This window comes from Eretmochelys imbricata, chromosome 6 (assembly GCF_965152235.1).
Source record: "Eretmochelys imbricata isolate rEreImb1 chromosome 6, rEreImb1.hap1, whole genome shotgun sequence".
NCBI lineage: Eukaryota > Metazoa > Chordata > Testudines > Cheloniidae > Eretmochelys > Eretmochelys imbricata.
This window is the reverse complement of record NC_135577.1, coordinates 25,553,472-25,841,829: the sequence shown is the minus strand read 5'-3', so window position 1 is coordinate 25,841,829 and position 288,358 is coordinate 25,553,472. Positions and strand designations below refer to the sequence as shown.

The following is a 288,358-nucleotide window of genomic DNA, read 5'->3' as shown; positions in this document are numbered from 1 at the left end:
ACCAGCCCTGGGAGCCGCGCTCCCCGCGCTGGGAGCTATTCCCCTCACGGAGGTGGGGTTTTTTGTGCTATGCCACGACTGCACAACCCGTGGCAGTTAACTAACTATAGTCAACACTAACATCATGCCTTTAAATCCTAGCCTACACAAGGCCTTAAGTATGTGCATAAGCAGCCAGATTTTTCAAAAGCACTCAGCAAAGGGAGCTGCTAGGTGCTGAGCACACCTGAAAATGTGGCCCTTAATACTTATTTACACAGCACCCAAGAAAGGATGCTAGGTACCCTGCAGACAAATAAAGCTTGGTGCTTGCCTTGAGAGAGTTTATAATCTACCTTTAGACACCCCACACAGCTACTGATAATAAAATACAATCAGCGTTAGGGTGAGACTTCTTAGTCATCCATCTCTCTTATTCCCAAACTATCTCTCAATAAATTTGAGAGTCCTAGATCTAAAAACCAAACAAACCCCTGGGAGACTGAACGTATTCCTCCCCGCAAACTGAAGAAGCTTGTCTTGATATGAGTGGGAAGGAGCAATGTTCCACCTCATTTCCACCCCATCAACAGACTGTACACATATGGCTTGGTTATAGGTGGCACCCTCTGAATTTTTTAGAAGGCTGTTTGAGCCAGATCCTCAGCTGCTGTAAAGCTGGGTAGCACCATTGAAGTCTGGTTTCAAAAGTGGGGAGTGGGCTGTGTTAAGGAGCATGTGATAAAGGAGCAGATCTGTAAGGAACTAAAGATCCTGAATGAAACTTGGAAAAAGGCAATAGTATTCTGGCTCTCGGTGCCTTTGATTTATGACATCCACTCCGAGGGCACCTGTCACTATTGTATTTGAACAGCTATTGGAAACTGAAACCTATTGAGAAGGAGGAGGTGACTGAGTAAGGGAGCTAGTAAATAATAGCTTATGCTGATGAGGGGTGTGGCGGTGGTGGATGAAAATAGTCTAAAGCCTTTGTAGATCTTTTATCCTTGGCAGTGAGTTTAATGGCAACAGTAAAAGGTGATAGCAAGAATCAACAGCAATGAGAGGTTTTCTCGCTTCCTTTCTGTTTAGCAAAATGCTGCACACAAAATGCCCAGGTGTATTAATGGCTTTGAAACTGCAGAGTGCAAAACCTTTGTAGTGATTGCCTTTAATATTGGGAAGAAGTATGCATTGATTGAAAATGCTTTTTGCATCCTAATGGCTGCTGGGTTTTAAAACCTGTTTTTCAAGCTCTGAATTTCTTCTAAAATGCACCTGTCACGCCTGATGCAAAGTGGGAAGAGATGCCTGACCTAATCAAGCAGCGTGGGGAAGGGAGGTGAACAGGCCAAGATAATTCATCTGATAAGAAACTAAATTAGCTCTTCCTTAGAAATTTTCTCAGGCAGGCCTGGGAAGTGCCGTGTATTTAGGAATGTGGTAGTAATTTATTTTAGAACAGTGGTTTTCAACCTGTAGATCACAGACCCCTCGGGGTCCGCAGACTATACCTAAGATTTCCAAAAGGGGTCCCTCCATTTGAAATTGTTTAGGGGACCACAAATGAAAAAAGGTTGAAAACCACAGGCTTACAGAGCATCTACATTGCAAAAGACAGAGTACCCAGGCACTGTGTGATGATACGGTAACATCACGTCTCTATCCTAACACAGCTTGTTCCTCCATGGGTGGACAGAGCTAGAGTTGGGGTTGGGTTGCATAACATAGTTATTACCTAGTGCAGCAGTCCCACGCATGCAGGCAAGACCAGATGCTCAGGCCCAATTGTACTGTAATAACATAGCACACCGGCATAGTAAACATTATGGTACTAATGGTCACGGAAGTTAGAATGCTTTTCCGAGTGCGCTTCTAACATGGCTTTGTCCTGTCCACATGCTCGAACCACATTAGACGCTAGTTTGGCTGCAGTGCAATGTAACCTTGGCTTTTTTGTTTAAACCTGGCTGCAAAGCCATTATAGAGCATGGGGGGGCTTTATTGAGCCATGGCTGAAGCACACAGTTTTGTCACCAATTCTTTTATTTAACATACAGTTTTGCAAGGGCCAACAGCTTATCCCGTTCTGCTCCAGGAACTGTGTATAGGAGTTCACCTCCTGTGGAAAGTGCTGCCAATGAGGGTTCTCTGGCTTTCAAACCTCCAAGCCCCATGTGGATGAGAGGGACCTAAACCAAACATAAGGACTTGTCTACTTGGAGAAATTGATCAGCATGGCTATAGCAGAATAAGTGATTCTGGTATAGCTATGCCACAACGTCCCTGCCTAGACAATCCCTAAGAGAAGTAGTAGTCTGAACTAATGTGAGGTTCCCTTCTTTATCGCATATGAAGTTTTCTACAATCTCACTTGCAAGACTTTGCATTTGTGAGTCACAGTTGTCAAAAGTGACCAGAGGCTTTGGGTGCCCAACTTGAGATGTCTTGAAGGGGCCTGATATTTCAGAAAGTGTGAGTACCTGTTCTTTCAAACTCTGGTCCTATGAAGGTTCCCCAAATTGGGTTAGGGGGTCCAGAACCACTAGTCAGTTCTGAAAATCTTGCCCCATTATGTCAACAGTCTTACAAAATTAAACAGCAAGAGCTGATGTTAGGGTTAATACTAGGGTTGTGTGGCATGGAAGTGAAATTGGGTCTGAAACAAGTAACAGAGGCTTTATCGACCCTAGCACTTTTGTCGGTCGGGGGTGTTTGAAAAAAACACACCCCTGACCGATATAAGTTACGCCAACAAAAGCGCCGGTGTGGACAGTGCTATGTCAGCAGGAGAGCGTCTCCCGCTGGCACAGACCGGCTACACAGGAGACCTTACAATGACGCAGCAGCAACGGTACAGCTGTGCCACTGTAAGGTCCATAGCGTAGACGTAGCCATAGTGTATTAGTTACCGGGCTGATGCTGGAAGCATTTCCTTGACACCCTCTTTGTTTCCTGTTCCCACTCCCATTGCATGTCTTCTTTCAAGTGCTCCCTAGGCACAAAATGCCCAGATGGTTCCTGTTTGCCAAGCCACTACCCTCTCCACACTCACATCCTTGCTTCCTCCAGGTTACCTACCAGGAGAAGTTTGGGTCATACCCAGCCCATACTTACGTGGCCATCAAAATGTACACATGCCTAACCTAGGGATGCTGGGCTCTGATTGTAACTCATCTTTCCTCACCTTAGAGTGTGTGTGAGTGTGTGTGAGTGTGTGTGAGTGTGTGTGTGTGTGTGAGTGTGTGTGTGTGTGTGTGTTCACTCGTCTCATCTAAAATAAACCTATCCATTCCTTGGGGCTGGGACCTTTTGTTCTTTTGGAACGCCTGTAGAGCACTTTGGGGTCCTGTAACAGTAATTGGCAGGAGGAATTCTCTCCATTTCCAAGTGATGAGCTCAAGGGATTTACATCCTGAGTTCTAAAAGTAAAAAGGAAGTTGCTGAAGTTGTGGAAAGACTATAAACTCTCATGTTAGGGCATAAGCAATCTCCAGCTGGAGGTTAGAAGGCAACTTTAGTGTAGGAACAGATTATTCCACAATTGCCTACTGCAGCGTTTCTTCTACCCTCCCCAGAAGCACCTGGTCTTGGCCAGTGTCAGCGATAGGGTACTGGATTAGATAAACCACTGATCTGATCCAATAAGAGCGCCCTACTGGAACTCTTGACATCTGCCCTCCTTCCCAGCACTTGCCCCAAAGCCTTGCTGGTGACCTTACCAAATCTTTCCTTTTAACCTCTGGCTGGCAGTGAGAGTCATCTGGCTAGTAGGGTTGTGGCATGCCTACATCCACTGTTTATAATAAATCTTTAAAAAAACGAATTCTTTGAGGAATATTGCTGCTGCAAAAAGTTAGCAAATTATATTTCAACTGCGGTTACAGAGGCTCTGGCAGAAATTGTGGTGAAACTTATACCAAGCTTTCAATCTGTTTATCCAAGGGCTTGTGGTCCCTGTGTCAAGGCGAGTGAAACAAGAATGCATGTGAGTCTGGGATTTCATAAGCTGCTCAACTCCCATTGACTTCCAAACCCTCTTAGATAGCTCTTATACTTTACAGCTGAAGTGAAGAGGGTCTACTGGTCTCTAGAGCAGTCTAATAAATAAATAAAACAAAGGAGGGAAAATCAGTGGATGGGCTGGATTTGAGCAGTCCTTGTTTCTGAACTTCTTATTAATATGACTTGTTTTCTTTGAGTTGTAGCTGGAGTGTGTATTTAGTCCAACTTCATTTGTCTTGGCCAGCAGCCCTCCTTGGAATACAGTTGTCCGCATGCTGAACCCCCAAGCTGTTGGGTCAAGAGATGGTTCAGAGATGGTGCCAGCATGCTGACTTCAGGCCGCTAAACTAATGCGTGAAAATTATACGTACGTGGAAACCCAAAACGCTTCGCTTGTTTTTCTTTGTTCAACTTCCCCCACCTCGATTGTGAGGACGGGGTTGCACTCACATGGCTAATGCCTAGCAAAGTTCAGGCACATGCTGTGGACCTGGTCTTGTTTCCATTGACTTCAGCGGGGCCACGACTGAGTCCTATATAGTAGCCTCCCACAGCTCTTCCAGTCCACCTTGGCTGAGACCCAGACCTTGAGCACAATCTCTGTTATGCCAAAGTGGACTGAGTTCTCCTTTACTTGTTGCCTACGCACGGATGCTGTGCAGATCCTGGTGGAATGCAGCTGCACAGCCAAATGGTCAAAAGGAGCTTGGGACCCTGGTGTCGACCTGTTTAGGCCCAAAAATTGTTACACATTGTTGAGTGGAAGGCAGGAAAAGGGCAGAATAACTGCCGAATCCTAAGTTACGCTGAATATCCCACAAAACCGATACATCCCGTTAGATGGCTGCATCTGGTTGCAGATTGTGCAGAACCTCACTGAATGTACATTCTCACAAAGCAGTTGTGCTGTACCATTAAATGCAGGTGGAGGTGGGTTTTCTGTTCGCTCGCTAAACAGTGACACGTGTAATTTCATGTCTCTTTGTATTTTGGCTGCCTTTGTTTGCTTTCTCAATTTCCATGTGTCTGGTGCCAGCGCAATCCTTCCCCAGTCAGTAATTGACACAAAGGTGGGCTTGAGCTATGGCTAAATTCGGAAGGACTCTGGTAGAGAAGTGGGGAGGAAAGAGAACTGATCTTATTGGGGCGGCAGCAACGGGTCCGAAAGGATAAAACTTCATAAATGCTTTTCATTACGCTGAAGCACTGATGTTGGAACTGGCCAGATCATGATGTAGAATCAGGTCACTCTTCTATTCCTCACCTTGTTATCTGAAACAATATGGCAAAATCTTGTGTGCCTTGAAAAGTAAACACCCCCTGGAATTGGGAGGGGAGAATAGAGGTGTGTAGCCCCCTCCTTTTTTTGTAGGTGAACTGGTTAATGAATGAAACACATTTTGCCAGTTATTACACTAATGGCTCCTCAGGAGATGGTCTGTCCTGGAAAATGTGCAATATCTAGCCCCCCTTTCAATGGGGCAAACAATGAGATTTCTTATTCAGGAAAGAGAGCCTGCATGACAACAGCAAGTCCTGACTGTGTGTGGCCACTGCCCATAAATTGGTCTGGGTTGGACAGGAGAGATGGAAGAGATGAGAAGTCACTTGGTTTGATCTCATGACTTGAGTCACCAAACAAAACCACCCTATAATAAATTACGAGCCCTAAGCAAAAAGGTGAGAGCAGGATATCGTTGCATACCAGATGTTCCTCGTCCTACCTGGTGTATTCTTCTAGATATAGATGAGCCAGTCAAAATCTAGGAGTGCTGGCTTCCTTTTGTGGCTCTGATAGGAGGGTAGAGCCTGAAATGACAAGTACTAGATTGTTCCCCTGCATTGGGGTAAACTTTCTTTTGGCCTACAAGGAGTTGGGCAGGATGTAAACAGAGCCAAACTTCTTACATGTGACGAGGTTTGTGGATCTGCAATCCCTTGGAAGGTTAGTGTAGCATCTTTATTGGAGTTGAGTTTAACTTCTGGATTTTATGATGCCTAGAAATGGAGGGCCAGATCCTCAGATGACATAAAATGGTGAAACTCCCTTGACTTCTGTGCTGACTTACACTAGCAGAGAACCCAAGCTGAAGCCCATTCATATGCCAGAGTTTGCAATGGGTGTCATTAGAAACTGTGTAAGACCTTTCAGGGAGCAAGGCTGTTAAACTGTTGTTTCTGCTAAACCGTGGATTCAATTTTTATCTTTTTCCTCATAAACTTGAGGAGCTAATGACGCTGTACAGTGCAATGGGCTACATGTATCACTGCACCTCGGTCTTAACCTGCTGCACTCCCCTCTCTTTTTTCTAGTCCCCAGGATCACCAGTGACTGTCACTCATTGTGAATAGTTCTGATTTAGACAATGTACATTTGGGACTTGGTGGAGACCCCCAAACTCATCTCACCTGTTCTTCTGTGGTGAAATGGTGAGGCATGTACTCACCTACATCACCCAACCCTGAAGAGCTTCCATCTTCGACTCCTGCAGCTCAATCTTGTGCATCACTACCTCTCATACAATAACATTGTGGGGAATATTCTTAGGAACAGCTATGAACAGAACTTTGTGCTTTTTTTCTCCAGGAGGCAGAAAATTTATGCAGTGTATGTTTAGGGTGTCCAGGACCCCTGAACAAAGAGAAGTAGGCCAGTCCCATCACAATACATCAAACCATTCCCATTGTGACATGGTGATCAAGCCACTGAAACCCTCCAAGATGCCCTGAGCCTGGGCAAGGACAAATGTGGTTAAAACATGGCGGCTGGTCATGGCAAACCCTAGGGTCTCTGCTGTCACATGTTTTAAACATGAGTGTCCTGTTCACACGAAGGGCTTTTCCCATTCTAGACAGTGCAAGATCATGACTTCTTTTATGGCCACACTTGGGAAGGGGTATGTTATCTAGGCCCCCACTAAATACCCTGTTCTCCCTGCAGCAGCTGATCCCGCACCCTTCTGATTTCAATGTGTACTCCACATTGGCCACTAAGGGGCACACATGGAAGATGTTCTTATAGCCTGTCTAGAGAGGGTATAATCTCCTCCTCCTCCTCCTGTTGCTCCCCTTGTCTGCTCAGTGGTATCTGACAATTATGATTGTCTGCAGCTGAGCTGATCTTGAGGTGCTTGAGGCAAGCCTGCGATAGTCCATAAAAACCCCAGTCTCAGACCAAAAGCCTGCACCTATGCAAGTATGTGCCAGAGTTTTTGGTAGGCCTCCGTGCCACTTCTTTATGGTACTTGATGCACCATTCATCACATTGAGCAGATTAGGACTCCTTAGTGCATGTAACATCCTATGACGAGAAATACCTTTGTGCCTTTGGACTTAGGGGCTCAATTAGACTCTTACAGAAAACCCAGTGTCCAAGAATGCAAATGTGTGTTGACCGTTTGGTGGTTCTTGGTGCACAATTCAAACCTTAGAAGTACAGATGTAGATGGACCATGATCCATTTGCAGCATAGAGTGGCATACGTAAAGCCTAGGAGGTTTCTGTTTCCCACCATGAGTTCCTGCCAGCATTAAAACACCAGAAAGAAATCATTATAAGACTTGGGGGTGGGAATTAAACTATAAAGCAAGAAGAAATGCAGCAGCATAGAGGGGAGGCGGGGGCGGGGGCGGGGGGGGGGGGGTAAGAGATCCAGCCAGCAGCTGGGCCTGTGTATGTTCAAGAGATGCGCCAACTGCCACTGAGCTGCCGTGCTGGGCCAAAAATGGAAGCTCCCCTTCCAGACTTCTTAAGGTGTTCTGAGATTTGTTTGCACAGATGGTGTGCTGCAGTGAGAGCACTATAACTTGTGCTTGGCCTTGGTCTTAAGGTGCGGGAGGTCAGGCAGTACAAAGGACCAAGTGAGAGAGAGTCTCAAGTGAGAGATAGTGTGGTGGTTTCTCCTTTCTTTATTGGTTCCTCTGCCCCTCTGTGTATCTGTCTGTTTCCTGGGAGAATCCTCTCCAAGGTTAGGTAGGGCATTGGGCTGTGAGACAGATCTCTCTCTTCTTTCCCCAGATCTCTCTCTGATCTGTAGTGTGACCTTGGGCAGGTTGCCTTACCCCCCACCCTTTGTCTGATCTGATCTATTTTGATTGTAAGCTCTTGTGTTATATATAGTACAGTGCTTAGCACTATGAGGCCCTGAGCTGGGCTGGGGTCTCTAGGTCCCACTGTAGTAACTACATATCCCTGTATGAGGATTTGCTCTCTGGTAGATATCCTAATTTTTGAGGTGGAAAGGCAATTCCCGGCCGTCAGGCTTCTTTTTGGTTTTGTTTTTTTTTTGTTTGTTTCTTGAGGGATCTGTCCCTTATGCAACCTTGAGGCAAGTCATTTTATCTTGTTGGGAAAATAAAATATCATCTGTGGGTTTCTAATGGCCATTTGTTTTCATTACCCACCTTTCCCTTGAAGAGGCTAAGTGGATTTTTGTGCTTGAGCTGACAGATCTTGGTGACGGTGTTTCAAGGTTCCGCTAACGAGGATCCTCACCAGGGGTATGTTAACTAAAATGCCTCTCCCCTTCTGAGGGGAGATTCCCTGAAGTGATGCTGAATCCGTTTCTAAAGGGCATCGCAAGTTGGCTGCTGACAAATCTCCAAGGGCCATCCTAAGCAGTGGCACTTGACGCTGCCTCCTCCGATCACCACCTCATAGTCCTAACGTGCCCCATCCTAGCTGCGCGTTTGGATGTCTTTCTCGGAAGCTGCAGCTGCCATTTAACCTAGGTTGTACGTGTTTAGCCTCGGTAGCAAAAAGGGAAACTGCAGATAGGCAAAGGCTGTAGGCTGGTGTGTGACAAAGGGGGTGGAAGCAGCCTGTAGTCCTCTCTGTGAGTTCAAGTCTGAGTCAGGGCATTCCTTTCTCTTTCACTCCCCCCTGATCCAAGCAGATTTTTAGGCTGGTTGGAGTCGCCCAGGCAGTGCCAGTGCAGTTAAGACAGGGCCAAAGCTCCTGCTGCTTGCTGGGTGCCTTCACTGCAGAGAAACCCAGTTCATGTCTCCGTGGGGCTTGAGATGCAGATGCAGCTGTTGCCTGGCAGCTACATGGTTGCTGTGGAAACCAGAGGTGCTAACTTGTTAATGAGCCCCATATCTCTGGTTGCTGCTGCAAAATACTAATAATTAGTAATAGTCCCATGATTTAGGGATCCCTCATGTAGTGTGAGCTGGCAGAGGGTGTTTTCTAAGTGCCTAAGTACTAGGAGGGATGGGGGTGGGGTGGGGGGGCGATTCTTGGCAACCATGCCAGAATTTACATCTTAATAAGCACCTGGAGAGCTCTGAAGCTTAAACGCTCCTGCCAGTGTTTCAGGCCATAAGCTGACAGTTACTTTCTCAGCAATCCTTCCGGCAGATAATCTCCTGCCTTCCCCAATGGCTGAGCCAAGAATTACTGACAAGTTCTGTCAACACCTGCCCTGTGTGCACCTTGAGAGGCTGCATAGCCCAGTGGGTGGGCGCGGTGCTGGCCAGAGGGTGAAAAGACTTGAGTTCTGCCACTGTGTGATAGGCAAATTGCTTGAGCTCTCGGTGCTTCAGCTTTCCCAACAGGGATAATGATGCTTTCCTCTCATTGTAAAGCACTTTGAGGTCATGGATGGAAAGAACTAGGTGGTATTCTCCTTGCCCCTTTGCTTCTTTGTGTCAAGATGTGCACTGACCGTGTTTGATTGGGGAAAACTATTTGCTCCATCACTTGTTTTCTGTCTAGTCCACCCAGTGCAGGGCTGTCCCCTATAGCATATTCTCCAGTATTCACTCAGCACTATATCCAGGCTGGAGTTGTCTGCTTTTGCTGCTTCTGCCCAAGCTAACCTCTTTAAAGTCATGTCCAATGTTTAGGCTTGATCCTGCCCCTTTCAAAGTCAATGTGAGTTTTGCTTTTGATGGGAGTACAGTCGGACCCTGAGTTGTCAACAGTCTCTGGCGTTTCAGTATGGTTCTCCAGCAAGGGAGACCTCTGGTAGAAGGTAGAAAGCAGCGTGTGGATGAGCCCTTTCCATTGATGGCCCTTGTGCTTGCTACTGGCTGGGAAGGGGGAAGAGAAAATAGAGGGAGAAACACGAGCTAGTCGTTGGCCTTGCGAGGGAAAAGTTAACCTTCTATCCGATTGTTTCCGTTTCTCTGAGCCTTGGCTGCTTCCATCTATATTTAGGACGGGAAAAACAAAGGGGAGCAGAAAACACCAGGGAAGGGGAGCAGGAGTAGATGGGGAGAGCAGGAACAAAAGGGCCAGAAACAGGCTGAGGCATGAACAGTGTTGAACCCACTGCTTCTTGCAGCGCAGTTGACTTGCCAAAGGTAGCAAGAGGGGCGGTTCCTGAGGTTAGACCAGTGTACTGCAGGGAAGAGCCATCACGGAGGCACAAGTGCTAGCACAAAGCAATGTGGTGACCTGAAATTGGCTACCTGGGGCCTAGCTAATGGTTGCTACACCAGCACATCTGCAGAGGTCCCTTCATTAACACCCCCCAGCGTGAGACCCTCTGCAGGAGCCAGCTCAGCACCCTTCCTAGGCACACGTCCCCAGTAGGAGGTCTAGTGCAGGGAGCATTCTGAGCCAAGGGGGGGGGGGTGAAGTATTGAGGGCAGGAGCGGGGGTGGCCAGGACATTGCTATACCAAGTTGGTTCTTTTTTGTGCTGCTGCAATTGCCCATTGGTGCCTAATTGCAGCCAGGGCGCAAGATAGGGCGGACCTGAGAGGCTGAGCTCTGTCTCTGCAATGGCACAAGGATGAATTCAGGCTCTGTTCTTCTCCAGAGCTTCCTATGTGCTTTCCTAGCCTGCCAAAACAGGTGCACATCTGGGGTGCATGAACCTTTGCCTGGCTTCTCTAAGTGTGTAGAACTGTGTGTGTGGAACAGGTGCCGTGCTATATTATACGCCGGGGGGCATGAGACGTTGATTACTCCCATTGTGGGGAAATAATCTGATTTGGATGTTGGGGCGGGGGCCAATACTGTCTGAATGGAGCTGGGTGTTGCTAATATTAAATACCTTCCCATGCATTCCCCCTCCTTGAAGAAATGCCTGTGGGCCCTTTATGGGGGGGAGAAGGATTAGGACAGATGGCTGCCTGTTGGCCGTTGATCCTCACCCAACTCCATGTTCTGAAGGCCAGGTACCGCCACCTCTGGCATTCTTCAGGATTTCCCACAGCTCTCATCTTGAAGCTTCCGGGCTGGGTGCCTCCCCCAAGAAACCACCTGTAATCTGTGAAAGGTGTTCTCGGGAGGGTCCTGCACCAGCAGCAGGAAAAAGAAGCATTCTGAGCCCTAAGGTAATAGAGGGGATATGAGGGCTGATGGGGGAGTTGGAGACCTGAATGGGCAGCGAAAAACCCTGGGCCTGATTCTCCATCCCCCTCTCCCCTCCCCCCCTCACCGGATATGGCCATTTGTGCACCTGAGCAAATGAGCACCCAAGGTTCAGGGCAGCACAATTCAGGCCCAGGGAGCTGAGTGTTTCCACGTTATTGCATAGAAATGTTTGGCCCCCACTTTGGGTTTACATTGAAGGACACGCCCTACTGCGTGTGGTTTAACTCCTGGTGCTGACCCCTGCGCAATTCTGCTGATGTGTATTTCAATGGAGTTGCATGCCAGGGACGAATCTGCCCCACTGTCTTGAGATGGGGGTGCGTGGGGAGCATAATGCACACACCAAGCTGTCATTCAGTCCCTGAGCGGCAGCATGGTGCCTCCTGTTTTGCTGTCCCCATTCAGCTAAACTTGTGGCCCATCTCCTCATTACAGGCACTCCGGGGAGAGGTGGGATTAAAGGATTATGGTAATGTTCTTCAGGAATGCTCAAGAAGATTAAGGCAGCTTTAATAAACTGATAAGAGGGGGACACAGCTTTGTTTCTGAAACCCAAATTTAGGTTTCAGGTTAACCTTTTCCCCTCCTTTGGAGCTTGTGGTCTCCTGTCATGGTGGTGAGGTAATGGGAGACCTCTCTGGATTTTGCTCAGCAGCATCCGCCATCCGTTCCTGCTTCTTCACTTTGACCCAGTTGGCAAGAAGGAAGAGGACACTTCCCTTATTTCTCCTCTCTGGGTATCTCCCCAGTTAACTTCATGTTAAAGTTGGTTTGTGCTCTTAAGATTATCTCTCAAACACAGCACTGCAGGGTGTCCGGTTCAGTGTCTTTCAGTGACTGTAGACCAAATAGCCTTCATTTACAAATAAAAATGTTTCTCTTCTAGCTGCCAGCCCTGCAAGCCAAGCCCAGCCTGTGATGTGAGAGTCAAGCTGGGCTCTGCTGACCTTACCTCCACTAGCTTTCCCTGCATCCCTCCCTCACAATTTCCTCCAGTTGCTGTCCCCACTGGTTTTGGCAAGGTTGGGAGCAATAGCATCGAGCAGATAGCAGCAGCCATTGGTGTTTTTACCACCCTGTCACCGGGACACACTCTCACTGTGGCTGCATAGTGTAGTGATAAAAGCACTGACCGCCCTTTCTGCTGCTTCCTGGTTGACTCCTGGAGCAGGAACTCTGTTCTTTGCGTGTACAGTGCCTAGTACAACGGGGCCTTGCTTGCTGATCGGGATTCCTGGGTGTTTCTGTAAGGTGAATAACTAGTGCCAGCAGCTTATGTCTGTGCGAGCGCTGCTGCTGCTGTTACCATCCGTACAGCTGAACCAGGTGGTAGCAATGGTGGGAAGCTTGGGGATGGGGGAGACTAGTGAAGAGATGCAGCATTTTCTGGTTCCTGCATCCCCAGCAATAAAGATTCTGCAAGTGGAACTTAGTCTGATGTTCCAGCAGGACCAGACTTTAGCTCACTCTCCCTCCGCTGCCTCGTATGATGCTGGCTGGGGTGGGAGTGCACTAGAATAAACAACTCTCTTGGTGTCAAGGGATCAAGGGACTGAGCTGCTGGGCTATCCTTGCAGCCTTCATTTTGGAAGAACTAGTGTGTGGGGAAAGCACACCACCTATGTACACCAAAGTCCTCTCTGGGGCAGTGGGGGTTATAGGTTGGGCCTGGCTGCCTCTCCCTGCGTCATCTTCCCCACCATCTCTGGCTTTGTCCATCTAGATGCTTGCTTGCCTGTCAGAATTGAACACTGCACAACCTCTTCCAAACAGGCTTTTCTTTGAGCAATTAGGAGATAAAGGGGCTGTTATCTTCCCTAGGCCCCTCTGATTGTGTTTGAAAACCCCAAAGCCACCCCTTGTGCACAGTCCGGAGAGTGAGGGGAATGGATCCTATTATCTCCCTGGATAACAAGCTGTCTTTCTCCCCCTTTCCTGTCTCTGTTGTATCACCCTTCCATCCCACTCCAGCATTTCATACTTATCCCTCAGTCTGAACCTTCTCTCCACCTCTTTGTCTGTCTCTTTCTTCCAATTCCTATTTTTCCTGGCTGGAGTTTGGGGAATCAGAAGGGGAATTGGCAGCTTGTATTCCCTGATGGAGAGGGGACAGGAGCAGAGAGAGGGAGAGAAACATAGCAAAAGCCAGCTAATTTGCATCCTTTCTGATTGCCCATGCTCTATAGCCCAAGTGCAGTGGGGGGTCTCAGGCGAGGCTGTTACTGCATAATGAGGTGTGTCATATCACAGCAGGAGCCAGCCTTCCCTCCTCCTCCCCGCTCCCTCCAGGCCTCTTAATTAGAACTGTTTCAATTTTTGAAACCCTCCCTAGAAGAAAAAAATATCAGGAGGGAGGAGTGCGTGAATAGCAGTGGTGGGGAGGGTCTGGGAGCTGACCACAGGAAGGGGTAGCTGAGCTCCGATTGGAATCCTTGTGCTGAGATATAAAGCGATACCAGCACACAATGGGGCAGGGGAATGTACGGGGACGATTGCACAAAGCTGTGAGAAGCTTTCTCTGCTGTAAGGGGGCCACAATCAGTTCCTGGTGGGTTTTAAGCTAAATTTAAGATGGTGATGGGTGGTAGGGCTGGCTGTGGGTATGTGGCTTTTTGGTGTATCATTTCTATTATGTCCCGAGGCTGGGAGCATGAATCTTGGCACTGGAGGTTTGGGGGTATAGATTCTAGTGCTTTGAGGTGTGGATCTTTCTGTGCCCAGAAGAGGGGATTTATTATTGTAGGGTTGCTCATCAGCAGGGCTAACAGAAGCCTTCCGATGCTGAATAAAGCCCCATGTTCTGAGGATTTATGTCCTCCTGGATGTTCGCTGTGTTCTCTAGAGTCACTTACCTTTCAAAGAGCAGGATTTCTCGCTCCCCCTGGCTGAGGAAGGGCCTTCGCCATATAAATGGATGTGATATTGAGCTTGCACCCTTTGTCCTGTCTACTGAGATGGAAAGCTCCTTGGGGCAGAGATGCTCTCTCACCATATGTTTTTAGTACAGTGCCTCGCACGATGGGGCCCTGTTCTCGCTTGGGACAGCTGGAAGCTGCAGCTAACATGATACAAATAAACAGTAAAGACTGAAATAGCAGCAGAAGAATGATTTTTTTCCCCCTCCTTTTGGCTTTAAGTGGGAGTTGACATCAAAGCTGGTTATTACTATTAAAATGATGGCAGAGTTAATGATTTGGCTGCCAGGACTTAGATTGGAAGTCTACATGCTTCTCTTTGTGTGTCTGGACTCACGTACCAGTTGTCATTTGAAAGGCTCCTCTCTTGGAGTAATGCTATGCGTGGGAAAATGTGAATAGGCTGATGCTCTATGGATTTCCAGCTTGGGGCGTGCGGGAGAACATAACAACCCTTGCTCTGCCCTTTCTGAATTGGTGTGTGTGCGTGTGTGTGTGTGTGATCAGAATATGGAAATGCCTGAGAATGACCGGCATCCTTTGAGTGATTGAGATGCCTGCTACTGTCTCTGCAACAAATCCTGGCTCCAAGGAAGTCAGTAGGTATATTTTTTCAGAGTAACAGCCGTGTTAGTTTGTATTCACAAAAAGAACAGGAGGACTTGTGGCACCTTAGATACTAACCAATTTATTTGAGCATATGCTTTCATGAGCTACAGCTCACTTAATCGGATGCATGTATCTTGACATTGCCTGAACTGGTCCCTCTAGAAGTGGTGTTCACTTTTCCCAGCTCAGACACATTGGGCTGCCCTGGTATGGCCAGTGGGTTTTCTATACAGTGTGGTCGGCACTGTAATAACCTAGTTACTATTTATAAATGGCTCTCCTTGTGTCCTACAGTGATGCCTGACATTAAAACTGAAGAGGCCTGAACCTCTCCCCTGTGCCTGCCAGGCAGACATTTTGCAGATGTGAGCAGAATGCTCCCAGATGCTGAGCTCTGGGGCTTTGTATAGCACTTAGCAGTTCTACGGACGCTTCCGTGGAGGATCTCTGAGCACGTCACTAACACAAATGAGCCCCTTTCCAAGACAGCCCTTGGGGAGAGTGAAGTATTATTCCCATTTTGCAAATGGGGAAGCTGAAACACAGAACAGCTATGTGACCTGTCCAAGGTTACACAGCACACCAGAGCCAGGAATAATGTTCAGAGTCCAATATTTTTGGAAGCTCCTAATGATTTGTGGGTGCACAGAGTTTAGACATCTGAAAGGGCCCCATTTTTCAGCAGGTGTTGAGCACCTACCTTCTAAAAAGGAGGCCCCTTTTAAGGCACCCAGAATAGCTAATCACTCGGGCGCAAGTGCTGGGTTCAAACCCCCTTGATCTCCCCAGTTAACTTTGTGTTAAAGTTTTCTGGACTGCTGCTTCTTCCAACCCAAGGGCCACAGGGCTTAGGTAATGCAAAAGCTGCTCCTGCTGTGTGCTGGCCTTCGGCTTATGCTGGCTGGTCACTGCAGGGGTGCTCCTGATGAGAGCTGGGCTGAATAACTTCATTTCCTTCGAGGAAGGGAGAGCACTTGCTGAGAACCCAGCACGCCCTGGCAGCCAGCTACAGATTGGGGATGAGGGGGTCATGAGCTAGTCTTTACCAGTCCACGTCCCTCTAACTTCTTCGTTACTCTCACGGTGGTGGGGGCCCCGCGGCTGCTGCCCTTCACATGGCACGGGCCCTGCCTCTGACAGTGTGCTTCAGTGGGCTGGTCGGGGGGGGGGGACCACCGCCAGACTATCAGTGATCGGGAGAGCAGAAAGATTCTGGTTACGGCGCTTAACGAGACTGCTCCCCAATATGCTGAACCCTACTCCTTTGAGCCACCTCCTACCATACCCTCGACTGATGGGGGAGAGGGGGGTGTGAAAGAGGGATTGAGGAGGAAGTTGTGTGTGTTTGTGAGGGGAGAAGCTGTTGTGTGGTGGTAAGGCGGGCTGTGAGAGGGAACAGGCCCTGAGGAGGGATACACTCAGGTAGGGAGGGGATGCAGCAGGTGTTGCAGAGACCTAGAAGACCAGCACTCTTGGCTCCATTCTGCAGTCTCCGTTTTCACCTTTGTGACCAGCTGGCCGATCTGACAAGTAAATGTACCTTGACATTCCATGTAGAAAGTGCCACCGTCCACGCCAGGTTCTGTCCTTGGCTACCCTGGTGTAAATCAAGAGTAACCCCATTGGACTCAGCTTTTGGCCCATGTGGCTGAGATAGGTCTTGGCTCTTGGAAACTTGTTTCCAGGTGAATTCCCAGGGCTGCCTGTGCTGTCATAACACCTGACTCTGGGTTTCCCCTCTCCTCATTTCTCAACAGGTTCGGCACGATGACTTGGCGTCCTGGGCTTTAGCGGCGTGGCAAGATCAGGACAGGTGCTGCCCTGCTCGTGCTGTATCCTGCTCCCTCTTTCCTCTGGGAGATTGGTGCTGGCTTCCCTGCCCCTGGCCTTCCCTCCGGGCCTGTTATGGCCGGGGATAGACTCTCACACAAAGTGATGGATTCAAAGAAGCTGGCCAGTCTCCTGAGGAATGGGGCTAAGGGCACCTTGGTCATTGACAGCCGCTCCTTTGTGGAGTATAACTCCTGGCACATCCTCAGCTCTGTCAACATCTGCTGCTCCAAGCTGGTCAAGAGGCGGCTTCAGCAGGACAAAGTCTGCATCACGGAGCTCATCCAGCCAGCCTCCAAGATGAAGGTACTTAATCCGGCCCTTGCCTGCCTTTCCACTAGGGCTCCTCACCTACCAGATAGGGGCCTGGCCTGAGAGGGCACATGACCGTCACATGGAGCAACAGGATGGAAGTGCCTGCTGCTGGCTCACTCTTCTGCTGCTCATTCCGGTCCCCTTGAGTGGAACCCAGCCGCTGCCCTCCGGCCCTGCCATCTCACTGAGGCAGAGCAGTTATGTTCCCGCCCCGCTCGCAGAGTCCACAGCCCACAGAGGTGTTGCCAAATAATGTGGCAAGGAGGAGGGTTGAGCCGTTAAAGGAGGCTGCCCTTTCATGTTGCTCTACTGTCCCCTCGCCTGAGGTTGCCCCGGTGTGTCAGCCTTGGGCAAGGGGCATTGCATTAGAAAACCAGCCCCCAGAGCCCTCTCATAGCTAGTACTTAATCCCCACTAAAAACTCCTCCCTTCCCTCTTCCATCGCCAGCCCTCTTCAGGGACCAGTAATCCTCCCACCGTGGGACGCCGGTGCTCCTATCCAGTGGCGTTGCTTTTTCTTCACTTATCCCCCTTGTTGGGCTGAGCCCCAAGTTTGGATCAGGCTCTGATTGCCCCCAGCTGTGTGGGTGCAGGCCCGCCTGGATTTAAAATGGCACTGATGCCCTGATGGTTGCTTCAGTGCTGGCAGGAGCAAGTCCTGCCCCCACCTGGGTGGACTTTGCCAATCGGCTCAGAAGCACTGCTGCACGCAATCTCTGTTCGTCTCCTCGCTCCCCTGCAGCCGGTCAGCTGGCTGCTGCACTTACCCTTCTGTAAGCTCTCTTTGTTACATGACTCTAGTTTCTCGTGCACTGAATGGTGCAAACCTCATTTGTTTCTCTTAGCTCCTTGCCTGATGAACCGCCCCTGCAAAAGCAGCTGTGCAAAACCCACCTGCTAGCAGCTGTCCCCCTGGGAGTCCAGGGGCTAAGTGGGGGATAATCCTTTCAAGTGGGATTCGTGTCAATGAGAGCTAATTGCCTGCAGGGTAAACGGCAGGGGCAGGGCTGGGCTGCTGATGGGGCGCCATGCCAGTCTTCCGCTCCTTTTGTGTGCCCTGCCATCGGGCTAAGGGGCAGGAGTGAGCCTCACCTCTGCCCACAGGGAGGTAGTCCCTCCCACACTGGCTCTGTTGGTGGGGCTTAGTGCTGATCTTCCCCCTTCTACCCACAGAGGCATTCTGGGGCTTGGGGAAAATCCAAACCGATTGGGCCCCATTTGTTGCCTATTTACCCCTGGTACTAATATGCCCATTTCTAAAGGGGGTGCCCTGGCCCCTTCCACCAGGGCCTGTTCCTGAGATCCGCAATTTCTCCCAGCTGCTGCTTGCCATGTCTGTGCTTCATGGGATCGGCTCCTTGCTCTGCCAGGCGTGGGGCTTGTTGGACTGGGACCTCCAAGGCAGAGTTCACGCTGATGCAGCTCCTCAGGAGTAACGTGCCAGAGGCCCCCCCTAGGGATACATCCTCCTGCAGGGTGGCCCTGGCATTGGCTTAAACCAACATGCAGCTGGCAACCTGCCCGCACTGGGGGCACGTGATACCCTAGCAGCAGCAACTGCTCAGCCACCCGGTGCATCCCCTGTTCTCTCACCCTCTGTCTGCAGGACTGCTCCCTCCCCATGCTTTGCATTAACCCAGGTGTATGCTGGGGCGTTTAACAATAAGCTCTCTCCTGAGGCCTCTCCGTTTGTGGCTTGCTCCCTGCAGTTGCTCCTGCTTTTACTGTTCATTCTTCTCCTTTCTCTCCCCCCCCCCCCCGCTTTTTATGGCAAAGTGAGGGTAATTCAGGCGATTAATCAAATGCTAGACCCAGCTGGAGCCATCTGTGGCGTCCTCACACCCCCTCCCCATGCACGCGCGCACACGGGCTTCCTGATTGGCTGCCGGTGACATCACCCTGCCTGGATCAAGGAGGTTTGCACTGCGGGGGTGAGGTGGGGGAGCCTTGCCTCCAATCTGCTTTACCGATGCTTCAGGCCAGAGGATTGGAGGGGATTGCCGAGCATTCCTCCTGCACGGATTTAGCTGTTCTTAAATCCGCTGGTGAATAAGGCAGAATAAGCAGATTTTACTAACTGGGAAAGAGAGAGAGAGGCGTATCCACTGTCCCCTGGGCTGGGGTTACCTCTGCAGTGGGCGTGGTCATGTGCAGCAGCAGCAAGGCAGGACGGATGCTCTACATGTGTGCATGGGGGCGGTGACCAGTGCTAGGCAGGGAAGAGCCTAACCTGGTGATTATCCGGTGCCTTCTGCTGGCAAACCTGCAGGGCTTCAGGAGCACAGCATCCCTGCAGCCAGGCCAAGGAAATCCCCACAGCAGTAGCCAAAGGGAGCTGGACCAGCACTCCCCATTGCTCCTCTCTTCCCATCCTCACCCCCCGTATGGTCACCGATGTCACCCAAACTTCAGACTGGTGCAGGGCATGCATGGCCCTTTATTGCTCGCCAGCTCGCACCAGTAATCCACCTAGCCCAGTCTCCCATCTCTAACAGGGGCTGCTTCAAAGGAGGGTGCAGAAGACCCCCCCGTAGTGGGTAATTACATAGCGATGCGGGCATTGACCAGAGACAGAATTATTATCCCCTGGGAATGACACTGCGGTGCTGGGAGAGGAGACACTCATTGGCTTAGCTTCTCTTCTTACCTTCTTTAAGGCTGAAATTTTTCATGGTGCTTCCCAAGCCCGACGCGAACTTTCTTCCACTGTACTTCCGAGCGAGCCATTCGTTAATATCCTCTGGCATGCTGTACCTCCATAGCACTGGAGATAATCCTCAAGGCACCCTCGGGGAGTTAAGCAACTTGTCCCAGGAAGCCAAGGGTACCTGTCAGAGCTAGGACGAGAGATCCAGGGGCCAGATCCTCCACTGGTATAAATCCAGTGTAAAGCTCTGTTGGCTCTATTTGTGCACCAGCAGCAGATGTGGCCGTGGTTTTCCTGATTCCAAGTCCTGTGATCAGGCCTCTGAACTGCACCTCTCCCAAGGAAGTGCACTTTGGGCTGATGAAAACAGCCCGACTGCAGTAACTGAAGAGTCAAGAATGCACTTTGCTCCCAGTAGTTTCAGTCAAAGTGATGTTTGCCATTGATTTCAGTAGGAGCAGGACTGGGCCTTATAGCCTGCTGATGTCCCTTTAAAAGCATATTTTAGACCCCAAATCTAAAATTCTTCTCCCCCCCGCCCCCCACCAAAAAAAACCCACCAACCCTTAAATTTTTATTGGGCGTCTCGGTTTTGTTGCTTGGTTTGGGAGCTGGGGAGTGCTGAATATTCCACCTAGTGGTTTATTGCACCACATGGGGAGTGGGGCTTTATGGGATTTGTGGTTCTTAATAACTGGCCTCTTGGGGAAAGGAGGAATTTCTGTGTCTGCTTCCAGTGGGGCAGAAGAGGAGGTGATGATAACTGCTCCTTTAGGGTGAAGGATGACGATTCCGGAGTCCCCCAGAGCAGGGCTGAGGGGAGGAGCTGCCAGTGTCCCTCTTTGTTCCTCCCCATCAAAGCTGTTAGGATGATGAGAGGAGCTGGGGATAGAGCACTTGTCAGGTGGATGGGATGGGATAGCAGGGGACCTTTAAGAGGAGGTTTTTGAGGCAGGGAATGGGACTTGGATCAGGATCTTGGGGTTGCAAGGAAGGTGTAGGGACTGGCTGCTGGCACGGATGGGCAGAATGGGTAGCAGAAATTGAATGTGGCTGCAAATTAGAAGCGTAAAGCTAGAACAGGAAACATACATACTCTTAAATAAACCAACGCTATTGCCAGCTCTAATTCCCTACAAAAGAGCATTATGCATTTAAGGTCAGTTCTCCTAAGGCCTCCGCACCCGGCAGCTCTCATTGAGAACAATAGGAGCTGCTGAGCACTTGTGAAAATCTGGCCATTACTCCCTTCCCCATCTCACTCCACAGGAGCATGAACAGAGCAAACACCAAGGAGGACAAACAACCCACCTTCACTTCCAGAGGAGAAACTGTTGCCCGTCTGCGTATGCAGTAATCCTGCTCGCTGTTCCTATAGTGGTTTGACAGCCTAGCTAGTGTTAAGACTGAGCTTGATCCATTTATGATCAGGAGTATAAGACAGGGTTGCCTATGATAGCCGGGGATTGGACTCCATGACTCAGGAGGTCCCTTCCCGTTCTATGTCCTATGTATGAGCCAGTGGTCCAGCCTGCTGGGTTAATGGTCCATGGGGGGGAGGGATAGCTCAGTGGTTTGAGCGTTGGCCTGCTAAACCCAGGGTTGTGAGTTCAATTCTTGAGGAGGCCATTTAGGGATCTGGGGCAAAAACTGGGGATTGGTCCTGAGCAGGGGATTGGACTAGATGACCTCCTGAGGTCCCTTCCAACCCTCATATTCTATGAAAGCTGACTGCACGGTGGAGCAGCCAGGAATCTGTCCGAGGAAGCTGGCATTGGAATGTAACGCCAGAACAAAGTGGCTGGTCTGGGCCAAGGAGTGGGAAGGGGTTGTGCCTGACTAGGTTCAGAGATATCACCGCTAAGTTCAGCTCTGAATTCCGGATCTTCTCTAGGGTGACCAGATGTCCTGATTTTATAGGAACGGTCCCAACTTTTTCTTATATAGGCTCCTATTACACCCCCCCCCATCCCGATTTTTCACACTTGGTGTCTGGTCACCCCAGTCTTCTCTAATGGGTCAAACTCCGCTCCTAGAGCTGAACCTCCTGTGCTGAGCGAGGTTTGGAAATCCCAGTTTGAATTCCCAGCTGGTAGGTTGTCCGTTACAGAGAGGCTTGAGCTATGACCAGGGCCAGCTCTACCATTTTTGCCGCCCCAAGCAGGACGTCTGAAGACAAGCTGCCGCCGAATTGCCACGGCCGCAGAAAGACGAGACACCGCCCTGATGGCACACAGACTGCTGCCCCTTTCACAGTGCCGCCCCAAGCACCGGCTTGGAAGGCTGGTGCCTGGAGCCGGCCCTGGCTATGACCTCTGACCCGAAGCTGGGTTTACCGCCAAGGATTTGGACAGGGTCGGGTTGGCTTGGCCTCCCCTGTTGTCTGCAGCCACAGAATTACACCAGCTGCTGGGCCTTGGTGGAACAGCAGCTCCCTCTGGTGGCTGGTTCAGGTAATGCACAGTGTGTGCTCCCTCTGGATCTCTGTTCAACCCAGGTCCCCCTCTTTGTCTATTTCAAGGTACGGGCTGCTGGTGGGTCCCCCCTACCCCCCGCACTGATGCAGCACCATTCCTGGCACTTTGAACAATATCAGCCCAGTGTGCTAAATACATGCTCCCTCCCCCATCACCACTATTTCTTGGTTCCTGGAGTGGGAGCACCAGCTGAGTGGCTCACCCTCATGTGATCCTGTGGGGGTGTGTTTGGCGGGGGAGGGGGCTGGGGCCAGGGAAGCTGCTGCTGAGTAGCAGATGGCAGGAAGGGTGACATCATAGGCTTGATTGTCCTACCCCATTATTTTTCCTGACAAGCCTCCCGCCCTCCTCGCTGGTTTCCTGCTGACAGAGTTGGGGCTGGAGAGACAAAGGCAGCCAGGGATCCACACCAATTCTCCCCATACTTTTCTGGGTTTGGGGGTGGGGGTGTCCCTGACACCTTCCCCCGCCATCCTGCCTTGTCCTCTCTTGCTGTCCGGCTCATTGAGGGAGGGAGGGGGTTGCTGTGCTACCTGTGTGGTTCCCTGATTGGTGTGGCCTTTGCCCTGCCTCATTGGGCGGTAGGGGGAGGCACGGACTCCAAGAACAGCAGCCCCTGCCGTGCCATGCTCTCCCATCTACTGCAGAACCCAGGGGGTAGGGCAAGTTCACTGTGGAAGCCACCTGCCACTCCTCTTTTAGGTAGGCATGGCTGCTGGTGAGAGAGGGGAGCTGGTGGAGAGGGGTATGTATCCCCTTCCGGCTCTGTGCCGGCCGTTCTCCTGCATTCAAACACCTGGTCCCCTCTTCAGTGTTTAGTGTGGCTACCCTGATGTTCCCACTCTGCTCTTGCCACACCCTCTTTCCGTCCCTCCCTCCCTCCCTGCATCAAGAGGGGTAATAATCTCTGCCATGTTATCTTGGCATCAGGAACATTTCCTCCCCCCCTCCCCCCTACAAACCCTTTCAAATGCCCTGGTTTGGATCATTGCCAGGGATGAGTAATACTGACACCTGGCTTCCCTTGTTAAAATGTCAGGCAAAGGGGCATGTTGGCTGGACAGCAGGTATTGAAAATTAAAATAGTTTTTTGTGGGGCTTGTATTGAAATGGGCATATGATTCTCCTGACCTGCCTGAGTGAGTGCAAGAAGAAAGACCATATCTAAGCCATAGGTTCCTAACCCCATGTGCTCAGCAGACCCACCAACAAGGCAGGATCCTCTTGCCCAGGAAATAGGAGAAATATCAAAGATCTACAACCCCTGTGGCCTCTTAGCCAACATCAAGCTCTGCTACTAGAGCTGTTTGCAAAATTGGGGCTGGAACCCTTTTTTCCAGTTAACAGATGGCCTTTACACTAAATTAAAAGGTTACCAAAATTTTGAACTTTTACAGCTTTTTCAACAACAAACAGCATTTTATGGTTGTATTTTTGTTTGTTTTTTAAAGGAAAATTTCTGCTAATTATTTTTCTTGGGCGGGGGGGTAGGAGGAATAAGAATTTAATTGCTTTTGGAACATTTCACAGGAAATGCTTAGTACTTTGCAGCCAGCTCCACCTGCTACCCAGTTCGGAAACACGGCTGCCTCTGGGGTGGAACTGCATTAGCGGTTAAACAATGGCCACTCTTGTGTAATGTTGCCATCATCTTTTTTGAAGGGCTGCTGAGGAAGTAACTATTGTGTTAGGGGTGATGTGTATAGGGAAAGCGGGGGATCGTTTTATTTGCGCTGCCTGCACGTCATGAAGTGATACGGAGCTGCTGTTTACTTTGGTACAATGAGTCACTGTGTTTTGAAGTATTATGAGGTCTCTAACGTGTTTGGATGATACCTAGCTTTCATGTAGCCCTTTTCATTTGTAGATCTCAGAGCACTTCACGGGAGGGATAAGTATAATTATCCCCTTTTACAGATGGAAAAACCAAGGCAGAGAGAAATGAAGTGGCTTGTCCAAGGTCCCCCATCAGGTCGGTGGCTGAGTTGGGAAGAGCGCCCAGGTCTGAAGCCCCAGTCCAGTGTCATTCTGTAATCTAAACCAATGAATATGTAAAATTACTCAACTGCTTGGGCTAGGAGCTGTACCCAACTGAAACTTCGGGGGGGGTTAGATTAGCAAGAATTTGGCTAAAGCTCTTGGACTCGCATCCTGACTCCTACGATTCTTTACATACTCCATCTTATCTGAAATCCCCATTGCCTCCTGCCATGATACTGTGGCACTGGCTCATCATACTGGCTTGTAGGGAAGTCCCAGTAGCACCTGGGTGTTGTGTGGAAGTCTACTATCTAAGCAAGCGGTCTGACCGCCCTCCGGGCAGCTTGTGAGAGCTGGCAGGATCATGCCAAAAGTCGCTGCAAGAATCTACGCACCTTGCCAGAATTTGAAAAAGCTTCAGCCTCCTGCTCGGGTGTGGAGTGCTATGAAAATCAAAAACACTTCTGAGAGAATGGTTTTTAGACTTTTTTAACGGGGTGGGGATAAACAGGCTATTGCCTGGCTAAGGTACTTATATGGCCCCCATCTGCATAGGATCTGAGTTCTATACAGTCTTTTAACTTTAATGGATTTATGCTCCCAACACCCCAGAGAGAGAGGCCGATGCTGTTATCCTACCTCTCTGGGGTGTTGGGAGCATAAATCCATTAAAGGTCACACAGGGAGTCTGTGGCAGAGCAGAAAATGGAAGCCCAGGTCTCCCAAGTCTTAGGCTGGCGCCCGAACTTCTGGACAATTCCTCCTCTTACCTGAGTACTGACTCTATAAGAGAGTTCTCACAGCTGGGTGAGGAGGGATGTGAGGATTTCTGATGGGGCACTTCTGCACCGTTCTGTACTCCCTCCCTCTCCCCTTTCCAAAGGCCCAGATTATTATATTACGGGTTTAAATAATAATAATCCCTAGAGAAGGATGTCCCCAGGTGCCCTCCAAAGGCTTTATTCTCCCTCCTGCAAAGCACTGATCAGCATCCTGTCAGCTAGTTGAGGGAACTCTCCTAAGCCAGGCTGCAGCAGGCAGAATAGCCTGTAGGGAAAAGCCCTGCAAGAGTCCCCATCCTCAGCACCAGCAAGTGGGAAGGGGGGTGGGGGTCAGTTTTATTGCAATGAATTGTTTGACGCAGGGCAGTGTCTGAGTCTTCATGCTGAGGAAAGGGGGCTTGAGCGCAAGAAGTTTGAAAAGCGTTGTCCTCACCGCCGTGGCTTTATCCTCTGCTGAGCTGCACCTGGACTCTGAACGGATGGGTTCGTTTAAAGCTGGAACGAAAAGGGATGTGAACTCTTCTTTGAACCAAAGCCACTGAGCTGGAGACCTTTTGAGTCACACTCAGAAATGCAGCTGGTTGAGGGGGTGTTGGCTTTGTTTTGTTTTTGTTTTCCCCCTCCTCAAAGGCTTCAATACAGGAACCTTAATGAGATTATGGGACTGCGGGTGGAAGGTGTCTGGCTGCAAATGTCCATCAGTCCTGGTTCACTGAGAAGGTTCCAGCCTGGATTGTTTAAAAGTCCCTCCCTGCCGCATTGCAGGGCACCCTGTAGATACAGTAGAGCAGTCATGTGATCCTGAATGCCCACAACATCCTTCTCGTGAGGACGTGGGTTGCTGAGGCAATCATGACATAAATAAGCGTAGCTCGTATCAATTGTGTAGCAAGAGGAAACTCCCTGTCTCCAAGTCCCATCTGACTGGTTGGCCGATGACTATCCTTTTGTGTCTGGAAATGTCAGCGTGGCTGCCTGTGATGTGTGGAACTGCGTTAAATGGCTGGCTGTGCCAAATGTCTCCCAAACTCTGGGAAGTCTCCATTACCTGGGATTCCTCAGGCAGTTAAGACATGGTCTTGGGAGAGAGAAATAGATTCCTCCTCCAGTTGAAAGGGGGCTTCCCTTTGTCTTGAGCCAAGGCATGTTGGGGAAGACTGTAGACTACTGTCTGAGCTACTGAGGAAGCTCAGTTAGTAAAGGACAGGTGTCCAGTGGTGATCACCTGTTCGCTGCCACAACAGGTACCTTGGACAGGATGTCTTGTCTGGTATCCGGCAATGACCCCTAAACAAAAAGAAGCACCTACTGGAATCAGCAGTTGGGGTGGGGTGGGAAGGTTTGAAATACCAGCTCTTGTTTGCAAGCTGACTCTAGTCCTGGTCTTCCCACAGTAATTCAGGATGCACTTGGGGTGTGATCTCTTAACCCCTTTGACAGTGTCAAACGGGGCACTTTCTGGCAGTGGATTACCATGGTGATGGGCATTTCAGAATCCTAGGGGTAGAGCGTCCTTCCATTCAGATGATAACTTCAGGCAGTCCAGACCCAGCTAGATGAAGATTGGCCCTTGGGAGAGCAAGGTGTGTCACTTGGTGTGAAATGGTTAATTAGCCCCAGTGCTTCCTGATCCCTCCGCAGCACTGGGTCACCTCCCAGGTAGCTGCTGCTTTCCCTGGAGAATGTGCGAGGAGGAGTCACCTCCTCTTTCACTTTCTTGTAGAGTTTCCTCCAGGCTTATGCTTGCTCAGATAGTATCCATATAGACACAGATCCTGGCTTCAACACCTGGCTCCCCTGTCAACTTTCCCCTCTGTATGGTTAGGCCCAAAGATGGCCTAGCCTGCCACAGTGTCAGAAGCGTGTTTTACTGTAGACAGCACTCATGCCCTGGCATGGCATGGGATGGCCAAGACAATCTACTAGGACTCATCTGTCTCACCTCTCCCAGACTCTTCAGACAGGAGTCCAGTGCTTCTCCGCTGAACGCTTGCACAATGCCAGCTAAGGCTCCGGCCTTGTGTTCTTCCTTATAGCTGTGCTAGGAGAGGTTCTGCCAGCATTGTGAGCTTCCCCACAGCATTGCCGTGAGAGGCTTTAAAATTCCAGCGGCATGACCCAGCTTGGTATGTCAATCCAGCCCTGTCCCCTTGCCCATTGCAGCAGGGGACAGAACAAAGATGGAGGTGGACCTGTCCCCCAGCAGTTCTGTAACCCTGCAAAGCCCTTTTGGGTCAGGCAATTAAGGCAGCAGTGAGGCTTGCTTGAGGGAGTACTAGAGCCTGCAGCTGCTGGTCAGGGCAGGCCCAAACTGTCTGTCCTCTGTTCCTTCAAAGCACCAGCTCAGGGTTGAATTTGTCCCTTGTTGTTTGCCACAAAGGAAAATGCGGGGGGGGATTTTTAATACATTTAAAAAAGCCGGCCCTCCTGTCAGCCTGTTTCCGAGCTCTCACCAGCAAACGCAGTGTTTGTTTATTGCAGCTAGGCCATGCGAGGCCAGGGCTTGTTTGGCATTTATATTGCCTGAAAGCTTATAACTTTAATAAGATGTAAACCGTGTCACATCTATCTGCCGTTGCCCAGCAACCCTTCAATAATGGGCAAAACAAAGCCTCCCGGTGTGGAGGAACACTAAATCCTATTGTGGGATAATTTGGCCGGCAAGCGGTTCTCTCCCCTGGGGGCCCCCTGCACTTGAGTGGGCACCCTGGTGCGCGAGGCTAAGGTATATGTTCTATGGCAGGGTGTGTCCCCACCCTATTGGGAAAGGATCATTTGGAGCATTTCGATGCCGTGGTGTGTAGGGTTGATGGACTCCTGACAAGATCAGGGTTATTGATTTCTTTGGGAGTAGAGGACACTTAGTGTCTATCCAGGATGCGACGGAGAGGCTTTAGGAAATGTGTACAAAGCCAAGCAGCTGCGTTGTCCCATGCTGTGCTTTTGTTTGCCCCTTCCCCCCTCCAAATGTTTTGGTCCACATCTATTCCTCCTCCCTATGTCATGGAGCACTGGGAGGTGACCAGGCTCTGGACAGGAGGTTCCACCCGCATGGGTTGTAATGTTGTTAGTGTTACAGTAGCGGCATGAGACCCTCAGCTGAGGTTGGGGCCCTGTTGTGCTAGGTGCTGTACAGATATTGAGCAAGAAACAGTCCCTGCCCCTACTTACCATCTAAATAGACAAGACAGACAAAGGAACTAAGGCACAGAGGGACTAAGAAGTTTGCCCAGGATCACACTGTGACTGAGCTGGGGATTAACTAAACCCACAGCTCTTGAGTCCCAGTCCAGTGTGACTACGAGACCATTCCTTTCTTTCACTGCTGGCTATGCCAGACTGTTGATTGTCCAACAGCCAGGGAAAGTGGGCAGCCTACGAGTTTGAGGTAGGACCTGAGAGTTTGGTGCCTGAGGTTCTAATCCCTGGCTCTGCCCCATACTTACTGTGTGACCCTTAGAAAGTCACATATCCTCTCTTCGCCTCTGTTTTCCCATCTGTGAAATGGGACAGTACTTCCCTACCTGAGCTGGATGTTACGAGGCTTAATTAGCCTCTCTCCAATGCTTTGAGCTCCACAGATGAGACCCACTATAGGGAGCGCTGAGTATTACTGAGGCTGGAAGTTCTCCCTTTAAACCATTCCTGAAGGAGCTTGGAGGGTACTATTGTCTCAGCCCCATGAGAGGCTGAGCTGCGGATATTGCAGATGGCTCAGCAACACTTGGGCTCTGTTTGGATTTGGGTTATTAAACAGTGCCATAAAGGGATGTAGTTAATGGTTAAAAAAAATCAAATAAAATCCTGGGCCAGATCCTTTGCTGGTGTATATCATTGTAGCTCCCTGGAAATCACTGGAGCTATTCCAGACTATGTGAGCTGAGGATCTGACCCTGTCGTATGAAACTCTGAACCTGTATTAACAATAGCTCCTTAGATTATTAAAAGTGCAAGGGACATCTGCCCTGAGGTTGGCAGACACCCTAAACTGGTGATAAATTCTATAATTAGATTTCACCAATCCACTAACAAATGTGAACTCCTGGATCACTGCAACAGTCTTACCATAAAATCACAGATAGACTGGAGAGCCCAAAGGGACTAGCCTGCCACCCAGGCAAGCTGGACTTAGTGATAAATAGTCACACCAAAAATCACAAAATATTCAGGTTGCTCCCTGTTCTAAGAGACCAGTCGCTTACCCTAGATCCATTTGTGCCTTAGATCTCCTACCAAAAACAATCCTATAGTAAACTAACTAAGGCTTTATTAATTAGGAAAAGGAAATAAGAGAGTTATTTACAGGTTAAAGCAGGCAACATATTTACACAAATGAGTTCAGTCCGTGGTTCCAAAAGGTGACAGAGATGTAGTAATCTGTTCGCACTGAATGTCTTTTTAGGGCTGACACTGGGGAATCTCTGCTTTTTGTTTCTTAGCTCCAGCCCTTGGAAGTCCAAACTGAACAGGAAAGTGATGAATAATTTTCATGCCCGCTATCTTTATTTCTCTCTCCTAGAATTCAAACTAATGGGATGTGCTTTCTCACACTAGCTCCTTCATGTGTGTGAGGGGACCATTAAACCAGCTTTTGTGCTGTGATGTTCCCGGATGGCCCACTCTGTCTTGATAGCCCTTCTGTGTGAGCGGGGGAACCACTCGTCCTCAGTTCAGAAGTTCACAAGCTGGCCTCCAGAGACCTCCCGCCTCTCCTGTTCTTGCAGGCCTGGAGCCTGGCAATGTAGGCAGCTGTGGATCTCTTTGCTGTTCAGGACACTGGAGAGCAACAGTGCTCACCTCCCTGTGCTGCAGAGCAGAGCTGAAGAAGCTGGGAGTGGGGTGGAGGCTGAGTGCTGTGCTATGCCCTGGGGGAGTTGGCGTCACTCAGCAGCTCAGGGTGAGATGGGTTGGAGGGCACCAGACAGGGTGGCAGGGGAGGTGCTGAGGTGGAGTATGCCTGGCGACACTGAAGGCAGTGGTCATTTGGCACCAAGCCCCGCAGAGTGGAGGCAGGAGTGCAGAAGTCACTGCGAGCACAGTGGCAAGAGCTACCACCCATCAGGCTCTGCTCTCAGCCCAGGTAGCCATTGGGGGTGGTGGGCAGGGCCGGGGCAAGGTCACGGACGTCTCCGATGGCTGAGGATAGGATGGGGCAGGAAGTGCTTGGTGGGCTAGGGAAAGGCAGCTCGGATGTTTGTCTGCAGGGCAGTCAGTAGGTTGTCAGGCGATGCTGCTGGCCAGGGACTTCTGGTAAGTGTGTCGTTCTGTGGCGGTTGCTGCCGAATCAAAGCTCTGAAGGGTTCATGAGCCTGGCACAATGGCAGGCACCTCCCCACGCTTGCCCCGAAACCGAATTGGAGCAGGTGAGTGACAGCCCCAGCTCTCGATACCTGGGGAACTGAGATCGCCAACGCAAATACAAGCCTGCATTGCAGGGCACAGCAAACTCGCTACACAGACAGCCCTATACTGTAAACTCCTTGCCCAGCTGCACAGTATCTGTGCTAAACTGCTCTTTGGGATATAATGGAAAGGGCTGTTCATTCCCTGCCTCTCTCCCTCCGCCCCCCTAGTCCTGCTGGCAGGTTTCATGCTGGCTCTGCTTCACAGCTGCTGCCTCCCACCTAGCACAGAATGATAAATATGCCTCGCCCCAAAGAGCGGGAGGCTGCTAGCTCGCAAGGCAGGCGTATGCCACCCATCAGCTTATTCAGCAGGTGCACTGGGCTGTGGCATCGCAAGGATCTGATCAGCCTTTAAGGCGTTAAGTTTTCATTAGACACAGCAGCCCCAGCCGTGCCTCCCGCTCTCTCTGTAATCCTGCCGTGGACTGGGCACCATGGAACCTCTCATCAGAGAGCGATCTCTTCCTCTCTCAGCCCTCCCTCCTGAGAATGGCTGAAACCCCAGGCGCAAGCCCTGAAAGCTGGCACGTCTCACTGGTGCTCCTGAAGTCACCAAGTCTTGGGGTGGGTTCCTGAGGATCTGGGAACAGCAGCTGGGTCTGTACACTGCTCACTGCACAGAAAGGTGCATGGGAGGGTCAGGCTGATGATCTCCTACCCCCTCCACCCTCCACAGTGCTCTCTGTGTGCCGTCCCTGTTGTTAGGAATGCCTAGGGAAAGGGGGAAATGAGAGGCCACATGGCAATCAGCTGATGTGGGGATGTTCCCACAACTTCTAGTACTAGGGCTAAGCTTGGTTTGCAGGAGACTTTGACTTGGTTTAAGCTCTCCTAACAGAGGAGACTCAGAGAGCTGGTGAGAGCAGATGGCAAATTGTAATTGATTTGCATTGGGGTAACACCTGAGCGGGAGTCCTATTGTGCTAGGTGCTGTACATGCAAAAAGTGAGAGAGACCCTGCCCCAATGAGCTTAACGTTGACATGGGCAAGACAGACAGAGGATGGGAGGGGGGGAAATAACTTGCCCAAGGTGGCAGAGATGAAGTGACTTACCTGTGGTCACACAGTTGGTCAGTAGCAGAGCCAGGAATAAAACCTAGGGCTCCTGAGTCCCAATCCAGTGCCCAGTCCACGGGACCACACTGTTTCGCGTATGAGCTGATGTGCTATCAAAACAAACAGATGTGATTCTTGAGGTTGGCTGTGCAGAGAGATTATAGGGTGGCAATTACAGCCCATGCCTCCCTCTCTCTGGCTGGCCCTGAGAGCATCCCTGCTGTGCAGGGTTCGGTCCCAGCTACCTTGGCACCAGAAAGAGACCGGCAGATTGGAGAAGACCAGGAAATGGGGGACTGGAGGGTTTGCTTGTGAGGAATTACTGAAAGAGCTGGACAGTTGAAAGCTGGCTAAACGGGGAAGTGAGTGTTTGTCCTGTGGAGCTGCAGGGGAGGAATGGTTTGTGTGTGGGTGTAACTGGAGGATGGGGATGAAGTGAAGGAATGGAAAATTTAGGCAGGGTATTGGGGTGGGAGGGGGGGCTTGAGAGTGGGATTCTCAGAAGCGCTCCCACTGGAGTCCATGGCAAAACACTCAGTGACCGAGCTGGGAGTGAAGTGAGGCCAATGCTGAGCATGTCAGAACACCCCACCCTTCCTGTCTGTAAGAGCTGCTAGCCTGGGGAGTGGTGAGCGAAGCCTCCTCACTTGGGATAGGACAGAGTCCTGCACAGGCTGAGGTGGCAGGGGCAGGGCTGAAGTAAATGTCATTTTCGTCTCATTCCTCTGCTTCATGTAGACAGTGGTTCCCATCTCTCATCTGAATTATAATGGAGGCCAGGGGGCTTCCCTCTCCATGTCCATTCAGGACAGGCCTTCTCCATCCAACTGCCTCAATAGATCCTGAGACCTGACCTACAGGAACCATCTTCTCCTGGGGAGTTCAGTTTCCATGTCCATTCAGCTCTTAGTTTCTGCCAGTAGACCCCAGACCTGTTCTGGCAGAGCCGCCATCCTCAGGCGTGAGTGGGGGAGACAAGTCTTCATGCTCCTTCAGTTTGGAGGAGCAAAGTTAATCAGCTCCATAACCTTACTGTGGCCACCAGCTCCTCTTCTCCCTCCCTTTCTAGCTCCCCTGCTTGTTTCTTGCTCCATCCCTGATCTGGAGGGACCGTTGTCTCCTTGGGTGTGGGCAGCAGGAGGATTCACTCCATCCTACCTCTGTCTGGGGACTCTTTTCCAGCACTGAAGTAGGAAAGCCTTGGCAACACAGAACCTAAGTGGAGAGCAACAGAACTACCCATATCCAATCCCTGGCCCGTCTGCTGTCTGCCCCCTACATGCTGTAATGCTCTGTTGTGGTGGTTCCCCCCCCCAGGTGGAGGCGGAAGAACACCAGGACGTGGTGGTCTATGACCAGAGCACACGGGACGTGAGTGGCTTGGCTGCCGACAGTTTCCTCTCCATCCTCCTGGGCAAGCTGGACAGCTGCTTCCACAGCGTCTCCATCCTCACAGGTAGGATCTGGCTGGGATGCCATGGAGAAGTGGGAGCTCTGCCCCTGAACAGGGACGGGGAGGATGTCTCCCTTGAGTACAAGTGGTTGTGACTAGTGTTTCTATCTCCGGGCCAGGCACTGGGTCACCAGCACCTTAGGGTGCCCATGGGAGTGCCTCCATGCCTTTAGGTGACACTCCTGGATGAACTGTGCCATCTCCCAGAGATGGGACATCCTTAGAGGGTGTCGTGGCACCAAGAAGGCAGACTGGCTGCAGCATCTATCTGGTTCATCACCAGTCCTGCTCATCCGTACCCCTGTCTAAGCCGGCCTTGGGTGCCCCAACCTGTAGGCAGGTGCTATAATGAGGGACTGAGACATCTGTAGAGTCTCTCATCCCAACGGACTTCTCAGTCTACCTATGAGAGTCCGTCTTTTCACCTGCCACTGGAAGGCAACGACTTCTGGGGTGGAACCCAGCAGCTGTTTAATACCACACTGAAAAATACCACAGTGCTTCTAAGACAGGAAGTGAAGAATTCTAGGGTATGGAATGAAGACTAACATCACCACAGTTGAAAATGTAGAGGAAGTTTGCGTTAGGCAGGATGTAATTACTTGAGCTGGAATGTGGCCTGGGCACCAGGATTAACACCCTTTCTGTTGCACCATGGGATCTGCAACAAGTGCTCAGCATGCCCGCTTTAGATCCGCTCTTAAAGAGAGCGCTTGGGTTCAATGCTGGGAGCTCAGCAGCCTGAGAGAGGGAAGAAATGTGGTGTGTTCCCCATGGAACCCAGCCACACCCAGTGCTGCGCATATCTGAAAGAGGGACCCATGTGCCATGGTGCGGATCTGCTGCCCGGGGTCTCACTAACACACCCCACAATTAGCAACGCAGGGCTGTCAGATGTTCAAGGGGGCTGTCTCCACTCTTGGCTCAGGAATGGAGGGTGAATAAGGACAGTCTTCCGTGTCTTGAGGTGCTGAGTGTTAATGGTGTGTATGTTCCTTGATACCTTACAGTGCTGGCCCATGTCAAACCTACTACAGGGATCATGACCTCTGCATAGTGCCCAGGCATCGGTAATGTGGCCCTAAAGAGGGGACTCTCTAAAGGTCTTATTGAGATACAGTTGGCAAGGGAAGGTGGGTGTGAGCGAGAGGAGGGAGCTGGGGGTGGCTCCAAAGGACCAAATTTACTTGGAACAAAACTCCTTGGGTATGTTTAGTGCCTGCATTTTGCTCCACACAGACAGAGGCCCCATCCAGAGTGGGATCTGAACAATGCTAGGCCCAGCATTGTTCATCCATGACTGTTTCTGCTATGGTTTTAGCATGATTTCTCCAGAGAGACCTTGGCACTCAAAATAGAATACATCATAATGGTAGATATTGGGGGGGGGGGGGATTCTTTTTCTTTTCTTTCTTCCCAAACTTCGTCCTAGGTAAACCATGCTGCGCACTTTCCTGGTAAGCATTCTGTCCAGGCCACGGCTATATGTCCTGGTTCCAGCACAGCACAGCCCTTGCCCACATTGCTCTGGGGAAAAAACACTAGCACCCTGCTGGGAGTGAGCGTGTCGAGGCATGGGAGTAGCCAGCACGGTTCTGCTCCCACAGAGAACCTTGCAGTCTTTGCAGCTGTGTTTCCTGGGCCATTTGTGAGCTTGCCAGATGTCTCCAGTCTCTCTTGTAAATGGGCTTCAGGGCCATGCACCCTCTTGAGGTATTTGCCAGCGCCGCTCAGTTGTGCCCTTCTTCACTTGTTCCCTCTGCATTAAGCTGGGCTGCCACCCGAGCTTGCGTTTCCCCAGGGAGCTGTCACTTGGGAACAGGTATGGGCCAAAGGCTGTGCTAGCTTGGCTTGGCTGGTGGCACGGTGTGCGACCGCAGGGGAGATTTGGGTTTAAGGCTGACTTTGGCCGGGGGGTGCATGGCACATCCAGCCCGTAGGCTGGTGATATTGTTCCCTGTGGAAGGGCAGCATGACGGCTTGTAATGTTTCCTGGGCACACACAGACATGGATGATACAGTCTTTCTCTAGGCTACGTGGGGATTAGTCTGCATGGCTGTTGTCTATTGAGCTCAAGGAACAGCTCCCCGAGCTCAGTCAGTAAAGCAAACTCATTGATTAAACATTGGTGTCTGTTCTATGTGTTCCCCCCAGTAGAGGGCGGTGTTGTCCATCAACACAAAACAGCTCCATTCAAGCTCCCACAAGAAGAAGTGCAAGGCTTCTGGACATCAGGGCGGCTGTAGGGATAGGGGTTTGTTTGCTCTTCTGGCTCTTTTTCCTCTTGTACCTTCTAGCTCCGGTGTTTTTAGGGGACGTTCTCCACCTGTCTCCTGCTTGGAGCCAGTCCCACAGTCAGAGCAGCCAGCAGGGCTGTTGTGTAACAGAATAGCTTTGCTGAGGAGAGAGCATGGATGGGAGGATGTGGGTGGAGAGGGCAGGGAGGTTGTTGAAAGTATCCAGTTACTCTCTCCCAGATGAAATCATCCACCCCATGCTGCTTAATATTTAAAAAGTGAATGAATTACCAGGACCCCTTCCAGAGCACCACTCATTCTCGCGCCTATTAAAAAAAAAAAACACGGGGGGGGGGATTCTTCATTCAGAAAAAAAGGAGTGGAGGTGGAGGAGTTATCGCTGGAATGAATCGGGGTCCCCTGGGTGTTATCCAAGAAGACAGAGCACATGAGAGCAAGTGAGCATGATGTTCTAATTATAGCCTTGCTGCAGAGCAAGTGTGGTTCTCCCGGTGCCGGGACAAAGCTCACGAAAAGCAGCATAGCGAATGAATGAATGAAACGCGCTCTCTCTGGCAGGACAAAGAAGGGGATAAAGAGATGGTGAGCGGGTGTTCGTTCTGGCAGCTAGCAAGGCAGGGCCGCCTGGCTTCTTTCCCATCCTGTAGCCATCCTGTGCATTCTTTGCTGCACTGGACCCCGGCAGCCTGCTCCTGCCCTTGGATGCAAGGCACATGTAGGCACGTGCAGCGACTCAAGCTGTGTTAGCGCTGGTAGGACCGGCTCCTTCAAGGTCACGCTCTGGAGGTTAAAGCAGGGGACCCCTGGCTTCTGTTCCTTACTCTGCCAGTGGTGTGCTGTGGGGTTTTTTTTGTTGTTGTTTTTTGGGGGTTTTTTTTGGCAGCAACTGTTTTTTTGCCCTCTGTGCAATGTGGATGAAATTTGTTAGCACCTGTGGAAGAGTCTGGCTCAGTTCCGTGCTGGCCAGGTACAAAGGCTGCATCTAGTTGTGGAAACCACATAGCAAGCATAGGCTTTTGTCACAAAGGACAAGTCTGTGATGAATGTATGACCTTAGTAATCTGAACTGCTCTGAGATTCATGGGGCTGTTTGTGTACAGTGCCTAGCACAAGGGGGGGGGCCTTGATTTTAGTTGGGCCCTCAAGGTGCTACTGTCGTATGCAGAAGAAATGCTCAAGGAGAAGGCTTTGACTGTACCCAGGGCTTTAAAAACCAGCAAAACCAACTTTAAAATCCCCCTCATCACTTCAGAGGCAGCCAGCGTAGTCGGGCACAGGGTGGGAGTGATGTGAAAGAGGACCTCAGGCCAACGAGCAAGCATACTGCTGCGTCTTGAACAATCCACCAGTGCAGTGAAGCCTGGTTGAGAGGAGATAGCAGTAATCCAGGCTTGTGGTCGGCAGGGCCTGTTCTGCAGCTCCAAGGTCACTGCGGCATCAATCAGTGCAGAGCCCTGCATAAATTGCACAACGAGTTGAAAAGAAACCTCTTTACCAACCTCTGCAGGAGCCAGCTCAGTCAATGGGGATGTGTCAGGAGCATCCTCCTTGCCATGACCCGTAATGCACCAGCAACACTTCTGCTTTCCCAGGGTCGAAGAAGAGGAAGTTCCAGTGCATTAGCTGGCAAACTTGCCAAGGCCCTCCCTCCAGAGCAGAGACCCAGCTCCAAGCATGGAGCAGTAATTATTGCTAATGCTGCCCCGTTCCCAGATGTGTAGCGATTTGCATGCCACTGGCTAGGCAATGAGAAACCACATGAGAGCAGAAAGGTGTGAGTCACCCTCCTCGTACTGGATTGCATGACCAGGTAGTACAGTGGCACAGAACCTCAAAGGTGTCTAGGAACCTAACTCCCATTGCAAATAATAGGAGTTGGGTGTCTCAGCCCCTCTGAGGATCTGTGCTAATGTGCGCGTCTCCTCGCTTTAGCTCACAGATTCCATAAGGTGAAGTACAAAATGCAAACTCTCCTGTGCTGTACAGGTGCCTAGGGAATGGCTAACTGGGGGCAGAGTACTTCTCACCGTACTCTTTGCTGTCTGGCTGGCAGAGCTCGTGTCGTGTCTTCTCAGCTACGGGACAGCATTTAGGACTTTTATGGGTCTCCCCTTTTTCTCTCTACACAGAACTACCTATTACCTCCCCCCCCCCCCCCCCCCCCCGGTGCCACACGCTAGGGGTACATCAGCACTGGCGTTGACAGGTTTCCTTTCCAGCTTGAGGAGATGTGGCAGCACTGGTTCTGATCCAGCTAGCGCACTTAAAAAAAGAGCAGTGTAGCTGGGGCTGCAGGCGTGGTGGGAAGGGCTAGCTGCCCTGCGTACACCCCTAGGGTGTCAGGCGGGATTAGCAGCAGGGCCATTAGCCAGTGCAGCCATGGCTACGCTGTTATTTTTAGCACGGTAGTTCCATCTAGCATGAGCGTGGGTATCTCTGCCCAAGCTGGAAATTTACACCTTTAGCTCCAGCGCAGACCTAACCTCTGTGAGTGACAGCTTGGTTGGCTGGGAGGAGGATGGAGCAAAGAAATAATGGAAATAAAATTAAGCTTTGTGCTGATGGGCCTCTTCCATTATCCTGGGTCTTGTCTGCCAATTGTAAAGCTGGCCTGTTCCCTCACCCTCCCTCCAGTGCCTCACTACAGCTGCTCCTTTTGCCCACTCTGTCTGTAAATTAAAACTTGCCCTACTCGTTGACAGCAAGCATTAGGTTCTGTGCCGCGATCTGTCTGTTCGGTAGCATGGGCCAAGTCTAGCCTTCTGCATTTCCAGCTCCAAAACAATAGTTGTGTACAAGAAACCCTGGAAGAGAAGTTCCAGCCAGCCGGGGGGGGGGACATGTTCCCAGAAGTGGCTGGTAGTTGCCTTGCTGAGGTTTTGGCAAAGCCTCTCGCGTTCCTTTTGCTGCGGCATCACGAGCTGCACACCCTGGAGCCTGCCAGTTCGCTAATGGGAAGCACAGACCACTAATGTGTGGAAAAAAGGAACCAAAATGTAGAACACTGGGTCATTGCTGCTGAGTTTTATATGGAAATCGTGACTCAGAAATACTGCCGAAAACATTCGGGGGCGGGGGGGGGCTAAGCGCGCGCGCACACATGCAGTTTTCTCCTTCCTGTAATGTGGGGCAGCAGCCAGTTATTTTAGATGCCCGTTAGCAGTGCTTGGGAGGTCTGAGGGGGATGTGCGTGCTGGGACTGATGCTGATCTGATGCCAATGGCAAGGCACTTCACCAAAAGCAGTGGCATCACCCACCTGCAAATCTGGCGTAAAGGGGACCAGAATGAAGCCCCGTCTCCTGCTTGTATATAAGGTTTCAGGGGTTGCTCAGAAATGTAGCCTCCAATGGAGATTTGGAGCCAGATTCTCTTCTTGTTTATGCCAGTGTCAATCCAAAATAACCCCGCTGACTTCAGTGGTTGGACTCTGGATTTACACCCGAATGAGTGAAATTGGAGACAAGCCCTTAGTCTCTCCAGTGGAAGTGTCTTAGGGGCATGCTTTGCTGCCCATGACTTTGCCCACATCCTATTGCTCGTTCTCAATGAAGGTTTTGGGGTGTCTGCTGCTAGAGGTTTTAGACTGAATCTCTTCCTGCAAAAGCTGGCCTCCTTGCTAAGGTACTGGACTTGGACTCAGGAAATCTGTATTTCAGTTCTGCCACACACGTCCTGTGTTTGACCATGGACAAGTCACTTCATCCTCTGCCTCCGTTCTCCATCTGTAAAATGGGGATAGTCGTCCTGTTTTGTCTGTTTGGATTGAAAGCTTGTTAGCACAGGGATAGTGTCTGACTGTGTCTCTATACAGTGCTTAGCACAGTGGGATCCTGATCCTAGTTAAGGCCACTTGGCAGTGCTGTAATATTAATAATAATAATAATGACCCATCTCTGGCCAGCCAGTCTCACTTGCCAAAACACCTGCCTTCAAGAAACTGCAAAAGAAGAACGTTAGAGAGGCTGAAGAGAGAGGGGGAGAGAGAATAACGAAAGCATCCTCTGATCCCTTCTCGTAACAGGTGTTCTTGGTCTTGGCTTCTTGTTGTCTAGTGCCATAGCGGGCCTGGGTCTTCCCAGAGGGGTAAAGACATGGGCCAAGATTTTCCAAAGTGGCTCGAGATTCTGGATGCCTCCATTTTGGGGTGGGCGAGACACCTTTTAAAGGGGCCTGGTTTTTGGAGGGTGGACGCTCCGCACTTCCTGGAAATTGGACCCCTTTAAGGTGTCTCAACGAAGGGAGTCACCAAAATGACTAGTCACTCTTGAAAAATGGTGGCTCGTGGACCTGCTCAGCGGCACTCCCAGTCAAAGTCAAAAAGGGCCCGGAGAATGCCAGTGCTGTGATTTTAGCTTAGGGGCTGCAGTATTTTTCCGCTGCTGGGTGAAAGGAGGAACAGTCCCCCTTTCCCAGGGTCCCTCAATAGCATGTTGTGCTAGGTGCAGAGGGGGTATCTGCTGTGTTTCAGAGTGCGGCTCTGAGCCGTTATATAATGATGGCTAAACTGAGCACACGTTGACACTGACAGAAGCTCTGTGACCTGAGCCAGACCTTTCCATCTGTTTATCAAAGCCGCCGCCGCTGCTGCTCTTCCAAGGCAGGCGAAATCATTGTTTAAAATGGAGGAAAGAAAGCAAATCTCATCCCAGGCATTTGGTCAAATGCAGGGGAACCCAACCTAAGTCCCAGCTGCAGGACCCCAGTGGGGAAGACTCACCCAGATGGTCTGACTCGTGCTTTGCATTTAGATCAAAACTACAAATTCTGATATTAAAAACCAATTCCCACCCCCCCCCCCCCCCCCACACACACACACACAGACTCCCAATCTCAGCTTCGGTCCCTTCCTGTATGTGGTGTATTAACGCCTGTATCATGCTGGGGTGTTCACCTGCATCTCCTTGGCGTATAAAGGTGCGTTTTCCCCCACTGCTTTTTTGGAGATGATGGGAGCTTTGGGCTTCAGTTTCCAAAGAATGACACTTCAGTCTGTGCTGAGGCCTTATCTACACTGTGGATGTTGATTGATGGCTGGACCCAGCATAGCTGCATGGGTATAAGCCCTGAGTGCAGTGTGCCCTGGTTTCAAGCAGGTTAGCTCCACTAGTACAAATGGCAGCTTTGCCCATCAGCTTTAGGAGTTTGTACTGGTGCAGCTATGCTGGAGACTGTAGGCAGGGTAAATTTCAGTGTAGACAAGGCCTCCACCCCATGCATTCTTACAGGCTCAGGACTGCTGAGGTGAAACAGAAAACCTAAATCAAATTGCATCTGGTTTATTTTCTGGTTCAAGGGGCATGGATGAGACCTCTAAACTCATTGCACTTGTGACCTTCATGGCAAAGGTGTATTGAGAGCAGTTCTTGATGAGGACTAAATCTGTGTGTCCTGTTCTCCGACCAATGATTTACTCCCACTGGCAGCAGTATCGGGCTGGAATTTCCCTGTGGCTGACGCTAGTGAAACATGGTGGCTAATGAAACTTGCAGTAGTGTCCTGGACAGACAGGAATTCCCCTGTAATAGATAAAGGCCTTTTGCTTTCCCAGCACAGTCTAGTAGCTTGAGCAAGGTTGGAGATGCCTGGCTTCTATTCCTCATTGTGATGTGTTGGGCAAGTCACTTCCCCTCTCTGTGCCTGGGAGTATGTCTACACTGCGATCAAAAACCTGCGGCACCAAGTCTCGGAACCTAGGTTAGGTAACTCAAGCTTGCATGGCTTGGGTATGGGTTAAAAATTGCATTGTAGGTGTTTGGGATGGGATGGAGCCCGAGCTCTGAGAGCCTCTTACCTCATGAGTCTTAGACCCTGGGCTCCACCCCAACCCTGAACATTTTCTAGTGTCTCCGCCGGAGCCCTGGGATTCCAAGTCAACTGACCTGGGCCAGGTGTGGCCGTGCCGCAGGTCTTTTATTGAGGTGTAGACATACAGTTTACCCTTGCTATGTAAATTCAGAGCCCTGCCCTCTTTTTCTTATCTCTATAGCGAGGTGATGACTCACTGGTGCGGCGCCTCCTGCAGGTCATCTGGGAATTAGCTCTTTTCCAGTGTACGGCGCACCCTCTGCAGGCCGGTGTCTCGCCTGCCGTTGGCCCCGTGTCCCTCCTGGACCCTGGTGCCCGTTTACCTCAGGGTTCTGCCTCCAGCAGTATCCCCTTACTCTGGGTTTCCCCTTCCCAGGGAACCCCCTACCCTCTAAGCCCACCTTGCCTCAGTGGCTACCGCCAGCCATCATCCCTGGGGCAGACTGCAGTCTGTAATGGCCACGCATCATTGGCAAGGGGGTAGGATCTGCTGCCTTTGCCTTTTCCCAGGCTGTATCTCTGCAGCCCCGTACCTTTTTTAGGCCTTAACAAGGCCTGCAGCCTGGGGTTTTACCGGGCTGGAGCTCCCCAGCTCCCCTTGCCTTTCCCCAGCACTGCTCTACCTCTTGTACCCTGCTCCCAGGCAGCTAGGTCCTTCTCTCTCCACTGCTAGAGAGAGACTCCTCTAGCTTCTGGCCCACAGCCTCTTATCAGGGCCAGCTGGGCCCTAATTGAGTTGGCCACAGCTGTGGCTGCTTCCCCAATCAGCCTAGCTTGGTGGCTTTTAACCCCCTGCTTATTGGAGTGGGGCAGCTGCCCCACTACAATCCCACATGACTCCTCAGCACCAGTCTTCTGCATTGAAGTGCCATGCTGTGCGTGAAAGCAGCAGCAGCCGCAGATGGGCCTGAAAGGAAGAGGAGGGGGGTAATGGGATAGAGGGCGGGAGCCCCTAAAGAGTTAACAAACCAGAAGGCATGATGATTCCAAAGAGGCTGGGGGGTGGAACCTTAGAGTCCATTATTCCCAGTCTTGGAAATCATCTCCTTGTTGCTTTCTTTTCCTTTTTTTAAACGTATAAATAGTGCTGCTTGCTGCCCTCCATCCGTGGGAGCAGAAAGCCTGTTGATTTATATGGTTTTCCTGACATCACATGAAGTGGTGGAAAACTGAATGGAGCCAGCATTTTTCCTGCATTACGTAATGCCCCCTTTTCCTCCCCTCCGAACTGTGCTATTCCAGCAGGAGCCTGACTGTTCTTTAACCTCTGTTTAGTTCAGCATAAACTCTTGCTTTTTTGCAAACTCCGTCTTTGTTTTTTATTGACGGCTGTTTGTTTGTTCAGCAGCAGCTCTTGATGGCCTCTGACTGCAGGCTTTTGTATTGGAGGACTTGACACCAGCCAGGGTATTATTTGGAGCTGAGCCACCATTGCATGTCACCTGCTCTTCTCCTCCCTTTGCGTTCGCCTGGGAAGGATGGGTGAGACTCAGGGGGTCCCTGGCAGGCTCCCATGTCAGTGTTCTCCCATTTTACAATTTCCATCTGCAGCCCAGTGCTTGGGAAGCTTCCCCAGCTGGTTGCATCTGCATGGCACTTTGCATGCCTGGGCCCACGCTGCCATACAGCCTATACGGATTTGTTATAGCCCCTCCCTTTCCCCAGAGCTAAGAGCTTTGTTCCTAGCTGGCCTCGGACATCCCTCTGAAAATCAAATCTGAAGCCACTCTCCTGACTAATAAGGCAGGTGCACAGCCAGTTGGGCAACACGGTGACCCCTTCCCAATTACCACTTAAAGTGGACTTTATTGATTTACTCCGAGGCTGCTGCACCAGCGTAAACCCCTAGCATGGACATGCTGCTTACAAAGCGAGCTGTATCTCCATGGTTTACACTAGGTGCAAAAGAGAGAACAGCCTCCCCCGTGCTTGACAGATCATGGAGTCAGGGAAGTTACTCCAGATGTACGTGGGATGACTGAGAGCCTTGCCCCTGTAGGGTAGAAGAGGGAAAGAGCCAGGGCAGAGGCGTGATTTTTAATTTTGGGGAGGTGTTTGGATCCTGTGAAGAAGTATCTAGGCCTTGTCTATGCTGAGGGGTTGCCCTACTTCAAGCTGCTGGTGTATGTGCTGGTACAAACCCCTATAACCACCATAAGCTATAACTGGTGCCAGCATTAAGGAAAGGGGACTCTGTGCCCATTCAAATAGTGCCTTTGCTTGCCTGCACTAGGGGTATGGAGTGATGGCTGTCCCTGGGGCCCTCTGCCACGGTAGAGCGGGTAGAACTGGGACCCACTAGGATTATAGGCGTTAGATTTTTAAGAGGGGGGAGCTGTTCTTTCCCATCTTGTGCACTAACCTGAAACAGGCCCCTCACTTGCTTTCTGAACTCCAGTCATGAGCTTTTCATCTGGCTCTGATGTATGTGTGAGATCATCCCCAGTCCCCAACTCCCTCAGTTTGTCCCAGGTCTGCAAGGAATGTTTTAAAATTTTCCAGTCCTGTTCTTTCTAAATTTGGAGCGTCTGTTTACTCCCAGGATTCGTAAAGAATGTAACAATATCAGCGGTGAGAAATCTCCCTTCCTCCTCCCCCTTTGGCAAGCAGATTGGCCGTGACAGAGCTGGCGAGGGGCCCAGATCATGTACAGCCTAATGGTACAGGAGCAAGCCTGCATCTTCCACAGGAGCAGCTTAAATGTCGACTCACCCTCTCATTTGCTTCCTGCAAGAAGATAAATACTAGGGGAAGGCTGCAGGCATCCACGTGGTGTGTTAAGAGCCTTGGAGATGCCTCTCATGCTGGTTTGACGAGCTAGCTGCCAGTATTTGGGTTGGTCTATTTAATTGTTCCCTTTTCAGCCAGAGTACTCAGCAGGAGTCTGCCCTCCAGCTTGGTGTAAAAACAAGCTGTCTGGGCCCTATTTTTGTTGAGTAGGTGTCAGTGAAATAGTGGATGTGGGAGAAATAGTCAGTATGATTTATTGGGACTTTCCAAATGCCTTTTTGATGAAGCCCCTCCCAAGAGGCTATTAAGGAAGCTAAGTAGCCGTGGGGTGAGAGCTGAAGTTCTGTACTGGACTAGGACATGGCTCAGAGACAGGAAACAATATAGGAATGAAGGGCCAATCCTCATCATGGCAGCAGGTTAACACTGTGGAGTTGTCTCAAGGTTGTGATGGTGCTTAATATGCTTATCAGTGATCTGAAAAATGGGATGAACAGGGAAGGTTTGGCCACATTTGCAGAAAGCACACAATTGTGTAGGATAGTCAAGACTAAAGAGGACTGAAGAACTCCAGAGGGACCAGGGTGGATTTTATTTAAATCATGATTTAAATCAGTAGTCAGGAAGACTTGATTTTAATCATGGATTTCTACGTAAAAGTGCATTCTTGTTGGTTGTTATAACCTTAATACATATTCTTCAGAACTCAGAGATAGATGCAAGTTTCATTTTCAGAAGGTACACAGTATACATTTTTAAAATTTTGAAAACTTTTCAGATTAGTTTTACAGCTATATCAGAAAAAAAATGATTGTTTGGTTATTTCATTTACCAAAGGTAATTGAAGCAGATGGTTCACCTCCCAATGACTTCATAAATATCTTCAATTCAACAGGTTTATCATTAATATTTGGAGGATTTCCTTGCCATGCTGTATTAGGAGGAGAACATCACCAAACAGACATTAAAATAGTTTGTTTTAACTGGAACAACAACGTTATGTATTCTGGATTTTTTTCTTCAACAGCAAACTTACAATATTTTAACAAAACAAGCATATGAATTTTTGAATTTAGTTAAAAGAAAAGGAGTACTTGTGGCACCTTAGAGACTAACGAATTTATTTGAGCATAAGCTTTTGTGAGCTACAGCTCACTTCAGTGGATTTTCCACTGAATGCATCTGATGAAGTGAGCTGTAGCTCACAAAAGCTTATGCTCAAATAAATTCGTTAGTCTCTAAGGTGCCACAAGTCCTCCTTTTCTTTTTGCGAATACAGACTAACACAGCTGCTACTCTGAAACCTGAATTTAATTAAACATTCAAATTTTTTAAAATTTGTTTTTGTTAAAAATGTTTCACTAAAATAGTTAAATGAAATATTTTTAAAGAAAAACAAAAATTAAATGGGCTATGTCAGCCAAGTCAACATGAGAAACTTAAAATATTGGCTTCTGCAGCTAACTCAGTCGTCTTCACCTTCATTTTCCTGTTTGTTCATAATCTGGAAAAGAAGAACAAGCTTTCCTGCTTTTTCAGGTCCCAAACTATTTCTTAATTTGGAATGAATTAGTCCAAAGGAAAAAAATATTCTTTCTACACCGGCAGAAGAAGCTACTACTGTTAAAAGTGAGATTATCACTTCCAACAGTATCTGAATCCAAGTGCTTAAGTGACTTCCACCAGTTCACTGGTGTGACTTTCTTTAAAACATCATCAGCAAACATATTTCTTGAATGGTTCTTATTCCCAAACTGGGTCTCTCTTATGGCCTGCTGCCATTATAGGTTTTCCCTTCTAGTGAGAGAATGGTATGGTAGATCTCAAATCAATGAAGGCTACACTCAGAAAGACCTCAAGACTTCTGGAATATGCTGCTCAAGCAGTTTCATTTTTGTTTCTACTCCCTGTCCTTCCCTTCTCAAATTTATCTCCAGACTTCGTCTCCTTGTCCTGATCTATTCTGCCCCCAGCAATCTTCTCTTCATTGAACTTTCTGAAACTTTGCACTTTTAGAGAGAGGACTCTGTGTACACAAATTTGCAGAGGGACAATAGGGTTGAGGTCTGTTATTTCTCACCTCTATTTATTTATTTATTTATTTATTTAAAACATTTTTTGTTGTTAACAAGCATGTTATCTCTGGAGACACAAATCCACAGTTTGAGAACTGCAAAACTAAGCATCTCTGATGGTATCTTCTAGACTGAGCACCATTGGGTAGATAGAAAGATTAACCTAAAAAATCTACACAGAAGCCCCTGAAACCCCATAAGATTGGGTCCCTAATCCATGAAATATTGGAACTCATTTACAAAAATTTTCTTAAACATTATATGAATATATTGTCTCACACTATAGAATTATAATTTATAATCCCTATTTCATGATGAGATATCTTTGAGCTATAATGTATCTTAATTAAAATTCTTTAGATAGGTTTTTTTCCTCAAAAAGCATTTTATCAAAAAAATCCATTTAAATAAAAAAATCCAATTTTTATTTTTATTTTTTTAATCATTGATTTTTTTCCACCCTGAGAGGGACCCAACCAAGCTCGGTGTATGGGCAATGCGCTGGCAGATGAAATTCACCAGTGACGGATAAAAGGGAGTTTGAACTGCCCATACATTTGCTGGGTTCTAAGTTAACTGTGCACACTCAGGGGGAATGAGCTGTGTCTCACTGTGAACAGCTCCATGAAAACCTCCGCTCAGTGGGTGTGGATGGGCAAAAAGGCAAACAAGTCTTTATGCTAACTGAAGACTTGCTTGTGACTAATATACTGAAATTATTATCATGCTGTTATATAAATCAACGGTATGCCCTTGGTTGGCAGATAGTGTTCTGTGCTGGTCACCACCGTTTCAAAAAAGATAGGGCCAGGGTAGGAGTCCAGAAACAGGCAACGGAGATGGGAAAAGGCTGCCATGTGAGGAGCGGCTGGAACTGTGTAGTTCAGAGGGGAGATAGATAAGGGACATGCCCGGTGGGGTAGAGATGGAAAATCAGGTGCATCTATTTCTCTCAGAACAAGAAGAAGGGTGCAGCGACTGAATTTGAAAGGCAGCAAGTTTAAAACTGAAAAATACACTTTTTCACACAGAACTGAGGCAAGCTGTGGAACGCACTGTGATAGGTATCATTGAAGCTAAGAGCCTAGCAGGATTGAAAACCAGGGTCAGGGCACTTCTGTGGATAATGAGAGCATCCACACTGACATTAGATAAGATGAAAAAATATAAACCCTCCTGCTTCAAGTCATAAATCAGAAAATAACTAACGGGGGGTGGGGGCACTGCGGAGGAAACTGCCCTCTGGGCAGGTTGTTCCATCATTGTCCATTGTGGACATTCTAGCACTTTCCTCTGAAGCGTTCGGTATTTGCCACAGAGAGAGCCAGGATTCCAGACTAGTTGGCGCCCTAGTGGTCAGATCTGGTATGGCAGTGTCTAGGCATAGCAGCCTGAGTTCTTTTTTTTTCGTTCTGTGAGCCCAAGCATGCACTAAGCAGGGTCTGTCTAGTCTGTGCCAGGTTGTTGGTCAAAGAAAAGGGGCGGGGAGATTTCCCCCACTAACTCTTTCTTAAAATATCAGATTTTCATCACATTTTTAAACATGTTGCCCAGTTATATTTGCAGATTGTCTGTGAGGTGAGTGAAGGACTGCTCTGGAAGGCATGTCTGGTTCTTAGCTCTGTGCATAGGCGCCGACCCCACCCCGCCTCTCCTCCCCAGCTCACCTCCGCCGCCTCCTCCCCTGAGCGCGCCACGTCTCCTCCCAGGCTTGCCGCCGCAAAACAACTGTTTTGTGGCAAAACAAGCTGTGGGACGGAGGGGGGAGGACCGGGAACGCGGTGCACTCAGGGGAGGAGGCGGGGGCGGGAATTTGGGGAAGGGGTTGGAATGGGGGTGGGGCAGGGGTGGAGTCGGGGCAGGGCCGGGGGCATGCGAGCACTCACTGGTGCCAGGAGAAGTTGGCACCTTTGGCTCTGTTGGTGCAGAGACTCATTGCCTGATATCTAGTGGCAGGGAGTTCCACAGCTGAGAGTCTACTGCAGGGAACACTTTCTGTCCTGAGCTCACAAGATTTTTCTCTGAGCTCTTTTAGTTGTTCCCATTGATGGCTGTTGCAGGAGGCCATAGAGAGTGGTGGTGTCTGGGAGCAGCGGGATGTATCCTGTCCAAGGCTCTGTAGATGCAGCACTAGGGAGCTGCCAGAGAAAAGACAACATTAAGAGTTGTCAGGAGCCCACAGGGCTCTGCTGGTTTATTTAATGAAACGCTCTGGACACAGAATAACTTTGCCCAATATTTATTATTGTCTCATCCGCCTTGAAGGGGGAAGTGTGAGCAGTTTGACTGAATGGAGACTGCCAGCACTGTGCTAAGCGGATTGAGAGGTCACCTAATTCCAGGGTAGCTTCTGTAAATATCTTTATATCCTCTGCTGAAATGTCCTTGTGTAACTAGCTACTGTTGTGCTCCTGCAGGAATCACAACAGATATTCCTGCACAGGGACTGTATTTCCTTTCTCTAGCATTTATGATCCTTTCTATGATCATAAATGCTGTTAAATCAGGGCAGTGGCCCTCCTCTGATACAAATAGGGCCTGCACTTAATGTATGGACCTGAAAATACATGGCCACATGCTAACATGTTAAGCCTAGTCCTGATGATTTAATACCCCACAGTGCAATTACTGTAGGGTATGTTTGCTGTCCAAGTCATTTACAGTTACTGGGCCAAATTCTGCCCTCTGTTTCACCCATGCAGCCCTGTGTCTAGTCCAACTAGTGCCTCTGAACCTGTTCAGAAATGTGCCTCCCTCTCATTTCAGTACATCTGTGCAGCTCTTTTTATGGATAATTACTGGAGGACCCCTAGCCCAACTAATTTGCCTGCACCAGCCTTAGGACGCTGCTCTTCAGCTGTGTGTAAAAAAGAGAGCAAGAATATACCACTCAATACAGCAAGAAGTTCAGCTTTCGATCAGGCACCTTAACAGAACATCTAGCTCCCACCTTAGGATGCCCGCATGGGTGTTCGTCAATGCAGGTGCCAGTTTTAGACCCCTTTGTACCTACATAGGTGTCTAGATGTGGAGTGTTACTGGCCAGGGCAACTGCACCAGTATTTCCCCTGAGTGGTCCAGCAAAGGCACGCACGCTCACGCTTCACCACCCACTGTTCTTGGGTGAAGACCCGCACCTCTCGCCCTTCTGACGGGGGTATTTCCAGGCTGCCAGTTCCCTCCCTTCAGTGTGTATTTCCCAGGACAAACAGGCTGCCCAGGACACTGGTTGCTGTCTGTTCAGAGTCAGGTAACAGGTGTAATTGCTGCAGTTAAGGTTCCACACAGCATTTCCTATGCAAGCCTGCTTCATTCTTAAAGGTAAAAAACATTACAGATAAAACTCATTAAAAACAATAAAAGAAACTACATGCATGCTAATAAGCTCAGCAGAATTCACCCCACCCTTAACATGGATTCTGGCAGGAACAGTCCTTCAGATCCCCACCCAAGGGTGATTCCTTGTGGTGACAAATTCATCACAACTTCAAGCTCAGAGCAAGCACCCATTCTTATGTTGCCTCAGGAGGCACAGTCCTTCCAATCCTACCCTAAAGCTGGGGTCCTCTCTGGCCCAGGGATCTTGTCCACTTGCTGAATCAGAAAGAAGGCCCTGAGCCTATTTAAAACCAGACTATTTCTCCAAAAAACCCTTTCTTTGTCTGCTGGTCCCTGGAGAGTCTAGTTTGAACCAGTATATGTGCACCTCTCCACCTCAGTAGTTTACCTTTCCTATGGAAATACATAGTACCCCAATAACAAATATACAGTTGTCTTTTTAATGCAATAGACCCCAAAGGTATTAACCTAATTCAATAAAGTTCATGCAGGAGATATTGCAGGAAATTGTCGTCTGTCGCTTGGATGTCCTATGACGATGCCTATGGTTGGTGGAGTGGTAATTGTCTGCAGTGTGTTTTTCCTCTTGGTTCTCCCCAAGCCCCTGATTTTCAGAGGGACTGGGTATCCAGAATAACAGTTGAACACAGTATGAGATGCGGGGAGCCTGGCACTTTAAAAAAAAAAAGAAAAAAAAAAAAGAAAAAAAATCAAATCACTAGTTTGTGTCTAAATATGGTCTTAGAATCATAACTGTGGGCACTAGTGTTTTTTTGTGTGTGTGTGTGTGTGTGTGTTTTTTTAACAATCGTGGCCCCATTGACTGACTAACTCTATCACATGGCTGTTCTCAGTTTCAAAATAACAGAGGAGCTGCTTTCTTTACTGCAGCAAAGTCCTGTAAAACTGCCTAGGTTGAGCCAGGGCAGAGATGCTATGGCCCCGAATACTCTGCTTGCTTGGTGAGCTCAGGCTCCATTTGGAAATGGAACCTTTCTAGGGTAGTGTTCATAGAGGTTTCTACCTTACTGTACCTCACAACCACTGCTCTGGTAGGGACCTAAATCCAGCTATGGTCACTTGTTATCAAAGCAAAGTGAGTGGGGATTGGAGCGTAATATCCAAATCCCCTTTTGGGTGCTAGGAAGGAGTGGTTTCTCCAGGCTGAGGTGTAGCATCCTGGTAAGCTCTCACCCCTTCCCATCACACCCCACCCTTGCATTTGAACTCATGGATATCTTTGCCTGTTTTCTTCCCGGGGGAGCAGTGGCTGCATTGCTGGGATGGGTTAAGCTAGGTCACATATGTATGAGCTGATTGTATTCCTGGCCTATGTTCTAAACATCCCTGTTTAGTAACACTGTCGTCAGAGGACTTGTTTTCCTGATTCTATAATTACTCCTTGGAGCTACAATCCCCTTGCCCCCCCCCCCCCCACGGCTGCATGTTTAACAATTGGACGAAGAAAGGGAGACAAGGATGTGAGGGGAGGAAAAAGAGAGCGGGGGGGGGGGGGAACGGGACTGGGAAAACAAGTTGCCAAGAGTTACAAAACCATCATGTCATTTCATATCTCATTTCTGGAAAGCTACAAGGGGAGGAAGGAAACTTTTCCCAGTAAGGGATCCTGACAGACAGGAACCTGTGCCCAGTTATGATTTCCTTCCTTTTGAGCAACCTAGTGCCCCCTCCCTTCCCCCCCCCCCCCATCATCCCCTTTTCCTGAGGCCCATGTGAAAGATTTGAAATTGTGATGATTATAAGCTCCCTGTGATGGAAGGGGGAGGGAAACGCTGGACACTAACCAGTTGGGTTATCGCCAATCCTTGCATATGTGTGTAAGTGCTGAAGACCGACTCTTTGCTCCTTGGTGTTGCAGACGCTTCATGCCGGTTTCCTCCCAAGTATAATGTTGCCAACTTCAGTGGAGTTACACCAAGGATGACTCTGACCCTCATTAGCATTTATGATAATATATGCTGCAGGAGTACTAGGTAACCCAATTGGGGTAGGCAGTGGGCACACCCCTAGGGAGAGACTGTTCCTGTCCCAAACAGTCTAAATAGACAAGAAGGAAGCATTGTCCCCGTTTTACAGATGAGGGAACTGAGGCACAGAGAGACTTACCCAAGGTCACACAGGAAGTTTGGAGCAGAGGTAGGACCTGAACCCGGATCTTCTGAGTCCCAGTGGCTTACCTACAAGACCATGCTTTCTCTCTGATCATCATTTTAGTGTGTGTTACCTCCTTTGTAAATGGCTCATTTGATCTTTCCCCCTTCTCTTCTTGAAGAGCCCCCTTATCCCAATGTTGCATTACTGCCCTTGCCATTATATATTTAACAAACAGGAGAGCCCTGTGTGTAAGAAGTCCTATTCCTGGAGCCACTAAAAACTAGATGGAACCACCTGCTGAGGCAGACATCAGAGGGGCCAGTCCCGCAGTGGCCAACTCGAGAGAGAGCCTCGGGCAGGCTGAGGGATTCTTTTCATCTCTCGTGTCTATGCAGAATGATCTAAAAGGAATGGTAAATATGAGAAAGGGTGTCTCTGGCACTGAGGAAATCTCTCTTCCCCCCCCCCCCCCCGCCATATTAGCCCCCAAACGAGGGTCACACCTGGTGAAGGAAAGGGGTGGAGGTTCAGGAGCAGAGCAGGGGAGAAGCAACTCTAAAGGAATGTCGACACTGCAGCTGGAAGCATGCTTCCCAGCTGGGGTAGACAAATGCCTCAGCCACCACCCACCTTATCCCATTTACACTGCTATTTTTAGCACACTAGCTCTGCTGGAGGGTAGCACATATCTATCCACCCGCATCTCCCAGCTGCAGTGTAGATCCACTCTAAGGAGGGAGAGCTAGAGATGTTATTTCTAGGGAGGAATTTTCAGTTGGAATTGGATTCATTACTGCTCCCTGTGAAGATGGGTTCTGTTGCCTGTGGGCGCATTTGTCTTTTACAAGGGTGAGCGGGGATGCAGAGCATAGGCCAGCCTTTCTTATGAAGGGCTCTGATAAAGCATCCTGCATTACAGATCTCAGCCAGAGATGCCCCAGTCATGCTGGGCAGAGCCAAAAAGCAGGTCCGAACTCTTCCTGAAGGAACCCGCAGCCCAAAAATAACAGCTTTAGCATCTCTCAGCCATGAGGGAGTTAGTCCCTCCTGTTACTAAAGGGTAGTAAATGAAGACAATATATTCATAGATTCAAGGCCCACAGGGACAATTATGATCATGTATCATAGGACAGACCATAGGATTTCACGCAGTAATTCCTGCATGGAGTCCATAATTAGACCAGTATCAGAAGGGTAGCCATTTTAGTCTGGATCTGTAAAAGCAGCAAAGAGTCCTGTGGCACCTTGTAGACTAACAGACGTATTGGAGCATAAGCTTTCATGGGTGAATACCCACTTCGTCAGATGCAGCCGACGAAGTAATTAGACCATTTCATGGGAAATGGATTTATCCAGCCATTGCCCATGCTGCCATCTGGGTGTAATTTCACTCCCATCCATACTGCAAATGCAAGTGTGTTGGAAGAACCGGTTGCAGCAGAGTTGTCCTCCAACATGGTTGCAGCATAGATGAGACCATGCAATGTAGACAGGACTATGAAATTTCCCCATGATTTCAGCTGCCCGCCTGGGTAGACAATGAGAATCTGCACTACGTGACGGAAGCATGTTTTACATTTCCCCCATCACCGTGTCAAGTGTAGCATGGACAGGACCATCACGAAGTGCAACAGCATCTGTTGTCCCCATCTTCTTTGCTAGTCAATGTTGTGCTTGGTGGGAAGAGACCCCGTCTTGTGGGAACAACTTCCCAGGTTCCCAAGTGTTGCTTTTGGTTTAACACTGATCATTTTTTCCAACCTGGTTTGAATGTGCTTTGAGTGTTATCCAACCTGAGGCTCTGACCCACATCTGACAATAATAAAACTCACAATAACAAGCCTCATTAAAACACTGGCTCCACGAGCGGGGGGCGGGGGGGGATGGGGGGAAGGGGAGTTCATTTAGTGCTGGTGACCTCATCTCACGTGATGTCACTTAAAGGAAAAACATTGACGTCTCCCATGTATAACTCAGCCTTGTGTTTCTCCGCCTGTAAATCTTCAGAGTTCAAAGATACAGTGTGTCCCATCTGCCTAGTCTAATCCTGAGCAATTTCCTGGAGGTTTGGGAAGAATTCAGAACAAGAAACCTTTAAAGAACTGTGATGAGATGTTTAAAGAGTTCCAAGGGTTTGTGGGAGCCAGGGAAGGGGAACGAATACTCCTCTCCCAAAAGAGGAAGAGGGTCTGCTCATGAGGTCACAGTTTATGAATCAAGCCACATTATGAATGGGAACAGACCATTCATGTAAAATACAGTGAAAAGTTACATACACCTGAAAAGAAGCCTAGGCAATGCATGCGTCTCCTTCAGTAGACTGTAGGGTGTACGTATGGAGGAGTGTCTCAAATAGAGAAGAGGCTGTGGCTTAGGAGAATGCAGATGGGATAGGGAGCCGTTTGCATCTAGCCTGCAGGTTTGACTCCACTGCAGGTTGGGAGTTATTGGAAGTTGTCTTCTCATGAGTGTTTGGCCCATGTGAGTTCTGAGGTTTCAGTCCAGGTCTTAATGAACGCTTGACCATGTCACAAAATCGACCACTGTAACTGGGCTGCATTGGTGCCTTTGTGTGGATGGCCTGCGTCACCACTCAGTATAGAGACCAAGAAGCAGAGGGGGAGAGAGTAAAGATGGCCTAATAGTTAGAGCACTAGCCTAGGGCTTGGGAGAGTGGGTTCAAGTCCTTGCCCCACCACAGACCTCCTGTGTGACCCTGGGCAAGTCATTCAGAGCAGGTCTACAAGTAAAACGCTGCGCCTGTGCGGCCGTGCCCCTGGAGCACTTCAGTGAAGATGCTCTTACGCCACTCCACCGGGAGAGCTCCCATCTGTGTCCTTAATCCACCTGTGTGAGAGTCAGTAGCTATGTCAACAGGCGGGCTTCTCCTGTTAACATCACACCGTCTGCACTGGGGATTAGGTTGGTATAATTGTGTCACTCAGGGGTGTGAAAAATCCACGCCCTGGAGCAATGGCGTTATACCAATGTAAGTTTATAGTGTAGATCTGGCTTTTGAGCTCCACAGAGCTCTTCTTCAGGTCTGGGAAATGTACTCAGCGTCCCAGCTAAATACAAGGTGGAACAGATTGTTGAGCATAAGCAGTTAACACGCCTTTTAAGAGGCCATTCAAAGTGAAGTGGCTCATTAACACCAATAAAAGATATTTCCTCATCAGCGGTGTCTCTTATATCCTGGGACCAGTACAGCTACAACAACACTGCCCACAGAATCACTTAGAATTTGTTCCTGTTGATTTCTCTGAACTCCCCCAGGATTTTCTGACAGAGGAAGCAAGCAGAACTCTGTGTCTAGTGGTAAGCAGTTACACCAGGTGCTGAGGTTAGGGGTGTGGTAAGACTGAACAGGACTCAGATCCTCCAAATCCTCAAACTCCAGCCCCACCTCCGCAAATCAATCAGGGTGTCCTGATTTGCCACTTAAATCCAGTGTAGCCACTAATCCCAGATCAACCCCTTCTTCTTGCTCTTTCTATGGTACTTATATGGCCCACCGCACTGCAGTATTTGAGCACCTTCCAATCTTTCTTGGATTTATCCTCATAATGCCCCTGTGAAGTAGGGTTGTGTTGTTATCCCCATTTTACAGATGAGGAACTGAGGCACGGAGAGACTAAGTGCCTCCTCCAAGGTCACACAGTCCATGGCAGAGCAGGGACTCAAACCCAGGTCTCCCAAATCCCAGGTGAGTGCCCTAACTGCTGGACCATTCTTCCCTTCTCATCATTGATGGGCCTCCAAGCAACCCTCACCTGCAGCCTACATCTCTGCCAGATTATTCCTCCCATCCCCCCAGTTCCTTTTCTCAAGAAAAACCTTCTGCTCTCAGGCTTCAGTGAAAAAGAATATCAAAGAGTTAAAAAGAAACAAGCCAGTCTCCTCATTGTATCTACCACTGAGAACACGGGGTGATGGGGAAGGGTTTGCTGCGCTCCATCCAGAACCATAAAAACACTGTGCTTAGCATTTGTGTTGGTGCTTAGGTTCCATGGCGATGGACCCTGGATAATTGCATGAGATAGACAGTACAGAGCTTTCTACCTTCAACTCACTGTAGGACTATTAACTCATCAAAGTAAATCACACTCACTTCAAATGGAACAAAGGTCTGTTTGCTGCAGCTCCTCTTGCCTTCAGGGAGCTGGCCCTCGCCTCCAGGCATTCAGGGAGCAATTATTTCCGAGAGCAGGCAAGGTCAATGGGGGAAAAAAGGGACGTTGCCCCTTTAAGCAGTGGAGTGAAGCATGTGTCAGTGGTGTAGCCTATGAGTTAAACTGCGTGTCTGTGTGCTGAGTAAGGAATGCGGTTGCATGCCTGACCCCTTAGCTGTGATCAGCAGGGCTGTTGCTCATGTGCTGAGCTCATTCGGGCTCGCTGGAGCTGGAGGTGCGCACACACAGGCAGGGAGAGAAGGGAGAGAAAAGAAGCTGTAGTGCTGGAAAAGGGTGTTAGGGTCTCTCTCTTCTCCCCCCCCCTTTATTTTAATTCCTCCTGGACCCTGGAGTTTGGGGGGAGTTCAGGCTTTTTTTTTTTATTATTTTTGCCTGTCAGCTGTTGTTTTGCTAGGGCAAGCAGTGCCTCTGTGAGACGCAGCCCAGCTGCCTGGATGCCTCTGGATGTTATGATTGTGCCCTCCGAGGACCAGTTCTGGATGGACATGCATGAGGGGCAGATGAAGCTGAAAATCAGGGTGCGGAGGATGAAGGAGAGCAGGGACATGCGAGGTTTGTTGGCTAGCTCCTTTCCTTTGGGGGCTGGGGGGGCTGTTTGCTGAGCCTGACCCATGCTGTAAGAGGCTGTCTTTGCAGAGCAGCTTATGTGCAGGCAATGTAAAGGTGTCAGGCAGCTGGCATCTTGCAGGCATGAGGATAGAGGGATCCAGGGAACATTTTTGGATGGGGGATGGAATACCAGGAATTTTCAACCTTTGCAATTTCAGGAAGCTTTTTGGAGGGCATCTGGCCTGTCCCTCCAGGGGATTCAGGGGGTGGCAAAAGAAGAAATGAGATCTTTTGCTGCAGAGTATGGCAGGTGAGGTTCTGCTGTTGACTGCAAGGGGAGAGGGAAGGATGCGACTGGCATTAGGAGGTGGTGTCAGCTGGGTTTCCCCGTGTGACTTGCTTGGGCTCCCATCTAGAAACCAGGAGTGCTGCTTGTTTGGTGGAACTAGCTAAGTTGGGACTAAACCCTGCAAATTTGGAGTGGCTAAGCAGGGGTGGAAGAGAACACTCCCAGGAGGAAGGTTGGGGGGCTCCGTCCTTATGTACCCCGACTTGCACGCCTCCAGGACGGGAGGACACAGAGGAGATGGTGCATTCCTGTAGGCAACTCCAAGCATTGAGCAGCATTGTGCACTAGTTGCTGGGCTGCGAGGGGCCAGTGAAGCAATCGTCATCTGTCTCCCGTGGGGCAGGGGCCAAAGGGAGCAATTCCCCCAGATGAAAGTGATGATTACGGACAGGGTGTTCACAGAAACAATATTCAGAAAATGACACTGCTTCACCCTGCCTCCAACCAACCAACCAAATAGCCCCTGCTGCCCGTTTCACTTCTCCCCCACTGAGACAATCACTGAATTCCCCTCTTGCAAGTGCCTTTTCAAAAAAGGGATTTTACAGTGTCTTAGCTCCACAGCACTAGGGTGAGAGGAGGAAAGGGGGAAATGAAATAGAGCGGCTTAAAATATGCCTAGCCTCGAATGACCTAGTTTACCAAATGGTTTAATCAAGCAACTCCCCGCCCCCCCAACCATCGTCATCCCTTAAAATGGGAATCTGCTAAATGAGCTTGGCATGTTTTTGTGGTGTGAGCCACATAACCCAGTGATGGTGTAATTAGTAATAGGTCAGTCGTGGAAATGACACATTCTTCTTTACTTAGAACAAGTAAAGCTGGTCCAGAGCAGGCACGGTCACCAGGGGAAAATCAGGAAGAGCAACTTTGGGGGCTGGAGCTTTCTTTTTTAAGGACATACCAAAAACCCAGTTGGCAAGACGAGGGGAGGAGCAGGCAACAAGGCTTACCTAGTCTTTAGGCTCATAGGATGAATCTACGAGGTCAACAACTGCTGGCATAAAATCAAGAATAAGTATTGGCCAGGACAGCCAAAGCAGGTTCAAGGTTGGTGGGTGGCAGCAGTTTGGGAGGGAAGGAAGTGGACAAGTGGGGAACGTACATGGATCAATAATGGGGCGCTCGTTCATCTGCTTCTCATACCAACCGCCTGGAAGGAAGATCCTGCAATGGGGTGTTGAAATCTGCTGATGGTGCCAAACTAAGGGAGCGGGAGGGTATAAAGAGAGAGGTCAGTCGATACAACACTGTGAGATTCAGCGTGACTAGGAGCAGGGAGGATAGATGTATGTTCCCTCCACTGTGATAAGGTTGGACGGAGTGGAAGACCCTGAATAGAGAATATATGCTCGTAGGCCATAAAACACAGAGCAGAAGGAGGGTCTGGGGAGCCAGCAAACACAGCTGAAGGGGCCTTCTAGTCTATCCCCTGTGTAAGGAATCAGTGAGGCCACATCTGGAATGCTCTAAGGAGTTCTGGCCATGTCTTCTGCAAAAAGGAATATTGGAGACGTATGTAGGCATTGTCCAGCACAGGGTGAGTTGACCTGACTGAGCGGAGGGCAGGATCTTTAGTTAGTTGGGAAGAAGGGAAACCAGAACTCATTTCTTAATTATGGAGAAGACCACAGAAAGCCACAAATTTCCCATGCAGGTGCCCATACAACTCAGTCCTGACCTGCAGCCACCCCTGCTCTTGCAGTGCTGGGTCCTGACCGGCCGTGATACTTGCTCCCCCAGCCCTTGAGACCCAGCCATGGCTGTAACACTTATTTCAGCAGGAAGCTTGGTGGGGTGGGAAACATTCTTGTGCATTGAGACAGTCATTGTGCAAAAACAAAAGGGCCAAACATGGGACCTTGTCCAGTGGAGAAATGATGAGGATGGTGGGGCAGAGGGAAAATCTAAAACTTCCCAGAGAGCAGAAAGCCCTGACCCACACCAAGAAACTTTCCAAAGGGTGATGAGTAAGGGTGTTAGTAAATGCCCTTTCATCATCTCACTCAGCAGCTAGCATGACTGGGCCGCCACCAAGCAAAAGAATGAGGTAGGAGCCAGGGGAGGTAATGCTTCAGTGAGGGATTTTCCCAGAGGCCGAGAAAATGATGCTACTTTGGTATCTGAAGGCAGCTGTCCTTGTCCAGCCCCTGTGCTCTATGTGCTTTTCTCCCTTTCTCTGCCCTGCTTCGAAGGAATCTTGGCCAGCATGTTCAGTCATGTCACTGACTAGGAGAACAGGGTGGGTTTAGCTGAGACTGAATAAGAGACAAAGGGCTGGTATTTTTTAGGGGCCAGATCGTGCCGTTTTCACGTCTTTACTCAGACTGAACTCTCATTGACTCGCTGCCCAAGCAAGGACTATAGGGTCTGTGCCCCAATTCAGCAAGGTACTTAAGCACATGCCTAACTTTAAGCATCTCTCATTGACTTAAGTGGGACTTGTCCTTTCACTTAGGCATGTGTTTAAATACCTTGCTGAATTGAGGCCTTGACCCTTAAGGAGGAAAGTGACATCTCTGTTTCTCAAAGACGAGCACTTAATGCGTCCGGCTGATTAAAAGCCTGTAATGACTATCCCCGGGCACATCGGAGGCTGTGGATTCACTGCTGGCACTGCCAAGCAGCTTGGGAAGCCCAGCCACAGTTATGAGCACTTAGGTTTTAAATGGCGGTATCACAGAGAGACCAGCATGAAGAGCTGTTTCCTGTGGAGGGGCAGGAGATCTGGAAGCAGATGGCTTTATGTAATCCTGGAGTGAGAGCCAGCCCTGGCAGGGCTGTGCGGGAGCAACATGAGACTAATTGTTCATAAGGCTGTACCTGACTTGCGTGGGCAACTGCATGCACTGCTGCACCTTTTCCACGTGCTCATCAGGGAGCATCTCCGAATCATGAGCCCGCTGCGTGCATTGACCGACGCCAATGCCCAGCGAGGGAGGAGCCTACGGTGACTCTCCCACTCAAAGGCACAGAGCTGTTGGGGGAGCAGGGACTGTCTCACCCTACAGCGGATGCACGTTAGCACCTCCAGGTGGAGGCAGCTTTTATCTCCCAGGAGTAGGTCCTGTGCCGCTCTGGGTCATACCAGAAGGCGGGGTTTCAGGCTGCAGTGCGGCTCAGGTACCTGACATCACAGCCATACCAGGAAGCAGCCGCTGCGGTTAAACAGCAGTTATTGGAAAGATGGGGACCAGCCATAACCTGTCCCTAGAACAAACCTCCAGTGTCTACTGGCTGCCCCCGCAGAGAGAGGAAGATGGGGCAGAATGGCCCGTGAGCCAGCTAGCTCAAACAGAGGCTGCCGCTCTGGGGCTGTGCCCCTGTCCCCCTCCTCTTCTCTGCTCAGGACAGCTCTGCTCTTGCTGGTGTGAAAGTGCAGCCCTCCTTCCCTGTTGCGTGCACAAAAGAAAGGGAGGGGTGAGGACATGGGACATTTTTCTGCTGTCCAGTATGGCTTACCACAGACAGCCCTTATGCCCTCAGGGGAGAGGTGTGTTTGTGGAAAGCACGTGCACCAATGCGCCAGAGGCACCCATGGGAGCTGGAGAGTGCCAGAGAGCACCTCCAAGAGCAAAGCACTGTCTCTGTGTTAGAGCATCGCTTTGACGCTTGTTACCCGGGGGGGAGGGGGGGTTTGTTTATATAAAGCCTAATCCTTCCCAGTTGAAGTCAGTGGAAGTTTTCCCTTTTATTCCAATGGGAGCAGGACCGAGGCCGCAGTGGCACAGATAAGCATGGTGTTTCAGTGGAGATTTGGAGGGGTGAGCCCATGCGGCGGGAAATAAACGGGGAGCCTGAGGCCCTCAAAACAACAGGGGTAACAGGTTTTCAAGCCAAGATGACCCCGTTACACTCTCTGGGCCCTCCATGGCGTCAGGTGTTGTTTCCAGCCTGCAAGGAAACCTGTCTGGGAGCAGCAAAGCATCACGGCTAACAAGGCCCAACACACTCCCATAAGCTCGAGTGGAATGTCCCGCTGGTTCTAACAGTGGGGAATGCGGATGGCCCTGTTTAATGTGCCACACGTCCCTTTTGATCTCACTTCAGTACTTCCCCACATTTCTCTGCCTTGCCTTCATATCTCAAAGGGTTTTCCAAGTCCTTTAATCCCTAGAGGAGAATGAGGATCACATTTCCCTCTCTCCCCATCCTCCCTTGGGACGGCAAACACTGGTATCTTTTGATTCTGAGTGCATACCTTTTATCAAAGTCCCCTTCCCCCTGCCCTTGCAGCTGCTTTCACAACTGCGGGCTTTTCCTGTGATCGTAGTGAGAGTGGCGATGGAGTGGCTCTGTGCTGCCTGGCTGAGTGTGAATAAGGACAGCAGGGGATGTCTCTTGTTCTGCTGCACCTGCGTCTATTACTGTTCTTAATACTCTACAATACTCTTCCCTTTATGGATGTGTATATCCACAAAGCTGGGGTTTACCACCCAGGAGCCGAAACAATAGGACTCTGCTCCTACCTTCACCTAGAACTTGTTACAGTTTGCTCATATGGAACACACCCTCGGGAGCAGTCCTGCACTGGCAGAGAGATGGACTGGATGGCCCACTAGGTTTGTACTATCCCCAAATTCTTCGACATGGTCTAGAACACCATGGGCGTTGTTGATGTGTGGGGGTGTCTAGAGAAAAGTCCTTCGACTGTTATTTCTATGACTGTCCAAATCATGGGCCAGATCTTCAGCTGGTGTAAATCAACTCCATTGACTTCAGTAGAGCGACACCAGTTTGTGCCAGCTGAGGACAGTGGCTAGGCCACATGTGAAGCTTGTCTCCTAGCGCAGGCAATGGAGGCAGCTTCTTTTAAACCCTGAGATCCCAGGTTTGATCATTATTCAGCAGTGATTATGGAGACCCTCACCTGTATTTCTCTCTTTCCTAGGCTATGTCTGTGAATGTATTTTCTTCCCCTGTGTTGGTGGCAGAAAGCAGCTAAGCACCATTACGAGTGTGCATCTATTTTTGTCTTGGTGTTTGCTGAGATGTGCTTTGTACATTGGCTCTTAATTATCCAGGCATGTAGTGAGATGATTGTACTGTTCTCCTTATTCTCTCTGTAACCCTCTGACTGTTGTATTTATCACCTGCCTGTCGTCCCGGGGGGAAGCTCTCCTGATTCTCCGCGATCTACCAGCGGGCCAGGTGGTATATGAAGATGTTACAACTCAAAGAGAACGGCAGCTACTTTCTCTGACAAATGTCTGGGCTTTTAAAGAACTCCAAGGCCCACTGCCCTCACCCTTGAACTGTCACAGTTTTCCCAGTGAAATTTGTTTTCAATGGGCAATTGTCACTGATATCCTCTGTGAAAATCTGAGGCTGGAGGAAGTGGCGGGGGAGGGGGATGAGAGTCTGGGATGTGGGATAGGGGAAGAGGAGAAGGGCTGGAAGTAAGAAATAGCTTCTTTCCTTTCAGTGTACAGTAGGCAAGAACTCCATGCTGCACTCCTGGGCGAGCACGACTCCTGCCACCAGCAGCAAACTGTTTAGAGCATTGAGAAAAGCCTCTTACAGGGACGCTTGGGTAGTTTTACAAAGGGAGGGAGGCAGCAGGGTCTAGTAGTGAAAGCACAGGACTGGGAGGCAGGAGACCAGGGTTCTGTTCCCAGACTTGCTGTGTGACCTTGAGCAAATCACTTAGGCACTCTGTGCCTCTGTTTCCCCATCTGCTAAATGGGAACAATAACAATTCCTTATGTCCCAGGGGTGCTAAGTTCCTTACTGTCTGTAAAGTTCTTTGAGAGCCTCAGCTAGAAGGATTTTTCTTTCTTCAGAGAGACTGACTGATCCATGAAGCTTGGGGATAAGTGGGGAGTCCCAACAGCGCCTTGATCCTGTGATGCGCTCACCTCCTGTAATTTTCTCTCCTCCGCTTCAGTGGGAGTAGCAGGTATCAGCACTTCTCCTAGCCTCAGGCCCCACATCCACACACATCCTTCTGTTCACTTGGGCTCCACCCTCGCATGATGTAGGTAACTCTAGAAGCCAGGAAAACATTGGATTTAATAGGGAATGTTTTCTAAAGCCCTCAGGAATGCTGGAGTCCAGGCCAAGGATAAGGTTCTGTGCATTGCAAGGGACCAGCTCCTTATCCAAAAGCCTCAGCCAGTGCTCCTGCTTGAGGGAGCATCTATAGGAAACCTGAGATCTCTTTCCACCCACTCCACCCCAAATACAGATTGTCACCCCCACTCTTAGTTCCATGCGTGCCAGGAGAATCCCACTGCCAGCCCCAGGGAGGTGTTAGCATTACAAATAAAAGACTAGAACTGCTCCCTCTTGTTCTGAATTAATACTAAAACATGGAGTATTGTGTAGGTAAGGGAAAGCCCAAGTATTGCTTGGAATGCTGCCAGGGACAGTTCCTGCCTTTGGGGTGATTTTAAGAAGCCGCTTTGCTTTCCAAAAATTAAAGCATGCTGTAGCTGCATGTTCTAGGGCTCGGTTTTGTATCCCTGAAAGTTGGGAGGCCTGCTGTCCTCAGCTCAAGGCTGTCTCCGCAGTTCCCTTTGAAACCCTGGGATTGGTCAATGGCTGTGAGCAGTGATGCTTGGGAAGGGAAATAAGGACAGCCCCGTAGCGCCACCAGAATGCTGTGGGACGAGGTTTATGAAGGGACAGAGCAGAAAATGGTAAACGCTTTGCTCAGATGGTCCCTGTCAAGCAAAGCACAGAAGTGAAGCACGAGAGTAGTTTAATTGACTTCAAAGGGATGACTCACGTTGCTTAAAGTTAAGCATGTGCTTAGCTGCTTTGTTGTGGGCCATACAGGGAGCATGTCTCCTCCCTAGGGGTGGTTGGGACGTACAAACTTGGGGCAAGGGTGACTCTGTCCCTTTCAGTGAATCTCCCCGTGCATACTTCCCAGCCCCCTGTGCCACTTGCCTGTGCTTTCCCCAGCAGAGCCAGCAAAGGATCTGCAGGCAGGCAAGTGCTGGCGGGGGCAAGAGGAGGGGGAGCATTGCTAGGAGAGTCACAGCAAGTGCCAGCCTGCTTTAGCTATGATGTCACCTCTAACACGCCTGGCTCCTAAAGAGAGTTTCGAGCTGTATGGGCCAATAATGAACACGAGCAAAGTAAAGGGGCGGGGAGGCAGGCATTCATTCCTAGCCTGTACTCCAGGGAAATGGCGCACACCTTGCTCCAGATAAAAAACACCCTTTTTTGTGCTGCTAAGACTTCCTAAGCCTTTTGAGTGGACACAGGACTAGGGGCCCGAGCTTGGCTCTGGTACGGCCATGCATTCATTGCAAGACTATACCTCCCCACACATACACCCTCCAAATGAAAATACAGGAGGTTGGTTGTTTTCCTTCCCTTGGCTCCGATGCACTGATAGAAGGAAAGGTGTCTCTGGAAGGGAGCAACAGGTAGCCCTTCTGCTTGGCTGCCCAGAGGGCTGCATGTGTCCACTGAACCTCTACTGCAGCCTCCAGATGTGGGCTATTTGCACTCAAATCGTCATGTGCACACCCCATTCCGCCTCGTGATTTATGCTTCCTGGTGAGATTGATGTGGCTAGGGAGGGAGCAGGAGTAACCAGAGCTTGTGTGCACCTGTGCCAAGCGTCTTCTTTCACTCTGATTTAATATCCCAATTGAGGGGGGTGATGTCATGTTGGAGGGAACCAGGGATGAGGAAGTGTTGGAAGGTGCTTTAACTCTTCGTATCCCACATCTCCAAAGTCTTGGGAGCTGTCCTTGTGATAACTGCCAGCAACACAGGAAAGCTTAAGTGGCCAGAGGAGACATATTGCAGGTTGGAGATCAGTTTCTCTTCCAATATGGTGGCTTCTTTGGGCAAGTACAACTGGGCTGGCTGCTGTGTGGCTATGTTGGGAAAAGGCATTGTTCTTCAAAGGACTCAAAGTGAGCACCAACGGCAAGGAGGTTGGTGTCCGTCCAAAGCAGCTTGGGGGTCCCATGCCATGGAAGATGAGGCATCTTCCTTGTTTGGAGGACTGAGGACCTCTTCCCCATCTGAGCAGAGACAGGGCCCAGGACTCAGGCATTCAGTCTGTGAGGCCTGGCGGCGGCTGCTGCTGCTATCAAACATTGTCTGCATGAAGGTTAAGCATTGCAGAGACCATTGTGTCAACCCCTCCCCCACTTTACCCCAGAGCACTGGAGATTTGGTTTCAGCACTAGTCAGGGCTCATCAGAATCCCACATTGGGATCCAATAAGGTAAGAATGGGGACTCTTGGAGGGGTTTGTTGGGAAGTTGGCAGGACCCTGCTGAGTATGACCTGGGGGAGGGGTTGGTGGAAGGTCGTTAAGTGAACTTCAGTAGAAGTTTTAGTACAGTTGTGGAGATGGACTGGGTTCAAGGGCAGGGATTCTTATTTTAACTGAACCCATCTCTATAGAAACAGAACCAGTCCCTATCGAAACAATGGCTGGGAGTTTCAATGGGACCTAATGGATTTAGACATCCAGATCTCTATGAAAATCAGTGGGAGTCAGGAACTTTGTTCAGCCTCTGTGAAACTCCCAGTCTGTATTTATCTATAGTCCCAACTATCAAAATCACAGAGTGGGGACTTACACCACTGGGGACCCTTCGTATTGTACACCAGCACTCGGCTTGGTAACCTAGACAGATGTAGTTCTCGCTAAGGGTTGCTAGGCCTAACTCTGTGTGTGGAGAAAGGAGTCGGTGGGTGTTAGGAAACTCCCTCAAGAATGCAGGTCTCTTGCATATATAACAAAGTTAAAGCAATGCAAGGAGGGACCGTGTTGTGTGCTCCTCTCGGTAAATCCTGCATTTGGCTAGGCTACGGCCTAGCAGAGGTGTGGCAGCAGGAAACCTGAGTTCCCATTCCTGGCTCTGCCACTGGTCTTGGGCAAGTCGCTTCACCTCTCTGAGCCTCAGTGTTCCCATCTGCAAAATGAACTAATGCTGTTACCTAATCGCATGGGGAGGTGAGGATTTGTACAGGTTCATATGGCGCTTGGAGGTCCCTGGCCGGAAAGTGCAACAAGATTCCCTCCCTGTTTCACCCTTCCTGCCGTGTGAGCCTGGCGAGAATTTTCAGCCTCTGAAGAGCTGCTCTGTATTCGGACTAGAGTTCTCAGAATTCTAGCTTCACTTGTCATCCTCTACCTGCTTCTGCTGCCCCACAGCTGTTCCTCTGAATCTGGTGGTTGGGGCCATCTGAGCAAAACTGACACACGCAGGGCTGCAGCCGGGGCTGGCGCAGTGAATCGGACACTACTTGCTATCACGTTTAGCAACATCTGACCGTGAAAAACTGCTCAGGAATCTGTTTTAAAAAAAAGTCAGATTCCACCCTCTCGGTCCAAATACTTTCTGCATCCCAGCCGCCCACCTCCCGCCTCCTCCTCTGTGTGCGGACTCATTTTTCTAATTAGCACTGTACACAGGGCTGCATAATCAGGGAGCCATTCATTTAGGAAAGAGACAGGAGCTGTGTGTTTGGGGGAAGGGGGGTAAATGCCACTTAAAACACTGCGTGACTCTGATGCTGATCCTGTTCCAGTACAAAGGCCTGCAGCTATTTGTGCTATGATCCCGTCAAAACCCACAAGCCAAGCAGGGTCCGACTGATTAGATTGAAGACCTCCAAAGAACACATAAGTACCGCAGAGAGCAGTTGCCATGTTCTCTCGCTGACCCTCTTCCCTTGAGCCATTGCCCAGTACAGTGCTAGCAAACCATTGTGCTGCTGGGGTTGCTGTCATTTGGATCAGATCTAAAATCCTGGCGCTGACCACTTGTAGCCACTAAAAATCCCATGGAACTATTTATATGAGGAAGAGGGTTAGCCCTGGGGTCCTGGCCAAATTCTAACATAGGTCATTTAGTTCTGCGTTCCCCACAGTCCCCTGCAGTTTCAGTATATTTTCTTTATCTGTAAGTTGACACTGATGCCCATTGCTAAGCTACTTGGTTGCCTACAATCACTTAAATACCAGCAGACTATTACGCACCCATCCATCTTCCTAACAACAGTGGGGGTGATCAATGTATTAGGTAAATATATGAAGAACAGTTTACCCCACTGTGACTACATGGGGAGATGGTACTAACTCAATTTGGAAATAGTGGGGCAACACACATAATACATCAGGTCTCTTACAGGTCTCAATACAGGTCTCTTATGGGGCTGACTTGGTTATAATTGACTGTTGGTATTTTCTTCCAGTTTTATGCTAGCACCGAGAAGCAATAACCATGATCAGGACCCTGTTCTGCCAGGCGCTTTACAGACACACAATGAGAGACCTTCTCTGTCCTGGAGAGTTGTACATAGTCTAAATCTCCTCCTTCTGTCTGCAGGGGGCTTTGCCACCTTCTCATCTTGCTTCCCAGGACTCTGCGAAGGGAAACCAGCTGCCATCTTGCCAATGAGCATCTCCCAGCCATGCTTGCCAGTGGCCAATGTTGGCCCCACCCGCATCCTGCCTCATCTCTACCTGGGCTCCCAGAAAGATGTCCTAAACAAGGTATGGCCTTCCTGGTGGGGTGCCCCATGCCTGCCCCATGCTGCTGTTGTCCCTAATCAATTAGAACAGGCCTGTCCAGTTGGGGTGGCACATGGGGGAAGCTAGCTGTATGTTTCCCATTTGAGGACAATGCTCGTGTAACTTTCAGTGGCTTGTCCTGCCCAATTTCGCCAAATAAGGAGCTACGGACATGGCCCATACATACAAAGGCCTGGGGGGGGGGGGGGGCTGTGGAGAGCATCCGCAGGAGGAGCCTGGCAGAGTTCTTGGCTGGAAGGGGTGTTGTCCTGCCGTGGTTTGATTCAGTCCTGAAGGGATATGTGAGGAAGGACTGTCCTTCTCTCCGCAACCTGAGGGGAGCTGCCTGATTCCCCTGACTGCCATGCTCGGCCGTGGCAAAGGGTGAGGGAGCATAGCCAAGAAAATGCACATAGAAAAGTTTTAAGTTCTTTGGGCTTGGTGAGTGCCAATGGCATCCAAACCAGGAAGGGGCAGGGGAGCTGGAAGGGCAGAGAGGAGCAATGGGGAAAGAGGCAGAAGGGGCACAATGGAGCTGGGAAGGGGGGAAGAAGAAGAGCTGCCAGGGTGCCTCGCCCCAAGGAGCCCCTGCGAGATTCACACAGAGGGAGCCAGCTTCTCCCCACTAATCCCCCCTGCCAGCTGGGCTCCCAACACTGACTTCAGCTGTTCCATGCCCAGCTTGGCAGCCAGAGGGAGAGGGGTTAGGCAGGGATGTTTAATCATGGCGGGGGAAGTGGGGAGGGGACCAGCAGCCACAGTCCAAGGCAAAGAGCTCTTTAAAGAGGCCTGGAAATAGACAAAGATCTGCTTCGGGAAGGGAAGGGCAGAGGGAAAAGAGGGGTACTGTCCTTTTAAAGGTGCCAGAGTGCTTGGGAAGTGATGTCACCTCAGGGAAGGAATTTTGTTTTAAGAGAAGAAAAAAATAAATGAGAGAAGAAAGAAACAGAAATTGTAGTTAAAATTCCACTGAGCGCCTACCGTGGGCAGGAGGGAGCCAGTCAGACATTCTCGCCTGGGGAGAGGGCCAGGGGAGAAGCATCTGAGAGGAGCAGGGGGTGGTCCAGAAAGAGGAGAGAGAAATTTTTAGATACAGGGAGTAGAAGGAAATAAAAGAGAAAAATGCCAAGAATGTGAGCTCAGGAGCTGGGCTGGCTCCTAGGAGCTGAGGTTAGGCTTCTAGGGATCCTGCTGAGGAAGAGACTCTTATGTAAGCTTAGTTAGGACAGGAACCACAGGGTGAATTAAATGGAATTCAGGGAGGAAATCTCGGCCATGTCCCCTGAGAGCCCTACATCAGGCGTCAGACTGACTGGGCTTCAACCCTGCCCCCCACCCCATCTCAGCACGACCTTTTGCTCACCCCTTCATTCTGAGAGGTGTTTGCTTCCCTCTCTGCGCCCTGGTGATCATTACTGAGGACAAGAGACTTTCCCTCCTTGTATCCTAGGGCATTAGAGAGCAGGGCTGGCAGAGAACAACCCTCTGTGATGGGATAGCATGGTCCCTTGTGAGCACGCAAATCTAGGGTGACCATATTTTCCAAAGGGAAAACGGGACGCCCCCAGCTACTTGTCCAAGGCTCCCGACACCCCCCCGCCCCCCGCAATGCTGTTGCCGGTCGCTAGAAACTCCCCACCCGCATGCCAGGCTGTTGCTCGGTTGCTGGAACCCAGCGGGGGGCCCCACATGCTGGAATGCTGCTCCCCTCCTCCCCCCAGCGCTGCCTCCCCCCTCTCTGCTCGCCCCCTCTGCACCACACCCCAGACAAAAGTGGCCATTTGTCCTGTTTGTTCTTGCCAGCTGATCAAATCAGCAAGAGCAGTCATGACACATGCCTCCTTTTGGAAAAAAACTGTTGGGATGGCCGGGACAGGGCTTAAAAAAGGGACTGTCCCTGCCAAAATAGGACGTATGGTCACCCTACGCAGCTCTGCACCTCACTGCTGCCATGATACAGGGCTCAGCCTGTGGCAGGGGAGGTTTCTTTTATCTTTCCATTTCCCTAATCACTGTCTGTTTTATGGCACCTTTATTTCTTTCTCAACTCCTTCCTTCCATTCATTTCTGTGTTCCTCCGCCTCTCCCCGAAATAGCACAGAACAGGCATTCACAGGACTAGAACTATCAGATCTTTGGTACGGATCGTCTCCCTGGTTTTGGACATAATCTGGCTTGGATTTCCGCTCTCAGGGGGAACAACAGGTCATATTCACCACTACACTCTGGCTGTTTTATGCTGCTCTGGCAATGCATACTGGTGAATCTAGCCTTGTCTCTGGGAAGGATGAGAGGTCACGTATGTGTGCCCAATGAGCAGAACATGGCAAGAAATGATCCATGATCACTCACTTGACATTTTGAACTAGCCTCTGACTTTTTCATTCACTTTCCGTAAACATGCAGGCGAGTCAGGTTACTGACAGAAACGCTGGGAAGAAATGGTGACTAGTAATGACTATGGCAGAACACTCATGGAAAGCTACTTCTCAATTGGTTCATCCAAAGAGTTCACTCCAGAGCCATGATTACATTCGTCCCAAAAGGAAATCACATGACCTAAATATGTCCCAAACAAAACAGCTAACGTTGTGAATTGCCAATCTCCTATGCTGGAAATGATACCAGCAGTAAACAGTTTACAAGTCTCTTATCGACTGAAACTGGTTCCAGTAAATCACGCAGTGGAGAGTTTCAAACAGTGAACAAATCTGTGGGAAATTATGACTTGTTGCCAGGTGATTTGGGAACAGAAAAGAGGGCTACATTCATTGAATACTAGCTCTGCTAGTAAGATGTTCTCTTCCCCTGAACCTGGCCCCTCTAAGCTTTTTTCTACAGTAGATGTAACCCTAAGACTACTCTGTTTTTCCTCCTTAAAATTTCCCACCATTGTTCTAGCTCTGGGGTTCTCAGTCTTTTCCCCTCCCTGCCATCTAGCCAGGACCCATTTCTCTTTACCAGTATGGGAAGGGCAAGGTGGTCAGCACCCCCAACACCTGATCAGGACCCCAAATGTGAGAACCTCATGCTGCAGCACAGTGCGGGAGCAATGGTGGAAGAACTAGTGCAGAGAGACTGCAGGCAGCTTAACCATGCTCAGAGCAGGTCCATATGACACTGGCTTATGCTTCATTGGCTCATCTGTGCTGGTGCTCCCCAGGTTGCTACTTCGAATCACACTGGAGCAACTGTGGGGGAACTGCAAGGCGACAACACTGGAGTGCATGAGGCCTATGAGAGTGTAGATGGGAAGGTCCCACTTTGTACTGACTGAGCCCACATCACTTGTGTCTTCTCTGTCACCAGGACCTGATGACTCAGAATGGAATAAGCTACGTCCTCAATGCCAGCAACTCCTGCCCCAAGCCAGACTTCATCTGTGACAGTCACTTCATGCGCATTCCTGTCAATGACAACTACTGTGAGAAGCTGCTTCCCTGGCTGGACAAGTCCATTGAGTTCATCGGTGAGGCATCTCCCTGGCTCTCTGGGCCTTTCTTTACTTCTTCCCGCTCCAGTCTTGATTTTTGTTGTGGTGGCCCCAGACATTGAGAGCTGGACTCCTCACTCCTTGCCTATCCCAGCCAACAAAACCCAGGCTTTTCTTCCCCCAGCTCCTCTCTTAGTCCAGAGAGACCTTGTCCCTTCACCCACAGTGAAACATGCACACTCAGCCACTAGAAGAAGCCTGTCCTCCCTGAGAAAACCTGGCACCTCGACCAGCACCAAAGTCATTTGAAAGTGTGACCCTCTCTGTGCAAATGATCATACTTTCCACTCCTGTAAGACAGCCTTTTATTTGAGGGTCTCAGTGAGAAACAAGGGCTAGTGTCCTTATGTCCATGTTATGCATGGGGTAATGGGGACACAGAGAGGTGCAGAGACTAGCCCAGGGTCAAGTAACGAGTCACTGACAAAGACAGGGGGTGAATCCAGGAGTCCTGCCTCCCAATCCTCTGTGCTGGCCACTAGACATACAGCATCACAAAGGTGTTCCACAGGGACAGAGGATGAAATGACTCTGTCCAAACTCTAGGGGCACCCCTCTGAAAGCTGTTCTTTCTGTACCATGCTGCAGACAAGGCCAAGGTATCCAGCTGCCAAGTGATAGTGCACTGCTTGGCAGGGATCTCCCGCTCAGCCACCATTGCCATCGCCTACATCATGAAGACCATGGGCATGTCTTCAGACGACGCCTACAGGTAGGTGCAACTGGATGAGGGGAATGAGGAAGTACGTGAATGTACCCCTGCTCTAGTAAAGGGAAGCAGGCTGGCGCAGGCGGAGAGAAGCTGTCAGAAAGGGTTTCAAAGCATTGTTTTGAATGAATCTCCTGAGTTCTAGTGAGTTACACGTTGCTAGGCTGACACTGGGCCCTGGGTGGGGTATATGCTGTGTGCCCTACCACAGAGCAGTGCCCGTGCGCACCCCTCATTGTTGCCCCAGTCAAAGGAAATGAAGGCTCAGCTTCAAGAACCAAAACCCTTGACTAGGTTGAAATCTGGTGTAGGCTGGCCTAGTAGCTGGTTGGTGCTGTCCTACATTCATGGGAGGCAGAGGGCTGTCCTTTAGGAGCAGTTTTGAAATATCACAATGGACAGCATGCCATGGGGGGGTGGGGGCGCCCATGGGAAAGTAGAATGAGGCGATAAATTTCCTAGAGCCTAAGCAGTCCTAGCTTTCTCTGCAGATTGCCCTGAGGCACTGTGGATCGCCCGTCACCTGTTTCTTTCTGAGCTTTTGGTAGAATGCACTAGCTTCTCCCGCTGAGGAGGCCGGCAGAGCTAAGGTAGCCTAGGTGGTAGGCCAAAGACCAAGCGATGACCCCATCTGTTTGTCTAACCCTTGCAGGTTTGTCAAAGACCGGCGCCCATCCATATCACCCAACTTCAACTTCCTGGGCCAGCTCCTGGAGTACGAGAGGAGCCTGAAGCTCCTCAAGGCCTTGAAGGCCCAAGGTGATAGGAGTGAGGGGGATGCCCAGCCAGACCCAGCTGAAGTGCCTGAGAGCAACAGGCACCTGAAGCTTTCTACCTCAGAAAAGTCCGAGGACATATCGAAAAGCACAAGCTTGGCACCCTCCCGCAGTGAGCCCGAGAGGCCAGCAGGAGCTCCCAAAATTGTCTCACCCACAGCACTACAGCAAGGACTCAACGGCCTGCATTTGTCCTCGGAGCGCATCCAAGACACCAACCGGCTAAAGCGCTCCTTCTCCCTGGACATCAAATCAGCCTACTCCCCCAGCCTGAGGCAGGACACCCCAGGCCCCGCTGACACCGGGGAAGCCCCCAAGCTCTGCAAGCTGGACAGCCCTTCTGGACCTAATGGCTTGTGCCAGTTCTCGCCCGTGCCGGACAGTCCCGACTGGCCCAGCGGGCCGGACTTCCTACTGGAAGCCAAGGTGAGGCAGAGGCGGAAACACAGGCATCAGGCGGGCTCCCCTGCCCACGGGATGAGCCTCAATTTCAGTGGGGTGTGTGCCGTGCACAAAAGCACCAGCGTGGAGGACAATCTCAAGCAGACGCTGCGGCTGAGCCTCCCTGGCGTGGGACAGCAGCCCACACAGCCAGCTGCGACACCAAACTCTGCCGGCGGAGGGGGGGTCGGCGCCTGGGGCGTGCATTTGGAATCACCCAGCACCCCGTCGTCGGAGAATCCCTGGTACTTCGGCACAGACTCGGCGGTGGGCGGCGGAGGGAGCGGGGCCTTGTTTGCCAGCGCTGCCTCGTACTCCTCGTTCAGCTGCAGCACCCTGCAGGGCAGCTGCGAGATCAGGTTGAGGGACAAGCAGAGGGCGGAGCAGAGGGACGGGCGGCACAGCTGGCACGAGGATGCCGCCACGGAGAAGCAGTTCAAGAGGAGGAGCTGCCAGATGGAGTTCGAGGAGACCATGTCAGAGGGCAGGTCCCGGGAAGACCTGGGCAAAATAGGCAAACAGTCTAGCTTTTCGGGCAGCATGGAGATCATTGAGGTGTCCTGACATTCGTCCTGGGGCACTGGAGAGTGAGGGGTGGATATTTAACTGGGAAGAAGCAAGGTGCGGGTGGGGTAGGGACAGTATTTATACCTGTGTGTGTATTCCCAGGTGCACACACGCCAAAACGAAAAAAAGATGAATGAATCCAAAGTCAGGAAACATGACCGTGCATGCTTAGTGCCCCTCCCCTTTGGTCTCCCTTTCCCCTCCTCACCCTCCACCCTGGCTGCATTCCCTTTTGGGAGGAAGGAGCCGATTAACCTTTTCACCCCTGGATTCTCTGCTCCTTGGGCAGAACGACTCACTGGGGTGATGGAAGAGCTGATCTTTGACTGAAGTGGGGCAGACATCTGAGCACCCCAGCTGTGTCATTCTCAGCTTAAAATTCTGCGGGGGGGGTGGGTTATATTTTCTCCGCAGATGTGCAATCAAAAAGTAAGGGTGCCTTCATTTAGAAGAGAGCATTGTCCTGACCAATGGGAAATGGCAGAGGCTTTGCTCACCCCAGCTCTCTGTCCCTTGTATCGGGGTCAGGGACGGAAGGTAGGTGGCTCCCTCTCAAGGGTGGGGCGGGGACATTTGCATTAGCTCCTCCCCCTAAGCCTTTTTCTCATCCTGGTGCACTAAGCATGTTCTGCCTGTGTTTTTTCTGGCTAAGTATCTTAATAATGCTGCACTACCGCAGCCCTATACATATATAAATATATATTATATATAATATAAAAAAACCACACAAAGAAAAAGGTAAATGGTTTTACTGCAATTTTTATTGAGACGTAAATAATATTTCAATGGTTTTGTTTTAATTTATTGAAGCTGTTCATTCTGGCAATGATTTGCAGACATTGAGGGGCGGTACTTTCAGCTCTGTTTTTACTGTCTATGGTATTTAAATCTGAAACACGAGTTTCTAAGCAATATCCGCAGCCTGTGACTCCTTCTGTAGCACACGTCGGCGACACAGACTCCCCATTCCCTGCGCACAAAGCAAAAACGGGGCAGGAAAAATCTTTCATGCACTTTTTAAAAATGAAAAAACAAAACAAAACAAACATCTTCTTTCAACACAAACTGAGCAGGAAATTCTCTCCTGAAAGCTGCTGCTTTACCTCTTGGTTCCTATTTGATTCTCTCTTGTCTCCATCAAAGCCATAGCATCTTTTCCTCTCCCAGTTGTGGGACAGAAGGGCTGGCATTGGTCTATGGGAAAACCAGGAGGGGAAGGGTGAGACGATGAAAAAAACGGAGGATGGGTTCTGGGATGTGGGGAATGAGGGAGGAGAGGAGGCTTTTAATTAAAGGGTCAGCAACCCATACTGGGTTGTATTGGAGAATTTGGAGGTTACTGGGTCCTTTTGGAGAAAAAATTACTCCCTAAATAATGCTCGAAGGGTTCTGTGCGGGGTGAACTCCCTTCAGGAACTGCCTTGCCCACTGGCTCAGGGGGCTTCTGGGGAGGAGGTGGGGTCCAGGAGAAATAGGGAACACTTCTCACCCTTGTGCATGGGTGAGATTGTGATGAAAAGCCCTCAAGGCCCTGCTTTCACTCTCCCAGTGTTACTCCACATGGCTGTCCAGAGGGGCTGCACCCTGGAGAAAAATACAAACCTCATCCTTAGGAACAAATAGAGTTATTTATTATAGTACCAGAATGAACCCCAGGGGATCCTGAGGACAGCGACAGGTTTCCCACTGTGAGACAGTTAGACAGTTACCTCTGAGTGCTTAGCATACAATATTGCTCAGTACTCCAGCACCAGTTCTCTGTGTGTGTGTGTGTGTGTGTGTAAGAGAGCATGATAATGGGGCTCCTGTGGGTGTGCAAGTGACATGGGGCAAAGGGAAAACAGTCCAAAGACACAGGAGAAGCCAATCAGGAAGGAAAAGAATGAGAGGAAACACCAGGAAATGCATTGAAAGGCTAAGAACCAAACCCAAGATTTGGGATGTTAGTGTGAGGACATGCCCCTCCCTCCTTACCCCACCTCAGTCTCCTATCTCCAACCCCCACTCCCTCCCTCCCTCTGCAGCAGCATCCTCCCACACTCAGGTGTGTTGCTAAGAAGATTGGTTTCACTGTTTTTCTTTTCCTGGGATTTTGCTTCAGAGAGTTTCTGTTAATTGACCTTTTCAGAGTGACTGAAGCGAATGATGGTTTGTTCTTACCCAGCAGAAGGTAGGATGCTAGCCTCCAAGGGAATCCCTGCCAAAAACCCGTCTCCCTCTGGGAGTTCTGGTGGGTAAAGGGTGAGGATTTCCTAGGGAAGGCCTCCTGCGTGGGATTCTTCCCTTGATTTATTTTTTTAGAGGTGGCGTAGGGCCCAGGTGGGACCTTTAAGCTAACACAGGTGTTGAGGAAGGGCCAGGTCCTGCTGTTACTGAAGCCAAGGGTGCTAGAGGGAGCCCTCAAGCAGGCCAATGAGCACACAGTGCAGAAAGCTTCCATCACTTAGCAAGCGCAGTCAAGAGAAAAACGACAAAGGGGCACGAGTGGCTTCTGTTCTGATTCTCAGACACATTTGGCTGCTTCTCCCCTTTATGAAAGTCCCTTTTCAAAGGGGACTTCAGTTTCAAAGGGGAGCAAAGCCCTCACCCCAAAAACGGTGTTTCTCCCACACATGCTTAGACCTTGCTGCTGAGCTGCTGCTTGGTGTTATGGGCACAGATCTATCTCTGCTGCAAAGCACATTTCGCTCTCTGTAGCTGACTTTGCTTTCCTCCTTTTAGTGTCATGCTGGTTTCCAAGCCAATACCTCAGGGGTTTTTGTTCATGTGTGTGTTGTGTGCAATTTTAGATCCCCCCCCCCGCCCCCCAACCAGCTCTTTGGTTTTTTTCACCTTCCCTTCTTTTTCTTTTGTGTTTGTTAGTGTTTATTTTCAAATCAAACTACACAAGACAAAAATAATGATCTCAGGTTTAAAACTTAACCACAGACCGAAGCCGTGAGGAGCTGCAATAATAATTCTAATGTTTTGGTGGCATCAGATTGTCACTTTCCTTCTGACCATTGTCTGTCTCTGCTGATGTGCGTGTGTCCTAGGCGGAAGGGGGAGGGGAATCTCCAAGGAGGCTTATAACTGGCATTAAGCCTCTTGATTTTTTTTTTTAAAGGGGTTAAGTGAGAAGCATGGAAACCTCAAATAATCCCTTCTGGTACCCCAAAATGTTCTGGAGTTGGTAGTGGGGCAGGGGAAAGTTGGGTGATTAAATGCATTTGATTTTCCATGTTGAAGTACTAATAAAATACAAGTTTTGATGGTTGGATCCCTCTGCCTACCCCATTCCTCTTTTTCCTACAGCTGTTTTGAAAGGGGGGTAGATACTTATTTCAACTCTCTCTCCTAAAAAACACAGCATCCATATTTACAGTGAGCACCTCAAATCAGCATCAGTGTTGCCGACTACTATGTTTTAGGAGGTAGGAGGAACCCTTCCCCTTTCTTTCTTGCACCCCCATCCAGCGTAGAGATAAGGTGTGTGGAGACCATGGCGAGGCGGCGATTCTAAGGGAACTGGTGTATTACGTAGCATCCCAGCTAGATCGGGGGGTTTACAACAAAGAAAAGCTTCCAAGGGGCTTCTTGAGCTTTTCCCACTCAGCTTTTAACCATTGGGACCCCCAGTAACCATTGGCTGCAATATGACCTGTCTCGTGTCTTAACCCTTTTTGGGCTGCCACTCCTCTCTCTCTCTCTCTCTCTCTCTGTGCTGCATTTTCAGTGAAATTTGAAAAATTCCAACCAGCCCTAGAAGCTGGTCACAAAAAAGAGAACAAATGTTTGTCTAAATTTTTTTCCCCCTTTTTAAATTTCAGCAGATAAATTCAGAGATTCTCAGCCAAGCCAGGTCAATTGGCTGATCAGTGGTTACACTGTGAAATATGCCAGCAGGACAGTGTTTCCATGTTCACATCTTACCTATGTTCCATGAGCCTAGTACAGGATCATGTACCACAAATGGAGAATCCCCATGGGTATCCTTGTTGCCATCAACCTGACCTGAAAGCAGGGCTGTTATGTACCAAAGTGTCTCCATTGAGAAACACAGCTTCTTAGATGATTTCAACAGTATCGATCAGCATTCCTAAAGGATACTTGCCTTATGATGGGGGAAGAGCCATCCAGCTGCTTAGTGGCAGTAAATGACTCACACTTGTTCTGCAAGTCGCACAGGCATCTGTTTATGTAGGGTCTGCCCTTGATCTTCCCAAGGTTGCTGCACCAGAACTGGAGTTAGTACAGAGACCTCTTCAGCGGTGAAGTTCATAATAGTTTCCCCTCCATGACATGTGACCCAGCTGTACTGCAGTGCAGAGGGAGGAGCTAACGAGGGTGCCTCCAGGCAACCCCTCACTCCTATTCACACATTATTGGTTGAAGCTTGGGAGAAGTATGAACCGCAGCAGTTGCAACAGCACCCCAAAGACACAATACAGAGGCTAGCAGAGATCCCGGGAGGGAACCAAAAGGCGTATTTCCTTTCCACCACAACTGGCATTCCATAGCTGCCAGCACCAGCTCAGCCCAGAGTTGCTGTCTCCCGTCTTTTAATCCGACAGCATTAGAGAGAATTAAGAGTTCCCTTTGCCTGTTGCAGTGGGTCTTACCACCACTGCTAGCATTGGTCCAGCCCTACCCATGAATAGCTACAGTAGAGTTCTAGAGTAGACAAGCACTGGCATTTTTACCACTGTGACCTCAAGACTTGGGTGGGCTCGGATGACACAGTGGTACACAGAATTATGAGCTCCACGCTATTACTCCCCAGCACTAATACCACTGTTAGAGCTGCAATGGCGGGAAATTTGGGGGTTAAAAATCTAGTGTAGACACATCCTAATGACAGACGTGACATGAGATATGGTGGAGCTCAACCCCTTAGTCCTGCATGAAGTCACGGCAGACTGTGCTCTAGGACACATCCAGGCCATCCTCCGCCTGACACTGCAATCTCAACCTTTATAACTACGAACAACAAGCAGACAGGGTCAGTGAAGAAGAACGACATGAGCAGCTGCCTGCTCAGAAATAGCAGCAGGGCTCTGAACAGCTGCCATCTTGTGGCGTTTTAGAGACATGGCTGTTGTGGTGCATGCAAAAATGGGGGTCTCTTGTTTTTTTATCTAGTCTCCCCCAAAGAACGCTAGACTGTCAGCAATGCCTTTTGGCAGCGCTGCGTCTGCACACACTGCGGTGACCACCTACTCCGCTGTCCATTCTGCACTTAAGCCAAAGGTTTTAAGAGCCATGGAGCGTTTATAACCCATCTTATCAGTGTTGTGAATACGCGAGCATTTGCCCTGCCCTTTCTGATGGTTCTTGTGAGAGGGATTGGCAGCCCCCGCACTTGCATCATTTTAAACACTAGAAAAACACTAGAAAAATTTCCTCTAAGGGAAGATTCCTCCACTAGCCTCGAGCGGTAGGACTGATCCAAAGCCATTGGACTCAATAAGAGTCTTCCCATTGTCTTCATTGGGCTTTGGATGAAGCCCTACATGGCTTAATAGATCTTTTCTGTCTCTTGTATCAAGGAACAGGTTAGTTACCTTAGAGGATTCTATCTGTTGCCTAATTGGTCCCCGTTCCTTACCGCATTTGTTTAATGAACTCTGTCAGCCAGAACCTCTGGTCCACAGAGTCATTGGCCTGATTTTGATCTCACTTGGGCCTGGTTTGCAGTGATGTATCACCCTTGCCTTTAGTGGAGTTACTTCTGATTTACAGCAGTGTAAGTGAGATCAGACTCTGTCCCATTGATTTAAGTTGAAGTAGAATTGGCCCTAAGGAGAGTAAATGAGGCCCCTCATTGGACTATCGAATGAATTTATAAAGCATCTGATTTGTGCCCTGCTGCTTAGATCATCCAATCATTTTCTGCATTAGCTGCATTGCTTGGAGTGCAGGTGCGAATTGATAGATTTTCAGCCTTCTTAAGGGCAGACTGTAAAGCTACCCAGATGACCCTCCTCTAGAGTGCCTCTTATCTCCCAGCTTCTAAAGGAGTGCAAGGCTGAGCCACACTCAGTCAGGCATAACTGGCCAACTCCTTGACCCCCTGCAGCATCCCCATGTCTTTTGTAGCTTCAGGGGACTGGCAAGGGAGGGAGCCTGGGAGGAAAGGAGTTGGCAACACTGAAGCCCAAAGGTATTTTCCTAGCTTGTGCTGTGTTCCCAACCTCTTGTCTCTGTGTTTGTTTCTTTTTCTGGCCATGCATCCCCGTCATGTCTCTGTTTTAGGAAGCCTACACCCAAAAGAAACCCCCTTTGCCTTCCCTCTTAAACTACCAATAATAAACTATCAGTGTTGTAATTGCAATCTATGAATTATAGATTTAAGTATTTATTAATTATTATTATTATTACTATTGTGTAATTTTTTCTTCTTAATCTTTGTATGTTGCTCTTTGGTTCTCTGTTGTGAATAAGTGCAGACCCCACCCCCACCCACCAACTACCCCTCCATTCCCCACCTGCCTCAACCCTGTACCTGCCCCACCAGTCTGGGGCTGGCTGCGCTATACTGTGCCAGGCCTAGCTCATTAGCTGCCCTGGAGAAGGCACACACACTGGTAGGCCCATGTGAGTGGATTTGTAAGGGTGAAAACTCCAAAGGTTCTGAAACCAACAAAGCCCAGGGCAATGCCTGTCTCTCCCCAACACCCACACACGCATGCCTTGGAGTCTACTCAAGTTTGTAGGGAGCAGGAATGGAGAATTCAAAGGCACAAGCTTAAAACTAAAGGAAAATTGACCAGGTTTCCAGGAAACAGTCAATGCACACATGCCCTTAGGATCCCCCAGTCTGGTGGCTGAATCCAGGAAGTTCATCTTTACCAGGAATGGTTTAATGGCCTGGCACCACCAGCTATTTTGGCAGCATTCTCCCCACTGCCCAAAGCCATCGTACCTTACTTTAGGGAGCAATCCTGGGCTTTCTTGGTTCAGTTTCCCAGCCACGCGATGATCTTCCTTTGTCCAAGGAGCAACACCTTCTAGGGAATGAGGATTTTCAGTTTTAGGGCAGCAGAGCTCCAGACTGCCCAGAAGGGGCTTGGTGGAAGACCAGCCCATGGGCAAAGAGAGATCTGATCAGACTGGTCTCTAATAATGATAGGGATGCAAGAAGAGAGGGGGAACAGCCCCATAAGTGCATGTATTGCTGGCAGAAATAACTATGGTTTTCTAGCATTAAGAATTCACAGGAAGCAGGGTTAAGATTTCTGAGTAACCTTGGTGGCCAGTACCTAGCACTTGCTTCCTGTACCCATAGTCTGGACTCGTCCTGAAGCCTACAAGTACCCAATCAACTGGGTGGGGAGGAGGGCTGGGAGAAAGTATCAGTGCAATAGGAAGGGAATCCTCTCTGCACCGCAGTATCAAATATTATCTCTTTAACTAGCCAGCCCAGTTAGAAGTCATTTTAAATCAAGGGGATTAATATTGCCCTTCCAAGAGCAGCCATGCAATGGCCTATCGTCTCAAACATGAGTGATTTATTCTAGATAGGAATCGTCTTTTCCTTGTGCTGTGTTGAATTTATTTTGTTACTCAAAATCCATTCTAGAGGAGCAGAGAAATCCAGTTCAGGCTTTATCCTCTTCTCAGAAGCCATATGTATAATCCATTCCAGCTCTTCTAGAAATCCAGTTTGGGCTCCATTTTTCCTCTCTCAAGTGCATTTCCAGGCAGAGATGGCTAGGGGGTTAAATGTGGCTGGGCAGGTGGAGGATCACCTGCCCCGCAGACAATGCTGTGCATTTGGGGCCTGATCATGTGAGGGGCTGAGCACTCTTAGCCTCCATTAATGTGCAATTCCGTACGGGAGAGCACCAGGCCTTTCATTAGCAAACACACAGCGCCCCTCAGCAGACAGATTGAGTCCAGAACGGACAGGGGCACTTGGAATGCATTTAAGTGCTAGGTGGGGAGACAGTATCTTGCAACCAGCCCACTGTGTTCCATTCCCTTCTCAGTTAGTCACTGAAACCAAACGCATCTCCTGCCTGTTACACCAATGCTGAAGTCAGATGGTGCCTGGCAGGACCGAGAGACCAGCTCTGCCCTGCCCTGTCTTTATTTATTTATTACTGGAGGCTGTAAACAGCAGTGCTTTTTTACCCTCTTTCTTTTCCTTTCTTTTGTACTTTGGAACAATGTGTTGTAATAAATGCCCACAAAGATGTTTTAACAGCCGGTGTTGGCTTTGTTCTTTGATGGTGAGACCATCGTGTGGGGGTTGCCATGGGATCCTATCCTGAACAGTTGCTCTTGGGAGAGCAGGCTCAAATTGTGTCTGTTGCACATGGAAATTGGTTTGGGTGGGATCCATCGGCACAGGTAAGCCCTGCTGGAAGATCTGTCCACCTACGGTCCACTGGCTGAAAGCTCAAGCTAGAGAAATTCAAACTGGAAATCGGGGCGCGTTTTTAATAGTGAGGGTGATTAGCCATTGGAACAACTTACCAAGGAATGTGGTTTATTCTCCATCACCTGACATCTTTAAATGAAGACTGAATGTCTTCTGCTAGCTCCAGTGGTGAGCTGGAGCCTGTTCACACTGATTCGCTAGAACCGGTTGTTAAATTTAGAAGCCCTTTTAGAACCGGTTGTTCCACGAGGGACAGCCGGTTCTAAAAGGGCTTCTAAATTTAACCGGCCAAAAGTGGTGCCTTAGGCACCAACTCCACGGGTGCTGCAGCCCTGGAGCACCCAAGGGGAAAATTTGGTGGGTGCAGAGCACCCACCAGCAGCTCCCCGCCCCACCCCCGGCCCCAGCTCACCTCCGCTCCTCCTCCTCCCCTGAACACTCCACCACGCTCTGCTTTTCCGCGCCCCCAGGCTTCCCGCGAATCAGCTGTTCACATGGGAAGCTGAGGCAGGCTGAGAAGCAGGCTGCAGCTTCCCGCTCAGGCCCAGGGAGGTGGAGCAGAGGTGAGCTGGGGCGGGGGCGGTGCGAGGAGGGCAGCCCATGCTGCAGCAGGTAACCGGGGTGGGGACATGCAGGGGAACCGCTCCCCGCCCCAGCTCACCTCCGCCACCCTTGGCCTGAGTGTGAAGCTGCCGCCTGCTTCTCAGCCCTCCCGGGCTTCCCACCGAACAGCTGATTCGCGGGAAGCTGGGGGGGCGCGGAGAAGCAAAGCGGGGTGGCGCATTCAGGGGAGGAGGCGGAGTGGAGGTGAGGTGAGCTGGGGCTGGGCATGGGTCAGGGAGCTGCTGGTGGGTGCTCTGCACCCACCAAATTCTCCCCGTGGGTGCTCCAGCCCCTGTGGGCGCTCCAGCCTAAGGCGCCACTTTTGATGTGATCAGTGGGGGAGCGGCCACTCCCTCTGCTCCCCCCCAGCTATGCTCCCCTGCCCCTAGGAGCCAGAGGGACCTGCCAGATGCTTCCTGGGAGCTGCCCCAGGTAAGCACCTCCGGGGACTCCCCACCTCGCCCCCCAGCAGGTGCCTCTGGCTCTTAGGGGTGGGGTGGGCACCCACTACGGTGGCCCACGAGACCCTCCTGCCTGGTTCTGGGGGCAGTCAGGGGACAGGGGAGGGGGGTGGATGGGGCAGGGGTCCTGGGGGGACATCAAGGAACGTGGGGGGCGGGGGGTGTTGGATGGGGCAGGAGTCCCAGGGGGTGGGCAATGACCCCCTCGTGGGGTGAAGAGGGAACCCGTTAAGATTTTGGCAGCTCATCACTGGCTAGTCAGCCGCAAGTTAGACTTTGATGCAGCAATTACTGAGTGAGGGTCTATGGCCTATGCTATGCAGGAGGTCAAACTAGATAACCATAAAGGTCCCTTCTGGCTTTAAAATGCATGATCTGTTCATGCACATACTCTGTCAACACCCACCCACACAATGTGAAAAGCTGGCCAGTCTCTGCTTCAGACTGGACCTGCTGGGAGGTGTTCCTGGTCATGACTGAGGCAGAACACACTTCACTCCAAACACCCACAGGAACACAGGAGGTTTAGTTATATCTGTTTACATTTTTGCAATGCAACCCAACTATGCCCCATCCCAATTAGAGAGGGAGGAGTTGTTTATCCAACAATGACCTCTAACACTCCCAGCTTCCTCTTGATCTAGCAGTGCCTGATATTGTAACAGCCTGCTTTGGTCATTGTGAGCATAAATTAGTTAGTGTTTGCGAAGTAATTCAGTAATTGTTAAGTCTGATAGTTATTTCTTAGATACCCATGTAGATCCAACCAGGACTGACACAATATTGAGCCAACCGGGAACTTATCCCTTCCCTAGCTGAATACCTGTCCTCACTTCATTTCAAACCCCTGAGATGTGTAGATCAGTGACCAGTTCTGAAGAACTTTATTAAACTGAAACAAAATCCCTCCAGTGTCAGCCTGGGGAGAGAGCATGAGCAGGCACTGTATCAATCAGACTCCAGCAAACTAAAGCACTAATTGACTTTAACACACTTAGGCCTGGTCTACACTGCGGGGTTAGGTCAAATTTAGCCACGTTAGGTAGATTTAAAAATGACTGCGTCCACACAACCAACCTCGTTCCATCGACCTAAAGCGCTCTTAAAATTGACTTCTGTCCTCCTCCCCAAAGAGGGGAGTAGTGCTAAAATCGACCTTGCTGGTCGATGGTATTGGCCTCCGGGAGCTATCCCAGAGTGCTCCATTGTGACCACTCTAGACAGCACTTTGAACTCCGATGCACTAGTCAGGTACACAGGAAAAGCCCTGGGAACTTTTGAATTTCATTTCCTGTTTGGTCAGCGTGGCGAACTCAGCAGCACCAGCAGCACAGGTGGCCATGCAGTCCCCCCAGAATTGTAGAGCGTAGAATGTTTCTACGCTCCCCCTATCATCTGAGGTTTTTGCAGATTAGAAGGTGAAAAAAAAGCATTTGCAATGACATGTTTTCCAAGCTCATGCAGTCCTCCCACACTGATAGGGCACAGCTTAATGCATGGAGGCATTCAGTGGCAGAGGCCAGGAAAGCATTAAATGAGCGTGAAGAGCGAAGGCAGGATGCAATGCTGAGGCTAATGGGGGAGCAAATGGATATGATGAAGCATCTGTTGGAGCTGCAGGAAAGCCAAGAAGAGCACAGACCCCCGCTGAATCCACTGTATAACTGCCTACCCTCCTCCCCATGTTCCATAGCTTCCTCACCCAGACACCCAAGAACGCGGGGAGGGGGAAGGCTCCGGGCACCCAGCCACTCCACTCCAGAGGATGGACCAAGCAACAGAAGGCTGTCATTCAAAAAGTTTGATTTGTAGTGTGGCTACAATGAGCAATGTGGCATTGTCCTTCCCTCCTCCCCCACCCTACCTGGGCTACCTTGTCCGTTATCTCTTTTTTTTTTTTTAATGAATAAAGAAAGAATGCATGGTTTCAAAACAATAGTTACTTTATTTCAAAGCGGGGAGGGTGGTTGGCTTACAGGGAATTAAAATCAACAAAGGGGGTGGGTTTGCATCAAGGAGAAACACACACAACTGTCACACTGAAGCCCGGCCAGTCATGAAACTGGTTTTCAAAGCCTCTCTGATGTGCAGCGTGCCTTGCTGTGCTCTTCTAATCGCCCTGGTGTCTGGCTGCTCAAAATCAGCGATTTACCTCAACCTCCCAACCCTCCATAAACGTCTCCCCCTTACTCTCACAGATGATATGGAGCACACAGTAAGCAGCAATAACAATGGGAATGTTGGTTGCGCTGAGGTCTGACCTAGTCATCAAACAGCACCAGCGAGCTTTTAAACATCCAAAGGCACATTCTACCACCATTCTGCACTTGCTCAGCCTATAGTTGAAATGCTCCTTACCAGGCTTCATGAGCCATGGGAGCAAGGGGTAGGCTGGGGTAGGTGTGACCGCGTGGTGCTGACGGCTGGGAGAGCAGCCTGAGGCAGAAGCCTCCAGCTCGCATGATATTCCAGGCAGGCCTGAATCTCCATGAGATGAAACTTAAAGAAGAAAATGACCTGGAGTCTCTGGCTCCTATTTGGTGCTCTAAGAGGAGGATAGCCATGACTGTCCAGGGGCCCCTGATTGACCTTACCGAGATCTGCCAGGAGCATTCAGGACACATATGACAGCTATCAGTCTTACTGCACCATCTGCCATGAAGGCAAGGAGCTGCTACTGTGTAGCAATGCAGTACTGCATCTGCCAGCAGCACCCAGGAGATGTACGGTGACAGTGAGCTGAGCGGGCTCCATGCTTGCTGTGGTATGGCGTCTGCATGGGTAACCCAGGAAAAAAGGCATGAAATGATTGTCTGCCATTGTTTTCATGGAGGGACGGAGGGAGGGAGAGGGGCCTGACGACATGTATCCAAAACCACCCATAACAATGTTTTTGCCCCATCAGGCATTGGGAGCTGAACCCAGAATTCCAGTGGGCAGCAGAGACTGCGGAAACTGTGGGCTATCTAACCCCAGTGCAATGCTCTGTAAGTTGATGCTAGCCACGCTAGTGAGGACGCACTCCGCCGACTTAATGCACTTAGTGTGGACATACGCAATCGACTGTATAAAATACGTTTCTAAAAATTGACTTCTATAAAATCGACCTAATTTCGTAGTGTAGACAAGGCCTTAGTAACATCTGGAGCCACCACCCATTGCCAAGCGGTAACTGCAGGCACAGCTAAATCTCGATGTCTTGTACAAATCAAACCAGGAGATCATTAATCCTGATGCAGTCCCACAGTCCTCAGGAGGATTACAAGGAATGGCTACCACCTTTCTCAGTTAATCACTCTGGAGCAACAGTGGGATCCTGCACCCTTGTACTTTGCAATGACTGGACCTAGGTAGGATACTTGTTCCATTGTCTGGGCAGTTAGAGGCCAGACTTAGAGCAGCAGGGGATTTTTAACAACATAGCTGGCTCAGAAGCAGTGAGCAAAACTTTGCCCCACTGCTTGGCTGACTCCATCAGTTATACCTTCAGAGGGGCCAGACACATTCTTTCTCCCATGCAGAGAAGTCCAGCCCATAGCCAAGGGAGGCAGGATTTTTTTAGGCAAGGGCAGGAGCTCTCTCTCTCTCTCATGTGCACACATCTTTCCAAGCGAGGGAGCTTCAGAAAGCTCCTCCAGAGAGGAGGCTCCCACCCCCCAAGTGCAATGTGACTAGGAGCGGGTGTAACTTGGGGAGCACAAAGGAAAAGTGCTGCAAGCCCTTATTCATGCCATGTGTCCTGTATGAGTATTCACGCAGCAGGGGCAAGCTCATACCTATTACATCAGTAGTCTGGCAGAGCTGGGAGGAGGCTCACCGGTGCCACAGAGAGGAGTATCACAGATCTGGATGGCAGTGCACTGGTAGAGCCATGTGGGGTTATCCAGGGTTATCTTGCTTGCATGGCCCCCAGCCTCTACTAATGCAGGCATGTGCACACAGGCATTTCCCTTGTGCCTTGCAGACTTCACCTTTGGGTAACTGGGAGGCTCCCTGCCACTGCATACAGAACACCTGCCATCATGCACAGTAGCCCCTGCGTGTTTGGGATCCCACGTGGCAATCTGTGTGGCTGCATCATGCAAGTTCTGTGACAAAAGGCAGGGTTGCGCTCCAGCTTTGCTCAGTGGGCTGCGAAAGGAGATGGCTGATCTCCATGGGCTTGGGGGGAACTCAATAATTTAGGGATGGTTGTGTCCGTCACTGGGTAACCCAGACACCACCTCAGGTGAGAATCAAATCTGTGCCCTTGTGCTCAGAAGGCAGCAGCTCTGTCAGCTGCACAGCAGGGGCATCTGGCCCTGGCTGAGCCAGTGGCTGCGGTGTAAATCGGTCAGTTGGAAGTGTCGCTCCCTTGCATCACAGGTACTGACAGTCTGTCAGGCAGCGACAGAACCTGGCACTATGGAGGAGCTGGCAGCCCTCCCCTCTCACCTATAGCTACCCTTTGTTGCAGGGTATATACCGTAAATGTGAAGTACCTGCCTTCACTGAACGGGGGAAATGAGCAGTCTCCAAAAGGTATCATGCCCCGCAAACATCTGTCCTTCCCAGGGTCCACCCTGGATTATTAGTAATACCTAACACAGGCACTAATGGCACCATTGAGGGTCTGTGCTACCTGAGGTCCTTGGCTCTAAGGCTAAAGAACTGGTTTCACATCCTGAGGCTATGTGTCAAGGATCAACAGAAAGTCAGAACTAACCAGTCCTATTGCCTCCATGCTGGAAATGCCTCTGCTCCGGGGAGAGGTGGCAGGGATAAGTGCCTGGAAGCACATGTAACAAACTGATTGCAGACTTTAGTCCATTGAGGCTGGCAGTGTAACTCCTGAGACTAGTGCCTGGGTGTGGACATGCTACTGTGCTCGAGACCTGGGAGTGTAACTGGAGTATGGCTTCTGCAGTAGGACGGCCCCAGCTCCATCTGTAACTTGGAAAGAGAAAGCATTTCTTTTCTGCTAATACTGTTGAAGCAGATCAGCTCTCAATTTAACCGTCTGATTCGTGTGGCCATGGCAATAGGATTGTGCTTATGTACCTGTGATTAGCATGTCTGGGGGTGCATAGGCACACACAGCAACATGTGTCTCCTTGTGTGCATGCTGGGGGTGCACGTGAATACGTGTGTTGTCATGTGTGTGCAGCTCAGGGCGTATATGCATGCACACATGTTGGCCCGCATACCCGTGTGGGGCAGGCGATGGGAGTGGCTGGATGAGTATGTGCGTTCTGACATGTCCAGGATTGTCCTCTCCCCTTTGCCCTAGTTCCAAGGCAGGGGGCTACTACACCCCGCCTTGCCTGCCACATTCCGTTTGGCCGCAACTGCGACTGCCTGCGAAACGCAGGAACGGCCTTTTTCCAGCTCTCCGGCTTTTATTGACTCAGCCGGGCTGCCAAGCCTATAAATAAATGTTCTCGTGCTAAATATAGCAGCCATTGAAATAGGTTGCAGCCCATTTATTTAGCTTGTGGGCTCTTTGAAAGCTCGCCAGCCAGGATTAATTCTACCTTAGCTTTGTCCCACACCGTGCTGTGGCCACCCAGGGAGGGTGAGCGATTGAGTCAATGCAGGGAGAGAGGGACACCAAAAGTAGCGTATGTTTCTGAGGGGTTGAGCAAAAAAAGCCTCTGTTGGGCATTCCCTTCCAGAGCCTCCAGGGCCCATGTATGCCAGGGATATTGTCAGGCTTGGGGTAGCCTCTGGGGGCGGACATGTGAGGAGAGGCCTTGGGACTCCTGCTCCTGGGGAGATGGGATCTCTTGGGTAGGAAAAAGGGGTTTGACAGCTGGGATCTCCCACAGAACCTGTGTGATATAATCCACCCTCCCACTGGGAGGGGAGGTTAGCAGAGTAGCACATTCTCCGGTCTGCTTGCACGTACAGAGCTGTTGGCTGCCCTGCAGATAAAGAGCTCCGGACTAATGGCAGGAAGCTGAACTCCACTTCTGTAATGGAATCTGAAGTCTCATTCCAGCACTCATAATGCACCATAATGCTGCTTGACTTGCCACACACTTGTCCCCTCCCTGCCAGAGACAGTGGACCTCACAGTTCCCAGTTTGGTTGTTGGTCATTAACCTTGGGTTGAGCGGGAGAATCAGCCTGGGCTTCTGTGGAAATGCCTGACCTCACCCTTGAGGGGGCATATTTACCTGGCATAAAGGAGTGCCTCCTTACCCCCATTAGAAAGTCATGACTTGCTACAGACCTCGGTGGAACTGCTGCCAGGTTTTCCGTGTGAAACGCATTGCTACAAGGTATCATTAAGGCCAAGAGCTTAACAGGACTGGTAGAATAATCAGACATGTTATATGGATTACAAGAACAGCTACAGTTACAATAATAAGGATTTTAAAATAGCTGGGGTTTGGAAGGGATATGAACCCTCAGGCTTCAGGGCATAAGCCAAACTCTAGCTACTGGGGGGTTAGGAGGAAGCTATCCCTGGGGGTTGGTTAGGTAGTAACTGCTGAGTGCAGAGTTTCTTGCACCTTTCTCTGATGTCTCTGGCACTGGCCGCTGTTGGAGACAGGATACGGGAGTAGATGGACCACGGGGCTGATCCAGGTTGGTGAGTCCTATGTTCCTTCTCATACTTTCTGAGGACTGCCGTGAGACAATTATAAATCAAGGAAATCACCCTTAATGAAGAAGCCAAGCATTCCTCTTTAACCTGGAAAAGAGAGTGACATTTCCCTCTAACAGAGCACTGGACATCTGCAAGGCATTGTGCAAACATTAATGAAACAATGATATTCCATTTTCTGCAGTATAAGGGGATTTACCCCATTTCCAGGATGCCATGTGATCCTTGATATGGAGGGGCCAAATTCATCTTTGGTGTCATTGGTTGTATAAGAGATACATGGTGGGGGAAATATTCTCCCCTCATTTGCTGCTCCATTTAAGCGCGGGAAGAATTGGCACTTAGGAGCCACATTTCCCTTTGTTACACCTGTGCCACTCCACTGAAGTGACTGAGGTGTAACTGAGAGGAACCTCGGGCCCTGAGCTTCAGCTGGTCAGGACACGGTTGTAACTGGTTAAGGAGTAGAACTCACCAACTTGGGAGAGAAGCCGTGTGTCCAAGTGAATAGGGCAGTGGATGCAGATGACCTGGGTTCTATTCCTGGCTCTGCCGCTGACCTGCTGGGTGACCTCAGGCAAGTCACTGCCCCTCGCTGTGACTCAGTTTACCCATTGTCTATCTTGTCTATTTAGACTGTAAGATTTTCAGGGCCAGGATTACCTTCTACTGCATGTGTGTTCAACACCTAGCACAATGGGACCTTGATCTTGGTTGGAGCCTCTAGGACCTATTTATTCCACAAATCTGACCCATAGGGCTTAAGTGGTTCATTGGCTTATGCTGGCCTCTGAACAGGGGTGGATTTCACCCAAAGTGATTAGCTCACTAAATAAGCAGGCGAGAATTAAACAGGAAATTATTTGTGTTGGTGATGCATTGATGTAACAGCTGCACCTTTCTGGAACAGCCCCCGTTCCAAAGCAGAAAATACAGCAGGAAAGAAAGATGAGAACGCTTTGCAGCATTAGTACTGCAAGCAGGCGCTGCCCTGTGCTCCAAGGCCAACAGAAATAGGACCCTGCTTACCTTGGGCTGTGATGACTCTACTGCAGACCCATGCCAGCAAAGGAAAAAACCCAGTCACTCCCTGGAAAGCTATATCCACTCCTGGAGCAATCCAAGACATTAATAATGCTTAGCACATATACAGTGCTTTACTAATATGAACTAATCCTCACAACACCCATGGGAGGGAGCTACGTAATTATTATTGTTATTGGGCCTGATCCTCTTCTCACTTACACCCATATTAATCTGAATGAACTCTATAAAATCAATGGAGTTCCACTGTTGTAAATGAGAAGAGAATCATGCTCATTATCTCCGTTTTACAGATGGGGGACTGAAGCAAGAGGTCAAGTGATTTGCCAAGGCTACAGAGGAAAATCAGTGTCAGAGCTGAGCTTAGTACTTGGGACTTTCTGGCTCCTTGTGCTGTGTTCATATCACCAGACCACAGCTCTCTGAGTTATCATCCCTGATCCTGGAAAGACTTACATATGATATGTGGAAGCCCCATCACAGGAGGATTTCAGATAGGTTGGACGAGCACCTGTCAGGGATGCTGTAGGTTCACCTGCTCCTCCCTCAGCACAGGGGACTGGACTTGGTGACTTCTCAAGGTCCCTTCCATTTCTATGTGCTTAACTTTGAAACTGAGAGCAGTCTCATTGAAATCATGGCCATAGACACAGGGGAAAATCACCATGCTCATACTGCTGGAGTCTCTGCAGCCTTTGACACAGTGGATCACAGACGCTACTAAAACACCAATATGATGTAGCAGGAGTAGATGGCCTGCCCAGCACAACAGTGGCTCCAATTGTTCCTCTCCAGCAGAACTCAGAGTGGTGAGGGGTAACTGCTCTTCCACTGCAAAGCCCCTTGCCTGTGGCGTCCCAGAGAGATCCGTACTGTCCTCGCTTCTCTTCAATATCTACATGTGACCACAGGGTGACAAAGTGAGCTCAGCTGCCAACCGGATGCCACTGATATTCAACAGCGTATCTCATTCTCAGCTGATGCAGCCACCATCGCGCCTGCTAGTACCATGTCAAAATTAGCGGCCCCTTACAGCCCACTGATTGGCAGATGCTACTATTTAAACCAGGAAGCTAGCATGGGGAGCTTTCTGAGCAACAATGCAGACTCTCTGTCTGCCCCTGCCCCAGACTCCAGCTTCTGACCCTGGTTTGTTCTTGACTTTGCCATTTGCTTGATGTCTATAACCTCATGCGTGATCCCAGCTCCCTGGTATCCTGGCCCCTGCTTGACTCTGACTCTACTATTTGCCTACTGCCTGCAACTTGGTGCCTGACCCTGACTTTGACATTCTGACCTGGCTGGCTCCCAACCCCGCTACTTAGCTCCTGACTGCAATTTAGCAGCTGCACACAGGCTGCCCATGGCCTGGCCCTGACGCAGGCAGCCTAGTGGGGTCCCGTGTGACTCCTCACTAAGGTTGGTAGCATCAGAATCTAAAAATGCCTTCTTTCACCTGTGGCTTGCTAGGAAACTTCATCCGCTCCTCCTGGACATGGACCCAGCTGCAGTCATTTGTCCCCTCCTGACTGGATTACTGTACCTGAAGCTGACTGTGAAGATGCTACACAGGCTCCAGCTGGGACAGACGGCGGCTGCCCGCTTTCACCATGGCTCAGGCCACTGTGAGCACATCAAGCCTATGCTCAAGTCCCTCCGCAGGCTTCCAGTCAGCTTCTGATACCAAGGGTTTAGCCCTAGTCTTCAAAGCAGTTAAAAGCTCAAGCCCCAGTTAAATGAAAGATCACTCATGTGGAGCTCATTGCAAGACTGGGGTCTTCGGTCTTGACCGCGCGCAAACTTGTACTTGTTTACTTAAGCTAGTTTATGTTAGTTAACATAGGGCTGGCGAGGCCATCCGGAAGCTGGTTGCACGTCATTGATCCTGCACCATCTGGCCCCAGTGTTAGAGCCTTCCCCCAGTGGAGAATTGGTACAGGTCTGCCCCAGCCCCTCCTCTGAGGTGCACTAGTTGTGCCACCCCTGGGAAGGAATTGTGACTCAGGCACACGCACTCCCAGGGGTGTGATTTTTCGGGAGCCCTTTACAAAGTGTAACCTGATATTTCCCCCCGGCAATGCTGCTGACCAGTGTTGCTGGGTGGTGGTGAAGCCAAGGTTCCACCCACTTTGCCCACCTGCTTGGGTGGGGTGGAGTGTGCCCTCAGAAGCTGCTCTCCAGAGCTTGAGCTAAGAGGCAGGGAGCTGGGCTGATTTTCACATCCCCTTACTGCCTGAAGGCATAGGATAGCCAGGTGCAATCTGGCTCACTGAAACAAACAGAGCTTCTTGGGGAGCCAGGCGCTCTTCACCATAAGGGCTGAATCAGGCCCCCTATTGTTTTATTCACCTCTGCAGGGAAACAGGTATGGCCTAGTGCCTCCCAGTTCCCTACCCCAAATTCTGCTTGTAATCTCAAGGAACCAGATCTGCCACCTTGGCTAACACAGAGTGGAACCTTGTCCTGCCACGGACAGGCTCGTTCCCATAGTCATGTACTACTCCATGTGCGGAAGGGTGGTAGAGTCAGGAACGACCTGAGATACAGTGTAATGATACCCACAGGTGGGTAATCTGGGGGGCCTGAATCTGGAACCTCTGCATCTAAAAGCATCAGCTGCTACTGCCTGAGCTAAAGGACCACTTCTGTTAAGCCCACCCCAGCAGCACGCACAAAGCTCTATACATGGTAGATGCACTAACACGGGGCCAAAAAGCCACACTGTATTGGCCTGGGTTAGATGAGAGCAGCTGGGGATGACAAGCAAAGCGCTAGTGGGGGGTATGGGAAAGAGGAGTGTGAGGAGTTAGAGCTTGCTGCATACGTGTCCCATTGGTTCCTTTGAGGGAGGAGAGAGAGGGATACAGTCCAGGGCAGCAATATCTGTCAAAGAGGCAGACGCCGTAGAGGGGGGTCAGCCCTGGAAAGTCAAGTGGGAGAAGCAGACTTGCAGAGCACCACTGCAGGCAGGTGAGCAGTGGGAGACCATCTCGGAGACGTAGGCAGAGCGCAGAATGGTCATAAGACAAAAGAGGATGGCCAGCAGTTTCAGAGAGAACATCCCCCTCCCTGTGCCCCCAAACCTACTTCTTTACCATACAAGGTGTCTCTCAGAAACAGTGTGGTTAAGAAGAGCCACATCCCTAGCTCCGGGATGGTTCTGTTTTTTCAGTGACTCAGAGCTGGCTGGTGACGCTGTTCCTCAGAGGGCCCCATTACTCATCTGTCTGCGCTGTCCCAAGGATGAGGCTTGTGTCACTCCTTTCAAGGCACTTTTATTTGCTTGTTTGTTTCAAAAGCCTCCCTCTGCTAGCAGAGCTAATTATCCATCTGAGGATTTACCACTAACCATTTGTTTGCCCCAAAGCTGAGAAGCTTCACCCTTCCACACTGACAGCCTCTCGGTGCTTCTCTTAGTCAGTTCCATGCCAGAGAGCAGTGGTCGGGATGGGAGTGGGGCAAAGATAGGTGCTTGCAAAATCAGGCTTCATGGCCCCATGTGCAAATAAAATCCCCTCCTCAAAAATAAATTCTGGAAGAAGAAGGCACAGTGTGACCTGCAATCCAGACGCAGCTCTTGGAGTCATACAGTGCAGTCAGGACTGCCCTATATTTAATATTAAAGAGCGGACAGCTCCCAGCATGCAGTGCTCCACCTTGATCCCAGCAGCCAGGCTTTTCCTTGCATGCTGGGAGCTGTCGTCTCTGCAAGCCACCCTTCCACATGAAAATGGACTTCTACTCTAAAAAACAACTCTGATAAAAGGAACCCTTCGTATGCATCTGATTTGCTCCCTGGAGGCATTCTGATTCACAGCTGCTCATTGGGACACAGTGGGAATTTTCTGTAATATATTTATGAAGCCTATGTATGCCTCAGTTTCCCTTTGCACTTTTCCCAGTGGAGGGAAAAGTTTGAAGTCTGTACTTGGAGGCAGTGCAGGATACGAGGTGTGGGTATTCATAGAATCTAGAATCATAGAATATCGGGGTTGGAAGGGACCTCAGGAGGTCATCTAGTCCAACCCCCTGCTCAAAGAAGGACCAATCCCCGCAGTCAATTCGGTCATAAAGGAACTGGCTGGAACCCATGGAAAGCAACCCCCTATCAATGCATAATTCCACAGAGACAATGAAAAGCCCCAATGGCCAGAACATTGACCCTTAACAAACAGCCACTCAGAGGAAAGAGGTTTTCCCCCCAGCTCTCGTCAGGAAAGCTGAACAGAGACCAGCTCAAGAACAAAGGGCTGAGCACCACCAGCAGGGGATGAAGTGTGGACTCCTGGTAAGCTGTCTGCTATCTCCTATGACCCACAGCTCCCCTGACTGAAGAGGTCAGAGAAACTGAGATGGAATCCACTACAGCTTGGCTGGGGGTTTGCTCTGGCTTGACCAGAATGGACTATGCTTTAACCTTGATTTCTCTGTGCTAAGGTCAGGACTTCCAATGCTGGGCTCCACCTGACTAACAAATCCTGCTCCCTCTTGAAAAGGCTGTTAGGTGTCACTGCAAACAGTGTGTGGGGTGCATTAGTCCCTGAAAGCGTACAAGTCTCTGACTGGGGGGGGGGGTCCTGTATCAATTGGACTCACTCGGTGTGAAGGAGAGCCGGAACCCAGAGGCTCCATCTAGGAGGCAATGAGGTTGGGTGGGCTTTCTCTGAGGTCTACCATACCAAAGGGGTTCCTCCAAGAGACTGTTTAAAAGCTGGATCTGTGATACTCATATCAGTGGCAAAGATCCATTCTGACTACTCTTTGCTCCAGTCTGGAGAGTCGTCACAGCTGCAGGAGAGCAAGCTGCTTTCGATTCCTTCTGGTGCCTCATCAACAGAACTGTTTACCCAGTTCTGATTCCAGGGACAATCTGTCACACCTGTGCAAACTCACAGGCAGCCGTTGGGCAGCACAGGTGCAGCGAAGGGCATAGTCTGAAAACAATGGGGTTGCACAGGTGTCACTGGGGGAAGAATTTATCCTTCAGAACCTTTATTACCGGTGCTGACGCAGGAGAAAGGAAGGGCCCAGTTTGATTTTGCAGGCTAAGTTTCCAGGGCTGTCAGTTAGAGAAAGCATATTTTTACCTGTAAAATGAGCGCATTTGCTCTGGAAGCTGTTGAGACACAACAGACTTAAGACCCTGTGATGCTATTTTCACAATGCCACTGTCAAAACTGAATGGCACTTTGAGTATAAGGGCAGCCTAATAAGTCTGACAAAGATATGTTCAGACTCCTTAACTGCCCTGCCAGCTATTGGCGGTGACCTATGACAAGCGGGGGTAGGGCAGAGGAATTGGGTTGGATGCTGCAGTACGCAGGAAGCTAACCTTTAACCTCTGGAGTCTGAGCTTTAATTTTTGGTTGGAGGTCAGAACTGAGAATGAGGTGGTTGGCTTCATCCTTAGCTGTTGCCATGAAGCCATTGCCCCCTCTTCTGTGGGATCCCAGTCCTGGAGGGGTGCAAGGCCTGAGGTATGGTTTGTGGTAATGACTTCGCTTTCCAGCCCTGTATCCCAAGGAGCTCACAGACTCGACAGATGGAGTCAAGTAGACAGAAGTCAAGGAAAAACAAAAAGGATTTTTCTATACAAATTCACAAGATTCACCATGGACACCATGGCAGAGGTGGGTTTTTAAGAAGGATTGAAAAGTGGAGAGGGCACGGGCCTTGCACATGAGCTTGAGGGTGTCAGGGGGTGTCATAGCATGCATAAGGGGCTGTGCGGAAAAGGACCTGGAAGCAGACTAGGCTGGCAGGTTGCAAGGGGTGGGACACGAAACTCATGTTGCAGCTCAGGATCAAAGTGCACAGGGAGATTGGTGGGAGAAGGGGGGCCTGCAGGAAGGGGATTTGTGCCTTTGGCACTTACATGGCCCCTTTTACAGTTGTGTCAAAGAACCACACCATCTTTTCTAATCATCACAACACCCCGTGAGGCAAGGGTTTTAGGGAGAGACAGAAAGACTAAGTGACTTGCCCAAATCAGGAAAATCTGGGGCAGAGCACGGATTCTAACCCAGGTCTATGGTTAGCACCCTAACCACTGGACTGTCCTCCCTCTCCAGTTGCGCAGTGCTGGCCTCCCCTACACTGTATTCATACACTCTTTGTCTGACTGTTAACAGTGCTAAAGATGGGCCTGAACCAGAACCTCAGCTCTGCATAACCCCGATCTTGAGGGAAGCTTGGATCCCAATGTTGGTGTGTTCTTGGTGGCTCGGACACCTCTCTGATCAGCACCATCAGTAGACCTCTGTTCCTTACCTTCACTACCTTCCCCGAGCCACAATGACCCAATAATCCAAAGCGGCTCCAGTGGTCTGTGTGCGCTGGCTCTTCAGGCAGCTTTGTCGTTGTTTGATTAGCGGTCTGAAAGGGGATCGACCTGCCAGGCCGATGTTTATGGCTCTGCTCTGCCTTGTGGCTAAATGAGCACCTAGCACTCTGGCTGCTGAACTGACTGCAGTGAAGTCATTGCCGGCTCATTTCAGCAGAGACAGATGACATCAGTGTAATGGGTCTGCGCAGTGTAAACAACACTGTAAAGCCAATGCAAAGCAGGGCAGGCAGCTCTGTCTCACGCACACCCTGTCATTTTCTCTCTCCCTCTCTATCTGTATCAGTCATTTTCTCCTCCTGCTCTCTCTCTGTCTCCTTCATTCTAATACTCTCTCCCTCTCTTTGTTCTCCTCCTCCTCTTCCTCACTCTTTCCACCCCACTTGCCTCCTCTCCCGCTCTCTCTTTGCTGTTTCCCCTCTCACAGGGCCAGATTCTCAGATATACTATGACAACTATGATGACTTATAGGAGCCTTAATCGGAATGTAAACGGGCCCCCAGGAATACTCCCTGCACAGGGGGCCTCTGATCTAGGCTAAGGGCTCTGCTCCCAGCCCTCTGTGGAGGGTGCAGGTCAGGAGAACACTGCGCCATGGCTGTTTCTTGTTTCCCAAAGCCCATAAGGGGCCATGGGAAGCAGAGCATACATTAGAGGAGCCCTGAGTCTGCTCTAAACTTGCACCAGGGGCTGGACAGGCCTCCAAATTGCCCCAAAATATGGAAAGCAAACTCCCTTGCCCCATTTGCACTCCATTCCTGCTACAAGCCCAGGTATGCAGCAACTAACAGTCAGGGTCACAGAGATTTTCTTTCACAAGTGAAGTCTCAATACCCATGTCTATACGCATAGGAGCAAACAGAGACTTGGTGTAAGTGGCTTCAACGCCTCAGGAGTCTCTGCTTCTGCCATGAGTTCCACCCACTCAGAGCAGGGCTGAGTTTCGCTCTCAGTGCACAGGGCAAGAATGTTGAAAGGAAGCGACAGGATTGAATGCAGAGATCCGTAGTTCCAAAAAGGCCAGGCATCACCGGACTGCATGTCTGGTGCTGGGGGTGCAAGGAGCAGCTCCACTCCTTCAGCCGTGAGAGCCGGGAAGCGTTCATCCCACAGGAGGCCTGATTGATTCTCGGTGCATGTATGCACCCAGACCCATGCTCATCACTGTGTCCCCATACACACACACAGAGAGAAGGAGATCACCACTTATTCAGCACCTTTAAGATGGTCTGTGCCACATGGAACGTCAGCAGTGGGTGGAGGAGAAGCATGTGAATATATACACACCCCACACAAACATATTTATGGTCAGCAATGAGTGTGGGGTGGGGGAGAAGCGGGTTGCTATCGGCAGAGGAAATGGAAGGATCATTGGTTTAAGGCAGAAAAAATTATTTGCGGTGAAAACAGCTTTAAAAACACATCTCCCGCTGCCTGTTATCGGGACACTGATACAGACCCCAGGAATTATCTGTGCAGACTGGAATCCATTACTCAGGGAATGTAATGGGCTGACATTACCTCATCATATCCCTCCAGTTCAGAGGATTACTTCACTAAGAAAACAGGCACCAACACATACATACATGCACCCCCACGTAAACATATGCATATGAATATATACACACCCCACATAAACATATGCATGGTCAACAAGAGTGTGTGTGTGTGTGTGTGTGTATATGTAACACTAACAGACCCAGGTTGTTGGCGGATGGGATTGAACCTGGGACCTCTAAAGCTTAGCGTATGAGCCTGTACTGCATGAGCTAAAAGCCACCTCTTTCTTAGCCGCGGCTGTAGCAGACTCATCAATCTCTAGCTGGTCTGTGTGCCACTAGAGGGAGACAGAGCACCACACCAAGCAGGCATGGGACAGGGGGACACACACGCAGACCCCGTGTGTGTGTCTATACATACATCTCCAGCCAGCCACACAGATTGGCCCAGATTCTCAGATGATGTGAATAGGTGTAGCTTTGTAGACCTCCAATTAGCTACATGTGTTTACACCAACTTGAGTCTCTGGGCCATAATTAATCTGTTGTGTTTATCTGATGGGCAGTTTATGCACTGACAGAATGCACCCTGTGACTAGTTAAATGTCATAAAGTCTCATGGGTTCTGGAACAGCCTTCCAATAGGTGTAGTGGAGGCAAGAAACTTACGTGGTTTTAAGATGGAGCCTGCTACGTTTATTAACAGGCTTATACGACAGGGATGCCTGCAATAGCCAGGGACTGGGCTCTATAGCCCAGGAGGTGTCCCTTCTAGTCCTATGTTCCTATGACTAGAGTCTGGCTCTCTCTGGGGGAGTGAATGTGATCCCCACGCCTGTCCCTTCCTTTGGAATAGCCCCCAATGCGAGGTGAGAAGGATTCAAGTCAAGCAAGGAAATGTCTTTCTGAGCTTTACGTGCTGAGTTAGCAGTAAGTCAGTGGATTAAAGTGCACAAAGAGAAGTCAGGGCTTATCCAGATGGGTGGGGAGTGGCATGGGCACAGGAAGAGGAAGACAGCTTCCCAAACTCCAGTTCAAACTCTTATCCCAGGGGCTAAACCTAGCACCCAGCTTCAGGCTCTTCTCCTCCCGCAGGCTATGCCCTGCGTCCATTCCAGGAGAGTCTGGGATCAGGTCCTTCTCTCCTGGGCTGCACCTGCAGTCCAGTCCAGCTGATCACAGAACTCCCGTTTATGTGCTAGGTCTCCTGGTTCCCAATACATTGCCAGATGAGGTGACCTTCCGTATGGACCAACTCTGGCCATGGGCTCCAACGAACGTCTTCTGCTCGGGATGGCCTCCGGTAAATCCTCAATCAGATTTTCACACCCAGCGGGATGGGAGCGACTTGGTGAGCACACTGCAGCCACCTTAGCAATTGCTTTTCCCAACATTGTCCTCCGCCAGGCCACCGAGCTGCGACAGTGCCTTGCACCTCCATACCCCTCCCCAGGTACAGTACTGCCTGGCAGGAGTAGTGTGGATTGACGTTTAAGGAAGGGGTGGGCGGAACACAGTTCTAAGCCCCACTACGTAAATCAAACTCTAAGGGCCTAATCCTGTGCCCTGACAACCAATGGAAGCCTTTTCACTGACTTCGCTGGGCTTTGAGTCAGGCCCCAAGGGCTCCTCCATTCGTTCTACTGGTGCACTGAGCACCTGCAAGGGAGTGGTGGCTGACTAGAGATCTTCCGTCACTGACTGGGGGGAGGAAGGTCTCTTTGAACTGAGTGTGTTAGCTCAGTACGGCTGAGCCCATGGAAGTCCTCAGCTGCCACGTTACTTACTGTGGGCTGAGGGGAAGCTGGCGGTGACTAGCTGATGCAGTGTTTCAGAGGGGTAAGGGGAGGCTGGTAAGCAGGAGAGGGAAGTCACCCTTCCGCAGTCACACGTGGGCTGCACTGGGGGAACGCAGGACACCCCTCCTGCTCCTGGCCATGAGGAAGCGACTGCGATTTCCGATTTTTTTATTTTTATTTGACTTGAATCAATAATTAATAGTGCCTATCATGAACAAGAACGAAGCCAGTGGAGCTACACCAACTTCTACTGGCTGCAGATCTGGCCTCGCTGTGGAATTCAGCTGTGTGTAAGTAAAAGGAGAATCAGGCCCGCAGGCTGCATGTTCTTCCTGTTTATTGCCAGTGACCATAATATTTGTGTGCGGTGAGAAACATTCTTCATTCTCATCTTGCTCCTCCTCCTGGATGATCCCTTCCTTAATCAAGCTTTTGTGACATTTGTCTGGCAACTAACACATGCCCATATCACAGGGGGGGCCTCTTAAAGGAATCACCATGGGTAAGATTCTGACCTCCACACCGTCATTGAACAGTACCTTCTTCACAGTGGTCCCATAGTAGTCAAGGAGCCTGATTCTCCACTGCCTTGCATCCTGGACAGTCACTTACATCAGAGTAAAGGTGACATAAATGAGAATACCAAATGAGAATAGTCACATTTTACACCTATTTTCAAGGGTGTAAATGGTCATTGTTATTACTTGGGTTGCCATAGTCCCTGGAGGCTCCGAGATCAAGGCTGCATTGTGCTTGATGCTGTACAAAGAGCTTACAGTGTACATACACTCCTTTCTCTACCGCATCAAACCTAAGCTGGATATATCCACTTTCAGGGACTTCACAGTCACTCCCCACCCTACCTTTCATAGATTCATAGATATTAAGGTCAGAAGGGACCATTATGATCATCTAGTCCCACCTCCTGCACAATGCAGGCCACAGAATCTCACCCACCCACTCCTGCGAAAAACCTCTCATCTATGTCTGAGCTATTGAAGTCCTCAAATCGTGGTTTAAAGACTTCAAGGGGCAGAGAACCCTCCAGCAAGTGACCCGTGCCCCATGCTACAGAGGAAGGCGAAGACGTCGAGACGTTGATACTCACCTGTGATTAGCTGACTACACCAGCCTCCACTGCTCACTTGTTCAATTTTCAAACAAGCAGCTTCACGCTTTCTCCCATGCTGCCCCCATAGGAGCCAACTTTTCCCAGCGCTGGTGGGTGCTCGACCCCCCCCGCCCCGACTCCACCCCTGCCCAGTCCCCTCCTGCCCCTGCCCCGCCCGCATTCCAACCCCCTTCCCCAAAGTCCCCGCCCCAACTCCACCCCCTTCCTGCCCCATGTGGACCCCTTCCCCAAATCCCTGCCCCGGCCCCGCCTCTTCCTGGAGTGCGCCACATTCCCCCTCCTCCCCACTCCCTCCCAGCACTTGCCACTGCGAAACAGCCATTTCACGGCGGCAAGCGCTGGGAGCTAGGGGGAGAAGCGGGGAAGGCACGCTCAGGGGAGGAGGCGGAGGTGAGCTGGGGTGGGGTGGGGAGCTGCTGGTGGGTGCAGAGCACCCACCAATTTTTCCCCGTGGGTGCTCCAGCCCTGGAGCACCCATGGAGTCAACGCCTATGACTGCCCTCACACTCTTGGGTGGCGCACCCCATAAACACCTGCAAAGCTTCCTCGTTATCCTCCTTCAAATCCTTCCTTAACTCTTCTTTGCTAAGAGGCCTACAAAAAACTTGACAACAACTAGGCTGTCAGTGTGCACAAATCACTGTCTATCATCCTGACCAGTATTGTCTCGTTGTTCATGTGTACTGCCCCATTGGTCTGTCTGTATCTATCTGTTGTCTCTTATCTGATACTTAGATTGTAAGCTTGTCGGGGCAGGGTCTGTCTTTTGGGGGTGTGCTTGAACAGCACCTAGCACAATGGGATCCTGGCCCTTAGAGTCATGAAGTTTAAGGCCAGAAGGGACCACCAGATCATTTAGTCTGGCCTCTAGGGTTGCCACCTGGCCAGTATTTGATCTGGCTGGATTTTTTTCTGGATTTGCCAGTTGCCAGAAAAATAATTTAATCTGCTGTTTTTTTAAAATGTGGATCTAAAGATTTGCAGTATTATCACAACACACTGGGATATCTAATGTTAAAAGTTTTGTGTCCAGCTAAAGATGCTGCAGTGTTCCACTTCTGCAGTTTAAGCAATAACAGATCAAAATTGTTGAATATACAGCAGCTGTCTTCCCACCAGTACACAAGCACACTGCACGTGTGTGAGAGAGGGTTTGAGTCACATGAGAGTGAGGAGACATGCAATGTTATCACTATTATCTATATGTGTTATCTCTCTAGATACTAGAAGTGGCTGTTGAAGGAGATGGGTTGTGGAATTGCCTTGTAGTTGGGATTGTAGTGGGCTTGCCTTGTTGGGGGGAGAGCTGGCAGGTTTTTTGCATTTCAAAGGTGGTGACCCTACTGACCTCCTGTATATCACAGACGATCAACATCACCCAGCTAAACCCAACAACCAAAATTATATTAAAGTATTACAACCCACTGGAGACCAGACTACTGTGTGCCCTGGACAGAGAATAGGAGGGGCCAAGGTGCCCCAGTGCCCTGAGGTCGCCAAAATGTCAGGGAAATTATTACATGAGAGAGAATTAGATAATCCTGGTAAGTGACCCGCACCCACACGCTGCAGAGGAAGGCAAAAAACAACCCACATCACTGCCAATCTGACCTGAGGGAAAATTCCTTCCCAACTCCACATGTGGCGATCAGTTAGACCCTGAGCATGTGAGCAAGAACCAGCCAGCTAGCACCTGAGAGTGACAGTGCTCAGAGCCATGACCCACCTGCCCAATGTCCCATCACCAGCCATGGCTATCCCTGAGGCTTCAGAGAAAGGAGATAAAACAAACGAACAAAACCAGAATATACTAGGGGGAGAAAAAGGATCCCTTCCTGACCCCTATAGGCGGCCAGCTGAAACCCTGAAGCATGATCTTAAAGAACATAAGATATAAATGGGAAGTGAGCCCAAGGGCTGCTGTGCCCTGCACCCATCATCACATGCAACCCTGATCCATGACTGGGGTGCCTAGGCACTACGTAATTCAAATAATGAAGAATAATACTAATAAAGGGGAAATAGTAGCATGGAGAGATGAAATGACTTGCCCAAGATCGCTCAGCAGGTCAAACACCTGACAAAGAAAAAGAAGTGTTTTTAGGCAGCAGAACTCAATCAATCCCTCTGAAAGAGACCAGACCTGTTAAAAGAAGCATGACAGCAACACCTAGTGACAGTCCAATGCAAATGCATGTTTTCCTCTGAGTTGTACCAAAATTTTGGCTCTGAAACCCTAGACCACAGGAAACTTAACCTTGTTCTGAGTTTTCTCATGAGCTGCATCGAATGAACCTGGGCCAAGTTTTAAGTCAAACAGCCTATGTTGTGGGTTTGTGTCAGAATCACTTAAGTGGTGGTGTAGGGTTTTGGAAGAAAAGGCAGTTGAGAAACTTTTCTGCTTTGCTGAGTTTTTGGACATCGTGGGGTTCACTTGAGACCAGTACTCAAACTGAAACTCAGGAGGGTGTGAAGGCCTGTGAATGGGAAAAAAATATTTGTAAACATTTATAGCCCAGTGGGATTGAGGGATTGCACCAGAACTTGAGGTCTGGGTTCTGTCCTGTCTCTGCAACCTTGGGCAAACCACAGCATCGCTCTGTGCCTCAGTTTCCCCTGATGATACTTACCTTGTTTGTAAAATCCTTTTGAGATCTGTGGATGAAAACTGCTCTAGAAGACTCACTTTCATTATTTAAAGATCTCTGTAAAGTCAAAGCTCTGAGTTCAATGCAGCTCTGCTCCTAAGTAAGGGAAGGACATTATCCCCTGGCAAGGCTAGTCCCAGCCATTGGGATGCCAGGGCCCCTGCCGCACAGATGAGTGATGAAGAAGACAGTCCCTGCCCCAGGTAGCTCCCAGAGCACACTTTGGGCAGGGCATACTCTATCTTCTCCTTGCACGGCACTCTGGCTGCCTGTCTCCCAAGGATGTGGGCAGGCAGAGCCACTGACAGTACTGACTAGTGGAGACATGAGGCGAGGAGACTGAAGCTCTTCCTGTACATGCACGGGGCCCTTGGCTCCAGCGCCCACCAGAGCTGTTAGCAATGAAGTCATCTCTGTATTACAGCTGATCTAGAGTGTCTGGGAGGCTCTCGGAAGTGCGGCTATCGATCTCCTCCACTTATACTTCCCCCTCAGGGCTTCAATTTCAGGAAATCTCTGTCTCCCCTCCTCCCTCCATCCTCTAGCAGTATTCTCTCTGGGAGACCTTGAGACTAGCACTTAAAGGGCAGTAGCTGGAAGAGCTGCGAACGGGTGGGGTTTTGTTTGGCAATTATTGCCTGTTTAGTTTGCCTGGCGGTGTGTTCTGCCACTAAGGGAGGGTAAAAGAGAAGCTCGTTTTTCCACCTAGTGAGTCAACCAAGATGGAATTAATGTTCTGCATTGAAGAGCCCTGGGTAGGAACTTTAGGGACACCTGATCATTCAGGATCCCTGTGTCAGCCAATACAGGCCAACTCATGGCTAAGCCCCGTGCAAAGGGAAGGAGAGGAGGCTCCAGCCCTTGCTCCAGGACCAGCAACAGTGTGGCTGGGCAGCATGGTCACTGCATACCTACCACCATCAGTGACTCTAGCTTTTTTAAAAGGGGTGTCAGGGCTGGAGTTACCCACCTTGCACTGGCCCAGGGAGAGGAGGGGTGGCAGCACATGCTGCATCCTCTCTCAGGGTGGGGAAGCTGCCAATATGGTGTTTCTGGGTCAGGCCCTGTCCTTGAGCTGTGTCAGGACTGGGTGCACCCTCACTGGGGGAATGGGAGCTGAACAGTGATCTCCCACCTCTGTGCAGCCAGTGGCCTGTGCTCCCCAGTGCCATGCTGGAGCCTCCACATTTATTTGACAAATAACATTTGCAGAATTTTAAAATATTGTGTGCAGAATTTTTAATTTTTTGGTGCAGAATGCCCTCAGGAGTAACCAGCATTCATACAGGTAGGGACACACCCAGCTGTAGTTATACACAGGCTCTCTAAGCATCAGCTTCCCACCCTGTGGGCCCAGAGCAGCACCGTCCTGCCCTGGTCAAATCTGGCCAGTATATGGGTTTAATACCCGGTCCGTCACTCCCTCAATGTGAAGAGAACAATACACACTTGTGGTAACCAAGCAGAGATTTTCCCCAAGCACTCCAGTCAAAACTCACTGGTTTAGATTAAAGCAAAAACAAGTTTCTTAACTACAAAAGATAGATTTTAAAGTGATTATAAGGGATAGCAAACAGATCAAAGCAGATTACCTAGCAAATAAACAAAAAACGCAAACTAAGCTTAATATACTAGATAGATTGGATATGAATTAGCAGATTCTGACCCTAAGAGATGATACAAGCAGGCTGCAGATTCTTAAGGTTATTGTTTGGAATCTCCAGGTGTTTCATAAATAGGCTAGAAATCCCTTTAGCCTGGGTCCAGCACTTCCCCCAGTTCAGTCTTTGTTCCTCAGGTGTTTCCAGAAGTCATCTTGCGTGGGAATGAAGAACCACAGATGATGTCACTTCCTGTCTTATATAGCTTTTGCATATGGCAGGAACACTTTGTTCCAAAGCTTGGTTCCCAGACCAATCTATAGAAAAATACTGACATCCCAAGATGGAGACCAGCATCATGTGGCCTGGTCATAGCAGCCATCACTCACAGGCTGTCTGGAGTGTTCTCAGGAAAGCTGACCAGGTGGGAGATCAGCTTCTCCTAAGGCCTGTTGTTTTCCCTAATGGTTCATTCCCAACCAGCTATCTAGACTGACAGCATCTTGTCTAGTGGGTGTTACCCAGGTGTAACTACATTTGAAATACAGATACATAGTCAATATTCATAACTTCAGATACAAAAATGACACATACATACAAATAGGATAATCATATTCAGAAAATCATAACTTTCCCAATAATACCTCTGACGTTATCTGATTAAAATATGACTGCATAGATCATTGTTGCAACCACTGTTTTATATTTGCAACAAATCTTGTACAAAATGTGGCATGCAAGATGTCTATGGAAAGGTTATGATTTGCTGAATATGATTATGCTATCTGTATGCATGTATCATTTTTGTATTTGAAGTTATAAGTATTGGCTCTTTACCTGGATTTCAAATGTTTGCTCCTGGGGTAACACCCACCAGGTATTTAGCCTGTACATCTTGGAAGGACTATTCAAATTAATGACAGGTTTCAGAGTAGCAGCCTTGTTAGTCTAAAATTTGCAAAAAGAAAAGGAGTACTTGTGGCACCTTAGAGACTAACAAATTTATTTGAGCATAAGCTTTCGTGAGCTACAGTTGCACCCGATGAAGTGAGCTGTAGCTCACGAAAGCTTATGCTCAAATAAATTGGTTAGTCTCTAAGGTGCCACAAGTACTCCTTTTCTTTATTCAAATTAAGTGGCTCATCAAGCAACACTGAACTGACAATGGACCATGGGAGACGCCCATCTATATGGAATGGACTATCCTGTAAACATTCTGTTTGAGGTATAGGTAATGGCTTCTACTGTGTCCAAACAGAATCATGCATGGACATGGGACTTGCCCATGTGACTCGAAACACTATCTGGTCACCTGTGATTTTCCACTAGCTGTGCTGAGGGCTTTGTTTGAAGCAATGGGTTTCCCTCCACATGGAAGAAGCTACAAAAGGCCCTGGAAACACCTCTATTTTGCCTCTTTCCTGCTCAAACTTCTGGACTATGGACTTATACTAATGGGAGCATTCTAACCAATGGACTGAGGTCCTTCCAATGATTTGGAAGCAGCCAGAGACTTGACTTATTCCATCACTGCTACAAGCCTGAACCAAGAACTTTGCAATTACTGTGTGTATTTGAGTTCTTTAACCAATTTTAACTCTCACCTTTTTTTCTTTTTATAAATAAACTTTTAGATTTTAGATACTAAAGGTTTGGCATGAGTGTGATTTTTGGGGTAAGATCTGACTTATATATTGACCTGGGTGTGTGGCTGGTCCTTTTAATTGATGAGACTGGTTGTAAAGAACTCCTCACCTTTAAATCCAGTGTTTTTGGGGGGTTATACAAGGACTGGAATACTTAAGGAAACTGCTTTTATGACTTCTTGTTAGCCAGTGTGGTGAGACAGAAGTTTACTTTTGTTGCTGGTTTGGTATATCTTATGGAAGAATAACCGCCAGTTTTGGGGTGTAGCTGCCTTATTTCTCAGCAGTTTGTCCTGAATTTGGTATTCTCAGTTGTGACCCACAAAGGCACAGTTACCATCTCACATGACTTATCTTGTACAAAATGCATCATAATTATGCCATAAACCTCTCATAATAATATCACTGTGAAGAATATGAGGTGCAGTGTCAAAAGGGCCCATTGTAGTAGGTGCGGTATAAACACATAAGAAGACTGCCCCGGACTTGAAGAGCTTGTCCTCTAAATAGAGATAAGTTTGGAGAGAGGAAGTGTTCTTATCTCCATATTACAGATGGGGAACAGAGGGAGCGAGTGACTAGCCCAAGATCACACAGGAAACCTGTGGAAATAGCTAAGAATTGAACTGTTGAGTCCCAGCCTAGTGTCTTAACTACAGGTCCTCCCCTCCTCTCTAGATGGAGTTTACTCCTTCATACTTTTACTGTGCTGGGGAACTAAGTCAATTGTATTTCCAGAGTCTCCTTAGCTTTGGGCTTCTTACCTTTGTTTTATACAATGATTTGTTGCCTGGCCCTGCACACAAGCCCTCAAAGACTTTCAGTGCCTGGGCAGACTTTTACAAATTAATAACTAGAGGCTGCAGATATTAGCACAAACACTTGTTGCCAACAACGGACAGGTCAAATCTTCTCCTGCGTCTACTAGCCCCACCCGGGAAATAAATACGCTCCTGACAGCAGCCATATTAAGGAGCACTCAGAACAAATGCACGGAATTCTAAACGGCCTCTGGGAAACCACAAGAAGGAGTGAATTCCAGGGTATTAAAAGTGTTTCCTTTTGTCATAGTAACTTGTACACAGACAACTTCCATAGACACCAAATGTTTAGTGGTGTTATTGCTATAGTCATTATTTCCCCTTAAGTGGGGACATGTTAAAACTGTAAACCCTTTTGGGGAAGAGATCATTATTTTGCTATGTGGGTGTACAGCACCTAACACAATGGAGACCTGATCCCTGACTGGGGCCTCTGAGCAAAACCACAATACACATGATAATCCCATAACTACCTACTGCAGGGTTTCTTGTATCGTCCTCTGAAGCAGCTGGTAATGGCCACTGCTGGAGACAGGGAACTGGCCTAGAGGGGCCACTGCTCTGAGCCAGACTAGGGTGATTCCTATCCTCCCATATTTCAATCTAGAGAAAACTCTCAATGCTTGTTTTCAACTAGAATAATATCCTAGCCGGCCTTTTCTAGCCCAAACCTCACTGGGTTTTCTCTGTGAGGTAACGTAAATATAATTACAATCCCACCAGACTCCTTCATTTGGCTGAATAAATTACACTGGGCAAAAGCTTTTTCCCTCTGATCCTTCTGTTAGATTTAACCCTGTAGCATGGTAAGGTGTGAGGATCACTTTTAGGCTAACCCCTCATAATTATAACGCTTCGTAGCTATGAATTATCAAAGAAGGAGACTACAAAGAGGAAGGTTGCTAACACTCAGAACTACAGGTGGAATAAACACAGTAAAACACGTACAGGGAGAGGAGTCGAAATATTCTGTGAATTTGCTAGAGAATAAAACACATATTGGTCACTGCCTGAAACTAAGTCACACAAGAGCATAGAGCACCCAGACTGCCAATTCCCCCACGCCAGCTGCTCCAAAAGGCCAGCCGCAGTGTGTTTACTGAGGGTCTGATGATCGCCCTTCCAACAAGGTGAGGGTGATCATGTGGCCCCAAAAATAACGAATGTCCCTGTTGATTTAAAAAACAAACAGTACTTTGCAGCATGCGCTCCTGCAGGCTTTGACTAGGCAGCCTGAAAGAGCCATCGGCCAGTTGACTGGTGAAACTGACAGCAGCAGGCTAGCTGAAGTCAGGAGAACCTGGCCCCGGGTAGGTATCCCTGGCTGCTACCCAGCCGGACATGTTGGTTTCATGCTGCTCTTTCTCCCCCTTGAGTAGGGTCCTGACCAGCCCATTTTTTTAGAGTTGTTCGCCAAGTTGGCTTTACAATGCCTGTTTTCCTCCCCTCCTGACCCCTGCTTTCTGTAAACCTTCTTCAGAGATGCCCCTAGCCCTGCTGTGCTGCAGCAGGAGAGAACTAAGACCCTTTCTTTGCCTTCCCCAAGTTGCCAAAATCCTCGCACTGTCCCACAGGCACCTTCCTGACTTCCCACCATAACTCTCCACCATGCACTCCCCCTCCCATCACACCCACTGCCCTGTTCAATGCCTGGGACAAAACAATGAACTGGCTGAAAATATTCAAAGCAGCTTTTCTCACCCCACCTCCCGCTAACCTTAGGAGAAAAATCTTGGTTTTTAATTTGCAGTTGCTGTTTTTCATATAACCATCAGATGGTGCTATTGAGTCTTCTTTGGTACAAAAGTTCCTCCCTGGCTGTCAAGATAACAAAATCCCATCAGAGCCGCCCAATATAGTACTTACTGATGCAATAAAATGACCCATCAAAATCTGCTTCTTGATTAGACTTACATTCTGGATTTCAAGGCAGTTTTGATTTTTAGTGAAACCCTAGTGTAGTTATATTGCACTGTTTTAATACAGGACTTATGCCAGTGCTTAATTGTAATGAAAGAAGTGCCAAGATTCAAGCAATTTTTTTACATTCATAACTGATGCAGCAAGTCCTGAGGTGCCAGGCCTATGAACTGCCAAGCCTAGAGGTGCTGGTGATCAGTCCTGGCACAAATTAAGCACTGACTTACACTGATGTGACTTACCCTGGTTTCTTTATTCTTTCTTTCTTAGAACCATGGAATTATAGAACCATAAGATTGGAAGGGACCTTAAGAGGTCTTCTAGTCCAATTCCTGTCCTTCTTTCTATGGTAAAAAGATGGTAAAAACAAGTTGAATGAAAATTCTTTTTGTCCAACAAAATGCCTTTTTTAACATTGTTTTTTTTCTCAAGAGACTTACTTTTTTGTAATTTGATTGAAAATTATTGTTCGTTGTTTTCTGGTTTTGAAACAAGAAATATTTAAAATTATTTTTAAAAATAAATATTTGTAACATCCTACTTGGTGATTAAGATGACTAAAAATCATTTAAAATATTTCTTATGTTCAACGTTGACAATAATCAATGACACATTTTGATTTTTAAAGTAAGTGTAAAAATTATTCTTCAAACTCTACAGGAATGGGAGTGCCTCACACATTGCTGTCCTGGTCTGTGACTGGAGCTTGTAGGCGCTATGGTAATACAAATAATAAATAACAATAACAATTACAGCTTAGATTGTAAGCTATTGGGACAGAGAGTGTCCTTTTCTTCTGTTTGTACAGCGCCTAGCACTTTGGTCTGTGAATTGGACTCTTAAGTGCTAACACAATACAAACAACAATAATAACAATTCTTCATTCCCCTCCCTGTCTCTTGGCCTGTTTGCTCTGGCCATCAGCTGTTAGACTGGCTGGCATTGCTGACTCATGACATATTGATAGTGCTAAAGGGACAGTTGGGCACTACTTTCTCATTTTCGGTATTGTTTGTAGCACTCTCGGAGGAGGTCAAAAGTATTTTCTCTTTCCTTATTGGTTTTGGCCTTTTCTATTTGGCAAATAACCCCTCCCCCTCACTCACACACACACACACTAGCTTGGCATTTAAAGCAGCTGGAGATGCAATATGGATGTTTATTTACTCCCTTGCTTGTGCACTAGCATCATCATCAATGTCTGCCCAGATCCAGGAAGGAGGGGCGCAAACAGAACCAGTGCAGGGATGGAGAAGATACAGCTGGCACCTCCTCTGTTCAGGGGTTGTGGGGCATAGCGTTGCCCCCATGCAGACTGAAGCAGCCCCTCAGTGCTACCCTAATTTGTGCCCATGCTGCAATGGCTCCTATTGGGTTTTGCAGAGACACAGAATCACTGAGTCCTAGGCATGCCCTGGCCAGAGATCTGCCCCCCATTCCTCTGGCCACCCACCATCTGCCCTCGCTCCATGCTGGAACATCCCTGTCTTGGAGCTGTTGCAGAGGTGACTTAGAAATGGAGGAGCTGGCACTTTACCTGGTGTAAGGGTCCCATCAACTGGGGGCTATTCAGATTGGGAGGGGCCTTACACCTGCCCTACAGATCCTTTGTTCCGAGGTGCAGAGCCTCGGGCCCCATAACTCTGTCCGTATCCCCTCCCGGAGCCATCACCCCACTCCCGTCCCCAGTGTGGGCGGGGACACAGACAGGGGGAAGGGGGGCAAGATAAAAAGTTTGGGGACCACTGAGGTAAACACTAGTATTTACCTCAACCAAATAACTGCTTTGTCTACACTTATGTTTTTAATTGTTAGTGACCATGTTAGCTAACATAGGGTAAAAATGCCTCCTTTCTTCCTAGTGAAGACAAGGCCTTCCTGTTTGAGGGAGCATGGTCTCTCCAGACCCATGACCACTCTGGGGAACAGCCATGGGGAGGGTACACATTGTCCTATTTGGATGTAGGTTCCACACTTCCCAGCCTCCTCTTGCTCCTTTCCTTTCCTTTGCATGGGGCACAATTTGGAAATGACCAGATGCAAAGATTTATGCATCAGGACACACTGCATGAGGCTTTCCGACCAACTGTAACTTCCTTTTTCCAGACAAGTTCAGGTGTTCTCAGCCATTTGTATTGATAATACTCCGCTGGGCAAGGGACTGTCTTTTTCTGTTCCGTGCATGTGCAGCACCTACCACAGTGGGGGCCCTGGCCTATGAATGGGGCTGTTAGCCACAATACAAATAAATAATCATAGCTATTATATTTTCAGGATCAATTTTATTGTCCATGATGTAAGCAAAAAATATAGCAGGTCACTCTTGTAATGTTTATTGTTTTGTCTCGGATATTTACATAAGGATTTGTAAACCTGTTAAAACTTCCTAAATAAAGAAATAGTTGATATATTACTATATTATATATATATATATAAGAGGGACTGAGAGGACTGGTGGTGAGGGAGGGGGGAGGAGACAGAGAGAAAATTGAGTTTAGCCAGTGATGAAAATGGCTGCTGGGCAGGGCTGGATGAGTTCCAAGCCCAGTGGGAGCCTACTTCAATTTCACAGCATAAACCTTTGTGTGCCTTAAAATAACTTTTCTCAATGCACCATGGTCTCACAGAAGCCCAAACAGCAACCTGTGCCTCTCCCCGACACTTGGTGCTGAGTTGTCATCTGGGGGCTATTTTGAGAATGGTGATGGTGATGTCATATGCATGGCAGACAGGCCATTGACTTCCATCCTATTGGGCAAGGAGGCTGAGAGAATTAAAGGGAATGCTCTGTAGAGTCAAACCCACGCTTAGTTAAGAAGGAGTGAGGGGTTTGAAATAGGGAGAGAGAATTGTTGCAATTTAGACCCTGTCCCCTGCCAATGAAATAATGTTTCCCTGATCCAATCTGCAGAGATGGCACCCTCTTTATTCTCTGGGCTACTGGCTCACGTGAGATGTAGTTACAGAAGAAGCTGTCTGTGCAGAGCATTTCAGACAGACTCCTGTTCTCCCAGGCTTTCTTTGTATTGGATGGGGGTAGGGGGTGGGTGGGAATATTTTAACACTGTCATGGGACGTCCCCTTTGATCCCACTGGGTCCAGTCCTGTGAGGTGCACCTGGAAGGTGCTGAGTTCATTCAGTTCCCATTGACTTCTGTGGTAATTCAGGTGCCCAGCAGCTTACTGGATCAAGCCCTTTGTTTGTCCTCTTACGTATTAACTAAGTGCTGCTGACAGTCAGAGGAGTTGTGCACATCCCGCTCCTTCACTCGGAGCTCTGGGCACTCAGCATGCCAGTAAATCAAGCCCTTGGGCTAGATGCTGTCCAGGGGACCCTGAATCATACACATCTCCATGTGGCTTGGCAATCCAAGTCCTCCATTTGGGCTTGCAGGTACAGGAACTGGTCTTACATGGTAGGCAGCTTGCACACGTTCGTACATACAGGGGCAGGACTGAGTCTATGACAACACCACCTTGCTCTGTGCACTCATCAGAGCCCAGAAGCTAAGTACGGTCAGTGTGGACAGAGTTTGGAAAAGGTGATGTGTAAGGAACACCACATGCTTCAGGGCATGCAGTTGGTGCATGCATCCCTCTAGATTAGTTCTGGCATTAGGAGGTGCTGTGCTGAAGAAGGTGGTCCTGGTGGCTCAGTAAAGGGTGTTTTCTCTCTGGCTTAGCACTGTTCCAATACCAAGGGCATGACTTAAGGGGGTGCTATACTATAGGTTGTGGTGCTGGCATCAATACAGGGAAGGTAGTCTGCAGATCACCTGACTTTCAACTTTATAAGACGGCTAAATTCAATACCTTCCATTGAAGTTCATCCAGTAAAAGCTGTTACCTCACCGACCTTGTTTCTTTAACTTTACAAGAGACGTGTCAAGAATCGGAAGTTACTGATGGGGTTTTGCAGTAGCAAATTACTGGAAGGGAATATCCGAACGCCCTTCTTGCCTCTGCAAAAGTTCCCGCGGCTCAGTTTGGCTAAAAGTGCTCAGGACCTTGAAAAAGAGGATAAAACGTTCTTTAGCTGCTTCTTTTGCTGCCTGGTGTATCTTCTATGTCGAGGCCCAGGGGAGTTTCTGCCATGTGGGAGAGGGGTGTTGCACTAATGAAACAGTGCAAACAATTTCTGGGAAAAATCCAGTGTCTCCATCTTCCTCTAAAACTGGGAGGGGAAAATCATAGGTTCTGCTCCGTTTCACTTGATGGGGGCTCACATGCCACCCTCACTGAGGGGCAGATATCCTGTCCTTAATTTAAAGTTACAGACTCTGTTTCTTACCATATGCCCTTCCTCTTTCCCCGGTAGATGCTGTGACAGGTTAAATAACACGATAGTTGATCATTAAGCAGGGCCAACCACAGTGAGTTACATTGTATCATAGAAGCTGTAGCTTGTGGGATAGAGTGTTAGGGAACAAATACAAATCTGGGGTGTGGAGCAAGTGCTCCCTGTGAATTCTATCCCCTGGGTATGAAAGTCCTTGGGTGGTAGCATGCAGCTGGTGGTATTCCTGGGAAGACACATAAGGGCAAGTTGCTGAGCACCTCCTGGGGGTGCTGAGTGGCCCCTTTGATTCCCATTGAAATCAGTGGCAGCTGGGGGACTTTAGCATCATGCAGATTCAGGCTCTAACACAATTTCCCATCTGCTGACTGTATGTATTTCAGTGCTGGACATGAGCAGCAAGACAAAAGGCTTGTCTACACTGAAAACGCTACAGTGACCCAGCTGCACTGCTGTAGCGCTTAGTGTAGACACTACCTATGTGGGTGGGAGGAATTCGCCCATCCGCGTAGGTAATCTAGATCCACAAGAAGAAGTAGCTTGGTTGCCAGAAGAATTCTTCTGTTGACCTAGCGTGGTCTACATGGGTACTTAGGCTGGTTTAACTGTGGCGCTCAGATTTTTCACATCCCTGACCAACGTAGTTAAACCAACCTAATTTTCTAGTGCAGACCAGGCCTAAGAATCCTAAACATGATCCTAAACATGGATCCTAAACATAAGCCTTGTCTTTAGGGCCAAGGAATCCACTCTGGTTCCACCCTTCCCTGACTTTGCAAGTGTTTTGACTGGTAAAACCTGACTGAAACCCACCACAGCTCTGGCCATTGCACTGCATTGGCCCATTACATTGAGGCTTGGCTTTGGAGAGGACTTCTTTCTCTCTCAGACCCCAGAGCGTACTTGGATGAGAAGGGGGCTGTCAGATACTCTTCAGGCTGATGTTGAGGAGACTCATTACTAGGACTGGGTAAAGGGGTTGGTGAAAGATCATTCAGATGGGTCAGTGTTCGGCAGACTAAATCTGAGTCTGAGTTTGGGTGGAGCCTATCTGGCCACCCTACAGTGACATGTTGCCGCCCATGTTCCCCTACCACCTGCACTTATATTAGTTCCACAGGGCTCTACGGTACAAGCAGCTGTAAGCCGGCAAACTGACTTTGGCGATGAGAACCAAAATGCACTAAGGTTTCTAGCTAATCCCCAAACCTGAAACCAAATGTCATTTACCTACTATTCACTTGATCGCTCTCGCTTCTTAAAAAAAAAATTTAGTTTTCTTGTAGGAGGACACCATTTTCCAGGTGTAAGACATGCATAAATAATTCTAATACTGGGCACTCCTAGATCTGTGAATCTGAAAGCACTTTACAAACACCCTCACAACACCTTTGTGAGGTAGGGAAATACTACCTCAGTAATATCATCTCAGTTTACAGATGAGGAAAATGAAGCAAAGGGAGGTTATTACTCAATGAGTGGTTGATACAGAAATAGAACCCACAAGTCCTTATGACCAGTCCCTTGGTTTAATCACTAATAATAAGTTCTTCTACAAAAAAGGAAGCATCTTTTTCTTCTTCTGACTGGGATACTGGGGACAGTTTCCCCCAGAGGTTTATTTTAAGATGTTGCTGTTCTTACATGTAGTATGGGCTCGACTTTCAGAAGGTCTGAGCGCCTACAAATCCTGCAGAAGTCCGTGAGAGTTATGGATGCTCAGCATCACTGAAAATCAGACCCTTATGGGCCACATTTTCAGGCGTTCAGCACCCACCCCTGGGACCAGATTTTCAAAAGACCCAGCTCCCATTTAGACATCTAAATAAGAGCAAGGTTTTTTAAAAAGGCCAGTATCCAGCCTGCTCAGCTCTTTAGAAAATATGGCCCTAGTCTAGGTTAATTGTATGACTACAGTACTCTTGCTATCACAGGCAGCAATCAATGCTTACAACCAGTCATGATGGTTATTTATAAAAAATCAAATGTTCCACCTAGAAAAAGATGTTGTTATTAATATCCAGCATGATTAACAATCACATTTTGAGTTGCAGACAGTCCCACGTTGCCAGCAACATGCACTTGTCTTTTTCGAATGGCTATGCAGGAATTTTAATCGTAACATGAATAACGCACACAGACAAAGACATTTTGTCCTAGGGAAGGAGTATGTGGATGGTGCTGATTTAAAGAGCCACTGCCACATTCAAGAAAACTGCAAAATATCCTCTTTGACCCCAAAACTATCAAATTGTTATGCACTTCTACTAAATATTTATTTTCTTCCATTATTGAATATCAAAATCTGAGGATCAGAACCTCAGATGATATAAATCGGTGTAGCTGGTTACAATGGAACTATGCTGATTTTCACCAGTTTAGGGTCTGGGTCTGACTGTATAGCTAGTAGAAGTGGTATGAAATTAAGAAAGGGAAAATCAGGATCTAAGAAAAAAGACTTCCTGACAGTGAGATACATTAGGCAGCAGAAGGACCTTGGTTTGCCCTCCACCACCTGACTTTTAATAGGTCAGTATGCTCCACCGCCTCTGTCTTTGCAGGATATAATATAATTTCACATAAAATGGCCTATATGCTGACAGAACTTTCCCACTCCAGCTCCTCCCTCCCCCCCAAGATTTTTTTCTGAAATTTATGCTCCTGGGCAGTCTCCAAATCCCAAGACCCATGCCTGGGGTTAAGGAACTCTGCCTCTCACAAGACCCAAACTCTTGGTTCCTTTTCACAGCCTTTGAAGAGGCAGGAATTGACTGCGGAGATAATGCACACTCAGGTAGGATATTAATCCCGTTCCTGTTATCTGGGCGATATCCCCAAACCAATCAGGTGGCGTGTGGGCAGGGCTGAGCTTTTGACACTGCTGACGTGCATGTGGAGTGGAGGCACTTGCAGAGGAAAACTCCTCGCCGAGACACCGCTCACATGCTGCTGCTTCTCCATCCACTGCCAGGAACAGTGGGAGCCCTGGAAAGGCCTCAGCCGGGCAAAGTGTGTCACATTCACGGCCTGGTGAGTCCTCCCCTCACTAATCCAGGAGATTGGGCCGGAGGGGTCTCCATGGGAACACTGATCCCTCAAACAAGGAAGGGGAGCTCTCACTCTGCTTTTAGCTCTGCTCCCCCTTACTCCAATCCTTGCCCCCAAATACCATCACTAGCCATTTGGGGAGAGAAGAGGAAATACCTGAACCTATTTAACCCATATCTTTTTCTCATAATGACTCAACTTCTGGAGAATCTGGCCCGCTTTCTCTGCCTCCACGCGTCAAGCGATCAGATACGGGGCAGTTTGGGCAAGCTCCAAACAGAAGGAGTGGCAGGCCTATCTTCCCTGGTGTAATAAACAAATAAAGGGGCAAAGTTCAATTCCACTCTTTAGCAGCCTGCAATGCAAAATCAATGTTTATTCACCTGTTGTTGCACTCACTGTTGTGCAAAAAGTACAGTAATAATGATAAAATACAGAGCAATTAAATAAAAGCAGTGAGCTGGCACAGCCTCATAAAACCTACCACCTTGATTAATTCATCATGGCAATTCATCCTTTCTGACACCCTTTTTTATCCAGTAAGTATAGAGAAGCTTAGTTAAAAGCCAATACAAAGATCAGGTGAGAGTTCTATATGAGAAACACCTGCTCTTTTATCAACCTCCTGTTTGTACAAATCTGTTTTGTGAGACGCACAGGGGGAGGAAAGCAGGAAACATCGTTATTCACACTTGCTGTTTGATTCCACAGTAATTCTGACCACGCTGAGCTGTATTCAGTGGGCTGACGGACTCCTCTATTCAGGGGCTATGGGGGATGATGTGCCCCCCCCACCCCCCGCTCAGACTAAGACAGCCTTCAGGGCAGTATTAACTTGTGCTTCTGCTTTACTGAGCCCTATGGGGCTTTGCACAAGTGCAGAATCACCATGCCACAGGTCTGGACTGACCATGTCCCTCTACCCCTCCCTCCCCCAAATCTGTTTCTTCCCTCCTCTGGCCTATTCCCCTCTGCCCAGAACTACTGCAGAGGTGATGCAGAAATAGAGAAGCTGTTCTGTACCTGGACATATTGGTCTCACGGTGCCTGCGGGAGGGCCAGGGTTTATGCTTGCACTGCAGCCCCTTTGTCCCAGCTAGCTTGGGAAAAAGGGGACCTTAGGACAATGACGAATCAATCCCCTTGTCAATAAACATGGTAGTTTATTGAATACAGCAAGAGCCAAAGAGCTTACACACCCTAACCAGATAGCAAGTGTGAAAAATTGGGACAGGGGGTGGGGGTAATAAGGGCCTATATAAGAAAAAGCCCCAAATATCAGTACTGTCCCTATAAAATCAGGACATCTGGTCACCCTACTTACAGTCCAGATCCTGCAAACCAAGCACGCATGGAACGCCTGTTGACTTTTTGCACAGACTTGCCACTGAAGGATTTGTACATCAGGTCCTAATAGAGACCAAGGGCAGCAGTTGAGGTGTGAGTCAGTGCAGAGACCCAATTACATCACACATGACCATCTCACTATTTTCCTTCTGTTTGTCATATTTGATTGCTACTGCCACACAAATAATAACGGTCCAGAAGATCAATGTAGGAAGCGTTCATGAAAGAAATGGGTTGGGTTTTTAAGAGGGCTTACAAATAGAAGAGGGACAAAGGGATAACCATTGAGGGAACACTATGCCCTTAAAGCATTGCCTTCTTTCCTGGCCTGGTGAGGGGAAGACTCACCAGGTATGGGAATGTGAAACATTTTGCTTGGCAGAGGTATTTCTGGAGTTCCCAATGCCTAGGGACAGAATGAAGAAAAGAATTATTGTTAGGTATTTTGGCTCCCAGGAACCTTTTAATATATATTTAGATTTTTTAGTGACATATACGCTAACGCTGTGATGTATTGCAAGATGTGATATAAATGATTAATAAAATAGATGTTAATATTCCTGAGTTCATATTGTGCTGGTAATTTTCCTTTGCCATTTGCAATATATTTTCTTTGCTACGAACAGGCAGGAAATAGATAATCAGCCATGACAAACTCATTGTATTAGGAGTCATCTCTCGACTAAAATGGGTGTCATATGACTAAACACCCAACTCCTGGAACAATGCACCCCACAGTGAAATTGGATAGAATTCATCCTTAACCACCCTGCCAAAAGTACTCTTAACAAAGAGAAACAAGAAAACATCATTCAAATGAGGGACATCTGTTCTCCAATGTTTGCAGATAATGACTGGATCAAGGGTCTGCACACAGCATAATTCTTTTCCACTGATGATTTGATCTGGTATTTTACAAATTATAAAAAAATCCCCATACCAGCTTCGCATTAGGTATATGGGATTTCACTAGAAAGAAAGAAAACTTTTCCTACCCCACGCTGAGTATTTACAAATGAGAAACAGGAAAAACAGACTCAAGGCAATAAAGAAAAATGTTTTATCCGACAACATACAGCATGCTCGTTAAGCTTTGGTCTTTTCTGTCTCTGTCACTCTACCTAATATGGCAATAATGTCCAGTAAGGAGGTTTATTATGGGAGTGAGGCAAAGTAAATGATCCAGGTTATGTCAACAGATTCCCAACTGACTTAAATGGAGGGTTCTGCTTAAAAACTGATGGCACAATATAGCCCCTGGTGAAAAATAATTCCATCATCTTTCCTCAGCTAAGGGAGAAATACCACCACCAGGATGACATGTATTCTTACCTTTGCAACTTATTTTTAGCTTTATGATAACACTATGCACTTCCATTGCATCTGTCATGTGAGCATTTATTACCACTGGAGACACCTTTAATCCTCCCCTCTGATTAGCAACAAGAAGAAAGTCAAGGAAAGTGTGGGCCCCTTACTGAATGAGGGAGGCAACCTAGTGACAGAGGATGTGGAAAAAGCTAATGTACTCAATGCTTTTTTGCCTCTGTCTTCACGAACAAGGTCAGCTCCCAGACTACTGCACTGGGCAGCACAGCATGGGGAGGAGGTGACCAGCCCTCTGTGGAGAAAGAAGTGGTTCGGGACTATTTAGAAAAGCTGGACATGCACAAGTCCATGAGGCCGGATGCGTTGCATCCGAGAGTGCTAAAGGAGTTGGCGGATGTGATTGCAGAGCCATTGGCCATTATCTTTGAAAACTCATGGTGATCGGGGGAAGTCCCGGAAGATTGGGAAAAGGCTAATGTAGTGCCCATCTTTAAAAAAGGGAAGAAGGAGGATCTTGGGAACTACAGGCCAGTCAGCCTCACCTCAGTCCCTGGAAAAATCCTGGAGCAGGTCCTCAAGAAATCAATTCTGAAGCACTTAGAGGAGAGGAAAGTGATCAGGAACAGTCAGCATGGATTCACCAAGGGCAAGTCATGCCTGACTAATCTAATTGCCTTCTATGACAAGATAACTGGTTCTGTGGATGAAGGGAAAGCAGTGGACGTGTTGTTCCTTGACTTTAGCAAAGCTTTTGACACTGTCTCCCACAGTATTCTTGCCAGCAAGTTAAAGAAGTATGGGCTGGATGAATGGACTATTAGGTGGATAGAAAGCTGGCTAGATTGTCGGGCTCAACGGGTGGTGATCAATGGCTCCATGTCTAGTCGGCAGCCGGAGCAAGTGGAGTGCCCCAAGGGTCGGTCCTGGGGCCGGTTTTGTTCAATATCTTCATAAATGATCTGGAGGATGCTGTGGATTGCACCGTCAGCAAGTTTGCAGATGACATTAAACCGGGAGGAGAGGTAGATATGCTGGAGGGTAGGGATAGGATACAGAGGGACCTAAACAAATTGGAGGATTGGGCCAAAAGAAATCTGATGAAGTTCAACAAGGACAAGTGCAGAGTCCTGCACTTAGGACGGAAGAATCCAATGCACTCCTACAGACTAGGGACTGAATGGCTCGGCAGCAGTTCTGCAGAAAAGGACCTAGGGGTTACAGTGGACGAGAAGCTGGATATGAGTCAACAGTGTACCCTTGTTGCCAAGAAGGCCAATGGCATTTTGGGATGTATAAGTAGGGGCATTGCCAGCAGATCGAGGGACATGATCGTTCCCCTCTATTCGACACTGGTGAGGCCTCATCTGGAGTACTGTGTCCAGTTTTGGGCCCCACACTATAAGAAGGATGTGGAAAAATTGGAAAGAGTCCAGCGGAGGGCAACAAAAATAATTAGGGGACTGGAACACATGAGTTATGAGGAGAGGCTGAGGGAACTGGGGATGTTTAGTCTACGGAAGAGAAGAATGAGGGGTGATTTGATAGCTGCTTTCAACTACCTGAAAGGGGGTTCCAAAGAGGATGGATCTAGACTGTTCTCAGTGGTAGCAGATGACAGAACAAGGAGTAATGGTCTCAAGTTGCAGTGGGGAAGATTTAGGTTGGATACTAGGAAAAACTTTTTCACTAATAGGGTGGTAAAACACTGGAATGCATTACCTAGGGAGGTTGTGGAATCTCCTTCCTTAGAAGTTTTTAAGGTCAGGCTTGACAAAGCCCTGGCTGGGATGATTTAATTGGGGATCGGTCCTGCTTTGAGCAGGGGGTTGGACTAGATGACCTCCTGAGGTCCCTTCCAACCCTGATATTCTATGATTCTATGATTCTGTGAGTGGAGAGGCTCCTGAATCTGCTAAATGGCTGCAAAAACAGTGCCTGGACCAGTCCTGGAGTGTGCAAATATCCATGAAACTAATGTCCTTCTTTTTATATGTGGTTAGTTAAATAGTGAACAATGTTGACATTTGAATGGTGGTCATTAGGCTTCAAAATGATTACCTTCCTTAAAATTAACAGAACGGTAACCATGCCTACGAGCTATGGTTCCAGGCTGTCTGCAGACTTGGGCAGTATCATTGCATCTGTTTTCATCTGGTTTACATTTGGAAGGTTATCTTTGCAACCAGAAGGGCTAAAGACTTCAATGTTTTAAATGAAAGATTAGATTCTGGAGCGTGAGATGCAGCTCTTAAGGAAAAGTACTAGCTTGCTGAACAACCATGAGCCAGCCCACTTCAAACTTGGTGTCCCCCTTTGCAACTCTGTGGGGATTTCTAATGCTGATCCAGGGAAATTAATTGGTTTAGTGGATGGACTCACCATGAGTTAAGGGTTTGGAGAGAGGAAACCTAGCCCCCGAAATGAATAATTTAGAGAAAGTTTTGAGAATTCTAACTAGGGTACTGGAGTAGCCCCATTACAATAGCGTCAAAGTACCTCACAGTCTGCAATGGTTTTATTCTCACAACACCCTTCTGAAGTAAGGCAGCACAACTATCCCCATTTTGCAGATGGGATCTTAGGTAGAGAGACTAGAGCCCAGATTTTTAAAGGTATTTACATATTCTGGTGCTCCGTATTTAAAAAGCCTAACTGCTTTAGGCAAATTTCATTTTGAAAACTTTAGGCACTTAAAAGTCTAAATTTTTTCTGAAAATGAGCTTTAGGCTCCTAACTTAGCTAGGCTTTGCAATGCTGAGCACCAGAACATCTAAATACCTTTAAAAATCTGGGCAGAATGACTTGCCCAATGTCACACAGGAAAGTCTGGTGGGAGAGCAAGGAATTTAACCCAGATGTCCTGAGTCCCAGTCCAGTGCTTTAATCACAAGCCTTTCTTTTTATACACTCTTATACCATAAAGGGGCTAATTCAGTGGCAGATTTAGAGTTAGTGGGGCCCTGTGCTCAGCTTCATTTTGGGGGCCCCTCCTTGGGACCAGCCAAGAAAAAGAACATTCTGCCCCGTTTTTCATTCTTTTTTTCTTCATCCTCCTCCTATAAGTAATAGGAAGTAAATGAAAATAAAGTGAGGTACCTTGATTGCTTTTGTAGTCTACCTTATTTTTTCACAGACCACTTGAAAATTGCTGGGGGTCTCGGTGGCCCACTTAATGATCTTTCCAAATATTGTTTGTACCGTTAGATAATGATTGTAAAGCGCTTTGGATAAGAGCACTTTATAAAAAAAAAAAAAAAAGTAAAAAAAGCATTGGGGTGCGGGGTCTGGCCAGGACTTAGGGTGCGGGAGGGGGCTCAGGGCTGGGGGTGCAGGGTCTGGGAGGAAGTCAAGGTGCAGGAGCAGGCTGGGGTTGGGGTGCAGGGTCTGGCCAGGAGTTAGGGTGTGGGAGGGGGCTCAGAGCTGGGACGGGGGTTGGGATGTGGAGCGCTTATCCGGGGCAGCTCCCATTTGGTGCGAGGGGTGCAGGTGGGAATGGGGGGGGGGGTGCAGGAGCTCCCGTTTGGTGCTCAGGGTGGGGAGGATGTGGGGGGTGTGCAGGAGTCAGGGAGGGCAGGGGGCTAGGGGTGTGTGAGGAGGGTGCAGGAGTCAGGACAGGGGGCTGGGGGTGTGGGCTGGAGTCGTGGCGGTGTTCCCAGCCCCCTGCCCTGAGTGGTTCACGGCACGGGGGTGGGTGGGCTATGTGTAGGGGAAGTGCGGGGACCCCGCCTTTGCTCCACGCTGCCCCTATTCCACCCCTTTCCCCAAGGTCCCGCCCCTGCCTCCTCCCCCAAGCGTGCTGGGGCCTTGCTCCTCCCCCTCCCTCCTGGAGTGACCTGAGTGCCGGCAAACAGCTGTTTGGCGGTGGGGGAAGCGCTGGGAGGGATGGGGAGGGGTGGGTGCTCTCGGGGGAGGAGGCGGAGGAGGGGGAAGCTTTGCTGCTGGTGGGTGAGGAGCCTGCAGCAGGAGCCCTGGGAGCCAGCAGGACCAAGCTTCTGCCCCTGCAGCTGCCCAGCCCTGGGGCCTCCTGCCACTGGGGGGCCATGTGCCAGGGCACCCTGTGTTTCACTGTAAATCTGCCTCTGGGCTAATTAATAAGTCTTCACTAAGAGCAGGTTAGACAAACACCTGTCAGGGATGCTCCAAATAATATTTAGTCCTGCCTTGACTCCCTTCCAGTCCTATAATTCTATGTTCCTGTTAGTAATAAAATGTATGATGGGGCAGGACTGCTGGTAGGAGACTAGTATTTATTTGTTCATTCAGTCACCTGACATGGGTCAGGATTACAACAGCTTAATGCTCCCATCACACGGCATAAGTCAGGATCTACTGACTTGAATAGCTACTGTTACACCTGTTGCATCCGATGAAGTGAGCTGTAGCTCACGAAAGCTTAAGCTCAAATACATTGGTTAGTCTCTAAGGTGCCACAAGTCCTCCTTTTCTTTTTGTGGATACAGACTAACACGGCTGCTACTCTGAAACCTGTTCCACCTGTGATATAGATAACTATTATTATGTTCTTTGTACTTGCGGAAAGTGACCTGAGACACAGAGAAGCTATATGACTCAGCTAAGATCATACACTGAGTCAGTGGCAAAACCAAGAATACAACACAGCGGTTCTAGATTAGTGGGTTCTCCTCAGCAGCTTGGAAAATCTGGCCATAGTTGTCCCAAATTTGGCATCCAATAATCAATGGATACTATTGAAAACATGAGCCCTAGTGATCTGTTTTAGGGTCACATAAAAAGTCAGAGGCAGTGCTGGGAATAGAACTCCTAGTGGTACCTTGGAGTCCTTTGTTAAAATTCTGATACCATTCTGAAGGGATGGTTTGGACGCTTTCCCTAGCCCACTCATTCTTAGACTGGCTACTGTTAATTTACTATAGCCAGAGATTATTTATTGCTGGAATTCACAGAAATTCTTCTGAAGAGAAATGTTGTGGCCTTTGGGATTGATCAGCCTGCACTAAATGACAGACCTTTAAAAAAACAAACCAACCCACAAGCCTTTCCCGATGTGGTCTTCACCTCCAACTCTTCACAATTTTTGTAGTTGAGCATTTGCAGGGCCTATTAATGCAGCCCTTGATCACACAAGCTCTTATGCCCACCACTAACTATAAGCATGTGTGTAAACATTGGACCATCATCAATATATTTTTCAGAATCCAAGTATAAATATTTAGAGCAAACACTTTTCTTTCTTGGTTTTAGGAAATGTGGAAAACAAATGAACGGATTCACCAGTCCCTCAACCGCATTTTCTTTGTGAGCACATGTAACCCAGGCCCTTGGGATGTCTCACATATTCTATGCAGTGGTTCTCAACCAGAGATCCGTGTACCTATGAGGTACACAGGGTTCTTGCAAGGGGCACATCAACTAATCCATATTTTTGCCTAGTTTTACCACAAGCTACATAAAAAGAACTAGCAAAGTCAGAATAAACTAAAATTTCGTATGACTTGTTTATATTGCACGATATATTATACACTGAAATGTATGTACAATATTTATATTCCTATGAGTTATTTTCGAATTATATGGTAAAAATGAGAAAGTAAGCAATTTCTGAGTAATAGTGTGCTGTGACACTTTAGATTTTTATGTCTGATTTTTGTAAGTAGTTTTTAAGTGAGGTGAAACTTGGGCATACGTAAGACAAATCAGACTCCTGAAAGGAGTAGTTTGGAAAGTTGAGAGCCACAGCTCTATAGCAGTGGTTTTCAAGTACTGGGTTGTGGAATGCAAGGCACTGGGTCACCTTGCTTAGCACTCAGGGACCATGGTGTCTGGCCAGTAAAAACTAATAGTCCCTACCTGTTCTGACACTGCTCTGCACCCCGGAAGTGGCGAGCAGCAGGTCCAGCTCATAGGCAGGAGGGTTACAGGGCTCCGCACGCTGCCGCTGCCCCGAGCACTGACTCTGCACTCCCATTGGCCGGGAGCTGGGGGGCGGTGCCTGTGGGCTTGCACACCACTGCCTAGGAGCCAGACCGGCTGTCCATTTCCGGGGTGCAGTGCGGTCTGTGGAGCCAGGACAGGTGGGAAGTCTGCCTCTGCATCCCGGCTGCACCGCTGACCAGGAGCCGTCAGAGGTAAACCCGCACCCCAATCCCCTGCTCCAGCCCTGAGCCCCCCCCAACCCCTCATCCCTGGCTCCACCCCAGAGCCTGCAACTCCAGCCCAGAGCCCTGACTCCCCTCTGACACCCCAACCCCTGCCCCAGTCCTGAGCCCCACCAAACCTGGAGCCCCCTCCTGAACCCAAAACCCCTCATTCACAACCCCACCCCAGAGCCTGCACCCCCTCTCGCATCCTAACCCCGTGGCCCAGCTTGGAGCCCCCTCCCACACCCTGAACCCCTCACCCCTGCACCCCAACCCTCTGCCCCAGCCCTGAGCCCCTCCCACACCCCAAACCCCTCACCCCCAGCTCTGTTGGGTCCTGGGCATCAACAATTTTTTTCAGCTGGGACGCCAGAAAAAAAGTTTGAAAACCACTACTCTGTAGGAAATGCATGTAGCCTCTTCTTAGGGGGCAAGGCCATGCCCCCTTAGCCAGAACTCAGGAGTCCTAGCTCCCCGCACTGGGTTTGAGCAGCTAGGCCACAGTGCCGTCTACTAACAATAGATAACTAACAATATAACTATCGTTAATATTAAAACACCCATAAGGGATGGCAAATAATTAAATACATAATAATACCCAGTTCTTAGCTATGCTAATCTCCTAACGGGCAGATCAGTAATAAAGTAAAACCCCGTCACAGCGATGGCACCATGCAATTATTAAACAGGAAGCCAAAGGAATAACAAAAACAATGAGAAAGGGAGGACTTGCGGCACCTTAGAGATTAACCAATTTATTTGGGCATCAGCTTTCGCGGGCTGCAACCCACTTCACCGGATGCGCGCACGGGGAGTCCGATCGGCTACTCTTTCAGGTGCCGCCGGACTCCTCATTGTTTTTGTGGATACAGACTAACACGGCTACCCCTCTGATAGGTGGACTAACAGTCACTCAGCGGCCCCGATCCGGGGGGCCCCTGGTGGCAGAGGAGACACCCTGCCTGGTGCGCTCCGCCCAGCAGGGGCTCCACGTGGCCCCAGCCTGCGCACCGGACTACATTTCCCATGGTGCCCCGGGTGGGGAAGGGGGAACACTTCCGGGTTAGCAGTAGCAGGGGGCGGGGGCCTGTGTGTTTACTTCCGGCCTCCCTGGGAGTGTGTGAGGCTAAGGGGACCCGGCGCAGCCTGGGGGCAGGAGCGTGAGCCCGGCCGAGCCGCCCGCCCGCCGCCGGGGGGGCGAGGGGGAGGGGCTAGGTGGGGGCGGGCGCCAGCCCCGCCGCCGGGGGCCGGGCGGCCCCATGCGCAGCCCCAGAGGCCGGAGCGGGTGGTGAGCTCGGGCAGGACGCAGGAGCCCGCCCCGGCTCCTCCCCGGCCCCGCGCCCAGCGGGCGGCGCAGCAGCGGAGCAGGAGCGAGCACCCGGGAGAGCCATGGACTGGCTTATGGGGTGAGTGGCGCGGGGGGCTGCGGGGGACTGGGGTCGCGGGGGTGCGGCTGGGGGGGGGTTGGGGGGTACAGGTAGAGCGGGGGGGGCTGGGAGCCTGGGGGGGGCTGAGGGGGTACAGGTAGAGCTTGGGGCTGCTGGCCTGGGTCTGGGGGGAGGCTGGGGTGGGGGGCACGGCTGGAGGGTGCAGCTGGAGGGTGCTGGGTGTGAAGCGCAGGTGGCCCTAGGCGGGGAATCCTCTTGCTCTGTCCAGTGGAGGCAAGCTCTGGTGTCAGCAGCCCAGGGGTGGGTCCCTTGCAGATTTCTCCTCAACTCGTCTGGCTTGGGAGGGGCAGGAGCGAGGGGCAGGGTGTGTGTGGAGCGGCCTGGGGATTTCTTGCCTATCTGTGAATGCAGGTGATGCTAAGAGTGGCAAGGAGTTTTCCTTCTTATCTGGGGTCAGGAGGTGCCTCTAAGCAGCTGGTGGCCACCCGCTGGTCCCTGAGTGGCAAGGAATACACTGACATGGGGTAGCTTCAGGTGACATGGGGACCCCGTGGCCTAGTTTGAGATACATAGGGAGACCAGGGGACACGAAAAACACAGGAATTAGCAAAAAACCTCAGAGTGAAAAGCCTCTTCACTTCCCCCTGAGCTATGTGGTGCCGTCTGATAGTGGCCATAAAATTTAATGCATTATAGAGACTGTTGGTTACACCTCAAAGGTGGCAGTTGGTGAACAGAGGGGAGCATACTGGGGTGGTAAGGGACTCTATCCTGCTGAGAAGCATGGGCTCCCCAGGTTGGGAAGCATGAGAAACAGTGAAATAGCATGGGACTCCTCTTCCTGCTAAGGGACAAGGGAAATACATGACTAATCAATTGTTCAGGGCTGAAAAGACATAAGTGTGGTCTCCAGCAGTGACATTGAGAGGAGAAATACTATATTAGAATGTGCTTATAGGGTTACACAGTGTCAAGCTTGTAAAATGTTTGGGGTTATATTTGGGTACCTTGTCTATTGATTGCTATGTGGCGATTGGCTGTTGACTGGTTTACAGGGTAGGAGAGATGCAGAAAAGAACTTTCTCTGTTCTGCAAATTAATCTGTATAAGAGCAACTAATTTCTTTCCTTTTTTGGATATAAAAAAGGCAGGCATTGCATGTCTCAATACATTTCTATCAGTGTAGTGAGACTGCTATTTCTGCAGCAGAAGTTTAGTTCTGACCTAGGAGTTTGCCAAGATCTGATCTGAATGGCTTGCTGGGGAGTGGAGGAAGACAACTCAGCAGAGATTAAAACCAAATCACTGCTGTGCCAGAGGACTTGGATAGCATGGGATTAATAGTGCTAATTACACAGAGACAGAAGGTAGAAAGCGATTTGCTGCTGGTTTTATGTTTAAAAATCTTAGCAAGAGAGACACCTGTACAGTAGAATGGAGTGACCTGATATATTATCAGTGTCCCAGAGAAAGAGATTTGATAGCTTATTGCAAGAATTTTGCTGATGACCTGTACTCATGTGAACTGAATAACTGTGGATCAGAATCAGGTGGGCGGCAAATTTATGATTCCGTGACCCTTGGTCTTAAGTTAGTTGGTTTTGTACAGTAGTTTGATCCTTAGTGTGATGTTTAACTATCTGTGTTACATCCTCCGTAGTATGACAGCACTGGAAAATGGGATCACAGCCTATCTGTGTTGCTAGGTCAGATAGTATGTTTTTTACATGGAAAAACTACCCAGTTCCACTTCTTTTTCTGAAACTGAAGTAACTGGATAGTTGGTAAACTGACAGCATTTGTCTGATCTGCTCTTTTATTAAGAAGACAGATTTCTTTGGACTGGATATGTCCAACTCTAGATCCAATTGTCAAGACTTCTATAGCTAGTATTAACTCTAATGTTGACTAATAAGCTAATGGGCATGGACTCCTGCACATTTTCTGGGTAGATTGTTAGTATGGCTTTCCTACAACAAATTAATTAATAGAAGTATAGTGTTTGAGACATGCAAGGCGTTTTTGTGTGATATGCATTGGAAAGCTGGCATCATGCAGGTTAGAAGGAAATACTGTTATTAGTTACTAATAATGAAGACGTTGGTCTACTTGGGTTTCTTTTGATTGTGTTTTTAGCAACTGCTAGGCAACTAGAGCCTACCATATTTGCTTTATATAAACAAATCTAAAAGAAACTTGAGTATTGTTGTGGAGAGTTAAGTGAAAGGATGCTTCATTTAAAAAGAAGAAAAAGCGTATCCCAGTACTTAAACAGAAGACTTAGATGGCTTAAGATGGTTCTTTCACTCCCATTTTGTACAAACTATTATCATAAACTAGCCAAGAACCAAACTTTGTGATGTTACTAGACTTTCATTGTATTAGAATGTAAATTTTCTCATCATTCGTGTTTTTAGGCTTGTTGGAAGTTTGCTATGTATTACTGCTGCCACTGTACATGTAATCTTTCCAAGGTGGGTGAACTCAAGTTGGAGTGGAGAACGTCTCTTTGCCTACATTAATTTTCATTGATCTTGGCTTGTCTGTGGATTACGTTTGTTCTTTGCTGTTACCTGATACTTCTGTTAATGTCCAAACTTTGTGTACATTGCAGTCTTTTGCATTGTCACAGGGTGTGTCTTCACAGCACAGTAAGATCAAGTTATAACTCGAATATTACCCCTAACTTGACCCCTTTGCGCACACACAAATCTATAGTTCGAGAAAACTGCTTTAAGCTCAAGGTAGCTAGCCAGTGGAGGGACTGAAGCTGAGTGCTGCTGAAGCTTGAACTAGGAACGCAGTGGGGATGCAATAACTTGAGTTACAACATGTCATCAGAAGATAGTCTTGTCATTCTATGGTGCTAATCAAATCACTGTGTATAACTCATGTTGTTTGGAAATGTGGTTACTCTCACTCGAGCTATGTTAGCTTCAATGCCCCTAATCTAAGTGTGCTAATTTGAGCTACCTGTACTCTGGAGACACATTCATTCTTTCTTTCAAAGTTTGTAGAAGTTTTGTGTGGACTTTGTGGGTAATAAGGGGAAGGAAAACGGTGGGTATGTGGGGGAGAGAGGAGAAGACGACAACCTCTTAGGGTTTGTCTATACAAACTCTGCAGAGGCACTGGTGCAGCGCTTCAGTGAAGACACTATCTATGCCAGCAGGAGGGGTTCTTTCGTCAGTGTAGGTACTCCACCTTCCTCAGAGGCGGTAACTAAGTTGAGGGGGGGAAAATGACCTAGTGCTGTCTTTGCCGGGTGGTAGGTTGGTTTAACTGCATTGTTCAGGGGTGTGGATTTTTCACACCCCCTGAGCAAGGTAGTTCTGCTGACTCAATTTCCTAGTGTAGACCAGGCCTCAATCTGTCCAACTGGGTGTTTCTGTCAGCAGCACTGTGTGTGTGTCTAAGTGAAATTATTCCTCGGGTTACTGAAAAAGAAATTTATGGTATTCAGTTTATTATGGCAGAGCTTTGAATAAATGTCAGTCTGCCTTATCTTGAACTAAAACTGCAATTGTTTCCAATCTCTTGTAAGGGAAAGGAGGAGCTGTAGAAAAACCTGCACAAAGAGGAAGAACAAAACGTTGCACTTTGGAATACTACAGTTTTTTTTAATGAATTTCCTCTCTCACTTCTGCATATTAAGCTGCATCAGTCTGTTTTCTGATGTCCCTGTGTATCAATGAGACTAATATGGAAAGAGTACAATTCTTTCTTAATCAACTCTGAATACTGTGTCAAATGTGTTAGTACTCCCAAGAATGTTTTTCCTCGTGTTATCAATCATATTTTTTCTTGAATGCTCTGGACTGGAAAGCACTCTACATGTTAAACTTTGTATCGTTATAGAAACTGGCTTTCAAAGGCAAATGAAAATTCTTTGTTTAAAATATAAACTAGGCAGCAACAGCAGCTAACCATGTTCTAGCTTCCCACTATTCCAGCTCATCTCACATTTATTGCACTTAGACCTCTTTATTCCTTAAATGTCCTGTACAGTTGAGTGTTGTGTTGGGAAGTGAGGGACGGGGAAGTTCTAATCATCCCACAGAGGGCAGCAGCCTAAGTGTCTCAGATTGCCACAGAGCACTTAATACAGAAATAGAAACTGGAGCCTATAAACAATGATGAATTTGTCAAAGAATAGGCAAATAACAGTAAGGTTGGCTGGCCACACACCAGAGTGTCACTGTGATCAGTTTGGTTAATGGTTGTTCTCTCAGATGCCTTAAAACTGTTGGAAGTTCTAGGGGAGAAAGCTGCATAACTGAGCTATTGGCATACATACAATCACATGTTAGTTTAAGACCCAAATAAATCTTAAGTCTCTACTTTCCCTTGGAAAATGTCTTATCTTTCTCCTGAACATTGCCGTAACAAAGTTACTGATTGAAGGGTGTGTTCTCTTTGGTATATATGTGTAACTCCTATTAGTTACAATGGGAGTTGTGTCTGGAAAGAATAGAACAATAAGTTGTGCAATATCTTGGATCTTTATAAATAGAAGAGAGAAAGCTAAAAGTATTCCCATTGTACATAGAAAATATGTACCATGGCTTTGATTGGAGACCACAGATGCTTGGATGGTGGTGTTCACTGACATCTGACAGGAATCTAGGCTATACACTTAGTATTTCATTTTGAAAGAGGATTGATTTGCTGTTAAAGGTTTTTGGCTCTATTTGTAACACTAAATTTAAAGTAGCAACAAAGACAGATATTGTTCCTTTAGTTATGAAACCTTTTTAATTTGAATTTAAAACTCTTAATTGTAAAGGACAAAACCTTTTTTGAAAATGAAGTTGTAAATCTCACAAGCCTTGATTACTCTTTTAAATACGGGGTTCTGATACATAAATTGTAACATCTATGCCATCCAAAGAATGACTTTGAATATGCAGAGCAGCTTTATGTTACGTAGATATTTAAAAAGAAAAATCAGTTTGCCAGCAAACTACCTGTTAACAACCAGCTACTGCTTTATGGAAGGACTGAGGTGGAGGGAAGAAAAATGAGTGAAAATTGTTTAATTAAAAAGAACGTCTTTGTATTGCACTAAGCGATAATGTTTTCTTGACTAATTTTTCTTTGTGCTGTCATCTTTTACCACGTGAAAGAGCTTGCAACGTAGGTCAATTTGCCGCAATCAAATGCTGTTCTTAGACTTGTGTGGCTATTGTTTTCTGTTGACCATGTATCCGTATTCCATCCACAGTAGAGAATTGTGGCATTCCCGGTACCAGTGTGGTCCTTTGGAATGCTGGTAAAATGCGGAGTCCCAATACTGTGTCCAGATGTTTCACAAGGTATTTCCAGTACCGATAAGATTGTAGGACCTCTGAGTAAGTCTTAATGCATTTGTCCAGACTGCTTCAGTTGGAACTGTTTCAATGCAAGCATGATAGCATTGTAGCTACGATGCTTCCTTTGATCTTCCCACCAAGCTGTCACAACTTCTTCCCACCAATTCCTGGATCTATACAGGATAGGTGATACTAACCTGGTCTTGCTTTTGCTCTTACTCCTACTCTCTACCCCTTGCTTCTCTCCCAGGGAGGAATGCAGCGCACAACAGCTTATTAAAAGTAACTATTTAGTTGTGCGATTTTTATTCTACAATAAATATTATTCAGTACAACTTTACAATAATAATTTTTGGGCCGTGGATCTTTAGCTCCTGGAAAAAATACATATGTACACATGCTAATTTTATAGCAACAAATGAATGCGTGCCTTACTGTGGGTTGAAATGGCATGGCAGTGAAGTGGCTGCCTCAGCAGTATCTCCCAGACCTATAATATCTGAGGAGGGCACTGTATGCCCTGGTTTAAATTCTCGCTCATACATATCCATGGTATTTCAGTAGCCACTACTCAGACCTCTCTCCCCGAGTACTTTCCCCAGGAGATAGACATTATTAGATGTGCTGTGGGAGTGAAGAATTTTTAGGCAGCTTGGAGGGCTGTCCTCCCTTCACTCGTGTATCTGACTTTTAGAGCTGATAAGAAGAAATAGTTCACCAAAATATGGAAAAGTTAGAGACTATAAACTAAGCCCCTTATCTAAAGAGTATTGGTACATGAAGTCAGCAATGCTCATATAAGACACCAGGTACAGTTTACCTAAGCACTCTGTGACCAACTCGTGGCCTTCTGTGTTTTGAATGTAATTGAGGGAAAAGCCCTTGCCCTTCATGGTACATTCACAGTGGGGAGAGCTATTGGACATTATCATTTGGTTACTTCATTGGTTTAATCCAACATAACTTTAACACCTCTCTTTCTCTAAATCTCACATGCAACTGTATAAAAATTATATATGTACAGTCATATGTATACATAGTACATACAGTTCCCTGCCTAGCACACACCTGCTACCACAAATACCTATTCCTGGAATTATGGGATAAGTAGCACAATGCACAGGTTGGTGCAAGTGCTGTGTGTGGACACAGTGTATTAGTCCACACAAACAACTGTTTAGTGTGGACACTAATCCATCTGAAGAAGAATCAGTCAAAGAGAATCTCAGCTGCAATGGTCAACGTTGTGCAGAGATCTAGTCCTCTAGTGTAGAAGGGTTCCATGATCTTACCTTTACCTGGATAAGGTCAATGTATTTTAAGTTAAAATGAAGTGGCGAACCTTCCCGTCCACCAGCAGGCTTCTGACCGACTTTCTCTTCCTTCTTCAGGCCACTATGTGGAAAGCTAGAACATCCTGTGAGTTGTAAAGTTGTGGAGTGGTAGCATTGCTGCTTTGTAGATTGTGAAGCTAGTTAACAAAACCAGAATTGCATACTACTAACTATAGCACTGTTAGAAGACTTATGAGAATGCAGGAGTTCTTTATTAGAAAGCTGTGTATTCTTGAGGTAATGTCTAATTGAAAATGAACTTCATCAGCATATGCAGACTACTATTATGGGGAGAGGTCTTAACACTGAGCTACTTTTTAAATAGCTAATAACTAGAGACTAAAGGTATACAAAGAACACTTAAATTGTAACACTTCTACCTACATCTGACTTTACAAGCCAATAAGAATCAAATATGCTAGTTTTCAGCTGTGCTAGATTTAATTTTGGGCTTGTCTACGCTACCCACTGTATTGGCAGGCGGTGATCGATCCAATGGGGGTCAATTTATTGCGTCTTGTATAGATGTGATAAATTGACCACTGAGTGCTCTCCTGTCGACTCTGGTACTCCACCAGAATGAGGAGCACAAGCGGAGTCGACGGGAGAGCGTCAGCTGTCGACTTACCGCAGTGAAGACACCGCAATAAGTAGATCTAAGTATGTCGACTTCAGCTACAGTATTCACGTTGCGTATCGTAAATCGACCCCACGTGGTAGTGTAGACAAGCCCTTTGGCTGTGCTTGGACAGTATAAATTAAATGTAAGGAAATCGGCATATAGCGAGGAACAGTGAAGAAGTATGTGGTATGCTTTGTGTTCAGGTTGGCTGCTCCCCAGTACGGTTGAACAGATTAAGGTTAAAAGCAGTATACTCCTGGCCTGTGCAGAACAGGCATTTGTGTAAGGAAGTATTTTAATTTTGGGGATTCCTTGAAATTAACTAATTACAACAGAATGCCCTACACCCAAAATATGGATTAAAATAAAAAATTACATTTCTACCCTCAGTTCTATACACTGCAGTACCAGCATTTCCATCAGCTGACGTTAAAAAGGAGGCTGACTTGTTTCCCCTCGTTCCCCTTCTGCTTTTATAAGGTGATTTCCCCCTCCCCCCCCCATGGAGCTTTGCTAGGACCTCTCTCAGATGCACGAATATATGCTCATTTTGATTTTTAACTGACCTCACAACAGGTATTTCCCTTTTGTATAATCTTTGCAAAATCAGGGTTTCATGAGCTGTTTTCCCTATTTGGAGAGAGTTGAAAAGAGACTCATAAAACACAGACCTCCATGGTCCTATCAAAGAGTCAAATGTTCCTCATTCACTTCCCATTCACACATAATACCCAAGGACATGTTAAATCTATGCTCTTTGAACCCACATAAAATTTGTACATGTCATTGGACACTCTTAATATCTCTAGACTCTATTAAAGTGAAACTAAATATAGTTTTGCTTGAAAGAAACAGATAATAGAACCGAAAGTTTATCAAGACTGTCACAATGGGATTTTGCATCTCTTCTGGCGGGTGAAGGCATGGGAAAGAGACTAATAATTCAGCTGCTGCTGCTGCTGCTTTCGTATGGCTTTGGTAGATAGCAAACATTACAAATTTATATCTAGATTTGATAGCTATCACATTCACCAGCTCACTGCTGCGGCAATGTCCTTCAGACCCCTAGTGAAATAACTCAGATATGAGGTGCTCCATCGTTTGTGCCTGGTGACCACAGTCATATACAAGTGTTTGCCTCATTTTCCATTTAAACAGGGTTTGTCCACATCTCCCATAAGATTCAATCTACACCAGTCCTTCCGACATAAAGCAAAACCAGCGGTTCCTCGGCAAGTTCAACGACAAGCTGTTTGTTTTGAGCAGTCGAAATGCTCCATGTGGCTCTCCATTGAGCCTCAGCATTGAAGTTGAGTGTAAGGGCCTTGATGCAGTTCCATAAAGGGTAGTGGGATTTTAATCTTTACTTCGGCGGGTTCTGCAGGTGATGCATTGTGCAATGGGATCCTCATGTTTGCCCTGATATGGCTGAGAAAGCAAAATGTCTGGGCAGCTCTTCTAATCTGTGGAGGCTGGATGTGCAATAGAACTGGGAGCCAGATATGAGCATTCCTGACACTATGCACATGCCATTGTTGAGTTGAGTATCAAGGAGTTGTGTGACTGCTGTGAGACCACACTTGCGCACAGTATTCAGCCGCAGAATATATACTTCGGGTTTGTAGGGCCTGTGGACTGAAGCCCCATGCTGTTCCGGTGAGTTTCCTGATAAGCGTGACATGAGACCTGATCTTATTGCTGTGTTCACGAGGTGTTGTCGAAAGGTCAAACTTTGGTTCAGTATAATGTCAAGATACTTTGGGTTAGCCTCATGGCTGACACTCTCACCACAGAACTGCACATTGAGTTTGGTATTTGCTTTCCATCTGACAAATAAAATGGCTGTCACCACGGTTTTTTTTCCCCCCTAAGTTTCCAATGTTGGAAATAATTAGCCATTATGCTAAGATCTTGGGTTAGGATGCAGTTTGATGGTATCAAGGCCATTCAGTAATTACAATACTAGGGAGATCAGGAAAAGCTTGGTGTCCTCTACTATGCTTCTGAGACATTAATGACTTTGCATGCTGTGTTGAGCTTCGGTTATTGATGAATTGTTTCCTCCTCTTGTCACTGCAGCTGCAGTACTCTGCACGTAAGTGAATTAAGGCTTCCTGTAAAGAGAGTCAGATGTGTCTGAAGCTGTTTTTGCTCTTTTCCTACCCAATACTGCTTGTATCCAGCCAACTTGGCCCTCCTTTAAGTTTTTCTTTCCTGTTTGCTTTCTGTAGAGGGCACAGCACAGGGATGCTCATTCCTACAAAACATTTAGAGAAGCATGTGAATATGTAAACAGATATCCTTAAAATTGAATTAAATGTACTTGAGGGGGAACTGCGCTTTTCATGCACTCAGAGTTCATACTTTGATCCACCCTGTATCTGTTAAAGTGGGGTTTTTTATTCAAATTCTTTCCTAACTCAATGCTGCAACGCTGCAGGGTGTAAATCTGGGATGACTGTGGTCCTCAGTAAATATTGAAAACGCTTACTGTCTCTTGATCCCCTTTTTTCCTGAATCCTTTTTCTGAATAACATGACATATTTTCATCATACTAATGAGGCATTTTAAGATATTTGAATTTAAGCAGAAATTAAGTTCTGTCTTCAGTCTACTGGCTATGTGTTTACTATAAAACCCCTATTCCTAGAACTGTTCTGACATCAGTAGTAGTGCATAAACAGAGCCACTATCACTTAAGTTCCTTTTAAGCATGAACTATATTTCCACTAACTGATAAGTAACTCTGGGGAAAAAAAGCTTTCAAGCTTCCATCTGGGTGTCATATACAATGACAAGTAAATAAACTCTTAAAGCAGTTGGCAATGTTTTCCTCTGACTGAGAGCAGAGTATGAGGAAGCAGGTACTTGTTAATTTAAGTTTAGATCCCACAAGACACAGACCTTCAGTGGGTACACCTGGGAAGATTCATTACTAGGCTGTAACTCTTGATGACTTCCACTTGCCCATTTCCATAGCATCTGGGCATATGGCAAATATTAGAAGCAAGTCATGCATTATATTAAGCTGTTTGCAATGAACAGTACAAACAGTTAGCACATTGAAACAAAATGTACTGAGCTGATTCTCTTTTCTGGTTGCCCAATCCAGTATCTTTTCTGTTAGCTTAGGGGGCTACTGGAGAGAGCCCCTGACTAGCCAAGAACAAGTATTATTGGGGGTAGGCTAGTTACCTCACAGTAGATAATAAAGAGATGGCCTCAAGTCTTTGTTATAATCATTCTGTGGCAAAACAGTAAATGTGATAACTAACTGGATGTTTGTCATGAGAGTAATTAAAAATTTATAAATGGATCTAAAGGAAGTTTTGCCTAGCGAAAACAGGTGTGTAATGAATCTGGGGGGAAATGGAGGTTTGGGAGCTTTTGATTGAATGCAGCAATCCTGCCCAGGACAAGTTTCAGGAAGCGGCAGTTTGGATCAGCTCACGTTTTGGTGGTCTGCGTGGCTTTGCACTATGGGAAGCTTGTGGCATCATTCACGGACAGTCTGTGTACAAGAATCATTGGGTGCCCATTGACGTTGAGATTGTGGGATTTTTAAACAGCCGCATTAAGCAAATCTGAACTCTCCTTTGCCAGGTCTGCGTATACTGCGACTGTTGTTGATCAAAGGCAGAATTTTAATCCAGGTCTCAAAGTGATATGCTAGTGAAGTAAACTAGTGTATTACTGTGTATCCTTTTCTGCAGTGCACTGTTTCCGCTCCCTAGTTAACAAGATGAGGAGACTGTGAAGCTTGTTTACTGAATGCAGTTTTTAAACATCCTTGTTAGTAGTATTCCACCCACTTTATTCTGGAATACAAAAAGCTGAGGCTGCTTCTCTTGCCATAGCAAGCTCTGTAAGGAAGGCATGTGATGCCTTGGCAGTGACGCATTGGTTTTAGTACTGTTGAGGATTGTTAAATCAGTGAGCCACACGAGCTCTCCCTAGTGAATGAAGAATAAACTTGGTCTTATTAAATGTTCCTGCCAGAGATTGTTCACACGTTTTGGGCAATTGGACTCCTAGAAGTTTCCCCATTCTTGAGACAGCTTCTTCTGCAGGAGTTCTAAATTGCCTCACTTCAGAGTTACACTTGTCATTTTGACCTTTAACCATTCAATAGCAGCACAGAAAGAGTTTTAAAAAAGACCTTGGTTGGTTGTTTTTTGTTGTTGTTGTTTTTTTAAGGAAAAAAAAGCAGTTTGGCTGCTGAAGGCAAGCTCTCAGAGGGGAGAGAATCTAGTCAGGGCAACAGTTCTTCACACAACCTGTAAAGCTGGATATTTGGCTCCTGTGTCAGAGGGGAGGTCAGTGGCAATGGAAATAGGACAGTGGGCATTTCTCCATTATGCTCCGCTTACTATTAAACAGATTATATGAATTCAAGTTTCAGCTAAATGCTTACTTCTCTTCACAGTATGGAAGCACAATAGCAAGATCAAAAGAAAAGGGTAAAGAGGGAAGAGTCTGAAATGAATTTTGGAGGCTAGTCTGTGCTCCAGCTTACTGTTACCATAAGACAAGAACAGTGGGGCAGTTGATTAAATAAAAGGATCTGCAAGGATGTAACACTAATGAAACACAATACTTAATAAACCTGTGGAACTGAAAGTTGTATAATACCACTAAAGCAACTTGCTTAGTATAATTCTGTAAAGATTAGATCATATTAACTAGAGTGTTCTCTGCATTTGTGCTAGCTACGATAAAAATGGCAAGTGTTTTCTGTCCTCGTGTGTCAAGGCATAAGCTGATCAGCCAGAGCCAGCAAGAAACTTTCCCCTACAGAAGTTTATGCTGCCTTCTGAATCAATACATCATTGCAGTTGTCAGAGGCAGGATATTGGACTCGGTGGACCGTTGGTCTTTTTCAGTATGTCTGGACCTATGTTTCAGACATCTCTCTAAAATATATTGAAATAGCCTTTCTTCCTATTTGAGAATAGCCTCTCCTCCAATTTAGCTGCAAGCTGAAATATTTTTACTACTTTTACAGTAGTATTAAGTGCACTAGTTCATTAACTTATTATCTGGAAGTTTTAAAAAATGGCAATTTCATGTATCATGTTTCTTGGTGCTGTCTATGACTCTCTGAGCATTTGCGCTTCTTTGAGGTCTTCGTACTGCAGGCTTAAGAAACAATTATCCCTCCTTCCATGCTTTTCCAGATCATGTGAACTTCTGACAGTGTCCCTACTATGGAGCTATGGGTCAGGTCTCCTGTTATGTTTCATCCCCACCCATGTTGTAAGTAAGGTAAATTACAGTATCTTAGTCTATAAAGATGCCAGGATAAGTCTGTGCTCCTGATATTTACTGGTCCCCAAAGTTGTCAGAACTTTGAGACATTGTCTGTCAGTGAGCATATGTTAAAACTTGTAATGATTTCGTGATACTAGGGGAAGGGAATGGACAGAATTGTCTGTTTAAAACACTCCCCTTTCCACCACCCCACCTCACGACCAGATCCAGTTGGACTTTCTGGAGATTGAACAAGTATCCCAGACTCTTGTGACACTTAATCACTGTGGTATTTAAATTTAAGTTGTTTCCATTGTGACAGATGTGGCAGTTTCCTGCAATATCTTTGGGAGATCTTACTGTAATAAGTTTAGTTATGGTTGTGGGCCTGGAACCAGGAACAGTGCGGGGAGATTAGGTAAATTCACTCAGATTGTAACACCTCCAGAGAGGTTCCACATTAGTGGTCCAGCAATAGCTCCTCCGCTATCCCTTCTTAATCTCTTGGATGCAAATTATCTGGACCACTTGATTTTGAAATATCTAAGTTTAGTACCTTCTGTTTTAATATTCTCCAGAGATTAGTGGCATAGAAAGAATCTTATCACTATACAATGAGATACATTAGCTGTTTTCTCCCCAAATACAGAAGAGAAATATTAAACATTTCTGCCTCTTCTGCATTATTACTGATAATTCTGTCTTTTCCAGCTAGCAATGGAGCAATACCATTGTCAGGTGTCTCTTTGTTCCTAATATATTTTAAAAACTCCTTATTGTCCTTAATGCTACTGGCGGTAGATTTATTCTTGTGTCCCTTGGCTTCCTGTATCAATTTACTACAATTCCTAACTTCTGATTTCTACTCATTACTATCAACTTCTCCTTTCTTCCATTTGTTGTAAAAAAAAAAAAAAAAAAAAAAAATTTTTTTTTTTTTACAGCTGCCTTCACTTCCCCTCTAAACTAGGTTTTTGTTTTTTAAGGAGCACAGTCTTTTTTTTTTCTTTTGTGGGACTGTGACTTTTCGGGCATCTAGTAAAGGCGGTTTTCAATTATTCTCATTGACTTGGTTTTTTGATAAATTTTTCCTCCTAGATTTGGCTCATAATTGTTCTATTAAAGCACCTTCATATTACTGGTCTGGACTTGACTCTGCTTGCCCATATTAAATGTGATCAAGTAGTGACCACTTGTACCTAAGGTACCATTAACTTTTAGTTCTATGGTCAGTTTCTTTTTATCTCTTAGGATAAGGTCTAATATAGAATTCCTCTGGGTTGACTGCAACACTTTTTGAGATGACATGTTGACCTGGGTCCTCTCCACTTCATTCTGTATTTCTTTCTGGACAGTTTATGTACTGTCAGCTCACATACTGCTTCTGGCTTGTATGCTGAACTGATGATTCACAAGATCAGATTTTAGTAGCCTTTTATATCTGAATTTGAAGTGTTTGGCATCAGTCAGCATTTCTTTTTGTTTAATCATAACTTCTGTACACTTGAATGTTTGTTTTATAAGCACTGTTAGCTCATTGTAATCCCTCAATTGGGCTGAATCTACATCCAGGAAGATCCAGTTCAAAGATGAGATCCTGGGCTGGGGGTGCTTTTGCTAAAAATAACCCCATGTTAACACTGAAGTGTAAATTTTTTTTTTTTTTTTTAATTTTTTTTTTCCAAGTGCGGTGGTGGGGAGAGGTCTTTACGGAAAGGAAACATAGTAGCTGTCTTACTTTTAACTCTTAGTTGCATGCCGTAGCAAGTTTGTTATTATATATAAAGAATAAGCATTGACTCAGAAACATAAAAGAAATCTATATGTTTTGAAAAGCTATGAGGTTATTGGCCAGTCCTAACTGAGCAGGCCAAATATAATTTCATTCCACTGATTATATTAATGTTGGAAAAACTGTCTTATTATATAGGAAACATTTAAAGTGTTCATGTGTATATGTGAGAGGCAAGGTGGGTGAGATAATATATTTCATTGGACCAAATCCTGTTGTTGAGAGAGACAAGCTTTTGAGCCCCACAGAGCTCTTCTTCAGATCAGAAGAGCTTTGTGTGGCTCGAAAGCTTGTCTCATCAACAAAAGTTGATCCAATAAAATATATCATCTCACCCACCTTGTGTCTCTCTCTCTCTCTAATTTCCTGGTACCAACATTGCTACGCAACACTGTATATATGACGCTCTTGCACTACCAAATGAAATTCAATTGGCTGAATTGGGGTAGGCATAGGACTTAATAGTTTTCTTGTAGATGACAAGGTTAGCACAAACAACTAATCAGCCAGAGATTGTCTTAAACAGGACCACATCATAAGATAATTGGGTTGTGTTTAGCTGTTAAAGATGACCCTTTCTTGTTCCTTAGAATTCTTTCCTCACTACAAACTTTGTTTTTAAATTGACAACTTTACTTGCCTTCCCTGCTCCTGCTCAATAAATTACTATATTAAGATGAATTGATAACCAGTTGTAAACAGATTCAAGTGTGTTCATACAGGGTTTGCACTCATTTAGCTAAATGTAAAATGTAAGACTATGTAAAGCCCTATATCTCTTGTGCCACTACTCTTGTACATACAAAGATGTGAGGTACCTTCTCATCAGAAATGCACCAGACCTCAGGTAGCAACTCGTATGGGCCTTTGTCATGAAAATCCATCAACATTCTGTAAAACCACTTTGCTTTCCTTCTGGGAATTAGACATTTGCAAAATTTGCAAAAGGGGGTTTAAGAAGCTCATATGAAGTTGCTACTAACTTCTCTGCAAGCGTTTGAAAATAGTTTACATAACCAGGAGATGAAATGTGAAAAAAGGTTCAGTGGCTTTTTTCTCAGATCACTTGTGCCAATGACTTGTTTATACCTTTTCTAAGGATTTCATACTAAGGGTATGTTCCTTACATATCTTATCAAAAGGGAGTTAAAACTCTCTCTCCTTGATTTCTAGCGTATGTGCCTAATGCCAAGAGAGAAACTTTTACCAGATCAGAGTTGTTGATTGCCATCACTCTGATTTACCTCTCCAGCATGCTGTTTGTATTGCTTGTTACTTAATACACCTGGTCAAGGGACCTAAATATTTAATTTGAAGGAACAGCCTTATTTTAAAGATGTTTGGGGGGGATTGTTGTAAATAACCTCTAAAAATGAATGTGTGCTGAATACTGTTGTGTAAATCCTACCTGCATACTGAAATCTCTTAAAAGGCATAATTGATGAATGAACAAATCTGATATATAAATAAAACTTAATCCTTTTTTTGCAGATCAGACCAATTGGATGTGGATATTTTGTGTTGGAGTATTTTAAATTACATTTGTGCTAGTACCCAAAATCATGAGAGCTACGGCAAGAATTTACAATGAATTAATGTGTAAAGATATTGGAGTAGTTGTAAGTGTCTTGTAATAATAACCTTGGGTGACTTCAGTTCTTGTTGTCATACCCATGAAGGAAACATTCATAAGTGAATATATAAGAGGAGAATTTGATGATATTTCCTTGTGTGTTATAAAACTAAGATGTCTTGTAATAGAAGTAAAGGAAGGCTGTGGACCCTGGTGGGAATGTGAGTGGGGGATTAACAAAAGCCTTGTAGCTATGGAGTTAAGCTGGGTCTGTGTTTCCAATGCCAATGACATCTTGATTTATGCATACTGAGAATGTGTGGGTTTTTTTTAAACACTGAAGCAATAGGAAATAAGTTAGCCTGCTTAAAGTCTATATTTCCAGTAGGGCTACTTGTCTAACCAGAAGTCAAAGCCAACAGCTTTTTCTAAGCATAATCTTATCACACTCTTCCCCTTGTTAACTTTTTATCTGTGTTGTCAGTCTGTAAAGCTCTAGGCTTGAAGCTGTCCTTTCTTTCTTCCCTTCCCAAAGCTCCAGAATCTCTCCCTTACAGAAATAAGTTGGTAATGTGTGCAGAATACCTCCTGCACACATCCTGTTCGCTGTTTTCTTGTCTACAACAGTTCTGTAAAAAATGTAGCTGGAGGAAGTCTCATCCTTGCAGCCAACAAAGTTGTTCAGTGCTGGTATAGAAATGCACATGTTCATGTGCTGCTTATGGGTTTAGGGAAATACTCTTGCCTGTTGCTGGGGTTTGATTTTTAGCTTGTTTTGAAATATTTTTCCAGGGTATATAATCTTGTTTCAGTTAGCATGTGATCTTGGGGATTGCCTCAGCATACACAGTAAGAATAAAACAGTCTGACAGTGGTCTGAGTATTCACTCTTATTATGAAACTACATAACCGCAGGTAAGTGCAGAGAAAAAGTGTCTAGGACAGGAAACTTAAATTTTACCCTACATATGACTCTATTTATGTATTTTATATATGCAGCTTGCTGAGGTGAGCAAGTCTGCAAAATCCAGGTTAGCTGCACTACTCAGTATAGATATACCATGAATATACAACTTTTAATTACTAAGCTGCCTGCTGCTGCTGAGTCTCTTGCTGGAAGTGACAATTTCTGATGGTAATAGTGTAGCATCCATTGTTAGATTGTTAAACCAGTTTCCAATGAAAGGAAAAACTTTGTTTAATATTTGCCCAAATATTAAAATTTTAAAAGTGGCAACTTTTTGGAAAGTGATAATGAAATGGCTGTATTTAACATGAGCCCTGGCACAGTATCCAGAAATGTACAGCACTAGGCTAAGATTCAGGCTTTGTAAACTGATCAGTATTTTTGGACTGGAGCAGCAGTTTGCATGGCATTTCAGTCTTTTTTTATTTTAAATTAGATTAGCATTCTGTTTTTAATGTGTGCAACAAATTGTTCTGCTGCTAAGAGAATAAAGCAAGGCACCTAAACTCTGCAATATTAGACTCCTAGACTATAAGGCCAGAAGGGACCAACATGATCATTTAGACTGGCAGCATCACCATCTCTGCTTTGCTCTGTCACCACCTATGAGGATATCCAACAAAAGTCCCTACTTCTAGTTGTCTCCACTCCCTGGTCTTTCTGTTGGTTTTAAGACATCAAGCTGGTAAACTGAGAATATGGTATGTATTGGTCACAGGAATTGATTCCCTCTCTCCAGATGGAAGGCTCTAGGATCAGATGCAGTGTGACTGGGCAGATGTAAATGAAAGCAGACCTGGTGCACAAAACCTTTTTTTTTTTTTTTTGTCCGTTGATTGCTGCTGCTTTTATATGTGCAGTGAAATCTTGTTAAGAGTACCTGATTATAGAAGAACAATGGTAAAGAACCCCCCTCCATCACAGATTTCTCCTTTGTGCACCAGATGGTGGTAGTCTACTGGTCACATGGCCTGGGAAAGTGAAACTGGGATGTGCAGTATTTAATAGTATCCACTGCATTATGTTCCCAGAAGGCTTGCTATGTGGCTGTATGAGTCTTAACTCACCTTACAGTAGAGAGTGGGTTTGTTTTGTAAGGGGAAGGTCTTTTCTTAAACTTATAGAAATAGAAACAGTTAATTCACTCCTTTCCTCCTGGTGTGCTGCAACATATTGTACAGCAGCTGTTCTCAAACTGTGGGTAAGGACTCCATTTTAATGGGGTCGCCAGGGCTGGCTTTGGACTTGTAGGGCCTGGGGCTGAAGACGGAATCTGAGGGCTTTAGCCCTAGGTTGGGGGGCTCAGGTTACAGGCCTCCCGCCTGGGCCTGAAATCCTGGAGCTTTGGCTTTGCCCCCTCTCCCCTCCCCTCCCCCCCCCCCCCGCCCCTCCAGCCCAGGGCATGGGGTTTGGACTTTGCTCCTCCCCCCGCCTGAGGCTTTGGACTTGATCAGGCCTGGGCTCAGTCCCCCCTCAAGGGGTCGTGTAGTACTTTTTGTTGTCAGAAGGGGGTCACGGTGCAATAAAGTTTGAGAACCCTTGTTGTACAGTATGTAAGATCCGTTGACAGAAGATGCCTGTAATTGCTGGGTGCAAATAGGTTCATTCAACCTGGCCTCCATTCAGAGAGCTTTCTCTTCACCACTTCTAAACATTCTGGCATTTGTTGCTTTATCTTTATTATTCCTGTGCACCATGTTATGAGAGGCAATGATTTGATACACTTGTTGCAGAACTAAGTGTACTGTGCTCAGCAACAGTGTTTCACAGCTCTCTAGTGTACTGTGAGATGCAGCCCTGTAGGTTTATCCTGAAGCAGCTGTTTTTGTTCTGTAAATGTTTCCATTAGGGGCGAGGAGGGGGCAAATGGAGCTGGTAGCTCTAGAGCCAGATTAGACCAGGCAGGTGAGAGTTTTGCCTGGGAAGCCCACCAAGTTTTAACAGTACTAGACCAGTGGAGGTAGAAGGGGGGAAGGGAGGATGAAGAGAAGTAAGACATTCTATTAGGATTTTCTTGTGGTACAAGAAACCTTCAGAATGTGGGTATCTCTGCATGTTGTTCTTACTACGGCCCTGTTTAAAGGAGTGTCTAACGCTTGCTGCATCAGCACAGCTGGCTGGTGTGTTGCAAAAGTGAGGTGGGGACACAAGGCCTTGGTGGAGGGGTCAAAGCATCTGTGTCCTTCTCCAGGAGAGAGAGAGGATCTATGGATTATTGGATTACCTCTTGTCAGATCATGGCAATACATGCTTCCTAAATCCCTCCGCATAGGGAGGGAGTGGTATGTAATAAGGGATGGCTTATTTTAGGCAAACTGATTTAAACAGCCTTTTTTTTTTTGCTCTGTTTCTGTTGGAAAAAAATGGAACATTTGTGTGGCAAATGGCAAGTTTTATCTTCCAAATATGTTTACTTTTAGTGTATTGCTGCACTCTTTTTGTGGGCAGAAGTTGCATGGCAGATCAAAACTGGACAGAGGTCTTACAGTAGGTATAGAGTAGCTTTGGTTTGTTTGTTTTTGCCTTGGAGGTAGAGGTTAAACATTGGCTTTTGTTGCCATTCTTCTTCTCTTCTCCCTCTCTTCCCCTGTTATCCCTTTTCTTCAAACATATACTGGCTAGCCATTGGCCTTAAAGCGGGACAATAAGTCCAGTGAAACTTATCAAGGTGTGACTTCAGGGCCTAGTTTGCAAATGGAAATCTTTAGTGTTGGCTCTTCTTTAATCTTAAACAGCTGTACAACTCTCAGAATGATTGAATTTATATTTGGGGGGATTATATCTTTTAGGGTGGGGCTTGCAGCCCTGTGAGAACCTATTGTTGATTCACCATTCAACTCCAACGGACTCTCTCTTGCATCTGTATTTTTCCTGTCTGCCATTTGCTCTGCTTGTGAAACAAATTGAACTTTCACCATCGCACCAAAACTGAAAGGAATTGAGGCTGTTGCCTTGCAATGTAATGTAGAAAGTCCAGCACCTGGGACTGTCTTGGTGAATGGACAGCGTTCTGCAATGTCCAGGTTAGAATCTCTTTCCACACTCTTGTTTCCTGGTCTGGCAGGAGCTGAGATTGCTACGCAGGGAGTGAGTTCCTTCTCTTATGTGAGTGAGGTATAATGCCTCTTTCGGTTTCCTCACTGTATTGACTGTCTCTGGAGAGTGGAAGAAAGACCATTGCAATTTGAGGCTCTGAGACATACGAAGGATGGGTGATTTTAGGGCTCCAACAAAGAGAATCCCACAAGGAGAAGTATTTGACTTGCACAGGATATGTAAAACAACCTCCCTGTGTGCTGTGAAAGTGTAAGAACTATTTTTATGCTGTGTGTTCTACAGAACCCTGAATTAGCCATCCAGCTCTTTGCAGGTGTTGCAAATATAAAACCGAGGAGAGTTGGAAGATGGTGAAATGGCTTATAGAAGGCTGACTTGTAACAGAGGCTTATGGTGAGTACTCAGCGTACTTTGGAGTATTTTGTTAAAGAAAAGGCACTTTATAAAAATAATTATTGAAGAAATAATTGTAGTAGCTGATCTGCTCAGGTTTGAGTTCTTTGCAGAGGCACACCATACTTGGCAGTCTCACTTATTGCCTAGGAAGTGACGCTCAAACTCCTGCAGCTCTAATTGCAAACTTCGTTTTTTCTCTCCACCACAGTGTAATTGGGAACATTTCACCATGGGAGTGAATTTGGCAAGAGGAAAGCCCTCTGTTTGCTGCCCAAGTAAAGCAAACAAACAAATAAGGAAAACAAAGAAGCTCCCTGCCTGCCCTTCCTCCCTCACTCTCCCCTCCATTTTTTGTAGTGAAATGGCTGGCACCACTATGCTATTCTGCAGGGAAGATAGACTGTCCTGTCTGGCATTCCACACAGATGGCCTGGAATAAGTCCACAGTGAGCAAGGGAGAAAATGCCACTCTCTCAGTCCTGCTCTCTTGATTATACAGAGCGAAGGCTAACGTAGAAAAGTATGTCAATTGAATCTACTTCATATTTCAAAAAAATACATGGCAGTTTTGTCTCTTGGGTTGTTATTATTAGCTTCTCTCCTAATTGTGTAAGAGAACCCCGGGCTTATGCACCAGATAAATAGCAGTGGGCTTGTTTGTGCTGATGGAGGAAGAGCTCCATCATGAAGTGCCTCACCACAGAGTGCCAATAGGTTATCTGAGTAAAGGGCAGGCTAAATGGGTTTAAAAGAGCCTCATGAAGAAAACCATTTTTCTGCCAATCACCTTTCTCCTCTCTAAACAGAAACAATTTGCCTCCACCTGTAAGAGCGATCAGGTTTCAGCCCCAGCTCAGCAAATACCAGCGCTGATCAGGCACTGAGGACAGCCAGTTGCTGTACTTCCAGAGTCAGTGAATTGTGTCCATGAAAAATCTGATTTCCTCTGGTCTGATGAGTTAGTTCCACAGATACCATGAACCTAGACTTTGGGTACCATCATGCATTAATGACTCCAGATCAAGCCCAAACAAAATATATGGTAAACAGTGACTTTGAAAGTCCAGAACTCTAAATCAGTTTTAGGGTAGTGCATATTAAGAATAAGACACTTCTTCTGCAGGCAATCAGGCATTCCCAGATTAGGTGCTCGTCTGGGTTGCTTTTAAGCGAAGCCTTCCACACACAATTGGGTTTGCAACTTCTGGCTACGTGCTGATCAAGTCTGTCGATAACATGAGAGTTGACAGTTTCTCCTTTCCTGTAGCTTTTTACGTTTGTTCAGACACCATTAAGGAAGCAGAACACCCTACTTTTAATTGAAAGATGTGATAAGGATATTTTATATCTATCCAGGAGGCAAAGGCTGTGTCACGTATTGTTGTGGTAGTTAAAGGGGGAAGCTAAACTTTGTCAAGTGAAGTAGATTATAAAAAGAACACTGGCAGTGACCTGATGGGCTGATGCCACAACAGTCTTGGTGAGTAAATCTTTTAAAAATACTAGAACTTGACCCATAAAACCAGTTGAAATGACCGTTCTTTGTATGCATTTAGAATTTGTAAAATGTCCCCCATCCATACAAACACCTAAATAAAGTTATGGAGCTGGAGAGCAGCTTCATTGTATACTTAATGACTAGGCAAGTTTGAAATTGTGTTGTCTTCCCATAAAGTATTTTAAAAACAGAACGATGACGCACTTTTCTCATAGGGAACAGTGGCGGCAGTAGGGTTGTGCTACCTACATGGTTGCATAAGGCCCAACAACAGATGAGCTCACCCAGCCCGAGCACCATCCCACGTATCCCTGTTGCCAGAGGGCTGCAACAAAGAAAGTGTTCCCTAATATCCATCCCTCTCTTTCCCCTAGCATGCAAAATTGAACTGCGGCCCTACCTCCTGGTTCATATAGAACAGCCCCTGGTGTGGTGGTGGTGGCGGCAGACAGTGTAGTGTCATGGGTATGGAGGAACCTAGTCATAGGTGTGGAGATGGAACTAGATGTCTAAGTTGGCTGAAGCCCCGCCAAATTCTATGCCAAAAATATTAAAATTCTGCAAATTATTTGTTAAGAAATAAATGTGGAGGCTCCAGCACGACAGGGGGAAGCACAGGCCACTGACTGCACAGAGATGGGAGATGACCCTGCAGCCCGTGCCTTCCTCTCCCCCCGGGATATGGACTCAGTGGTGAGGTTGTGCCCCAATCCTGTCTCAGCACAAGATCTGGGCCTGTTCCAGAAACACCCCAGCACCCTATTCCTCTGCTCCAGGTGCATCAGGTGTGGGCAGGCAGGCTCAGCCCAGCAGAATCCAAGTGTGGAGGGGCTTAGTGTGGAGGGGTCCAGATGTGGGATGTAAGGGTTTTGTGTGGAGCAGTCTGGATGCAGGTGTCCCAGTGGGGGGTCTGAGTGCAGAGGGGGATCTGGATCCACAAGGGCTTGTTGTGGGATTCCAGGTGCAGGGGCAATGGGATTCTGCAGGGGGGGTCCAGGTGAAGATGGGCTTGGCAGGGGGGTCTGAGTGTTGGGGGAGTGGAGCATGGTGGGGTGGTTCAGGTGCAGAGGGTGGGGCTGCTTGGGGTGGGAGAGGTCTCGATGCAGGGGGTGGGGCTTGGTGGGGGTGGGTCAGGTGCAGGGGCACTCTGGGTGGAGGGGCTGAGGCTCGGTGGAGTGGGGGTTCTGAGTGTGTCAGGGGGTGAGGCTCCATGGGGGGCGGGTATGGGGCATGGGGGTTGAGTGGACAGGAGCCTCTCCCCACACAGTGACCCCTCCCCCTGCTGCTGATGGGTGATGGGGGCAGGAAGTGGGAGGGTGTGGCGCTTCCTGCAGCCGGGGGAGCTTTCTGGGGGTAGTCCCAGCTTCGGCTGCTCCTTGCAGGGGAAGAGGAAGTCTCCTCCTTCCCTACCCACAGCCCAGCTGGGACGAGCAGTTGAGCCGACTGCAGGGTAGAAACCACCAGGCAAGGCGTCATAGGTGTAGTTTGATGCTGTATTTTTGGGAGGGGGCGTGTGCACGTGCCAGTTGTCCGCTTCTCTCCCCCTGCCTGACTGGCCCTTACTGCTGCCTGGAGCCGCACCTCTGCTGCCAGCGTTGGAGGGGATGGGCCTGCTTAATGGGGGAGCCCCAGCTACTGCTGAGAGGATGCCACATGCTGGGCTCCCCTCTTTCTCCCCTTTCTCTTGCCCCTTGCCCCACCCCACCGGAGGCACTCACCGTTGTAGTGGCACCAGGATGGTGGCCACGCAGGGCGCCCAGCACTCATAGAAGGGGAAGATGACCAGCACTAGGACCCAGGAGGCTGCTGCAGAGTCAGTGAGCCAGAGCAGCCACCCTCCCTCACCCGGCAGGAGAGGAGCTGCTCTATGCCACCTCTTCTGCTCTCTTCTCAGGCCCAGCTTGTGGGGAGAAGAGCCTAGGGAGCCAGAAACATGCCCAGGGAGAGAGACAGCGTGGGAATGACTGAGCACCCTCCCTCCTGGCAGGCTGAGCAGAGCAAGTGTTGAGTAGCTCAGCACTTGCAGAAAAGAGCAGGGGCAGTGACGCTGCCTTCCCCCTCTCCCCTCTTTGGGAGGGCAGTGCCCCTGTGCCCCCACAAACTACACCCATGGGTGTGTCCCGTTTTCCCTCCTCCACGGCAATTTACCTCTCTGCTGGCTGCTCTGGGCACTTGAAACAATGCACCTGTGCTGCTCGGGGGAGGGAGGGGAGGTGTGGCTGGTCTTGCAGTGTCCCTTTGCTCCCCACCAGAAAGTCATTTTTCTGCGGGGAAGCAAAGAAATCTGCAGAGGACATGAGTTCTGCAAGTGTGCAGTGGCACAGAATTTCCCCAGGAGTAAGAGCTTACACCTGGCCCTGCTCTAGATTTGTGAATGACATGAGTGATTGTACTGTTCCCCGTGTATGGTTAAGGCCCCAATAGAGTAAAGCATGTATCTACAGTTAAATGTGTTTCAGTGCATTGCTCTATTGGAGCATGGGGAGGTGGCAAAGCACTTTGGGAGGAAGTACTCTTCCTCTGCCTCTGTTCCACACATTCTGGTGGTGGCAGATCTGAAGGATTATGTTGATTCTTTGGACAGCTGAATTTGAGTCAAGGTTGAGTGCTGTGACTTGGGGCAGTTAGAAATGTTTATATTTTGTTGGTGCTTCCTGTGGATAAAGACAAGTGCATGTCAAATATTTTAGCATTGTTTTAGGAAATTTATTTTAGGTATCGCTTTGTTTCAAAGCGGAAATGTACAAATAAACAAAAAGCCCCTAGCCCAGCAATTTATCTTAAAGCATTCGATTTTGCCATGCAGCGCCCCCATCTCCACCTTTGAATCTCTTAAATCCCTTTCGATACTGTTTTTTATATACCTTCATGGGAGTAAGCGTCCTAAAAATCTCTTATGTTCACAGAAGCTTCTGTGCTGATTATCTCTGTAAACTCATATGCAGTGTTGTTGTAGCGATTTCGGTCCCAGGAGATTAGAGACACAAGGTGGGGTGAGGTAATATCTTTTATTGGACCAACTTTGATCACAGAGGGCCAGGGGTGAATGACCATGGGAACTGAACTATTCTTTCATGGCGGCTCCTCCAGGTCAAAGCTACGATATATTGCCAGCATGGTGGAGCCAAAGATGCATTTCTGCCATCCATGCAGTGCCGGTTTTGTGGATGGAGAACTTCAGTTCTTGGAGCTACAAATTCAACAATTGTCATCAGCCATTAAAAATAAGAGAGGAAAATATTTAAATATTAAAATGTTTATCATTATACTTCGGAACATCATACATTATTCAATGTTTTTTCCAAAGCACTTATGCACAATGATTATAGGACTTCTGCCTGGACGCACCTTACAGAACAGACTGTAGAGACAACCAGTCTGTGCAGTCCAGGAACATTGCTGTAGTGCTTTGCCAGCTTTCCCTGTATAGTGCTTTGACCCTGGAACACTGCAGTACTCTTTGGCAGTACTGATTAGAAAAAAAGAAAGGGGGAAAAATAACCAGAATCTGAGAGAGAAAGGACAGAGCAGAGCTAAGAGGGTTCAGGCAATCACACTTAATGCAGGTCTTCTAACAAAATGTATAAAAGTTTGAAGAGAATCTACTGAAGTTTGATTGTATTACGATGTAAGTGGGTTACTAGACAATTTATTTACTGTTTGTGAGTAAATAGAAATGGTGGGGCAGGATCACTTTGTGAAGAGTTACTGGAATACTCAGGTATTGTTCACTCCACTCAACCTAATCTTAAAATCCTGAGAGAGAATTGATAGCAAAATAATGATTCCTTGTATCACTGGTCAGGTATTAGACAGACAAGGTGGGTAAGGTAATGTATGTTATTGGACCAACTTCTGTTGGTGAGAGACAAGCTTTTGAGCTTACACAGAGCTCTTCTTCAGGTCTGGAGCATGTGTTAAGGGTGTCACAGCTAAATAGAAGGTAAAACAGATTGTTTAGCATAAGCAGTTGACACACATTTCAAGGGACTGTTCAAGGTGAAGTGGCCCATTAGCACATCTCCAGATGTGTGTGTGAAGCAGCATTCAGATGTATGATCCTGGTCCAAACCACTGAAGGTAAAGGGAGCCTTTCTGTTGACTTCAGTGGGCTTTGGATTAGGCCCTCTGAATTTGAAAAGCCAGTCTTATTTTGCATTGTAATAGCATTACGTACATGCCTCATCAGCTCTCATTCCTGGATCTGTGCAGCTGTTTGTCTCAGAAGATCTCTTGGAGATTGCATGTGTTCTAAAGTAACATATTGAATATAAATTGGTGCCCCAGTTCTCTAGTTACCTGGCTAGCACAGTCTGGTACTTACGGCCAGTGTTGTGAGAGAGGACCCATATACACTATAACAGGAAGTGGTTTCCTTCAAAGTAAGTCCACAAATATCTTCCATGATTAAGGACTTATTTTACCCAATTTATAATAAAAACCTTGATGACAGTGTTACACTCAAATGTTTCATCCTTCACTCTCACAGGTCTTTTTGTTTAAGAATACAGACCCATTTCTTTGGGGAGAAAAAGCAGCTTTGGTGAGCCTTTCACGATAAAAATGTTTAAAAGGTATGTCAAACTTTGGACCCAACCAACTTCCCAAATACCCATTCTGAAATTATCTCTGTACTACCTGTGCATGAGGATGCACACATTTATCTGACCCTCCATTCTGCATGTCTTGCCCTGTAGTGGCTGTAGCATACGAAGAATTTAAGTCTAATACTACTGTGCAAGTCTGAGGTTTTTTACTGGTTTCCACGTGTGTATACACCAGTACAGGCCATGTGGGGGCTCTTATATCAAAGTATCATGTCCTAAATATAGTTAAGAAGAAAAATGTGGTAAAAATAAGGGGTTTGAAGAGCCAGGTGGCAATCAAAAAGAAGCTCTCCGAAGTAATCAGCCTTATGTACTAATTTGTTGTATTTCTTTTTACAGATAGTATATTTCTCTATTTTGTTGCATAAAGTTCCACCAGAAGGTAGATTACCACTACCTATCCAACAGGATCCAACAACATATAAACTGAACAGTTCTAACAAGAGAAAGTTAAGGGTAACCCTGGCTAGTGAGAATGCATCTGTTTATGAGCAAGTACATAGCATAGCTGCAGTTCATCTCCCCTTTCACTTGACTTGGCAGGCGAAGGGACGCTGGATTGAAAGAGCTGCATGGCTTGTTACAACAAGGATTGCTGCCCTAGCCTGATTCAAGCGATTAATATGAATATTTTTTTAGTGGGGTGAAGAGGAAGGAGATATTAGAAACTAGACTCCAGGTAATACCATTTTTGTAGTTATCAAACAGTGATTCTCTCCTGGTAATTACACTTAAAATCAAAAGAGGTTATGAAATACACAACAGGAAGAACAATTAAGACACTGGACAGGGAACTGAACATAAGAATGGCCATACTGGGTCAGAGCAAAGATCCATCTAGCCCAATATCCTGTCTTCTGGCATTGGCCACTGTCAGGTGCCCCAGAAGGAATGAACAGAACAGGTAATCATCAAGAGATCCATCCCCTGTCGCCCATTCCCAGCTTCTGGCAGTGAGACTTGGGTTCTGTTCTTGGCTCTGCCACTGACCTGCTGGGTGAACTTTGGCAAGTCATTTCACCTCCCTGTGCCTTAGTTTCCCTGTCAGTAAAGTAGGGAACCTCCTTTGTAAAGTACTTATATAGCTGTTTTCATCAACTCTCATACAGCTAGGTGATGGTCACTATTGTTCATACTTCTAAGAATATCAGCTAGATAAGCAATTGATTGAATAAGAGTGCTTTGATATTAATGTGTGTGAGAAATAGCTAGACAGAGGAATGGATAGATGAGCTACTTTTTTCAGAAGGTACCGGTTATCTTGGTTTACTCTTCAAAAACAGAGAATACTGCAGGGTGTAGCATATTGCAGATGTTGGGATAAATGATACCACAAGTGCAGAAGGAAAATTCGCTACACCAACAGGGTAGAAATCAATGGTTGGCAGGCACAGCAAGGACCATCAGCCAGTTGATGGGTCCTTTGCGGCAGCCAGTTGGTTCTGTTTAGTGAGAGCAACATTTGTCCATCACACAAGACTTTCATCCAGCTTTGGACAGAATGATGCTGTGGTGATGGCAAAGATGTCCTTCAATTTAAGATTGATTCATTGAAGCTTAACTGCAATCTGCAAACCTTCTTAGGCTCAAGGTATGTCTGGTTTTCTGGAAGAAATTTTGCATTTATCTGTCATTTCTGGAGGAGCATGAAGTCTTGCAGGCTGTCTGCGTGTGTACGTGTGCGCGTCAGTCTCTCTCTCCGTTAATAGATTGACTAGACTACTTTTCTTCCTTTCATCCTGGCCTGGTCATGACACTTCATCCTATTGATGTTGCTTCATGAAATATGTTTATAAATGTGCACGCACAGACCTGCAAATCAGCAAAGAGCTTCAGGGTGGTAAACTAACCTGCTTCTGTATTGTTCATGTTCCTTAGAGAGAATGAGTTAAGGGAATCGGCTCCTGTAACTTATAGGTTTTATTGTTTGAGGTATGAAATCTTTCACTTACTTACCATTATTTAATTGTTTAACCAAAATTAATTGCAATTGCAGTTTTAATCACACTGTTAAACAATAATAGAATGTCAATTTAAATTTATTATAAATTTTTAGGATGTGTTTCTACATTTTAATTTCAATTAAAAAACAACACAAAGTATACAATGCTCACTTTATATTTCTTATTACTGTAAAAAAGAAATAAGATAGTATTTTTCAATTCACCTCATACAGGTATTGTAGTGCAATCTCTTTATTGTGGAAGTGCTACTTACAAATATAAAATTATTTTTTTACATAACTTGCACTCAAAAACAAAACAATATAAAACTTTAGAGCCTACAAGTCCACTCAGTCCTACTTCTTGTTCAGCCAATGGCTAAGACAAACAAGTTTGTTTACATTTATGGAAGATAATGCTTATTTACCATGTCACTTTCAGGTGACATGGTAAATAAGAAGCTGATTGCATTATCTCCCATAAATTACATTTTTTTTAATAGTTTGACAGTCCTAATTTTTGTGTGGTGAAGCTAATTTTTTTTTATTTGCCTGCAGAGTCCTGCTAAACATGATTCTTTGTCAATAACTTACTCTGACCTTGAAATCACCTTGTTTTGCCAGTCTGTTGAATGGGGATGGCTTATCTACCTTTTAAAAAAAAAAAAAAAAAAAAAAATCTACACATGTATATGGGGTATAGAAGGAGAGGTAGTATCTCTGAAAGTGAGGGCAGTTTCACTCTGAGAGTATGACTGCACTTCAGTTAGACACCCGTGGTTGGCCTGGGCCAGCTGACTTAGTTTCATGCTGTAGGGCTGGTTTAATTGCAGTGTAGAGTTTCGGCCTCAGGCTACAGCCTGAATTCTAGGACCCTGCAAGGTGGGAGAGCCCCAGAGCTTGGGCTGTAGCCCAGGGCGGCAAGTGTACACTGCAGTTAAGCAGCTCCACAGCCCAAGGAGGCTGGGCCAGCTGCAGGTTTTTCATTGCAGTGTGGACGTACTCTGAATGATTCTGTTTAATTGGTCCTCACTTTGCATCCAGCTCTCACCTCTGCCTCCAAGGAGCTGTTAAATGTGTGGCAGCGGCCACGCGTGGCAACACTGCTTCCGCTGCCTGTCTAAACCAGGTGGAGTGTAACTATGAGGGATAAGTGCCCATTCCCATCATGCTAAGGCTGCATCTACACTTGGAGCTAGGGTGGTATAGAACTAAAGAGCATCCGTCACTTTGAGAGTACCATCTCAAGTGACAGTTTCCTGGATCAAGAAATATCAAACAAAATATGAAAGGCAATCCAGGCTTTTGGAAGACTTTGCTATAGGATATTCAACTAGCATACTATCAGACTGCCAAAATCCGTGATGTACTGTGAAATAGTGATAGCATCCCTTTTATTATGGTGTGAAACATGAACAGTTTACTGAAGACACATCCACTTGAAAAATTTCACATGTCCTTTGAAAGAGCAAAACCAACCAGCATGAAGGCAATGATTATCAAAGCTCAGCTTAGAAGGACAGTCTTATCAGAGTGGATGGTGCTGGAGGACTCTTTTCATGTCTATGGTGAGCTGAAACTTGGAAAGTGGAGTAGGGGTTGTCAGTGTAAAGGTTTCAAAGACACCCCCCCCCCAGTCAGAATATCAATATTTATGCTGCATAAGTTGAGAACTTCAAAGACACAGCCAAGGACAGATCTTATTGTATAGCAATTATCAATAAACGTTATGAACACTTTGAGAAAGACAGATGTGAAAAACTGATTGAAAAAAGGGCCAGCTGTCATACCAAGTCTTGAGTGCGAGCCTACACTCTGTGTTCTTGACCTTCCTCCTTGCAAACTGGAGTATACAGCCACAAGAGAACAGATGAGATGCTGCAATGTCCTCATCAGATATGAGAGCTTTTACTCTAATGGTTTCACATGGTGGCTGATCCCTGTAATTGAAGTAGGTCCTGTTCCCCTATGTCAGAACAGGTGTTCCCATTCTGTCAATTTAAAAGGGTGGGGTGGCATCTGGAGTCTATAAAGGTTCCCAATGAGAGATTCAGTGAGAAAGAGACATCATGATTCAGAAGAATCTGAGATCATGGATTGGTGGAGCAAAGGTAAAGGGCAGATAATCACTGCCTGGGAGAGACAGTCTGCAGAGAGCAGGAAGCTCTGCAGACCCTCACTTGGGTAATAATGAGGAATTGGCTAGGAGACCAGCAAAGGGGCTGGTTTGTGGACCTTCCTGAGCCAGTCCTGGAAGGGGGAAAAGGACTGAGTTGTTGGACAGTGTTTTAGGCAGATGAGTCATGGGACTGATCACTTTCAGGTGGATGGCCTGGATAATGGGGACCTGGAACAAGGGCAGAGAGCAATTGGGAACTGAGTGCTAGTCGACTCAAGCATGAGGAGCATGGAAAATTTTGTACATTTCTATGTTTTACTGTGTGGAATTGGGGGAATGACTTTTACTATGAGGGTTTTATGGATTATTGTATATGTATGTGAATAAACTATGTCCAAAGATAGGATTTTGAGTAGACGTCGGGGGAGACTTTTTTTGTTAATTGGTGAACTGAAGGGAAGCTGAGGCAAGCACACCTGACATGCCATGGCCTGCCACAAGAGAGCACTCCAGGTGGGGCCACCCTGTGACAAATGGCTATTCAGTGTCTTCAGAAATGGCTTGATGGTCTCAGTTCACTTCCTAGCTGACAGTTTCACTGATCATACAACCTACTACATTTGGTGCTTTTGTTGGCAAGTCTTGAGAAAGAACTGAGTGGTCTGCGAGACTAATCTTAATCCTTTGATCCTTGTTCAGGGATGGAACCCTTTCTAGGAATAACTGTTCCAAAAATGTGCGTGGAAGCTTGTCCTACTGAGGCCTATGAAATACCCTGTTCTGAGGATAGTTTACCAACCTAGTTTTCCAATTTAGGTGCTGTCAGTGCAGCGCCCGCACCTTTCAGAAATGCTCTAGAATAAACTATACATCAGTCCTTTAATTCACTTAAGTTGTGTTTAAAGAGCAGGGTCAGGACCATCTTCTTTTATTAAAGAAGATGGGCCTAACCCTTAGAGAGTATCAGATGGGTATTAATTCAGTTTGGTATTTGAGGGAAGAGCAGGTGAGGGGATGAAGTACATTTTTATGTAGTAGCAATATTTTTTCTAGCTTAAATAGGAAATAACAATTGTTTAAGGGAAAATTCAGTGGAATGTAAGAGAGAGAGAGCTAAGAGAAGGCTTGTAAACCCAGATTCACTGTGCCAAAAGCCCAAAGGAGGAATTATGTTTGTGATATAAACACAGTTGTCAGCCTTTATAAGGAATCTTGCAAATTAAATAGGAAGCATATTTTAAAAGGGGATGTTTCTGAACGCTTTTACACCATTTGGTTTCAGTAGCCATTCTTATGCTGGGGAACAGCCTTATTTGAAGAAACAATACTTCACACAGTAATGAAGAACCCAGGCACTCTTACTGTCTCATATTTGCAGCCACAGTGTGAACTGGCTAGTGCCAGACCTGGACGTGTACTGCTGGGGCAGCATCAAATCTTTCTAAGTAAATGAAATGGAAGGGTTAAGGAACAAATCACTTAAAAGAAACAAGCTGAAATTTTTGTTTACGGATGTCTCCATCTGGGCTTCCTGAATACCAAGAATGTACAACCAGAATCATTTCTCTAAATTAGAAGTGGATTTTTAAAGCCAGGTGGTCAATGTTGCTTACGCTTTGACTTTAGATATGTACATTGAAATAAGTAGCAACCATGCTGTAGCCCAAGAAACAAGCGGGGGTGTGCGAAGACCTATATTCTAAATAGTCAAAGGTAATGTCCAACTTGGCTCATCTTACAAAGTTGTTTATAGAAGTAAACAAAAGTCAGAGACAGAAATACTGGCTCATATAAGTTAAACTGTGATAAGGAGTGAGCTTCCCTGTTATAGCTACTGCTGCCACCACAGTCTTTTGGCTTGAGCCAGGGAGAAAGAAACAGATGACATCACCAGCTCCCTTGGCTTCGGCTGAAGTTTGAGCTACAACTAAATGTGAATCTGAGGTTCCTCCTTTCATTCCCGCCCTAGTCATTTTCCTTCTTCATGTTATGGCTCCTTTATATCTTTGTCTTCTCTCTAAGCCTGGCTTAGATGCTGAGACAACTCCACATTTTGCAGCAATGCTGTGATCTTGTGACCAGAAAGGCAAACTGCAAGCAATGTCTTACAGTCCAACACTGGTACAAGTTTGCCAGGTCTCTGAGTCTGAGAGAGACCACATGCATGACTGTAATTTTTCTTAGAAGCTAGGTTGCAAGCAAAAGTAAGTATCAGACTGAATCCACATTAGGTATTTTTTTACTATCCTTTCTTTCTCTTTATGGTGGTTGCATTGTTTTGCATTTAAGGCAACGGGGTCAGACTTCTACAGTTCAGAAACTTGTGATTAACTTTCCCTTTTCTTTCAAAAAGGAGAATCAATGCTGCCTAAAAAGAAAAGAAAATTACAAGGGAAATCTGTTTTGCTTTTTAAAAAGGCCTGCCTTAATTCTTTAAGTTCCAAATGTATTACATGTTTTCCTTTTTCTTTGTTTTGATAAAAAGTTAAAATGATTTTGAATGGTGGTTGTTAAAATGACAGTAAAGCAGAGATAACTTTACACAAAATCCTAGACCACAATTAACTTTTGAATGTTGTAATAGTGAAAAAGGGTTTCACTGACATCTTATCCCTTATTGGGACCCCCTTATCAGAACAGTAGCCCAAGAGCATAGAAAACAATGCCATGTATTGGTCATAGGACACTTATAGTAAGTTGTTTGAATGTATGCGTGTCCACAAGCAAGCATGCTTTTTGCCTAACCCTCACATGGAATTCCTTCACTTGTTTACATAACACTCTAGTTTAGGGTCTTACCTCCTCTGCCAGAATAAAAGAACTGAAGTGATTCAAGGCTGAGAATTTTCCTTCCCTTTTTGAGGGAGAGATTTTGCTGCTGAGTGCTGTGGTTATGAAACATCACCTCATTTCTTCCTTATTTATGAATGGTTGTGGGTGGGATTTTTTATTTAAAACCAAATTTCTCATTGTCAAAATATAAAAATAGCATCTAATGTGGTAAGATGCATCTCATTGGAACATAACATTTCAGTGAAGGAACTGAGGCATTTACCAAACAGGAAGCTATTCTTTCACTTGTCGCTTGCTTTGCCTTTTAAGCATGCCTTCATATGTTGTCACTTATATAGCACTTCATAGCTTCAGAATGCTTTACAAGAACAATACAGTATTTCTCGCAACGCTCTTATGGTGTAGATGTTATCCCCATTTAACAGATGAAGGTACTGAGAGACTGACTAGCTCAAGGCCACAGAGGAAGTCCATGTCAGTTCTGGAGTTGTAACTCAAATTCCTAGCTTCTGTCACATCTGCGCAGAAGTACACTGCACTGTCTCAAATGAATCAAGAACAGAAATGTTGAACAGAGAGGATGCTGCTGATACCGCTTTTATCACCAGAGTAATAGCATAACCATGGAAGTTCGTGTGAATGGAAGGAAGTGTGGAGGATTTCCTGCATTAGTTCTTGTGACTGGAGAGATTCTCCAAATTGTTGCACAAGCAATAGAAGTTGTTAGACTGGGGATAAGTCTTTGGTGTGAAGCAGTATATTTCCATTTGATGTCTGTTTACATGCCATATTTAGGATGCTGTATTAGTCAAGAAGTTGGAACTACACAATTATGACGACTTGCTAGACCAGTACAGTACACTGCTTGTCTTTTTGCTTTGGTCTCCAAAGGTGGTATTAGGAAGTCCTAAAACCATAATGCATTCTTGCTTAAAAACATCCTATAAGAACTGCATCTTTAAAATCTGCTTCACCCTTGTGGGAAGAGCATCAAACAGGCATTAAATAGTGTGTGTGTGTGTGTGTGTGTGTGCACACACACACAGCATTAGATATAAAGTCCCAATCCTTGTTTTGGGGCCTTTAAGCACCACAGTGATTAAAAATATTAATAAAAAGGAAATGTGAGTGTAGTTGGGACCACAGTACAGCATCTGTAGATAGACCTCGGCCAGTTATTTGCTTTCCCTTTATACATATAAATAGCTTTGTTGTTGAATTGTACTCATTGCTGTCCTAGATCAGATTATGAGGACAGCTATTGTTAGGTATTTGTCATAACTGCTGCACCAGGGTTTGTAAACTGAATCCAGTGAAATTGTGGTGTATAATCTCTGCCCTTTGGCAGGTGGTATGATTGCTGACATCACTGTTCATCAGAATCATGTTGATCTTGCATTCAATATCCTGTATTCTTCACAACTTTTAAAGTAGTCGTACATTTGTGTCTGTAGTTCCCTGCTCAGCAGCAGTAGCTTGGTTCCCTCCCCCACCTGGTTCCTTTCAGTCAGTAGCACAGCTTTATTTAGTTCTGGGACACCACAAAACTTGGTAATCAAAAGCAGTTTAACTTCAGAAGCTGCACCCTGTTTGAGTTACATCATTCTGAAACTTTAGATGGAAAAAGAATTTCTCACATGTACTGTTCTGCCTCTTATTTCTGACTTGTGATTTACTGTACATGTGCCTGAGGACTGTAATGGGACATATCTTAGAAATCTGTGAATAGTCATTGCCTACATTTTTTTTAAATTCAGATTGGCCTATCTGAGCCTTCTGCTGGCAAGGTCCGTTTGGCTGAAATGTGAACTTGGGTCCAGTGAACGAGGCATACCATACAAGGAGTAAGGAGATGTATGCTTCATTTCACTTGTATGACCTTGCGCAAGTCACTTAACCTCTGTCTCAATTTTCCAGTCTATAAAAAGGCGATAATGGTGCTTAGCTACCTTGGTAAAGTGTTTTTAAATCCATGGATAAAAAATACTATATGGCCGTTGGTCAGACTTGCAATGTGATTCCTTCAAAAATCGTAAAGCATTTTTTATCATGTTCTTTAATGCTGATTTTAATGATTAGGGACTAACTGTCTAACACTGATATTTTTGGGTGACCAGGGTAATCGCTAAAGTGGATCACTTGCAGAGTCCAATAGTATACTTTAGAGCTGTTCGTTTCAGCACAAAAGATGATTGCTACGTATGAAAATGGCTTAATGCTTCTAGCTAGCTTTTGCAGACAAAATGCTACCACTATAAGACTGACTGATTTTTCCTTCATAAGGGAAACCCTATGGTAGCTGTGGATAATCCCTTGTGAATCATGCAGACTAGAACGCCAAGGGCTTGTCTTTACTCAGGGATAACTAACGTTGATTAGCGGCAAAGAGTCCTGTGGCACCTTATAGACTAACAGATGGAGCATAAGCTTTCGTGGGTGAATACCCACTTCATCAGATGCATGATAGCTAACATTCATTAGCTATCCCAGTGTAAAAACATAGTGGAGACAAGGCACTATGGTTTTTCTGTGAGGTATGCTTGAGAATTCAGCACAGGCCAAGGAGGGGAATATTGCGGACCTTGCTTAACTATCTTACAGTAAACACTAAAAGTATCTTGTCTCAACTTAAGATTTTACAGGAAGATAAGTATTGTGTGTGTTCACACTGTAGAAACAAAAAACAAAACAATCCCCCACCATTGCCTTTTTAAGCACTGAAGACAAAGAATGTGTGTGATGTTGAGCCTGGTCCTCCAAACCTACAGTCACAGGGTATGGCTACACTGGGGGACGGAGGGGAACAACCTGTGGCGCTGTCTCAGAGCCTGTGTCTCACCAGGTCTTGTGATGTGGAGCTAAAAATAGCATTGTAGATGTGCCCACTTGGGCGCCGAGGTCCTCCCCCTCGCCGGGTTTCAGAGCCTGGGTTCCAGCCAGAGCTGGAATGCCTATACTGCTATTTTAAGCCCTGCAGCCCAAGCACTGCGAGCCTGAGTCAGTTGACCCAGGCTCTGAGGCTCGGAGCCATGAGTAGTAGTAGTAGGTGGTTGTTTGTTTGTTTGTTTGCAGTGTAGACATACCTACAGTACCTTGTACTCACACAGTAGTGTACCTTTGCGTTCCATGGAAGCAGAGGAACGGGGGAGGTGAACTGAAAAGCAGTCTCTGCATATGGAGTGGTAATACATAAAATCTCTATTGGTTATGATTTACCTTTCTGCTGTTTAGTAGCACCGGAGAGTGAAATTCTATTTGCAAATTGTGTTGCTTTAGAAGTGTGCTGAGCTACAGCGCTGCCTATTTGCTGGTCTTTGATGCCAGTTTTCTAAGAGCATGGCTACACTTGCAGATGTAGAGCACTTTGAGTTAAACCAGCCTTCATAGAGCGCAGTAGGGAAAGCGCTGCAGTCTGTCCACACGGACAGCTTCAAGCGCACTGGCATGGTCACATTTGCGGCACTTGCAGCGGCATCGGGAGCGGTGCATTATGGGCAGCTATCCCAGCATGCAAGTGGCTGCAACGTGCTTTTCAAATGTGGGGGGTGCAGTGTGACAGGGAGTGTGTTGTGTGTATGTGTGGGGAGAGAGAGTGGGTTTTTGGGGGGCTGAAAGCATGTCAGCATGCTGTCTTGTAAGTTCTTCTGCGGCAGGAGACCCCTCCTCCCCCCGCCTCGCTCTCACACACAGCATTCCACACTAATAATTGCTTTGTCTCGGAGGAGATAAGCAGCAGACTGTCAGAAACGGAGCTTTCAGCAGGCATTTCCGCATTCCTACAGCTGATTCCAAACAATGACAAGAGTGGCCACTTGATTTAAGGGGATTATGGGATGTTTCCGGAGGCGGATCAGAGCGCAGTAAAGCAACACCTTGTTCACACTGACGCCGCGGCGCTCCAGTGGGTGGGCAGCAAACGTTATGAGGTGGAGTACCAGTAGCACTGTAGCCACGGAGACAGAGTGCTCTACGTGCCTTGCTAGTGTGGACAGGTAGTGAGCTAGTGCGCCCGGGGCTCCTTTATTGCTCTGTAACTCGCAAGTGTAGCCAAGTCCTAAGACTGCTAAATCCAGGCGTGAATCAGAGTAGTTGCTGCTCCTTATTCTTGCTCCCAAATCTTGTTAATCTCCAAACTGGTTCCATAACATTACTTTAAAAATGTTACTTGTGTCTGCCAATCTTCCCATACCTATGGCTGAAGTACACATACTCAGACACGTGGGTACGAATATATGGGTACACGCAGACATGGACTACTGCATTAAGCAGCTGAGCTGTACGTTTTGGGTCTCATGTTACTTGTATGAGCTGGGAGGCTGTCACACAGCATCTTACAATATCCATTAAGTCACAATAAGGTAAACATTGCTGATATTGGTAATAATGTGAAAAGACCTTTTTCTTTGCACAAGCCACTGACATGAACATGACTGCCAGTGTTCACCCAGTGTCAAGAGCTTACTTTAGTTTCCTGCTGGAAAGAGCTCCTTGACCAAAATCAATACATGTGCATCAGACAAGTTGTCCTATGCAGTTTGCACTTTGGTGCTGAGCATACAAGATCCTGTTTGAGTCACCTTCACTATAATGGCTGGAGGAATGAATAGTTCATAAGGACACTGTTCTAATGAATATTGTATTGCATTTGCCCATTTCAGCATTTCTATTTTAGACTTTAGTTTGTGTTGAAATACAGTTTGTTGTCACTGGATGAACACCAATATTGAATAACGCTGAGCAGCTAAATACAGCACAGTGGCACCGCTGCTGAAGGATACATCATGGGGAGCAACCAAAAAAGTGAATACCAGTCCCCTAATGTGTAACACTGGGGCTGTTGAATTACCACCACTGACTGAAAACACAGTGGGTGGCACATTTATAGAACCTCACAACAAAATCCAATCCCAAAATCCAAATTTATAATAATGGGGTGGACAAATGAGACAGTTACCTCAGTGCATAACCACAGATTGAGCACTGCTATTCAAAATACATAAATAATGCAAAAAACAGTCTGGCCTCACATACAATGGGATAGTGAAATAGCACATGGCTGCCCCACATAGAATGTTGTGAGGGGTGCAGGAGGTAACTACTGTAAAAGTGTATTCAAACACCATTTTTAAACCTTGCAGATGCTTAAACTTAGTCTTAAAAGAAATAGAGATCTTATGGTTGGGACGGGGTGGGCAAATTTTGTGGCCCAAGGGCCACATCAGGGTTGCGAAACTGTGGAGGGCCTGGTAGGGAAGGCTGTGCCTCCCCAAACAGCCTGGTACCCTATCCGCCCCCTCCCACTTCCTACCCCCTGACTGCCCCCGTCAGAATCCCCGACCCATCCAACCCCCTCTGCTCCCTGACCGCCCCCGCCCCCTTACTATGCCACTCAGAGTGGCAGGACTGGAAGCCGTGACACCTGGCTGGAGCCAGCTGCGCTGCCCGCGTAGTGGCGTAGCTGCGGGGGAAAGGGGATGGGGGGAGAGGGCCTGGGGGTAGCCTCCCTGGCCGGGAGCTCAAGGGCCGGGCAGGACGGTCCCACGGGCCATAGTTTGCCCACCCCTGGGTTAGGAGTTCATTGCAGGCAATGCTTACTTTTTCCCTACTTTTGTTCTCAACAGTTTTATACAGATTCAGGGCACAGGACTCTTTCTCTTGAAAAGGCTCGCTCAGGAATTGATTCCTTCCCCATAGACTATCAACTGGGATTACTGAGTGTGCAGCCATTTCTCTTGTGCCTGGATTTAAGATTTTAGTTGGAGCTATTTCTACACAAGTATGTGTAGTAAAATATGGGATTCTCTCTTGGACTTTTTTTATACCAGTCCAGACACTTGGGTTATAGTTCCTTTGCGTCGTAGTTGGTAAGAAGTTAGCAGTTTCTCTCAGTCTTATCATTGAAGCCTGAAAAGATCTCAAAGAGCAAACTAATCAGGTAGGAAAAATAGATCTCCTTTCTTAATAGCTACATAACGTGGTCAAACTCTATATTGCTTGATGCCACACATACCATTGCTGTTTGGGTTCTTCATCTGTGTGCATTTCCCCCCTTAAATTCTTGTTGTCAACAAGACTGACTGACTGAAACTGTTTAGTTTCTCCAGCAGAATAATAGGAGTAACCTTACAGAAGCTTGTGCTAGATAAATGGTTTAAACTGTACAAGGACCAATATATTATGACGCTATTTTGAACAGGTTTTATAACCCTCGAACAAAATCTGCTGCAGCGGAGACGAGACCCTGGGGACGATGTGAACCTTTTTTAACATAGAGCCACAGATGTAGTAAGAGAAACTCCACATTGCATGCTTCCTGAGGTAGGGAGTAAACATTGGGATTTTGTCTAAAGATGACGAAAAAGTGTCAAATAGTTCAAAATATCATGGTTTAGAGGACAAGGATAGCCAAAGTGTCGTTTATCTAGAGCCTTATGTTGCAGCGTGTAACTTACCTGACTCTTCTCCTCAATATAGAGCAGCTGTCTGTAGGGACTAAAAATCCCAGGATGTGTTGCTTCACAAATTCCTGCAGGTCAAGTTAAAACATGCTGGGTTCCTAGTTATGGGCTGCGTGGTCATATTAGTGAGGGCAAATTAAATTGGTTCCTCTTTATGCTAAATAGGTGAAGTCAGTGCAATCCTAAGATGAACAATGAATGAGTGTGCTTAATTCAAAATGATCACTTTCTCCTAGTGGATTTGTGTTATCCTGTTCTACCATATTTTCATACCATAATTTTGAGGAATCTTTTTTTTTTTTTTTTTTCCCCCCCACTCCCTGTAATCAAGCTGCTTGCTTATATTGCCTTGTTTATAGCCCAGAGGTCTGAGCAAAGCTGCCATTTTCACTGCTTTCACTGTGTTCGTGGTTGAGGGGCTGGAAGAAGCGGATACAATATCCGGTCATCTTGAACAAGCACGTCGCTTCTGTGGTCCACCGAGTCTTTGTCACTTACTGCTGCGCCTCATAGGAATTTTTGGTCTGGTTTTTAATGAATGTGCAATTGCTGAGGTTGATCTATCCTAGTGGGAGTTCTGTAAATGGTGGATTTCGGAAACAGAACATAAATATACATAAAATCGAAGTGCCAGCGTGAAGCACTATTTTGTGCGGTGCAGAGACAACCAGCATAAATGGATTGCTTTGTCCACAGGCTTCCTTGTCCACAGGCTTCCTTGATGGCACGTGCTCTTGCATGTGCAGGGGAGGCGTTGTAGCAGGCTGAATATTTCTCAGCTGGAGAAACCAAGCTTGTTGGTGCTAGAGTTAAAGGGTGATAAAAAGTATGGTGATGCTGCCAAGCAGAAAGACATGGTTACAGTGACAAAGCATGTGGTGATCCTCTAGGCCAGGGGTGGCCAACCTGAGCCTGAGAAGGAGTCAGAATTTACCAATGTACATTGCCAAAGAGCCACAGTAATATGTAAGCGCCCGCCCCCCCAGCGCCTCCCGCCCGCTGGCAGCCCCACCAGTCAGCACCTGCCGCAGTCAGTTGTTTCACACGCACAGGAGGCTCTGGGGGGGAGAGGGGGAAGAGTGAGGGCATGGTAGGCTCAGGGAAGGGGCAGGGGCCTTGGAGGAAGGGATGGAGTGGGGGCGGGGCCTGGGACAGAGCAGCGGGTTGAGCAGTGAGCGCCCGCCGGCACATTGGAAAGTTAGCAACTGTAGCTCCAGCCCCAGAGTTGGTGCCTAGGCAAGGAGCCGCATATTAACCTCTGAAGAGCCGCAGGTTGGCCACCCCTGCTCTAAGTTTACAGATAACCTGTTCTGAAACCCTTGTGCGTATGAAGGGAAGAAAATGGATAGATTATGTCTAGCAGTTCTCTCTCATCCTCATTGTGCCGATGTGGACGTTCTGCTATTATTTTCAGAGGACGCACGTAGCTGCATGTATTTTATGAAGCTCCGCTTGTATTCTTTTGTCTTTAAGAATCCTTTTTTAAAAATACTTTTTAGCTGAGATCCTGAATTCAGTATTGATGTAATTAAAGCAGTCCTGATAGTTTCAGAAATATGTAGTTGTAGATCTGTACTAAAACATTTTGCGTAAAATAAGTGTTTTGTGTTTGGGAATAACCATCAAGCAAAGTAATCCAAATAACCACTCTCATATGGTAACCAGGCGGGTTAAGGTTACATGTCCAAAATGGTAATACAGGCAGCACTGAAGGTACTAAGGTAAGGTGAGAACAAAAGGAATTCACACAATTATAAAGTATTGTTTTAATCAGGCTAGCTACTGTGTTGGTACACTTACATGGGCCTACAGTGAATGTGTCTTTGAAACTACATCATGTGCTATATATACTATGTTGTACTCCTTTTATAGATAGAATAGAGAGTCCACTTTCACTGTGGCTTCATCACAAAGAATCATAGGTGAAGCTTACTTTGAAGGGAGATTCTCTACTACTGGGATGAAAGTTCTTCTCATCTATACATAGGTCTGCTTGTTGGAATCAGTAGTTTGGATCCTTATTTTCCTTAGCAACTAAGGCCTAAGGATGAATTTTGTACTTTCAAGATAAAAGCTTGCTTGGAAGATGCAGTGTTCTTTCCCCAGAGACCATATTCTTTCTAAAAGAAGAGATGCAATAAAAAAGAGGTCCAGGTGTGCAGTTTTGTGTAGGATATATCTAGCTTCTTACGTTTTCTATGTATTTTAGGGATTTATGCTGTCGTCCATCACCATAGTATCTGACCACTTTCCATATAAAATCAATAGCAATGGTGAAGTTCCCAGTGGATTTAATGGAGTCTCTGGTACCGCCACTGTTTCAGGGTCAAAATTCTGCTTGGGTTAGGTTTTTTTGTTTGGCCCTTTGGTTGCTGTGTGTGTTGGGGAGAGGATTGGTAGGGGTTTGGGAATAAAATGGGAGTTTTAAAATTGTGAGTACATGGATAGAGTTACAGCTCTTTAGTGTATTTTAAAATCTTCCCCAGTAAGATATGGAGAGGTCCATTCGTGTACCATACAAGCTGACCCATTATTTTCCGAAGCAGATGTCAGAATGTTCAGCTAGTGAAGTGTTCTAATTACCTTGAACATTCTAGGGTGTGGTTTTTACAATGAACTTGCAAAGCCACAAAATATACTTCGTAGAAAGGATAGGTGTCTTTCTTTCTGAGAAGTCTTGCATGAAATGAAATTTTCCTGGGGCCCAAGAGTTGGTATACCTCCCAAATGGCGGAGGAACACTAAAGCAGTAGCAGCGTTATTTTTAGGGACCAATTCCATCAGGTGTTGAGCACTTTTGACTTCTATTGACACTAGTAGATGTTGAGGGTGCATAGCACCAGTGGTGAGCTGGAGCCGGTTCGCATGAACCGATTGTTAAATTTTGAAGCCGATTTAGAACTGGTTGTTAAAGGGGTGGGCAAACTCCGGCCCGCAGGCCACATGCAGCCCGCGGGACCGTCCTGCCTGAGCTCTCGGCTGGGGAGGCTCCCCTGAGAATTTTTACTCACCCGGCGGCCCTGCGGGCCTTCAGCAGCACTTCAGCGGCGGGTCCTTCATTCGCTCCGCACCGTCAGCGGCAGGTCCTTCAGTGCCACCGAAGACCCGGAGCGACTGAAGGATCCGGTTCTTCAGCTTCGTGCAGCTCATCACTGCATAGCACTGCAGAGGATCAGGCCTTTATTTTCACCACAACCAGCCACGGGCTCTTTTTCCACCAGTAGAACTCTTGTACAGTCATTGCTGAAGACTGAAACTAAGCAATGGATTCTAAATAGGTCTAATCACTCTAGCTAGCCTGACACAACCTGTTCTTTCGGGGAAGCTGACTTCCTGTCTCACCATTCATGCAGCTGGAAAAGCAGGCAAATGGCTCCCTCTGCAGCCAGCTAGTTGCCAGTGCTTCTATGGAATCAGCTCAGTATGATGTGGTTTAGAGTGTTTTGGATGATTTCTAGGGAATGGAATCAGCCTGCAGCTATGGAAACTTGCCGAAGTGCACAGAATGTTCTTCCTTTGAATTGGAAGATTTTTTTTTTTTTTGCTGGCTGCTGCCAGCTGGGGATCTTGGGCTTGAGGGATGAGATTCAGGCTTCTTAAGTTCCAGGCCAGCAGAAGCCAAATATACTTCCAAAGTGACATGCTGAGCTCTGTTTGGAAAATGTTGTGCTTATATCTCTCTTACGAATTGAAAGACCTCATGTTCAACAAACCCAAGCCTTGCACTCCCTAACATCCCCAGCAGATAGATCATTCTGCAAATGTCATTTTGTGCTGTTGAGAATGGAATGTTCTACTTTCCAGCACTGTAGGGTTGTTCAGCACTTCAGGTATCCAACATTTCAGACTATTATGAACGCTTAAAAACTAAAACTTATGTTTTTAGGTTTCTCGTGTGTGATAAAAATGATCAATGACTAATCACAAACAGTCCCGAACTACTGATTGTCATAGAGCACACTCTTATCAATTTAAGAGACTCCTACAGTCATATATTGTATCTTCAAACAATAGTGGTGTAGTGTTGCAATACTAAGACTAATCCAGGTGAGTTGAGAACAGAACTTCAGCCATAACTCCTGAATTTACTTATTTTTGTGAGTTCAAATTAGATTCCATATCAAACTGTGAAATAACTATTCCCCCAGCACTCAGATTTTGAATGAATGCTAAAGACTGCTTCCACCTGCTCTTGTGGTAGGGCATGGGTCTCCAGCCCACCCCCCTTGTGGCCTGTCATGGCCCTGCAGGCACATTGCACTCCACACCTGTTGGATCTTTTCAGACAATTACCCAGAACAAATTAGTTTAACCTCCCGTTGTGGAATCTGGTTTATCCACTCATTCTACTGAGGGGAACTCAGTTACTGAGCTGCTCAAGGTCATGCCTACTCTGGGTCCATGTAAGAGTCCTGGTCTGTTTCCTCTCCCATTCAGGAAATCCCAGCCATCCTCTCAGAGCTGGGTTTTACTCTAGATAATCCCTCTGTCCCTCTCCTCAAGACAGGAACGTCTTAGCTCTCTTCCTTGGAGCTGGAGTTCTACTTTAGAGCAGCTGTAGAGTCTCGAGCAGCTTTTTGTAGATGGCCTTTTTCCTTACCAGCCCTTCCCCACTCAGGCTAGGAGAGTTCAGCAGGCAGACCTTCCTCTGCTGCTGTCTTCTCCTTGATCACTCAGAGCCGTGCAGTGTCTATAGGTATCTGCTCTGTCTGCTGAAGGAGGTGGCAACATTTATGCTGTCTCCTTCTCCCAGCCCCTACCTGATTGGCAAAGTGAGAGGGGAGCCCAGCCCTACCTTCTCTGAAAGACTCCAGCTGTATCAGAGCATCTCAAAGTCTTAAAGGGTCATGCTGCATGATAGGGAGGACTGACCAGTAGGCAGTACTACCCTTAGGAGCCAGGCTACCATGTCACATCTCCCAACTATAAGATACTTCAGTGGTTGTTAAAACTCTATCTCTGAGGTGAGAGGAAATGAATAACTGGCAGCTTTTTGAAGAATTCTGTGCATTTCGGTAAATTTTTTCTTGCTGGGAGTTTTGTTAAGGGAGTCTGTGAATATCTCCTTTATAGGAAGATACTGTAGCAGAACCTGAACCAAGGTCTCCTGCTTGGATGTAGGAAGAAGTCAACTAACTGGATCTGGTTTGTTTTAACAATAAATGTCAATGAGATTATTGCTTAGCACCTTCATAGTGTCTTTATATCTTGAAAGTACTTTTGTATGAACATTTACAGACTTTGCTTCATTTCCTCATAAAAACTGGGGAGATACTATGCGACTTTCCAAAGTCGCATTAGGCGTTATCCTAGAAAGTTCACTGCTAGGATACCATGGCAATAGGTGCCCTAAAATACCTGAAAGTGAGGTAAGGACTTACATGAAGAAACCTCTTTATAATGCAACTGAAGTATGATAAAACCTGTAAAAATTAATTGAATTCCATTCTGTTCAAGAGATTAAAGTTGCCCCAGGGAGCTTACGCGGTTGAAAGTTTTCTATGAGTATGGAAAGTGCGGCCTTATATTTGCACTGGTAAGGTTGTGTAAAATTGTTGAGAGCATTTCAATTTTCAAGTGTTTCTGGTTTTCGAGAAATATAGCTCTTATTACTGCTGAATAGCTGTACCCATTGTAAAATCTCTTTATTGCTTTGCTAACTAAGTGGGAAGATAAGACCTCTAGTTCTGATATTGTTAAATGAAAGTGGCATCAATTTTATTTGTACCATAGAGTCAAGTTTTCACTATTATTCAAGACTTGAGCAGGGTATTTTCAGTTATGGAGAGCTTGCTAAAGAGCACTTTCACTGCATGTGTTTTGTGATATTGGTGTGTAAGAGAAAGCATGTGAAGTATTCACTTTCCCAACAATGCCTAATGACTACAGAGGTAGTAGGAAGACTCTAATTTCATTGTGAAACTCTTTATTTTATAAAATACATGTGTTTGAACAATTTATAAATCTTTTAAATAAGGATGTTGGTCAAAGCTGGGTAGTGACCTTTGATCAAGTACTTAAATGGGCTCTTTGCAGATTTATTTTTTTAAGAATGGATAATAAATTGACCTGTGCATAATTAATGCAAAGGCCTGTTACTATTGGCACAAATAGCACCTGAAGAAGAGCTCTGTGTAGCTTGGAAACTTGTCTCTTTTACCAACTGAAGTTGATCCAATAAAAGATATTTGTTATACCCTGACACTGCAATATTCACTGCTCTCATGTAATTAGGATATTTCTTATACAAAGTATGCCCTGTGGGGCGTTGTTCTAGAAGTCTTGATCGGCTAGACGGTAATATCTTGTTGGATTGTATGTGCTATCGTTGTATGTGAAGTTATGAAGTTTGGCTATGTATGTGTTGCTGAAACATGTCCTGAGGTTGAAAACACTCACATGCAGCCCTTCAGGTACGACAGTAAAAAGGCCAAAAAATGTTAATGGCTTATTGCGGAAATGCACACAAGGATTACCCCAGGAACTGTGTACAATAGAAAGCTCTCAGAAGTTTCAATGGGAACTGTTTGACCCAGGTCACGGCACAATAGCATTCCAGCACGTGGGGAGAAGATATAAAAGGGGGAAAATGACATCCTGGGGGTACCTCACTTTCCCTACAACAACACACCTTGAAACACCTGAGGAACAAAGACTGAACGGTGGGAAGGGGAGGTGATGGTCCCAGGCTAGAAGGATCTTTAGCTTGTGTATGAAAACATGGGAAAGCCAAGGCAACTTGTGCTTAAGAATCTGCCAGACTTTATCACTCAGGGTGAGAATTTGCTAATTTATATACTACCTATCTAGAGTGTTAAGCTCAGTTTGCAGTTTTTGTTCATTTACTAAGGTAATATGCTTTGTTCCATTTTCTATCCCTTATTATAACTTAAAATTTACCCTTTGTAGTTAATAAACTTATTGTTTGTTTCAAAACCCAGTTTGTGCAATTCAGATCTGGGGGGAAGGGGGGAAAAAGCTGTGAATACCTCCCTCCACATTGAGGAAGGGGGCGATTTTTGAGTTTGCACAGTACAGATCTCTCTCTACAGTGCAAGACAATATATCCTTGGGCCTGCACGCCAAGGGACGTGGGCACCTGAGTGCTGGGACAAGTCCCTTAAACTGAGTCTTCCCAGAGCTGATCTCAGTGTCTGTGTCTTTCTGCAGCTGGGTGTGGCCACGCCTGTGTGTGTGTGCTAGAGGAGGCTTAAGAGCCTGGCTCAGCAAGGCAGGTTAAAGAGGGCCCAGGCTGGCAGTACAGGCGGGCTCAGTGGTATGTCAGTACACCAGGTGGCACCTTAATGGTGGGGGGGGGAACCCGTCACAATATTACCTCACCCACCTTCTTTCAAATATCTGGGGAAAAACACTGCAAATAGCTGCCAGTGCAGGCAAGGTTGATTTCCAGTTTCTATCCTAGCTCATTTTAGTTTCCCATAACTTCCTTTTGGGAAATTCCTCTTGGAGTGCAAATTTTCATTGCTTGCTATACTACCAAAGGTTGACGTTTTTCTTTGTTGTTGTTTGTTGCTTAATTCTGGTGGTTTGAATTATGATCTTGCTATGGGAGGGAGGGGAAAACACTTCTCCCCCAATTTCTGATAAGCTTTTGGTCTTGCATAATTCAATCTGAACTACTGGAATTTCTTGACTTTTGAGTACATGGTCTCTCAACCTTGATACTGTATTAACTTTAGTTCATGGCATTTAGAGACGCATCCGTTTTAAAAAAAAATCACACTTTTTTACAAGAAATTTTTCACATATTTATGTAAGTAATAGCTAACATTACTGTAACTGAAAGATTGGGGGGCGGGGAAAAGCTTGTCATTTTGTTTACTTTCTGCATTTGACAGTGCTTCCTGTATAGACTGTTCCCCTGTTTGGGATGGTCTTTAACAAAGCAACACAAAGAGAGAAAATTAAAATTGATAATTAGGCAGATGTGGGTGGCAAAACTACAAAACATTAGTAATTAGGATTCTGGCACAGGTAGATTATCTGAAACTACATTAATCTCAAAACAAAATTGATAAGAATCTCAAATGGATGGTGTTGCTTTATACATTGTTCCTTTAGGTATTTCATTCATTGCTGTCCAAAAGAACTGCTGAAGGCTCAGTCACACTAACCCTAGATGACTTATATCTGACCCTTTTGGGTTTATGGGCACACCTGTTCTTTGCGCTTCCTTTGTCTGTATCCACCTGTTCACACATCATATACTTAGATTGTCATAGGCGGGGCAGGAACCATCATTTTATGCCTAGCACAATGGGACACTGAATATGATGAGGCATCTAGGTGCTACTGCGCTATAAAGTTCTAAGTAAAAATTTTTGATGCAGTTACTGCAGTATGTAAGTTTGTAGCTTTCCTACCCCCTAAGCTTCAGTATTCCCACAGGGAAAGAGAGCCACTAAAAGTTACTAAATTTACAAGGGATTACAGCAAAAAGGAGAAGTGCTATACACACTTAATTTTTCTACACTGAAGAGGGTATAGCTGTCACGGTTTTTAGTTTTTACTTGAATACTTTGTTCACTAGAGGGCAGCACTGGCCCAATTATCTTTCAAATATGGAGAAATGCAATAGTTATAAGTAGAGAGCCCTGTGAAAAGTTTTGTTTTAATAACTTTTTTGGGAGAATTCATTTTACATTTTACCTTCGTTGTTCAGGGTGTTGGTGATAGAGGTCAGTTCCTGCCCCAGGAGGGTGGACTGCCTTGGAGGTTGGAGAGAGATGTTGCAGAGCGAGCCTGCCCCACACTCTATCCTACAGCAGCACCTTGTGTCCTGTGTGGCTGGGCCTGGCTCCCTGCTTTGGGTTTTGTTCCTGACTCATGGGGTTGCAGCGTTACTCAGATTTGGCCTGGCTGCCCCTCTGTGACGACAGAGAGGTGGCTGGGCCAAATCTGAGCGAGTGGCATTGTGACCCTGTGTGCCAGTCATAATGCCTGGAGGGGGGAGCTGGGTCCAGCCCCACAGCATAGTCACAGCTGCAGAGTGAGTTACTCTTTTTTATTTAGTTTTATATGTTTGCATTTGTGAAAAACACAGGGTTCTACCTATAAGCAGTGTGTATAGAAGAAAGCCTGTTGCTGGCCATTGTTAAGTTTACACACATTCTAGCAAGAACAGAACGTAATTTTATGCATAAAGAAAAGGAGTACTTGTGGCACCTTAGAGACTAACCAATTTATTTGAGCATAAGCTTTCGTGAGCTACAGCTCACTTCATCGGATGCATACTGTGGAAACTGCAGAAGACATTATATACACAGAGACCATGAAACAATACCTCTTCCCACCCCACTCTCCTGCTGGTAATAGCTTATCTAAAGTGATCACTCTCCTTACAATATGTATGAAAATCAAGGTGGGCCATTTCCAGCGCAAATCCAGGTCTTCTCACCCCCCGCCCCCACACACACAAACTCACTCTCCTGCTGGTAATAGCTCATCCAAACTGACCACTCTCCTTACAATGTGTATGATAATCAAGATGGGCCATTTCCAGCATAAATCCAAGTTTAACCAGAACGTCGGGGGGGGGGGGGGGGGGAGAGAGTAGGAAAAAACAAGGGGAAATAGGCTACCTTGCATAATGATTTAGCCACTCCCAGTCTCTATTTAAGCCTAAATTAATAGTATCCAATTTGCAAATGAATTCCAATTCAACAGTTTCTCGCTGGAGTCTGGATTTGAAGTTTTTTTTGTTGTAAAATAGCGACCTTCATATCTGTAATTGCATGACCAGAGAGGTTGAAGTGTTCTCCGACTGGTTTATGAATGTTATAATTCTTGACATCTGATTTGTGTCCATTTATTCTTTTACGTAGAGACTGTCCAGTTTGACCAATGTACATGGCAGAGGGGCATTGCTGGCACATGATGGCATATATCACATTGGTGGATGTGCAGGTGAACGAGCCTCTGATAGTGTGGCTGATGTTATTAGGCCCTGTGATGGTGTCCCCTGAATAGATATGTGGGCACAGTTGGCAACGGGCTTTGTTGCAAGGATAGGTTCCTGGGTTAGTGGTTCTGTTGTGTGGTATGTGGTTGTTGGTGAGTATTTGCTTCAGGTTGGGGGGCTGTCTGTAGGCAAGGACTGGCCTGTCTCCCAAGATTTGTGAGAGTGTTGGGTCATCCTTCAGGATAGGTTGTAGATCCTTAATAATGTGTTGGAGGGGTTTTAGTTGGGGGCTGAAGGTGACGGCTAGTGGCGTTCTGTTATTTTCTTTGTTAGGTCTGTCCTGTAGTAGGTGACTTCTGGGAACTCTTCTGGCTCTATCAATCTGTTTCTTCACTTTTGCAGGTGGGTATTGTAGTTGTAAGAATGCTTGATAGAGATCTTGTAGATGTTTGTCTCTGTCTGAGGGATGGGAGCAAATGCAGTTGTATCGCAGAGCTTGGCTGTAGACGATGGATCGTGTGGTGTGGTCAGGGTGAAAGCTGGAGGCATGTAGGTAGGAATAGCGGTCAGTAGGTTTTCGGTATAGGGTGGTGTTTATGTGACCATTGTTTATTAGCACTGTAGTGTCCAGGAAGTGGATCTCTTGTGTGGACTGGACCAGGCTGAGGTTGATGGTGGGATGGAAATTGTTGAAATCATGGTGGAATTCCTCAAGAGCTTCTTTTCCATGGGTCCAGATGATGATGATGTCATCAATATAGCGCAAGTAGAGTAGGGGCGTTAGGGGACGAGAGCTGGGGAAGCTTTGTTCTAAATCAGCCATAAAAATGTTGGCATACTGTGGGGCCGCCCCTGGAACCCCGACCTGGGATATTCTATCTACTACCCAAGATCCATAAACCTGGAAATCCTGGCCGCCCCATCATCTCAGGCATTGGCACCCTGACAGCAGGATTGTCTGGCTATGTAGACTCCCTCTTCAGGCCCTACGCTACCAGCACTCCCAGCTACCTTCGAGACACCACTGACTTCCTGAGGAAGCTACAATCCATCGGTGATCTTCCTGATAACACCATCCTGGCCACTATGGATGTAGAAGCCCTCTACACCAACATTCCACACAAAGATGGACTGCAAGCCGTCAAGAACACTATCCCCAATAATGTCACGGCTAACCTGGTGGCTGAACTTTGTGACTTTGTCCTTACCCATAACTATTTTACATTTGGGGACAATGTATACCTTCAGATCAGCGGCACTGCTATGGGTACCCGCATGGCCCCACAGTATGCCAACATTTTTGTGGCTGATTTAGAACAACGCTTCTGGCCCACCTTGATTATCGTGCACATTGTGGGGAGAGTGGTCGCTTTGGATGGGCTGTTACCAGCAGGAGAGTGAATTTGTGTGTGTATGGGGGGCGGGGGGGGATGAGAGAACCTGGATTTGTGCTGGAAATGGCCCACCTTGATTATCATACACATTGTAAAGAGAGTGGTCACTTTAGATAAGCTATTACCAGCAGGAGGGTGGGGTGGGAGGAGGTATTGTTTCATGGTCTCTGTGTATATAATGTCTTCTGCAGTTTCCACAGTAGGCATCCGATGAAGTGAGCTGTAGCTCACGAAAGCTTATGCTCAAATAAATTGGTTAGTCTCTAAGGTGCCACAAGTACTCCTTTTCTTTTTGCGAATACAGACTAACACGGCTGTTACTCTGAAACCTAATTTTATGCATGTTTTCCTTTCAGTGTGATTTTAAGATTTTGTTTTTAATAAGTAGCCTAGGGAGGGGTTGTGAAGGCTGTCAGAATTCTCAGGTAAGGTTGGGGTTGATCTAGTACAGTGGTTCTCAAACTAGGGGCACTGCTTTTTCGGGGAAGCCCCTGGCGGGCCGGGCCGGTTTGTTTACCTGCCGCGTCCGCAGGTTTGGCCGATTGCAGCTCCCACTGGCCACGGTGGGAAGCGGCGCGGGCCGAGGGATGTGCTGGCCGCCCTTCCCCGCAGCCCCCATTGGCCTGGAGCGGCGAACCGCGGGCAGTGGGAGCCGCGATTGGCCGAACCTGCGGACGCGGCAGGTAAACAAACCGGCCCAGCCCGCCAGGAGCTTTCCCTGAACAAGTAGCGCCCCTAGTTTGAGAACCACTGGTCTAGTATTACAAGACAGAGATTTCATTAGCTATTTCTGTGCCCTTCTTAGGCCTTTAAAGTTAGGGCTGCCATATTTTCAGGCAGCTGTGCAGAGGCAATTTGCGAATGTCTGTGGTTCCCCATCCTTTCACCTCTGGATAGAGTGGGTATTGAGCCCAGTAGCTACCTGCTTAATGCTGTGCAGCCGCTTCTGGAAGCAATGTGCTTGCTACACACTAGGTCCAGGAAGCATGAGTATAATCACAGCTGCTTGGTGCTAGAGTAAACACAAATATTGACTCCAGGAGCATAATGTACTTGTTGCTATGGGTGAGCAGGTTCTAATGCTGACTCTAGTGAATATGCCACTGAAACAGCAGACAGACATTTGGGCACCTGGTAGATTGCATGAAGAAATTTCCCTGATTGTTTACAGCAGGGGTGGGCAAACTTTTTGGCCTGAGGGCCACATCGGGGTTGCGAAACTGTATGGAGGGCCAGGTAGGGAAGGCTTTGCCTCCCCAAACAGCCTGGCCCCCGCCCCTTCCACTTCCCGCCCCTTGACTGCCCCCCTCAGAACTCCTGACTCATCTAACCCCCCCCCCGGCTCCTTGTCCCTTGACCACCCCCTCCCAGGACCCCCCGCCCCTTGACTGCCCCCCTCAGAACTCTTGACTCATCTAACCCCCCCCCAGCTCCCTGTCCCCTGACTGCCCCCCCGGGAGCTCCTGCCCCTTATCCAAACCCCCCCCCCCCCAGCCTCCTTACCATACCGCTCAGAGCAGCAGGATTGGCAGCCGCGTGGTCCGACCAGAGCCAGCCACGCCACCACGCTGCCCATCAGGAGCTCGCAGCCCCGCCGCCCAGAGCACCGGTGGCACAGCGAGCTGAGGCTGCTGGGAGGGGCCGGGAGCTAGCCTCCCCGGCCAGGAACTCAAGGGCCGGATGTGGCCCGCGGGCCATGGTTTGCCCACCTCTGGTTTACAGTAAGTAAGCTGTGCCTGGAATCTTTTTTCAGATTCTTTTTGCCGTTAGTGCCTTACAGATCTTCTTCAAGCAAAAATCTTCCTAAATTGAACAACAAGCTGAGAGAGATGGATGGGAATTCCCTGAAATCTCATAAAAAAAAAAAAAAAAAAAAAAAAGCAGGCTTGGAGCACTTTAGCACTTTCTAAATGTAAGGGAATGGGGTTTAGAAAACTGTCAGAAGGATACAGTAAATATTTTGAACTTCAATAGTGTATCAATCCCTTGGGACCCATCACGTAACGTGAGGTTTTGGAAAAGTGTAAAATAGACCATTTATCTGTTATTCTAGGTACTCTATTGCCACCTTAGCCTTGAGCATTGTGGAGAACTGTTTTATCTCTTTGCCAACTATTGAGAGACTTTGAATGCTTTTCAGGAGGGAAGAAGACAAAGGTACGCAGAGGAGTTTGCTAAATATTCTTTCTGACGGGAGCAGTGTGCTTTCTCGGAACAGGCTGTCCTGAAATATGAGCCTGTAATTTCAGTATTCATTAGGAAACTTACTGATAACAGCTTTCTGATAGAGAAAAGAGAGGCAAGCTGCACCTTTCCTTTTCTTGAGCAGCTCTCTTGTATGGAAGAACTCAGGGCAGGTATCTTTTACTGGAAGATAATCCTTCTCCCAGTTCCCCCCTCCTTCTAGAAGTTCTGTCTTGCTGAAACCTGGAGAAGTGATCTTTCAAGCCCTATTCAATTTACCAGATCTCGAGAATCTACAGACTCCTGCACCTCCCATATCCTTTTCCTTGAGGCTTTAGCACCACAGAGTCTGAAATATTATCCTGATCTTTTTTCCACCTCCATCATATTGGAAAATCCCTGCTGTTAAATTTGTTGGAATGGAATTCATCATCTGCTCATCCTGCCGGGGTTGGTAAGAGGATTCTTTATATTCACTAGCTACTGCAGACAAGTATGGGCATGTATTGATACTCCCTAGGCAGGCGAAAACTGGGAAGGGAGTTAGCTCAAAACTGCTTGGTGGTGGTGTAGCTGTAGAAGGGAAAGAACAGTCAGCATAATGCTTAGCCAGTGTTTTTCCTGCCTCAGGCTAGCTTTTTCTTGTGGCAATAAGTGCTAGTGGCGTTATCGTAACCAACAGTTTTGCCATCTGTATGAGAGAGTAGTTTCCATCTCTTAAATGCTCTGGTATAAGAGCTCCTCAGTCAACAAGACCCACTGCCTCACTTCTGTGCCATCCACTGGTGAGGTCCTAGGTGGCAGCTAACATTCCTTTATCAAAAAAGAGAATTAAATAGCATATCCTTTGGAATCTGTCTTGTCACTTACTAACTGGCTGGAGGAGTCCAAGGACTGGTCTATGCTTATAATTTAGATCAACGTAGTGATGTCCTAAGAGCAGCCATACTGGGTCAGACCAAAGGTCCATCTAGCCCAGTATCTTGTCTTCTGACACTAGCCAATACCAGGTGCTTCAGAGGGAATAAATAGAACAGATAATCATCAGGTGATCCATCCCATGTTGCCCATTCCTAGCTTTTGGCAAACAGAGGCTAGGGACACCATCCCTGCTCATCCATTTTTGAACCCTGTTATAGTCTTGGCCTTCACAACATACTCTAGCAAAGATTTCCACAGGTTGACTGTGCGTTGGGTGAAGAAATACTTCCTTTTGTTTGTTTTAAACCTGCTGCCTATTAATTTAATTGGGTGACCCCTAGTTCTTGTGTTATGAGAAAGAGTAAATAACATTTCCCTATTTACTTTCTTCACACCAGTCATGATTTTATAGACCTCTAGCATATCTCCCCTTAGTCGTCTCTTTTCCAAGCTGAAAAGTCCAGTTGTCTTATTCTCTCCTCCATATGGAAGCTGTTCTCTACCCCCTTATTATTTTTGTTTCCCTTTTCTGAACCTTTTCCAATTCCAATATATCTTTTTTGACATGGGCGACCACATCTGTATGCAGTATTCAAGATGTGGGCATACCATGGATTTATGGAGAGACCATATGATATTTTCTGTCTTATTATCTGTCCCTTTCTTAATGATTCCCAAAATTCTGTTCGCTTTTTTTTTACTTCTGTTGCACATTGAGTGGATGTTTTCAGAGAACTATCCACAGTGACTCCAAGATCTTTCTTGAGTTGTCACACCTAATTTAGACCCCATCATTTTATATGTATAGTTGGGATTAAATTTTCCAATGTGCATTACTTTGCATTTATCAACCTCATTCCAGGGTATAAAACATCGCTCCCCTGAGTGCTGTAGCTATGATGACCTAACCCCTGTGTAGACGTGGCTGGGTCACAATACTCCCATTGACCTAGCTACCACTTCTTGGGGAGGTGGATTACCTACTCTGACAGAAAAACCCCATCCATCGCTGTAGGGAACATCTGCACTCCAGCGCTACAGAGGTGTAGCTACAGCGCCCTAGCTGTGCCACTGGAGCTTCTATAGTGTAGACAAGCCCTCAGCTAAACCAGGCATGCGGGGCTGTTCCCCGCCTGGACTATATGCATTGTGACCATAGCATTGGTCAGATAAGGTGTTAGTGAGCAAGAGATGGGAAGTTAATCACAGTTCCTCATTTGGCAGTACAGAACTCTTGTCCCTAGGCCACCAAACTGGACACTGTAAGAACTTGGATGAGAATGTCTGACTAGAAACGTTTGTCACCTGCTCCACCCTCACTAACACAAAGGTGAATACTTGACACAGTTCAATTGTTCTTTGGCTCCCAGTGTTGTTGGACAAGGGATGTGTGGTGTTAATGTTAAGGAACTTATGAATTTGGAGTGCATTTTTGTTTTCTGATGACACTTCTGGGTCATATTTGGCAGCAGATAGTGTGATTTAGGATATTTGTATGTAACTTTCCCATTCCTGTGTAATCAGACTCCGTTTCCCCTGTAAGTCTTACCTACTTACATGAGATTCAAGAAAATAAGTATATTCACTACAAAGGCAGCAAGGCTGCATGTAAAGACTATAGGGAAAAAACAGTACATTGTTTATTATGAGATTTACTAATTCTTGTTGAGAGGGGAAGGGGGAGGTAGTTCACATAAGCACATGGCTAGTGGGAGCAGTACAAGGTGGCTGTGTTAAAACACTGGAACAGAGTGTATATGGCTGACTAACTGCAATGGCCCAAAGGTACTTTCTGGATTTACCTATGTTCTTATGTAGCACTCTTCAGCAGATATCAAAGCACTTTACAAAGGAGACAAGCATCATTATCCCCATATTACGGATGAGGAAACTGAGTCACAGAGGTGAAGTGTTGTGCCTCGGTCACCCAGCACAGCGGTGTCCAAGTCGGTCACTGATGTTTCCTTTTGATCCTTAGCAGAGCCAGACAAGGAGCCCTTCTTTCTTTAAACTAATTTTTGACAGTGCCATCGTTATCTCAATATGTTTTATCACAGGACTGTTATTAAAGAATAAAATTTTTCTGCCCTCACCTCTGTTCTTTAGATTTTCCAAATTTACCAGATATTGTAACATCAGTTTATTGCTGTCCGAGTAGAAATACCTGTCAGTATGAAGGGTGCGGCAAGCGATTTCATTTGGGTAGTTTTTATAGAGCTCTGCCCTGTGTAATACAATGTTGGTTGCAGGACACAGATATAATCTATCGGGAATAGAATGTTAACTAGCAAAGATGGAGCAGTATCAGGCAGGTGGTGATGTTATGAACTAGAAGTATGGTAGTCTTTGCCAGCTTCTGTGGTGGATGTGGCTGAATGTGGGTGAAAAATTTTACTTCTCTCCCACTGATCTCTGCCATCTTCAGTGTCCAATTTTCAAACACTCCTGTTCTCCTAGTTTTAGCAAAGCTGATGGGCCACTCCTTTCAAAATGCTGATGACCTGTTCCCTGCCACACTTTTAAATGAAAGTGGCTTTTCTGGTTGCTATAACCTCAGGTAAAAAGAGTGAGGGAGTTGAGTGGTAGTATCAAAACCACCATATACAGTCTTCTGTAGAGAGAGAGTTTACCTTCATCCTCACCTGAAGTTTCTTACTAAAGGGGTTTTCACATTAACCAATCAGTCTTTCTACGGACCTTCTTCCCAAAGCTTCATTTGCATAAAGATAAGGAAAAGCGCCACACTGCATATGTGAGATGAGCCAAAGCCTTTTACCCGGATCAAATTAAACCATTCGTCAGTGCAACTGTTCATTGCAGTAGCAGACAGGCTATCCAGTGTCCACCCAAAAGATCTCTTTTTGGATATCTAATTGTTTTCGCTTCTGCTACCAGTTGGCTAATGTGATGCTCCCAAATAGAGAATATGCCTATTCAACTGGGTCTGAGTCAAGTTCTGTAGCCTCTCTGGCTCTCATGCACATCTTGGACATTTGTAAGGTGGCAACTTGCTTATTGTTCCATACGGTTGTCTCTTGCTACGCTATCTATCAGCAGTCTAGAGATTATGCCAAATTTGGACAAATAGGTCTCTGTTCCCTGTTCAGGTAGACTCTGAGCCCACTTCCAGTTTAAAGTTCTTGAGTCACAGTTGAATGGACACGTGCAATCACTTGAAGAATAAATTGTTGGATCATATTAAAGAAGTTCTGTATTAAAATCACAAATGAGTTTGATTCCCCATTGTTTAAATTCCAGGGTATTACTAATTAAGAGGTCTCTTGGTTTTTGGTACTGTTTCTCTCCCTCTATATGTGTGAAAAATGCAAGCTGCTAATTGTGTTAGTACATTCTAAGACAGAGTCTGTTCTCAAAGCAATTCACAGAGAGAGAGACTCAAAGCAATACTCTAACAACAGAAACAGCACCCAGAGACTCCCCACCCTTTTGTCGTATTAACAATTGTGATTAAAATAGAGATAGAGGATGTGTGTGGATAATAACTGAATGATCAGGGAGGTGCCAGCCTAAGAATCCAGTGTCCATCGGCTGAAGAAGGCGTCAAGTGGAAATAGCCAGAGGACCCCCGGAGGGCAGACTGGAATCCACCCAACAGCCTCAAGAATGGGAGAACCAAAGAACAAGATAACATCTAGCAGCAGGGAGCTATCAGGAATGTGCTATCTGCTGATTGATTCAGCAGCAGCATGATGAAGCAATTCCCATAGACTGGCATAGGAAGACATTCCTATAAAAATAGACTCTAAAAAGTGAGAACTTTGGGGTCTGATTCTGCAAACCAACTTCCAGGAGCATCAGATGAGCATCTGACAAGGCCCTGCTCCCTCCTCATGTCCAGGCCACCTGGCCAGTGGCTTGGCATGAGCAACTCTAAGGCTGGTAACTATGATAACAACCTTGCCGAACCTGTGTGTGTGTGTTTGTATGAATGAATGTGTGAATAAATATGAGATTGAATGGAATGTTATAGCTATAACTAACTGTTTACTATGATTCTTTCTGTGTTCACAATAAATGTGGTATTTTGCCTTTTTCCCCTTAATAAGATCCTGCTGGTTTTTATTTTATTGGTATAACAAAATGGCTGTTCGCCTTTTTTCTGTAACGGTGGTTCTTTGGAATGTGTTGTACATGTCAGTTCTCCAGCCCTCCCTCCTCTTTATATTCGGTAAGAAGGAACTGAAAGGGATCAGAGTGGTTCTGCCCTTTATACCTGGACGCAGTAACCTGAGGGAGCAGAGGGTGCTCGGGTTGCCCCAATGTGTACTGCTGATGGAAGAATATCTGACATTGGTGCACTGGGTATGCCCATATCTACAGTGAAATGGACATGTGCAACACATCTTGAAGAACTGTTACAGAAACAGGTAAGTAACGATTTCTTGTTTTACCTTCTTTCCCTTTGTGGCTTTACACCACATATTCTTTCCCATAATAGACACCTGCTCCGGTGTATTTTTTTCTTCTTTCTCCCCCTCCTCAAAATGTCTGATGGAATTAGTTTTTTTTTCAAATGGTACCTCTTCCCTCTTCTCACCATTCGTTCTCACATAGGTGTTGGAATTTTTTTCCAGACACCTAATGGCTAGAGACTAAACCTATTCGCTAAAGGCTGATATGAAATTGTACAGGTGGGGTGGAGAAGGGAGAACATCCAGGTCACAAGCTAAATTCCTCGTCATGCTGTATGTACTCAGTTGGATTCCTAGCAGGTTGCTCTCTATGAACCCTGCCTGGGGACTCCAACTTTCATATTACTGTAGTTTCTTGTTGGTAGGTAACTGATAAATTTAAAGCCCCACTCCCTATGACTGTAGAAAAGGAGAAGGTGATCCTTCCAGGTCATGGTGGGGAAGTTCATTGTGTCTGCCTGTGCGCTAATGACTCTGCAGCTAGAGCACTTCATTCACTAGGATTGTCAATCTGGCTCACTTCGCCTATGCTTCATTAACTATCTTCTTCAACTGAGGTTGGTATTGTGATAACTGGTTTTAATCTGCTCGTAACTTTTCATATACTGGTATGAGGGAACTATAATTCTTGGGCCAGATCCTCCGCTGATGTAAATAAATGCAGCTCAGTAACAATCATCCACAGGGTATGGAGATGTAAATGTGGACTGAAATCATCCATGGTGGGGCTACACCTTCAAACAGTTGAAGAAATAATGGCAACAAGGAGGAAAAACAGGAACCTCAAAGTGATTTACCAAGGACAGGGAGTATAAAGTGGATACTTCTTAGGAGGCAGTGATGTCCTCATTGAGGAAGTTGTTTCTGTAATACCTTTTGCCGGGGCGGGGAGTTGAATATGACTTTTTGAAATTGGTATTGCCTTACAATCAAAATGATCATGGGCTATAGCTGAAAGAGGAGGTACTCGAGAACCAATTCATCTCTGGCTCACCAAATGGATCAGAGAGAGAAGACTGCTTTCTAGAAATATAAGGTGATGTTTCATTCGCTATAATTAAAAGTAAGGGATGCCTATCTCAGTGAGCCTTGCAAAATGTGAGAATCAACATGATGTGCATATTCAATTTCTTTTATGTTTAATCTGGTTTTGTTTCCGATTTCTTAATGAAATCTTGTTTTTAATTATACCACACGGTCTGGGAATTTCATGCCAACCATTCCATAGAGAGAAAAGGAGACAAAATGAAGGGAGAGTCTCTAAAGTGTGCCTCACTGAGGGTTTTTGGTCCAAATAACACACAAGGGAATCTCATCTCCTAAGGTGTCTATTGCAGTGCTTGTGGCACCTTAGAGACTAACCAATTTATTGGAGCATGAGCTTTCGTGAGCTACAGCTCACTTCATCGATCCGATGAAGTGAGCTGTAGCTCACGAAAGCTCATGCTCCAATAAATTGGTTAGTCTCTAAGGTGCCACAAGTACTCCTTTTCTTTTTGCGAATACAGACTAACATGGCTGTTACTCTGAAACCTATTGCAGTGCTGTTGTCCGATACAGGAAATGCCTAAGGACTACAGATGGCAACAGAGTTCAAGGAGCAAAAGGTGACAACTATCAACATTTTAAAATCTTTTTAAAGTCTATTTTTTAGCTCTTCAGGGCCACCCTTTTAAATACTCTCGATGTCATTCCTCCCCCCTGTGCGGCGGATGCTAACTGAGCTCCAGAGTTCACTCAAAGCTTTGTTTGTTGAAATGTGAACTGAATTCCTTCAACAAGTGAGAACAAGACTCATAACACTGCAATTTCCTTTTGTATAGTGTCTTCTGTTAATTTATATGAGGAAATAGCACTTAACCCCATCATCTTCTCCTCAACAGAGAGAGAGATGAAGAGCCCCATCTTGGACTTGAAATATTGCATGTGCTTGTTCTATCACTTCCTTCGAAATGCATAGTTTTTCTTACTCTGCTTAAAATTGAGAAATTTTTCCTTCTCGGACAGGCTCTAGCCCAAACTCGTCTTTCTTTTCAAGGGCTTTTTCTGGGATGCTACAATTTCATTCTTTGTATTGTGCCTCCATGCCAAAAATGAGGATTTTCCTGCCCAAGGACTACATTAAGATCATCTTTTGTTGCTCCACATTCTGAAGGGAGAGCAGGCTCTGGTCTAACACGCTTGTTTTGGAGCAGATAATGTTAGACTTTACAGCATTCAGAGCTGGTAGCTTTAAATAATTTGCGTGAAAACCAGCATGGATTCTTGGAAACAGGGTCTCGCAGCAATGAATAATATGCACCTGGTGATGTCCTATCCTTTAACCTGAATGGAGCCAAAAAGATCCTAAATAAAGCAATGTCCAGTGCTGCTTCTGGATTCACCCTAATTCTTCAGTGTGATTTACTAACCAGCATTCGGGAGTAGTTATATAAATTTTGCCCTTCCAATTATCCCATAATCATAAAGTATTTTTGTAAATTTACGGGACCGCTTTGTAAATCAAAGCCATGCTGTCAGCTTTAAACTTCTAATCCCCAAGTGGCAAGAGGGAGGTAAATGGAGTGGCTCCTCTGCTTTCAAATGGTTTCTTTGCACTCAGGAACCTGACGGTAGATCGGTATTCATTTCAGTTTACTAGATAACGCTTAAGCCATGCTTATGCTACCACTTTTGTTGTATATCTTGTGTCACTCGGGCGTGGGGGGAAAAAAACACCCCCAAGTGACGTAAGTTACACCAACGAAAGCACTGGTGTGGACAGCTGTGTTGGCAGGGGAGAGCTTCTCCCGCCAGCTTAGCTACCACCAGTCGTGGTGGTGGTTTTATTATGTCAAGGGGAGAGCTCTCCTGGCATAGAGCAGCTACACAAGCAATCTTATAGTGATACAGCTGCATCGGTACAGCTGTGTCGCTGTAAGCTAGTTAGTGTAGATATGGCCTTACTCAGTAGGGTGAGACCTTTAGTACTGTTATGAGTCTGCAGGGAGAGTAGTGGTGGTCTGCCTACTTGATCACCTCCTGGAGATTGTTCCTCCAAGTCAGGGTTAAGTTCATTAGCAAGGCATCCTGGGGAAGCTTGCACTATGGCTGCACCCATTGTGTGAATAAGCAGAGAAGTCCAGTTTACAGGGCTGTCATTCCAACCCCTTTCACAAGTTGTACAATTTAAAAAAGCAGAACATAGCATATTTGGTAGGTTTTTGTAATTTGAACATACTCAAATGGGTTAGCAGATAGAAGGGAGAAACACAAACTAATTTCTAGATTAGAGCAGTTCAATAAAAGCATTTTTTATTCACAATTACTAGCTTTTTTTGGTTGGGTGTATAACTATATAAACAAATGCACTTGAGGAACGCCCCCAAGAATTTTCCTGTTTCCCTCTCCCCCTCCCCCCCATGAATCAGACTTGCTATGGGAAGGAGTAGGAATTGGACTTGCTTGGTTGCTCCTGCTGGGCCAGAAGCTCAATTTCTTCATTGCTGGCTTGACCACTTCTTTGCCCACTCAGGCTATTCTCTCTGCTCCTGTCTACCGTTGCAGGTACAGCCTCGGCAGGGAGTCTCCTGAGCTGGCAGGAAACACGTCCCATTTCTGGTCTTGTGTCCAGCCAACCGGGAAGAGGTCACTGAAGGAAGTAGCAAGGGCAGAACTGGAGAGCTGAGCATTGGAGCTGTCCTGCCCACCAGCAAACTCTATAAGGCCCCTTGGGAGATTGTAATCTGTAAAAACCTGCCTTTAAGCCCCATTGCATTTTAACAATTAAATATCAAGTAAGCACCAGATAGTAAAATGCTAAATATAATGAGATGGGATGGGAAGGGTATACTGATAGATATTAGTGTATTGACTTGCGTGACAATAGCCTGCTAATGTTGCGCCTGAATAGTAGCTGCACTGCCTTGTCATTAATGGGTTGCAGTTAACTCCAAAGTTGGCATACTTTTGATTATCACTCCACCTGGCTATTGTTTGACTTTCAGACAGAAGAAAATGTGTGAAACACTGTTCAATATTCAAATACATTAGAGTAGCACCAATGAAACATTTGATTTTTTGATTGTGAAGTACAAGACGCAAGTATAAGACTGGTTTCAGAGTAACAGCCGTGTTAGTCTGTATTCGCAAAAAGAAAAGGAGTACTTGTGGCACCTTAGAGACTAACCAATTTATTTGAGCATGAGCTTTCGTGAGCTACAGCTCACTTCATCAGATGTATATAAGACTGTGTAAGCACAGTATAAGACTGTGCTTCACTCACCAGAGAACTTGTCCCAATAGGCTGTTCTTAAAGTACAGTCTGATTGTTCAGGGACAACCCTCATAACACCACCTTGAGTGGTGGTAGACCATTTGGATAGGCTCAAAGTGATTAGAATGTAACAATATATGGATTTGAGTGTCCCCGTAGGAATGCTCCTTTTCTAACAGTTGTTTTCAGTAAAACATGAATGACTTGCTGGAACCATGATTTAAGGCAGTCCTCTCTTTATTCGGGAAGTCAGAGTTGGTCTGGTTTTTAGAGCTGGGGTGGTGACTTGACTAACCTGTCTTTCCTGGATATAGTTGCTAATTTGGCCATTCTCAAAACAGTGTGCTTTGCATTTATTCTGATACTGTTGTACTGGGGCTGTGAGGTTGATGGATAGTTTGTACATGAAGACCAAAATGACAAAATTAACGAATGTGACTTGGCTGGGGATTGTCCACTTGATAACAGAGATGTGTGGTTTAACTCCTGAATGGTGAGTTAAGCACCAGCAAAGGTGCATAGATGCCTGCTTGATGAATGATGGCAAAATGGTAGCCATGATTAGTTCTCCAAAATGTTCCTGAAATAGTATGTGACTTTGAATGACGATCTACAGGAAGTGCATGAAACTGGAACGCCAAACTTCAGCATAATACTTAGCTGTTAAATAACAGAAGAGAATATTTGTAATGTTACAAATGTAGTGCTAAAATGTGCTAGGTGTTTTCCAAAGGAGAACATGATCCCAATCCCAAACACTGTAGCATTTCTGTTAATCTCCCCAAGATGTCCCAGTCAGATGCAAAATACTAGCATGTTTTCTCCTGCCTTCGTTGCCACACCTTTGAAATGGTGGAATGAAACCTATGTAAGGTCACTCCATGATGCCTTGGATGGTGAAAAAGCTTCTCTCTGTCTTCGGGTGTTGCCATCTGGTGCAATTGTCCCAAGCTAGAGATGAAGGTGATGGTTGTCTGGGATGGTCAGATTAAAATTTGCTCACTAGAGTAATAGTTGATCTTTAGTTCATAAATTTTTTTTTTCCCCAGGAGTGGTCTCTTGGAGAGGATGGAGACCAAAAGCAAAGGCAGTTTACTAAATCTGGAATCAAGAACTAATGATTGTCGAAGCAGGGTTTTGCTTTCAAAAGAACATGCTGTGTTTGCTGTGAAGAAGCAGAAGCTCTGGATGCCTCACATTGGTTTCTGAGCTCCTTTGCTTTGTTATTGGATTTTGCTCGAGAATCAGATCAGATATCTACAGGGCTTTGTAGAGAGTTGATCATACAAAGTGTGGCCCTGGAAAGCAGAGGCTATTAAAAGGTTTAAAACACTGATGGAAGACAAAGAGGGTATTGAGGAAAGTTTTAGAGAGAAATTGAGAGAGGTCTTTTGCAGTACAACAGAGCCGAGTCTGTGTGATATTCAGCCTGCCTCTCACTGTTCCAACAGCCTGTTGAGAAGCAGGCCAAGAAAAGACTCTCCAAGACCTTGTTCCCCTCAGCTGAAGGTTGCCATCTGGACAGAGGATGCTAAAGGATTCCTGGAACATATAGAAAGGAATCTTGAGGGCTGAAAATAAATGCACTGTGTCCAGTGGAGACAGGAAGTGTCTGAGACATGGAAGGATAGAGGCGGGGAGCTGCTTAGCATTACTGTACTGTCGGTCAGTATAGCAGTAAGGATGAGAGGCAGATGAGAAAAACCACTGTGCTGCACTAACAAGCACACAGCCTTCCTTTTCAGGCCTAAATAGAATCCATTTAGTGCTTGTGCATGCAGGCTTTTTAAGTCACGGAACTATTTTACCTACCTTGTCGTTTTCCTATGTAGAAACACCTCCTTTGTCTGCCCAAAATAAACAAAGCTTTTTAAAGCTCTTACTTTTGCATTAAAACAAAGTTTGACTGGGTTTATATGTCTAGAAGAGGCATCAGGCCTGACTTGCTGGAACGTGGCCTGATGCTTTCATATGTAGCAGAATGTGTGCTGCCTTCTCTGTTCTAACATATTCATATTCTCTCCTCCACGCCCCACCCCCCCATAGTAAGGCTAATGAACAAAGGTCTGTTGTACTAAGGGATAGTAAATGGGGGTTTAACATTAGTGAAGAACAATACTCTTCCTCCTTGACTTGTGAGAATGGTGCTTAACGGGTGTGGTTTATATGTATAATGCACTGGAGCAAAATTTTCACCTAATCTTTTCAAACTTCTTTCCACCTGCAGTGAAATGTTGTAATGGATATTTTTTCATTTCCACACAGCTTTATATTAATTAAGGGGAATCTACTAGAATCTGGTAAATGTTTGTTTTTGTGTATTGTGTTTTTTTTTTTCTTGGAGGTAGAAGTTGAAATGAGGTAAGATTATTCCTCTCTCAAGATATTGCAATGCGTATGTTTCTGTGTCACCAGATGTCATTTCTAGTGGGTGCTATGACTAATATTAACTGATTCTGTGTCACTGCCCTCTCATCCAATTGGCAGACCGAAGTGATTCGGCAGACCTAAACCGTGTGGCTTTGTTTACACCTAGTAATCTGTAGAAGAGGACGTAGTTGTAGGAGAGGAAAGTGGGGGTACAGAAAGAGAACCTTTCTGTATACTATCAAGAACTGCCCCATTAATTTGTTGTTTGTCACACCTGAAACCCCTGTATTCTTACGTAGCTAAAAGCTCAAATTGAATCAACAAAAATCCTTTACGCTTGTGAACTCCTAATTGTCAAATGATCTATAGTTCTGAGTCTTTAAACCATATAAATATTTCATACCTGTTGTCTTCTTCCAAAAGAGCTGGGGGCAGGGGGAAGCCTTTTATGCACTGTGCACCTTACAACATTTGCCACAGTGACTTACAGGCTGCTGAAAGGTTTGCCTTTTGTTTTCTCTTCCCTGTAATGCCTGTATATAACTGTCACAGACCTGTTTATCAGGAAGGGCTATCAATATTTCAGTGGCTTTGTACACAGCCAGTGTTGGAGCTGTAATTAAAATAAGTTGAGGGTTAACTCTGCTCAGTAGTAAACTGCTGTCTGCTTAGGGTGTGTTTTGGAGTCCAGAGGAAAGAGGTGTGACTGGACAGTATTGCAAAGCAAAGCTTGGTACTGAAGGGGTGTGTGTGTGCTTAAAACACCATGTTTTCCTCTTTAACTAGACAGTCTTAAAATTGCTGCATTCACTGGGTATGCGGACCTCCCAGCCCAGGTTGATAGTCTTGGGCTCACACTACCTTGCTAAAAATAGCTGTGTGGCCTCTGAGGCTTGGGCTGGAACTCAGGGTCTGGATCCTAAGGAGGCAGGTGGGCTTCAAAGCCCGAGCTGCAGCCCAAGCCACAACTTCAAAGCACTGTCCATGCAGCTGTTGTTAGTGTGGTAGCACAAACCCCAGTCTCTTGACCCAGACTGGGAAACTTGCTGCCACAGGCTTTGTAGACCTACTACTGACATTTAGCCCAAAGAAAAGTGGTGGTTTTCTTGTACCTCGTGCACACCTTAGCGGTCTAAAAATGTGACTTGCTGTCTGTCACAGAGTGGGAGTTTTCTGTAACGTTTTGTATGGGTACTGTGTGCCTCAGTTTCCCCCATATGCTGCATTGTTAGGTGGTGGGAAAAGGTTCTTGGGCATTTTCTGTTCAACCCTTGTGTGTGAGTGGCCTCTTTCCGTTGATGAATTCTCTATGATAGTGAGGTTGCTGGGTAGTGCCCAGATAAAGGAGTTAGTCATCACTTTGTGACTGTGCCAAACGGTGTGCATGCAGGTAGGGAGCAGGGGAAAGTGGCCTTCAAATTGGACTTGTTTAATATGTCTGAAAACCTGCTGTGCTATCTCAAAGCAATTTAGATGTGTAATACAAAATATATAATTCTGTGTTTGTAAACTGCCTTGCAAACATTACCTACCGAGTAGGCAGTTTTTGATTAGTTAATATACCTCCATTTTACAGATTGGGAGACAGGCACAGCAGTTAAAAGATTTAGGCAAGGACATTGGCAAAGCTGAGATTAGAACTCAGAGGTTCAGGCGTCTAGCCCTGTCTTCAGATCATACTGTTTCTCAGATATTCAACCAGTCAATTCACTGCTGTAAACTGCGTTTTTTGCTTTGGGTGCACTGGGGTGGTTCATAACCCGTAATTGTAACAGAGTCAGAGGAAGTGTAGAGAGTTCAATAACTTATTAGCAAAATAGCATTAGAAGGAAGATGGCAAAGTGCAATGGGAATAGTTTTCTGAATGGTGATTTTGAAATTTTCAGATGAGAGGTGGGGTTTCAGTTACCTGAGCACAATGCAGTAGATTGGATTTGTAAGTAACACGTTGGGTTAAAGAACTCTTCATGTTCCTGTCTTGGCAATGTGAATGTAAACAGTCATTCCAGGAATGTAACAGTTAGTTATCTATTCTGGAGCCAATTCAGGTCTGAACTTAACAAGAAATGGGGAGTTTCTGGAACGCCTGTAAGATTCTCTTAAAGGAATTGAAAGAGGCTGAGGCAAGGGGGTTGCGTAGGGGGCACAGGGTGTGTATATAATTAAAGGCGGAGCAGCATTGGTAGTACCACTTGTAGTTAAAGTTGCCTGGCGCTTTCCATTTATAAGACCCTGTTATCAGTTGCTTATAACTTTATCCGTTCAAGCTGAAATTTTCCATGCTGGGTGTCTGTCTCAAATTGAATTTTTTTAAAGTCTCGGGTAAAATGATTGACCTGTTCCTGAGAACAAGATTAGGAAAAACACTACTTTGCCCTTGTGGGATTTTTTGATTGTTTTTTGTGTGCCAGCTGTTTCATTTAGAAGCTCGTACTAGAGCTCTATTTTGGTTCAGGGACTTGAAATTTGTCCGGGGGTTATTCTAGTATCAGGGACGCACCTTCTGCTGTTGTATTAAAAACTACTCAAATGTGGCCAAGTTATGAGCCTTGGAAAACTAGCTGTTTGCACATGCCCAGACTTGTTTAGAATTTGGCAGCTAAATTCTCCAAAGATTGTCTGCACTGAGTATGCTGCAGCCTGGGGCTGAGCAGGACTCCCCCTGTAATTGCTCGTCTTATTGGCCTGGGGCCATTGTGGCATTGGGCACCGCAAAGGAGAAAAGAGACTTTCTTTCCTGTGCTCTCCATGCTCCCCGTGTAGCACCAAGGAGAAGGGAGAAACAGCATTTTGAAGGCCGGGAGGGGAGGGGGGCAGAGGAAGAAGGGGTTGCAGGAGCTGGGAGAAGGAGGGAGCAGAGCAGCAGGGAACTGGGGAGGGGAAGTACTTGGACACAGAGAGGGGAAAGAGCTAGGGCTTGGGGGACTGGGGTACAGGGAGAGGAGGGTTTGAAGTGTGGGGGTACAGTGGAAAAGCTGAATAAGGGAAGAGCACAGGGTCTCCAACCACTACAGTACTCTCCTCAGTCTCCGCATTCCACTGCCCCTAGCAAATAGCTGTGAAACTCATTGACAGAGTGTGTGCTGTGTAACCTCAATTCCAGCATTTCCGAACTTTTCAGTGCTTTACTTTGCAGCCTTAATATTCTTTTAAAGTAATTTTTTGGATGTCCTATGTTATCTTAAAAGCCGGAAAACCAGAAAAATAAATGATTGGAGAAACACTGGCAGTATGATAAACTGAGGATGTGCCTGTCGTAGAGTTGCTCTCTGACAACTGAGTGAGAAGCAGTATTGGGCAGAACTAGGACACCCAGTGGTATGTGTCTGTGTGTCAAATCCTGCCCCCGGACATCCGATTGAGGGTTGTGCCTGCCCAGAATCTGAAAAAAGGCTCACCTGAGGTTCTCTGACTTCTTCCTATAACCCATGATTTTCCAGCCACAGACTTTTACTGTGTTTCGTTCCTAGGGAAGAGTGCGTGCATACACACACAGAGACACGTGTATATATATTTTTCAGCCGTGAGGTTTATAGACACTGGTTATTCAGGATTGGAGGATGTTGAAGGAAACTAGTTGTATTTTTGAGCTGTCTGACTGCAAGGAGGCTACGTGAGACATTCTGTTTTTTTCATGTGTATATTTTTTCTAGATAACACAGATGAGGCTTAATTGTAGCATAAGTTAACTTGTGTTTGTCCACCCTCAATGCAGAATATTTCTTGCTGCCCAAGTGTCATTCTTGCAGTGAATGGTCATACTCTCTCAGATATGATGGAGACATACAGGGGTGGACAGAGATACAGTGTTGTCTATGGGACTGTGTGGCCTGGTGGCCAGCCACTCTATAGCTGTAAACTTAGCTCCACCACTAATTCACTAGTGCTATCCTAAGCCATTTAATTCATTCTCTGCGTCCGTTTCCCTTCTGTGAAGTAGGAAATATTTCACCTGCCTTGCAGAAGTGTATAAGGATTGTTGGTTAATTGTATGCAAAGAGCTTTGAAAATAGTAACCCTCTCTAATTGGTAGTGTTTCTCTTACATAAATCAGGTTAAAAAACAAAAGCAAAAACATAGAAAAGAGATATTCCACATAGCAACTCAAAAGAAAATGATTGTGCAGTTGGTTTTGCTATACAAGTCTGACAAATAGGGTAATCTTCCCCAATATCCTGGATAAACCTCACTGAATTAAGTTAAACGTCATTGAATTAAACCTAATATCATGGGGCCCATTGTATTAAAAATGCAATTGTTTATGGGATCCTGGGGATTGTATGTATTTCCATGGGAACGGTAAAAATACAGCTCCTCCAGGAACTGAGAACAGTGTGGGGTGATTAGTCAAAGTCACTCCAGTTGTAACATTTCCAGGGAATATCCAGTCCCTGGAGAGGTTCACATAAACTTGTTAGTTCAAACTGGATTCTCCAGGAACCATCAGAGATTTTTGGGTCAATAACCTGATAAACTGACTTGATGCTTTTTTCTGATCCAGCAAAAGGACAGCATCTCTGGTTTACAGGGGCTCTAACACTTAGAGAAGGATTCAATGGTCTTTGGTCCACTGAGGCCCCACAAGATTTGGCTGCTGGTTCTGAGCTGAACTGTGATGAACTTATGACCACAGGAGAAACCCCGTGTGTGACCTTTTGAAGGACTAATCACCAACCAGAACCCCTGTTGGAGTGATGGGTTGATCTCTGGTCCGCTTATTAGTAGGTGTATAGGTTTTTATTGTTCTTAATGTTTTTGTCTGTAATGCTTAATGCTTTCACTTTAAAAATAAATGTGCCTGCTTATAAAGGTCTGTGTGGTAACTTAACTGTGGCAATTACAATGTCTACCTTCTCTGAGTAGAAAAGTGAAGCAGGTCTGCTTAGGCAGTCTGTCTTTTACTGGAAGATATCCTAGTATAGTCAGGGTACTGTGCAGCCTGGACATGCACTGGTCAGGAGGGAAAGATGCTTGTCTTCACCCAAGAGACGTGATGGCTAGGAAGCCTGGAGCCTAGATTAGGAATACTGGTGTAGTTGTCCTGAACTGTGACAGAAAGGTCATCAAAGGGCCAACCTAAAAACCTTTCCTCTCAGAGTAGTTTTAATGAAAGGCTCTTGCACCCAATATCACTCTTCTAAATTATGAAGAGATCTAGGTTAGTTAAATCTAAATAGTTTTGCTTTCTGGCTATACACTACCCCCCACCAAGCAATGAAAAGATTTAGGGTACCCTGTTTCCCCAACCCTGAACTCCAGCTCTGTAGGAGTGGGGGAGACCTTGTCACATGCCCACACAATACCCCCGCCTTGCAGCTGAGTTCCCTTGCCTCTTTGCTGTTCTATCTTTATTCAGATCTGTGGGTCACCCACAGCAGCTAATAGATTTGTGCTTTAGCCTAATACCCTTTTGTTACAAGTCTATGCCCTTAGCCCAAGCAGGCTAGAAGTTGATAAAAACTGATCGCATGGAACTTCCATTCAGAGAAGTGAAGATCGAATTAAATGGAGAAGGGAAGCGGAAGAACACACAATTTGACCTAAACTAGTTTGGCAAGGTGGGCAGGAGAGAATTTTCTGTGGTGAGGAAAGGCTGGACCCATTGCCTGGCATACAAGGCATGGATCGCGTTACTGGAAAACTTGGATCAAATATTGTAGGTATGCGAGCTGAAAGCTGGGAGAATCAAAATACTGTGTCTGGTTGGCCAGAAGGGCAAGCAAGGTCATGGCTGAACCCAGAATATAAGATTTTTGTTTAAACCTTCCCAGCAACACCCAAGAGCCTTTCTGACCGCAACAAGCATTGTGGCAACTTCAATCTGTGGCATGAAACTTTGTGACGAAGGGCACGGCTACACTAGAGAGCTGTAAAGCGGTGCAGCTGCATTGCTATAAGCGCTCTAATGTAGCTGTTGTAAGCCGGCTGGAGAGAGCTCTCCCATTGGTTTAATTATTCCAGCCCTCACGAGCAGCAGAAGCTATGTCGGTGGGAGAAGCTCTCCTGAAAACATAGCGCTTTCCATGCCGGCACTTATATTGGTGGAACTTATGTCACTTGCAGGGGGAGGGCGAGGCGAGAGGGGTGTGAGGTACTTGGACTGCAGCCTGGCCAAAGCACAGAAAAAAGCTACACATTTTGGTGGTGTCCCAGAGGAGTTCCGCATTTTACTTCAGGGAACACACAAACTCCAGCAGTTACTTGGAATATAATTTTTAGCCCTGGAGGAAAGGTGACTTTGCATTGCTCTGCCAGGACACACCTACTGGTGAATCTGATCAGATAACTCATTTCCTCTAAAGGAATCTCAGATCAGCCATCCTGGCCTGGGAAGAGCTTTAGGAATGGTAAACTGTTATGCAAGGAGAGGGGATGTTATGTAAGTGAGGAAGGAGAATAAAAATATGTATTCAATCATAGATCTCAAAGTAGCAGCTGTGTTAGTCTGTATCCACAAAAAGAACAGGATTCAGAGTAACAGCCGTGTTAGTCTGTATTCGCAAAAAGAACAGGAGTACTTGTGGCATCTTAGAGACTAACAAATTTCATAGAGCATGAGCTTTTGTAGGCTACAGCCCACTTCATCGGTTGCATAGAATGGAACATATAGTAAGAAGAAAAGGAGTACTTGTGGCACCTTAGAGACTAACCAATTTATTTGAGCATGAGCTTTCGTGAGCTACAGCTCACTTCATCAGATGCATACTGTGGAAACTGCAGCAGACTTTATATATACACAGAGAATATGAAACAATACCTCCTCCCACCCCACTGTCCTGCTGGTAATAGCTTATCTAAAGTAATCGTCAGGTTAGGCCATTTCCAGCACAAATCCAGGTTTTCTCACCCTCCACCCCCCCACACAAATTCACTCTCCTGCTGGTGATAGCCCATCCAAAGTGACAACTCTTTACACAATGTGCATGATTATCATGCACATTGTGTAAAGAGTTGTCACTTTGGATGGGCTATCACCAGCAGGAGAGTGAATTTGTGTGGGGGGGTGGAGGGTGAGAAAACCTGGATTTGTGCTGGAAATGGCCTAACCTGACGATTACTTTAGATAAGCTATTACCAGCAGGACAGTGGGGTGGGAGGAGGTATTGTTTCATATTCTCTGTGTATATATAAAGTCTGCTGCAGTTTCCACAGTATGCATCTGATGAAGTGAGCTGTAGCTCACGAAAGCTCATGCTCAAATAAATTGGTTAGTCTCTAAGGTGCCACAAGTACTCCTTTTCTTTTTGCGAATACAGACTAAAACGGCTGTTACTCTGAAACCTGTCATAGTAAGAAGAGAGAGATATAGATATAGATATAGATAGATAGATAGATACACACACACACACACACACACACACACACACAGAAGGAGGAAGTTGTCATACAAACTGTGAGAGACTAATTAGTTAAGATGAGCTGTTATCAGCAGGAGAAAAAAACTTTTGTAGTGATAATCAAGATGGCCCATTTAGACAGTTGACAAGAAGGTGTGAGGATATTTAACTTTAGGGAAATAGATTCAATATGTGTAATGACCCAGCTACTCCCAGTCTCTATTCAAACCCAAGTTAATGGTATCTAGTTTGTATATTAATCCAAGCTCAGCAGTTTCTTATTGGAGTCTGTTTTTGAAGCTTTTCTGTTGCAAAATTGCCACCCTTAAATCTTTTAGTGAGTGGCCAGAGAGGTTGAAGTGTTCTCTTACCGGTTTTTGAATGTTATGATTCCTGATGTCAGATTTGTGTCCATTTATTCTTTTGCGTAGGGACTGTCCGGTCTGGCCAATGTACATGGCAGAGGGGCATTGCTGGCACATGATGGCATATATCACATTGGTAGATGTGCAGGTGAACTAGCACCTGATGGCGTGGCTAATGTGATTAGGTCCTATGATGGTGTCACTTGAATAAATATGTGGACAGAGTTGGCATCGGGCTTCGTTGCAAGGATAGGTTCCTGCGTTACATTTCATGACAGTCAGGTTGATTTTTCACTGGATATAAGAGGGTTATCATGCAGGAAGTAGAGCCAGACAGCAGTTGGGGGAAATGTAGTGCTGGCAATAAGAATTAGTTTTTTAAAACTTAGGGTTGGGAAGATACAAAGTTAGGTTCTTAAGGTTACAGTTTACTAAACATCCTGCCTTGGGAGGGGAGCTGCTTCTTTTTTTTTTTTAACTAAAGATTTCTGCTGACAAATTGTAGGGGGAGGAAGAATGCCACTGGCCAGAGCTGAAGACTTCTCTTTTTATTACCTTAGATTAGAGGCCCATTGAAAGATACTGTGGTTTAGACTAATGAGGATTGAGCTGGAACCTGAGGAAATCTGTTCTTAAGTCTTTCTCTCTCTGTGTGGCTTTACACAGGTCACTAATAATAAAACCCTAGCACTGATATAATCCCTTTTAATCCATAGATATCAAAGTGCTTCACAAAGATGGAAAGTATAACTATCCCTATTTCTCAGTTAGCGAAACTGAGACATAGAGGATGAGGATGTCTCTTAACTAGAAAGTGTTCTTACCTTCTATGAACTAAGACATGGCAACAAACACAAGGCAAAATCCTAATGAAGACAAGACAGTTTGTAGTTTTCACGCAAGTTAGCAGGTCCAGGCAAAGACTGTAGAGGAGCCAGTCTTTGCCTGGACCTGCTAACTTGTGTGAAAACTACAAACTGTCTTGTCTTCACTAGGATTTTTTCTGTTTGTTGCCATGTCTTACCTAACATGAGGTAAGAGCCTGTGTTTTCCCCTATGAAGACAAGGCCCAAGTGACTTGTCCAAGGTTACACAGTGAGTCAGTGGCAGAGACAGGAATTCCTTTTCCTCTGCCCTTTCTGCTGAACCACAGCTGTTGCCTGCCTCAGTTTCCCCACCTGTAAATTGAGAATAATATTTACCTACCTCACAGGGGCACTGTGAAGGTTAACTAATGTTTGTATGGTGGTGGTGGTGGTGGGGAAATATTATTTCCTTGTGTGAGGCCTAGACTCTGACTTGGGTGAAACATTCTTTCCTTTCCTTGAAGGCTGGGTGATCTGGGTTATGTTTTTAAATATGTCTGCAAAAACCTCATCTTGCACTGGAAACTTCAGTGCTTGTGAAAATATAACTAATAGCGGCCAAAGCCCGCTTCAGTGACGGGTCTGTTAGTGTAAGTTTCATAAAAAGGCCAGTGTTGCTCATTTGGGTGATTCATGCTGCTGCTTGTCATTGACACATAATATATCGCTCACTCTGTGCTCACATAAAAGGCTGTTTTGTGTGTGCAGACATAATAATATTGGATAAACTGTAAAACCACCACTGAAATTAAATATTTTATTAGAGATGTCAATTTCATACTCCCATCCTCTGAGATGGGATGCTAAATATGTCTGATATATGGCTTGCATGTGGAAGATAAGTGTATGGTGTTTGGTATCATACTCCGTTATTGCAGTTTGTTCCTTTTAAAAGCAGTTGCCTGTCTATTTTTAGAACTACAGTGAAATAAAGATTAAAACTGCTATTCATGGTGGGTTTTATACAATATAACAGGTTCTGCATGTTTTTAGACATTTTAAAGTTTTTTCTTTGGATAGATAACACAGGAGTATGACTATATGAAAATGCAACCTTATAGTTCTGGCTTCAGTAGCTTTTTGATTGCCTCAAATATCATCATGGTACACTTTTTTTTAATTATTTTTTTGGTCAAGGCGCACAGACTACAATATAGCAAGAACAGAAGAATGCCTTTTTGTTGGTGATGGGCCATCCTCTTTCAGAGACAGACTGACGGCCAGCTTGATTCATAGTTAGAATAGTTATACTCCATTTGTAGCTTTATTTATTATGTGAGCTTTGTTTCTTACTCAAACTCTTGCTTTGATTTGTGTATTGGACTATTTAATGATTGTTGTTTAATTTGTTCATTCTTTTCTCTGGGTCCTGGGCTTACTGCTAAATAAACCACAGGCTTTATTTCGCTATCAAAGGGAGGGAATTGCTAGGGCAATGGAAGCATGTTCAGTCTAGGGATTCTGAAGGAAGGTAAATGTATTGTTACAACTGGCTTATCCTTTGGATTTTAAGGTACTGTAACTTCTCTCTGTGTATTTACTTGAAAGAACCAGGGCCTGCCAAGTTTCCATTGTCAATTAGGTGTTTCTATAAAAAGGATTTCATCTTCCATTCAGGATTGGTACAGATGAATGACTGATCATTCTACTTGTTTAGCCAGGCTTATTTTTTGTATCGATTCTTAGTGGGAGCAGTTGGACACTTGCTCTTTGTGATGGATGTGGGTCTGTGATTTATGAATACTGTTTGTTGACCCAGTTATTGAGATGTTTACTGTATTAATATATTGGTTTAGTTTAACAGCAGGCTGTAAGGAAAAAAAAATGAGCAGGAATGTAAGACCTACTGCTTAGCAAACACTTCATGGGTTTTAAGAGACAGTGGCAGAGCCATTGGCTTTGAGTCCTCTGGCCTGACCTCCTGAGCCTCCTCGTCTAGTTTTTGACAAGCAGGGTCAAAGCGTGGGAACTGACGCAACCAAAGGCTGAATGTCAAGGTGCGCTCTCAAGAGAAAAGGCAGCCGTTCGGGAGCTGTTTGGAGAAACAAGACGGATGCTGGCACACGCTGGGGAATCTGAAAAAGCTAGACCACTATCGTATTAATGTAGAGTTTTAGGTAAGTTAGACATGTATAGGCTGTCTTTTTTTTTAAATCCTTTTTCACTAAATGGTTTGTTTCTGCTATTATGATTAAACAATATTTAGTTTTTTTAAGGAGTCTGGCAACTGTACACAACTGGTTAGGAAGAACCGTAACACCTTTGATCTAGTGGCATGAAAAGGAATAGTATGCTAGTGTGCTTAAAAGCTCTAGGAAGTACAATCTTGCAGTCACTTGTCTCCCCCCCCCCACCCCCCCGACACACAGTTGCAAGGGTCAATTTCTACAAACTTGATCTCAGATTTTCACATCTGTGTTTATTGAAAAGCTTTAAGGGAAATCACAAATAACACTATAGTCAACTGTCTGTGTTCAGCTAAATGGCTTAAATTTCATGGATATAGTGCCAAGATTTCCTCATGATTGTAAATTCTTTGGGGTCAGGACAGTGTCTTTGTGTTCCAGTCTTGATTGGGACCTCTAAGTGCTTCTCTGTTAAATAGCTCCAAGTTGCTTTAAGAAATCAAATCTCTTATGTGACTCCGGGATAAGAATTATTTTGGTGGCAGAGGCTCAAATGTGATTGACTTCAGTGTTGATCTCTACAAATGGTTAGTGCCTTTGAAAGGGGATAGATCAAAGCACACTACACTAAAAGTTCCCTATAGCAGCAGCGGGATCCACATGGACAGCTGGAGTGGGGCAGGCTAGTGCAAGGCAGTCTTACACCCCATCTTACTGCAGACTAACTGTTCATATGCCTTTCATATAGACAAGCCATCAGTTATGTGGCTGCTCAAGCTTATTACTGAATACCATGTCAAATGGACTGCTGATTTTAGAATAGCTGCCATGGGTGCAGGATCACTGCAGGTGAGAAATGTCCTCTGGAACTATACAGAAATGCTTCAGCAGCTGATTTCACTATATCTATTGCTGCTGTCACCCATCTTTATGTTGGAGACCTTGCATTTTTGTGTTTTTATTCAAGTTTGATTTTATCTTTGAGCAAGAAAAGGAATGAAGTGCTGCTGTGTGGTGGTAAAAAATGAATGTGTCAGATTTTCCTCCAGAAACAGAAACCAATTTTTGTCCTGGGAAGGCATACAAATGTGTTTTTCTTCGATGCACTGAAGACGCTAAGCAGATTCTTTTACCTTATTTTATTTTAGTTTTTTGGACTCAGCAATGTCTGTTCTTGCAACTAATGGTGGTGCTTTTTTTTCTTTCTACGTTTTAAGCTGAGAAAATGACTTTGCTATATTAAGTCGTCTTGCAGTTCTTAAAAAGGCTGACATGATAATGATGCATCCACATATAAGGCTACAGGGTTCTATAATGTGAAAGCAAAGGGAACAGTGGCAAGCAAAGAAACAATCAAAATCTACAATAGTATCCTAAAAAGCAAGGCTCTTAAAATAGCCTACAGAAATTGGGGAATGGGGGAGAAGGAAGGGACAAATAGACATGTCCAAGATTAATTCTTATGTTTAGATAAATGTAGTCAGTACAACGTTGCTCTTCTTGTCAGCCAAATATTCGGCCCTGACTGTTAAGAAACTACTAATGTAGTTAAACCAGTGCAAATCTTAATGTAGTGAAGACCTAACAGTGAAAAGGAGACACTTTTTATAGAAGCATAATCATTCAAGGCTAAACATGCCCTTTAGTTTATTGCTGTATTAGTGGGTGAAATTGCAGTTATCTTGGGTGAAAGTGTTCTGTTAGGGGCACAGTTCACACTGTGTATGTGGACACATATACAAGGGCATAAAATACTTTGGGAGATAAGACTCTTCTGACTTGTAATTCCCTGTGGTTAGGGCCCAGAGTATTGCATGGCTGCAGAACGCTTCCCTTGCTGCAGATTTATGCTCCAGAATAAAAAAAAACAACCTTCTGTTCCTTACTGTTCTGAAGAAACAGTTCTGTTCACATGTTCAGATTTAACTGATGTAATGTTTTCTGTCTGAGTTTGCAGGAAGTTTGCAGCAGTGGTTCTGAAAGGGTTGAATTGTCCCCATTCATCTGAGTGGTTATTTGACTCTGAAACTTAAAGATGATTTGAAATGTCCATGTTAACTGTGCCACTGCTGATAAACTTTGCAGAAACACCCTATTAATGTGCTTACTCCCCAATTTCAAACTGTCCACTGAACTGCCAAAAGCCCCAACCATTTGGTCCTCAGGTATCTAGTCCCTCAGTAGTTTCTACAAGGCAGTTATACATTTTTCAGTACAAAATGCCACTTTCATAAACATAGTGCGGTGTACCATAAAATAAACTGATTACTGTATTAATTGTATTCACTTGTGTTCATTTTTGTATTTAATTAAACCTCTGTGACATATCGGGGTAGAATTTGGACTACTGTGGGTGGGGGTATCACCCTGCCCTGCAATTGAGTGCCTTACAATGCCTTGCTGAAGTAGTTCCCACCTGGGCCTCTCAAAAACAGCTTTCCAGTGTGTAAGCCACACCCTGAATGTCTGTATGTAACTGCAGCTTGCCAGCTATGTCCTGGTTCTCTCAGCCTGGGTTATACTGTAGGGTGACCCCAATGCTCCCCCAGTCCCAGATCTTCCCTCAGAAATGTATGTCCTGTACTGCCCAGCCCTCTCCTGGACTGTACAAATATATATTAAGTCTGTTAATTCCTTTGAGGGAATAATATGCCAGTTTATTACCTTAAATAGTTACCCAGATACTTCAATTTAAAATCACTGGATTAGATAAAACAGTAAAAAAGGTTTAATAACTACAAAGAGAGATTTTAAGTGAGTACAAGTATTGAGGCATACAAGTCAGAAATGGTTACGAGAAAAATAAAGAAAATACTTACTAGCATCTACTTAAGAAACTATCTCAGTTGCAAAGCAACCTTTCTCATCACATGCTCGAGCAGATTACTGACCAAAACTTTCAGGTCAGGACCCTTTCTCCCAAAGTACAATGGCTGTTTCCTTTTGTCGTCTTAGGTGCCAAGAAAGCAATGGGCAGGAGGACAGAGAGGGTTGCCTTTTGGTGGTTGTCCTCCTTTTTATAGTTTCAGTCCCCCTCTTGAAAATAATTTTTCATCTGAGACCCAGGAAACAAAGAATCTAAGTGGAAGGATATTCTCTGGTGGGTTTTTTTACACCTGTTTGGACTTCCTTTGTTTTCCTTCCTTGCTTGATGACTCTGTTTACTGCTTAAATGCAAATTCAGGCAAACACACATTCCTTACTTTGTTTAGAGCAGACCTGACTTCTGCCTAGCGATGCTGTGGGGTTTGAGACATGTGTTAATAACATCATACAGGGGGAATCTTATAACTTCACATACAGTGTTGCCCCACACATTTTACCAGGACAATACTGACCAGCAAGTTGAGTTTTCAAATGATACCTTACACTTTGTACAAAGTTTACTACAATAGTGTGGAGAGTGTGAATACAGGGGTGTATTCCATCACAATCTCCATTTGTAAATGTATCTGAAACTGGTTCAGAATTCCCAGATTTTTCGCCTGAGTGGTGCAGAACTTAGTTGTAGGTTGACCTTGCCTCTGCTGAACAGTGAATTATGCTGACAGTTGATCCTCCTTTCATCTCCCCAAACAAACATTTGGGGCAGAAAGATCTGTGCTCATCAGTTTTGGCATACCTGACTAGGGGGCTGCACATGGGCCACTTTGCTGATCTAGGGGAAGCTTAATTTCTTTTCATCTGTCCAACATAGGTCCAAATATGAAACCTTTAAGGTGGGTGTATCTCCTATCTGGTTGGTTTATCCAATACCACTTCAGTGACTCCTTCACTTGGTCTCTTCACGTGTTGGGGTGTGGGAATAAGCAGCTGTGGTTCTGTTGGAGGTCTGAGTCTAGGGCTGTTGTGAATTCCTTCCCATAGGTAGAGGAAGGGAAGAAGTGGAGAATCTCTTCTGGCTGCAGTAGTGCTAATGGGCGGGGGGCTGAGGGTGAAAAGTTTGTCAAGCCAAGAAAAAGTTGAAAGGGCAATGAATTAGAGGCGAGGGTTCCCTCCATTTTAATGTGTATATATTTAAAAAGTGATGTTTTTAATTACTATTAGACTGTAATGTGTAATGTCTACAGGGATTGTTCTGCTAATATTAATGTGTTATATTGCATTAAGTGTATTATAAAATAAACACATTATCCATATGCATTGTCTAACTTTGTTTCAGATTTAAGCTTTATTTTGATCAACATTACAGCCTCCTTGTTGACATTTTAAATCTTTCTCTCCCTTTACCCTCTAATGGGTCTCTACTAGTGTTTAAAAAACAAACACATGCACGCACAAAGACCCCACCCTCTCTCTGGGTTGAGAATCTGTGTACTATTTCTACTGAAAGTTCTAGATTTAATTTTTTTTTAATATCAGTTTCAAACTTTTTTGTTGGAGAAGTACAGTTGGGCAGATTTTACCAACCTAGTAGTGAGAGTGCTTAGCTAAATTAAACACCAAAAAAAAAAAAAAATAAATAAAAACCAGATCAAGTTATAATGTTGTGTAATCCAAAACTTCCTAGTGTTTTTCCACTGGGTTTATAACCTCCAGGGTTTCCTAAGTGATTGTCTTGGCCTGGCTTTTTTAGCTGAAGTCTCATTCTCAGAAATCTGTCTCTCACTCTCCCTCTGCAGGTTTCAGAGTAGCAGCTGTTAGTCTGTATTCGCAAAAAGAAAAGGAGGACTTGTGGCACCTTAGAGACTAACCAATTTATTTGAGCATAAGCTTTCGTGAGCTACAGCTCACTTCATTGTGAAGCTTATGCTCAAATAAATTGGTTAGTCTCTAAGGTGCCACAAGTCCTCCTTTTCTTTCTCCCTCTGCAGTTCTTCCAGACTTTCCTCCTCCTGGATAGAATCACTGGCTAAATTTTGCAGCAAAGACTCTTATACCAACTGGGAAAACTTGGGTGGAGCAGTTTGGCAAGTCATACAGTTGCTTCCTGTTGTTGGACTGAAGGGGCAGTGCCTGCTCTAAATTACCTGCTTCCTTCTTTTGCACAAAATTAAAATATAAAAATCAGTCTTCCCATGTTTTTTTTCTGTTTACAGCATTTTATGAACATGCTTCCTTAGTCATAATCTTGGGTGCTGACCTGAATAGGTGTCTTCATGCAGTTAATTTTCAGCTACTTATTACAGATACGTGCATAAGCTCCTGCTAACATGCCCAATTACATCACCAGTCCTTGTGAAGCACAGTAACTTTTTTCACATCTAGCCCAAAAATGTGAAAGATTCTCTTTAGTGTCTTGTGTTAACTCTGTGTAGCCTCTTTTCAGCAGGGTAGAATCTGTGTTCAGGTCCAGCTAGCTGCTTGTTGTGTGCTTTTAGATATAAAGTTGCAAGCAAAGTCAGCCTCATTCTAAGCAATGTTAAGTATGCTTCAGCTCTGACATTAAATTTTGCCTTACTTAACTCTTCATGACATTCCCTCCAAAAAAGAAGCTGCCTGTGTTCATTCACTCACGAACCTGCCCTCAGTATGCTGCAAAAAGTGTGGGATCGAAGCAGATTTATTTATTTATTTATTTGGTACGGTTTGGCCCATGTTGAAAATTAGTTCTTTCCTGTGCATGGGCAGATGCCTGTTAAAAATGATTCGGCAAATGATGATAAAAGGCTGTTAAAGCTAGTTTTGTTTGAGTTAAGCTCTGAAATGAGACGTTTTTGGGTGGTTTTCTTCTAAATTTATAAAATCGTGGCTTTTATCCCTGGGTTAGTGTGGACCCACCCTTTTCTATTTCCAGGCAGAGCACTCTGTATTATTTCAGTTCCTTTGCTTCATTGGACACTGTCCTTGCTTATTCTGAAGCACTTGCAGTAAGCTTTTCAGTGTTGATGGCCTCTTTACCTTCAATCAGGAATGCCCATTGTATTTAGTTTAAAAAGTTCTTCCCTTAAAAGTAGTGTAGATAAATAAGACTCTGAATGCACTCTGTGGCCTATTTTATATTGGACATGTCACGTAATGGCTTTCACAGCCGTGATAACCCTCCTGAACCATGGATGCAAAGCTTTATCTTTTATCTTCTATACCAGTCCAGACACCAGATCTACAGGATGATATTTCTTAACTAATCTGGTAAAGAATGCTTAGCTCTGAAAACTGAAGCAGCATCTCTTTCATGTACCAAGAGTGGACTAGCAGAGCCTGTTAATTTTAAGAACTGTTGATACTGACCACTGGGGTCTTTTTTGTGGCAGGTACTTTGACCTTGATAGCACTCGGGGACTTCAGCATCAACATGGTTAGCTCTGATTCTGATTGGGCATTTTATATTTAGCTGCTGGTCTCCTATAATAGCTTTCAGATGGAGATATTAAAGAACGCATACCCTTGTGCTTCTGTAATCCCCAGAAGAGCCTGGGGGGAGGGTGTGAAAGAGAAAAGAGCATTGATAGATTTCAGCAGGAGTAGAGTTTGGAATCGCCAGCAGCTGGTTGCTGCAATGGAATGCTAAAACTTATTTTTAAAGTAGTGAGATAGCTAGTGAAAACAAAAGGCTCATAAAAATCTGTGGGTAGCTTACTTTAAATGTGCATGCATAGAGAAGTTAAGGAACAGCTAAAAAATGTCCATTTTGGGGTAAACCTTTCTGATCTTTCTCCTAACATCTTACAGTATGGTATTGTACAGTGGTTTTTAATAGTCATCTGAACTAAAGTCACCTCCAGCTCCATGTATTGTTACTGCTGGTGCAAATTAGCATGCGCCCAAAACCCTTCAGGCCGCTCATTGTCTCCAACTGGTTGGTTATATGTGCAGTGTTTAGTCAGTTCTCCATCCTCTCCATGTCATTCTTCTCAGTGAGGTGTTTCCTGTTGTCATGACAGCTGGCAGAGGACCAGATCTTTGCTCTGAGCCTGGGCTTAGGACTGCGCATCAGGAGGGACTTCCTAGCTTTCTCTGCCAGGTGGGGCACACAGCAAACTCCAGGTCACCTGGTATAGCAGAGCTTTCACAGCTTTTTTTTTTTTTTTTTTTGAAAGATTAACTAAATCGCCTCAGTTTCTTCCTTGGCAATTTTGAGGAAAAAATAGTGAAGTAGAACTAAAAGGGGAAGAGAGGGGGGGAAAAAAAAACCCTGTAGGCTTTGAGGCAGGTCTGAAGGACATCATTAACTCCCCTTTCCCCTTCAAATGGCTGGCAGACAGCAGGCTGGAGGAAACCAGCTTTCAGCTTGGATGTGGGCAGAGGTCTGTGTCAAAACAATTAAGTGGACCACAGTAAAATTGCCTGCCAGTGAGTGTGGGTGAGGCCTATGCTGAGATGGTAGAGCAGGCCACATGGAAACTCTATTCACCAAATCCTGACAGCAGGCAAAGTTCCCTTGTAGCAATTCAAAGGAAGAAATTCCTGCTCCCAGCTAGCATATAGGTAAGATCCATGTTAAGATTGTGGAGATGGCCACAAAACATCCTCTTCCTGCAAGCTTTTTTTTTTAACTTGCAAGTCCTCAACAATCATGAGAAGTGTCAGCTCCTGTAACTTTTCTGATGCTAGTGAGTCACTTGTCTCCAATGGCTGAAGCTCACTCACAGTCTGTGTGTTCAGTTCCCACTCACCTTGGACTCAGGAGCAGGGGGCGTGGTGTAAAATTATTAACATCCCCTTCCCTGGGAGGAAGACTGACCTGTCTTTCCACTTCCCGATTCCAGGGAGATCCCACAGGGAGTCAGAAAGTGGCTACCCTTTTCCTTAGGGAGACCAACAGGATACGTACCTGCAGGGTGTTCTTTCAGTCTCTCCAGTAGTCTCCTACCCCTCCCTCTTTTTCTCTCAGGGGTTTGGACCAAGGACTTGTGAAGGATATTGCTCAGAATCAGCTGTGAAAGGAACAACACATAGTCTTAAAACCTCTCATAAGAGTGTCTCCTCTAAAAAGGAGAAATCTCTAAAACTCTAGCTTTGAGCAAGATACCTCAGACTCTCAACTAAATTTAATCCTTTAAGCACAAATGAGACTCTGACTTCATAGACACTTAGGTCTTTAGAAAATGAAATGCCAAACCCTGCACGCGCGCACACGTGCCAAATCTGAATACAAAAAAACCTTGACAACCTTTTCGTGTTACACAGGGCCCATCAACCGTCATTAAAAGCCTTCAGAAACATGGTTTTGAGTGAACAAGTGAAGGGACTATTACAGTCGTCAAACTCCAGCATCAAAGGTATCACCCCAGACTGTCTTTGTTTCAAAAGATACTTACTGAGATGGTGTCTGATTAGTCAAACATTAGCACACCTCTCTTAAGAATCTCTCAATCAGCTCCTGGGCTAGGTGGTCCGATGTGTGGATACCTGGCACAATTCTCACTTCGCCTCCAGCCAACAATTGCAGCAAATTGGTATATGAAGATCTTGGCTCAGATCCAGTGTTTGTATCTCTTGGGGCTAGTCTACACTGGCAACACTAAAGCGCTGCCAGGGCAGCACTTTAACGTGGCTTGTGTAGCCATGGCAGAGCGCTGGGAAGAGAGGTCTCCCAGCGCTCTAAGAAAAACCACCTCCATGAGAGGTGTAGCCACCCCTTAGCGAGAAAGTTGTAGTGCTGTAAAGTGCCAGTGTAGACAAGCCTAAATTCATTCTTGATATCAACAGCCCCTGATGTTAGATCCAGAAAAGCTGGTAATCAGAACAGATACCATACCCCGTGTAGGGGGAACATATCTAGACTCCTATATGACTTGGGAGGATGGAGAGATTGAGGTGAAATCTGTACCCCATCGTACTGACCTTTTAATTTTATAACTGCTCCTTTAAATAGATCTAGCTGTTTTAGTATCTGACTGGTTTCATTGTTAGGAAATTTCCTTCAGTGAAATACAACTGAAGAGTAATAAGAAAGTAAGTGGTCCTCTACAAGTGTTTGGAGTGCTAAATGTCAACCTCGGTGCCATGGAGGTATTGGCATACAGCAGCAGTTCTTAGACGATAGCAACCCGCGGACCCACATTTTGATTTAAAATTTTTGGCCGACTCTCAAGTCCTCCTGCTCAACCCCGGGCCCTTCCCCCACTCCACCCGTTCTCCCAAGGCTCCACCCATGCCCCATCTCTTCCTCCCCCCCCCCCCGAGCGTGCCCCATCCCCGCTCCTCCTCCTCCCTCCCAGCACCTCCTGCAGCTGTTCTCTGGTGTGCAGGAGATGCTGGGAGGGAGTGGGAGGAGTTGATCAGCAGTGCCTGCAGACCCCCTGGAGTATTCTTGCAGACCCCCAGGGGTCCATGGATCCCAGTTTGAGAAACGCAGGCATACATTTAAAAAAGCTACCGTAGCCTCTATTTGTTAGAGTATTCTTTTGCGTACATTTTTTATGATGTTTAGTGCAGTCGAGTGAGATGGAGCTAATTTATTCCGATAAACAGTACAATGGTTATTCTACAAATTTTCATTTGTTTTAAAATGAAAATTAATTCAAATAGATTTGAAGTGTAAAATGTTGTCATCCTCTCTTACCATAGTTCTGTACATACTTTCACCATCACAAGTTGTTATTTAAAACAGCTGACTTGAGTCAGTTAAAACAGGTGGCTGCTGTATAAAGTATGTACATCAGAACAACTTATAGCACAACAGAACACTTGATATGACAAGGCAGAGGAGGGAATGAGAGAAAGGAAAATAGTATTTGTAAAGTAAAACCGTTAATGCCCCCTATGTATCTCCTCTTCTCCGCCATAACTTGCATGTGAATTTTTAATTTAAAGTTTTTGCACTAACATGTATGCAAGAGGAAATTCCTCGTGCAGTGACAAACGCCATTGAGCTGACACTCCTGCTCATTACATAGTCTTGGCCACTCCTCTGTATGTCTACACCGAACTATAAACCCAGGGTTTGAACTCAGGCTTAAGCCTAACCCCTCTTCTGTCTGCACACATATCATGCTAACCCAAGGTCCCAGGAGATAGAGTCCAAGCCTAAGTCAAGCCGGGACCCCAGGCTCCAGCCCTATTGCTTTGCAGTGTAGATGCAGCCCCACGGGACTTGTGCCCTGGGAGTCTGCCAAAAATATTCTATAATCCCGTGGGTTGACTTTGTCCTCTGGACAGTCAAATTTTGTGGACAGTCAAGTTTTTCCGATAGTATACCACGCATGAAGGGCTAGAGCAGCCACATTTTTTGTAGGGCTAGGAAGTCGGGGATATGGGTGGTTGGACTTGGGTCCCCATAATGCTGTGTAGATGCTGGAACCCCAGGTTGGAACCCAGGATTCAAAAATTCCAAATCTGGGGTTACAAATGAATGTGGACACTCAGCCCTAGGTTAACAAACGCAGAGTCTAACTAGAGTTCTACTAACTCCAGGCTTACATGACAGGGTAGAGGTACCCTTGCACATTTAAGGCATGAGGTTGTTGGGTGGAACCACATACCTTATGACTGGTGAGGTTCTCCCCTATGTCTGCATAGACACATACATTGTCATCCGGTGATTCTCATTAAGTGCATTATGAAATGCAATTTTTGTAATACTGAGAGAGACCAGGGAAGGGTCTTTTACTAGACCAACTTCTGTTAGCAAAAGAGACAAGCTTTTGAGCTCCACAGAGCTCTTCGTAATAGTGTCAGTTAAAATAACAATTTGGAAACTGGTCATATAGTTGCTTCTGGAGAAATAGCCGGAAGAGTTTGCTTACTGTTACTGGTACAGCAGATAAAAAGTCATGTGTGAGATATATTTTTAATGTTAATGAGTTTGAGAAACCTCTCAAGTGGCAAAACTATTCCAGGTCTCTCCCTAGTGAGAATAAAGATTCCACCCTCCCACATATGTATGCCGTTTTCTAGCTGTAATGAAGAAATTAAAAGGGTTCCAGTCGTTCTTACTTCACTATTTAGTACAAAATATTTTTCAAGCTTACAGTATTTGTGGGGAAAGCATGTAACTTTCACCATTTGTGTCATAACATCTTGATCCTTTCACAGGTGGTAAAATAACAAATATCTAGGGAAATTTATTTTCAATTTATTTAACCGATACTATTCCAGGAGTTACACAGGGCAGCTGTATAGTTCATAGCTGTCACAGAAGGGTGGGTTGAATAGGAAGGGAAGCAAAGCAACCTAATCAGAGACACTGTAGATCCTGTGATTTATGCAGGGCAGATTGCCCAGGACTGGGCTGCTGGAAGATAATTTCCTCTGCAGTGTGCAAGTGTGACTTCGGAGCTGCTTGTTTCAAACTAGCCTCCTACAAAAAATAAACCTTTTTAAATATTTTGTAATTATCATGTGTCCCCCTCCACACAGCTGTCTTCAGCTTGATTTTTTTTTATGACTTTAAAGGAACATGGACACTATTACTCTGGCTTGTTGCTGAATTACCTTGTATTTTTGAGGTTGTGATGAATATTTGAGTAATAAGTCATAGCAAGAAGAAGAGAGACTATTTGAAGCTGTTTTGACTAACTGGAAGAAGAGGAATCCCAACAATAAACTACATTATTCCAAAAGCTTTTTCCCTTGAAATTTGTATCTGGTGGGGTACCATACAACTCTTTTTAATTTTCCTATCCAATTGTCAAATTTCTGCTTCTCTTTTGAAAGCGAGGCTTTATGACTTTTCAGGGAAGGGTGAGGTATTTTACACTTCAAGGCTCTTGTTTGCCTGGGCTGACTTCCTCTGCGCTTCCTGCTAATTGGCTCTGTTGGCTATTTCTCATTGTTCCCAATTGATGACTCAGAGAAACAGGAAAGAGATCCCTTGATTAACAAAAGAGAGACCTACCAACAAACAGGTGCCTCTGTTCTGTCTAAATAGAGGACAAACCATCATTCTGGATTTTTTCCTAAGATTTCTATCCACAAGCATGAGGCTTAAGAGGAATGGGTCATACACATTGAGCAGGTAAGAAATAGACTGCATACATATTTACTCCTTTGACTCTGCCATTAAATCTGCACAAAAATCAAAATCTTTTTTTCTGGTGATAGGACATGTAAAACTGCAACAAAAATCTGTGTTTTGTCTTAAAACAAACAAAAAACAAAAAAAACCCCAAAGGTAGATGTCCAAATATATAACATGCAGCTTAGTTAAATTTTTATTTAGCATTTTTAGTCAGCTTTGTTTTAAGGTGTGTACATCTAGACGAGGGGTGGGACAGTGGCTCTGAGGGTTGAAGGAAGCTGCTCAGTTAAAGGTACAAAGCTTTAGGAAGTCTCTCTTTAGGGGAAGGATGAAGTTTAATTTTTTGTCTTTGTTTAGTTATGAGATTAAATTTAGTTTTTAAACTAAATTTCAAGTTGACTATGTTCCCTTTAGAGGGAGCATCATTATTTGAAAAGTTTAATCTTTGTTTTGTAGCAAATAAGTGCTGTTTGCTAACAAGCAAAGTTAGAGCTTCAGATACTTCAAACTGCCCAAGTCACCCTGTCAAATGTGTTTAAAAAATTTTTCTCTGTTTCAAACAAACAAAAAAATCTCTCCCCCCTGTTGCTGGTTGCTGTGTGAAAGACTCACAAAAACAAGGGCTATTTGAGAGAGAAGGTGAGTGAGGTAAAATCTTTTATTGGACCAGCTTCTGTTGGTGAGAGAGACAAGCTTTCTGGCTACACAGAGCTCTTCAGGTCTGGGAAATAACACCATGTAAAGGAAACAGAGCTTTAAAGAAAATATTATTTTCGTGTTCAGCTAACACTTCTAGTGTGTTAGCAGAAAGATTTGCTCCGGATCGTTGCACGCTTCAGTTTGGAAGGCCATGTTCTGTTTGTCAGGTGCATTGACAGACCTGTGGTTTAGGCTGCTTTGGAAGGCAAACTGTAAAGGTCTGCATGCTAGAATGTGATATGGTAAATGAGGGCTGTTAGCCTCAATCTTTTTTTTTTTAAAAGCCATTTTTCTGCTATGTCAAATGACTGTGAACAGCAGGCAGTACCTAGTACACTGAGGTATCTATTTTCAACTCTGTGCACAGAATGTTGCATGTTTTGTAACTACAAGGGGGACTTGTACAGCCAGATGAGTGTATCCAAACGTATTCAGAATGTTCAAAGAACCCCCACAATCTGCAGTTCCATCACCCCACTCAAAATATCCTGAATGACTGGAGTACCCAGGATGGTGTAAAACTGATTGAATAAAATGTCGGTATGGTTGTCAAGTATAACTGATATAATGTGAATTAACTTTTGATGTAAAGTCAGTTGATTTCTTTGAATCTAGACATTGAAATAGATACTTAATTTCTGTAATGAATAGCTGTTGGTTAAAACTAAATAAAATGCTGTGTATATCATTTACTGGGGGGAGGGGAAGGGGGCTCGAATTTTGTTGAAACGTTAACCTTAAAACAAAAATACAGTTTGGTTGCAGTTTCCTGTATATACTGTACCCCTAAATCTTTTGAACAGATTATATTTTTAAAACAAAATTAGCCTAACTTGCAACAGTTTCTGAATTTAGTGAGCAGATACTGACTTCTGTGGAGTTTAGTGTAAAGATTTGACCTGTATGCTAAGTCGCATACATTCTGTTTTAATCAGAAATACCCACAAATCTTTCCATTATGACTATAAACTTCAAAAGTGCATCAGATTTCTCTTAAATAGAACATTCCAAAGGGGAGAATAGCTGTTTTCTTCATCTCTAACTTCATTACTGTCTGATGCAAATAAATGTCTGGGGATATGCCAACTTGTTCGTTAGAGGTAAATAATAGACTGCATTAAACTCTGCTACAGCTGCTCAGGATGCAGTTGTGATATGATTGGTTAATCAAGTTCCAGATCTTATTATTTGGTGCTAAGAAGGTAAACAGATAATTATTCAACCCATTTCTGTCTTCAGCAAGTCACGAGGCAGAATTTGTCTCATGTACAATGTAGTAATTCTTTTCACTTTGGCTTTCTTTTAATTTTTTTTATGCATGAATAAGTTGATGAGTGTTGGTACAGCAGTTCTTAATGTTAAAGTTCTAATCAACAAACATCCAAAGACCTCTATAAATACTACATTATAACCCTATTCCCTCTTCTCCAACAGCTAAACTAGAATTTCCATGCCTTGATGATACATGTTTAGTTAATGTTGTCTCTGAATTGGTCTACGGCATGAGCAGTGGAGATTTGATTTTAGGAGGGGACACTGCATTAAGTGACATGTCATTGTATTGTTGCGTGAGCTTGTATAATCCTGGAAATCTAGGCACTACTGGCTGACCTTGGTATCTTTTTGTGCTGAAACTTCAAACCCAGGTTTGAATCAACTTGGGAACTTGTCTCATGCTATGGATGGTCAGGGGCTGGCTCAACTCAACCGGCTAACACTAGTTAAAATACAACTTGTCCCATCTTTTCTATCCTTCACTGCCTCTTATTAGAGGTGAAAGATTTTTAATACCTCTTTAGAAATTTCATACAAACCATCCTAAGCTGTCTAAAACCATGAAGGTGTAGTAAAATAGAGGCCTGGTCTACACTACAGATGCTACAGCAGCAAAAGGGCTTTTTCTATTGCTGTAGTTAATCTATCCCCTCAGGACGCAGTAGCTAGGTTGATGGAAGAATTATTTGGTTGAAGTGCCTGGAATAAGACCTTTGAATGCTATTAAATATAATATACTTAAATGATAGCTCCTGCTCCCTCCAGACTTCTCACATATCCTGCTGCACTTTGTCATTAATTGTGGGCAGAACCATAGCTGTGAACTGGAATCTCTCCTAAGTAGACATAAGCTTGCTTATAAATACATGGCTCTAGGGTTTTCACTGAACTGGTATTACAGGAGTGTTGTGGACCTGTGTGTGTATGTGGTGTGTATTTGTAAAAAGTAAAATTGGGGTTGTGGGTAACAGGAGGGCAGATCTTTTATGTAGGCAATGAAGTCTAGTTCAGTGAATTTGTCAAAGGATCCTTCCTGAGGATGCTTGCCTTAATTCTGCCAAGAATGAAGCAGAGCCTTACAGCTGCCAGCATCATCTTGGCACTTCTGTGAAGTCAGCTTTACTGCTGAAATGCTGGTTTGCAATATGTTGCCCATATTTCTTTGCATTGCATATTTTCCTTTTACAAATTGTGTGCTTTTGCAGTCATCCGAACTCTGCTTTTTTATTTGCTTAGTGTTGTACTTATTGGCAATGAAAAATGCACCAGTGCATTAACTTATTCTGTTCGCAGGTGCTGTGTTTTTCAGTATTTCTTTTCCCTGATACCCTCTCCATGCTAGTCAGCACCTTTCTTCTTGCACAAGAGGCCTGGGAAATCTCTAGCTTTATTTATTCTGCCTCTCCTTCCTCATGTGTATTGTAAGTCCTCCTGCTTGTTTAATTATAGCAGGATATACGACCAGGCATGGATGCTGGGGAAAATAGACTCCCGATCCACCTAGAGTGAACGTATACTCTGAAAATAATGGTGTGTTGGGCTTGCTTACTCATTGGTTTCCTTAAATCATTAAGGGCTGGTCTATTCCGTTGTTTTTTATTTTTTTTGTACCACTATTTATAAAGGTTCCAGTATACCTGTCCACGCTATGGGGTAGTACCGTTTTAACTAGTCAACTCTTGAAAGATTTTACTGATATAGCTCTACAATACTGTGCTAGCAAAGAGCTTCCAGTGGTGTGGACGCAGTTTATACTAACAAATACGTGCTTTTGCTGGCATTGCATATTCCAGGCATCCCTTCCCTCTCCAGCCAACCCCCCCCACACCCCCTCCCCCCCGAGCACAAAAAGCTGTATCATCAAAAACACAGTTTTGCTGGCTTAAGCTATGTCTATGCTAGGGGCTTTTGCTGGCACAGCTGTGTTTGTCTGCCTCATCACATCCCTGACCAGCATAGCTATTTGGAGAAAAGTTTGCAATGTAGATGTGGGCTACGTCAGTTTCTAAACCGACATGGTTACAGAGGTGCAAAGCCTGTGCAGAGTCTTAAGGCTGGTCTGAACAGTGCACTCTGCAATTCATGCGTGGTGGTCATCCCAAACTCATGGCAATGAAAATCCTGCAGCACATCATATGGTCTATACTTTAAGGCAGACATCACTGGTACAGGGTGAAGATTTTAGATAGGCTATTTCCCAGAAATGAAAAAAATATATATCACAGAAGGGAACTTTCCATTGTTTTTCTGTAGTGAGTGTGCAAGAGCTTGTGGGCTTTCTCGGTCTCCTCTTGGTCTGTTATAGGACCGCTTAGTCTGTTATAGAACTTCTAATCTGTCTTGTGTAATTGGAGCATTGCACTAAAAGGGTCTTATTTAATTTAATATAGTTATGACAGTTTTATTTTCAGTAGGTCCCAGATTTGACTTCTTGCTACTAAGTTAATGCTGGTTGGTATGTATTACGAGCCCCTGGTAAAAGGAAAAGGAATGCTGGGTGATGCTGCATTGAGGGGGCAGGCAGGATGAAGCCTTGAAAATGCAGTGTTTGTGGTTAACCAGTCAATTAGCTCCTCAGTTGCTGATTAACCTTCATTTTACACTCTTGAAAAATCTTTGTTCAGCCTGCTGTGTCAGGTGACTTTGTTGTAAATTCAAACAGTTGAGACACCAGAGTTACTTTATTTTCTCTCTCCAGCACTATATTTGACCAGACCACTTTGATTTCTCTTGTGCCTGGAAATGCTTGCTTGTGCCTTTCAATACAGCGTGTGGTCGGAGGTCTCTGATCATTGGTGGCTGCTTTCAGAAGAAGTGTGTGTAAGGCAGCTTCAGTCACAAGCAGCTAAGCAGAGTCACTGCTTTGTTTATGTATGTTTCCATTGTATGGTATGCAGCCAAGTTGTCACTTCTCTACCTGTCTTGTTGAGTTTTCTGCTTGGTTTAAGCTTTTTTTCCCCTGCAGTGCGTGTTTAACAATCCAGAAATCGTGGCTCATCACAAGAATGAGTGCAGTGAGAGCCTGTTGATATTCATATGGAAATGACCTTCTGTGCTGCGATGCCCTGTTTCCAACTGAGTTGGCCCAACAGCCTAGTAGTATGGCTTTTGCTTTTATAGGGCTTGTTTCTTCCCAGTCTCCCTTGCTCACTAACAGTTGGAAAGGGCTAAGAGTTGAGCTTGCGTAATCAAGAGCCTTTAAAAAAAGAAAAGGAGGACTTCTGGCACCTTAGAGACTAACAAATTTATTTGAGCATAAGCTTTCGTGAGCTACAGCTCACTTCATTGGAGCCTTTAGTTACAAATCAGAACCTTAAAGAGACAATGCACTGCTTTTTGGGGTCGGGGCAAAGAAGAGGGAACGGTTAAGAGTAACTTGTGATTAACTGACTCCTTCTGCAGATGTAAACATTTTGTTGGCTCCCAAAATTAATCTCTTCTAGACCTTGTGTAGAAGGTCAGAACTGGGGGCAACAATGAATGTGGCTACCATAGATGTTTCGCTATATTAGGAAACATTTTTTTGAAGACTTTTAAAGGAAGTGGTTTTAAAGGCAAAAAGACATAAGCAAAGGTGAAATGCCAGCACTGTTCACTGAGTGTTGAGTGACTCAGGCTGAAGGGAACCTTGTTTGTTTCCTGGTCAACAATGGCCATTTGTGCCCATTTCATACTTATTAATGGGCCGGAGTTAGCAGAGGTTTGGGGAGGTGCTTTTCCATTTTCAGTACAGTAGCGAATTGTGACCTCAACTCATTATAGTCCAATTACAAATGAATGGTGTGGGTTGTACATAATGCTGTACTGAAATGCTGGCACTAAAATGCTTTTTTAACTAAGCAATTTTAGATCCAGGGTTAAGCGTGTTTAAGTAGAATCAGGCAGTTTTGCATATTGATCCAAATCTATGCAGTTTGAAGAAACTCTGATTGCAGAGTAGAGCTCAGTGAGATCTGCCTAAATGATCCTAGCATCATTTTTCCCAGCACAGTGAAGCTTCCTTTTCCAAAAAATTGGAATTTTTCCTGTATCACACTCTTTCCTTGCCTCCCAGTTAGGTGAAAAGAGCCAAGTTGTTGCAGAGTATTCAGTGTGTGAACATGTGCACAAAGTTTGAAAGGGATTTTGAGTTGGAGAGGTATGTGTGTTTGCTTAAGGAAAGAGAAGTGTGCACCAGGTCACAGCAAGACAATAGGAAACGTTAACATGGAGAGGAGACTTATGGTTTGAAAGAATAGTATCTTCTGTGCTAAAGTGAGTTCTGAAATCCAGCAACTGATTTTCCACCACCACCACACACTCACACTGCCATTATGTATCCTGGTGCTGCCCAATGACCAGAGCTGTCCCTAGGGGAGTGTAGGGCCTGGGGCAGAAGTGATGAATCCATCATACCAGCTCACGGGGGCCCCCAAAGCATGGGGCCTGGAGCGGTCGCCCCGATTCGCCATACCCAAGGGCTGACTCTACCCATGACCATTATAAAATGTACTTCATAGGCTGTAGACTGTGTGTGTATGGTTGACAACCACCTGAGATTCTTTAAACCTATCATGATTAAGTCTACGATTTTGTCACAGAGGTCACAGAATCCATGTTTCTTCCAGAGACCTCCGTGACTTCATCCCGTGGGTGGTGGGGGGCCCCGAGCAGCTCCCAGCTGCCGTGGAGGGATCCCACAGCTCTGATTCCCCATAGGCTTCTGTGAATTTTTCTTTGTTGCCCATGACCTGTCCATAACTTTTACTAAAAATATCTGTGACAAAATCTTAGGCTTAAATTCATGATCTATCGCAGGTGGATGAAACTGTTTTCTGGATGCTTGTTTACTTTCCAGTGTACATGATTTTGTGATGTTGGAGTAACCAAAGACCACAAATCGGGACAGACACCTGGACTTGCTTACTCAAGCCAAATTTATTTAGCTGTTGGCTAAAAACATTGGATGTGTATTTATAAACTTGGGTATAGCCCACATTGGCTCTGGCCTGATTGAATAGCATCTTAACACTTCACAAAATTGAATTGGCTGAAGTAAGTCCCTCCAGATAAGGGCTAGAAGCTACCACTTACCTCATAATCATAAGTGTTGCTAGGTATGATTATTATTGACTGGGTTGTAACAAAAGGAGTCTTCAGGGGCCATAAGGGTATCTGAAGCCAGGAGTAAGGCCTTCAGAATGAGGTAAGGGAGCCTGTAGCTGGCAGTGGAAAGAGGTGTGGGGCCATCTGAAGCTGCCTAAAGAGAGCCAGCAAGGGCAAGGGGTTTTGCAGATGGCACAAAGATGGGAAAGCTGGTACGAAGATGGTGACAGAGAGAGCTATTGGGGATGGAATTCTAGATTAGGAAACTGACCACCTAAATCATGAACAAAGTGCACTCCAATTTGGGATTGCGGTGGGATGACTGCCGACAGTCATGTTACTGAAGGGTTGTTTCTTGTTCATGGTTTGGAATGTTTCCACAGTGTACTGGCATTGCTTGTTTACTTGAGAAATGGGCAGCTACCATAACTCAGAAGTGGATAACGTCCCCTTTCAATATGTGACATATAAAATTCAAGCCCCTAAGTATGAGATTTCACTAGGACTTGCTCTGCAAATTGTAGTGTGGTATTAACAAAACTGTTTGACAAAGTGGATTTGAAACTGGCCCTTCTTCATGGTGACTTGAACTGTATGTTTTTTAATGATCAAATAGTCTTTGATACCCTTTTGATCAGCCAATTATTCAGATCAGCAGAGCATGTAATATAGACTTATACTGTAACATAGGTCAGGAATGGTAATCCTTTAGTGCTAGACTTTGTTTAAAACAAATTAAAGATTTTTGTCTGTTAAATGGAAAACTTACTTGTGTTAAAGGCAAACTGTACAGTCTGTTAAAAAATGAAAGAATCAGGACACAAGATGGAGAGATGCTCATCTTTATCTTTAGTAGACCTCTTAATCTTGTTGGGCTTTAGTCACTCTCCCCCAGCTTTCACTCCCATCCTTCGGGAATATTATAAATCAGTGATCATATTTTACGTGGATTATTCTTTCTAATATATTAACTGTACACAACCTACCAATAACTCTAACGTAGACTTAATTTAAGTCTACGTTAGAAACAGAAACAGAAATTGGGTTCACAGCCGCAGCTCATGGTATCCCAGGAATTCTCAAGTCTGTGTTAATGTGTTCTGTCCCTTTTATCATTTTTTTTCCCCCTAGCAAGTACATGTTGTACCTGGAAATCTTTGTGTTCTTTTGTATGTAAACAATGCAATGGTGCATCGTCTAGAAAGCAGTCATCTATATTTTAATGCCAAATCTAAACCAATTAAAATGCTCTGATGAGGGCTGGGGTTTTATTTTCAAATAGGTACTTATCATTTCAAGCTTGGTTCAGGATAGGGTAATGGAGATAAATTATCACTAAATTCCAGCCTAGACATTTCCAGTTGTTGACCTCACACCACCTCTAGTAACCTGCACAGTGGAGAGCATTGTGGGGAGAAGGGAAAAGGCTTATAGCCAGGGTAATACATATGCAAAGGTGGAAGAGTGCCCATTAAAACTGAGTATTTAATTTACCTGTTGGTGTACACCAGAATGACCAAAGTCCTAAATTATAATTATCTAAGGAAAGTAGAGGCAACAAATTAACCCTACTAAGATTCCTGCCTTCTCTCCGATGCCAGTGATCATGAATACCAAATGTAATCACTTGATATGTAAACACTGAACAGACCAAGGACAGTTTCTTTACTTCTCTTCAGATGATATACTAAGACTTTAACTTTTTAACTTGTTCAGTAGTTTTTCAGTGAATTCAGGTGTTTAACTGAAACAATATAACAACTCACTTCCCCTCTACTCACACTGGATCCCATGTTGTACAGTTAACTGGGGTATAAGTTGCAGCATCTTTGCCTCCCTGCTATATTAAAAAATCGAGCTTTGTTGTAATCTGTCTATCAAGGCTCTTCTACTAAAGCCACGAAAGGAAAATACAGATGCAAGTCTATTAATGATTTCTCTTCTGCTTCTCAGCCATCCTCTCTCTTGCCACAGTGCAGGATGTAATATCAGTAATTTCACACTGCCTCTAGCTCAGCTAAAACAAAGATGTGCTTTTCTTCGTTTTCCCCTGGGGGAGCACAGCAGAAGGGCTGGAAAGAGGCTGATGAACAGGTGATACCAATACTAGTCATGTCTTAGGTGGTCCCCAGCAGTTTTAAGATTTCCATTGCACTGAATTCTGACTCCTTTTCGTAGGTGCATGAATGTTTTATTGCTTTGGAGTCAGTTGTATTTCTTAGTCCTGGGTGACAGGTCAGTTAATTCTCATTTAGTACTTTCACAACCCTGCACCTCTCTCGAGACACTATGATGCTTTGGGGCTTCTTCAGACCAGTAGGGTTCCTGTCACCGCTTGCCTGTAACCCTGTTGCTTCTGTGCTTTTGGCTCTGACACTAGCAACGTGCTTGCCGCACAATGGCCTCACCATGGCTTCCACCAGCCTGACTAATCCTTGCAACCCTTCCAGTCCTGAATTTTCCCCAAATCATCTTCCTTGCAGTGTCCTGCCCCTCTTGTTGGATACTCAGAGAAGTTGTTCACTGCCTCCAAAGAGACAGAGCACACACCAGCCTTTTAGTTTAGCTGAGGACCTCACCCTTCAGTTTAATACACAGCACTGAGAGGGTTTTATAATTGGACAAGAATAAGTTCATTACCAAAGAACAGATATTTAAGTGGTAATAAGTAAAAACAGAAGACACAGATAAAATTACAAGTAAAAGAAAACCAAACATGCTTTCTGGTGGCTAAAACTTAAATTTCAGTAAGTTACAATCTGTGTCGAAGCAGGTTTCTCACCTGTAGTCAGTTCCAGATTCTCTTGGTTTTTGGGCCAAGAGAATCTACTTTTCATGAGCTCAAAGGTCACTGCTCCCTCTTTTTTCTCCAGGAGATGGAAGCCAAAATGGCTTTCTATTTCTGTTTATATTTCCCAAAGTGTACGGTGTCTGTTTTTAAGAGCCAGGAAGGCTTCTTGGGGATGCAGGCTCTGTTACCCAATCATGGTCATTTAATGGTTTTCCTCCCGCCCACTTAACTCCATTGCTTTGTTTACTTTCTATGTAGATGTACTTGTCCTCTGAGGTATTTCCTGGCTCAGTTTTGATTGGAGACACAGAAAAACAGGCAAAGTATTCCTTTGTCTAGGACAGATTGGGCTTCTGCACTGCTTGCAAAACAACTTTTAAGAACATATTTCCAGCACACATCTATAATTCTTTATATACTGCCCATGCATACATCACACAGTATTATTAATGACCAGCGTGTTACCAGTCTGCATGTGATAATTTACATGACACCTTTTAGATACAGATTATTACAACGGTGTGTTGGGGCAATGAGTGTGTCAGGCCTGATGTGTTGTGGTATGGTGTGCCTCCTCAATGCCAACTGGCAGAGGGCACATCTGCTAACTCTTCCTTGTTTAAATAAGAGCTAACACTACTTTAAAAATATTACTCCTCGTTATGATAACTAGGATTATTAGTATTTGCTTTTGAATGTAGGACAGTTGTGGAAGTTCATATCTCTTCCTTCCCATCTGGACCCATTTTCAATTGTTGAAAACTTTGCAAGACTGGAACAGGTACACTAGCTTTTAGTAACCCTTTGGACTGTTGATGATATTTAAAATGTCCTGAACACAGGAGGCATGGTCTGTGAAAGGGGCATCCTTGGTTATTCAGCCAGTGTCAGGTATATGTGAGCACCGTAAAGGAGTCTTGGATCTGAGTTTCTACTCTTGGCTAATCTAGATTGTGTATAAATAACTCTTAAAGCCAAATTGTGCTCTGTATACAATGCAGGGTAAAACCCTGCATGTTGAATCAGTTTTTAAAATATGTTGGAGCGGTTTTTGGAAGCTTTCTTAGGGCAGGTTTTTATCTAATGTAGTTAAAGATCTAAAAGATTCTCTACGATGTTTCTTCCAACCAGCATCTGCACTTTTGACTGAAGCAAACAGAAAACCCCCACGGTTGAGCTGTGGAAGCAGTGTTTTTGTCAAACTCTTCAGATTTTCTGCTAATGGGGAATCCTGAGATGACCATAGGTAGTTTGTTTGCACATCTTTCAAACCTGTTCCTCAATACAGTTACTCCAAAGGAGAATTTGCCTTCTGGTTAATTTGACTTTGAAGCTGCATATTTCAGGCTCAGAAATTCCTGGTATTTAGGTGGTGATTAATTTGAAAGTATGTGTCTAGACGGGTTGAAGGATAGCAGTTTCTGTAAGAACGTTATTGACATCCTTCTAGAGAGACCATATTACGGTTTGTCCGAGTAGCATTTCTGTGGTTCACCATTCTTTAAGATAGATTTTTGTTTCTAGGATCAGATGTAGTCCCTAGAAATAAATGTCATGTCCACTTGTTGTCTGATGTATTCTCTAGGACTAAAACAGCATGGGCTCGTTTGTAAAATGGGAATGATAATGTTTTGTCACCTTTCTCACAGGAGTGTTAATGACTAGTTAGTTTGTACAGTGGTTTAAAAAAAATGAAGATTGCTGTGTAAATGCTATATAGTGGTGGTCCAAACTGGGCCTGAGACATTCTGTTGGGCATATGATGTTTTGATATGTTAGCCCAGTGTAATGGATCAAAACTCAAAACCATACTGCTTTTTGCCCCTTTTATATGTGAGTGATGGAGAAATTCATACAGATGAGTCAAACGCTGAAAATTCAAGCAAAAGTAGTATTTTTTTCAGATGAAATGAGCTTTAAATTTGTAAGTAGGATTACGTGAAATATAAATAATTTAAGAACTGTAGCAGAGCGAGGGGTAAACATCAGTAAATCCAGCCATCCTGTTGCTTACCTTCAAATAATTAATAGCCTTCATTTTAAGAACAAACCTTAATGGTGCCAAACTCCACCTTTTCCCTGCTGAGTCTGTGTGGGAGAGACTTTTGGATCTATCTAACTGCTATTTCCTGTTTCCCAGACAAGGGAGGGGAAAATCTGGATGCATTTTCTTGTTTTGAGAAACAAAGGAGAAAACAGAAGGCAATGGCTACAAGCACACGCAGCTCCTGCTAAAACAAGCTTGAGTTGAACGTACAAACTGTAGAAGGATAGAGTACTTTGTTTTGGCTTTCCGCTAAACTGAACGCTATTACCATCAATCTTACTGGTGGCACTTCTTGAAAATTTTATAAATTGATAGAAAAATTATTACAGTTGAAACAGAGGGCTAGACACTTGTTTTATTATGTCAGTTAATCCAAAATAATTTCCCTTTGAAACTGTGAAAACCGTATCTTACAGTATTTTTGCAGCAGGTCTTCCAAAAATCCATTGCCCTCCTTTTTAACGTACCACCACATATCCAAGGTTGTTTTAGGGAAGCTCTCCAATAACAGGCCTGTGAAGGGAGGATGGATGGAGAAAGACCACATGCTCATTACTGAAATATAATCCCTTCTAGGGTGTAACACAGAAGCTGTTTCTGTTAGTGACAATACACAACAAGTAAAGAATAATATCTCCAACTAAAACTGTCTGGTAAAGTTATATTGAAGTGCAGGTTTATATTGGTAGCCTCAACCTCAAGCTTTCTTTTCCTGAGGCCCCTCCACCTCTTTCACTGACCAATACTCTTCATCTTACTCCTTGCCTCCTTTAATCTCGTTTTTTTTCCTATTTTGTAGCTTAATCAAATTTATTTTAATCCCCAAACCCAGTACTTCATATAAGGATTCTTGCCTCTCAGAGTCCTTTACTAACCTGTGTTCCTTTAATTACAGTACTAAGAATATATAACAAAATAGACCATCTCAAACTTCCAGAGTATCCTTTCATATACTACATGTATATTCTGTGGAAAAACCGCTGTGGCATTACTACCATTCAACCATTACATAAACAAATATTTAAATGAATAAATATAACTAGCCCAGTAAGCTTTAATTCCTGCTCAGCAACCTGCTGTCAGTCCACTTTAAACTTTCTCACCCTCATTTTCTACCATCTTGCACTTTGTGCAGACATTTACATCTGTGCACTGTGATGTAAAACACTAACAAATCAAAATGATAGTTTCATACCAACTTTGTATTGGTATAGATTACTGCTGGCAAAGATTACTACCCAAGGTGTAAAGCAGTGGAGGATCAGCCTCTATGTCCACAAAAAAATTCATTCACATGGAAGCTACTTTCCCTCGCTCGAAGCACTCCTAATTCATGCTTAACGTCTGCTTCAGTTAAGAGAACTGTATGTACAATATTATTGCTTACAGTGTTAGGTATGTAGTTATGGTTCCATACGTATGCTTCGCAGGCATTAAGTGAGTGTGTGTGAGAGAGAGAGTGTGTTACTCTATATACAAATATCAGCTATTTTAAAATGTAGATCTATTATTTAAAGCAAAAAAAAAAAAGTGAGGAGATAGATGGTGGAGCTACCTACTGATAAGTTGTTTTCGGATCCCCATGTTGTCATGTCTGTCATTTAAGATATTTAGTGAATCCAGGAATGGAACTCCTTCCTTGGTGTAAGGGTTCTCTTCTTCCATCTGCCATGTGGCCGTGCTGGACGCTATCAGCTCTTTCCTCTCCCATAGTAGTTCACTAGCAGCTGTTGTACAGCTTAGACAAATTACGTTTCTTCCTGCGCCTCAATACCCCTTCTGTAAAATAGGGATGATAATGTGCTCAGATTTTTGGGAAGAGCTACATAAGTGCAAAGTATTTGTTACTCTATTAATGTTTTGATATCATCGCATCCAATGCACATCATTAGCCTTTCTATAAGATTATTGCATCCAAAAAACTCTTAAAATAACATAAAGGTTACAAAATCAAGCACTCAGAAGTTAGGATATGCCAGAATTAATGTTTCCTGTTGCTTCCCCAGCCTCTCTGCTCCTATCTACACACCCTTCTGAGCCCCCTTTCCTCTCCTTCCCTACCATTTCTAACACATTTGTATTCAAGGCCTGGGTGCCAGCAGAGTGAGGAGAGGAGGCATTTTGGGCCGAGAACTGACAATCTCTCATCTTAGTTCAGGGGGAACCATTTACTGGAAAAGTACTCATCATCCCTGGCACTCCAAGGATGGAGCATGCTGAGTGCAGACGCTCTTTGGAGAATTTAGCTGACAAACTCTAACAAGTCTGCTGAGCAGATGTGAATTTTCAGATATTCATAATTTGGGGATATGTATATGGGACCACAAAGTTGTTATACCAGGGTGACCACCTTCCATATTTTGAGCCCTCGCTCCAAAAGCACGAAGACACTAGAGCATGCTGAGTGCAGACACTCTTTGGAGAATTTAGCTGACAAACTCTAACAAGTCTGCTGAGCAGATGTGAATTTTCAGATATTCATAATTTGGGGATATGTATATGGGACCACAAAAAGTTGTTATACCAGGGTGACCACCTTCCATATTTTGAGCCCTTGCTCCAAAAGCACGAAGACACTAGAGCGTCTCAACAAAATGGATTTCAGAATTTTTTAAGCCTTTTAAAAAAATTTTTTAATTTTTTTTCCGTAATCTCATTCTCTGAAATGGCTGAACCGTTTTAGCTGATACTTTCTTAAAATATTCGGCCTTGAGGTATAAACCCAGCATGGGAAATGTCAACCTGAGTGGCTGACGTTTGGGAAAGTATAAGCTGCTGAATACAAGAGCTTTATAATGGGAACTGTCTGGCTACCTTAATTATAGGTAGGTTCGGCACACCTGGATTTTTATTTTTTATAATTCTTATGCTTAATGTTGATTATTTTTAAGCATTTTTTATTAACTATTTTAATTTTTACAGTTGCAGTAAAATAAGGGGAGGGGTTAGTGTTAGAGCAGTGCTTACAGTGATGCTGCAGGGGGCCTGAGACACCTGGGTGTTGGAGAGGCCATGGTCCTGGCCCAGCAGAGCAGGGACCCCCAGCCAGGGGCCACAAGGAGGGACGAGGGACAAGCACTTTGGCATGGGAGAGGCCACCCCACTTTTGAATGGCTTTTGCCTGGGGGTGGCCCCTGCACTGCTGGCCATGAGTGAGTGAGCAAAACCATGACAGTGGGGCTGCAGAGGGCTCCCTGCATGGCTCCAAGGCCAGTGACATCAGATCCTTGTGGGTATGATGGATGCTGTGCTCGCCAATTGTCATTGATGGATATATTTTCATGGATTTGTGGAATCAGTGTTTATTGACAAATGATTTAAATCGAATCCTGCCATGTCTAACTAGAGGCGGCACCATCAGCTCTATCTACAAGAAAATACTAACCCTGAAAGGATGTCTCCTAAACTCCAAGGTGGATTGATTTAAATCACTGATTGTAATTGTGATTTAAATCAACAAGCGGGAAACCTTGGTTTAAATCATCAGTTTTAAGCTTGTTATACATTTGGAATTTTTTTATTTTCCTCAAGAAAAGTTGATTCTCATTGGTATAATTTGGTACTTCATTTTGCTACCCAGAAGCGTACACTATATCTAAACACATCTGTTTAAGCAAACATGTATTTTAACATTTATTTAGATTCTTAATTTTTATTTTTTTAAAGAAATGCATCATTCATCTTCTGTTTACTAGCTTGTGGGGTTTTTTAACTTATGATTTGTGTCAAGCGACGTTTGTGTGGAAATTGGAATTAAATTAAAATGCAAAACCCAGCATTTTAAAATGTATTACTTAAAGAAAACTACCTTCATGTCTTGGATACATAAGAGAGTAGATTTATCAAAACATTTTTTTCATTTAAAGCTGCTTTATTAAACAAAGGAAGTGTCCGCAATTAGCGAATAGAACTGATGGTTTCTGCTCACCATGTCCTTCAAGATTTTACAACAGTAGCTCTCATCTTCTCATACCTAATTTTTCTTCATAGACTGGGAGTTTAAAAACAAGAACATTTGTTTTCCTCTTATAATCAGTCTCTCAACTTTGAATGAACTAGTCATTGAACTGAACTAGTTGAATAAAATTAAATGAGGAAAACATTCTCTGTACCTTCAGAAAAGCAGAAATTGATTGTTTTATCTGAAATGCAAGACTGTTTGTATAAGGCTACAAAAGCGGAACAAGTGCTAAGCTGCTGGTCTGTTGCCCAGACGGCTTTTTTGAAATCTGCCAAAATAGGAGTTGTGATATCAAAGCTGATATGGCCTGTACAGGAGGGGGTTAAACAGTTGTCTTTTGTTTTTCCTGTCACATGAGGAAGAAACACTGACTTTCAAGATCATGTTGATTGATTTTAATGGAGATGAGCCAATAAATGAAGCACCAAATAAGTGTTAGCCTCAGTTTGCATTCAGGTATTAATAGAACATCTTGAAGGTGGAGGATTACATAAGCAAGCTTTGATTTTACCTATTAACAATCCACTAAACCTTTAATTGTTTTTCATCCTCCAGTCAGGGTTCAGCAGTTCTTGGAGACTATGGGGTGTGTTTCTGTTGTGTTGGTGAGTCTTTCATTTCCATTATTTTTGTGGTTGAATGCATTTAGCTTTTCAATACAGGGTTCAGATCCTGTACTCAAAATTAGGATGAATTTAGTATCTATTTTGTTTCAAGTGTAAACTTATTTGCCTCACCGTGCAGTTTGGTAATTTTGCACTATTGCAACCTTTCTGCCCAGGAAAAGCTAAGTACTGGAATAGCTGGATTGTGCAGAATGGAGAATATCCACATATACCTGGCCAACTAGTTTTAGTAATCCTGTCAGGAGCAACATGTTCATTGTCTCTTCCCCCAAATCTCCTTCACCAAAAGATTAGAACAAAGTAGTGATGAGGCATTTGAACATGTGCGCCTAAGGGTATATCTTCACTGGGGAATTAACTTATCTACACCCAAAGTACTCCTCAAGTTAGCATAACTTGAGTGAGAGCAGCCCCTGCGATGTAACATGCTGGTGCTATACTTGTATGTGGCGCTGAGACTTCTAGGGGCACGTTCTCTGGTTCTTAATGCTGCGGTAAGGTGAGCTGCTCTGAATGAATTCTCAGTGAATTATGGGAGAACTGGTTTCTCTCTTCTGGGCACCCAGATGGAATTGTGGGAGGACATTGGTGTAGAGTGGCACTAGCCTTTGTCCATACTACAGAGTCTATGGCCACCTTGGACCAGCCAATCTGAATTTAAACCACCACTGTAGTTCAGTTTGTGTGTGTGGCAGGGACTAGAGTTAGGGTAACACTTGAGTAATAACTCGACTTAACTTTGTGGTGAAGATACGGCCTGAAACAAAACATCCGATTTTGTGTTGTGGCCTCCATGTGTGTAGGTGTTCTGAGTGATTATACTGTAGTGTCCATGGTAGCAAATGGATTACCAGAGTTAATTTTTCTTCTCAAGAATATTTGATCAGAAATAGCGAAACTTGTGTGGGATTGAGTCTTGGCCATTGTTACTGATTTGATTAGAGAGGCAAAGATTTTTTTTTTCTTAATAGAGAGACAAGTAACGTTAGTATTCAGAGAAATTCTGTAGAATACTCAAGGGAAACAGTGTAAGAGACAATTTTACGGTTGAAGCCCACTGACAGGAAGATTTACAAATAAACTAAGAAGCTATTTATCCTCTTGATTGACAGCACCTCCCCTCTCCTCCAGTACACTGAGAGGATTTCTGATTACAGCTATTACGAGTCTTCGCGCTTGTTTCACTTTAAAGTTATTTTAGATTAAGGCAGAGTATGGGTTTAAAGCACAATAGTTATTCCAGAATAACTCTCCCTGTGGACACCAGAATGAGTGCCTTTTTCTGGTTTAGCTTTTAATCCATTTTGGATTCTGCTTATTCCAGAAAAGTGTGTCCACACAGGGCTGTATTCTGGAATAGCTGTTCCAGTTGATTTTCCCTTACTCCGAGAGTTGGTGTTACACAGTGATAAATTTATTTTGGTTAATGCAAAGTTTTTTTTACACTAGGGATTAGAGCTGTAGCTGACAGATTTTAATGTGTTTTTATCCTTCTGTTCCTGTTAATAAGGAACTGTAATCTCCGTCACCCTGCCTCAGAAAAAGGTTTTTATAGAATATATTCATTCTCTGAAGTTCTAAAAGCACTTAAGTGGAAAACTGTTTTTAACCTTGCACCATGTTTTTGTACATTGTTTAATAACGTAAATTCGATTACATTTTTCCACCTGGGGTGGATGGGTGAGGAGTTGATGTACTTCTGTGTCCAGGCATCACCATGAGATTAAAGGTTGCTCCAATCTGATCAATCATTGTTGCTGTTGTCTTGAATAGGAGCCCACCACAACTGAGGTCATTGGCTCCCACAGACTAGTTGGCCTTGTACTCAAAGTAAAACGTGCTGGTTTATGTAATCAAGTATGGGTACTTCGGTTGATTCAAGCATTGACTGGGATAAGTATGTAAATAAGATAAAACTGGGCTATCCCTGTTCTGAAGGATCTGGAATATTTCATGCTACTGGAGAACTAACAGAAATGCTTGTGAAGTTTGAATGTCACTCTCAGCACTTTACTACATTCTATTGGTGGTAACTGCTGTTAATGCTCATAGTGCGTACACACATCAAAAGTAAACTGTACCCCTCTCTGATGTCAAACATGCAAGTGCCTATTTTGTGCAAGAATGCTAGTGGAAGCCCTTTTTCTTCTCTCTCCCCTGTTAACCGTATACTTCAAACTGATTTTTTTTTAAAGAAATGAAACTTTAAGCAGGACTGAGAAAAAGACAGAACACTAATTTATATGCAAGTTTTCAAAAAGTCACTCCTGTTGAGAGACTTTAAAGAGACATGGGAGCCTGTGTGGCGAAAAAGTGAAGAGGGCATAATGATATTTTTATAAAAGGTAGTGAAGTTACAAATAACTGTTTCTTAACCAAGAGTATCAAGTGAAAAAAGATAGTTTTGAACTAAGTGTGTATGTGCATGTGTATATTTTTATAATGTGGGGAAAAAATATAGCACACTAATAATAATTGTAAATATTTGTCTTCGTAGCAAGTGTCCTGGTCATGATGCAGTTCTCATCAGAATATACTGTAACTGTAAGGGGAAGGTTGCTATTTATACTCCAGAAGGGAGTGTATTTTTCCAGAGTTTTGCATAATTTTTAGACCAAAATGTCAAGGAGACGAGAGATTTGCTTATTATGGATTGGGGCTAGTTGCCTCATGCACATAACTTGCCTTTGTAAGGTGCAGTAAGTGAGACGGAGATAAGTTACATATATTGCACCCCAAGTATTGTTGGCATTATGTCTGTTCTGCACTAAAAGGCAAATGGACAAAAAATATTTTAGCAAACTAGCCCTGATACTAATGCTAATAATTCTCATATATTGTGTATTTCATCTGATCACAAATTACTTTATACACCTCTAACAACCTTCCTATTATGACAGGTAGGTAATCCCTACTTTACACATGTGGGTAGAAAAGGAGGCACAAATGGATGCTAAATTCTGACAGGAAGTCAGTTGCAGTTAGTGGCAGAGTTGGACTTGGAACGTAGGAGTCCTTATTCTCTATCCATTAGAACATATTACCTCTCTTTTCCCCTGTCACCTGCTTACATATTCTGGCACCGTTAACCTTTTCTGCAGAGCTTTCTCCTAGTAGCAATGCGTTTTTCATCAGTCATTTAAAAAATAGGATTCTATTACAGCCTTCTGTTCCTCTCCTAGAATCCTGTTGGGTATCAGTCACTGCCTCATTACTTTGTGTTTGTACAGTGCATAGCACAATGGAGTGTTGGTCCGTGCTGCGGCTCCTAGGCATTGTAGTAAATGAAATAGTAAATAATAATTGGTCTGTCTCGTTTTGAGGAATCTGAACCCCTTTTTCAACCCCTTTCTTTCACACAATGTGTCCCCTGTTCAGATTGGCTGTTGTTCAAAAGCCTAGATGATGTTGACATTGTTTCATTCTGGTTATAATTAAGGTCTGCTACCTGCATTGGTAACAGTGTAGCATTTATACTGTGGTAGGACATGGGCATTCTGTTGTGCTAGACTCTGTGCATACAGATACTAAAACAGTCCCTGGAGCCGATAGTTTACGGCTTAAACAGACAAGACAGATGAGAGAAGGAAGTAGTAGTATTTTGCAGATGGGGAACTGAGGCCCAAAGACTAGGTTATTTGAAATTCATACACAAAGTCTTTGATAAAGCCAAGAGTTTAACTCCAGTCTAAGTCCCAGTTCAATCCTTAACCTCAAAACTTTCTCTCTAGTACAGCAGCCAATTTCAGTTAGGGCAGGTGAATTTTCTTGCTACATAATAGTGCTGGCTGCAAACATAATCTGCTGCAGTACAAAGCTAGAAATACTGCAAGTAGTGAATAGAGAACTTCACAAACAGTGAATCTTTTCTGTTATCCACTGCTTTTTATTCCTTTCTCTAGCCAGTGAATGCCCATTCCAGAGCCCTAACAGCTAACAAGGAAAAAAAAATGTAAATCTAGTCAAGTACATGTGGGTGAATTAGAGATTGTAATCTGAATTTAAAAGTTTGGACAAGACAATGGTAGCAAACCAAGCAATGTCACCAAAACCGAACCCAACAACCAGAGCTCTTTAAAGAGGGAGACTTCCATCCACACCTGCACCTAACTTTGTTTACATATTTCCCCTTTTTATCTCAATTAATATGATTCTTAATCAGGACCTATCCCATATGCTTTCTGTGCCACTTTTTTTTTGCCTTCTCGTGGCCTGATGAGACTCAAATTCTTAAAAGCTTTCTTTTATTTTAGTTTTTGGTCAATCTCTAAAAATATAGCCCATCTGTTGGGTTTTTCATTGTCTATATCAAAGTTACAAGCTCTTAAAAACCAGGGTATATAGCAGTGCATGCATGTGTCCCTATAATAACATTTGTCACTGGCATGATATTTTAACAGAAGCATGGGAGACACTTGCATCATAAGTGGGGTGTGTGTGTGTGTTTCTGTTTTTTTTTTCTCCAAGCATTTACTGTTTTCTGGGGAGGTTACCCTTAGGCTAAAATTACTTACACTAACTTTGAGACCAGGGAGGAAACTTGACAGTTCGATACATTTTTTGAATTTTCTCAAAGTGGATATATTATAGTGTGAAGAAAGAAATAGTAGTTTCTATCACTCAGTCTTTCAGATGCTCTTTGATAATTAAAAAACCCCAAATTAAACTTTTGCACGAATTTAGTTCAATTAATATTAGTGTCGTCCTGTTTTTGAAGACATTTTTATCTACAACTTATGTAAGTTTAAAAAATGTGAAGACCGTATGTATAGGATTCTGTTTTCTTCTAATTCTTTAATATACCAGTCTGCTGTGGTCCAGATTCATGTGCTCCATCAATGTCTGGGGAATGAAATACTGAATACAGCATAAACCAGTCTTACACTTGAGTACTCTGGATACTGGCCAGTCATTCTTTAATCTGAATCCACTGTACCATGTTTGTTTGAACATGTGAGTATTAGATTACACAATCCGTTCAAATTTTGTGTTCTCTGGAAAGTGCGGCACAATGTGTTATATAGTCTCCAAGCATTTAAGATGTGAATTAAATGGATAAATTGTGTTCAGTCAAGTGTACAAACACTGTCCTCTTTAACATCAAAGTGAAAACTAAATTCATTTTTGTAATTTAAGATTTCAGAGACATGAGAAGATGGAAAAGGGGCGTGGGGGGAAGGGAAAATGCATGTGCACACACAGTCTGTGTGCACTAAAATTTAAAAGTGCAGAAAATAGAACATACTTACCAGGGAGCCAAGTTGCAATTGGTATGGGAGCCATGTCATTACTACTTCTTGTATGTACAACTCAACTATAACAAAGCGTATGGAGATGGAGTTTTTGTGTTTTCTTGTAAATATACATTTAAAACATTTTTTTAATTTTAAAATTTTACTTCCCCTCCCTACCCTATCATTTAAAAATATATTTGTAAGTTGTCAAAAGTACTTCCTAATCAACCGATAAGATTTCAGCAATATGTCAGACTTGAGGGAGACATGCATCCGACAAAGTGGGTATTCACCCACGAAAACGTGTGCTCCAGTACACGTCTGTTAGCCTATAAGGTGCCACAGGACTTTGTCCCTCAAAGTAACAATCCTCAGCATTATTACTTGGGGTTGTATTTCTAACCAATCCTTTCTGACTTGCATTTAGCAGTAAGTAGGTCACTGGGATAAGGTACTTGTTAAATTCTTTCTGCAGCTGTGTCTGCCTCTCTCTCATGCCATTACATGCACACTGTCCAAACAGGTTTTACCTTGGGGTTGTAAAGTGGTCCTTTCCCCCCTAAACTGGTCTTCTGCAATACAAACAACAATAAAACAGCTCAAGACCCACTGCATCTGGGAACTTTTTGGTCTCAGAAGCTCCTACAATTTTTGGTCTTAACTAGACTGCTTATGGTATATTTTACATTGTAGGAGCTGATGTGCACCTATCTCAGCACTGGATTAAGCTGGCACTGCTAGGTGTTTTGAAAATAGGTGAAGGTGCAGCATGCGTGTTCTATAGGTAAAGCTAATCCTGTAATAAGCCTAATTGTGAGGGATGCTAACAAGTCCTGGGCTTGGGGTGAACCAAGTTCGTTTTGTGCCTTCAGAGTTTTTTGTGACCTTGCTTTTAATAACTGTAGTTGAGACATTTTTGTTAGGTGCTGTGAGTTGCACTGAATAGCTTCTACTATTTAATCTCACATAATGTAAACTGTGTTTCCACATGTATTTAATATAGCATGCCTGGAGAGAATTCTCCTCAAGCATATTTCACAGTTACTTTTATGAACCCTTGTTTTCCCTGTGCCCTCATCTAAGTGTGACATTATCAGATAAAATCATCTACAGTAATGCTGCCTGGAGCAGCCTGAAATGAGGCTGGAGTTATAACACCAAGTAGGGGGAGAAACTCGTGCTTCTTGAATGGTGCTCTGTGTCTGGGAAAACTCCAAGCAGTCTCCACTTATTTCCTTCCACTCCTTTCCCACCCAGAGCATGGATAGTCTTGTCCAATGAGAACTGCTGACTCCAGGACCCTCCCTCTCTATGCTGATTACACCTTGTAGCCCTCAGCCTAGAATTCCATGACAGCTTGCAGTTTGGCTTCGTTTGCTGTGCCATATTGACGTAAAACTGAAAACAGTAGTTGTGTTGTACACCTTACAGGGAGGTTATGTATATGTGTAGAAAGTAGTCCAGAATGTTAAATGACCTTGGGGAGAATTTCTTAGCCAAGTTTTAGAAGCTCAGCCTTTTAATATGAAGCTAGGGGTCTTGTGTGTTTGTGGGACGGAAGGAGAAGAACAGTAGTCTTTCACTTTAGCTCTTCAATATTAAAATACATTATTGCACTAATCCTTCCTTGGAGAGCAGGCCATTTAAGCTTCAGAATTAGGGCAAGAAAATAAAAGGAATAGTTAAGTCTGAGATAAAACTCCCAACTCTTATGATCTCCAGAAAAAAAACAGTGGTTAGGAATGACATAACTGAGCGCCCCGTTTTTTGCGGTCTACGAGGAGCAACTCATCCATGCTGCACTGAGGCAGATACGTTTTTTCAGTAAGATTGCTGTCTCTGACTTCACTTCTTAGTATGTATGTTGCAGCCATGTGCTGGTGCCTTCAGAAGGACATGTGTACCAGATCATCAGTGTACCTGTACTTTTTAGTAGAAACTAAACCTTGTTTGTGGATTTTTTTTCTTTTTCCTGTTGAGGGAGAAAGAATGTGAATATCTTTTCTTGAAGGGGAGAGAATGTAGAGAAATGAAAGGGCTTTTTATCTTGTCTAAATTGAATTGCGCCTTCCAACCACACACTGCTGTGCTGTCTAATTTGGCATTGGGTCATTGCAAGGTTTTCACTTGAATATGTAGAATGTAGATAACTTGCATTAACTCTGCATTGAAGACATATCCTAATTCTAGAGACTGGCCCTCCAACAGCATAGCAGTCCTGAACAATTCTTCGGCTTTTTTTCAGTAGTAACACAGGCAAGAGTACCATCTGCTGAACCATTATCTTTACTCAAACACCTCCACGTTCTTTAGAAGTGTCCCATCCGAATACAGATCTGACTTAGCTCCATTTAGCTAGAGATCTGAAGTGATCTCGGCACAAGGTGGTATGGGTGCACGCCTACATACTCGCTAGAAGTTTTCTGATCAAACTCCTCATGATTTATTTTTGCTTAGTACATGCAGTAACACTCACTTTCCTGTTTTTGGTAAGGAACTAACTTTGCTAACTTTATTGAGTCTCCATGACTGTCCTACTTTTTGTGGGTCTTGCCCACAATTCAAACGCTTTAAGAAGTGTGGTTGGCATTTGAACAATATCTTGAAGACTTTTGCAGGTTCACGTTAGGCTTCTTCTGACTTTCACACTCCAACTTGCTGCTCTTGCCCCCAGCAGAGTAGCTGGCTGTTGCGGGTGTTTTGTATTTAGTGAGTGTCAAGGTTCCTCCCCCACTCTGAACTCTAGGGTACAGATGTGGGGACCTGCATGAAAAACCGCCTAAGCTTATCTTTACCAGCTTAGGTCAAAACTTCCCCAAGGTACAAAATATTCCACCCGTCGTCCTTGGATTGGCCGCTACCACCACCAAACTAATACTGGTTACTGGGGAAGAGCTGTTTGGACGCGTCTTTCCCCCCAAAATACTTCCCAAAACCTTGCACCCCACTTCCTGGACAAGGTTTGGTAAAAAGCCTCACCAATTTGCCTAGGTGACTACAGACCCAGACCCTTGGATCTTAAGAACAATGAACAATCCTCCCAACACTTGCACCCCCCCTTTCCTGGGAAATGTTGGATAAAAAGCCTCACCAATTTGCATAGGTGACCACAGACCCAAACCCTTGGATCTGAGAACAATGAAAAAGCATTCAGTTTCTTACAAGAAGACTTTTAATAAAAATAAAAGTAAATAGAAATAAAGAAATCTCCCCTGTAGAATCAGGATGGTAGATATCTTACAGGGTAATTAGATTCAAAAACATAGAGAACCCCTCTAGGCAAAACCTTAAGTTACAAAAAAGATACACAGACAGAAATAGTTATTCTATTCAGCACAATTCTTTTCTCAGCCATTTAAAGAAATCATAATCTAACACATACCTAGCTAGATTACTTACTAAAAGTTCTAAGACTCCATTCCTGGTCTATCCCCGGCAGAAAACAGCACATAGACAGACCCACAGACCCTTTGTTTCTCTCCCTCCTCCCAGCTTTTGAAAGTATCTTGTCTCCTCATTGGTCATTTTGGTCAGGTGCCAGCGAGGTTACCTTTAGCTTCTTAACCCTTTACAGGTGAGAGGAGCTTTCCCCTGGCCAGGAGGGATTTCAAAGGGGTTTACCCTTCCCTTTATATTTATGACAGTGAGAATATTATGTACCAATCTCTTCTCTCCGCCTGTTGCAGAGCAAAGCATAGCAATAGATGAAGCTAGAGAAAGTGGTTGCTGTTCCAAATACTGACTCTTAACCATTGTCACCACAGCTTTAAGAATACAGTAAAATACTGATCAGTTTAGGTACCGTGTCAACGTTTTGTATTTACGAAAGTATTTATCAAATTTGATGAATTTTCTGAAATTCTTACATCAATTGAATTACGGGGCTTTTATCTCAGCACACTTTGTGGTCAAGAGGGCATGTTCCCTTCCTGAAGTTTCTGGGTTTGAGTTGAAAATACATTTCTGACATCTTTCCTCCTTTCCTCTGACATCTTTCCATCTTTCCTCCAGGATCCCCACCCCAACACTAAACTGCCTCTGGGTTGACTTCACTCTTAAGGCCTATGTTAAGGTTGTCATCTCTGAGGCACAGAAAAGTGGGCTACTGACTGTGTGCCCCATCCCACCCCTGCTGCTGGTGAGTCCTGTCCCTGGATGATGGGTCTGTTTCCCCCACTTCAGTCCCAGCGCCAAGAGAAGCTGCTGTGGCCCTGGCAGCCAGGAGGCAAGGGCCTGACATGCTGCATGCATGCAGAGTAGGGCACCGTCCAGGTTTTGACACTCCCAGGAGCCAAGACTGCCGCATGGGCAGCAAAAACAAAAAGCATCTGTGACGTTCCCCTGGTGTTATCCAGATCGGTGATCTGCTAGGTCACTCCAATCCCTGACTCTGGGAGCCAGCCTTACCCTGCTCAGCTGTGAGAACCCCCATTCCTGGGCTGTACACGCACAGCCTCTGGCATGTAAGCTGCTCCTTGGATTGTGCAACCGAATGACACTAGCCAATATCTCTGGTCCCAGACACAACCCTAGGAACCTCTGTCTTGCAAAATCCAGTTATGCCCGCTGGACGCTGCAAGCTTATATGAATTCATCAGTTTAACAAAGAAATTGATATGTACCAGGCTTGTTATCCCGAGGAGAGTCTGACACACTTCAAACCAAAGGCACTGCTTCAGGTAGAATAAACAAACAAATTTATTTAACTATAAAGATAGATTTTAAGTGATTATAAGTCAAAGCATAACGAGGCAGATTTAGTCAAATGAAATAAAAGCAAAACGCACTCCAAGCTGATCTTAACACTTTCAGTGCCCTTACAAGTGTAGGGCTTGTCTACACTAGCACTTTACAGCACTGCAACTTTCTCGCTCAGGGGTGTGAAAAAACACGCCCCTGAGCGCAGCAAGTTTGAGCACTGTAAAGCGCCAGTGTAGACAGTGCACTGTCACTGGGAGCTATGCCCATCGTGGAGCTGGGGTGTGGGGTTTTTTTTGTTTTTTTTAAGAGTGCTGGGAGAGCTCTTTCCCAGTGCTCTGCCACAACTGCACAAACCAAGTTAAAGGCTGCTGAGGTAGCGCTTTAACGTAGCCAGTGTAGACTAGCCCTTAGATGCTTCTCATCACAGACTGGCTGGTTGCCCTTCAGCCAGGCTCTCCCCTTTGATCAGCGTTTCAGTTGCTTGGTGGTGATGTCTGTAGATGGAGGTGGAAGAGAGAGGAAGAGCATGGTGAATGTCTCTCCCTTTTATCATGTTCTTTCTTTCCTCTTGGCTTTGCCCCTCCCTTTCCCACCCTTCAGAGTCAGGTGAGTATTACCTCATTGCAGTCCCAAACTGACCAAAGGAAGGGGGGTGGGTGACTCACTTGAGAGTCCAACAGATCCTTTTGTTGCTGCCTAGGCCAGCATCCTTTGTTCCTGTGAGGCTGGGCTGGGTTTGTCCCATACATGCCTTGATGAGGTGTGAACTGCCTCTCTGCTCTTGAAGAATTTTTAGCCTGGGCTTATTTTAAACCACAAAGACACATTTTCAGCCTCCTAACTATATACATGAAATTATAACCTTACTATAACATCCCTATAACAACCATGCTCAGTGCATCTTGAGCCTTTCGAAGACACCCGACATGACACACTTTGCATTGGATACCACACAATCATTTTACAAGGATGAACATGGGGGTGCTGGGTGTTTCCCTGATGTACTGAGCATCACAGCGGCATGCCACATCTCTGAGTAACAGGCAAGACAGCATTAAAACTGGCTAGGCCAGTCAAAAATTAGCCAGGTGGCAACCCTAGTTCCTCTACACAGAGAGGCAATGTGTTCTATGGGTGTGTGGTTTTTAAAGCACTTCCATGTGCTGCACACTAACTGGCCCAAGTAGACCCTGCTAGCACCAACAGAAAGTTCACTAGTACACTTTAAAACAGTACTATGTTAAAGCACACTAGGGAATTTTTTGGTCGTACCAGCATGGTCTACAGAGACCAGTTAATGGACAGCATGTTGGAGCACTTTGCAAGTCAAACCCCGCAGAGCGCATTGCAGCTCTGTGTGGACAAGCCTTCAGTTTCTGTCAGGAGCTATGAGACTTCGGATTTGGACAAAACACCAAGTGCTTTTCCCCTCCCGCTGTTGTTGAGATGATAGCAGAATGAAGACTGAAATTACTTTCCAATGTAAATAAGACTTGGAGGTAAACTAAATGATGTAAACGTTCCTGCTGCTAATTCTTGAGTGGTCCCAGAGCGCTGGGGACATGTTCTGTGGTAATTAGAAAGGTTACTTGGCAAGGTAATAGCACAAGCACATTAAAGTCAAACAAAAGGGGCAATTAGCTAGCTGAATTGAAATATTACATGGGAGGCAGAGACACACAATAGACTGCAATTTAATTTAAAACAGAACTTTACAATCTGACATTACAAGCCCTCATTTCTAATATAAATGCTGAGTTGCACTTTAATGGCCTCTATTTTTGTTTCTTATTATTCGCTTGTCTGAGTGGTTTTGACTTGCTCTTTTCCAAGCCTCTAGATACAACTATACTTCCCTGTGTACCTGTTTTATGCTACTTTTATGGAACCCTGAAAGAGGCAAATAAATAGCTAATTGAGCAACAGTTGGTTATAAAATGGTTGTAAACACACAAAGCATTATTCATAAGATTCTGAATATCACTCCTTGACCTGATGGGTCAACATTCCCATCAGGGTGAGGTCTGAGTGTAGATGGTATCAACCATAAAGCTCTTTGTCTTTGGTCTGGCAGTGGCTGGAGTTAGTATGGAAAGTGTGCCCTCAGTATACAGTATATGCATGTGTTTTATGAATAGATGTCAGTGGGTGCTCTGCCTTTCCCACTGTCTTTGATTGGTACCTTTTCTTACCCTATGTCATCAATTATGAGATTAACCTTAATGTATCTTGTGTACTGGGAGAATCTATGCTCAGATGTCTGATTCTGCTACTATAACAAAGCATAGTGTCTGTAACTGGCCCACCCCTCTCTCACACCCACTGTGGGGATCTGACACTTTATTCTCTAATTTCAGTGCACCGTCCAAAAAAAGCCTCATTATTATCCCTGTGTTGTAGGAAAGGGATATTTTGGAACCGCTTCTCCCACTACTGAAAAGCACATATGTCCAAGGTGGAACTCAGGAGCTGTTAAACAATTGTGCAGAATTTTAGATAGCATATGAAAACTATGTATCCAGGAGGAACTTTCAGGAGAATTTAAAGGGGAAGAATATAATTGAGTGTGAAGTCTGCCACTGGACCTTTAGTGTACACCATTGTTGTAATTCAAGTGAATATCAGTATGAACATATATCATTATTTTCAGTTATTACACCTTCAAATAAACATGCTGCATTTGAGTACTCCTTTTTGGATATGACTGTTTTCAGATAAATCTGTTGTCTGTTCATTGAACTTCTGATCAAAGTCTCTTGTTTTAAAATTCTGAAAATCCAAAGTTATCACTTTCCATGACACCTAATGGCCATGTTGCACATATGTTTTAAGTTACTAAATTTGACACCATACATTGTAAACATACCTGCTCAAAGTGGTTGAGTTGTGCTTTCTAAAAACCTTTACTTTCAGGTGCATGATTTTGGGGTATTTAAAATAAGAACTGAGATTCAGCATCTTTAACTAAAAGATGTTGTTGGATTTTATGTAAGCGTACAACTGTATAGTACAATCAGCCCAAAGAAGGGATGCAGCTTGCCAAACAGAGAACTGATAGTTGGAGAAATAGAGGAAAGGAAGAGTGCTCTGGGGGTTGGGGAAAGTTTCACAAAAGAGCATTGAAAGTGGAAGTGTGGTACAGAGGTTAACCATCTGCAAATGGATCACTGATTACATATGTCAAGGGGAAAAGATCATGTTTTCAAATTGTTCAAGTCTTCGTTTCTTGTTTGAGATCGTTCTCAAGAGGTGTATCACGAAAGTTCTAGATTCAGTCCTGTATGTGAGGATGTTGAGGCCCTCTATCTGATAGTGTGAATCTTTTAGCTTACTAATGAGGCATGGAGAGGCTAGCTTTCTTGTTAAAATTAAGTGTTATCATAGCGTTTCATATTTACCTTCGTTTGATCCATGAAATCGTCTTTAACTTACCTGGAAACAGTAAGGTTTTTCCTTTATATTTTGTCCACTAGTGCACTGTAAACTTTTTTAAAATGCTTATTGTTTTACGACTGACTTAAAAGGGCTAAATGTCTGTGTGAATTTTAGTTGGTGAATAAAGTGTGTGGGTTTCTCTTGCTACTGTGTGTTCCTTCTGTGGGGATTCTGCCTCATTCTAGTAGCATGATTGACTTAATATAACAAGTTTGCATTATTTAGGGGGGAAAAGTTTGGGCAGTACCAGACTTTTCCAAGAGAGAGGATGATCTTGTGATTAAGGCACAGGACTAAGAAGTTGGAGAGAGAAGTTTTCTTTCCAGCCCTTCCACAGACTTCCTATGTGACATTGTAGAAGTCACTTATCCCCTGTCTCAGCTGGATCACTTGGAAGAACAAGGATAAAAATACCTCCTACTGTAATATCCCTCTACTTAACAAGGATATTGAGACTAAAGCTAATGGATTACAAATCCTGTGGATAGAAGGTACTACATAAATGCAAAACAGTATTCTCCCTGGGCTTTTTGACTAAGCCACAGGCTCCCTGGTATAATTAGATGTCCATAGTCTTCTGATGCACATCAGTTGCAGACATGCTCTTGTCCATTCTGAATCCTTAAAGGAAGTGGTGCATACATGGCCATTATTGTTGGCATTGTCAGTGCTTTGCTTAGTTAAGGCAGGGCGCCAGTCCTACAAGTGCATGCAGTAGGAATCAGAGTAACAGCCGTGTTAGTCTGTATTCGCAAAAAGAAAAGGAGTACTTGTGGCACCTTAGAGACTAACCAATTTATTTGAGCATGAGCTTTCGTGAGCTACAGCTCACTTCATCAGATGCATACCGTGGAAACTGCAGCAGACTTTATATATACACAGAGAATATGAAACAATACCTCCTCCCACCCCACTGTCCTGCTGGTAATAGCTTATCTAAAGTAATCTTCAGGTTAGGCCATTTCCAGCACATGGCCTAACCTGAAGATTACTTTAGATAAGCTATTACCAGCAGGACAGTGGGGTGGGAGGAGGTATTGTTTCATATTCTCTGTGTATATATAAAGTCTGCTGCAGTTTCCACGGTATGCATCTGATGAAGTGAGCTGTAGCTCACGAAAGCTCATGCTCAAATAAATTGGTTAGTCTCTAAGGTGCCACAAGTACTCCTTTTCTTTATGCAGTAGGAAGACTCCTCAGAAAACCTCTTGTTGGCAAAGAGCTTGGGAGTAGTTACCTTGTATCAAACGGCCACTTTTGGATTAATGTAAAACTACCCTGGAGCAGTTTCAGTCTGCATTCTAGCCTTCTTTAGGAGTTGTTCGTGCTTGTCAGGGTCACAGATAATACTCTGATTTTTAGATCAAGTTTGCTTAAATATTTTGGGCCGTTTTGAGCCTCTCCTTCCTTTTTTGTGATTTTGACCATAAGTTACCACCTTACTAGGTCACTGGTATCTGGGACAGAGTTAAGAATTGCACTTAGATCAATAACAGGAAGACACCAGATCAATGATCATTTTCCATTGTTAAGGGATCAGTTATGCAGCATCCCTTCAAGGACTTATCAATGCGTATATGAAAACTCTTGGTGAGATTTTTTTTTTTTCTAAATTCAGTATGCTGCTATTTTTTCACAATGTATATCTTCCCTTAGATCAATCTCTGTCTTGCAGGAATATAAGGCCAGTTAAGCTTACTTGTCCTCAATCTGGGAAGAGTAGGCTTGCTGTAAAGATTGTAATTGTGAAATAATCTGCTTGGTGGTTTGGTTTTGTTTTGTTTTTCTTCTTCTCCCTTCCTTTGCACACTCCTTCCTCCTTTTGTTTAGGGGATTCCTTCTTATGTTATGTTTTTAACATGGAAAGCTATGTCTAACATGACTGGCCTGGCCAGTTTTGTGGTTTCGATAGGCTGTGCCCTTATGCTGAGCTGGTGTATGAGGGCATGTCTTCACTGGCAACGTTAAAGCGCTGCCATGGCAGTGCGCGCTGGGTGCGCTGTCTACACCGCCATATTATAGCGCTGAAACTTGCAGCACTCGGGGTGTTTTTTCACACCCCTGAGTTGCAGTGTTGTAAAGTGCCAATGTAGACAAGCCCTAAAGAGCAACACACTACCTTGCTGATAATGAAGTATAATTATTCCCATTTCTAGCAGGGCTTTCAGCATGGTTACGTCTTTGGACTCTGCACAAGCTGCAAACAACAGCATGCTTGCTCACTGTCTTGAACAACCATGATCCTATAATGCCCATTTGGTCTTGTTTACTATTGGCTGCCTATAAATTTGTAAATTGACTGTTGCTGCTGCTGATTTTGAACTTCATCCTGACTCTATCCGGACATATCTTTTAGGGAATTCACTATCAGGCCTTAGGTTATTAGGTAATTGTCTTTGCTGTGGATACTATCCCCCAACCCCTTCACATCCATCTTCTCTCCCTTCTCCACTTAAAAATACCTAAAACTTTTACTTTGTTGATGATTTGTTATGCTGTATTTGGAACAATTTCACTTCTCTTTATGTAGAATTTCTCCCTCTGCCTGGGTTTTTCTGCTTGTGGTATTAATTTATTATGAAATTATTGTGCATTGTCTTCCAGAGTGTGGTGGAGGACTTCAGAAGCTGATATTGTTAGAAATGGGTTTTTCTGTGTACCCCAATGCACCCTGGTCTAGCCTTTTGCACTGGGAACAAGAATGATAAAATATGAAGTTTGGTGTAAAAGTACTACTTCCTTTCCTCTACAGGGATTAGTTAATGAAATACGTCTCCCAACACAGTACTGCAAAGAGTTTGGCTGAAAGAGGCTTGCTTATCCCCCACACTGCTACTCTTGTCTTGCTGCACGGCTGGCGCCGGTTTGAAAAGGCCAGTTCAGATGCTCCCTTATTGGCTCTGGCTCCTCAGACTTGGCTCTAGCTCAGAATATGCTTTTTAAAAAAAAAAAAAGAGCAGCTGTTTGTCTTTTCCAGCTGAGGTTTTTTCTCTTTCTCTTGCTGCTTGCTTATTGGCTGAGGAAAAGAGGGAGGGAGGACTGGGTGAAGTAAGCTGTGTACACTCTGTGAATGTGGTTGGACTAGTTTTTACAGGGAGAGAGATTGAAAGAGTGGAGGTGAGGCTGTACTGGCCATTCCCCTCAGCTTTTCCCTCCCGTCCCTTATTTCCTCTTTGTATCATGGTTGGGGATCATTGTAACCTCTCTGGAGACAGACCTGTACTCTCCCAGAATCCCAAACCTGGATTAAGCTGCAAAATGGTTCTACAGGCGGTGGGTAAAGTGCTAAGGTAACAATCAGGTTGTCATCGTTTTAGAAATTAAGGGAGAGGTACAGGGCAGGGAGTTGGCATGCACAGCACAATGGGGAGTATTTTATTTCATTTGATTTCATAAGCACCAATAAGGTATGTAGTGGTGGAAACTCTGTAAAGACAGTGTTGTAAAGTGGAGATACATTGTGAGAGGGGGACTTAAACAATGTTGTGAGGTAGACAACTGGCAAACTAACTGTTGGTCTTGTCCAACATTTTTAAGGAATGGGGAATCAAAAGTTGTGTTGATTGTCTCAAAAACTTAACTGGAAGCCATTAAATATGGAATTTCTACCAAAAACTTCTTGAATCTATACCAGTGTTTAAAACTGTTTGTCAAATGTAATACTGTAGTGAAATAGAGTTTGAAGGCATCTGAGAGTGCTGAGTTTCAAGGGGATGGTTGGTGAATGGGTACTTGTTTTCTTCATTGGTAGTGTTACTCGAGTAAGTAGTTTGACCAAGAATCTACATAATGCACGTGGCTTTTTTGTCTGTACATTGGTAATATGCTGAACTAATTTTTTTAATGTATTCTAAACATACTGTTATGGGTCTGATTGTATGTGTATATGTAAATATCAAGACCAGAAGGAAAACTTTTGGCAAGTATAATACCTTGATCGGGGAGAGGTCTGATCTCTTCTGGGTTGAGAGGAAATTTTCTTTGCAAATATTAGGAGAAACAGGCTTGATGTTGGGGAAAATGTAGCTTTTTATTTCCGTTAACATGAGCTCAAATATCTTTCTAAACTGAAGAATTAGTGCCCCTAGTGCCAAAGAGGGGCTTTGTTGCATGCACATAACTTTATTTGGCAAGCCTCTGCTTGCGGCTGTTTCCTCTTATTGATGGCAAATTGTTAAAAACGTTTGTCAACAGAAACATTATCCCACGTCTTCCTTCCTTGATTTATGGGTTCTCTGACACCACAGTCTGCACTGTGAAGATGTTCATTAAACTTGAGCTTTGTGACAACTAGGTAAAGACAGGAAAAACTGGACTAAGATCTGATTTTCATTTCTGCTAGAGAACTTGACTGTGCTTAAGTTAGGTGGGATGCATTTTTTTAAATTGTTAATTGTAAATAGTAGCTGTCTTCCCCTTTTCCCTTTTGCTTGCTCTGTCATTCCCCTTTTCATGCTTTTGTCTCTCATTGATACTTTCTAAGCGGTAGAGTTTTGAGGAATGGTAAGTTCCTTTCCCAGCTTGAGTGTTTCAGAACTGTTTCAGGTTCCATTCTTTGTTTGCAAGCTTTTTTTTAGGTTCTGTAATTCAGTGTGGTGGTATGCAGTAAGTCCTATCTTAAAACACTTTGGCCAGGGGCTGGCTATTCATGTTGTGAACCTTTTTGAAGTTTAGTAGCTGTTCTATTGGCAGCACTCCCAGATGTAGATACATTGATGCCTCTGAAGGAAAGTATTGCCAAAGCCTTTGTTCAGGGTCTGTAATAGCTGGTCTTAAATACAGGTAACTTCCCATGACTTACAAGTGAAACATATATACATTTGTATGTTTGAGAGATGAATAATTTTGACAAGTCACAATGAATTTTAAGTCTTACTGATTTTTTTTCCCAATTTTGAGAGTGTGTATATTACATTTCTGTATAATTTATTTTTGATAACCACAGAGTAATTTCTTCTGAAGTTACTTGTGCTATGGCATGTCTCATTTTCTCAAGCATATACCATAACTCTAGCATATACCATAACTCTAGCATGAAAGAAGGGAAAAGCTGCTGCAGTATGTGTAATGTTTTGGGCCTGGATGATGAAGAAATGAGGTGGATTTTATTTTGCCTAGGCTACTATTGGACAGGTGTTTGTGGATAACGTATGGATAAAGTACTACATTTTGTGTCATAATGAACAAGTACTTTCTCTTCTCCTACATTTGAATACTTCCCATGAATTGATGGTTCTTGTGTGTCGCTGTCCTTTTTTGTATTTGCCTGTTTGTCCTGGGCCACCAGCTTCTGCATCCAAAAAGAAAAAAACATGAAGTCACCTCACTGTCCCTGCCAGACAGCAGCCCAGCCCAGCTCAGCCTGTTTGGACTCTGGCCGGGGACTCAGATCTGGATTTCATTTCCTGGATTTGCTGCAAACTCCTCATGTGCCCTTGTGCGAGTCACTTAATCTCGCTCTTCCGCAGTCTGTGAAATGGAATAATACTTCCCTACCTCCTAAGAGTGTTGACGATAAATTCATCACCCTATAAAGAGCTCAGATGCTAGGATGATGGGGGATAGTAAGAACATAGGTCTGAGATTGGTCTAAGGCAGGGGAAGTTAATAGGTGAACCACAGGCCAAATCTGGACTGCCAGATGCTTTGAATGAACTGCGGAATTTTTTTATTTACTACTTCTTGTCATTACTGTTGTTGTGATATAAAAATTTGCTCTGGAGTTTGGACCTTGACTATAACGTCACCTAGAAATTTTGATCTCGACAAAAAATTATTGACTACCTCTCGTCTAAGGAGTGAGGTGTGCAAGTTTGTTGCAGAAATAGTCTACTAGCACTTCATAGCAACATGTGAGGCCAGTGATGCTATTGATGAAAGTGGGAGAGACACAGGCCTGGTTATAGGAAAATTTTCTTCTTGCCAATGATTGGTGTCATTGGTTTGGTACTTGTCTGACTTCAAGTGTAGGGCATAAGAACGGCCCTACTGGGTCAGACCAAAAGTCCATCGAGCCCAGTATCCTGTCTGCTGACAGTGGCCAATGCCAGGTGCCCCAGAGGGAATGAACAGAACAGGTAATCATAGAGTGATCTATCCCCTGTCAGCCATTCCCAGCTTCTGGCAAACAGAGGCTAGGGACACCATCCCTGCCCATCCTGGCTAATAGCCATTGATGGACCTATCCTCCATGAACTTATCTAGTTCATTTTTGAACCCTGTTATGTTCTAGTCTAGGACAAAATGTATTCAGCACAGTTATGAATGTGGCTTTCTTAAACCATACCAAACTCTGTTTGTGGTGGTCTACACTGAAGTTGAAGTGATGTGAACTTCTGAATGACGCCCATTGGCAGTGACCGGTAATTTTCCTGTGTAGATCAGGCCATGAAACTACTTATGGAGAACATCAAAGGGACTGCTATTAGCTGGGTGGAGAGAGGCTTGGTGGATTTTTGTGTGTGCCAGTGCTGAGTATGTAAATAGTCTGTGACCTTTAAGGTTTTGTCTACACTGGCAAAATTAGAACCCTAAATTCCACACTGGTGCAGCTCCACTGTTGGAAGTTTTGATGTGGACGTGGCTCAGCAGTGACAAAAAACAGTGGTAAAAATTCCACTGTCTACACAGAGTCCACCATTGCTACCTCTTATGGAGCTGCACAGGCTGAGAACTACAAGTGACACATATTTTCTAGTGCAGACGCATTACACGTTAATCACGACAAATATGTTGTTTTACTTAAATGTAATGTTTTACAGTTAACTTTTTCTCTGCACTGCAATGCCCCCCACCTTTGTTTTTATCTTCTGTTAGGTGGTGATGTAGGGTTAATTCGTCTTTGTTGTGTCAGGTAATATCTCCAAACCATAGAGGAGAGACCAGTGGGGAAAGATTAATGTATACATTTCAAAAATAGTACACTAAAGAGAGATTTTTGGGACAGAGGGAGAAGAGGGAGAATATATAGGGAAGGTGTAAGATAACAAAGTAGGGAAAGAGAATGGGATGTCAAGTGGGTGAATAGAGGAAAAAGAAGAAACAATCGATAGCTTAAGAAAATATGAACCATAATCCTTTATAGGAAAGAAAAGGGGAAAATACCAAGTGAAACCAGGAAGGGAAAGTAGGGGCAACAAAAGCCTGTCTGTATTGTCTGTCTACTTGCATATTTTTAAATGAGACCTACTCTTGTGTTTTTAATATTCCTTTAAATTGTAGGGGGCTTGTCTTTGGAGAGCTGGGCACAGTTCCTCTTTTTCATCCTGTCCATACTTATAGCCTGCAAACTTTACCTAAAACTTACTAGCCCCAGTACAAAGCCTGCTGATTTTTGCTGAAGATATAACAAATTAAAAACACCATTAGAGCAGTGATAAACTCATCTCAACATAGCTGACCTGAAGTTGCACATGTCACTTAGCAAGGAGTTTAATAGGATTTCCAGGCAACAGATAAAAGGCTCTCTGATATATAAATGCCTTTTTGAAATATGTTAATTTTAAATATTTCCCCCCAAACATAGATGAACTCTGGACAGTTATTTTTATCCAATTATAGAAAGAAAATTAAACAGATATAATTGTGTACTGTTTCTTCCGTTTAGCACAAGATGGAGATATTGGGGTGGGTGAGTGTGTGTGGGGGAGAGGGAAGGCAAAAATAATTATGCAAAATATTGTAAGCACACTGAACTCGTTTACCCATATGTCACTCTTCAAATATTGGTAAAACTCCATGCACAAGAAAGCAGGAGGTTAGTATAGACAATTCATCAAAGCCTTCTTTTTAGTCACATTGAATAATTAAAAGGTAATAGAGGAAGTAACACTAATCTATCCAGCCCACCCTTCCTTATTCTGTTCCCATTAGTAATTGACCTGGGCCAGTTGAACTCTTAATACTTGCTCTGAGCTGTGTTTTAATACTTTTAAGACACAGTTTTCTCTATCTGTGTAAATATTTTCATCATGTGAATAGACACCCAAATGTGATTCAGAACCTGAGTCAGGAGTGGGAGTGGTCTGTGGTATGTCTGCTTTTCCTCTGACAGCTTCGATCCTATGCAGGCAATATTCAGAGATGACTGACTTCATTTATCATGTAGCATCTCTTCCCATGCCTTTGCATTTCCTTTTAAGTCTCTGCTGAAATCTAGTCATCCTGGGTAGTTGCCTTGTGTCACAGATATATTATGATGTAAATTGGGTCTTGCCTGAATTATGTAATCTAAAGACCCTGGTTATTAGACATAGTATGCATGGTGCTTTACATCCGCCTACATATTTCACCTCTCAGAGAATCTGTAAAAATAGGCTACTTTTGACTCTTCTCTCTGGCTAGCACTCCCCCTTTCTTTGTGGTAAGTTATGTAAGGCAATTTGCAAGCAGAAAAATGTAAATGTGTGTCTGGTCTCTTATCAAGCTACCGTAACTTGCCTTGATGCTTGATACATGAATGCATTTTTTTCATAGACTGATTTGTCTTGGCGTTGGATTCTCATAGTTGTGCAGTATCTTTTGTATGTTATACACCAAAAAATATTTAGGAATTCAGAAACAAAGCTCCCACTCCTTTAGCCTTCTCTCCACCAAATGGTATTGGGGAGGTTAAAAAGAAAACAAAAAGCATAGTCCTGACATTGTACTCTGTTTTTTGATAGTATCCATACTGTAATCTCCTATTGCACTTTATTCTTGTCATTGAATGAACTCCCTGCCTCCTGCCCCCCCACACCTTTTCATGTTGCTCAGTTTGCTTCCCCCAGCACTTACCTGAAAACTAAGTGGTATCTGTACTGGCCTTTTAACCATGTTAACAAGCTTTATTTAAAAGCTATCCCAACTGGTTTTTAATGAGGTTTGAAGTGTGCAGTGCAGATAGGCCAAACAGTGTCTTTTAAAATAAATAAATAAATAAAAAAATTTCTAGCCTAGGTTAAAACACTATTTTAACAGTTTGGCCCAGACTACAATGTTAACTATATTAGCTATAAATGTGTTTAAATAGTGTTCCCTAACATGGTTAAATGTAGATTGGGGGCATTTAGAACTGTCCTGATTATTTTTGTCTTGTTCTTTTTCTAACTTCCATTGTGCTAAAATAGTTTAAAGGAGAAATGCGTGACACATTGTCTGCAGTAAGAGTTCAGTGTCTTACCTTTTAAAGTGAAACATGATTGCTTTTTAATCAAAATCACCATAGGCTTCCTCATTACATCATTGCAAAGAGATAGAAAGGAAGTGACCTGGGACTGAACCCTCTCTGACATTAGAGACTGGGCAAGATTTATTTTATTTGCCATTGCATGATAAGGAAGAAGTATACAGGGGACTCTGTGGGTGGCTCTTTTCCTAATTTGGTGTGTGAATCAAGTGCTAACAAAAATGAGCTATTTCCAACCATCCCTGGCGACTGAACTCTTCCACTTATGCCCAGAATGGATACAGTCTAGGCAGAAGCAGTGCAGGCTTCCCCACAGTGTTGATGGGGAGACCACTACTTGAGGGGAAAATGTAGCTAGTTCTCTAGATTGACTCGGAACATAAGAACGGCCATACTGGGTCAGACCAAATGTCAGTCTAGACCAGTATCCTGTCCTCTGACAGTGGCCAATGCCAGGTGCCCCAGGGGGAATGAACAGAACAGGTAATCAAGTGATGCATCCCCTGTCACCCATGCCCAGCTTCTGGCAAACAGTGGCTAGGGACACCATCCCTGCCCATCCTGGCTAATAGCCATTGATGGACCTATCCTCCATGAATTTATCTAGTTCTTTTTTGAACCCTGTTATAGTCTTGGCCTTCAGAGCATACTCTGGCAAGGAGTTCCATAGGTTGACTGTGTGTTGTGTGAAAAAATACTTCCTTTTATTAGTTTTAAACCTGCTGCCTATTAATTTCATTTGGTGACCCCTAGTTTTTGTGTTATGAGGAGGAGTAAGTAACACTTCCTTATTTACTTTCTCCACACCAGTCATGATTTTATAGACCTCTATCATATTCCCCCCCCCCCCCAGTCGCCTCTTTTTGAAGCTGAAAAGTCCCAGGCTTATTAATCTCTCCTCATATGGAAGCCATTCCATAACCCTAATTATTTTTGTTGCCCTTTTCTGAACCTTTTCCAATTCTAATATATCTTTTTTGAGATGGGGCGACGACATCTGTATGCAATACTCAAGATGTGGGCATACCATGGATTTATATAGAGGCAATATGATATTTTCTGTCTTATTTTTATCCCTTTCTTAATGATTCCCAACATTCTGTTCACTTTTTTTGTCTGCTTCTGCACATTGAGTGGATGTTTTCAGAGAACTATCCACAATGACTCTAAGATCTCTTTCTTGAGTGGTAACCGCTAATTTAGACCCCATCATTTTATGTGTAGTTGGGATTATGTTTTCTAACGTACATTACTTTGATTTATCAGTCCTTACGTTCTTTGCTTATGTGGCCAACAAAATTGCTTCTAGTGCTGGTAATAAGAGTGGGTTTTTTGATGGTAGTTTTTCTGCTTGCAGCTGGACTGCTACTAGCCGACAGATGCTGTTTTTTCTTTCAAAGAATGCTAAAAAGTTTATCTACCGGTTGGGCTAAGTGGTGATCTAGAGAGAGGCTCTACATCCTGTTACCAGCCCACTGAGCCATGCAGTCCTCCATTTCACTTGAATAAGTGGAAGGATATTGCATCTGTAGTTGCTGTAGAAATGTCATGACCCATATGTATTTATAAAAGTGCTTATGTTTGTGTACCATCTTTTGGAGTTAGCTTAATGGAGTGGAGTCAGTGTTTCTTCATAGGCATTTACAGCATTGTGCAGGTATTTTGGTTACATATTTTTTTGTCCTGTAAAGTGGTAGCCAGAGGGGGTAGGACCACTAAATTTTTTTGTGTGTGTTGAAATAACCCTTACTGTATTTTCCCCCCACTAGTTGTGTGTGTGTGTGTGTTTTGTTTTGTTTTTTAAAGTTTTTATGGTTAAACCTTTCTTTCCTCAGCTTTGATACAGATATTGGTCTTTTTCTAAAGATCAATCCGAGGCATTTTGGGACCCTGTGGGCCCAGTCTTTGGGAATAATAAACAGTTCACAGAAATCTTAAACCCTGAAATTGTTCTGCTATCCTCTGTCTCTTGACTCCTTGCTGTGGATCTGTGTCATAGGAGTTGCTTTACATTTCAATTACTGGTTAATTCTGCCTAGATCATGTTCTCTACTCCTGTGCATACAAGTGATGAGTATGCAGCATGAACCTTTTTGAGAATTCCCTGGAATCTTTGATTTCCCATTTTATCTTCTATGTTTTAATAACTCATCCTTTTACTGAGTATTTGCTCTCCTTTGATGGGGGAGGGTGCCTTTATCTCAGAGATTTTAAATAAGTATCCAGCATTCTGTGTGAACTGAAAGTCCATCTATGCCATGTTTTCTCATGCTGTGTAAACACTCCCAAACCCTTTACCAATAGAGTATATAGGCCACAAAATCAGTTCTGTTTTTCTCTTGACAGAGCAGTTTCTCTTGTTTAACTAACATTTTATAACTCTGCTCCTTTAGGGCAGGCTGCTGATTGGAAATATCTTACTAAAACTCTGAGCTCTTTTTGCTTGACACTGTCTTTGAGAGAGATAGGGCCAGGTTTACCTGCCCATCAGTCAAACATCAGTTTGCACTAATGTAGCCAAGTCACGGAAAATAAATAGCAGGTAAGAAATTCTTGTGTTGGATAACTAGGAGAAGCAATTTTCTAATCTTGTTTGTATCCTCTACTTTATCAGGCACATCAAAACTTCAGACTTCTGTATCCTAAGGTACAGAAAATGAGCCTTTACTTGAACATTTATTTACTATGGTGCTATATAAATGCTTAATCATTTTATTTAATATTTGTGTATATCACCAAATGTAGAGAGGTATGCATGGTGCTTTAATAGTGGAACAGAAATCTAGTTGGCTTTGTTAAAGTACTTCAATTTGCTTTGACTCTTATTTTAGTAAACAAGCAAAATTTAAATTTATATTTCGTCTGTTGATGACTTCAGAATATCTGCATTCTGGTTCCGCCACTTTTGGGACACTAGTTCTAGTGCAGGTTTTGCTGCTGCATTACTTATATCTTGGAAACGTAGCGTTAAGTTTGGAGTCATCTGAAAACAATATTGCAACATCGAGTTGATCTGGAATGCCTGTCTGAGGCCCATCAACATTAATGAGAGTCGGGTGTTGTTGCTACTGGCCAACGTTAACAAAAAAATGCCCATTTTTTACAGACTATCCTGTCTTGATGTGCACAGATTCTGCAGTTATGATAGGGAATTGAAAATGAGAAAGCGATTCTCTTGTTGGAATTTATTTTTACTGGTGAGAGAAAACAGTGAGTTGAAGTCCTGCACCCACTGATTTTAACTTGTGGACTGCCAGTACATAGTGTGTCTGCATAGTTCTTTGGTCACTGACACTTTATTATAGAAATAAGTGATTGCTTATCCTCCTGAACGGGAACCTCTGAATGTGGATTAGCCCTGCATCCACTCTTTCAAAGAAAGATGATCAAGTTTTCGGAATTAATGTAAGCCCTTAATGATCTGTATAAGGTTCAGTGAGACCACAGATATTGGAAATCTGTCTGATACTGGGTAATTCAGAGTTCAACAGAAAATGCCACTCCAGACCAGTGTTCCCATTTTCTCTCCCTTCCCCTTTCATCTTAGCCATGTTCCTTCCCACACGTTTTGCAGGATAAGTGGGGTTCAGGGCTTGTCCAAAGAGGACAGCTTAGATCAGAGAGAGAGAGAGAGAAGTTCCCTGACTAAAGGGGTAAGGGAAGATATTCCAGACAGAAGGAGTATCATAGGAGATGTGCATATGTTGGGTAGGGAAAAATACAAAGTAGGTATACAAGGAAGCAGCAGTGAAAGTAACAGGCTCTCCTCCTCTCACCCCACTACAGAAGTATCTGTATCCTGTGTTTATATCTACTTTTCAGTGAAAAATTTCTGAGCAGTCTCCTTGTTCATGATGAACAGATTTTGAATAGTTGCACATTTCTCATAGAGTAGCTGGTGCAATGAATTAGCAAACTTGGCTTTCTTCTCTGAAGGCAGAAATTCAAATGCCACTTAGATCAAATTTAAAGAAGGGTTTTGGTGGCTCCATCCACTTTCTAGTGGTCTGTAATCCATATCACTAATCAGCCTGATTGAGTCTGTGCTCAAGAGTATCTAAAACTAACTTAACAGTGTATACCTTAAGTCAGAACTGGGATTTATTGGCAATGCTGAGGTGAGGAAGTTTACAACAGACTGGACTCTCCAGTGAAGGACCCATTTCTCAATTTTAAGTGTGGGTGGAGTTATCACCTATGTTTTTCTTGCTTTCTTTCTGTAGAACTGCTACTGTTTGTTTAGTGGCACAGACTTTATAAGGTCTGGAAACCAACATTAACATATGCCTGATTTTGATTGTTTTTTTTTATTTTAAATCATATCCTTAAGGTATTTTGTCTTAGTTATGTGCCTTTTAATATAATCATGTTCTTGGTATTTGATGAGTGAACTTTCATTTCAATAAGGTCTTTGAGTTAGCTTCCCAAGGTTAAAGGTATTTTTTAATTGCTAACAGTTTGGTAAATATCTATAAAATTCTATTAATTACGATTCTTTTCAGTCTCCTGTAGTTTGTAACTTTACACGATAGTCTGGGGTCACTTCTAATTGGGATCGTAAATCCCTATTCTCTCTCAAACCAATTAACACTCACCAGTTCTTGTCTGTGACAGAATCATAGAATATCAGGATTGGAAGGGACCTCAGGAGGTCATCTAGTCCAACCCTCTGCTCAAAAGCAGGACCAATCCCCAATTAAATCATCCCAGCCAGGGCTTTGTCAAGCCTGACCTTAAAAACTTCTAAGGAAGGAGATTCCACCACCTCCCTAGGCAACGCATTCCAGTGTTTCACCACCCTCCTAGTGAAAAAGTTTTTCCTAATATCCAACCTAAACCTCCCCCACTGCAACTTGAATCTGCGGGGTACAACCTGGAACTGTGGGACCATTATGCCTCCTGAACTCTCCATCCTGGGTTGTCTCGCACAAAGCTATGCCAGTGACAAGCAACAAACCCCTCCAGGCGCTGTGATCACTCAGCCATCAGCATGTAGAGTCACACACCCAGCTAAATTGCATGAATGTTCCCTGAGGCACTCATGAATCATACAAAGAGAGGCCCCAGCCAATCACTCCAGCCCCCATCCTTGCACACTGGAAATATACCTTCTTGCACTGCTCAAGACTTCCTTGGATAACTCATTAGTTAGTTTGCCACTTCTTCAAAGGAAAATGGACATGTACCAGCCTTTGTAATCTGAGCTGAGATTTCCCAAGCACTTTAACCAAAAACACACTGTTTTAGATAAAATATAAAACAGATTTATTAACTACAGAAAGATATATTTTAAGTGATTATAAGTAGCAGGCATAGAGATCAGAGTTGGTTACTTAAGAAATATAAAATAAATTTGCAGCCTAAATTCTGCAGACCTAAGCAAGATTTGAATCAAGTAGTGTCTCACCCTAATAGATGTTACAGGCATCTCACAGTTCTCAGTACCATTACTCACACTGATCTCCCCTCCAGCCTGGGACCAATCTCCTTGGTTCAAAGTCTTTGTCTTCCATATGATCTTCCCGGTGTTGAGGATGGAGGGGTGGAGGAAAGGGGCCGAGTGATGATGTCACTGTCCCTCATTTATACTTTCTTCCAGCTGCTAGAAAGATCTTTGCCCAGACTTGGAGGTCAGGCGGTTCCCACTGCGTAAGTGCCCTCTCCTAAGGAGCCTCTGGGAGAGTGGATTCTTCTGGGCCATTAACGCCTGTCTGGCCAGTGATAGCTGTTCTTCGTTGCAACTGTGGGCATTTCCCAACCTCACAACATATTTCAGTAACACATATAGCAAGACTTCATAACTTCACATATAGTTCAACAGGATATTAACGTTCAACAGATCAAGACTTTTAAAATGATACCTCACAAGGCATGCATTGTACAAAACATATCATCATATGACAGTGGTGAATATGGGAGTCCAGGGTGCTACTTTGAGGTACAGAGTGTTAACTTTCTAACAGAACTGTTACATTGTATCAGCCATTCAGATACTCTATAGGTAAGGTTTTTTAATCTGTAACCCAGCAAAGCTAAAGCTAGTGACAGAATTTCACTTTGCATTTTTTCCTTAACCAAGACAGCTACAGTTTGAGTATCTCGTTACTTAATGTGTACATACAATGTTTAAACTCTGTAGCAACTTCTTCAGATACGAAATACCCTTTGTGTGTAAAGGGTCCTTACAGCCCAAACTTGATTACTCTATGCTCATGCATGAGATGAAGTTATCCAAGGTGGAACTGTATCTATAATGGATGGTCATGGGTGGTAAGAGGTAGAAAGACAGATGCAGAGGACAGGTGTGAAAAATAAATGACCATCCCCCTCATCCCCCACCCCACCCCACCCACACACACACACAAGAAAGTAACCAAACCCCTTCGGCTCAAGGCTTTTCATGCCTGAATAGTTAGAACTTGTCCAGTCCTGCCAGAAGAGCTAAAGACAGCCCTTTACTGTTTCTCCTTTCTGGGGAGCTTGAGAGAGAAACAACTATGACTGAGCTCAGCTGAGAGCTGACATGTTGCACCATGTTGAAAAATATTTCTTTCGAAGAGCTCAGCCTGTTGGAATGAGTATTGTCATTAACTCCTTGGGACAATCTCACAGGATCTGTACCTTTCTTCCTCAGTAGTGTGTTATCAGTTCTAAATTGTCTTTGGGAAAGTATTTTTGTAGATTTCTTAATTGAGAAACTGTTTTAGAAATCCGATTACAAGTATATAGAATTTTATGTGCACCTACAAAGATGTTGGGTTTTTTTGCATTTCCAAATATTCCATTTAATCAGGCTAACAATTTAATTAGTTGCAGTTGACATAATTAGTGTGTTAAACAAAAATCTCATTAAGCAGCAATTTTTGTACTTTGTACAGTAGAAGCATAAGGAAAAGCTGAACACTAGCCCTGCCCACTCCCAAAACGCAATAATGGGATAGTCTTGCAGCCACCCTTAGTTTGCTCCAGTTCGGTAGGGTAGATTTTTATCTTCTATAGCAGATCTAGAAAAGAGATTAAAGAACATACATAGTAACCAAAAGAACTTTTTACAATAAGTTATATAAAAGCAGCACATTTAAAATTTCTTCCTGGGCAGGACTGTCTTCAGACTGTTAAATCTGTTTAAACACAGTCTTCATGTTCCATTATATAGCCACTCCTCTCTGAACTGGAGGTGATAATGCATTGTGCATTAGCAAACTGAAACCTGGCCTCCTAATGCTCTAGCTAAAACTGGAGTCTTCCATCAAGTTTGTGACCGAAAGATTTTGGTAGGTCGGAATGATTGTTGCTGGCTTTGTCTGCATCTCTAATGTTTTTGCCTTACAATAGATTTTCTGCAGGCTAGTGTAATACTCAAACTTGTGTGATGTGATCGTTGCTTGTCGGGGGGAAAAGACAACAGAGAGCCAAAGAAAAACAGCTGCAGTACAAAGACAAACCAGTCTAAACCCTGCTACCCTCTGCAAGCAGCTATCTGTCTGCATTTGCATGTTTTGAGTTATAGAGCAAAAAAGTCTGTCACTGCTAAAGCCAGGTTGCCATGGTGAAATTATTCCCTGCTATTAAAGCATGATTCTGCTCGACTCTGTAAATGGCATTGTGAAATTCCACACTTAGGATGCCTCAAAGATTTCCTGATCAAATTTGCTCAGTTTACAAGTAAAAAGATAGCTTTGCTAACTGCCAGCCCTATAAACTCATCTGGGGTTCTGAGAGTCAAACTGAATCCTTTCTGGTGTGCGCAGTGTCTGCAGTAATAGGTTCTGCGTGCCACATTCTCTCCTTGGTTTCACCCGTGCATCAACATTGTCTTCAAATTCTGTCTTGAAAGAAAACAGAGTTGCATGGAAATAACCAAGAGCAGAATTTGGTCCTGCAATTAGAACTCAGTCTTATTGATGATAAATGAACCAAAATAAATCCTTTTCTTCTCCCCTCCCCCCGCCCCCCCAATATATGTTGGCTTTGCAAGACAGTAGGAGTGGAAACCTATCAAAGCTTGTTTTAGTCATCAGATATGTCTGAATACACACAGACAGGGAGCATATTCTTCTAAGATTACACACTTTTTAGAGCAGAACTTTTCTATAAATGTTTAAGGTTTGCTGCAATCTGGAGATATTTGCTTTCCCAAAAGCATAGGGGACTGAAACACCTCTTTTCCAACCAACAATCTTCATACAGGTCGTTTGCACAAGCTTGTCTCTGCGCTTTGAAAGTTCAGTACTCCTGTTGCAGGAGGCTTCCTATCTGCAGTCTGTAACCCAACCAGGTTGTGCATCTCTGTTACTCACTTTGTCAGTTGAAAACCTCTCCTTACCCTTGCCTGAATCTCTGTGTCTCTCCCTATTTCATTTAACTTTGCAATTGTATTAATTCTGTAAAACATTTTGGGATAGCTGAGAAAAACACTATACAAAATAAAATTACGATTGTATTTTGTTGCCAAAACATACTGCTTATTCTCACAACAGTGTCTCTCTTCTGCTTGGAGTGAAGCTTTTCTGTAGTATTTGCAAGGATAATTACTTATCGTCCAATTTTTTTCTCACTTCTCCTTCAGAGGAAGTCAAGGACATTGTGTAGATTTTCACAGGTTAACCTGGGCTAAGTTGTGTGGGTGCCAGTCACTAGCTTACACAGGTGCAGCACATCTACATTAGGGCTGTGCACCCATGTAGCCACACTGGTACAAAAATCCCCAATGCAGACACGTCCTCTGATTTTTTTTGTTCAAATAGACGTGTAAGAGGTCAGCACTCCTGTTTCATATACCATTTTAAAACATTAGTAGATGCAAGGTGACCCCTGCCTTCCCTGTCCCTCCTGAGGAAACTTTACCTGCAAGATCTGTCTTTGTTAGGCAAAGCCTTCTGTCTAGTTGCAAGCTGGGTAAATTTCAGCTCACATTTTTGTGAGTGAAGAGGAGTTGGGTCTGTATTTGATATTAATGAGAGTGGTTCTTCTGCATGGGAATTAGATACAGTAACATTGTAAGGTCTTGTCTACACTGCCACTTTACTGCCCTGCAACTTTCTCGCTCAGAGGTATGAAAAAACAACTCCCTGAGCGCTGCAAGTTTCAGCACTGTAAAGTGGCAGTGTAGATGGTGCACCAGCGCTGCGAGCTACTCCCCTTGTGGAAGTGGAGTTTTTTTTTATAGCACTGGGAGAGCTTTCTCCCAGCACTGGTGCTGCGACTACACAAGCCATGTTAAATTGCTGCCACAGCACTGCTTTAACGTTGCTAGTGAAGACATGTCCTTACCTTCTTGATTTTTAAGGGTCTTTGAGGTGTTAGGCAGGGTACATGTCCTGGGGACGACTTACTGAAATACACTACTTGGTTAGCATCCTGTTTGACAAGACATGGGACCCTGGAGCTTCCCCACATTTGTGTTCTAAACTGATGGGCTTCTGAGAGGTAAAGATAGTGACACTGCTGTGAAGAGCTACCCAGGACAAAATTCTCCACTGTGCTGTGCCTGATTTATGCCACACCACTGTTGCAAAGTGACAGCTTCACAGCAGACTATCATTCTAGTGTAGGGAATCTCCTGTGGGGGGGGAGGTCCAAATAGCAGGGCAAATGCGCACACAGATCATGAATGTAGCTGGCATAGTCAGGACTTTCCTGAACCTTGTGCCTTTTCTGTTGGGATCAGCAAGGTACACAGGTGCCCCAAGAGGCTTTAAGCCACCTTGTAGTCAGGGTGCCCCTCAAACTGATGGGCTGAGCTCCTATACATAAGGCCAAGAATCCTGAGACTGTTATTAACCTGTTATACAGAACTAAAAGTCAGCTGAACCATATTTCTTAAGGGAAAAAGATAATATTTTACTTATTAGATACTTTCAAAAAATTATTGGGAGTGAGAAAAACTACAAATCTTGCATTCCTGGCAAGCCACATTCAGCTGCCTTTTGAAAAAAGGCATTCGTGTGAGGATTTTGGGGTGGTCAGGAACTGGTACTATTTTTGATTTTTTTGTTATCCCTTTTAATTCTATTTTCGGGACATTAGTTCAGATAAGTTTATGGTGTATAACACTATTCCATCTGTGACCTATTGCGTTTACCTTATATACACACACAGGTAATCGCAGCTCTGTGCAGAGAGCTCTTGAGAATGGTTCAAAGATTTGGAAGAGCAGTAGACCTCTTACTTCCCCACTGCCTGAAATCAGAAGGGTTTTTTTCCTAGTAGGTGATCTTAGTCTTAGTTAAACAGATTGCACTGCAAAATATCCTTCAGGATAAGGAACCTGCTGAGCCTTCATGTTTTTGCCTATTGGTTCAGGCATATGAAGGCTTACTGGCTCACTGAGGAGTTAACTGTAGTGGATAGAGTTAGTGGATAGTCATAGACACTGGAAAAGGAGCATTTAAAATTAGTAAAGCAGAGCTACGTCATTGAGGCCACGTAGAATGCTTTTGTCGGGTTGGACAGTTTCCTACATTTTAAGCTGTTGAAAGTGGCTGCGTCTGTATTTCAGCATTGCCTCCTGGAAATAAATCCACAAAAATGTTCTGTTATTCCAACTGACCTTCCTTTCCTGACCCATGCACACAACTCGCTCCTCCCCGCCCCGCAAAAGAGTTGATGGAAGGGGGACCACGGAAGAATGACATGGTGATTGTACAGTCAAAAAGAGTCATCAAAGATAACTGGAAGTTAGATACATCCTCTAGTTTTGAGGGGAGGGGTATTACTGGTGGATAGGTGCTCAGGAAGGAAGAAGGAAACTCTCTAGTTCAGTATGTTTTACAGCAAGAATGCACTCTGCTATGGAAACAGAAAAAGAGAAAAAGGAGGATTTGGGGGTAGATGTTTTAGTTAATTTAAGGATAAAGTAAAAGGAAACCCTAACTACTTGTTTTCTTCCACACTACATATTCCTCTAGCATTAGCTGAACTTTCTGCAAGCTCCGCCTTGCTTTTGTAGTCCTCCTTCCCAGTGGTACACCAATGGAGAAAGCTGAGAATACCAGGCAGGAGAAGGAGTAGTACCAGAAACTAGACACCAGCAAAGACTTGTAATTGAGTCTTTTCTGTCAATAGACAGCTGTTGTGATAGGCAGTTATATGTGGCTTGCCAGGAGCATGTAACCACTATGTGCAAGCAATGTGATAAGCACTTGTCTACTTATTTCCTTTTTTTGTTAAAAGCAGGGGAAAAGAGCACACAGGACTGGGAAATTCTGCTGTACCAATATATGCAGTGGGTACCAGATGCACCCTGTTCCTCTTGCTTCCTAGGTGAGGCCAGCTGGAGCTTAATTTGGTCTTAAACTCAAAATCTGTCAATAGAATGTTTGTACGCTTTTTTTGAGAAGCAACATTATGAAATAGTGTTATGGCACTTATCATCCTTAACATGCTTGCCATGCCTTGGCACCGGCTGTTTACAGCATAGCATCCGGAGGCTAAGTAAAGATTGCCTTTTAAGGTAAAGAGCAGCTATGAGAATATGAAAGAAAAAAGTTTCCCTGGCATGCAGGGAACATTCTTCCTTCCTCCTCCTCTTAAGTAAACTATTAGTAACTTTTAAAAACAGAACAAAAATGAAAAAGCAAGGCCAGGGATGCTGCCAAAGACATTTTATTCTGCACGGCCCCCTTAGAGCTACACTGTAACTGGGTTCTGGAAATGACTCAGGATGGGAGAACAGAAGAATGAAACTCTGAGGTGGGGTCTGTCACAGGGCTAGAAAGGGAGGAAAACATAATAGTTGCTGTGCAAAAAGACTGTCTCCTTCCCTTCCTGATGTCCCATGGAAATAATCTGACCACAACAGTCTACGAACAAGTTGGCTGTGTTGTAATTGAATCTAGGCTTCCTTTGTAACGATACTATATACAGCCCTTCTTTATTGATGCTCTTCCTTTCTTTTCCTTTCCAACACTGAAAATATGCACATTTCCAGACTTCTTGATATGTTGGATCTAGCACCAGATGGTGTCTGTCTTGTTGGAGTGGCACTGACTCTAGATAATACAGGCTATGCTACTGCAGAAAAATTTAGCCTTTTAAAATCTACACTTGGCATGCAAAGCCAAATATTATCAACTGTGAGAGGACTAGAGCCCTGATATACAATATAGCACAGCCCAAAGGAAAGGGAGGTTGCAGCTGCCACTGGCATCCTGGCAGATGATGAAACCATACATAGTATTATAATGTATGCTCTTGTCTGCTATACTGCGGGGGGGGCGGGAGGGGAGGACGGGAGAAGCTGTATCTTACATTTTCATTATTGATAGGTAATGGTTTTGTAGGGAGAGGGAAATGTGAGAATAGTCTGACTGTTGTCAAAGGAGATCAGAGTTAGTGGGTGTACTTTGTCTCTTCAAATGCAACCCAGCATTGACAGTTGCCTTGCCTACCACAGAAGTAAGTTTTTGTTGTTGTTTTAAGTCTTTGATTATGAGGGAGCTGTCTTAAGGTGTGAGAATCCCCCCACCCTTGATATTTAACTAAAGTAAGAAGTGTGTTGTTATTTTAAGTGAGGGGGAAGGGTAGATGGGGACTGTGGTTTGGTGGGAAGAGGAGAGAGGTTCAGGGAAGGGAAGGGCTGAGAGTGGGAAAGCAGCCACCTCTGTCCTGTAAAAACATCAGTGCTGTTTGCTGCCGTATTGTTCTTGATGGGAGTTCCTTGCCTAGAACTTAAATGGAAGTCATAAATGTTAGGTCATAAACTGTTTCCTTCCTTCTGTGAATAGATTAAACTCTGACATTTAGGCAGAATAACCCTAAATAGAAATTAACTGATAACTGATTTCCAGTAAAGGAGCCTGGGGCTTTCAATTTTTAATTAATCTCACACTGATTATGCTGATTATGGAGAAAAGGATAATGGTAATGAAGAAATCTATTAATGGTTAATTTACATTTCCCCATAAACCTTGGACTTTCTCGTGGATGGCAGAAATCTCTGGTGTTGTCTTCTGGGGAGAGAACACATAGAAGCATGAGATTTTTCTTCAAGTTGTTTATACTCACTTTTGCCTTTCACCCACCTCCCATTTGATTTATTACACAGAAGGAAGGTGGAGAGAGAAGCTGAAATTAAAACATCCAACAAAATTGTCTTCTTGAATTGCATCCCTTTTGAGTTCTCTTCCCTGCAAAGCATCAAACATCAAGGAATTCAAGGCCTAGAAGAGATGATTAAAATATTGGCTCACTGCCTGTATAATTCCACATTAGCTCATGTTTTAAGAGGCCAACTTGTGTCTTTGGAGACTACTGAAAAGGTAGCATCTGACAAGAATGCTTCACACTATAATTTTATCAGTGGATATTTAAAAAAAAAAAATCTAGATGTGTATTCATTCCTTTTTCTTTTTGAAATCTCAAGAATAAAATCCAGACGAACATGTTTTGGCATAGTGTCTTGGCTTATGACGTTAATATGTACAGTAATATGGCAGTAAATGTGTATAGGTGTAAGGCATTATAGCATTTCTGGGTTGCTGGGTTTGTAAATAACCCACTCAATTGTTCCAGTTTGAAACACAGCATTTAAATCCACATGTGCATTTCTTTAACAATTTTCAAAACATTCAATAATTTGAAAATGTGCAGAGTTTGGGTATTAGTATTTTGGACTACTAAATAGATAACTTCAAATAACTTCTTTGATTTATGTGTTTTCAAAATGAAATTAGTAAATTTTGTATGGGTATCTTTTTGTTTTTAAAAATTGATAAACATTAAGCTTTGAGAAAGATTTTTTTATTCAATTTGCTCAGTAAACATTTTTTTCTATACTATTTTTATATCCATTATTTTAAGTCTTTGAGTTCACTTAATTTAAAAAAATTGCACATTGAGACCACTAAAGCCAAGCAGTCCCAATGTAAGGGAGGTGCTTTGCCCTGAATCTCCTGGCTTTTGTTAGGATTTATCACTGCACAACCTTAATCTTGGATGATACCTGAGATCATGATTTAGCCATTGTAAAGAGTCTCTATAAATTACTAGCTTCAAATCAGTTATTTCATTGGCCTGAACTCCAGATTCTTAATCCATTGTCTTCCTTTCTCCTTTTCCTGGGGATTTGGGATGGGTTGTGAGTTTTGAGGCTTGGCTAATGGGGAGAAGGAAACCTGGCATAGGACGCCTATCAGACTTCCTATGTCAATTTCCACTGAAATTGATTCTTGGGTTGGAATTTTGACATTGGATTACATTCCCTGGGAGGCGGGAGGGGAGGGGGAAAATAAGTGGGGCCTTGCATGCAGGTGTCTTCTCCTTTTTACTGCTTTCTATTAGCATCCCTTTAGACTTTTTCAAGGTTGTGATACGATGCTGTTTATAAAAACACCTCAGATAGGCAAGCCATTGGTGACTGTGCAAAACTAGTTAATTTATGTTGGGAGTGATGAAGCAGATTTTCTTTATTAAGTAAATCCAAATGTTAGGTATATTCTGTGAAGTGTCACAACAGCACCTTAGAAATAGCTACCATGGGTTTGCTGGATAAAACACTGGAACAGTGGAATAGTGTGATGCTCAACTTAGATTAACGTAAACTACTGAATTTGCTAGGGAAGTTATTTAGGCCTGGTTTGTGTCACTTAAACTTGTGAAAACCCCATCAACCTGTTTAAATAACTTCATTTTAACTCAGTAAATTGCCAGTGCAAGTTAAATTGATTTAAACAAGGTTAAACTTCATCTATGTTGTGCGGGAGGGAGGTTATGTTGGTTTCACTGGATCAGTTTTAAAATCTGAGTTAAACTGGCGCAACTTTTGAAAATAGACAAGCCAGTTTCCACTTGTGAAATAGGGATAATACTTACTTCATATGGTATTGAGGCTAAACAGTTGTTCAGTGCTTTGACCACTTAAAGCTCCAAAGTGGTCAAAGGGCTCCAGGAGCTATTGCTGCTCATATTTGTTAGTAGATATCACAATCAGTGTGTTTTTTCTTCATCTCAGAGAATGCTCTGGGATATTTGAAAGAGGCTGTATAAGCCATTTTTCACTTATTTGTGGCTTTTTTATATTAAATCAAGAATGTGGATAGGGCTTCTGGACATATGCTTTTTATAACCTATAAAAAGCATGAAAAATATTTCCTCAAGAGCCTTTGGAAATGTTTCGTAGTGAGTGTTTTCCTAGAAGCAGCCTCTCAGCTGAAGTAACTGTGTAAACTTGATTGAAGGATTGGGGTAGGAAGGAGGAGGTAATGTTTTAACCTATATTTGTAGGTAACTATATTTGTCAACATTAAATTAATATATGGGCCTCAGTTTGACCAGTTTATTTGGGATGTAGTACCAACATTTGTGCTCTTACTCAAGTGTGATCACCTTTAAAAATGTTTCTGTAGTGTTGGGGCATGGTGCAGTGAATATAAACATGTAAAATACTTAGTACTGGCTATTATCTTCCACACTAGAACCAGCACTTTGCACCTGGGAATCTGGGGTTAATGAAAACAATTCATTCAGCTTCGGTTGCTAGGCTGGAGTGTTGCTTTGCAATTTCACAAGCGTGATCAGTCCAGCACTTGATGTTCTTAAGAGTCTCTTGAGCCTAATTATTGTGCACTACAATATTTTTTATTATATATCACCTATTACCAATACACACTGAAAACTCACTGGTAGAAACAACTTTTATGGTGGTTCTTCAACACTGCACCGATGCAGCTATGCCCCTGTAGCACATCTACTAAAAACATGCTATGTCGACAGGAGAATGCTCTCCCATTGGCATAATTACTCCCATCTCAACGAGAGGTGGAAACTAGATCGGCGAGAGAATATTACCCACTGACGTAGCATGGTGTAGACCCAGCTTTAAGTCGATGTAACACATGTCACTCGAGGGTGGTTTTTTCACACTCCTGCATGACGTAAGTTGTATCGACTTAAGCGGTAGTGTAGACAAGCCCTTAGTAGCTGCACAAGGTAAGCAAAATTTTTCCTACTGTCATCTGAAGTTTGATATTCAAGTGTCTTGGTGATGTGAATAAACCTTCATTTTTTGTGATCATGTATCTATTTAGCAAGTGGGACATTTTCCCTCAAATTAATATTTTTGAGAAGGGGACTAAAACATTGGAAAGGGAGCTAGTTCTCCTTCAGGTAGTTCATCTCCAGGGTACTGGAAATCTAAACTGGGCATTTTATAGAGGGATTTGGTGCCCATTGCAATGTCGCAAAGACACAAAATGGTCAAATGGTCAGCAGCATAAAACTGCTATTCCTATGCAGAGGTAAACATTTTTTTAAGATTGAGCATAGCCTTTTGTGTGCAGAAACTATGTTCAGAAACTTGCAGACTCAGTGAAAGTAAATTGCTCTGTACTGAAATTGTATTATTTCTGGATGGGGAGAGGCATTGCATGAGGTAGGAACAGCCCACTTACTCACTGAAAAACTGTCTCAAGCACCGCACATCTGGCTTTCTCCTGCGGTTCCCCCCAGTAGCCTGTCTGCACGACAGGCCAGCTTTGACCTCTTAATCCCTCTTTCCCACTTCCTCCTGCCCATGGAAGGTTGCTCTTGCCTGATGTGGCGTACATTATTCCTCCATGTCTTAGGCATTTGGTGTAGCACTATCCTGTAGAAGAGACAGGAGTCAGATTCTCTTCTCCCTCAGAGCATTGTTTTACACTCAGCCAATAGCAATTTAGTGAAACTTTTCATGCCAGCCTCTCAGGGATGAGGACATTGAATGCACCAGGCTTCTTTTTGCTCCAGTTTGAAACTGGTTTCAGTTTTGAAAACACCACCTATCTGTTCTAAATGCCCTGAACCATCCCAAAACATGATTTTATTTTGCATGTATGGTAATTTCCACTAAGACCCTCTGCAGGTGTAAAGGTGCAGTACAGAACCTGCCTAGGTTGGTTTGAGCAGTGGCGGGGTGATGTAGGTCTCTGCTTGGAATGGAGCAATTCAGTGGCCTTGAGTGCTTTGGGTTAGCTAGGGGTTAAGTACATAGTTTCAACTGGATTTATATTGTTTACTGCCAGGATAAACTGGTTCCAAGTCTGAGTATAACATTCCTACAAAAGAAAGAGGTCGAACAGGCTGCTTCATTTGTTTACAGTCAAGATACTTAGATTAAAACCAAAGACAGAAACCTGAAAAAGACTGTTTCTTCTGATGTTAAAATAGTTTTTCAATTATGAAAACTTCAAGTTCTGTGAAAATTTGAGTAGAACTAGAGACAAAGCATTCAAGTATACACTGCATAAGTCGGTTTATGTCTCTCAAAGCAGCAAGTGCATCTTTCCTGAACCTTTCTCTTGTCTATAGCTCGACATTATACTTTGAGGTTCGCTGCAGCTGCAGGGATGAAGGCAAGAGTTACGTTATCAAACCCAGAGTTGTTCTAACTTTGCAGCCCTCCACTGTTATACCTCTGTCCACTGTAAAACATAGGATTTTAACATGAAGAAATGTATCCAAGTTGACACACAATGTCCCCTGGATGGGAAGTAGTCTGAAGAATTAGTTTGTAGGCCAGGTTCTCTTTGTTAGACAAACTCAGAAGAGAAACCTTGCAGACTTTTTTAAGCTTAGTTTGAATTCAGTGTTCTGAACAACAGGAAGGCAGGGGCTGAGTGCGGTGAGAAGCAGTATAATAAATCAGCCAGTCTTTGTATAGCTGGTTTTTAGTTTACTTTCCTAGGCCAGTCCTACTAGTTAAAACATGTTTGGGGTTACAAAAGTCCTCTTTCACAGCCATCTCATTAACCCTTTCATTATTGTAGTTAGACGAAGTGACCTTCCCCTAACTGGGACTTACTGTGACATTTCTGTGTATCTGTGGCTCGTAAATACGTGTAAAATGTACAAATAGACAAGATGAGGCATCCTCTGCAGCCTTGAAGATCTTCCTGATTTTTTTCTCTTCCTTACAACTGTCTTAGATAATATGCAAAGTCTTGAGTGCCTTCCTTCTGGCCAGTAAGTGGGGGTGGGGAGACAACTCTTGAATGTAAAGTCAGAATAGAGCAGGGTTTCTCAAACTTCATTGTCACAACCCCCTCTGACAACAAAAATTACTTCATGACCCATGGAAGGGGGCCCGAAGTCTGAGCCCTGCCACCCTGGGGTGTGTGTGTGTGTGGGGGGGGTGCACGCGCACACAGCTTGAGGGCTTCAGCCCTGGGCAGTGGGGCTCGGACTTCGGCTTCGGGCTCGGACTTCGGCTTCAGCCCCGGGTCCCAGCAAGTCTAACGCCAGCCCTGGCAACCCCATTAAAACGGGGTCGTGACCCACTTTGGGGTCCCGACCCACAGTTTGAGAACAGCTGGCACAGAATAATATGAGGCACTCTTACATTGGCTTCCTAGTGTCTACCATCCCAGGGAGCAAGAGACCAGAAATCAAATCCAGGTCTCCCACACAACCACATGAGTGTTTAAAGCATTTTTAAAGGGGTACACTTAGAGAGAGTACCTAAGGAGTTAGATTCTGATAGTCATACATCCTTTGGCAGAGGAAGATTCATATTCCTCATTCAGGTTTTACTGAACCTTCAAGTGCCCTTTCTAGGAAGGATTTGTCTGATCCTTTGCAGCCATAATTACAGTTTACATACATCACAGACGGGCACTGTTTAAAGATTCTTTTGAAGTCTATATGCTGTCCTTTTACAGCATGACTTCAAGGCCAGGTTTTCTTGGGACAGAATCCAGGCTAATTTCAATAGCGCAATTTAAAGCAATGATCTCCAAAGGTGAAGTTGTCTTGGTTTTCTAGATTTGAAAAACATTTTGTCCTAAACCAAGAATGCCTGAGGTAAAATAATCTGAGCATCTGGTACCCAACGTTCATGTTCCAGTTCTAAGTGTACAATGCCTATTGTACTTGTTCAGCACCAGAATAGTCCCTTTTCCTTCCAGTTAGGTTAGTTGTGTAACTGGAGAGACACAAGAGACAGGTAAATAAACAAAAGCTTGGCAGCGTACATTGCCTTTTTGTTTAAAAACCCATCAGGAGCAGTGAGCATGTGGTGGGTCAGCACATCATTCAGACCATGCATGATTCACTGAAGTCTAGCCATGGGATTGTTGGCTTGGGTTGAGACTTCAGTCTGAGAACCTTCAGGACAGACCATGAGGAAAACCGTGGTAACTGGGACAGGCTTTGTTTCTTCTTTTTGAACCTGGATGAGAAAAAAGGCAAAATGTACCATATATGCAGGTCTACATCACCGCTCCATACAGATTTGAACCCGTGTCTAAAAAGTGAGATGTCTGGTTTTTATCCTAGTTCTTAGTGCATATTTGCTTGCACAGTAAGTGCTCAGTTCAGAACACCTCTTAGTCCCCACTCAGGAAAGGTGCAGAACTGGAGTAGCAAAGAGTGCTGCAGATCAGGAATGAGCTGCAATATACTGGTAGAGAAGGGTTGGGGAGAGCTTACAAAGCATTTCCTTGTGTCGTTCCCTCGTTACCTCTGAATCTTTTTATTGCTCGTTCCCAACGTCTGTCCTATCCATCCCTCCCCATCACAGGTACAAAATACTGCTGCATACAGCAAAGACTGTAGTAATTTTCATTGTAGTAGCTTCTGGAGGCCTCAACCAAGCTCTGTGCCTCCTTGCAAGCTCTTTAGGGCAGTGACAGTCTCTCACTATGCGTTTTCACAGTATCTTGAGCAATCTAAATAGACAGTGCGAAAGATGTATAAATTAAAAAAATATGAAGTTCATGAAGCATCCAAAAGCTTTCATAATTCTATGAAATTTATAAAGTCACTCGGTATGGGGTTTTTAATTATGTGGGTTTTATTATTATACCTTAATAAAATAAATTGGTGGAAAAAAGCAAAACACTTAAAGGTTGCTTGCTTGGAGTTTTGTAATTCTGAGTTCCTTCAGGGTTGCATATCTTTTCTCTGCTAGTGCTGATAGTATGCTCCAGGCAAGGCGTCTAATAGCATAGAATCTTTCTCTATTTGCTAATATTAAAATTAATTAGACTATGTACTACAAAAGAGAACACATGGAGTGTACATGAGTGGGGGAGTTTGGATAAACCAGACCGTATCAGTATGCTCCTTACCAGGAGTAGTGGTAACATTTCTCTCTTTTTCTAATCCTTTGCAGGAAATCCAAGGGAAAACCAAATGGTAAAAAGCCAGTACCAGAAGAGAAGAAACTCTACCTAGAGCCAGAATATACAAAGTTGAGAATTACTGACTTTGAATTCAAGGAGCTAGTGATGTTACCACGAGAAATAGATCTCAATGAGTGGCTAGCCAGCAATAGTAAGTAGTATGAACACAGCTCACTGCTGATGCCCGTGCCCAAAAGGGGCTTTCATTTACATGTTCTCTTTTTACTGGTTTCAACACTAAAAGCCATTGAATGTTTTTGCATGTTTGCTATGCAATGCAGGTCACAATATCTTGAGTGGTAACTAAGCTGTGTTTAGCATAAACCAACTGTGCTCTACAGGGTGGAAATGTTAGTGCATTTCCCCTTCTTCCCCCTCTCTTTGTGACATTGGTGAGGACATTAAACTTTTTTGAAGTCTCTCTGAGGACCCTCATTTTCCTTTTGGAGGATCTGTTAAAACTGCTGGTTCAGCAAGTTTGACTGTTGGAGGCACTGGTCTTCCAAAAACATTTTGTAAGACCCTGACTTGCAGGCAAGTCCCAGTAAAGTTCCTTTGTTTGTTTGTTTTTTAAGGTAAACCTAGAAGTCTTTTAGCTGGATTTTCTTTCTCTCTCCATCTCCCCTTCTAGCCATGGTGGAGTTATTTTGAATTTTAAAGTTTACTCAAAGGTAGTACTCACAGAAGTGGCTGACTAAAAATTATATGCTATGTACGTTCCCCACTGCATCTCTATTCTGACCTGCAACACCACTTGCTGCTACTCAGATAGCTCTGCCAGTCCTAACCTTCAGTCACACCCAGTCACGTTTATTTCTTAGCTGTGTGTGCTAATTATGAGAGATTAATTTAAACTGCATGCTGGTTTTGTTAGGTGTGCAAACAGTCATTTGGGTTTAGTCAGACACCACACTCATATTTGTATCTTGAGCAGCTTTTGAGTTCTGATTTTAAGTCAGTAACATTAAGATCTCCAAGTTCAGGAGTGTTAGTCCGCTTTACCTGTTCATTTGTGGATTACCTGTCTGTGTTCTGATAAGTAGCTTACATCTCTAAAATTTTTATTTTTCCTGTCTGTCTTTTTCAGCAACGACCTTCTTCCACCATATCAATTTACAGTATAGTACAATCTCAGAATTTTGCACAGGAGAGTCGTGTCAGACCATGGCAGTGTGCAATACGTAAGTGACAGCCTGCATGTGTTCACTGCTTGGACTGCTCCAACAGAGCCTCTAGACTTGGTGGTGATGGGTGTGTGGGATTTGGAGGCGGTTAGACAGGGAAGTAAGGAAGGATCTCCTTATGATCTGTTAAGGACATGACAAGTGCACACCTTTCCTGGAAACAGTGGAGGGAGGGGGAAATCCTGCTGATTCAATAAAGGAGAGATGACCTCTTGGAAAACCAGCTCAGTCAGAAAAGCAGCAAGGTCATACTGCAGAAGGAAAATACCTTGTTTGGGGTCTTGTAGGGGAGGAGCAGAAAGTAAAACGGTATAATCTGGGAAAGCTGATGGGAGTCTATAGACGGCAGGAAGGATAAAAGAAGAATAGTAAAAATCTCAGGGGTCCCTCTCTGTGGTTGGAATGTGAACCGGGCACCAGACCATTTGACAGATAACCTCCGGTCTGATGTGAGCCATTGTCTGCCTCAGCTCTTGGACATAGAGGGCACAAGTGGAAGTTTCTCAAAGGGCAAAGGAAATGTTCTGGTTTTGTGTCTTTTCCCGCTCTAGGAGCGATCAAATCTTTTAAGGCTGGCTATCTGTCAGGTGTGAAAGAGAGCATTGAGAGCATGCTTTAACCTGTTCATGACGCAGAGGAAAATACAATTGGCTCAAAGTGGCCATTTTAAAATGGGGCTTTACTGCAACTTGCTGCTCTTGACTGAGAGATTGACATGAGGGAATCTGAGAGCTCCAGCAGATGCACTCCTGTAGTTTCCTCCTCCCTCTCTTCCTCTTTCCCCCCCTCCACCCCATACATACACTGATAATCCCACCCCCTTCTCCGTTATGCTTCTTGAGATCTCTTTAATCTGTAGTGAAGATGGGTTTTCAAGGGGAAAACAAAACAGTCGTTAATGTGTTAGCACACCAGCAGCTATAAAGATTATCCACGGCAAACACAGGCCTCTCTATTAAAATGACTCGTAATGATTGCAACATATTGCTATGTAATGCCAAATAGGTGATTGCTGCCTATACTGTGGCACTTCAGAAGACTCCAGAGTTGTGTATTAACAGCTCACGCTGACACTGTTTCAGGGAGGGGATTTGAGAGGCGCTCCTGCATTCATGAAGATGGTGTATGTGAAGTTATAAAGGATACTTTTTTCAGATGTGAAAATTAACAGCAGGGTAACTTCCAGTAGCAGGCTCAAAAAGAGGACCTTGCTACTAATGATTACCAAGAGGGAACGTAGCTCCAATTACCCAAGAAATACGAGCTTTCTGAACATTTTGAAAGCAGTCTGGAATGTGGAGTGATAAATCTCCCCCACACAAAAATGAGGATAATTGTCCAAAAGCTAGGAAACCGGTTAATCAGTGGACAGAGAAAGCTTGTCTCCTTGTAAAGCAGATGTTGATTAGCAGGATGAAAGGTACTCCAGTAACTTTGCCGTGTGGTTTTCTAGTGCAAGGATTCTCAACATGCTATAAAAATTCCATGGCCCACCTGTGCCACAACAACTGTTTTTCTGCATATCCAGTAGATTAAAAGCCAGGGGGTAACGAGCAGGGCAGTTGCCTAGAGCCCCACACCACAGGGGGCCCCGTTGAAGCTAAGTCGCTCTGGCCTTGGCTTTCAGCCATGGGCGGCAGGACTCGGGCTTCTGCTTTTTGCCCTGGGCCCCAGCGAGTAACGACTGTTTTGCTCTCTGGTTTATTTTGGTGGACCCCCTGAAACCTGCTCACGGCCCCCCAGGCCCCAGACCCCTAGTTGAGGACTGCTGTTCTAGTGTGCTGATTCCTGCTATAGTCCTTCCCATCACATGTAGGCAAGGCCTGAATCCAGTTGACTTTCAGTGGGCGAGGTTTTGTGGCCTGCGATTTGCAGGAGGTCAGACTAGATGATCATGATGGTCCCTTCTGGCCTTAATGTCCCCCACTTTATTTATTTTTTTTTATATATAAGCCCTTGAAGTGGCCTGCCTACGTTTAGTGTTTTGACTCCCTTTCACCTAACATTTTCGCTCCAATCTGACTTTTTTGCTTTGTCCACTCTACTGGAATTGCCATCATAAGTCACTAATGACCCTATTAGGACAGACAACTTCTTCATAGTCCCAGTACTGAATTCAGTCAGGTGCATATGCACAGGGGTAGCCAAAATTTGGCGTATTGGGGGAAATTTCAGAAACATGCAAGTGACTTAGGAGCCTAAATTCCCTTTTCAGAAGTGACTTAGGTGCATGACTTTCATTGACTTTTGTAAATAGGACTTAGGCTTCTTAGGCACTGTGTAAATTTACCATAGTCTTCAAGCACTTCTCTGTGTCCTTTTTGTCAGATTGGCTCTCTTTCATAAGAACGGCCCTACTGGGTCAGACCAAAGGTCCATCTAGCCTAGTATCCTGTCTTCTGACAGTGGCCAGTGCCAGGTGCCCCTGAGGGAATGAACAGAACAGGTAATCATCAAGTGATCCATCCCCTGTCGCTTATTCCCAGCTTCTGGCAAACACAGGCTAGGGACACCATTCCTGCCCATCCTGGTTAATAGCCATTGATGGACCTATCCTCCATGAATTTATCTAGTTCTTTTTTGAACCCTGTTATAGTCTTGGCCTTCACAACATCCTCTGGCAAGGAGTTCCACAGGTTGACTGTGCCTTGTGTGAAGAAATACTTCCTTTTATTTGTTTTAAACCTGCTGCCTATTAATTTCATTTGGTGACCCCTAGTTCTTGTGTTATGAGAAGGAGTAAACACTTTCTTAACTACTTTCTCCACACCACTCATGATTTGATATACCTCAATCATATCTCCCCTTAGCCGTCTCTTTTCGAAGCTGAAAAGTCCCAGTCTTATTAATCTCTCCTCATATGGCAGCCATTCCATACCCCTAATAATTTTTGTTATCCTTTTCTGAACCTTTTTTGAGATGGGCTGACCACATCTGCACACAGTATTCAAGATGTGGGCGTACCATGGATTTATATAGAGGCAACATGATATTTTCTGTCCTATTATCTATCCCTTTCTTAATTATTCCCAGCAATTTGTTCGCTTTTTTGACTGCCGCTGCACATTGAGTGGATGTTTTCAGAGAACTATCCACACTGACTCCAAGATCTCCATGCACTGTTCAAAGCAGGACTTTCCTGTCTCCCTGTATGAGCTGGAAGGTGATCAGGGTTCTTTGTGCATAACTGAACCTTTTGGAATTTCTCCTCTGAATTTTATTCTCCTCTGTGGCAGTTGCAGCTTCTTTTTAAAGCACCAACAAACCTTGCTGCCGATCACTCGCTTGCCAAGTGAAATCTGTAGAGGTGACACCGAAGGTTTGTGTCACCTCGTCTCTCTGTCCCCAAGACATGTACAGTTTCTTTAACCCTGTCAACATCATGCACAAATCAGGGCAGCATCAAGAGGGTCTTAACACTTTTCTTTTAAGCACTGTTCCCTCTGCATGGTTCAAACACCATTTTTAAAATAGGGCCAGATTCCTCAGAATCCTTTGTGCTGCACAGAGCACTTGGAGTTGCTCTTACTGGGCAGCTGTGGATTTCTGCAGCATGGGAGAATCCTCTGCTGGTGTAAAGCTGGCATAGCCAGCTCTCCACCAGCTGCTCCTCCCTCTTGGCACACGGGTGTTCCAAGGCGGAAAAGTGACGCTAAAGCACAATGTGTTCCAGCAATTGTGGGCCAGCATAAGTTAGCGCCAATTCTGTGGCTGCAGTAACTTGAACCTGGGACAGATTGGCTTTCTGGTAAGTGACGTGTGCTTGGTGCAGCTCAGGATCCAACCCATTGTTTATTGCAAGCATACCGACTATTTTTAAGGGAATTAAAAGTGGTGGTGGGGAACAGTCCTTCTGGAGTGCAAGAATGAGGCCACGTATAAGTGTGGGTCTTAGACACCTAGTGTGACTTCACAGCAACTTGCAGCTGGTGCTTTTCTGCCTGAACATGCCTTCTTGTGCCCTTCTAGAGTCAATAATGCTGTTTTAGGTAACTATGAACAAGATATGAATGACTAGCACCATGCAGTGAATAAGTGTATTAAAACAAAAAGCTGTCTGCAGAAGTCTTGATAACTTCCTGCAAATTGAGGAAAATCCTACAATTTTTTTACCCTCGTTTTCTCCTCCTCTGTTCACTGACACTGCTAGCCTCTGTTGAAACTGCAGTTCTGTAATGGAGAACAGTAGCAGTGAAGGCTGAAGTATTACAGTCAAGCAGAATACAACAGCCACTAAGAGAACCTCATGAGGTTTCCTTTTTCTGCTTAGCACTGGGGACATGAATAGTGTCCTTAGTCTTTCTAGAAGAGCATTTGGGACAATGAAAACAAACTCATTGTTAATAGAACAAACCTTTCAGTTGCGCCTTAATCTTGAAATCAGTGTTTTCCTTAAATTGTTTCGAGACTGTTCTGTGCACACGGTTGGTGTACACATGGAACTTTACTTTCCAGCCTGTGACCCCACATCCTTCCAGTTGAATGCAGATTTTTCTGCACATAGCAGGCAGACAGCATCTGTCATGTAGTCTTCCTAGCTCCTTAGCGAAGATATGAGTGAGTGTTCTTGGGTGGACATTACACCCACTTTATCAGGGATTAGTGATAACATAGGTGGTTCAACTTTGTAGTGAAGCAATAGTTTGCCTAGGGATACAGCACTAATCTCCTTTTAATGCTTTTCAAAAAGTGACTTTTCTGAGGAATGTCAGATAACACATCTCCCTGGTCCAGTGAAGACAGCTAAGAGTTCAGTAGTTGGGCAGGTGTGCAAAAGGACTGTGCTTGATCCTTGGCGTGAGGAAAAATATCCCTGGCCAATTCAGATGCACAAACAATACTGGCTGGTGGTTTCTACTCTGCCTGGCAAGCCCTGCCCATCCTGAAGTATGAAATGGGAGAGACACCAATTCAATCAATTTCTTACACTTAGGGCTGGTCTTCATTACCTCCGCTGCTGCCTCAATGCAGCAGGGGTCGATTTAACGGGTCTAGTGAAGGTCCGCTAAATCGACCACAGAGTGCTCTCCGGTCGACCCCGGTACTCCAGCTCCCTGAGAAGATTGAGGTAAGTTGATGGGAGAAGACACCAGGGTAAGTTGACCTAAGCTACATCAACTCCAGCTACGTTATTCACGTAGCTAGCTGGAGTACCGTAACTTAAGTCAACTTACACTGGTAGTGAAGACAAGCCCTCTAATGATAACTGAGGAGTGTCCAGAACTGAGTCTTTCACTCCTAAAGGATGACTAAGGAATATGAAACCAAGTCTCTTGTTGTGACCTTGGTCAAAATGCTTAATTTCTATTGAAGTTTCCCATTTGTAAAATGGGGATACTTTCTTTCTCCGACCCTTTGGCTGTTCAGAGTGTAGTTTTTTGGGCATGTCTCTTAACAAATACATGTACAACACCTAGAACAGTAGATCCCTGATTTTGGTTGGGGCCTGTAGGTGCTACCATAATATAAATCAGTAATAAACACTACTTTATCACAATTATTATTAGAATTCAGATTCACTCCTTTTAATGATTATAATTGTAAATCAAATGCACAGCTACAAAATGGGGAATGTCAGACTAGGTGGTAGAATGGCTGAAAAGGATCCGGGAGTTACAGCGCATCACACATTGAATATGAGTCAGCAAAGTGATGCAGTTGCGAAAAAGACTAATATCATTCTGGGGTATATTAAGAGCAGTGTTGTATGGAAGACCCGGGAGGTAATTGTCCTCTGCAGTGGTGAGGCCTCAGCTGGAGCACTGTGTCCAGTTTTGGGCACCACGCTTTAAGATTTGAACAAATTGGAGAGAGTTCCAAGGGACAGCAACAGAAGTGATAAAAGGTTTAGAAAACCTGACCTACGAGGGGAAAGGTTAAAAAAAAAAAAAAAAAAAAAACTAGCCATGTTTAGTCTTGAGAAAAGAAGACTGGGGAGACCTGATCGTTTTCACATATGTTAAGGGTTGCTACGAAGAGGTTGGTGATCAACTGTCCTCTGTGTCCACTGAGGACAGGACAAGAAGTAATGGGCTTAATCTGCAGCAAGGGAGATTTAAGTTAGATATTAGGAAATCCTTCCTAATTATAAGGATAGTTAAGCACTGGACTAGGCTTCCAAGGGAGGTTGTGGAATCCCTATCTTTAGAGATTAACAGGTTAGACAAACACCTGTCAGGGACAGTCTAGGTATATTTTGTCCTGCCTAGATGCAGGAGGCTGGACTAAATGATCTCTCGAGGTCCCTTCCAGCCCTACATTTCAATGGTTCTAATCATTCTGTTTGGTGGAAGGGAGCTAGTAGAACCTCAGAGTTACAAACACCCATCAACCGCACACCTCATTTGGAAGTAGAAGTACACAATCAGGCAGCAGGGGAAAAAAAGCAAATACAGTACTGTGTTAAACATAAACTACTAAAAAATAAAGGGAAAGCAGTATTTTTCTTCTGCATAGTGAAGTTTCAAAGCTGTATTAAGCCAATGTTCAGTTGTAAATTTTGAAAGAACCACCATCATGTTCAGAGTTATGAACATTTCAGTGTTCTGAACAACCTCCATTCCCAAGGTGTTTGTAACTCTGAGGTTCTACTGTATCTGTGGTTCTTTATTAAAATTTCCTGTTATATATTAAGAATGGATATATTTGAAGGCCGCTGTTAATTGATATGGTTAGGGGCTAGTAAACTTCAATTATACTTGTTACCTTTTCTTGGAAACAGTTTGCATGTCCCATGCCCCTTGAAACAGATCATTCACATGTTCCACAGTGCTGGGGGAGAGATGGTAGAGTTCATAGTGAGTGGAGAATGTAAATGCAGACACGGGGTTAGATGGAGGGGGATGCAGAAGGGATTCTAACATTTGCCCAAAAATTAGATTGAAGATGGACTAAGCTGTTATGCTAGTTAATAAAGAAATGCAGCAGGTACTGGAGGGAGACCAAAACTGGGTACTTAGCATTATGGTGCCATCTCCTGACAGCAAATGTTATTACACTGAATTAACATTGTGTTGGCCTAAAGCAGGGGTTCTCAAACTGGGGGTTGCGAGGTTATTGCATGGGGAGTCGCGAGCTGTCAACCTCCATCCCAAACCCCACTTTGCCTCCAGCATTTATAATGGTATTAAATATATAAAAAAGTATTTTTCATTTATAACGGGGGGTCGCACTCAGAGGCTTGCTATGTGACAGGGGTCACCAGTTAAAAAAAAAAGTTTGAGAGCCACTGGCCTAGAGTCCCTCCTCCCCAGTTCTGGTAATTTTGTTTAAAGCATTGGGAGGGTCACAGAGTATAATTGACAAAGTACTTTATTTAACAGTCATGTGGCTGTGCTTTACCAAGCACTTTGCACTTATAGTGCTTTCCATTGGAGGCTTTCTAAAGCACTTCGCAAACAATTAAGCTGTACAGTGTGGTGGGTATCATTGGCCCTCAAAATGTTTTGGAAAATAGGCACATGGAGGGTAAGTGACTTACCCAAACTTCACAATATGTCACCGTCAAAGCTGGGAACAGAACTGTGAGAGCCTGCTTTAACAAAGCTGCCTCCTGGCATTCTCTTTAGCCCTTTTCTGTGGATTTGTCCTGTTCGGGGAAAGTAACACTCAGGTGATACAGGCCTCCATTCTGGGCTTGACTTATGGAGGACTTTCCTTTGCAAGTTGTCGGTGTTGCTAGTGCTGCTGACAGCATTGAGCGAGCTCACTGGCAGAAGCGGAACGGTAAATGGAAAGTTCTGTACTGCTTTTATAAAGGAGATAGTGTCCGGACTTCCTATCTAGGACACCATTCTGAAGTGAGTCGCTATAGGAATCCGTGGCCTGTACTTCAGTAATGTTGTTGGCTCGCTTAAAAGCCCAAACAGCTTGAAAAAATAAATGTTGTCTCTTGCCAGGCATTGGGTTTTGGGGGAAGTTTGACATCAACGTATATCTGTAAGTGTCCTTTTTAAAAAAGAAGAAATCTATCTGCTGCTGCTGAAGTTCTTGTAGTTTAGTTAGAGTGTTCAGCTACTTGGCCAGAAGCATGTGCCTGTGTACTTTTATAAGTGTGCTGTAAATCAAGCTGAGGGTCCTAAGTGTAACACACAACACTGGCAATTCTCTCCACAGACAGTACTACTGGTATGATGAGCGGGGAAAGAAGATAAAGTGCACGGCCCCTCAGTACGTTGACTTTGTCATGAGTTCGGTGCAGAAGCTAGTGACGGACGAGGATGTCTTTCCTACAAAATATGGTATGTTTGCTCCTGGGAGAAGTGTCCTCTGATCTCTCTCTCTGAAAGGGGTGTTCATCATCCAGAAGTCACAAACGCTGCACTAAAGGTGCAGAAGTGTACTTCATTTGTGTTGTCTATTCTTAATTTATTACTCTGAACTTGCTAATTCTTTCTTTCTGGGCTGAAATTTTGCATGCTTGGTCTAAACCCAAATATGAATGTTTTGAAAAGCTAGAGCAAAACTTCTAAAGCCGGTTTTTCGTTACAAAAGCATTTTGACTGGAGGGAAAGAATACCGGGCCTGATTCATCCCTGAATTGCAGTGGGGTTACTCCAGTGATGAATATGGCCTGTTTATCTTTGCCATGTGCATCGGGGTTGTCACCCTGATTCTCACAATCCTTCAGTCTCTCCTGGTGTGCTACTATGATGAGCATTTTCCTTTTTCACACCTTTCCTTGCACACTCTCCCAGAGCTTGGATCTAGTAACAGTACTGCAGGAGACAATGGGACAAATTGATCCCACTATTTCCTATTTTCATAGCCTTGAAAGCCAGAAGGGACTATTACATTATCCAGTATCACAGGCCATCACATTTTGCCCAAATACCTCAAAGTTTAGCCCAATGATTCTGGTTCGAACAAAGCGTTTTAGCCCTTAGGAAACTGAAGTGTTGTGTGCCACAGGCGGAGAAGAGGGGACAGATGACAGCCTGTGAGGTAGCAGGAAATAAACACTGCATCCGTAGAGTCACAGAAAACCCATAGTCCCATGGTTAATCCAGGAAAAGTGTGTTCACTTTTTACGGGGCTTCTCAATACATGGTTCACGTTCTATAAACAGATTGGATAGTGCTGGGGACACCTCCCCTCCCATTCACAGCTGCACAACATTGCTGTGGGAACATCAGTTGCCTACCTAGACAAGTGATATTTGAAAAGCATTTGTTTACTGCTAATTGTTATGTTGGTGGCTCCAGTCACCCCCACTCCTCCTTGTGCAGCAGCGAGGCTGGGCCTCCCTGTTTCCAGCTGCTTTAACAGGGATCTAGGTTCTTAATTGCAATGAAGTAGTTACTTCACTGAACAAGTAGCTGGAAGTAAGGAGTTGGCGTTACCACTCTGCTACCTGGCTTTCTGTGCAGATCACCAGCAAGCGTTCTGCAGACTAAGGACTGTGGAACTGTTAAATCATTAACACACAATGCACGTAGCTTAACCCTAGGAGAGAAAAGGAAACCATGAACTCCTAGAGATTTGCAGAGCCACCTTTTTGCCAAACCAGCAGGTCTTTCCATCTTCTTCCACTCCCTTAGGCCCTGTCCACAGTTGTAGTGGCATGTAGGGTATGTGTAGCTACACGTGGCAGTGAAAAGCTCTGGCAGGGGGAGGCTGCCAGCAAGGAGCTGCTGGGACTTTTCCCCATTGTGTCCCTTAGAAAGAGCCTTTCCGCACTGCCAGAGTCTTTCACTGGGATAGGGAAAAGCTCTGGCAGCAGGACACCACGCTGCTAAAAATAGCAGCGTAGACATGGCAGGCACTGCTTAGGCATGTAGGATACATACCCTAAGGGATCTGGCCCGTCTATTCAACTCATCGAAAAAATACCTCACCACCTGCACTGTATTTACACCCATGCTGGGTGTGTACTGTCTGTACTCTCTACAGGCCACCGGAACTGTGGACCTACCCAAAGTCCTTTTGAGTTATTCTGGAGGAGCCAGTTTTCAGAGGGGGGAAATTATTTGTGAGCTCACGGAGGTAGAGACCACCTTCACGCCTGTTTGGATAGCACCAGCATCTGACCTCTGTAATCCCTTCACACCATTGCCAGTGGAGCACTGGGACTTCAAAGGGGATGAACTGGTTAGCAGGCAGCTGCAGGATATGAAACAACCTCTTTCTACAACTATTAAAAAAAAAACAAAAAACAAACAACTTTCTACGCAGGGTGGTGGGGAGAGTTTGGGTTGCTTTTGCCTCTTTAGTCTGAACTCCCCTCCTCCCCCACTCCGTAGAAAGTGATGTACCTGCCACCTTATTCCATATCTGTGTCTTATTGAGTGGTGAATCAATAAACCCATCTACGACTTGAAATGTAAGGAAAAATGCAATCTTAGCAATATAGCCAGGCCTCAACAATGTACAGAATCTGAAAGAATTACTGTACCTTCTAGATGTGATTAACTAGATTATTATGGGGGTGGGGGGAACAGTCCCCTTGTATTCATCATGGAACCTGTACACTAGAATGGCCAGCACACTGGGGGATGGATGTAATCAAGAACTAAACAGCCGCTTCAGCCCCCAGAGAGAGACTTTGCTGTTACATAGAAATGTTGTGTGGAGCTACTAGCTGAGTAATAACAAGCATCTGAATGTGGACCAGAGGCATGTAGGGGGGAGAATATCATTCTGGCAATCAAATCACTTGCTCCTAGCTAAGCCAGTTCCTTAACCCCTTTTTGCCTATGAAATTTTTTAATTTAGTTATTACAGGGGTCATCAGGATCTCATATTGGTCTACTTCACAAGCAAATATGGCTGTCACAAAGGAGCCAAGTGAGAAGTTGCACGTATGACTGTCCTAAGTCCTCCCCTACATGTATGTTTGCTGTCCCTGGATGTTTGAACAGCACTGAATATAATCTGACTACTATCATGATGATGATGAAGGCCAGACTGCTGGTCTGGTCTGCACCTAAATCCTGGGTGCATGTTAGGATGAAAATGAAACCTGACCTGCTCATGAGTGCCATCAAACAGCAGTTGTGTCCTGCACTTTAATTGGAGTGTGCGTATGTTTCTAATTCTGCATGTGCTCTCCCCAGAGTGCATTAGGGAGCCAAGCCATCAGAGGAACATGGCTGTGTAGCAACCTGAGAGGGCAAATCTGTTTCTCCTGTTGGTTGGTGCTATTAACAAGGAAACTGAGGAGTCTGTTAAAAAGAAAATAATTTTTCCATCTTGGGTTAGGTGCACGACTCTGGACACGGCACTCAGGTGCCTGTCCACAGGGCAGTATGCAATCTAAATTTAGTTTGTCCAGACTTGTTTTGTAGCAGTGCAGATCCTACTGCAGCGTGTCATCAGGCTATGAAAAGTCCTATTGTCTAGGACTAAGTAATCCTAATATCACGAGTTAAATTAGTGCCTCTAGATTATGCAGTACATGGTAAATCTTGCAGTGGATAACTTTGTAGAGGACTTTATTCCTGTACTGCGCACACACCAGGGCCTAGATTTGTGCAATATGGTACAGGTATGGAACTTTCTTTAGTTCCCACTCCACCTACGAATGGATCCCCCAGCTTGCGGGTACTTGCAGCAGCATCTAGGCCCAGACCCAGACGTGTGGACTGAAAACCTGGGGGGTGGAGCAGAAGTGTGGTTACAACTGAGGAGGGTGAACAGGCAGGCAGGCAGATGAGGAGTTGTCTGCCAGGTTTCACTGGAGTTGTGGCCCCCAAAATTGAGATATTAAAAACAATAAATTTGGGTGGGTGTTTGCTTCCTAATAAACTTGCAAGAGTTGGCAGCCCTGGAAGGGGAATAAGCAATGGCAGTGTTGACTGATGGGCTCCATCCAGTTAAATCCTACTTCTCCATTACAGCTTTAAAGACAATATCCTGCCTTTTAAAAAGAAGTAAGTTGCACCAGTCTGTACATTGGCAGGGACAGATGCTTCCCTTCGGCTGAAACGATGGATTTGATCACCTAGCACTACGTGCGTGTCTCAGGTTTTCTTTCTCTCCTCTTCACAGGCAAAGAATTCCCCAACTCCTTTGAGTCCTTAGTAAAGAAGATTTGCAAGTATCTGTTCCATGTGCTGGCCCACATCTACTCCTCCCACTTTAAGGAGACTTTGGCACTGGAGCTGCATGGACACTTAAATACACTCTACACACACTTCATCCTATTCATCAGGGAGTTCAACCTGGTGGACCCTAAAGAAACCACCATCATGGATGACCTCACGGAGATCCTCTGCAGCAGCGGGAGCAGTAGTAATGGGAGTGGCAACAGCTGCGCAGGAGCACAGAACCATGTGAAGGAGAGATGAGCCTTCCTCTGGAGCAAAACTAACATTAACATAAAAACAATATTATATATTCTATATATGTGTGTGTGTGTATGTGTGTGTGTATATGTGCATATATATATACAGACATACACAGCGATGAAAGTTTAAGAAATTATGCTGCCACCACAGGACGTGTAGTCGTGTGGGACTGTACGGAGCTTTTGTTAATGCACCATCTGGTGAGAAGTTGCACCAATCTTATTTTATTGTTTTCTCCTGTTCCTTCTTTCTTTTCCCCCTGTCAGATGGCTGACGAATGCTGTTTTTAGAGAAGAACCATGTGTTTGAGTTGGGCTGCTGTTCTTTTTTTTTTTGGTCTTTTTTCCCTCAGTCTTGAGTGCAAGCCCTTCTGTCTTTCTAGGATGGTGGTACTGCCATTTTAAAAATATATATTATGTTATAAGAAGTGACTTTTACTTTGAAGTGGCTTAAATGCAGATTTTGTTTTGGGGTTTGGTTTTTCCATAGACTCCCCCTCCCAGTTTTACATAGAGTCCCCAGTCAATTGCATCTTGCCCTTTGCTGGCTTGGAATGGGAAGAAGAGATGCCTGGCTTGACTGCAGTAGCGGTAGGGGCTTGCTACAAATGTAGTGGGTGTGATGCTTCATCTGTCTATGAACCTGCAAGAGGATCCACAAGGCTTTCTGCTTGTTGCTCCAACAAAATACGTATACTTGTTTCTCTGCCCCTCCCGTCCCAGGCACACATCCAGAAATAATAGTAGTGAGATCACTGGGGTCTGTAAGAGCCACCACCATTAACTTCCCATAGAAAAGGGGGTCAGGGGGAGAAGGGTGCACTGGGTCAGTCACCGGCTGTGATAGAGAGATGGCTGTTGGCATAAAATTATATTGTTGGCTTATTTTTAGTTCATCTGTTCAATAATAAAAAAATTTCTATCAGGCACGAGCCTTGTTTTTGTCTGCAGCGACACAAATCACTAAATCTTTGCTTAAAAGATGCAGAGGTGGTTTGCCAGGTGAGCACATGGGAGACTGTTAGCCTGGCTAGGTACCTGCAGATAGTCTAATTTTGAAAGGATAATGTCAACCAATTTTAAAAAACCTGCTATTTTCCAACCCATACATCATTTTGTTCATTTTATGCATTGCTACCATAATATAAACAAGTACCCGCAGAGGGTGCTGCAGCGTGATAAGAACTGCATATACCTGTTTGTACAGAATCGGTGCTGAACAGCTTACAGTCTCCGAAGTAGTGGGGACAAGGGATATACACACCTGTGTGAACTTTTCATGCACACTTTAATCTCCAGTCTGCATATTGTTTCTAATTACATAAAGACTTCTCACCAGTTGCTTGGCTAATT

General features: G+C 45.1%; 2 protein-coding genes across 7 annotated transcripts; both read left to right on the top strand.

The window, feature by feature from the left end:
- The first annotated feature begins 16,738 nt into the window (after positions 1 to 16,738).
- On the top strand, positions 16,739 to 72,673 carry DUSP8 (dual specificity phosphatase 8). Its single transcript, XM_077820063.1, has 7 exons — positions 16,739 to 16,969; positions 32,644 to 32,782; positions 66,506 to 66,672; positions 70,000 to 70,159; positions 70,772 to 70,895; positions 71,545 to 72,166; positions 72,200 to 72,673. The coding sequence occupies exons 1-7, from the start codon at positions 16,739 to 16,741 to the stop codon at positions 72,671 to 72,673; spliced, it is 1,917 nt and encodes a 638-aa protein (XP_077676189.1).
- Positions 72,674 to 126,479: 53,806 nt separating this feature from the next.
- On the top strand, positions 126,480 to 287,932 carry MOB2 (MOB kinase activator 2). 6 transcript variants are annotated; one of them, XM_077818251.1, is made up of 7 exons: positions 126,480 to 126,696; positions 139,124 to 139,211; positions 230,830 to 230,879; positions 273,526 to 273,686; positions 274,623 to 274,716; positions 282,835 to 282,959; positions 286,708 to 287,932. In XM_077818251.1, exons 1-7 carry the CDS (start codon positions 126,680 to 126,682, stop codon positions 287,004 to 287,006), a joined length of 834 nt encoding a protein of 277 aa, XP_077674377.1. In that variant the 5' UTR covers positions 126,480 to 126,679; the 3' UTR covers positions 287,007 to 287,932. The 6 variants fall into 6 exon arrangements, with proteins under 6 accessions (XP_077674377.1, XP_077674378.1, XP_077674382.1 ...); XM_077818252.1 differs by lacking the exons at positions 139,124 to 139,211; positions 230,830 to 230,879 and adding an exon at positions 129,096 to 129,152 and having other exon boundaries at positions 126,485 to 126,696; XM_077818256.1 differs by lacking the exons at positions 139,124 to 139,211; positions 230,830 to 230,879 and having other exon boundaries at positions 126,489 to 126,696.
- Positions 287,933 to 288,358: the final 426 nt, after the last annotated feature.

What these genes read in the sequence shown, in the direction of transcription:
- DUSP8 (XM_077820063.1), top strand. Translation starts at nt 16,739, where the DNA reads ATGGCCGGGGATAGACTCTCACACAAAGTGATGGATTCAAAGAAGCTG. An exon ending in CAAGTCCATTGAGTTCATCG is followed by an intron (nt 70,160 to 70,771) that starts GTGAGGCATCTC and finishes ACCATGCTGCAG; the next exon opens with ACAAGGCCAAGGTATCCAGC. An exon ending in TCTTCAGACGACGCCTACAG is followed by an intron (nt 70,896 to 71,544) that starts GTAGGTGCAACT and finishes TAACCCTTGCAG; the next exon opens with GTTTGTCAAAGACCGGCGCC.
- MOB2 (XM_077818251.1), top strand. An exon ending in TGAGTGGCTAGCCAGCAATA is followed by an intron (nt 273,687 to 274,622) that starts GTAAGTAGTATG and finishes TGTCTTTTTCAG; the next exon opens with CAACGACCTTCTTCCACCAT. An exon ending in TGTCTTTCCTACAAAATATG is followed by an intron (nt 282,960 to 286,707) that starts GTATGTTTGCTC and finishes TCCTCTTCACAG; the next exon opens with GCAAAGAATTCCCCAACTCC.